A 288,358-nucleotide genomic window follows, 5' to 3' on the forward strand; every position below is an offset into this window, starting at 1 on the left:
AATCAGGTCTTCCCTGCCCACTCTCCCTCTTCTGTGATTACCGTATTTTCTTTCCTCATGCCCATGTCTTTGTTTTTTCCTTCTTAATTGTAGAGGAAATTTTTGTTTTCTGTCCATATCGCACACTGCAATTTCTTTCTACCATGTGCATTTTAATTCTCTTGCATCATTTTCTGATTAAAAAAAAAATCTTGTGTTACTCATCAGTCTTTCCTTATTTTTCTCTTTTTTAAAAGTCTATGAATCTTTGTTGTTTTTTGAACCCTAACTTAGTTTTCTTTTAAGCTTTTGTAATATACGTGTGTGTGTGTAATATACTTGCATGTAATATACTTGTGTGTAATATACTTGTGTGTGTGTGTGTTTGCACATGCATACATGTACCTATGTACTTGCCACGATGTATATGGAGGACGGAGGACAGTTGTGCAAGTCAGTTATGTCCTTTTACCATGTGGGGTGGGGTTCAGGAATGGAACACATGTCCTTTGGCTTGAAGTCATCTTGCTAGTCCCCACAAGTAGGTTTTGAAATGTTTCTTCTAGATTCTGGATTGGCTTATCTTAATTCAAGCTATTTATTTTTCTTCTTTTTGGGTTTCTTGTTCTTTAATCTGTGTGTCTTTTCTTAGATAAATTCATAGCTTCCCACTTGTGAAAAACAATACTGAAACCAAAGCCTTGTAAATAGCTATATAATCAAAAAAAAGTTTTAGTTGACTCATAAAGAAGAAAAAGTACTCTTTCTCAGTGTGTATTCTTCCTACAGGAATCACTCTGCATTTAATGGCCTCTTGCCCATTTTGGAGTGAAAAAAATCATGAAAATGCTTTTGCCGCATTTTGGTATACACTCTTGCTTTCAAAGGAAATGAACTATATTTCTGAGAGTGCTTTAAAATTTGCTGGTAGACTGAGCAGGGCTCGCTGGTGCATAGCTTTAATCCTAGTGGGAGGCAAAGGCAGGTAGATCTCTGTGTGTCTGAGGCCAGTGTGGTCCATACAGCAAATTCCAGTACAGACAGGGCTACACAGTGAGGTCTGTCTCAAAACTTACCGACAAAATGCAAAAACAATAGAGAGGTATCCCACACGCTCCCCTCTCCTTAGAGCTAGATCACACTAGTGTGGCATACTTGGCACAATTAGTGATCGGTTTGATGTTCTAGTATTGCTAACGCCCAGGCTTCATTCATGCCTCCTTCACTATGCCCCTGTCCCTTCCCCTCCTCCAGAATCCCACCCAAGATTCCACATGCCATCCAATCACCAAGTCTCACAATGCTCTGTAGTAATTAGAGCAGCGGGGCTGCGTTCCCAGCACCCCAGCCGCCTGCCCGGCTTAGCTTATGCCCCAAAGTAACAACACACAAACTGTATTCATTTAAACACCGCTTGGCCCATTCTCTTCTAGGCTAATTCTCACATATTAATTTAGCCCATTCTAATCATCTGTGTGTAGCACCCCAAGGTGTGCTTACCGGGAAGATTCTAGCCTAGTCCATCCTGGGTCGGAGCTTCATACCGGGAGCGGGGCATGGCGTCTCTCTCAGGCGTCTGCTCCCAAGAGGAAAGCTGTTGAGACTCTGACCTCACTTCCTCTTCCAGCGTTCTGTTCTGCCTACTCCTCCCACCTATCTTTCAACCAATAAAATGGGCCAGGGCAGTTCTTTTATTAGCCAATGACCTTCCTCCATCATTTCCCCTTTTTCGGTTTAAATAAAAAAAAGGCTTTAACATAGCAAAATTATATATAACAAAACAGTTATCAAATAAAAGTTACAATAATCTTTATCATAACTAAGGAAAACTATAACTATAACTAACTATTCTTAACTCCATCAAAGACTCCAGAAAGATACACTACTACCTAAGCAAACAAGAAAAAAGCAACTTTTAAAACTCTAGAAATGACAGAGACATCTCGCTGCCTGGACAGTCACCCAAAGTTCCTCTGTATCGTTGGGGCATCCAACTTCAGCCTTCAGGCCCATGCTATCCAGCAGACATTTCCATAAAGCAGGAAAATTCAAAGTCAGTTCAGTCACTATCTGTTGTGTCCTGTGGAATGTCTCGCAGACTCTTTCAAAATGAATCAGGAGGTGCAAGCGGGGTGGGCCCTTTGTTCGCGAGCTAACCAGGCAGCGCGGAGTTTCGATCTGGGCACCGAGTGAAACATCATTGTGGTGAGTGAGTGCTGCGGCAGCTGGGAACATACCTCAGCCCGCCCACACTTCCAGGCCATCCTACAGGGGCTATACTGCCCAAACCGCCTCTCTATTTCTATCCCATTCAGCTTACATCCAGATCCCCACACCCCCTGTCTCCCTCCCTCTCTCCCTCCTTTGGGGCATAGCGCCTCCCTGCCCAGCCTGCTAGGGCGCTGGGACCAAACCGAGAGGACAAAGGGGTGGCCGGTAGCTCCTTTGTTCCCATAGCCTGCCCGCAGCGAGCGGGGTGGGCCCTTTGTTCGCGAGCTAACCAAGCAGCGTGGAGTTTCGATCTGGGCACCGAGTGAAACATCATTGTGGAGAAACATCTCTGGGGAGTGACATCACTGGGAAGGTACATCAGTGGGCAAGAAGACCTGATCCTGTAAAAGAAGATCCAAAAGGGAGTATTGGGAGGAAGAGATGGGCAGACGCCAATGCAGGAATTCTCCCAACAATCTGAAAAACAACACGAAACCACCAGAAGCCAGTGACCCCACAACAGGAGGACATGAACACCTTAATCAAGAAGAAGTAGAAAAAACTGACTTCATGAAAGTGATTGACACCCTTAAACAGCATATAAAAAACGCCCTTATGGAAATGGATGAGAAGTATAATAGAAAGTTCGAGGAATTGAGTAAATCAGTGAATGATACCCTAGGAAACCAAGGAAAAACAATCAAGCAGATAAAGGAAACAGTTCATGACTTGAAAACTGAAATGGAGGCAAAGAAGAAAACACAAACAGAGGGCCGGCTGGACATGCTAAATCTAGGTAAACGAATAGAGACTACAGAATCAAGTATAACGAGCAGAATACAAGAGATAGAAGAAAGAATCTCAGATTCTGAGGATCACATAGAGAAAATAAACACTCTGATCAAAGAAAACAGCAAGTCCAACAAACTCTCATCACAAAACATTCAGGAAATATGGGACACAATAAAAAGACCAAACCTAAGAATAATTGGAGTAGAAGAAGGAGAAGAAGTGCAGCTCAACGGTACAGAAAATATACTTAATAAAATTATAGAAGAAAACTTTCCCAAACTGAAGACAGATGTACCTATGAAGGTTCAAGAAGCATACAGAACACCAAATAGGCTGGATCAAAAGAAAACATCCCCTCGCCATATAATAATCAAAACACAAAATATACAGAATAAAGAAAGAATATTAAGAGCCGCAAAGGAAAAAGGCCAAGTTACTTATAAAGGTAAACCTATCAGACTTACACCTGACTTCTCTATGGAAACCATGAAAGCCAGAAGGTCCTGGATAGATGTTCTCCAAAAACTAAGAGACCACGGATGCAAGCCCAGACTACTATATCCAGCCAAACTTTCATTCACTATAAATGGAGAAAACAAAATTTTCCAGGATAAAAACAAATTTAAACAATACGTAGCCACAAATCCAGCCTTACAGAAAATAATAGAAGGAAAATCACTAACCAAGGAGTCCAACAATGACCACAATAACTCAGACATCTAGAGACTCTTCACCAGCGCAAATCAAAGAAGGAAAACACACAAACCCTACTACTAAAAAAGTGACCAGAGTTAACAACCACTGGTCATTAATATCACTTAATATCAATGGGCTCAACTCACCTATAAAAAGGCACAGGCTAAGAGATTGGATAAGAAAACAGGATCCAACATTCTGCTGTCTACAAGAAACACACCTCAACCACAAAGACAGGCACCTACTCAGAGTAAAGGGCTGGGAAAAGGCTTATCAAGCAAATGGACCTAAGAAACAAGCAGGTGTGGCCATACTAATTTCTAACAAAGTTGACTTCAAACTTAAATCAATCAGAAGAGATGGAGAGGGACATTTTATACTCATAACAGGAACAATTCATCAGGAAGAAGTCTCAATCCTGAATATCTATGCCCCTAATATAAAAGCACCCACGTACGTAAAAGAAACATTACTAAAACTCAAGGCAGACATCAAACCGCACACACTAATAGTAGGAGACTTCAACACTCCTCTCTCACCAATGGACAGGTCAATCAGACAGAAACCTAACAGAGAAATTAGAGAATTAATGGAGGTAATGAAGCAAATGGACTTAACAGACATCTATAGATTATTCCACCCAAAGAGGAAAGAATATACCTTCTTCTCTGTAGCTCATGGAACCTTCTCGAAAATTGACCATATACTTGGTAACAAAGCTAACTTACACAGTTACAAAAAAATATTAGTAACCACCTGTGTCTTATCAGATCACCATGGATTAAAGTTAGAATTCAACAACAATGCTACCCCCAGAAAGCCTACAAACTCATGGAAACTGAACAGTCAACTACTGAACCATACCTGGATTAAGGAAGAAATAAAGAAAGAAATTAAAGTCTTCCTTGAATTCAATGAAAATAAAGAAACAACATACTCGAACTTATGGGACACTATGAAAGCAGTCCTGAGAGGAAAGTTCATAGCACTAAGTGCCCACCTAAAGAAAACAGAGAAAGCACATATTGGAGACTTAACAGCCCACTTGAAAGCTCTAGAAAAAAAAGAAGCAGACTCACCTAGGAGGAGTAGAAGACTGGAAATAATCAAATTGAGGGCTGAAATCAACAAAATAGAAACACAGAAAACAATCCAAAGAATCAATGAAACAAAAAGCTGGTTCCTGGAGAAAATCAACAAGATTGATAAACCCCTATCCAAACTAATCAAACGACAGAGAGAGAACACGCAAATTAATAAGATCAGAAATGAAAAGGGGGACATAACCATAGACACAGAAGAAATTCAGAGAGTCATTAGATCTTACTACAAAAGCCTGTATGACACAAAACTGGAAAATGTAAAAGAAATGGACGCTTTTTTAGACAAATACCATCTACCAAAACTAAACCAGGACCAGGTGAACAATCTAAACAGACCTGTAAGTCGCGAAGAATTAGAAGCTGTTATCAAAAACCTCCCTACCAAAAAAAGCCCAGGACCAGATGGTTTCAATGCAGAATTCTACCAGAACTTCCAAGAAGACCTAATACCTATACTCCTTAATGTATTCCACAATATAGAAACAGAAGGGTCATTACCAAATTCCTTTTATGAAGCCACAATTACTCTGATACCAAAGCCACTCAAAGACTCAACCAGGAAAGAGAACTACAGGCCAATCTCACTCATGAATATCGACGCAAAAATCCTCAACAAAATACTGGCAAATCGAATCCAAGAACACATCCGAAAAATTATCCATTATGATCAAGTAGGCTTCATTCATTCCTCAGATGCAGGGCTGGTTCAACATACGAAAATCTATCAATGTAATCCAGCATATAAATAAACTGAAAGAAAAAAACCATATGATCATTTCATTAGATGCTGAAAAAGCATTTGACAAAATTCAACATCCATTTATGTTAAAAGTCTTGGAGAGATTAGGGATACAAGGGTCATACCTAAATATAATAAAAGCTATATACAGCAAGCCGACAGCTAACATCAAATTAAACGGAGAGAAACTCAAAGCCATCCCACTTAACTCAGGAACACGGCAAGGCTGTCCACTCTCGCCATACCTCTTCAATATAGTGCTTGAAGTTCTAGCAATAGCAATAAGACAACATAATGGGATCAAGGGGATTCGAATTGGAAAGGAAGAAGTTAAACTTTCGTTATTTGCAGATGATATGATAGTGTACATAAGCGACCCCCAAAACTCCACCAAAGAACTTATACAGCTGATAAACAGCTTTAGTAATGTGGCAGGATACAAGATCAACTCCAAAAAATCAGTCGCCCTCTTATACACAAAGGATATGGAAGCAGAGAGGGAAATCAGAGAAGCTTCACCATTCACGATAGCCACAAACAGCATAAAATATCTTGGGGTAAATCTAACCAAGGAAGTGAAAGATCTATTTGACAAGAACTTTAAGGCATTGAAGAAAGAAATTGAAGAGGATACCAAAAAATGGATGGACCTCCCTTGCTCTTGGATTGGGAGGATCAACATAGTAAAAATGGCAATTCTACCTAAGGCAATTTATAGATTCAATGCAATCCCCATCAAGATCCCATCAAAATTCTTCACAGATCTGGAGAAGACAATAATCAACTTTATATGGAAAAACAAAAAACCCAGGATAGCCAAAACAATCCTATACAATAAAGGATCGTCTGGAGGCATTACCATCCCTGACTTCAAACTCTATTACAGAGCTACAGTAATGAAAACAGTGTGGTACTGGCATAAAAACAGAGAAGTCGACCAATGGAATCGTATAGAAGACCCGGATTTTATCCCACAAACCTATGAACACCTCATTTTCGATAAAGGAGCTAAAAGTATACAATGGAAGAAAGAAAGCATCTTCAACAAATGGTGCTGGCACAACTGGATGTCAACCTGTAGAAGAATGAAAATAGACCCATATCTCTCACCGTGCACAAAACTCAAGTCCAAATGGATTAAAGACCTCAATATCAGCCCGAACACACTGAACCTGATAGAAGAGAAAGTGGGAAATACCCTACAACAGATGGGCACAGGAGATCGCTTCCTATGTATAACCCCAGAAGCACAGACATTAAGGGCAACATTGAATAAATGGGACCTACTTAAACTGAGAAGCTTCTGTAAAGCAAAGGACATGGTCACTAAGACACAAAGGCAACCTACTGACTGGGGGAAGATCTTCACCAACCCCGCAACAGACAAAGGTCTGATCTCCAAAATATATAGAGAGCTCAAGAAACTAGACTTTAAAATGCTAATTAACCCAATTAAAAAATGGGGCACTGAACTGAACAGAGAATTTTCAACAGAAGAAGTTCAAATGGCCAAAAGACACTTAAGGTCGTGCTCAACTTCCTTAGCAATCAGGGAAATGCAAATCAAAACAACTTTGAGATATCATCTTACACCTGTCAGAATGGCTAAAGTCAAAAACACCAAGGATAACCTTTGCTGGAGAGGCTGTGGAAGAACGGGTACCCTCATCCATTGCTGGTGGGAATGCAATCTTGTGCAACCACTGTGGAAGTCAGTGTTTCGGTTTCTCAGGAAATTCGGGATCAACTTACCCCTGGACCCAGCAATACCACTCTTGGGAATATACCCAAGAGATGCTCTATCAAATGACAAAAGCATTTGTTCAAGTATATTCATAGCAGTATTATTTGTAATAGCCAGAACCTGGAAACAACCTAGATGCCCTTCAATAGAAGAATGGATGAAGAAAGTATGGAATATATACACGCTAGAGTACTACGCTCTGGTAAAAAACAATGACTTCTCGAATTTTGCATGCAAATGGATGGAAATAGAAAACACTATCCTGAGTGAGGTGTCCCAGACCCAAAAAGATGAATATGGGATGTACTCACTCATAATTTTTTTCTAGCCATAAATAAGGACCAAGGAGTCTACAAGAGGTGAACCTAAAGAAGCTAAGTAAGAAGGTGAACCCAAGGAAAAACATATAGTTGTCCTCTTGGCTAAGGGAAGTAGACCAAATTTCCGGGGAGAAAATGGGATCTTGGGGATGGGGTGGGATGGGGGTAAAGGGCGATGGGGAGAGAAAAGGTAGAAGGGAAGGAGGGGGGACCTGGGAAACAGGAGAATTGGGATAAAGGAAAGGTGGATAGGGGAGCACGGAACCACAATAATTAGTTAAGGGAGCCAGTTTAGGGTGGGTAAGAGACTTGACCCTAGAGGGGCTCCCTAGTGCCCAAGATGAGGTTCCCAGTTAGTTCCTTGGGCAGCTGAGGATTGGGAACCTGAAATGACCCTATCCTAGAGCAATACTGACAAATATCTTGCATATCATCATAGAATCTTCATCTGGTGATGGATAGAGATAGAGACACAGACCCACACAGGAGCACTGGACTGAGCTCCCAAGGTCCCAAGAGGAGCAGAAGGAGGGAGAACATGAGCAAAGAATTCGGGACCATGAGGCGTGCATCCACCCACTGAGACAGTGGAGCTGATCTACGGGGAGCTCACCAAGGCCAGCTGGACTGTGACCGAAAAAGCATGGGATAAAACCGGACTCTCTGAACATGGCGAACAATGAGGGCTGATGAGACACCAAGGACAATGGCAGGGGGTTTTGATCCTACCTAATGTGCTGGCTTTGTGGGAGCCTAGCCAGTTTGGATGTTCACCTTCCTAGATATGGACGGAGGGGGGAGGACCTAGGACTTACCACAGGGCAGGGAACCCGGACTGCTCTGTGGACTGGAGAGGGAGGGGGGGAGAGGAGTGGGGGGAGTGGGAGAAGGGTGGGAGGAGGGGGAGAAGGGTGGGAGGAGGGGGAGAAGGGTGGGAGGAGGGGAAGGGAAATGGGAGGCTGGGAGGAGGTGGAAACTTGTTTTTTTTTGTTTACGTTTTTTTTCTTCTTTTCGCAATAAAAAAAATTAAAAAAAAAAGAAAAAAAAAACAAAAAAAACAAAAACAAAATGAATCAGGAACCCCGAAAGATCATCTCACCTTAGGCAAGTTCAGTAGTCCTCTCTCTGTGGGTTCTCTGCATCCAGTTTATGCAATAGTCTAGGCAAGAGCAGTTTCTTGCCCAAATGGCTATCAAATTCCATAAGGTGTCTCTTCAATGCCCATCTTCCTCTTGAAGTAGATTGGTGCTGCCAGGAGCAGAGTGTCTCATTGTCATGAAAAATCCTAAGTTATTAAAACATTAAATGTTCTATTCTGTAATCTTTGAAAGACATGAAGAATGTCTATCTAAAATATATCTCTATATATCTAGAAAATCTAACTAACATGACTACAAGCTTTACTATTATCGATGATTATCCATTAACAACCTATATTTCTTAATTATACAGTACATATTTAAATGAACTACACAATCACAACACCTTAATCAAAATCAGAAACACTTATACATATAACAAAATTGACCTTAAATCTCTATCAATAAAGCAAAATCCATATTAATGCAAATTATTCATATCTATATCATATCCCCCTTTAAATGTAAAAGAACGTTTATAAACCATTTTTGGGAACATGGGCGCAGTTTTTTCTCTCCAAACTGCCTCCTGCTGAATGGGGGCGTTGTTAATTAGGTCTTTCATGGTATAACCTGTGTGCTAGTTTCTTCTCAGTTGGCAGTTGAGCGAAGCAATTTTCTGAAGATGTTTACACCAACCCTTCAGGAGTGCGTGGTCCATCATTCCAAATCAGAATAGAAGAAATGAACAGCATCTCATCCTCTGTGAAAACAAAATAAGAAACTCCTTTCCAAAGCATCATGTCCTTAGATCCAAATTTCAAAGTCAAGGCATCAAAATATCTATGTTGGATTAGCTCAGCAGCATTTATAAATGAATATCTTTTAGCAGCTGTTGCTCCTTCCTCCAGCATTCAAACAATTCAAAGAGAGCATAATAGCATACAGTATCAAAATTCTCTGTCTATTTTCCATCTTTGTACAGCTTTGTTTTAACCTCTATTTCGTTTATTTTTACTTTTAACTTTTTGCTTTTTGAGACAGGTTCCCTGTATCTTTGACCTGAAGTAACTCTTAGAACTCTCAGAGATCCACCTGTCTCTGCCTCCCAGGCATTCGGGATTAAAGGTGTACACTACTACACCTTGAACTCACAGAGATCTGTTTGTCTCTGCCTTCTAGGCACTGGGATTAAAGGCGTGTGTTACCACACACAACAACTCTCTTCCTTTTTTTGATTTTTATTTTAAGAACTTCAACTTTTAGTCTGCATATATTTTTAACACACTTCAAGCCATTTAGAAATTTTCTTTGTCTTTGATCTCTCTTTACTGTATATCTCTCTTTTTCTGACCACACGAGTCTTTAATTTACCAAGCAATATCAGTAGGATTAAAGGCGTGGCTTTGCCAGCTAGATCCAGTCCATTCCTTAGCTTTCCAGCCTCATGGCGGATATACAGGCTGTAGCCATATTTACTGCAACAACTGTATGGCATTTCAAGGTCCCTGCCAGCAAGTGAGCTACAACAGACAACACTCAAGTCCTCTCTCTCAGTAGCCGGCCCTCCTGCCTCAAACAGTCAGAGTTTACCCTGGCAGGATGGCCCAGAAAGCCGGCACTTTTAAACGGCGCAGCTTTTTTCCTGCTATGGCTGAAAACCGAAAAGCATGCGTTCAGCTTTTCATCAACACCATTTAAGTGTTTCGTGGCAGGACCTCTTAATGAGCTGCAGGATTTGCAGCTAAAGCTGAGTCAGGAAGCTTCTCTTAGAAGAAAGTGCATGCTTGCCTCTAACAAGCAGAGCAGACCCGAGAACACAGCGAGTCTAGTTGCCATCAAACAAATCGTAGCACTTTACTCCAAATACTCTATTCAAAAGCTCTGTCTCCTGCAGGAGCCAGACAGAGATCGCAGTGGTGGCACAGCCCCAGGAAGTCGCGCTTTAAAATGACACAGCGTTTTTTCTGCTACTGTTGCCGAATCAGGAAATCTCTCTACAGCACACCACCAACAAACAGCAAAAATCTGTGTTAAACTCTCTCTCCCTTAATTTTAAGCCTTCTCAGGTTTTTTAAGTGGGTTTAGTTGTCCACACGTCTGGGCGCCAACTGTAGTAATTAGAGCAGCGGGGCTGCGTTCCCAGCACCCCAGCCGCCTGCCCGGCTTAGCTTATGCCCCAAAGTAACAACACACAAACTGTATTCATTTAAACACCGCTTGGCCCATTCTCTTCTAGGCTAATTCTTACATATTAATTTAGCCCATTCTAATCATCTGTGTGTAGCACCCCAAGGTGCGCTTACCGGGAAGATTCTAACCTATGTCCATCCTGGGTCGGAGCTTCATCCCGGGAGCGGGGCACGGCGTCTGTCTCAGGCGTCTGCTCCCGAGAGGAAAGCTGTTGAGACTCTGACCTCACTTCCTCTTCCTCCCAGCGTTCTGTTCTGCCTACTCCTCCCACCTATCTTTCAACCAATAAAATGGGCCAGGGCAGTTCTTTTATTAGCCAATGACCTTCCTCCATCAATGCTCCCTTAGCGGAGACTGTTTCTCAGACCTGCTTTATTTTATTCTGGTGGCCTCAATGATTTGAAGAGTGCTGGTTGGGTTTTTAGTTCCGTAGTTGAGACTCTGAAGACAGGGTCTCATGTAAGCCCAGGTGGGTCTCCAACTGTCAAGTGTTATCTTTGAAATTCTGGTCCTCAGGACCCCTCCTTTCAAGTTCTGGGATTGCAGGTATGTACCACACCTCGGTTCCTGATTAAATGCTTCACAGAATACAGAACACTGCTTCCCTTGTGATTGTATTTGGGTTGTGGGGTTTGTGGAGGAAGACCACAGTTTTAATTCTGTCATACCAAGGGCACCTACTAGCAACAAGGCTTGTCACTGTCGCCAGTGTTGACTGCCCAGATGTGGTTATGAGGGTTAGGTTTGTCTTGTGTGAAGTTCCTCTTTACCTGCCTTTCCCCACTGTACCCTTGGGAAGGAAGTGGCCATGAGAAGAATTACGCTGTATCCTTGAAGTTCGAGTATTTATTTGAATTATTTGGACTTCTTTTCACTCATTTATTCACTCAGCCGTTCATTGATATATCATTAGTAACTCATGAATATTTATTTTCTACTTTGAATATAGCCCAATACCGCGTGATTTGTTTTGTTCTTGGCCAATGAGAGCTTTGTAAGTTGGCTGTGCTGAAGCACTCCATCCCTGTGGGCTGATTTTTGGGTACATTCCTATTTTCTGGCACCATGAGATATTCTAGGATCATCTTGCCTATTTCCTACCCCAGTCCTAGAATTAGCCATTTCCCTATTTATACTTGGTTCCGCCTATTGGAAAATGGTCTGAGGAATCAAGATCTAGGTACTAGGTGTGCTCTGCTCTACTACAGTGTTGTTGTTGTTATTATTGTTATTATTATTTTAAACTCTCCGCAGGCAGAGCAAGGAAACACATGAGCATGGGTTTGTATGTGAGTTAACATATCTATGACCATTTCTGACACATAATCATCTGTATCCATGTTAAACTAGACGTGATCATTCCAATGCATGACCACACAAGTCATGGTAGCTCTCTCCCACTGCCTGCCTTTGATTCAGAATTTTGTTTCTAAAAAACCATTTTCTTCTAAATCAGAGTGGTGCTACAATTTGTAATTCCAGCACTTTGGAGAAAAAGGCAGGAGGATCAGGAGTTCAAGCTCATCTTTGGTTGCATAGAAAGTTTGAGGCTAGTCTGGATTGTGTGAGACCCAATCTCAAATAAATAGAAAAAGGAACAAACAAATACTCTCTAGTATTTCCTAATTCTGAAGATGTGTCCGTGATTATTCATTATATATCTGTATCAAAGCATCTAGAATATTCAATAATGTCCATGGAATAAGCCAATGTATTCTAGATTCAATAGCATTTTTTTTTTGAGATAGGGCTTTAGTATATAGCTCAGGTTGACCTTGAATTTGCTGTTTTACGTAGGTAACCTTAAACTGTCAGTGTTCTTGTCTTAGCCTTTTGTGGTACTGGGATTGTAGACGTGTGCCTGATTTGTAATAACTTACACCTCCATTTTACACTTTTACAAATAAAACTGTGACCCCCCACTAGACAAACTGTTTGTAATCTCCATTTCCTTTTCAGTGATCTATAACAAGCTGTCTCCACATTATTAACTATTCTTTTTAAAGGTCACAATTTTAACTTCCTGCAGAATATTAATCTCTAATTACAGAAATTTAAATATTAGTAATTTTTGGTATTATAAATAACTACAGCACATGCTTCTAAGCATAAGACGTTATGGACACACATGATCCTTTTATTTAGACTATTTTGAGGAAGCTAAATTGCCAGACCCTAAATTACAAACATTTTGAGTCATATGACAAGCAATGTCAAACTTCCAAAAACCGCAGGAATAATTAAGTTTCTGTCAAAATTATCTGTGAGCTAATTTCTATATATTATCAGAAATACTATTAGAATAAAAGTTTTATCTAATCCTGTAGTGATATCTTGTTTATGTTTTAACAAATAAAGTTTGCCTGAAGATCAGAGTGCAGAGCTAAGCAACTAGAGGCCAGGGAGTGGTGGCACACACTTTTAATCTCAGGACTTGGAAGATAGAGGCAGACAAATCTCTGTTAGTTCAAGGTCACCCTGGGCTAAGCAAGATGAATCTGTCTAAAAGAGAAACGGAGGTCACACAAAGGTGATCCCTGCAGTTGGGATCACAGGTTTTTAATCCCAGCACTAGGGAGATGGGGACAGGAGTGATATGACTGGGCAGAGAGAGGAATATAAGGCAGAAGGAGACAGGAGCTCAGTGCAGTCTGAGGTTTGGTGGAGACAGATGGAGTCTGGAGATGCAGTCTGAGGACAGGATTGCCCTTTGGTCTGAGCATTGGTAGAGGTATAAGAACTCTAATGGCTGTTTTCTCTGCTTCTCTGATCTTCAGCATTAACCTCTATATCTGACTCTGGGTTTTTATTATTAAGACCAACTAGAATTCGTGCTACATAATCCATTGATTAATTAAAATGACACCTTCCAGTTGTCTCATTGTTTTTTTTTATTACAAGAACATTTGTGTAGCCTATTTTCTAAGTTGTTTCTATTTCATTATTTCCATATTGACTGGTAGTACCTTTCTAATTTTTTTCTGAGTTGAGTAGTTTTTATTTTTCCAAGTAATATTCTAAGTTCAAAATAAATACATGCTCTACATAGAAAACTAAGAAATACAGAAAATGCAAATAAATAATTGCTCATGTGGTCTCATCACCTATTCTTAGCTTGCTGGTCTCATTTTTGTCACGATAGAATGCTTACTCCTCCTAAAACGAATGTGCTGAAATAGGAAAATGATTTCCTCACGAGGGTGAGACCCTTGTGAATGGGGTTAGTGGCCTTCTGCCACATGGGGATGCAGTGGCAGGGCACCATGTGTGGACCAGGAAGTGAACGGTTGCCTTCCACTGCATCTGCATCTCCCAGAACTGTGAGATAGAAGTGTTTCTTGTCTATAACTGACCTAGACTATGGTATTCTGTCATATGAGTCCACAGGGAGAAGCATAGTGAGTCTTTTTGCACAGTAGATATTATTTTATATCTTGTCAATTAGAAGAATGGCCCCTTGTATTGCTTGTTCTATAGCTTGCTCACTACTCATTCAGCGCAACACCGGCACTATCCGCTCGGCGTCTATGTAATGGACTCATCCAGGTTTAAAGGAAAGGCGTCTTGGGAATGTGTATCCAGGCATCTTTGGGGAAGTTTTCACTCATCAGGAAGTCTGCTTCCACCCTACCAGACACCAGGCTGGTGATCTCTAGTGCTACAATGCCATTCTCCATGCCACAGCGTCCCCACCTCCTGGAAGTGTATTTGGCTATGGCCACTCTCTTAGCAAGGGGTCATGAATAGAAGGCAAGGATGCTCAGCTTTATTTCCACATCCTGTCTGCACACACAGCCTGTCTTTAGATTTTCAACAACATAACAGAGACTATGCCAGAGCCTGTATAAAGATCTTGAGCTAGAACCAGAAAAACTGGATGCAGAGAAAAGACATTCACTTGCCCAGTGAATGGGTTAACCTCCAGGGCCACTGTATCCAGGCCTCTCTAGCTGGAACTGGAGGCTGGTGCTTCTTCGTAGACAGGGTGGTTCCTGTCAAGTTCACGCCAGTGGCTTTTGTACTTTTTTTTTCTTCTGTGATAAAACACTCCCAGCACCTGGGAAATGGAGGCTGGAGTATTAGGAGTTCAGGGCCATCCTCTGCTACACTGTGCATTTGGGGCTAGCCTGTACTATATGACACCCTTTTAAAACAACCGAGAGAAATTAGTGTTAATTAGATGCAGTAGAGGAGTTATTGCTACATTTAAGAAAATAATTCTGGCGTACTTTCATGAGATGACGTGATGTCATGAGTTTACTTCAAATGAGCCTAGGGATGGTATGGGACATTAGAGATGAAGCCAGCATTGTTGACCTGGGGTGTCTCTCCTGTGTAGTGGTTGCAAATGGAGTTCTAATAGCTTCTACATGGTTTTAAAATTTTTTCATTGTTAAAAAGGCAGAAAATAAAGAAAAAAAGAAAGAGAATGAAAAAGAAGAGACTGGGAACAAGAAAGAAAAAGCCCTTTGCAGAGTTTCACCAACTCTTGCTGTGCAGGGTTCAGTCAACAGCTCTTGGGGAGTGCTGCTCCCGAGTCCCTCCTGAGTGGAGGCTCCCTGCGCCAAGAATAGGAATTCTCACTGTGGGTGACTTAGAACAAAGCAGACTGACTCTTCTATGAAAATAAGCATTTTTATATCCTCTCCAAAGGTACAACCGAACCTTCCACAAAGACAGCTTTCTTTATCATTCTGTTGAGTGCAGTTCATGGAGAGTGGTCCAGGCAATCTTGGGGTTCTGGAATTCTCCCAAGAATTCCAGTATCTTCCCAACAGTTCTACCGTGTTCTGGAATTTCACTCCGGAGCCCCAAGCAATGAACAGAGAAAGGGGTGTTCTAGAGGCATGTGGCTCTAAATAACGTTATTGCTCTGATAATTAATAGTGTGTGTCCCCCAAATTCAGATCCCAGTATATTAAATATCAACCTATACAGCCCATAGGAGCAACAGCTCTTTGGAGTTCGCAGTTGTCAGTGGAACTTTTGAGAAACTCAGATGCAGGTGGCATTTGTTGTAGCCACCTCTGGGCACAGTTCAGTCTCACAATGATGCAGCCTATGCAGTGTGTACCCACAGAAATTACATTTTGATCGTTCTGGACACAGGGACATTGAATTCTCATACTCAAACCCAGATTCCTCCTAGCGACACACACACAGACACCTAAGAAGTTGATATGCTTTGCTTCAGCATCCATCCGTCTCCCATCCTATGGTTTCAAGGCCACAGGACCAATTCTTAGTCAAGGCATAGAGCCAAACTTTGGGTTTTCTTTCTCTCCAGCTGCCTTTACCAGGGGAAGTTTCCCCTAAGAATAGAGAGTCTGGGCCTTCGTGTGTGTGTGTGTGTGTGTGTGTGTGTGTGTGTGTGTGATGTTGGTCTCTTTGTGTGTGGTGATGGTGGTATGGGTGTGTGTGTAATGTGTAGTGTGGTGCACATGCATGAGAGAAGATGCACTTATCTGTGCAGATGTGTGTGCACACCAGATGTTCACATGGTGCATCTTCCTTTAGAGATTTCAACCTTATTTTTTTTTTTTAAGATGGTCCATCGCCAGAACCAGAGTTTTACCATTTCATTCAGACTAATTGGTCTCCAAGCACTGAGATCAGTTGTCTTTTCCTGCTTCGGCCCTGGAACGTTAGGAATATGCTACCCCACCAGGCATTTATGTGGGGTCAGAAAGCCAAACTCAGGTCGCCAGGATTGTGTGGCCAGAGCTTTACCTAATGAGATGCCTCCCCGTCCTACTTGGACCTTCACAAGGCAGCCGCAGTCATCTCACCTATCCCACAGCATGCCCTAGCTTTCTGCCTTGCATTTCTAACACAGGACCCACAGGAAGAGGTACAGCAATGCTGTGTGCCTAAACCCTTGAGTCCTGCCTACGATGCTTGTAAGAGGTGACCAGTTCACCTCGTTACCAGAAATCTCAGGAGTCCAGAATTAAGGTGGAAATCTTGATTGATTTTCTGGCAGGCTCTAACTTTTTATTCTTTCCCCCTTCATTCTCAGCCCATCTTCTCCCCACAATAGGTCTAGTGTTTTCTACCTCCACCTTCGCCCTGCCCCATCTTCTTCCTTCAAGGTCTTTAAGGCCCTAAACGTTAACCCGGTGTGGGGCAGCAGAGGTTATTCCAGAGAGAGCATGAGGGAGGGAGAGAAGCAGGAAAGGGTCACACGTAGATGACACATAGTGGCTGATGAGTGGCAGGCGTTGTGACCAATGGAAGGGAAGGACCGTTTTATCCCATTTTAACCATCTTTTTTTCTTCTTCTTCTACCTCTAGCAAGCCTCCTCCATTACATTCCTCATTATCTAACTTAACTTTTCTCATTTATCCTCACTTCATACCCACGGTGAACTCTGCCATGGTCCTCTCCTTGTATTAAACCCGAACTGCAAATCCTAGCCTTGGTTGAATCCAATACCAGCAACTTGTCCAGTCTGATGTCTGTTCATCTCTATTATCCTACCTTCAGTGGGCCTTCGGCTCCTCCCAACCACGCCCTTATGTTTTCCTAGCCAACCTCTTACAGTTGACTTTCCACGTCCTTTAATTTGTCTTCGGATAGACAGCACTAGAAAAGTCATTTATTCCCAAGTTGTCTAAATCTGGATGCCTTCAGGAGCGAACAACATCGCTATTGAGGTTTTATGGGAGCCCAGCGGACCAAGTCAGTGTCGTTCCAGGCAAATTGCATCTCCTGTCGGGTTCCTCTTCTTCTTTCTCGCCTCCATAAAATGATTTTATGGCATATTTCATGGAGAATATCGAAATAATAAAAGACAGTGCTAACCTGCCAACTGACTTCCTCTGCAGCCCGCTGTAGACCTTCATGGTCCTCCCAGGTGGTGGTGTGTTATTGCCTGTGCCAGCCATAACAATTGACAATGAATGTGATGGCTGAGGCCAATAAAAGTTTCTTCTTGGAGTTCTGAGGGTAGGAAGGCTGAGATCAAGGTGGTGGGTCATACTCCATCCCAAAGCTTCTGGGAAAGAACTCTTGGCCTCTTCCTAGCATCTGGTGGCTACTGGCATTCTTCGGTTGCAGATTGTATCCCTTCATTCTCTGCCTCTGTTGCCACATGTCTTCTGTCTATGTATCTCTATATAAGATATCTGTGTTATTTTATTAGAAGGCCACTACTAAGGGTAGCAAGATGGCTCAGTGGATAAAGGCATTTGTCGCCAAATCTGACAACCTGAGTTCAATATTCAGGGTTCATATGATGTAAGAAAAGAAAAACCCAACCTCCAGAAACTGTCCTCTGATACCCACACATACCCTGTGGTATAGGTACACCCCATCCCCAACAAATAAATCTAATCATAATAAAAACACTAATTATTGGGTTACCATCCTAATCCTTATGGCCCATCTGTTTTAGTTACTGTTCTGTTGTTGTGAAAAGACACTATGACCAAGTCAGCTCTTATGAAAAAAAGCATTTAATTGGGGCCTGCATGAGTTCCAGAGGTTTAGTCCATTATCATTATGGCAGGGAGCATGGTGGCATGCAGGGAGGCGCTACAGCAGTAGCTGAGACCTACATCCTGAGCCACACCTCCTAATCCTTCTAATCCTTTCAAAGAGTTTTACTCCCTGGCAGTTAAGAATTCAAATATAAGAGCCCGTGGGAGCCATTCTTATTGAAACCATCATACTCCATTCCTTGGCCCTGTAGGCTTGTAGCCATACCATGATGTAGAGATGCATTTATTACAACTTCAGAAGTCCCCATAGTCTATCAGTCTCAACACTGTTTGAAGTTCAGAGTTCAGAGTCTCTTCTGGGACTCTTAGAATCCTCTTAACTGTAACCCCTTGTAAAATCAAAATCAAAAAGCAAATCATGTACTTCCAATATACCAGGGCACAGAATATACTTTCCCATTCCAAAAAAGGAGGGAAGAGACATAGTAAGGACATACTGGACTGAAGCAAGACTGGAAACCATCGGTGTAAACTCCATATCCTGCATCTCCATGTCTGATGTTGAAGTAGTCTTCAGATCTCCACCTCCTTTCAGCTTTGTTGACTGCAGCTCACTTCTCTCTTTTGGACTGGTTCCACCTCCTGTTAACAGCTCTCCCTGGCTCTTATCCCAAGACTCTGTCCTCAACATCTTGGGGTCTCCAACACAATCCAGGCTTCACCTTCACAGCTCCACATAATGGCATCTCCAGGCCTCCATGCAGGAACACTCCTGCTTATGCCTGATCTCAATGACTTTCCTTAGGTGTGGAGGGAGATTCCACACCCCCACTCTTATATTATTGATTCTAAATCCAGAACCATGTGACCAAAGCCGCCAAGCTCTGCTGCTTGCTGAGACTGGAACATGGACCCCTTGTTCAGTTGCATTAACCTCGGCTTTGTGTTGTTTTTGGTCTCCTTCAATGCTTAAGCGGCTCTTTAACTCAGTTTCACAAGTTGGAAGTTTAGCTGCATAGAGTATTGCCTTAAGGTCACCACTGCCTTTATTCCATTTAGCATCAAGCTTTTCTTTTTTAAACTTATTTTTAAAAATCTCCTTGAGCATACTAGCTTTTTGGAAACCTATTCTCTTTGGATGTATACCTTGCTCAGCCTAGATACGGTAGGGAGGGCCTTGGACCTTCCACAAAGCAATGTGTTTTACCCTCTTTGAGGGTTGGAGGGGAATGAGATAGGGAGGTATGGGAAGAGAAAGGGGAGGAGGGGGGAGTGGGAACTTGGATTGGTATTTTTAAAAAATCTAATAAATTAAAAGACATCTCCTCAAGAACTAGACTTAGCTCCATTCCTCTTCCTAGTGCTCCTTTTCTGCTCAAATTGTACATTTTGTATTTTTCCTTGCTCAGCCTGCTCCTTTTCCTTATAGATCTATATAAGACTGGCCACTAATACCACACGGCACAGTTAATACTATGCTATCTTGAAATCTCATCTGCTAACATTGTTAGTTTAAAACTTTTTAATTTAGCCTCAGGTAGATTTCCAGGACAAAGCCAAAAAAGCAGTCACACTCTTTGCCAAAATATCACAAGAATGGTCTCTAGGCTGCTTACTAATATTCTTGAGCCAGGTCATCATAATTTATATTACTCTCAGAACAACTGTCTTCTATGTTCCTACTAGTATGATCCAGTAAGCCTAATTTAAAGTCATCAACTGCTTTCCTAATTCAAAGTCCCAAAGTCCATATTCTACCAACAAGTGGCATGGCCAGGCATGTCACAGCAATATTCTGCTCCCTGGTGCCAACTTCTGTCTTAGTCACTCTTCTATTTCTGTGAAGAGACACCATCTCCAAGGCAAATATTATGAAAGGAAACATTTAATTGGGGCTGCTATACCGTTTTAGAGGGTTAATCCAATTATCATCATGACAGGGAGCATGGTACCATACAGACAGGTGGGTGCTTGAGCAGCAGCTGAGAGTTACATTCTGGTTCATAAGTGGAGAGAAGCAGAGGGAGGGAGAGAGAAAGAGGTGAGGGGGGGGAGGGAGAACCTAGGCCTGGCATGAACTTTCAAAACCGCAAAGCCCATGTCCAGTGATACACTTTCTTCAACAAGGCCCTCCTTCCTCATCCTTATAATCCTTTTAAAGAGTTTCACTTCCTGGTGACTACATGTTCAAATACATGAGCCTGTGGGAGCCATTCTTTCTCAAACAGCCACACCATCTCAACTAATTTAATCTGACCACGAGGTTGTGTCCTGGGGTTTTAGGTGGATGTGAATTATTGTAGGACATAGTTCAACACAATGCAGAGGGATGGTGGGGTTCCTCACTCTGCTCACACCAGTCTTCTGAGCCTGATCTTGATTGAAAAACTAAAAAGCCGTGTCCCTGTAATTTCCCCTTCTCTTGTGTACTCATTTCCTCCCACTTCATGTTCACTATTGTACAAATAGCCTGCGATAGCTTATGCATTAAAACCCTTTCCCACATCCCATGCACCCACTGCCTGCTGACCCACTTCCCTTCCTTGAGTCCTTGTCGGAACTCAAGGACTTGAATGAATCACCTGTGCTTGCCACCCTCACATCCTTATTGCCAAGGCTTGCTTTCTCAACCCGTTCCATTCTGGCTTCCAGCTCACCTGTGCTATGTTGTCAGGCCCCACAGACTTCTTACACAACCTCCATTAGCACCTTGTAACCATTAGCACCCCCCCCCCAGAGATCGTCAGAGATAGCAGTCTGTTGTCAAGCTCCGACCTCTGTCATTCCTTTTTAGGTTCTATTATTGCCTCCCTCTCTCTCCCTGACATCTAATGCTCAAGTTGGGATTGATCCCAAGCTCCCTTCTCCTCCAGGCCCATGCCCAGTCTCTCAGTGACCGAGCTCTCTGCTCTCCTATCATCCTTACGACTCCCGTAGAAGTTTCTACACACACAAAGTGCTTCCTCCTCCCTACTCTGAAGTCTGCTGCTCATCTCTACACGGCTGAGTCAGAGGCATTGCTTTCTCCTCACCTGTTCTATTGCCACCTACCAATGATGTCCCAGTTTCCCTCCTTAGTAAACACCACTTCTGTTTACCCAGAGGCTCGGGTCAAAGTTTTAGGACTTCCCTCCTGTCTTCATATGCCATGTCAACCATATTTCTTCATTGTTAGCAGCGTCTTCCATGGTCCCCAGCCATAGGACCTCATATATGTCCAGCATCACTCCTGTTATTTGGAGCCAGCAGACCAGGTCGTGTCACTTCGCTTGTTCACCTCGCACCGTTGCTACCCTCCCCCCTTGACAGTCTTGTCTTTTATTTGATCCGTTTCTTCTCTCCACATAGTTTGGCCTTCTGCTCACAGGCCACCCTCTTAGTGCGGTCTTATCCATGCACCGTATGAAGACGGGTGACATCTTGTCCCTGCATACCCATCTTGGCTCTTCTCTTCTTCTTTACCCAGCCTCATTGGTCTCCTAGTTTTCATCCCTACTTAAAATAAGAGCACCTTAGCTACACTTTTTGGCTTCTTATATTTTGATTGCTTTGTTATTGTCTGTTGTTTTTATTGTTTGCTAAGCTAAGCACCACAAGAGCAGGGAGTTTTGTTTAGCATTAATAATGCTTAGCACAGCATAGGTACGGAATAAGACTGAATTCACTTCAATTGTTATTACCTTCATGGTGGTAAAACCTTTTAAACTTAATACTGAAAATCAAGTTTAATTAGTAGTAAGGTTTCTTTATGTCTCGAAAACAATATTCATCTTGAAGGTCTTACTACCCCCTTTTTTAAGGAATCTTGAACCTTTAGGGACATTACTGAGACATATCTCAAGCTTGAAATTAGTTAATAGTGGCTGTCACAATAATATAGCAGGCGCTGCTAGCCAGCCCTTCTCTGTGGCAGGTGCTTTGTGAATACTAGCACCTTTAATTCACAAACCACATCAATGGGCTGCCAGCTTCAGGTGGGTGTGGTAATTTTAAAATCTGCAAGTTTTTGGATAGTTCCCCTTCAAAAGGTAAAGACCACTCTGTTTCTCTTGAGTTTGGGTTGACTTGGAGATCAAGTTTCAAAGAGCGACATACAATGGAAGTGGCAGTGTTTGGTGACCATGGTGAGAGCTTCAAAGCTTTGGGTCTTCCTCCCTGTACTCCAGCACTGGCCAGCCTGACTCTTACTTTCTGCATTCTTGAGGTAACATCTGGCCATATCTCTGATGGTATGGACAGTTGCTCAGTCGGCCCATGCCAGTCATTTCAGTAGCTTTAAATCAGGTAGGCTTCCTAACGTTGTCAGGGACGTCAGGTGGGCTACTCTCCCATACTCTGAATGTTGTCCTGGATTTGGGACTGTCTTTGTTACTTCTCTGGTTGCTGTGATAAAATAGTTCAAAAACATCAGGTTAAGGGGAGGGAGGTTTACTTTATCTCCCAGTTCAAGGAACAGTTCATCATGGATGGGACGCTAAGGCAACAGACGCTCAAAGCAGGTGGTTATTATGTTCCTAATCAGAAGAGACAAATGTATGTGTGAATGTTAGTGCTTAGCTCTCTCAACATTTTATACATTCCAGAAAACCTTGCCTAGGGAATTGGTCCATCCATGATTAAAATGGGTCTTTCCACATCTATGAACACAGTCAAGCTTATTTCCCATTGACAAATCCAGAGGCCCATCTTCCAGGTGACTCCAGATTCTATCAAGTTGACAATTAACACAAATGATCACAGGGACAAAGATGAGAATGATGTCAAGCAGCCATAGGGAGGGACCTGTGGTCCAAAAGTTTCAGCTTCCTCCTGCCAGCAGCCATGGGGGAGAGCATCTTAGAGGCAGGTGCTCCAGCCCCATTCAGGCCTTCATGATGGCATAACTGCTAAACTTTTTGACTGGCATCTCCTAGATCTGAGCCAGAACCACGAAACAGGCTGCCACAGTTCATGCCACAAAACTGAGTTCACAGATGCATCTCGTGTTGCACCATTAGAGTTGGGGATTATTTAGTACACCGGAATACACTTACCTACATGGTACATCTAGATATGGACATGGGGATGAGGAGTTGCTTCAGAACCCTAGTAAATAGTGATGATCTAAGAGTCAGAAAGCCAGTGCGCAGGAGAGTTCCCAGGCTCAACCACTGTACAGTAACAGAAGGCAACACGGCATCTCCTATTAGAAAGACAGTGTTGCCTCTGTCAGGGCAGTGGGGCTAATCTCGCCTTGGCTAGTAAACTGACTGATTTAGCTTTATTGTAAGGTCATGCTGGGTAGCTACCTCCTTCTCTTTCAACTTCCTATTTAGTCCCAGATTTGTTCCAGCACACAGTGAGTATCAGTCTCTCTGTCCATCTTCCCATTGTATCTCTGCCATTCCTTTGCACTCATCCCCACTCTCAATCATGTTATTTTGATTGAACTGCCAATCATCCTATCCCTCTACCTCCCAGGCGGTCTTGTGACTTATGTCTGGCCAATCATAGTGTGCTGTCTGTGATTGACGACAGTGGCTGGGCCCAACTGTGAATTGGGTTAAGAGCCAATTGGAGACATTCCTTGGAGTTTATAAATACCCAATGAGGTGAGGGGAGTTGCCAGGTAGCAAGCAGAAAGCTCATTTTCAACAAGTGAAAAGCAGCCTGCAGAAAGTAGCGGAGAGCGGTAGAAGCCACCTCCTGTCCCTTGTGGCCTTGATGCCAGCCAGTCTTGAAAGTGACTCCATCCTCTCTGAATCTGCATGAGTCAAGTCAGGAGGCTCTTCCTGTAAGTGGGGTTCGCTCGAGTTTTCTGCCACTCGTCCTTGAGCAATGTACGGCTAGTTGGAAGAATCTACCCTAGTTTGTGTGAGCGGGTGGCACTCCACCACTTTCCACATGTCGTCTGAAGAATTAGGAACAGCGCCATCCAAAGGGTGAGGACCCTTGCACTTTCAAGCCCAGGAAGCATCTGTCTTTCCTGGAAGCCAGCGTGGTCTGGGGAAATAAACTCGAAATAAAATCGTGTAGCGATGGGCGGGTGGTTCAGCCACAGTTCCAAACCTTAGTCATCTGTGTATCCTTTCTTTCCTTAGCTGCTCACCCCTCCCCCAGTTCTTGATTCTCACACATCCTGTTAGTCACCCGGTCCTGTTGATCTGGATCAAATGCTTGGTGGAAAGTAGGTGGAGCAGCCCTAATGTAAGTTAGGTGACTTCTTCTTGGGGGCATCCAGCAAGTCCAGTTTTACATCTTTATTTTATTGCTGTCGGGGAGGACCACCATAGCTGTCTCTCACCTCCATCACCTCGTGGGTCTCTCATAGTTCTTGTCTATGAGTTTTCTCTCATTGTCACATACTTATGACTGATGCAACTTGGTTTTGGTCCCTTGTTGTGTTACATGGCAGGCAGACTCCTCAGCGTAGTGTTTAAGACCCTCCCTGAGCTAATTGGCATTCACCATCAAGGTCACTGTTGAGTCTTCTATTTCTCCTAGTGTAGAACTGCCTGCCATCTGCCTTACCTCCTTCCCCAAATGGAAGCCCAGCTCCCTCCTTTGTGAGTTCTCAAGCTTCTTGTCCTTATCTCCATAAAATACTCTGAGCATGCTGCTGCTCAGTGGGTGTCTACTTCCTTAAACTCCCAATGCCGCTCTAAACGAGGGATTCCCAAACCTCATTCCCAAGGAGAATCTGAGCGTAACACTCCGGTTGTGGGTATGCGCTTCTGATTACGTTCATGAGTCTGACTTAGCATAGCACGTCAAATACAGTTTCTTTTTTGCTGCCCCTTTCCAAATGACAGTCTCAGATGATGGTGGCAATACCTATTTTTATCCGACAGTGGAGGCTCATTCAGGTTTGTTTTGCTACCTACCAACTGAGAGGTGGTTATTATTGTGTTATTTAAAACAGTGGCCATTGGGGCAGTACCAGTTATGGAGAGGGAATGAATCTAGGGGCTAGGCCAATTCCCGCAGTTTCTAACCAGCGGCATGCTTGTATTTATTCCCCCGTCTTCACCATTTTCTCCTCACTACTTTAATACCGAATTTTCACTTGCAATTGGAGCACAATTTGCTGTTTTGACAGACTCCAACAAGCAACGGTTCTGGGTCACTCTCCTCCAGTGATTGTGATAGAAGTTTGCAATCTCAGACAAGCCCTTGTCATGCCCCTCTCCAGGAGAGGCCAGGGTTCAGATGAAGACATAACTCAGCTTTCCCGAGTTCCCTGGGGATAGACGGGCCACAACGCCACAGGTACATGATCTTCCATGGTGCTGGTACATGGGTACCCATTTAGAAAGGGCAGCAGATAATCTTCCCACCGTGCTGCTTACAGCAAATGACTTAAGGAGGATATAGCTTCTTAGAGCCATCAGGTATCTGGATCAGAAAAAGACAAGGTGGACGTTGGAGCTTGTGTGAAGACCTTGTGTCCCCCCTCTAATTTCAGAACACTCTCTCTGGGTTCTGAGATAGCTGTGCTAGTACATAAGGAGAAGCCTTTCAACTCAAGGGTGGCCATATATATAAAGGATGTTTTCAAAAAAAGAGATAACTTCCCGTGTCCCTCTTTCTGGTTCTCTCTGTACCCCAGCACTAGTGGCAGCTCTTCTTCCCTGCGTCACCTCTTCTCTTGCCTCTGGGATTCAAAGTCCATTGCGGGCAGGGTCTCACTGGTGGCCATAGACACTTGCAGTTGGATGGACTTTGGGAAATGTTTGTTGATTAACTGATGAGCGACTGAATAGTGGGGCCTGAGGGCCGAAGAGGAAAGGCCACGCTTGGTGGGAAAGGCCACTATGTACCTGGCTCTCCATGGAGCCTGTGAATGGGGCACTTCACCTCTCCTCTTCTCGAAAAACCCATCCTGGAAACAAGGGCCCCTTTAGTTCCGTGGGTCCAGGTCTCCTAAGACCTTGTCCAGTCTCCTCCCCGGGAAAGAGAAGAGTCGGGTACTTCTGGAGCAAGGAGTGGGACCGAAGAGGGGCTCCCTTCCCTGCGACGTGCAGGTAGAGACCTGCCTCCAAGCCTCCTCTTCGCAGCCCGGCCAGGTCAAGCGGGTTGGGCACCTGGCCGGGCACTTTGGGGGCCCTCGCGGCCGCGCGCGCGCGCGGTCCGGCTCGGGAACGGTCCCCGGGCTCGGCCGGCGGTGGACGCCGCCCCCTCCGCCCCGGGGGCCGGGCCGGGCTCCGGGGAGGCGGGGACTCGCCCAGTGGCAGCAGCGTCCGGGCGGGCGGCGGGCGCGGGGCATCTTCCTGCAGGCGGCGCCGGGGCGAGCCGAGCGCTGCAGTCACCGGCCTTGGGACTCGGGGGGCCCGGGCGCTCGGGGAACCGCGTCCGAGGCTTGGGGCGCGCCGCGCAGCCGTCGGTCGCCGCTGCCCGCGCTCGTGTGTCGCTGCAATCGCCGCGGCTGCCGCCGGTTACGCCAGCCCCGTCGCCGCCCGCTCCGATTCTGCGCACAGGCGGCCCCCAAGCCTGTCATTCTGCAAAAACACAGTTTACTCAACACGCCGCACACACTTGCGCGCACACATACACACACACAGACACATAGACACAGACACGCGCGCGCGCGCGCACATACACATACACACACGCACGCACACACGCGCTCACGCGCGCGCGTAGTCCGGGCCCCCCGCGCGCACACGCACGGGAGCGCGCGAGCGAGCAAGACGCGCACACCCGGCGAGCCAAGTTCCGCAGCCTGGCATGGCTTCTGGGGACCTTTACGAGGTACGGGGACGCCGGGGCGCGGGCGGCGCCGGGGAACCGGGCCGGGCCGAGCCGGGTGCGAGCGGAGTCCTAAGCCCTCGGGTGGCGGCGCCGGGGAACGGAGGGCGGCGGGGGGACCCGAGGGTGGCGGCGGACCCGAGGGTGGCGGCGGGGACCGGAGGGTGGCGGGGGCCCGGCGCGCCTCCCGCCGCCGCCTCCCGCGGCGCCCGCTCCCTCTTTCTCTTTCTCTCGCGCACACACTCTCTTACTCCATCTACTTTGCGGCCTTGGAGAGGGGAAGGAGGAAGCCGGGCGGAGCCGGGGCGGAGGGAGGGAAGGTAGCGGTCCCGGGGAGGTGCTTGCTCAGCCTCGACGAGCCGCCCCAAGTGTGCAGAAAAGTACAGGTAAAAAAAGAAAGAAAAAAAAAAAGGAAAAAAAAAAAAGTCGCCGCCGGACGTGCGAGGGAATGCGGGGGGCCTCGTTGCGGACGGCCCAATTTAGGGGTGCCGAGCCCCTGAGGGTGCGCGGGTCTGAACTGGGTGGGGAGGAGAAGGTGGGTGATTGCAGGGGAGCCAGGCACCAGGGGAGGGGAATGCAAAGGAGACGAGTGCTGGGGCGTAGTGGGGGGGGGTGCTCAAGGGACACTACTCTTGCCTCCACAGGGGCCACTGAGTGCCTGCCCCCTCCCCCCACCTGCTGCCTAGTGCCCCCCTTCTCCAGGCTATGGCGCTCTCCTTGCACGGTCTTGGGGGCTGCCTCTGCTGTTGTCATGCTTCTCAGTATGAAAGGGGAGCTGCAGAGGGACCCCCCAGGTGGAACGTGGAAGTTGTATGTGGGTGGTCAGACTTGTCAGGGGACATGGGTGTGAATCCTGTTCCCAGCACTCGCTAGCACAATCAGGGGCTAATACTTGTCTCCAAGGCCACACAGGTAGTAGTGGGCACTGGAGATTTTGAAATTGGTTCAAAATGTTGAAAGAAGACATCCATCTGTCATCTTCTGAACAATAGAGAAATACCCATGGTCTCTGGGGAGAGAGGGCTTAGCTAGCTTTGGGACCACAACTGTTCTTGCGTGGGATTTGGACCATTGGACATACAAGAATCCACCACCAATCCCAAGGGAGGATGCCCTTAGAAGGTGTTCCTTCTCAAGAGAAGGCTCTGAATAAATATGCCAAAGGGACTGGCCACCTTCTACCAGGAGGCCTGTAGATACTGAAAAAAACCACTGTTAAGGGTCACTTTGGGCCTCCCACCCCACCCTCCGGTTGAATCCTTCACAGTGGTTGTCTTTCTTCAGGCTGTCGTCTAAATTTCCATACAGTTCTAGAACAGGTTGGGTTAACCTTTTGGGTAAGAGACTGCAGTGGTGATCCACTGTTAGCTTGGTCCCTGGGCTCTCCGAGAAGCCCAAGCTTCCCAGATGGTAGATTTGCTGACTGGTGTGAGAGTGGAAGACAGGCCAGTAGGCATCTTGGCTTCCTGTGAATCCAGAGCCTTTGGGATGATTCTGGGCTTGGTGAGGCCCAGTGATGGATTACTGGCCATCAGGGTCAGGTGGGACCCATGTTAAAAAATAAGTTGGTCTCTCTTTTACTCCATGGCCTTCCTTATACTTGATGATAGAGAAGCCAAGGTTGACTAGAAACCTGGTGAGATACTGACAGATGGGGCCAGCAAGCCATCCAAAGAGCCGCTGACCTTTTTCAAGATGGTGGGGGCAGTTTCGGAAACCAAAAGTCAAAACCCAGCGGAATGCAAGTGTTTGACCAAACTCTCCGAACTAGAACCAGCACTACCAGAACACCGGCAGAAAGTGGATGCCCTTTAGGGGGGAAAAAACCCCCCCAAAAAACCAAAAAACTGACCTTGTTGGGGTCATGGAATTTTCTCATCCGATGGTGAGTTGTCTTAGAGCCGCTGACTTTGCTTGGGTCACAAGTGGCCTTGTGAAGACAGGAAGTGGACATCACAGGAGACATAGTGGTTCCCATTTGAAGTCTGAAACTTAAAAACCTTCTGGGGATAATTTCTTGTCTAATGTCCATCTGAAAGTGCCGTTCTTAACCTTGCTAATTATAGTCACCAGATGAGTCTGTGAGGATGGGAGTTTCCACAGTGGCCTTGAACCATCTCAGCAACTCAGGAGTGCTTATTGTAGTTCAATAAGCAGGACAATAATAACAATTACTTCCGTGGTGGTGGGTAATTGTATACCGTATAAAATGGTTTTCCTGTGGCTGATTATTTGCGCAGCCATTACTAGAAGGGGTAAATTGCATTATGAGACTATAACCAATGTCAAGGCTTTTATTGCCCGTGCCTCTATTGCATAACATAGATTTAATTGGTTGTTCAAATTTAACTTAAAATCAAGAAGTGCCTCAGTAATATATTTCTAGCTGTAAAGTTGTATACATTAGAAATAGCCTGTTGAATATTTAGTGTAGGTCCTGACCTTAAAGGAAATAAAAACAACACCTTATTCTATATGCTGGTATTTTCTTAATTAAATATTATACTTGAGAGTATGTAAAATGTCTTATCATAACTTTTAACCAATAAACCGTATTTTAAGTGGGCTAGGAGTGATGATCTTTGTAATACATAGTTCTTCTGGGTGCCTGCTGACATTACCTTTGACTTTTTATGGTGAGGATGATGCTTGGACTGCAGAGATTGACCTTCTCTTGGGTGATTTTAGAGACCTCAGTTTTGAAGAGCAAGCCTTCCCCAGAGAGCTCTGTTAAGGGGTTGTGTGCTGGATTTAAAGACAGCAGAAAATGAGTTCTGTTTATGTGATGATGCTCTTCAGTCTTGGTGAGGAAACCTGGAGCAAGAGAAGACGGTTTGCTCTGTTTTATTTCTCTGATACCAGAGCCCTCACCCTCTTCCAATGCATTCTAGCCATCATGTATATGGAGATTGTTTCCAATATTGATTGCTGTCTTAGAGCACTGGTTCTCAACCTTCCTAACGCTGCAACCCTTTAAAACCCTCATGTTGTGGTGACCTCCAACCATAAAATTATTTTCTTTGGTACTTCGTAACTGTGGATTTATCTCAGCAACAGAAACAAAACTAGGATGTGGTGTTATCACCGAGAGATCAGGGGAAGAAAAGGGACATAAGAATTCCAACGATCTCCCAATGTGCTCTCTGTTTACTGTGCAGTTTTCTGCTCACTGACAAGAGTCATGAGTATGAGGAAATGAATTTGTGAGGAGTTAGGGAGCAAGAAAAAGACAAGATAATTGGCTTCCTTGCGTCACAGATGATGTGTTCTTGTTACCCAACCACCTTGGCAAATGATTGACTCAGCCAGGGATGGAAAATTCTAATATCGTCTAGATCCAGATTTATAGTGTAAAGATGGGGGGGTGATGAGTGCTTCTGTATAGGGAGCATTGTGGGAAAAGACAAACTAAAAATCTGCTCCATCTGAAGGTATTCAGTGACACTTTTCATACCTAGCAATGAGACAAGACACACACACACAAACACACATGTGTGAGCGAGGAAAGATACACTTCCACACTACACAATCCATCATTGTGAGAAAAGCCAGTGCAGGATCTCAAAGCAGGAACCGCAGGGCAGGAACTGAAGCAGAGACACGGAGGAATGCTACTTACTGACTTGCTCCCTATGGCTTGATCAGCATTAGCCTTCTTTCTTATTTAGTGCAGTTATTGACCATAAAAGTTATGAGTTATGAAAAAGATATCTCTTCCTATATGATAGTATTTTCTTAATTAAATATTATAATAGACTGTGCATAAAATAACTTATACTCTTTAACCAATAAACCATATTTTGCATGGGCTAGGAGTAATGACCTGCTTCTTATACAACCCAAGACTATTATTATCTGTCCTTGAGTGGAACAACCCACATTGGGCTTGGCCCTCCCACATCAAGAAAATACCTCACAGGCATGTGCACAAGCCAGTCTGATGTAGGCAGTCCTTCAATTGAAGTTCCCTTTTCCCAGGTGTCTTTAGTTTCTGCTGAAACTGATGAAATTGACACACCACACACCATGAATAGGGTGGCTCAGTTCTTTCTCTAGAAGTGTGTCTGGGTACCTTTAAGAGAAGCCAACTATCTTCCCCTGAAAGGGTAAACTGCATTTAAACCTCCACCATGTGGTTTTCCTTGCTGTTAAGTGATGTTTTACACCTCCTACCCTTGACTAGTTGAATGAAGGACATGAAGGACATGAAGGACAAAATGTTCAAAGAGGATGTTTTTTTTTGTGTGTGTGTGTTCATTGGCTGAGATGATGCTTATTGTGCCAGATTCTGTTGATGCTTCCTAAAGCTCTATCTTCAAAAAAATGGTTGTATCTTTTTTTGGGTGAAGGGTGGTGTGACATATATTTCTCCTTCCTTATGTTCAGAGCTATATGTGTACAATTTTATATATGTTTGCACAGTGTATGTAATGTTTTTTATTCCAAATAAAAACTAATGAATATTTTCCCTTTACATTGACTTTAGTTGCATATGAACTCTACAGTAGTCTTGAGCACAGGTTTCTGCCTTGTGGTAGGGTGTGTGCAACCTGTGTTATACAAAGTCACACATTAGAAGTATCAGAACTTGCAGAAGGAGACAACACTGGAGCAGATCATGAAAAATGTATGCAACTTTGCACCCGTAACATTGACTAAGCTCCAAATAAATCTAATAGGAATATATTGGCTGGTGGGTCCCTCATTAAGTCCAACAGTCCTTTACAGGGTTCTGGTAGAGCAGACAATTCCTTGGTTCTCTGTAGATTGCCCAGAGCATTCACTTCTAATAAACATGAGTTCTGATAAAGTTAAGTCTGGTCCATTTCTTTATTCATTCACCCAAGTGGAGACCAGTGTTTTAAGATCCTCTTTATGAGTTCTTCCTGCTTCACTATACAACACAGCATGATGGTGGTGCCACTGTATGAGCTAGCACTCATGTGTGACTGAGCATATTTCCCACTTCATGCTAGTGTTTCCATCCATTGTTGAGTTTCTTTCCTTGTGAGAGAGCTCGCCCATGAGTACTGCAAGTATTAATATTAACAAGTCGAAGAAATGGCATCTCAACCTACACAACTTTCTTGTGATGCTGATGTCATTCACCTAATTGATTAATCCCATCTAAGGACCTTCTTGTCAAAGATAGGAATTCTTAAATTTCTACACACATGTCTTTCAAGGATGATAGACCAGTTGAGTTGGAATCTTGGGATCAGAGTACAATAGTACATAGTCCAGTGAACGTGGACCAAGTATTTGATTCTCCAGTGGAGATCCATTGGCTTATTTTTAAGCAGGTTTTTATGTTACTCTTTACTACATAAGGTGATTTCTTCAGGACCTTAAGCTGTCCTTGAAGGGAGATAAAAAGGACTCTTGTAGCCTGACCAAATTTTAAAAACAGCTCAGGCTGGGTGACTATAGAAAGGCTTAATATTAGAGACATGTGATTAGATTGAAAACCTCTCTTGGACAGTGAAAGGAGGTCTAGGTTGGCTGAATTTGTAGCACCATCATTCATTTACTTTTTCATATTTATAAACCGATAAATATATGCCTGGAACAAGGGAAATGATGGTGGTGTCCCCTAATGAAAGGTCAGTTTTCTCCTGAATGTATTACATTTTTGGTAACCAATCTCTATTATGGGGCATCTACATTGCTTCTATTTATAAGATATTATGTACTTCTGTTATGAATGTCCAAAAGCATCATTCTTTATATGTATAGAACTGTTGATGTATAGATTATGAGAAGTGATAGTTTTAAGAACGTGAATGTTTTTATTACTCTTGATTCTTGTGTTGGTTTGAAAGTAAATGGCCCCTAAAGGGAGTGGCACTATTAGGAGGGGTAGCCTTGTGGAATAGGTGTGGTCTTTTTGGAGGAAGTGTGTGACTGTAGAGGTGGACTTTGAGGTATCATATATGCTCAAGACACCACCCAATGAGACAGTTCACTTCCTGTTGCCTGCAAAATGTAGAACTCTCAGTTACCTCTCCAGCACCATGTCTGCCTGCGAGTTGTCATGTCCCACTATGATGATAATGGACTGAACCTTTGAACTATAGGTGGGCCACCCCAATTAAAGGCTTTCCTTGACAAGAGTTGCTGTGGTCATGGTGTCTCTTCACAGCAATAGGAACCCTAAGTAAGACAATTCATAACCTGAGATTTTCCTTCCACAATGGAAAGTTGATTAAATTAGAAGAAGAGTGGGAGCAGGTTGACCGGCCAACAATTGTTGCATTCTGTTTTAATAACTGGAAGGCAATGGTGGCTGAATGGGAGTGATAATGAGAATGGAGAGAAATGGGCAAGATTGGAAGATTTTAAAGGGATCAGCATAGTTTGTTTTATCAGTCAAGTTTATATGCTGCAGGTGTAATATACAATATACAGTAACAACCTAGTTTTACACGATACATTCTTTTATATGAAGGAAATCTTGGAATTCAGGTTTGGTATGCCACTCTGTGAAGTTCTCAAGGTGTCAGGTTCCTTTTTATTTCTATCTCAAGTGTCCTCAGGTGTGGCTTCTGTCCCCAAGGCCACTTCACTCTTCACCCTCGCCTTAGAGCTCTGTCCATCTTTTTCAGAAGAGGGGCAAAAAGAAAGATGGAGGGCTGAATGGAATCGCCTCTCCATAAACAATTGGATTTTGCTGTCATCTTATTGGCTTGACTATGTAGCTGCAAAGGAAGCTGTGTAGAAAGCATGGCTTTCAGTGGTAGTCTCCCTTGCCCTGCCAAAATAAAACTGCTTACCAGTGCACAGGGTAAAGGAAAGCAGGAGCTGGGGGGTAATCCCTAGGTTTCTGTTAGTCCATTGGGTTCACGCTGGAACTTGAGAAGAAGTTTTGTTTGAAGGAAGTATGGAGGCAATAGAAAGGGCAGTGAGTCAGGGCTTGGGAAACACCCAAGTGTAGGTGCCCATAGCAGCAGGTACGCAAACTCAGAGCTCAGGAGTAGTATCTAGTATGGAGATAGATTGAATAGTAGTAAATGTACAGAGACTGAGTGCCATTAGTACACAGAGTCTAGTTAAAGACCAAAGAGCTATGTGTAAGCCCGAGTTCCAGCTCCTTGATGTGGACATTTTAGAGAAATGAAAAGAGTTGGCTCTCCAAGCAAGAGTAGTGAAAGACAAGGGGCTTTGCTGTTGTGGAAATCAATGGAAGATTGAATTTTGAGAGAGAGATAGAGATAGAGGTAGAGGTAGAGAGAGAGAGAGAGAGAGAGAGAGAGAGAGAAAGAGAGGTTGAGAAGGGCTTGATTGGAGCTTGATGCAGTGTGGGGGATATGGATGTAGAGACATCTTCCACAGGTAATTATTTTAAGAATCTGGTGCAATGTGAAGGACAGAGTGATGCCTGCAAGACATGGGAGGAAGGAGAAGCCATCTCCATCCCTCTATTTCAAACATCTGCTTTGAATGTTTTGCATAGCCAGTGATTGTGGTGTTAACTTCTATTGATCCCTTACATTCTTACATATGACTTTCCCTAAGTCTTATGAACCCCCTGATGTTGTAGCTAATGTTTTCAGTAATTTAAAAAAATATGTTATTTATGTATGTGTATGTGTGAGTGTGCATGTGCATGCAATCACACATATGAGTACATCTGCCCACAGAGGCCAGAAGGGTGTGCTAGAGTCGCTGGAGATGGAGATGCAGGCTGTTGTGAGCTTCCTGGTGTAGGTGCTGGGAACCAAACTCAGGTCCCCTGAAGGAAAAGCGAGTGCTCCTAACACTGAGAAACCTCTCCGGTTTCAGCTTCAGTAATTTTAACAGCAGAAAAGTAGAACACACATTATATAGTCACACAGAGCCTTTCTCATAAGTAAAATTGTCTCAAGGAAAAGGCCAAAGTCAAGGACTTGGAAATGAAGCTCTTCACTGAGTGCTTTACCTCAACAACATTTGTCTGAGAGAAGGGGCTGAACAGCTAATCCTGTTGACAAGTGTACATGATGCTCTGTTCTGGAATAATCTTTTTGTACACTCTGAAGATGTGTCTTTGCCAGGGAACCTTCTGATTATTTTAATAAAGGGCTGAATTGTAGTGCAAATTGTGATTGATCTTAATAATAAAAACCCAGAGCCAGATAATCAGGGTGGATGCTGGACGATCAGAGAAGTAAAGGAGCAGCCACTAGAGAGACTTTATTTATTTATTTATTTATTTCCTCTGCCGAATCCTCAGACTAGAAAGGAACAAGATCCTGTCTCCAGAATTCAGGCAAGATCCTGAATCCTCAGACTGAATGGTCTGAGCTCCGGTCTCCTCCCGCCTTGTATTCTCCTCTCTCCTCAGCCATATCCCTTCTTGTCTCCACCTCCCTAGTGCTGGGATTAAAGGCGTGTGACTCCCAAGTACTGAGATTAAAGCTGTGAGCCACCAGTGCCAGGCTGTGTTTCTCTTTTAGACTGGATTAATTTCGTGTACCCTAGGGTGGCCTTGAACTCAAAGAGATCTATGTGCCTCTGCTTCCAGAGTGCTGGAATTAAAGGTGTTGCCATCACTGCCTGTTCTCTTTGGCTAAGTAGTGTCTGGCTCCACACTCTTACCTTCAGGAAAGCTTTATTTTTAGATCACAAACAAAATATTACCACACCAAATGGGTAATAGCTAGGCAGGAAGGTGGGACTTCCAGGGAGAGAGAGAGAGGGAGAAGGAGGGAGGGAGGGAGGGGAGGAGGAGGAGGAAGAGGAGGAGGAGAATGAGGAGGAGAAGAAGGAGGAGGAGGAGGAGGAGGAGGAGGAGGAGGAGGAGGAGGAGGAGAGAGAGAGAGAGAGAAAGAAGGAGTTGAGATGAATCTAGGCATGGGAGAGATACCAGAGGACAGAGAGAAGAAACAGGAGATACAAGATGGAAGAGAGGTAAAAAGCCACAAGGCAAAATGTGACTTAATATAAAGGGGGTAATTTAAGTTATAGTGTCACACACCTAAGCTATAGGCCAAGCTTTCATAATTAATAGTAAGTCTCTGTGTCTTTTTTTTTTGAACTGCAGCCCAAAGAAAAATCTATCTACAGTGCTCAGTTTAAGATGGTAGCTTGCTTGTGTGGCTTAAGTTCTCAGTTTTTGCTTCAAATACCAATATAGGTTTTGCATTTTAGGTCTTTCATGCATATGGTTAAAAGTTCCTAACCAGCTGACTTTCAGGGAAGGTATTGCAGCCAAAGCTTATAGACTTGAATCAGTCAGTGGACATGCCTTAACACTACAACAGGCTTCTAGAAGAAGTGGAAATCCTACCTTTGGCCATCAGTTTAAACTGTGTCTTAGGGTTCTAGTTTCCTTTCCTGATGACCTTATGTCCCATGAATTGTTTTATATTTTGTCTCACTAGCTCTACACTGGGCAAGCCAGTTTCTTCCAGTAACCTCCTTGGTGTGTGCCCAAGTGGCTCTGTTTCTCCTCACTCTGCCACCTGATAATGGTGGGCAGCTAGATGCGCCTATTCACCTCTGATCCTTGGTGACCACCATTATAAATGGAGATAGGTCACTTAGAATTTTGATAATGCTCCTTTCATTTGAGTAGATTGCTTTGAGACAGAAGTTCCTGTCCTACCTGGTCTGGCAGCCGTTCAGTCCAAAAGAACCACAGAGGCTTGTGTTAATGATAGACTGTTTGGCCTCTTAGCTCAGTCTTATTATTAATTAGCTCTTACAACTTAAATTAACTCATAATTCTTATCTATGTTTAATCACGTGGCTTGGTACCTTCTCTCAGTAAGGAATTTCATCTTGCTTTCTCTGTGTCTAGGTGGTGACTGTGTCTTTCTGCCCTCCCTCTTCCCAGAATTCTTTTAGTCTGATTGCCTCACCTATACTGCCTACCTGGCTACTGGCCAATAAACATTTTATTAAACCAATGTGAGTCACAAATCTTTACAGTGTATCCCACAGCAAAATGCCTTGTTCAGTGTGTGTGTGTGTGTGTGTGTGTGTGTGTGTGTGTGTGTGTATGTTCCACAACAACCATGAGGTACTGCACTTCTGCACAGGTAGATCTTGGGTCTGAGAATCAGAGAACTTGAGTCAGTCTCTGTCCTGAGAAGTTGTTGAAGGTGGAGATTGTCCAGTAGTTCTTTTCACCCTTGTCCACATGGTCTTGTTTCTTGAGCTTATTGTCAGCCACCTACATTGTCCCATTTTCCTTAACCAGTGAGTGGATGTCTGTATCTCCAGTGGTTAGCACTCCAGTGAAAGGCCCATCTATTAACCACTCCTGTGTAGAGCAACAGGCTCCTGACAAGCCTTGTCATTTTATGACCAGTGTCTCTTTAAATGGGCCCATTTAGACTTCAGTTTCCACACCTATCCTAGAATCTCTGTGTCAATCCATCCTTAGTTGCTTAATGAACACCTCAGGGAACTATCAGCTTGTTCACTAAAGGGGCACGTCTATGGGACCGAGGGTCTGGACCACTCACGGCCCTATCAGGAATTCCCCTACTGAGGAGCCACCACCCCATTCTTAGATTCTTCATCAGGAAATTCTCCTCTTTGATTTTGGTTTCCTTGTCCTTTAGCCTAGTGCTTTAAAATCTGCCTCAGGGGTTTTAATAACATGCTATAGAAATTATGCAAATTGTAGAGTTGGATTTAATTTAAAAATAGTGATTGAGGGCTGGAGAGATGTCTCAGTGGTTAAGAATTATGGATGAGAACTCAGGTAGGATTTCCAGAACCCTCATTGTGCCTCACAACCAAAATGTAGCTTCAGTTTTAGGGGATCTGATGCCCTCTTCTGACCTTCATGGTACCAAATATGCCTGTGGCACACAGACATACATGTAGGCAAAATACCAATACACATAAAAAAATTGTTACTGTTGAATAATCCACCAGCTAAATAGTATGTTAGCTATGTACCTATAACTATGCAGGGTACATGAGTATCTTTTAAATTCTTTTTTTTTTGGAATGAGTAATTAAAATTCCAACGTCCAATTTAATCATTATTAGCATTTTTGAGAGCTTGTATTTTTAGGTGGAGTTTTCCTGTGCTAGCAGCCACTCTCGAATAACCACTCAGAGTCTTAATATTAATTTCAAGTGCTTGGTCAATAGCTCAGGCTTATTACTAGCTAACTCTTAGATTTTAAATGAACCCATTTCTGTTAATTTTTGTATTGCCACTTGACTCATAATTTTACCTGTCCTCCAGCATGTCTTCTTCCCTCTGAGTCTCTTGGAAAGTCCTCTGACTCTTTTCTTCTTCACCCCAGCATTCTGTCTGTTTCAGACTGCCTCACCCAATCTCTCCCTGCATAGCTTTAAGCCAATCAGCTCTTTATTGCAATGAGAGTAATACATATTTACAGTATACAAAATGATTATTCCATAGCATTTCCCTCTTTTTTATCTAATTAAAAAGGAAGGTTTAACTTTAACATGGTAAAATTATATACAACAAAAACAGTTAGCAAGAAAGAATCATAGTTACAATTATCCAGTCTATTTGCACTTGGCAAAGTATGAGAAAATACTCCATTATCTATCCTATTTTTGTAAGTCCAAAGTTTTATACATAATTTGTTTCCTATCATAATTAAGGAAAGCTATAAGTTTAACTATTTAGTCTTTAACTTCATCAAAGACCCCAGAAGGATGCAATGTTACCTAATGACAGGGACATCTTGCTTCCTGAACAGTCATCCAAAGTTCCTCTGTAATGTTGGAGCATTCAACTCTGGCCTGCAGGCCTAGCATATCTGACAGACTTCCTTGTGAAGCAGGGGATTTTGAAGTACTGTCTTACTTTGACTTGGCAGAGTTTTGCAGTTGCCTCTCTTGTATCCTGCTGATCTGGTTTGGATAGTATCTGTCAGCAATTGAGGCAAGGGCAGTTTCTTTGCCTATATGGCTAACTTTTACCATAAAGAAAACAAACTCCATACAGAGTTTTTTCTATACCCATCATCTATATAACTTTACTACTTACTATATAACAATTTACTTTTGAAGTTGATCTTAAATTTGTATCAATAAACCAAGATTCATACCAATGCAAAGTATTCATTTCTATATCATATCTTCCTTTAAATGTAAACAAATATTTGTTAACAATATTTGGGAATTTGGACATAGTTCTTTCCAAACTGCTTCCTGCTTTTTGTTGGGTGAAGTAATTTTGGGGCATTCATGGAGACCTTTCAGGGGGTCTTAGTCCATTAAACCATATAAGTCTAAAAGGAATCCACAGGTTGTCATCCTCTGTGGAAACAAATGCAGAACTTTTTTTTTCCAAAGCAACATATCCTTAGACTCATATTTTGAAGTTAAGATACCTTTAAAATATATATGTTGGTTTAACTTAGTGGCTTGTACAATGAAATGTCTAACTGTACTTAGCTCATTCACAGTCAAAAAATTTAAAGAAAATTGCAATAATATACATAATATAGACTCTCTGTGTATATTCCATCTTTACGTGGTTTATTTTTCTTTCTCTTTTTCTAAAAGTTTAATATTTTATTATCTTTACTCATTTAATTTATGATTGTTTATCCTCTTTTATAACTGTCTATACTCCCTCTCTCTCAAGTCAACATATATTTGTTCAACACTATGACCATTTTAGAGGTCTTTTCCATCTGGATTTGTCTATATTGCATGTGTATCTGTGTTTATTTTTTGACCAGGAGCACTTATTTTTTTTAAATGCTAACTGGGCATGGCTAGGACCAACTCCATGGTCCTGCCTGTTGGCTACACCCAGTCCAACATGGCCTCTGAGAGCCATGAACACTGCTCCAGTTCCTAGTATGCATGGGGTCTATGTCAAGCCATTAAGCAGTTTGTAGCATGCCCATTTTACTGCTCGGCCTCCTGAAAGAGCCAGAGCTTTCTTGCAACTAGTGTTAACTAGGAAGCCTTCCCCTAAAGAAGCTGTGCAGTTTTGCTGCTACCGCTGAGTCAGGAAGACTTTCGTAAAGGAGCCTCAGTGCCCATACTCACCACCAGCAAACAGAGCCTATCCAAAAATGCCAGCTACCAAAAAGCTATTCTTAACTCTGTTCTTTTGTGTCTAGAATTCTTTTTCAAGCTTTCTCAGGTTTTATGTGGATGTTGTCAGCCCCATGTTGGCACGCCAAGAGGTTCAGTCATTTATCATTGTGGCAGGGAACATGGCAGCATACAGGCAGAGGTGGTGCTGGAGTTGATACTGCTGTATCTTGCAGGCAACAGGAAATCAGCTGACACTGGACACCATCCTCAGTCTATGATACTTCAAAGTCCACTCTCACAGTGACACACTTGCTCCAACAAGGCCATAGCCACTCCAACAAAGCCACACCGTCTAATAGTGCCACTCCCTATGAGATTATAGGATTATGAGGGCAAGTTACATTCAAACTACCACAATGTGCTTTTTGATTTTTTGTAAAAGCAACATTTTAGGTATGCATTGGTCTCAAAACAGTTCCTACCCATGTCTTTTCATGTAAAGTAGAACAGGGAAATACTCTTTGTAGTACACATCTGCCACTCAAATGGCACTCAACGATGAGGTAGTAGTGGTTGATGTATGTTCCAGTGTGCAATAAATGTGTAACAATGGGACATATTAAACTTTTGTATTGTTGGGCTTATTGATATGTCTAAGTCCTCTGCCTTGTTTATTTGAGAGAAGGAATGGCTGAGATCCGTGGTTAGGTGTTAGAAGTCCATCCTTGAAACAGACAGACATACAAATAAATTTCCATTCTCAAAGACTTGGGGTTCAGTGAACATAACCATACCTTGAGATTGCAAGACCACACTGTGAAAGCAACTTAAAGTAAACCTATCCTGATATGCCCCACTGGTACTTTTAATAGAAAATTCAAGGTCATTTTTTTTCATGCACCAGCAAATCAAACTCAGGAAGAAGTTGATGGATCACAGACTGCTGCAGGAAGGCAGGTAATATTATGAGGGTTCATAGAAAGCTTTTTCTATTAAACTAGAATTTATTCAGTTAACCTAGTCAGTGGTATGAAAACTAACTAGTCAGTTAAACTAAGAAAAGACATCTACACCAAAGTTGGCCACATGTTCATTTTGTCTGGCAAAGTGTTCTGTGATTGAGTTCCACTGTTCCCTGCTGGATACCAGGCTCATTGGCAGAAAGACTATGGCTAGACCATTTGTGCTTGTGGTCTCAGGTTGTGGGACCTTGCTGGTTACAGAGTGGCCTTAAGTCACCACTCAGTGAATGGAATGAATGAAAATAGTGAAAGCCTGTGCTTCCAGCCTACCTTATGCTTGTTGTCCTTTACCTGTGTGTGGCATAGCCATCCCTCTCACGAGAAGAGTCTTTTGGATGGTCTTGGAAATTGAAGTTATCATTTTTCCTGCCACTGGATCCTGAATAGACTTAGGCAGCAGAAGTCCCTCCAGACAAATCAAAATCTTCAAACCATCATTCATCGGTGTGGACAACAGCTGGATAGAGAGTAGCCAGTCTTCATCGACTGCGTGTGGCAGAGCTGCTTCATACTGAGCACACACAAAGGGCACACAAAGGGCACCCAGTGTTCTGCTGCCTCTGCCCTTAGCATCTCTGCTGCTACACTCTAGCCTTAGTGGATTGGTCCCATTTGATATACACTATGCATTCTAGATTGGGTTGCCTGAAGACAATCTAACATAGAAACTTATATCTAGAGGGAATCCAGGAGACTGTCAGGAATTAGGCCTGGAAGGATGTTGGGGAGGCAGGACTAGACAGGTGGTGATGTATAGCAAGATGGCAGCTACATCCCTGCTGATCTTAGCAAAGTGGGCCTTCAGAAGCATCCCCAGTTGAGGCAAGGGGATGGAGCTTTTAAACCCCTGTATCGGCTATTCAGCACTGAAGGTTGCTCTGTGGGATGGGGCAGGGTAGCTCCCTTGAGACGTCTGTGAGGTTTTGTCAGCAGAGAGTCTCCTTGCAGCTGTTGGATGGGTTTATTCATCCCCAAAGAAGCCCTGCATTGAGTGCCACATCCTTGTATAGACATCATCTCTTGCTAGTTACTGATGGGCAAGTCTTTCTTTTCTGGGTCCCTTTGGACTCACATCTGCCACACTGATGCCTCTCTTGAAGATATCTTTTGTCAATTGCTACCTTTTTGGGACTCATAGCTGGCTCTGAGTACTGACATGTTAGCCACATATCAAGCTTGTGATTGGATTCCAACTGCTCATGTGACATGAACCACACACAGGGAGACATGTTACAGGGTATCACTCCTCTTGAGCACCCCACCTCATTCTTGGAGCATCTTCCACTGCTTGGTCGTCTCTGTGTCCTCACTTTCTGCTATTTGTATCTTAAACCTGGCGGCTTTTAAAATGATGAATAGTCTATCCCAGGCTTCCCCTGACTTCATGTACCAGACCAGATCACTGATTTTGAAGTCTTTGACACTTGCCTGAATCCTTCTTCTGCGCTCTAGAACTATCTAAAAACTAAAGTTGGGCCCTTTAAACTCAATATACAAAAGGCATCTTCCTTCTGGCCCCCATCTTTCCATTCCCAAGCCAGAAATATGGTCTCTTTTGTTCTGTTCCGACAGGGTGTATGCTCTGTTGAATCAGCAACCTGTATGTTTCTGGAATCCATCTTTAGTATTTTTCATTCTCATCACTGTAGTTCATGGAATACCTTCCATCGTTTGAGCCATTCTGGCATCTCTCAGGTGGTCATGCCAGCTTTCCTCTGGGATGTCCTCATCATGATCTGGAAAAAAATCAGGTGTGCTATCTTCTGGTAGCGTATCTTTAGGAGGCGCATCAGCTCTGTGTGGTTTGTCCCCCTTTCTTCCTGCTGTTACTCTGTGTATAGTGTGCTCTACCCAGAGATCTGCTTTTCACTCTTTAGTATCTCGTTATTCATGATCAATCTCCTCCAACATTCTTCTATACAATGGACCAGCTTCAATTGTCAACCGTGTCCATCCCTGGGAGCTTAGTTTCAACTCCTCCTCCCAGTTTCTGCTTAGGTACCACACTTGGCAAAGCCTTGTTGCCTAAAGGCTCAGCAAAGGATGCTAGAGGAGCTAAGCATTGCCTTGGCCTTGGTGAAGTCTCTGGGTGATGGTGAATAAGGTTACACCTGTACTTTCAGTGCCATCACAGTCATGAACATTATGTAGAACCCCGACACCCAAATTCTTCCTGGAATTTAAACCTGTTGAAAGTCAAACTATATAATGGAACTTAAAGCTTTACTCTTTTTCTTTGGGTTCCTACAGAACCCCATTCTTTTGGCATTCTAAAACTTGCGTGCATGTACTCTAAATGTTTCAACTTATTTTCAAAATCTCTCATTAGATTGTGAGCTTTGGATCCGTCTCATGTCTTCCGTCTTTAGCACTTGGCACAGGACGAGACTAAAAATCCATTCAATGGAAGAATTAATATGCTCTTGTCCTTCATGTGCACGAGAGCTGAGTTAGTCTCAGATGTCTCTATAGATTTGTTGGCACAAGGCTGAAAAGAATACCCAACCTTTTTGTTCTGCTTAACTCTAGAGCTTCCCTTTGGCATCTTTGTTGGTCACTTGGTGGACCTGTTAAGTCAGTCTTAATGGGAGCATTGCATTTCAATAAGATAACACAGTCCGGTTTTCAGAGGATCACTAAGTCTTGGAGCTGGACAAGAGTCCCAAAGTCATGCTTACTCTTTCCTGGGCATCTTTAGCTGGTGATAAAATGTGAGAGCCTCTTTGACTGTTGAAAGAGACAAGTGTCTGAGATACAATTGGCTGCATGCATTGTTGATTTCTGTGTGTGTTACACATGGGGTAGAAGCAATGCCTTCCTGTGTTCCTCAGGGGAGGTGCCTTGAAAATCTTGACGACATTATTGTGTTCTTGTGCAAGATTTAATGAAGGAGTCCAGGGCAGTTTAGCGTGGGCTTGGGTCCTGAGAAAGTCTCTTAGTGATGATGAGTCTGACCTTTCCATCTGACTGACATTTAGGTCGTGACGTTATGAGGAACCCTGAGAGCTGAATTTTCCTAGAAATACCAATTCACATGTCAACTGTTGGAAGTCAAACCAAGTTGTAGAGTCCCAAATCCATGCTGTTATAAAGAGGGAAGGGGAGAATTTGGTTGTCTTGATGTCTACATCCCTTTATCTATTTGTGTGTGTTGAAGCGTAAAGTCTACTTGGAAGAACAAGATATATGTGGAGACCGTGAAGCAGACAGTGGGCAATAGACAGAGGAAGGGAGCCATAGAGCTGCTGCCTTTAGAATGTGCATAGCTTTCCTTAAATAGTAGACCCCACTTTTTGAGTGGATACGTGTTCTGCTGCTGTGGGGGCTCAATGGGACATTTTCTCATCTTCTGTACCATACATGGCAGAGATAGGAAGATAAGAATGTTGAGAGCAATGTAGATGATGGAGGTCTGGTTTGAGAAGTTTCAGAGGGAAGTTTGAGAGTCCCTTAATGACTTTATTCATGGCCGTTTGCTATTTTGGGGTAAGAATATGTGATTTGGGTTAGCTGAGGCTAAAGAATCAGTTGTGATCAGCAAAACGCTGATCTTTTTGATTTACTGGGACAATGGATGCTGGTTAATGAGAGATCAGCATCATTGAGGTGAAATCTTCCGGGAAGTCTTTCCTTAGAGTCAGTACATGAAAGCTGTGTTCAGAGGTGACCAAGGTTGCACCTTGTGCTGGTAGCCAAACTTGGTAGTGTGAGAGTCACCCAGGTAGTACTGGTTTTGAAGGCATGAAGGAGTCATGGAGAGCAGCTGGGACTTGGTATTGTGTGACAGGACTTGAGTCTCCAAAGAGAGTCGAAGAGTCTAGGAGAGGCTGTTGGTGGAAGAACAAATTGGTTTCAGCAAGAGGCCCCAGCATTTTGGAGGTGCTAGTACCATAGGATGGCCACCAAGATCATCAGCAGGTGTGTAGTAGAGCCGGGGTGACCTGGAAGACAAGTAGTGTGTGCTGCAGAGGGCAGAGCTGACAAAGTGACTCAAGTCCCTTGGAGGAGCCCAGGAGATCATGAGCGGATCCCAGATATTGGACACTGAGTTATATTTTATACTGTTGGAGTTTGTTTGACTTCGTTGAGATTTTGACTGTGCCCTGGTTCTTCCCTCTTGAAGTAAGACAGTATCTATTTTTGGTTTTACAGTAGCCCACAGTTGAGAGACTGAATTTTAAAAGAGATTTCTAGATTTAAAAAGAGATTTTGGATTTTTAAATACACTGAATTTTCAACTGTTTGAATTTGTAAAGACTGTGGGACCTAATTTGTAAAGTGTTTTGTATTGTAACGTGTATATTGATGTGTGATATTGGGTATTGGGGATGAACAAGAAAGGGAAGGATGTGGTTTAACAGTGATATATTTGTGTATCAAGTTGACAAGGGGTCAGTTGTGCTTCCTAGTTTTATGTCAACTTAACACATATTGGAGTCTTCTGAGAGGAGCGAGCCTCAGTTGAGAATGCTTCTATAAGACTGGGCTGCAGACAAGCCTGTAAGGCATCTTCTTAATTGGAGGAGGACCTGGTCCTGTGGGTGGTGATACCTCTGGGATGGTGGTCCTGAGTTTTTTTTTTTAATAAAAAAATAGATTGAGTAAGTCAGGAAGCAACACCTCTCCATGGATTCTGCATCAGCTCCTGCTTCCAGGTTCCTGCCCTGTTTGAGTTCCTGTCCTGACTTCCTTCAGTGATTAATAATGATGCAGAAGTATAAGCAAAATAAATCCTTTCCTCTTCAAGTTGCTCTCTTCATGATGTTTCATCACAATAGCAACCTTAACTAGGGCAGAGGTCTGTCTAGTACAAGGTTCCTATTCTTATTCTTTTTTAAAGTCAATTTTTATCACTTGTGTATTTCTAGAAATATTTCTATTTTATGCAGTTTGTTGGTATGCAGTTGTTCATAGTGTCCTCCTTTAAAAGATTTATTTCATTTTATTATTCCTTTTATCTTTTGAGATTATAATATAATTACCTCATTTCCCCTTCCCTTTACTCTCCCACACCCTTCCATACAAACCTCCTTGCTCTCTGACATTTATTGTCTCTTTTTTCCATTGATTGTTGTTACATGCATGTATATTCCTAAATATAACCCGCTCAGTCTGTATAATGTTACATGTATGTAAGTTGACAGGGCTAACCACTTGGATAACTGTTAACTGGATAACCAGTTGGTGTGTTCTTCCCTGGAGAAGAATATTTCTCCAAGCATTGCTTAATTACTCATAGTTATTTGTACAGGACCAGTGATCTTTACATTGTCTTCTTTGGCATGTCTCGTGTTGTCATTGTTCAGTTCATGTGTGGACAATAATGTCAGCGAGACTTTACAGGTATAGCTTCTGATGCTAGGGGGGTGGTGCACAGTCTCACAGCAAACTCCTTGATCCCCAGGCTCTTACAGTCTTCCTTCCTCTTCTTCTGCAATGTTCCCTGAGCTTTAGTGCAGGAATTGTTTTCTAGATGTATGCATTGGGACTGGGCTCCAGAACTCTGAATCTTAATTGGTTGTGGTTTTCTGTAATGGTCTCTGTATGTGGCCAAGAAAAGTTTCCCTGATGAGGGATGAAGATTACATTTACCTGTGGGCATAAGGACTCTCTTAGTGCTGTGAAGAGACACCATGACCATGGCAACTTAGAAATAAAATCATTTAATTGGGGCTGGCTTACAGTTTCAGAGGTTTTTGTTCATTGTCATCATGCAGGCAGACATGGCGCTGGAGAAGTAGCTTACCGACCTACATTTGTATCCACAGGCAGGAGAGAGAGAGAGAGAGAGAGAGAGAGAGAGAGAGAGAGAGACAGAGAGAGACAGAGAGAGCACAGAGAGAGAGAGAGAGAGAGATACAGAGACAGAGAGCAGAGACAGAGAGTCTAGCTTGGGCTTTTGAAACATCAAAGCCCACCCCCAGGGACATACTTCCTCCAACAAGGCCACACCTACTTGAAGAAATCCATACCCCCTAATCCTCAAGTGGTGGCACTCCTTGATTAAGCATTCTGATATATGAACCTATGGGAGCCATTCTTAGTCAAACCCCCACAAGTACAGACGTTTAGAATGTAGTTAGGAATTATTCTGGTTTAGTAAAGTGGTTGTCACAGGTTCTCCTCCAAGATCCGTGACTTTATTAACCCAGTCTAGTTGACTAAGTTTCCAGTACCAGGCATGGTTTCCCCCTGTTGAATAGATCTTAAGTCCAATTATGGAGTTTCTGGTTACCACCAAGGTATGTATGCCTTTAATTCCCCATAAGGGTTATTGTGCCATGCTGGTCCTTGTTGTGGTTCCTAGTCATTAAATCTGGGCAGGACTGTTGGTTGCTTCCCTTTCGTAGAAGCTTTCATGGTGCCTTCTGGAAGTTAGTCCTCAGGAAGGATGCATTCAGGTGTTCCAGCTCAGGGCCTATGTGCCCTCTGTCTAAAGCACATGATGTCTTCATTAATACTTAACTTCCTACCTCTGGGGCCAGCTGAAGACATAACAGTAGCCGGCAGTGTTTTGGGAGTCTATTGGACAATCTGACTTACAACTTAAAAGAGGACTTCGTATGTATGGTCTTGGCATTTTTGTTAGATCGATTGTCTTTGGTTCTTGGAAGAAGCATTGTCAACCCAGATGAGAAAATTCTGTTTAAACTATATGTTTATTCACACACAGACTTTGTGTTCTATAGTTTTTTAGGTAGGTAGGCAATAGTATGATTTCTTATGACTTTTTTGGACACTTTTACTGTTATTTTACTGTCCCCTCTTCTTTTTCTATTTATCTCTCTCCTTTATCCCTAATGGGAGCCTCATTTACCCAACCAGATCATTTGTACCTTCCTATTTCTCTCTCTGTTGTTTCCCTTTCTGCCCGTGATGGCAATAGTCCACTTTTACTCCCCTAATTTCTTCAGTTACTCCAGGCTGTGTACTTATATCTGAAGATTGGAAAGTAAGCACTTCCAGTGAAAGTGAATATACAACTTTTGTCTGTCTGGGTGTGGGTTACTGCACTCAGCATGACCTTTTCTAGTTCCATTCGTTGACCTGCAAACTTCATGGTTTCATTTTTTTCTTACAGCTGAATAATATTCCGTGTAATGCGATACACATGTACCCATTTTTTGTTAGCCATTTGTCAGTTTTAAGGATATTTAGGTGACTGTTGTAAATAGAGCAGCGGTAAAAGTGGCTGATCAAGAGGTTGAGTTCTTTAGCTGTATGCCAAAGAGTGGTATAGCTGGGTCATATGGTAGATTTAATTTTAGCACTTTGAGATTTTTCCACACTGATTTCTACAATGAGTGTACCAGTTTGAAGTCCCACCAACAGTGAATGAGACTTCCCTTTCCCCCACACCCCCTCCAGTATTTATTGTTGCCTCCTTGGTTGATCTTTGCTATTATGACTGGATGAAATCTCAAAGTTCTTTTATTTGCATTTTCCTAATTACTGGGGAAGATGGACTTTTTTGAAATATTTATTATTTTTTTCTTTGTTTTGAGAATCCTTTGTTCAGGCCCCACGCCCATTGTTTTTAAATGGGTCATTATTTTGTTTCTTGCTTCTGTATTTTTCAGTTCTTTATATAGTTTGGATATTAATCCTCTTTCAGACACATAGCTGGCAAAGATTCTTTCCCATTTTGTGGGCTTCCTCGTCATTTGGTGTTAATTTTTTTTACCTGTGCAGTTTTAGTTTTATGAAGTCTCTCTTGTCAATTGTTGGTCTTAATTTTGGGGAAAATGGAATCTTAATTAGAAAGTCCTTTCCTACACCTCTACCATGTAGGGTACTGACTATGTTTTCTTCTAATGGTTTCAGGTTTTATGATTTAATGGTCCCTGATATACTTGGAGTTAGTTTTTTGTGCAAAGTGATATACATGGGGCTAATTTTATTCTTCTGCATGTGGACATTTAGTTTTCCCTATACTGTTTGATGAAGGCACTTTATTTTATTTTGCTTATGTTTTGGTATTTTTGTCAAATATTAAGTGGCCAAAGCTATGTATATTCTTGTTTGGGTCTTCAATTTTGTTCCATTGATCTACAAGTCTATTTTAGTGCCAGTATCACATTGATTTTCTTACCATGGCTCTGTAGTATAGCCTAAGATCTGGAATGGTGATTCCTCCAGGATTGCTCTTGTTCAGGATTGTTTTGGCTATCCAGGTTCTTTAGTGGTTTCATGTAAGTATGAAGTTGTGTATAGGTTTTTCTATTTATGCAAAGACCGAGATGGGTATTTTGATTGGGATTACATTGGTTCTGTGAGTAGCTTTTGGTAAAATGTTCATTTTTTATAATATTAATTCTACCAATCCATGAACTTGGGATGCTTTTGCATTTTCTAGTGTCCTCTGTTTTTCTTCAGAGGTTTAACGTTTTCATGGTTGAGGTCCTTCACTTCCTTGGTTAGGTTTATTCCTAGATTTTCTTCTTTGAGGCTGTTGTGAATTCGGGAGTGTTTCTCTGTATGCTTATTGTTGGTGTGTAGGAAAACTATTGACTGGTACAAGTTGATTCTGTAACTTGCCACACTGTTAAATTTATCATTTCTAGAAATTTTCTGGTAGTATTTATGGGACCTCTAATATATAGTATAATATCATCTGCAAATGAATTATTGTTCCAGCTTCTGTTCGGAGCACAACATTGAAAATAAGTCGGCATAGTGTATATCCCTGTCTGGTTCTTTACTTTAGTGGTATTGCTTAAAGCTTTTCTTCATTTAGGATAATGTTGGCTGTGGATTTTTCATATGTAGATTTTTTTATGTTTAGGTATGCTCCTATATTCTCTATAAGCTTTATAACAAAGGCTGTTGGATTTTATCAAAGACTTTTTCTGTGTCTATTGAGATGATTGTGTGCTTTTTGTCTTTATTGTTTTTTATTACATTTATTGACATGGGTATATTGAACCATACTTGCATTTTAGGGGTAAATCCAACTTGGTCATGATGGGCAATCTTTTCAAAATATGCCTCTATTTTGCTTGCAAGTGTTTTATTGAACATTTTTGGTCTGTTGTTTTTTTTTTTGTTGTTGTTATGTCTTTGCCTGGTTTTGATATATGACTGGCACTGGGTTTTGTAGAGGAGCTTGTGAGTGCTCCTTCTGTGTCTATTTTTTGTTATTTTTTGGATAAGTTAAGAAGGATTTAGTGTAGTATTCTTTGAAAGTCTGGGAGAATTCTATTGTGGATACATCTGGCTCTGGAATCCTTTTTCTTAAGCTGGAAGGCTTTTTTATTACTGTTTCAGTCTCCTCATTTGTTATGGGTTTGTTTAGGTTTTTGTCTTCTTGGTTTGACTGAACCTAGGTATTCATCTTTTTTCTTTAGGTTTTCCAGGTTAACAGAGTATAGTTTTAAAAAAAAAAAACCCTTCTAATGTTCTAAATTTCTTTCGGGTCTGTTGTAATTTTTTTGTTCATTTGTTATTCTGTTAATTTGGGCTATCTCTTTTCTCTCTTTCTTCCCTCCTTTCTCCCTCCCTCCCTCCCTCTCTCTGTCTCTTTCTCTCTCTTTCTTCCCGTTCATTGGGCCAAAGGTTTGTCCATTTTATTTTCTTAATCAGCATTTAGATTCATTGATTCTTTGCATTATCTTCATTGTTTCTATTCCATTGATTTCCATCTGATTTCATTATTTCTTGCCATTGACTGAGTTTAGATTCATCTTGTTCTTGTTTCTCCAATATTTTTGAGTTGCATCATTAGGCCATATATTTGTGCTCTTTCTGAGTTATAAAATGTAGGCACTTAGAGCTATACATTTCCCCCTTAGCACTGCTTTCAGTCTGTCCCAGAGGTTTTATTGTGTTGTGTTTTCATTTTAATTTATTTCTAGGAAACATTTAAAATTTCTTTCTTGATTGTTTTTCTTTGACCCATTCATCATTCAATAATGGGTTGTATAATCTCAATAATTTTTTATATTCACTAGATATTTTGGGGGGTCAATTTTAAGTCTTCTTTAATCTTGTTGGGTTGTGTAAAGTTCTGTCTTAAGATGTGCCCTGTGTTAGAAAAGCTTTTGTGTGCTGCTAAACAGAATGTAAATTAATGGTATTTGCACGAGAGATTTTGCAGACATCTGTTAAGTTTATTTGATGTATGATATCAACTTATTCTGTTATTTCTCCGTTGATTTTTTTTGTTCAGATGACCTGTTTATTGGAAAAAGTGGGGTATTGAAATCACCCACTATTAATGGATTAATATTAATTAATGTCTTTTAATCCAGTCGTTCATTTTTTTTTTTTGGTGAAATTGGGTGTACCAGAGTTTGTTATATGTATGTTTAGGGTAGTAATTTCTTTGTTAACTGTTCCCTTGGTTAGAATGAAGTGTTCCTCTTTATCTCTTTTTTTTAAATAATGTTTTTAATTTATTTTTTGAGAATTTCATACAGCATATTTTTATCAGATTCTTACCCTCCCCCAACTCCTCCCTGATTCCCTGTAACCTCCTTACCCACCCAAATTTACTTCTTTCTCTTTTGTAATAACAAGAAGAAGAAGCTCTGAGGGGGTCCTGTTTATGTTGGTTGACTACTCCTGAGCACTGGGCCCACCCAGGAATTTTCAGTGGAGTGGTACTCTTTATCTCTTTTGATAAGTTTTAGTTTGAAGTATATTTTGTCAGATATTAGGTTAGTGACTCCTGCCTGCTTTCTGGCCCCATTTTATTGGAGTCCTTTTTTGGCCATTTTTCTTACACCAATGCAGTGCCTATTTCTAAAAGTTTCTTTTAGACAACACAAAGATGGATTTTTTTTGACCCATTCAATCAACTTATATCTTTTGATTGGAGCATTGAGATCATTGAAATGCTTGTGTCAATTGCAGCCTTTATGTTATTTATTTTTGGTGTTGTATTCTCAGTGACACTTTATGTTGTAATAATTATAACTTCGTGTTTCGTTATAACAGTCTCTCTGATATGCTCATTATTCTCTTCAGTTAAAACGTACTGCTTACTATGTTTTCTTTAGGGTTGATTTGTTGGATATAAAAAATTTAGGCTGTTTATATCATGGAAAATTTTTCTTCCTCCTTCCATTATGACAGATAGTTTTGTTGGGTATATTAGTCTAATCTGGCTAGCATAGTCTATAAGCATTTAGAATCAATTGCTCCAGTTCTTCTGGATTTTAAAATTTCCACTGAGAGATGAGCTGTTATTCTGATTGATTCATTATCCTTTATATGTGACTTGAGACTTTTTCCTTGTAGCTCTTAATACACTTTTTGTTATGTATATTTAGTGTTTTAATTTTGATTTGTGGATATTTTCTATTCTGGTCTTGTCTACTTTGGCTCTTTGTGTTTATTGTATGTGTATTGGTGAGTCTGTCCTTAGTTTGGGGGTAAAACTGAATATTTCATGTATTTGCATTATTTATTTTTAAACTAATATTATATATATGTCTATGTATAGCTGTATACTTGTGTGAATACAGTGCCTTCAGAGTTCATAAAAGAATGTAAGATACCTTGGAGCTGGAAATAGAGGCCATGTGGGGCTTCCTGACATGGCTATGGGTGCCCAAACTTGAGTCTTCTTCAAGAGCTGTATGTGCTCTTAACCACGGAGCCATCTCTCTAGTCCCTGTAGCATTTTTAAAAATTACTTTTATTCTTGGTCAGTCTCTAGTAATTTCCCCTTTCAACAATTTGAATCCTTTAATTTCCTCAGGTGGCTTAGCTAATTTTGTTCATTTTTTCAAAGAACCAATTTTTAAATAATTTTTTTCTCATTTTTCATTCTCTCCTTTACGGCCAATCCTTGTAATTTTCATGCTTCTTCAAGCTTTAAGTTTACCTTTTCTGGTTAGTTGCAGTTTACAATTAGTGACTGATTTGCGACTTTCCTTCCTTTTCAATGTTTATATTTACATTTGTTATCTTTCTCTCTCAACTTACTGTTTCTCTCTGCCTCTTCTGGTGACTCCAGACTCCACCTTTTTTTTCCCTCCCATCATTCTCAGTTTGGCTCTCTTGTCTAACATTATCCTCTTCAACTATTGGCCAGTCAGCTTCCTTATTAAGCCAATCAGAGTAAAATATTCACATTTTACAGAAGGATTAGTCCACAACATTTCCCCATATTTGTCTAATTGAAAAGGTAGTTTATAACATGGTAAAACTATATATAATAAAACAGTTATTAAACAACAATTACAGTTACAATAGCCAGTTCATTTGTATTTGGCAAAATTAGAGAAAGTGTTATTTTATCTTTGTGAGCCTAAAGTTTTATACCTAATTTACCTTTTACCATAACTAAGGAAAACTTTAGCTATGACTATCTAGTCTTCAACTCCATCAGAGACCTCAGAAGGGTGAAATGTTACTTAATGACAGGGACATCTTGCTCCCAAAATTCTTCTGTAATGTTGGGGCATTCAATTTTGGCTTCCAGTCCTAGTATATATCTGATGAAGTTTTCTGAGAAGCATTAAATTTTTAAGAACTGTCCTACTTTGTCTCGTCAAAGTTTGGCAGTTACTTTCTTTTATGTCCTGCTTGTCCAATTTGAACAGTTTACTGTTAGCAATTGAGGCAAGGACAGTTTCTTTGCCAAAAATGGCTAGCTTTTTTCATAAAGAAAGCAAACTCCATATGGATTATCTTAATTGCCTGTTATCTTCTTTGAAGTAGATTGATGCTGCCAAGATCAGATGAGTCTCACTGCCATGAAAAGTCTTAAGTTATTAAACATATTAAATGTCATATTCTGTAGGCTGTTGGCGCATTTGAAGACCATCTATCTATCTAAATACATCTGTGTATGACTTTGAAAACATACCTAACATCACTATAAGTTTGACTATTGTAGATACCTGTTAATCTGTATTTCCTAATTATATATTACATTGTGAAATGAGCTGCTTTAACATAATAATCTAAACAAGATTAGAAACATACATGCAGTTTAACAAAATTAACTTTAAATTTGTATCAATAAATCAAAATTCAAAACAATGTAAAATATTTTGAAATCGATAGTTACTTTTTGGATTAAAATAGATTCAATAATCTATCTTTTATTCTCATTATTTCTATACTATATCCCTCTTTTTTTCTTTTTCAGATGGACATTCTTGAATCTAATCTCCTTTGTTCAGCTTTTTTCCTGATCATTACCAATAACAACTTGTAACCAACCCTTATTAAATGTTTATAAGTATCTATAACCCATCTTTTGGGAATTTGGGTGTCTTTTCCTAGACTACTTCTTTTTGTCTGGAAACACTTGTACTCTTTGAGGGAACCCTGAGAAAATCAAGGTAATTGTTAGGTCTGGGTTGGAATAGTTTGTGAGGTTGGACCATTTCATCTTGTAGCCTTGAAACTGTTCTGGATGCTGAATCACCTGTGTCATCTGTTTTCACTGGTATCTGGTCCCCTTTCTTTGAAAATACATAAAATATATATGTTAAATGTAACATATATATTTGCATTAATACAAGTATAAACTGTGCATTGTACACAAGTCAGCCAAAGATGATTTTTCTTTATGCATTTGAACAGGTAAAATATAGATCATGTGTCTTGTAGTTCTTCTAGGTCTATTTCTTTATGCCTGTTCTTAGGATTTCAAGGAGTTTTCCTCGATCAAACCTGATCATCTTTTACTTTGAGTGAATCCATAGCCTTTTATTTTCTGTGGAAATAAAAGCAGTGAGTTTGAAGGCAGCCTGGTCTACAGAGCAATTTCCAGGACACCCAAGTCTGCTACACAGAGAAGCTCTTTCTTGAAAAACCAAAAAAGGAAATAAAAGCAGAACCTCTTTCCCAAAGTAACATATCCTTTTGATTTCTATTTTAAAGTCAAGACATTTAAAAAATATATAAGTTGGTTTAATCCTGCAGCATTTATAAACAAATGTCTTTTAGCAGCTATTGCTTCTTTCTCAGAAGTCAAAAATTCAAAGACAGCACAATAACATTCAATATCCAGACTCTGTATTTTCCATCTTTATATGGCTTTTTTCTTTTATATAATTATACTCCTTTTTAAGGACTTTGTTTTATTATTTTAAAACTAATTTTTTAAACTGGGAGGTGGTGGCACATGCCTTTAATTCCAGCACTCAGAAGGCAGAGACAGGCGGATCTCTGTGAGTTTGAGGCCAGCCTGGCCTACAAGATCTAGTTCCAGGACAGGCTCCAAAGCTACAGAGAAACGGTGTCTCAAAAAAAAAAAAAACCCACTGGGAATGACTTCATTCTAATTCCGTATTTTAATGGAGTCCTTATTCCATGCTTTCATAGAAACTGAAGATGATCTTAGTATTCATTTTAGGCTGGTTTACATCCCCACCCCAGTATCTAAGGGGAGTGGCTTTACACACATCATAATCAGAATGGCTTCCTTGGTTGCTGCCATTCTGAGAGGTGAGATGGGATCTCAGGGAGTTGCAGTTTGATCTTTCTGATGACTGGTGAGATGGGACAGTTCCATATATTTATTGGCCACTTGTGTTTAATCTTTTCAGAAACATCTGTTCATCTAATTAGCCTCTTTATTGATTGGATTGTGTGATTGCTTGCTTATTCTTGAGTCTTTTGTATATTCTTTATTTCTCAATATTAATCCTCCATCAGATGGATACTTTGCAAAGGTTTTCTCCGTTCTGTAGGCTGCCTCTTCATTCAGTTCACTTTTTTGGGGGGTTGGGCAGAAGGGTTTTCATTTGTCAGTTGTTAGCAGGTTTTCTGAGCACGTGGACTTCTGCTCAGTCCTGCCTACAGTCCTTACCTGTATCTTGAAGTGTTTCTCTTACTATTCCCTTTCACAGTTTGAGAGTTTCAGGTCTCATATGATGAAGGTCTTTGATTTCCTTGGAGTTGATTTTTGTCCTGGGTGAGACAGAGAAATCTATGGAGTTGATTTTTGTACAGAAAGAGATTGAGGGATTCATGGAGTTCCTTTTTTTGGATAGGCTGAGAGAGAGGGATCTAGTTCCATTCTTCCCCATGTGGACATTTAGTTTTCCTCACACCGTTTGTTGAAGAGGCTGTTTTCTTCTCCAATGTATATTTTTGTGAAAAATCAGATGGTTGTTGCTCCATGGGTTTATATATGGATCTTCTATTTTAATCCACTTATCTAGGTGCCTGTTTTGGTGCCAGTATCATGTTTACATTGCTATAGCTCTGTAGTATAACTTGAAATCAGGGATGGTGATGCCTCCAACATTGGTCTTTCTGCTCAGGATTATTGTGACTATGCAGAATCTTTGTTTTTCCATATGAATTTAGAAACCTTTTATTTTTGCCTTTAAACAAAGAGTTAGAATTCTGGTGAAAATTGCATTGAGTCTGTAGATTCCATCTGATGGTATAGGCATTTCCACAATGTTAATTCTTTCAATACCTAAGTGTGGGAAGTCTTTATGATGTCTTCTTCAATTTCTTTCTTCCAGCCACTATAGACATACATGTGGAAATTTATCAAAAAACAACAATACCAACAAATACCAAGCAAAAGGTTTACCATACGACCTAGCTGTACCATTCACTGCTGGGTTTTCCACTAAAGTCTTCCAAGTCAATATAGTACAAGAATCAGTTACTCCTTAGCATAATTGTGATACTTGTCACAAAGCTGTGACATGGACCAGCCTAAGTATCCCAAAGTAGAGGAATAGATAAGGAATATATAGTCCATATTTACGTGTAAGTTTTTTTCCCAGTCATAAGTAACGTTAGATCATTTTCAGGAAAATGGATGCTACTGGAAATACTCATATTAAGCAAATTAATCCAGTTTCAGAAAGACACATCTTACAAATTTTCTCTCATTTTTGGTTCCTAGATTTTATGAAGATCTTTGGAATAATTTATACAATGTGAACTTAGAAGTAAGCACGAGGGGAACAAGAGGTTCTAAGGGGGATAGGGACTATGTTTAACAAGAAGCATACATTGTATGAAAATGTCCATGTGCAACAAGGGCCATGTTTAGTAAGTATACACCAAATTAAAAGAAAACAAAAGCATTTTAGGACTTTTGTCTGGAATTCATGGAAAATTCTTGGTTAATAAAAATGGGAAGATAATCTTGTGTCTGTCTTCCTCCCCCACATGCAGTTCTTATTTTTCTCATGGTTAAGAGAATGGCCATCACGATCCTGCCACCTTCCTCATAAGGCTGTCTTCATATTCTTAGGTGGTGCTAGGTACGGCTCAATAGTTTTAAAATCAGCTGTATTCATAGGAGCTCATGTCTCATCTTCTCAACTGTATTTTAACCAGTTCCTTCTCTTGGCTCCATGTTTTAAAAGTGAATGAAGAATTTTAGTGATTTAGATTAGAAAGCAAATATATGCTATCTATCTATCTATCTATCTATCTATCTATCTATATGTCTGGAGAGATGACTAAGTGATTAATGCTCTTGCTATAAAAGAGTGGGGACCTGAGTTCAGATCTCCAGAGACCTCCGTCCTCCATCACTTCTGCATGGGCATGACAGCCCACTTTTAACTCCAGCCAATGGTACCTGTATGTGTCTCTGTGTGTTATGTGCATATGTGTGCAATGCCTGTGGGGGCCAGAAGAGGGAGTCTGATCCCCTGATGCTGGAGTCACAGGTGGTTGTGAGCTGGGAATTGAACTCAGATCTTCTGCAAGAGAAGTGTGTGCTGTTAATCACCGAGCCATCTCTTCAGTTCTCGCAACAAATTTCTTAGGGGTGACCTTCCGTATTTAGAAATAATCATATTTGATGACAATGCATTTTCATTTTGCTATTATGCTAAGTTCAGCCAGTTGCTCTGGTAGAATTTGGGTCTTGGCATTTTTAAATGTGATTGACCTCTGATTTTTTTCCTTCCTTATGTGTGTGCTAATTTAGTCAAGGTTTTAATGTCAGAGTCATGCTGGTTTCTTGAAATTAATTGATTAGCCTTTCGTTTCTCCATTTTCAAGGGTGGTTTATATGACAGGTCAGTTAGACTTTCTTAAAGGCCCATGAAAGAACGAAGTTGGTTACATTTTCTACATCTGGAATATTTTTTTTTGGTATAGCTTTGGCAATATTCGTAAATGAGTTGATTTTCCATATCTTTGTTCTTTTGTAACTTTTGGTGTTTTACATCAGTGAGATGCATGTATGGCATCTTCATTTTAACGGATACCCAGAGGCACAAAGAGTCTCTTCCAATCTTTTTGAAGCATCTCTTTCCTACATTTGTTTGCTCTTCCTAAGATGGTTGGCTTCCTCTTTTCTGTATCATTTTCAACACCACACTTTGCCTCTTACATTATTTTTTAAAATAAATTCTTTGCTTTGTTTTCTTGTTTTCCACACTATACAGTTTGCTGACTTACCATCATCCATTCCTTCATCTATTTAGTTGTTTGTACTTTAATTGTGAAATGTAATGTAGAAATAAAACTGATATACATAGTGCGGATTCTAATTGATCTTAATAATAAAAATCCTCCAAGTAAGGGGTAAATGCTGAAAGATTAGAGAAGCAGAGCAGCCAGCCACTAGTTCTTACCTCTACCAATGCTCAGACCAGACAGGTGATCCTGTCTCTAGGAATCCTCAGACTGAATCCGCAGACTGAATGCTTTCTCTGCGAAACCTCAGACTGATTCATGAGCACTTGTCTTCTCCCGTCTTATATTCCTTTCTCTGCCCAGTTATATCACTTCCTGTCTCCACCTCCCTAGTGCTGGGATTTAACGTGTGAGCCACCATTGCTTGGCTCTGTTTCTCTTTTAGACTGAGTCAATCTCATGTAGCCCAGAGTGGCTTTGAACTCACAGAAACCCGCCTGCTTCTGTCTCCTGAGTGCTGGGATTAAAGGTAGGTGCCATCATTGCCTGGCCTCTATAGCTAACTAGTGTGGCTAAATCCGCACTCTGATTTTTCAGGCTTTATTTGTTACAGCACAAACAAAGGTATCGCCACAGGTATATGCATTCAATTTAATAATAAAGGTGGACGTACTAAGAACATAATTCAAGAACCCTGTTTAGCACATGTCCTTCCTTTCCTTGTTCTAAGAGGTGACTGTTCTTCCAAATTTCAGGGTCAGTGTCTCCCTGAGTTTTTTTTTTTTTTGTAGTTTCACCCCAAACACATATGGATTCCATAGAATAAAAGTTGCTTGGTTTTTTTTCCCAGGTTCTGCACTTCACAGAATTGGACTCAAACCATATGAATTCTGTATTTTGTTTTCGGCTCAGCATTATGTTCTTGAGATTCCCTCCTACTGATGGAGCTAATTTTTAAAGTAGTAGATTTCTTGTGAGACTATGTGGGTGCATATTCACATATGCCATACATAAAATTATTGTGATACATAATATATAACATTAAAAAGCATAGTGGTGAGTTTTGTCAGCCTGTCACAATCTGGAGTCACCTGGGAAGAGTCTCGGTGAGGGGTTGTCTAGATCTAGTTGGCACATGTGGGGGTCTGTGGAGAGTTATGTAGATGATGTGAAATGAACTGGGAAGGCCGCCCACTGTGGGTGGCACCATTCCCTAGGTAGGAGATCTGTATAAGAGATCTGCATAAGCACACCGGCATGCGTGAATTAATTCATTGCCCCTTGTTCTTGACTGTGGATGTGATGGGGCTAGCTGCCTTGACTTCCTGCTGCCTTGACCCCTCCTCCATTGAGTGAGTGGAATTAGCCTTTTCTTCCTTTGGTCACTTTTGTCAGGGTGTTTTATCATAGTCACAAAAACAAAACTAAGATAATAATATAGAACGTTATAAAAACAAAATATAGAAATGTATGGAATCTATGTATTCTATTGTCAATAGGTATTTGGGATTATTTTGGTTTCTTGTTTTCTTTTTATGCTTTGCTGTGATGAACAGCAATATTGTAAATATATTTGTATTTAAAATATTCTTCTGGCGTATTCATGCCAATCTCTTCAATTCCTGGGTCTTTGTATCTGTTCAACTTACCAGATTGTTGCATATTTATCAACTAATTTCCAGAGAATTTGTTTTCATTCATCTTGATTTGTTTCTGATCAGATTGCCTAGCAGGCAATCTGAGTTGAATGTTTAAATTAATTATTTTCACATTTGATTCTTAAAAATAATAAAGAAAACACATAGAACCATAGGTTCTTTTCAGAGTATGGCTTTAACTGTAGTGTTTTATTATATATAGTCTTAAAGTATTATGCATGTGAGTGTTTACCTGTATATATGTGTGTGCCACATGCGTGCAGTGCCAATGAACACCAGAGGAAGGCATTAGATCCCTTGGAGCTACAGGTGGTTGTGAGCTGCCATTTGGGTGCTGACAGCTAAATCCTGGGATTTATGAGAGTAGCCAGTGCTGGTAGCTGCTGAGCCATCTCTCTAGCCCCTATAGAGTCTTCTAATAATCATTAAAAGAATGGAATGTATTTTCAGTTGCTTTTTGACCTGTTACTGAATGATTATTTGGAAGGATGTTTATAAAATTTGATATAATCAGATTAATACTACTTTTATTTCCCTTTTTTATATTTTCAGGGTTTTCCACATGACTAGATTTATGAGTAAGAAATTTAATTCCTTTTTGCCATGTGTTTGAATTTCTTTTGACTTAATATAAGATGAATATTTTATTGCTACTTGAGAAAAATAGCCACTTGAAAGCATAAAATTCTATACTAGTTTTATATAAATTATTAATATTGATAACTGAGATATTACATAAATCATCAGTTGTATTAGACAAACTGCTTAGATCTTGCTAGGTTAGCCTATGATAAGACTTATTTGTAGTCCTAGGTTCTTGTAATATATGTGGTAAGTTTCCATGTTAATGCATAGAGAAAAGTATTATAAATACTGATATATTTGAAATTTATATTATTTCAGCTTATAGTTTTGGTTAATCATGATTTTTTTCTTTCTTTTGGTTTGACTATTTGTACATTTTTTTAAATTTCTGCTGGTGTGATTTTTTGAGTACTTTTGCTGCTAGTGTTGTAACAGTTTTCTGTCTTAGATCTGGCTTTCATTTCATTTATTTATGTTTTGGGCATACATTTGCTGGGTACAATATGATTTGTATGACCTTCAGGCCACAGTTCTGAGTTTTATATCAATCATATTCCCATGTTTTTAGCCGAGAATCAGGATGCTTCTCTATCAGTTGTCGAGAGGAGGGCACTAATGTTTCTATTCTGAATAGGGTATGCCTGCTTTTCCTTATAAATATGCTAGCTTTTATATTGTTTATTTACTATAGTTTTCCAGTGTTTGCACTAATAAATTTTAAAATTTTAGTGTGTGATATTAGGTACATACAAATTTGTAACTTATCTTTACCCCTTAGAATACTGGTCTAAATGGCAATATAAAATATGTATTCTTTTTAATCATAAAAATGATTTTTGTACTTCTCTCCCTTTCTCTCCCCAAGCCTCTCCCTCCCTCCGTCTTTGCCCCTCCCTCCCTCTCTCCCTCCCTCTCCCACCCCTCTCTCATTTAAGACAGGGTCTTACTATGCAGTCCTGACTTGGAACTGGGCATGTAGAATAGGTTGGCCTTGAACTCACAGAAATATTCCTACCTCTGCCTCCTGAGTACTGGGATTAAAGGTGTGCACCACCACGCTTGGCAAAGTTATGTCTCTCTTTTTGTGATTAGTAGTCATATCATGTTCTTTTAGTGCTTGCATGATGTGCATTTCCTCATTTTACGCCTACCTTTTCTGTACCCAGATGTGTGAGCTGTATTTTTGTAAATGGGATGTAATTAGACCTTTGGCATTCCTGAGAGCCCTTATATTTTATTTAGAATATTTAGATAATTTATGCTTAATATAATTGTGTATATATTTGGATTTAATAGAACCCTTGTACTGTATGTCCTTCCTTCCTTCCTCCCTCCCTCCCTCCCTCCCTCCCTCCCTCCCTTCCTTCCTTCCTTTTTTCCTCCTTCATAATTAAAAAATACACATTTATTAATATGGTTTTATAACATGAAAAATACGCAGTTATCCTGGCAGTTAACGCTCAAGTACTGTACTGCCTACATGCTGTTTCAGTTGAGTTCCTTGTTGAGTAGCAAGTATAGTGCAGTGAATGGGAGCATGATTAATATGAGTTGGTTGAGTGTCTTTGTCACTGAGAAACTTGCACTAATGCAATAGTCTGGAGCACTCTTCTGTTTCAGATCTATGCTCCTTCACACTTTTGCTTTATATAGTCTTTCCCATTTCTCCCAGCCTGTGTGTTTTTGCATAACAACCTAGTGATTCTGTCCTAGGTAGCTGGGCATATTATGGAAAAAAAGAATCTTATTCCTCTTCTCTTCTTCTTTTTTTTCGACTTACCTTATATCATTCCAATCTCTCTACCTTGAACTATTCCATTCGCCCTGTTAACCTCTCCCTCCCCCTTCCTTTCTTCCTCCCTTCCTTCCTTCCTTCCTTTCCCTTCTTTTCCCCCATATTTCTCTCTCTCCTTCCTTCCTTCCTTCCTTCCTTCCTTCCTTCCTTCCTTCCTTCCTTCCTTTCTTCCTTCCTTCCTAACATTTACAGCAGAAAACTAGATTCATTTTTGCTGATATTTTACCCTCTTCTTGTCAATGGAGAGACCTCAGAGCTCTTCTGTTCCTACAAAAGAGTTTCTACAGGACCTTGTATTTCTTTGATGTCCTTCTGATTCTTATTTTTGTGTGTGACTTTTTTGTTACTCTCTATCTCCATCCTTGCACCTGAAGTTATTTTCTGAACATCCTTTGTTTTCCTTTAGTGAATTTTCCTTCATCTTGCTTATCCTAAGTACACATTCATTGTTACAGTTTACTTATTTATGTAAATGTGTGCATGTGTGTGATGGCCATGTGTGGAGGGACCACTTGTAGGAATTGGTTCTCCTCTTTTACCATGTGGGGTCCATGCATCAAACTCAGATTGCAAGGCTAGACAGCAAACACCTTTATCCACTGGACCATCTCTTCAGCCCCCAGTTTATTTTTTTTTATATGTTAACTTTATTTTTTGAGATAGAGTCTTACTATGTAACTGGTCTGGAACTCACTATGTAGATTCAGTTACATAGTAAGAGAGAGTGGAATTCTCAGAGGTTTTCTTGCCTCTGCCTCCTGAGTGCTGGAAGTAAAGGTGTGTACAACCATGCCTGGTACCTACATTCATTCTTAAAGGGTATTTTTTTTTCATTGAGTAGAGAGTTATCAGATTGCAAGTATTTCCTCCAGTGAACTGAAGATTCCCCTCCAGTGTCTTTGAACCTCCATGGCATCTGCTGGTGTTTGCTGGGCTGATTGATGGGGCTATTTTTCCCCAGCATCCCAGGAAGTCTGCAGGTACCCCACCTTTCTCCTTATTTTCTTTTTCTTTTTCTTTTTTTTTACTGCATTTTGAAATCCAAGTCTGTACACTTTGTTTATTAATTATTTTTTTCTGTTTCATTCTTTTTCTATTTTACCCACATTTCAGTTTCCAAATTCTTCAAATATTTGTGTGGATCTTAAATTTTTCCTCTGTGTAGTTTTTAGTGTCCATTTTTTTTGTTAAAGATTTTCATGTTGTCTTTTAGCTCCCAATCATGTAAAACCTGTATCTGGTATTTCCCCACGAGGAGCCCCTGAGGGCCTGTACTGTCTGATATTTCTCCTGGATCTTATGAACACTGTCTTCTCTCCTCATGTGTCTAGGTATCTTTGACTGAGTTCTTGGCATTTTGATTTGGAAAAGGATTTTTTGTGGACCTAAACTGAGGGCTGGAATAAATTTACTTTTCTCTAGATTGATTTTTTTTCATTCGCTTTTGTAATAATCTCTTGAAATACAGGATCATCTCAAGTCATTTATAGGGATGAGTGACGGGAGATTTTCTAGACCTTTCTGGTGAATCCAAGGTAGGCAGTGGCCATTGTGAGGCTAGTGTTCTCACCACCTTTCCTTACCCCCAGTGTAGTAACCAGTGCCCAGGGCAGACTCCCATTGGGGTGACTTTGTCATCTTCTTAGTTGACTCTTCTGGTCTACAAAATATACAATTCTGTATTTGCCTCCTGGTTTTCCATTTTCTTCCAAATCTTTATTGCTTAAGTGTACAATTGCTTCCCACCATGTTTTCATGCGTGTGTGGTGTGAACATGAGTAGAGGCACATGCGTGTTGGTGCATGTGCAGTGTGTACTAACTGCCTAACGTTAGTATGGGAATCATTCCAGTGATCTTCCTTCCATCTGATTCACTGAGGCAAGTCCCCTCAATCAAACCCAGAGCTTGCCGCTGTGACTAGTCTTGCTAATCAGCTTCTTCTGGGGAATTCCCTATCTCCTCTCTCCAAGGCTAGAATTGTACATGTGATTCCGCACCCGTGCAGTATTTACTTGGTTTCTGGGGCCCTGACTCCAGTCCTCATGCTTGTGTGGCGAGTACTGTAATCACTGATCCATCTCCGCAGCCCTTTCTCCGTTTTATCTTGTCAGGACTCAGTCAGTTTCGAGAGTGGCTTGTTACATATGACCTCTGTCCTGATTTTTGTTAATACTTGGAGACTTGCTATTTTGCTACAGATTTTCAAATGGTCTCTCTTACTTAGAAAAGATATCTTTCTTATAACCACACTGAGAAGGATTAGATATCAGATATAAATTTTACTCTTATTTTATGGCATATGTGTCCCATTTCTGAATTTTTTATTTGATTCACTTTACAGTGGATGTTATGAATTTTTATTTATTTTTTGTCCAGGGAGACTATATGGGTAATACAGTTCTGGACTCTTGAAAACATGAAATAGAAAGAAATGGTGCTTTTACATCAACTCCATATCTGGTTGTGTTGGTTGCAGTATGTGTTTTTCTCTTTGAAAAGCACAATGTGTTGGGGCTGGAGAGATGGCTCAGATGTTAAGAGTACTTGCTGCTCCTACAGAGGATATGGGTTTGGCTCCCAGCACTGATGTGGCGGTTCAGAATCGGAAACTCCAGCTCTGGGGGATTTGCTGCCCTGTCATGCCCTCTGCATGCTCTGTGCACATGCAACGCACATCAATAGATGAACACACACACTCAGAATAATTAGAAGATTTTTAATTTTTGTTTTAATTTAATAAATTTCAGAGATCCACCTGTGTCTGCCTCCCAAGGGCTGGGATTAAAGGTGTGCGCCACCACTGCCTGGCCAGTGTCCTTTTTTTCCATTAGCTTTTTTTTATTGATTCACTGGGGATTTCATATGCTTCCCAATTCTACTTGTTTTCCAGTCCCTCCATATGTGCCCCTCAGTCTTTTAGTGGCCCTCTCAAAGGAAAACTTAAAAAGGAATAACAAAAATAAGATAAAAAACAAAAAATAAAATAAAAATGCAACAAAGAATATTCACTAAAAAACAAAATCCAATGTAAAACAAAAACAAACACACACACACACAAAACAAATGAAAAAACCCACTTTGCTTCTCTGTCTTTATTGCCTCTCCATCACCCCTTCGTTCATCTTGGTGACACTGGGAGCTGCTGTGTGTCCTGCAGTCTGTCTTTTTGTCCACACAGCTTCACTGGTATGCCTGTGCCTTGATCCTGGACTTCCCATCCCTTATCCCTGCTGTCAGTAACTCATCCAGCCTGTCTTAGAGTGTTCTAACAGTTGGAACCGACTGAGATGCCTGGGTACCAGTTTGTGCAGTAGGAAATACACGAGACATTCACTTTGGGAGTAGTGGCAAATGACCAATTTCAAGGCCTGATTGGGCAATGGGAGGGGGGATAAAGTGGAAATTCCTGGGATACTGTCAAGGTATGTAGTGTACTTTCTGTCTCTCTTCTTGGGCATGGTGTGGCTGTTTGTGTTGGTGGAAGGCCTGAGCTGTGTAATTCAGCCGACACTCAGCTCCTAGGCTCAGGACTCTGAGTGGAAGAGTAGGAGGTAGCGTTCAGAAGAGCTGGAGATGATGGATAACTCCAAGGACACAGTGTCTTCCCGACACAGCAGCAGTGATGTACATATGCACTCACAGAACGTGGCAGCGTGCACAAAGTCTATACAGGTTCATGCTACACAGGGCCCCAGCACTGAGAGGGGACGTGGACATGGATCTCCACCCGTAACCAAGATGCTGTCTGTTATTGATGCCCGCTCACAAAGGAAAAATTAGTTTTTCTCCAATGAAGTCTCTCTGGGCTCATAAATCACACTTCAGGGTAGGCCCTAAGCCCAGAAGTGGTTGGACAAGACAAAACAAATTCCATCTTTTTGTGAAGGTTTTGTTTCATTTTGTTATTTTTTTGTCTTACTGGATTTTTGTTTCCTTGTTCAAGTTTTGTTTTGGTGGATTTTAGCTTTTGCTTGTTTATGGTTTTGATTTTTCTTTTAAGAAGAACATAAAATTGGGAGGTGGGAAGGATATGGAGGAATTAGAGGAGGGAAAACACTGAATATACATTGTATATTCAAATATATTGAATGTGTGTTTCAATAATAATAATAATAATTAAAAAAAAGATTAGCCTACATAATAATAATAATAATAATAATAATAATAATAATAATTATTATTATTTTAAAAAGACTAGCCTACATAGTGAGTTTCAGGCTAGACAGATCTGCACAGTGTAACTCCTCAAAAAAAAAAAAAACAAACTTCAAAAAACTCTTTGGGCTGGGCAATGATGGCAGACACCTTTAATCCCAGCACTCAGGAGGCAGAGGCAGGCAAATTTCTGTGAGTTTGAGGACACCCTGGTCTACAGGGTGAGTTCCAACACAGATAGGATTCTTACACAGAGAAACCCTGTCTTAAAAAACCAAAACAAACAAACAAACAAAAAATCCTTCAAAGGTTTTTTTGTTGTTGTTTTTTGTTTTTGTTTGTTTTTTGTTGCTTTTCTTTGTTTTTAAAGATCCAGCTCCTGTGGTTCTTGGTGGGGTGAATGTTTTTGTGCTCTGCGTCCTGGGGTCATGTGTTTGTTACTTTTCTTTTGGTTGTTCTTTCTTCTCCATCCACGGGACCTTGGGCATCATTTGCTGTATTTCTTCATCTTAGCAGGCAGAGTTGGGATGAGAAATAGGGCTGGACTGTAAACCCCAAGCTGTCCAGAGCCATGCATGCCCTCCAGCTGGACTCCATCTCCCTAAGGTTCCACCATCTACCAAACAGCAGCACTGTCTTCAGACCAAGGGTAGGAAAACACATTGCATTCAGATTTCAGTACCACACATGAAATAGGAAGAGCAGACATGATCTAACAGGATAGATAGGAAGACTGACTGGGTAATTGTGCGAAGTACTTAGTGCTCACAAAACCCTGGGACCTGGATGACTCCAGAGAAGGGAGCCACTCTTTAATAATTGTAGTGTGATCAGAAGCCATTGACACTCCACAGTAAACATGGGGTAACTGTTGGTGACCTCCATGGCAGCTCCTTTCCCTACCATTTGTCATTGTTGTTAATAACATATTTTATTTATTCTTTGATAACTTCATATATGTAAACATGAATCTTGATCATATCTAAGCCCCATTTCCCCCTTCTTTTCCACCAGGCAACCCCAGTGTGTCTCTTTCCCTGATTTCACGTCCTCTCCCTTTCTTTATAACCTTCTGGGTCTAATTAGTGCCTCCTTTTGGTAGTGTTGGCTGATTTGGTTGGCTTGATCTTGTGTGGGTCTTATGCAGGTAACCATAGCGTCCGCAGTGCATTCCCGGGCGCAGTGGCTATGCTGTCTCCAGAAGACAGCATTTCTCCACACGCTTCTCATTCTCTGACTCTTCCATTCTTCCCATCTTCTCTTCTGCATGTTCCCTGAGCCTTGGCATGTAGGGCATTGACGTAAATATCCCTTTTAAAGCTTGCCACTCGATGGTTACATCGTCTCAGCCCTTTGACCAGTTGTGATGCTCTGTACTAATGGCTGATCACAGAAGAGAGAAGCTTCTCTGGCCAGGGTTGAAGGCAGCCCTAATCTGTGGGTATAAACGTAAATGTTTAGAAGGCAGATTGATAACATGTCCACTTAGCAAGACAGCCGTAATAGGCTTCCCCTTAGGTCCTGTGACTTCTGAATCTAGGTAGGGACTTTTGATGAGGTTTACAGTACAAGGCATAAATTAGCTCCCATGGAACAGGCCTCAGCTCCAATCCAAAAGCAGATGCTTTCCTAAATTTTAGGAAAAGGCTAAGTTGTTTGGAACCTATCTCGTGTTGGGTACTCTATGAATACTGGTGGCGTGAATTCTCTAGAGCCAGCCAGCATTTCTGGCAGGTAGATTCTCTGACATCCTGTGACTGTATCCATCTGTATCCATACAGGCTGACAGTGCTGTGGACAAGCCGTGGGTGTCCCACCTCGCATGCCTTCTCTGTCGTGACCATTGCTTTAAAGTCTTTGAGGATGCCTTGGGCACAAAATAAAAACTAATTATGCACCGAATTATTTTCCATTAGGCGTTCGTGTTTTATGGCCACCTGGTGGCCCTTCATTTAGGCAGTTCTGTTTTTCCGGTAACGAAGCCGAATGAAGGAGTTGGTATGCAGCGGGAGCCCCATCCTGCAATAAATGGCTGCAGGTGTTCTCAGCACTGCATTAAACACCTGTTAAAAGTCATAAATAAAATTAAGCTTTCCTTCCTCGAGACATGCGGCTTAATATAGTTAGTGTCTTCCAAGTAATGTATGCTCAGAGGATCTTTCGAGAGTGATGTGCAAAATGTAGCAGGCTGCTCTGTGGTGTGGCGTGGTAATTGGGGCAACAGGAAAAGATTCATCTCTGTGTTTGCTCTGTACTTGGGTGTAAGGTCTACTGTCTAGGAAGTCGATTGTTTTGCTGTGTTTTCTGAGGGAGTTTGAGAAGCCATTCTCTCTCTCTCTCTCTCTCTCTCTCTCTCTCTCTCTCTCTCTCTCTGTGTGTGTGTGTGTGTGTGTGTGTGTGTGTGTGTGTATGTGTGTGATGTTCATATTCTGGGGATGCATCAGAGAGCCGCCTAGACAAACTCTCTCATGAATTAGTTGAGCAATAGGTGGAAAACGTTCCTTTTACTCTTTTGAGACAGCTCTGGGTAGGCTGGAACTCACTATGTAGCTCTGGGTAGCCTGGAACTCACTATATAGATCAGGCTGGTCTTGAATTTACTCAATACTTTTTGTTTTAAAGCATATTAGCAACCACCACCTGTATCAATAGAATATCATCATCATCATCATCATCATCATCATCATCATCATCTTTTTCTTCTCCTCCTCCTTCTCTTCCTCCTCTACTTCTTCGTCTCTTTCTCTAGAACCTGTATACTCAGTACCTGTTGCTCTGTATCCCATCATGCCCTCCCTAATCCATAGCAACCACAATTTGCTTTCTGTCCCTGTGGATTTGCCTATTCTGGATGTTCCTTATGAATGCATTTTTCATACAATGTATTATCGCCCCTGATTAGCTCCTGCTTTAAGATTTATTTTTATTACCTTTAAATTATGTATGTGTGTGCATGTATGTATGCATGTGTGTGTGTGGGGGGTACATGCACATGAGTATGGCCCGCTGAATCCAGAATGGGGTGTCAGATCCCATAGAACTAGGGTTATAGGTCGTTATGAGCGGCTGGATGAGGGTGCTGGGAGCCCAACCTGGGTTCTCAGTAAAAGCAGTATGTACTCTTAACCACTGAGCCACCTCTCCAGTCTAGCTGTTTCTTACCAGTGCTTCCAAAAGCGAGGCTGTGCTGTAGCATGCATCAGCACATCCATCCTCTTGTTGATGGGTATTGCACCCTGTGGATAGAGTACACTTTGCTGATCATTCATCAGCTAACAGACATTTGGATTGTTCTCACCTTTGGCTTCCGTGAATAATGCTGCCACTAAAGGTGTGTGCAGACTTTTGTGTGGGTGGATATTTTCTGTTCTCCTTGATACATGCCTAGAAATGGCTGAGTTATACAGTAACTCTGCGTTCTCCTCTCTAAGCAACACCTCGACTCTTCCCACATGGTGGCAATTACTTTGTAACTGGGATTGAAGTGTTATTCTTATGGACTCACTGGCTTTTTATTGTCGTGCTTTCAGATCTTGTCAGGTTTGTGGAAGACATTCAGTCTCTGCTCTACATCTACGGCTTTTATGGAGTTGTATCTGCTGCCTTTGCCTCTTGTCATTTTCCCCATTACTCGTTAGCTTCCCAGTCTTTGGCTACCCAGAGACGAGTTAAATACTTGTCATAGGATCTGGGCTAGCTCAGGTTGAAGGAGTGTTGATTGCAGACTGGGGTGTGGATGAGCTTATTCAGGGACACCTGGTCTACCTCATGGACCGCTTCTGTAGTGGGGTGGGGTGCTTAACTTCTGTCCTTTGACAAGGCTTAAAGGATGCCATATAGGAATCTATAAAAGTGATGTACTTGATAGAGGTGTGCAGCTGTCTGCTCCCTGGCCTCCCAGTCCTGTCATCTGGGCCAGATCCTTTCTCAGGATGGACCTGGACATTTTTGCCCTGTTCCTCTTTTGAGTTGCTGAGTGTGTGTGCATTTGTGTGTGTGTGTGTGTGTGTGTGTGTGTGTGAGTGTGTGTTTGTGTGTGCATGTGCGTGTGTTTTCATGTGTATGGTGTGCATATACAGGTGCGTGGAGGACATAAGACTATTTTAGCTCTTCCTCAGGTACCATTGATCTTTTCTGAGACAGGGTCTCTCATTGGCCTGGAACTCACCAAGTGAGGCCCTAGGTACCACCTGTCTCTGACTCTACCTCCCCAGAGCTGGGATTGGAAGCCTATGCCACCATACCTTGATATTTTAAAGATGGATTCTGGATGATAATCAGGTCCTTGTGTTTAGGAGGAAAGTGTTTTGTCAAGGGAGCCATCTCCTTTGTTTTCATTGAAAAATGTCAGAATTAGGTTGATTCCACAGGGTATCCTCAAAACAGAAAAGTGAGTGCCAAGACCACCCCAGTCTCTGATGGCCCTCAAGTTTTAGATAGATTCCCTTTGTCCCTCACTGTCCCCAGTCCATGCAGTCCTCTCCCTGTGAAGCAGTTGGTATTTCCCTAGCCTCTGACTTGCGATCTGGGCTGACTTCTTTCAGTGCATATGAACATTTGACCTCTGTGTTCTTTGTGTGTGTGTGTGTGCCACCACATGCACATGGAGGTCAAAGGACAGCTTTTGGGAGTTGGTCTCCTTCCTCCTTGTGGGTCCCACGGAGTGAACTCGGGCCACCGGTCTTGATGGCAAGTGTCTTATCCGCTGAGCTATCTTGCTGGGCACTGACACATGCCACCTTTAAAGGCTGTTTTTTTCTTTACAGTCAGCCAAGAGGACTCAGTTCTGGCGTTTTATAGTACAGTAGGGTGACTGTAGCTAACCAGACTATTTTTATTGACCTCTCTGGTATTTATAACTCTTGTTTCTTTTATTTCCACAGTGCTTTCCCTAGGTACCCTCTTCATTTCCAGAGCCCGTCTCCCCCATTAGGCCGTCTGCTCTGTAGTCTTTCCCCTCAGTTCTTTATGTGCCGTATGTTAACCTGATCCATATCTGTGGTCTCTCAGTTGAATGGAATCTCTCTGGGGTGGATTTTATCTGTCCACACCATCATACCTATGGAAAGAGTCCCTGGCGTTGGCCAGTTAGCAGAGTGGGGTCCTTGTGTTCTAGAAGATGGAAACCGTGGGCTGGCGAGGAAGAGCTCTTCCAGTGCTGGCAGTCCTGGGCTCTTGAGTGCCCAGGGGACTTTACTGACAAATCCAGAAGCTTATGGCTCTTGGTCTCAAGAGTTGAGGGTTCAGTGCTTTAGAAGGCAGAGACCTGTGTCTTTTAACCACCAGTGACTCTGGCACTTGGCAGCTAGTAGACACCACAGCTTCCTGGAACAGTGGCTGGTGTCCGCCAACAGCAGCAGGCAGCAGCAGGCAGTCCCTTCTAGTTGTATAGGCTTAGGGGCTAGAACCCTCTGCTTATGGCAGAAGTGTTCTAGGTCTTGGGTCTAGAGTGGATTTCAACGCAGGCATGCAGATGATAACTAACCAAGGTCCCCCTCTCCCTTCTTCCTATTCTGTTAGCTGTCATCTTGTATCTTGACTCTACATTGATTTATTTTTATTTTTTTTATTATTTTTTGGTTTTTCGAGATAGGATTTCTCTGTGGTTTTGGAGCCTGTCCTGGAACTAGCTCTTGTAGACCAGGCTGGTCTCGAACTCACAGAGATCCGCCTGCCTCTGCCTCCCAAGTGCCGGGATTAAAGGCGTGCGCCACTACCGCCCAGCTACATTGATGTTTTTTCAAAAAAGAAATTACTTATTTTATTTTCCTTGCATGGTGTCCATGTGCTACATGTGTGTGTCATGCTCATAGAGGCAGAAGAGGGTGTTGGATACTCTGTAGCTGAAGTTATGGAAGACTGTGAGCTACCATGTAGGTGCTGGGAATCAAACCCGGGTCCTCTAGAAGAACGACCAGTGCTCTTAACTGCTGAGCCCCCTCTTGGTTGATTTTGAAGTCCTCATGCACTGTTCATTGCGCTGTGATTAAATATTAATTTGGATTCAGTCATATCTCTATTCATTGTGGCCTTCATTCCTTCCCACACGTTCGCCTTCCAGTATGAGAGAATTTTCCTTCTTCCCAAAGCGTTCTCTCCGGGTCGACTAGTGGTACCTGTATACCATGGCCAGTGTCTCTCTGAACTCGTCACCTGGTGATGCTATGTTTGTCACTTAAGAAGCCAGGTGGGACTGTTTACGACGCAGAAACCAGAAGATACTTTTAGGCGTCAAAGACTTTCTCTTTAGTTAAAGACGTACCGGTACACCCTGGGCTAGCGCACATCCTTGTTCTGCACATCTCAAAGTATCTTTATTTTAGCCTATTTCAGATAGAGCATTTCCGTAAATACTTTTATTTTCTTTCAGTAATTATAAATTGTTACTGGGATCCGAGCCGTTCCCTTGTTCCTACACCACTCTCCCTTATAAGATAATGCAACTTCCCTTCTCCCCCTTTTATTTAATCTGCTTGAGATCCTTGTGACTTCATGATCTATTTTTAGAAGTTCTTGTTAATTATCCCTTCATATTGCTTCTTCATTGTTCTTTCTTTCTTCTTCTGGGGCTCTATAGTAGATGTATGTTTTTTTTAAAATCATTTCCTTGTACCTCTTGCATTCTGGCCACCTGTGGTGATTTTTTTTCTTTTACTAAGGGTGCTGTGATCTTCTGTTGTACACTTAACAGCCCATTTGTCTGGATTCAGAATTACCTGGGAGACATATCTCTCAGTGTGCCGGGGAGGGTGTTTCCTGATGAAGGAAAACTCAGCCTGAACATGACATCACCATCCCATGGGCTGGTGATCCAGACTTCATTAAAAGAGCAGAACAAGAAGGTCTGATAAACGCCAATGTCGCCTCCCCACCCTTTCTTCTTAATCCATCCAGATGTGAGTAAGCCGCTCGCCACTGCCATTCCTTGCCTGTCATGATGGACTGTAGTCCCATCCACCATGAGTCAGAATTAATCTTTCTTTATTGAAGTTGCTTTGGTTACAGAAATGAGGAATGCAGTTGATAAATTAGGTATTTTTTTTTTAAATTGCTTTACACACAGAAAATAGCTGGGTGGTTTCTGGGGTTTGGTACTTATTGTGTCTCATGGACGAGGGCTGCCACAAGTCACGCAAACATTCCAGTGCCTTTTTAAAGGCTGGGTTTTGTGTTCCTTATTGTGCAGAGTTGACTACTGCAGACAAACTGCCAATTCTTTCCCTCATTTCCAATGATTTATATATGCGCTACCAGTTTTAAAAGTCATCACCTGTCCTAACTAAAATACTACTAGGCGTTTAGTAGAGTGTCCTTAGTTTATATTCATGAGGCAGACAACTAGAGAAAAGATTGACAAAGGAAGTAGAAGTGATAGCAAACCCAGAACCACCATCATTATTGTCTGCCGCGATCAGCTTCCACGGCTGTGTTGGCTGTATGTTAGTTAGGCACCGTGGGAGCCATGCAGTACATGAGGATTTACATCTACTTTACATCTTTAGTGTGTCAGTGCCAGACTTGGACCGCGTTCATTTATTTTAAATGTTCTTTATGGCAATATTATACTGCACACAGAGAGAACATACACTTGGCCCCTTGTATGACGTCTCCCTCTTTGATGGATGTGTTTATAACATGGTGAGCTAACTTGGAACCCTCCTTCAATCTCTTAGTTAGATACCCTTACCTTAGAGTTGAAAGTTAGGGGGATAGGCTCCGGGGTCACTTCAAGGTCAAAGACTACAAGGTGATACAGAGTTGGCATTCTGGCTCAGTGGCGGAGTGCTTTCCTAGTGTGTCCAAGGCCCAGCATTGCAAAGGAAAAAACTTGGAGATGAAGATTGGGACAGAAGAGTGTTGATAATAAATGTGCTGAGTGATTTTTCCTATTGCTATGTTTTTTACTGACCCCTCTCTCTGTACCTAAAAACCTTATTGTGATTTGTGTAAACCAAGGCTTTGGAAGTTACAGGGACTCCAGTTTGGTGTATCCCCCAGTGTTAAACAGTAGAAACTTGGATACTATGTCCTACTGGCTTTCTTTTGAACCTGATGGGCATGCTGGGATATCCAGCTAGCATGAAGGGGCTCCTGGTGGTTGAACTTGACTTTCCTGTGTGCCACCTGCTGCATGCTGTGCTGAGGGCTGGGATCCTATGGCTCCCTGGGACCTGCTTTCAAAGGGCTCCTGCTGCCGTAGAGATGAAGAAATACAGTGTTTGGGTTTGGGCACCTTGCCTAAAGACTCAGGAAGAGCTTGTGGTTCTCCTGGCTGATCAAAGCCTGCAGGTGTAAATTAGGGCTTCCAGATGGTCAGGAGTAGGAAGGCTCTGGTAACAGAGAACCATGGAGGCTGGATACCCAGGTGTGTGTTCAGGAGAGGATGTGACCTTGTAGAAGTATATGAGGCTTCAGGGCTGAGCGATGAAGCCTCCTGATTATGTTCTGGAAGGGTTTGTGGCAATGGTGCTTGTCACTTTAACTCCTTACTGTACTGTGCATTTCTCTGACCTCAGATATTGGGAGGGACTGGGATCCAGTCCTGATGCTGGAAGGAATATTCTAGAAGACAAATGACTAAACACTATGGCCACCGCAACTTCTGATGTTGCTGGTAACAGTGGCTGCAGACGTCCAATGAGTACTTAGTAAGCCCAGGACCTAGTCTTTTCATGAGACGTATTTAAAATCCTCTCCCAGACCCCATGAAGCACAGGTGTTGTTATCCTCTCTGAGGTACAGAGAGAGTTGAGGCCATACCCATGGATATAAAGTTAAGTCGTTGAGCCTAGATCTGAACCCAGATCCCTCTAAATGTCTCTTGAACAAGGGCTGTGGGGTGTGCCAGAATGCAGAAGAGGAGATGAGGAGGATTGTGGACCTCCCCCTAATTTTCTTGGAATGTGACTTTTTTGTTGGATTCCTTTGTTTTGGGGCACCAGAGATTTTTCTATGTTTGTGGTGGTCTGAATAAGAATGGACCCCACAGACTCGTCTTTGAATCCTTATGGAGTGGCATTAGGAGTGTGACCTTGTGGGAGTAGGTATGGCCTTGTTGGAGAAAGTGTGTCACTGTAGGGGCAGTCTGAGGTTTCAAATGTCTAAGCCTGGCCCGGTGGCTCTCTCTCTTCCTGCTGCCTGTGGTTTTAGATGTAGAACTCTCAGCTCCTTCTCCAGCACCATGTCTGCCTGTGTGTTACTATGCTTCCCATAATGATGATAATGGATTCTGAACCTGTAAGCCAGACCCAATTACATGTTCTTCCTTTATAAGAGTTGCCGTGGTCATGGTGTCTCTCACAGCAATAGAAACCCTAACTAAGACAATGCTATAAGAAAACTAATAGCATGCTTGGGACAATAAGTGGCCCACAGTTGAAGGTTGTGTTGGAAGCACAGTGTTCTGTGAGCCACGTCTATGTTGAGTCCTCCTGCCAGGACACCTGTTGGCACTGTTTCAAGTGGTATGGTTCATCCCTTGTGTGTCTGGAGGCTTTTGCCTGGGCTGCCGGGTCACATATTGCTGTATCTGGGTGCAGTGGGCACTGTGGGCATGTATCTGGGTGCAGTGGGCACTGTGGGCATGCAGCTGTTGGGAAGTCATTTTGCCGTGGAACTAAGGGAAGACGGAAAGTCTTGGAAACAGATCTGGTCTTTGTGAGGCTTATGCATTCTGCGTTCTTCAGCCACTTACAGCAGGCTTGCCCATCTGTGAACACTAGGTATGCATCATCAGGTAGGAGTTGGTTGTATGGAGTTTGTTTTGCACCGACAACAAATGGTGTCCTTGCCCTTCCCTCACTTCCGAGTCAGAGGAACAGCGTGAAGTTATTCAGGGGTAGGCAGTCTCCTCAGGCCTCCCAGGGTGATGGATGCTTCAGCCGTGTGTTTTGTTCTGGAAATCTAAATCTGAGGCCAAGCTCACTTCTTTTAGGTTGATGACTTGTTTGTGGTCCTATCTCTGTAATCCCAGACACTAGATAGGGGTGGGTGTAGTAACAGTTACAGGTGACATTTGCTGAATGACTGCACGGATGCCCTCTGGGGGCACTTTGTAGCTCTTATCTCACCTGACGCTCTTGCCAAATCTATGAAGGGGCTTCTGTCTTTATCTTTCCTTTGTAAACTAGGAACTCAAGCCCAGAAAGGTGAAGTAGCTTTCCCTAAGCCGCACAGCTGGCTAGCAGGCAGCCTGGGTTTCTGTCTCCCATTCTGTGTTGGGTTTCATTTGACTTCTGGTCATGGGGTCACTGGTTGCCAAAGGGAGCGGGCATTGGGTTTCCAGGTTCTTTCTTGATACAGAAGCCCTGTCTGGTGTTGTAGAGGGACCATGGAGAGATTCTTGCTTAGAACCTCCCAGATCCCCACATGTTGTCTGTGGGATCCCCAAGAGGGTGTGTTGGGTATTTCATCTGGGTTACTCTGCTTAGCAGGCAGGGAGCTATCTGTCGGTGCCTCCTGAGGGTGGTCACATGGCACCACCCTGTGAGGACTCTTGTTAGCTGGGAACTGGGATTTTAACACAGGGACTTTTAATCTTACATCAGTGTCTTCCCCAAAGTCGGGGGTTTTGTACATTTGTGGCACAAGAGAGACAGTTGAGTACCTGTTTGCCAGGGCTTCTGATTGGGGTAGTGTGGTGACCAGTGTCGTTAATTCAGACTACTAGGATTGTGGCTCAGAGCAAGAGGGTTGAGCAGGGTGGGGCATCCCAGTCCCTCTCCCAAGCAGGAAGAAGCATGCTGCTATCACAAAGATAAAGCTATTCCCTTGTTATCTTGTCAGCCCGTCAGTGGGGAAGACAGCCTGCCAGAGCTTGTAGAACCAGCCAGCCAGTCCTTGGCTATGTTGACACACAGATGTAATATGCCTGATAATGGTGTGTTCTGTTTTTTTGATTATTGAGATACTACCTTGCTATCCTCTGGAGGTCAGAGTTTGGAAGGAGGGTTTTTGGAAGGAAGAGATCATGGTAGTAAGTTTGGTCAAGGACTCAGTATGTGACAGGGAAAAAGAGTCCCCAGCAACTTTGTAGATCCCAGCCAAGGAGGTAGAAAAGTAAAGGCCAGAAAGAGAGGAAGAAACTCAGGGTCCATCCCATCCTGTTCCTGCCCTGTCTGCCCAGCAGGTGCTGCTTAAGTTTATGGTTGGGTTTTCAAACTTCAAATCTCCTCACAGGTGTGCCTGGCAGCGTGTCTCTTAGTGGACTCCAGACCCAGGCAAGCTGATGACCAAGATTACCTGTCACACTTTAAAGGGGTCAAGTGATGGCTAACTCCCAGGAGTACAAAATGAGTGACTAAGTGAGTTGGGGGGTATTGGGGGTACACTCAACTTGGCTGTTCAGTTTTCCCTCTGGAGTGTCTGCAGAGGTAGTGATGGTAGTATAATCTCATTGCCATGACAACTGATAACTGCAATCACTTAACCTCTGACCAGGTGCCGAGCCTGTGCTCAGAAGCACCATGTCTTCTGGTCACCAGGGTGTGGTTTTCCTTCACTTGTCGGTTAACTAAAAAAGCATGGTGGCGTGTGTCTGTAATCCTAGCACTTGGGAGGGTTGTAATTTTAAGGCCGTCCTAGGATACACAATGGGATTCTGTCTCAAAAATAGCTGTTTCAAACTAATGTAGAAAATGATTTTACTTGGTTTAAAATGATGACAGATAACACAGAGTTCACAATGTCAGACAGTTTTGGGGTTTGGGGATGTTTGAATCCTGTGGTGGAGGGAGGTTTAGGGAACGTTTCCTGACTCATTCTGAATGCTCCATGCCTCTTATGCTCTCCAGTCCATATAGAAGCAAAGCCTTTAGTGAGTGTCTCATGCCTACAGTTGGTGGTGGTATGTGGTTTCTTGAGGAGTTCCATACTTCATGACTTCTTCTGGGCTCGATTTTATGAAGCAGAGATGTTTTAAGGACTGGAGAAGATACTAGCTTCTGGTTCAAGGAATGAGCTCACAGTCCCCGAGCTTCCCACTTAAGGTTCTACTTCTGGAAGGGGAATTGGGCTTTGCTGCTTGTTCCTGCCTGTGTTCATGAGCACTTAAACTAATGCCTGGAACTTGACCCACTACAAAGTTAATATCTAGAATATGTGAGTGGAAACCAAAATAGTGACATAATTCAAATGAATGCTTGTAATTTGGGTCTTCGTCCACCTATCCATTCACTCACCCATCTGTATTTTAATTCAGTTACTCGTCCATCTGTCTACTCATCTGCATGTCCAATCATCCACCCACCCACCCACCCACACACCCACCCACCCATCCATCCACCCATCCATCCATCCATCCTTGTACTCATCTACTTGTTCAATCATCCATCCATCCATCCATCCATCCATCCATCCATCCATCCATATGTCAATCCATCCACTCACCAATTCTCCCATCATCCAGACATCAATCCATCTAATCATCCACACGCTTACTTACCTGTCTATCCACCCAGCTATCCATCTACCTAGATTATCTGTTCATCCATCTGTGCAGCCATCTATCTGTCTAGCTGCACACTCATCCATCCCATCATCCACTTGTCCTCTGTTAACTTTACTGTGCTATGCCAGAGCTTTTGCCCTTGGGGCTGATGCTTCCTCAGTGACATCTTAAAACTTAAGAGTCTAGTTTGAAAGACATACATACTTCTTGTGTTTGGCTCTACCCTGAAAATAAATAGTTATGTGACTTTGGGTGACCTTCTTGACCTCTCCATGCCTCAGATTGCTTATCTGCAAACAAAACAAGATATCAGAATCTGTTTTAAAGGACCAAGTGATACAATCCATTTGAAGCGCAACAATCCATTTGAAGCGCAGAACTGAGTGTGCCCGTTGTGAGTGTGTGTAACATGTGGTGGTTTGGAGCTTTTACATATCGGCTGTTTTCTGACAGTGGAATTACTGACCAAAAGATGTGACCACCTCAAAGGTCTTGTCCTGAGCTTTGCCAAATTTCTCTTCCTAAATGTTGTAAATGAATCAGGTGTTGATAACTTTTTAGCATAGATAGAGGGCTAGGCACCTGTCACTGCTGGCCACTTACTGAATTCCTGCTGACTCATTGTTTTAGTTGTCCATTCTTTCAATACTGGTGCACTGAAATAGCTTTCCTTTGCTCCCTGGTCATTTCATGTTTATTTTTTATCCCCATGCTTAATACTCCCGAATGTTTCTCTTAGTGTGTTTCTCACTAAAGTGTAAAATTCATTTAAATATTTAAAATTAATTTATGTATTATTTAGGTTGCAAGGATTTTTCTCATTTTTTTAAATCTAGTTTTTGATACTTTGATATCTAGAGATTTGAAACTTTATTTCATAAAAACTTTTGAGTTTTTCTGTAAGTATAAAAAAAGTCATTTTTCTGTTGTGCAGTTTACTTGATGTGTGCATTTATTTATTTTTACATTTAATTCTTGGGTTAAACTGGGTTCATATTTGTAGATGATAACAGATCAGAGTCCCCACAATTTCCTTTATTTAATCAGTTGTCCACATACTTTCCTGAATATAGAATCTAAAAATATCATTTTACTATATATGAAAATCTGTTATATATACATATGCCTACTGCATAGCATGCAGGATGTATCCATAGGTATGTCCTGGTGCTTTTCATGCGACTCCAGTTTCTACCTGTGCTTATAGTAAAACTACCTTACAGCAGCTTTCTGCTGTGACAAATATTACTATAAATGCTAAATTCAGGGTTTCTTTGTTGTTTAAAAATTTCCTGGGCTAGTTCTGCTTCTTATTTACTGAGAATAAATTTGTCAAGTTTAAAAAATTCCAGATGGGATTTTGATTAAAATTGCTTGAAGTTTGAAGTTTAGTTTGAGGAAAAATTAACGTGTTTCCAGTAATGAACTTCCCATCCACAAATATAGTAGTGTCTTCATTTAGTATAAATGCCGTTTAAAAGCTGTATTGCTGTTTTGCAGATTTCTTTATTGAATCCTGCACTTTTTTTTGTTGTTAAATTTTATTCTCAGGCATTTTATATTTTCGTTGCTTCTCTAAATAGGGTTGTTTTTCCTCCTCTGTTTCCTTACCAGTTATTGCTGGTTGTCAATTAGATTTCTATTTGGTAACCAGACAGATTTCTGAAGTGGCTTCTTTATTCTCTACCCTTCCCCTTTACTCTTTCTGGGCTGTGAAGCTGTGAAGCTTTTGGATTGTATAGCTGTGTCCTATCTTTTTGATTCTTTCATAGACAGTTGTTGCTATCCTTGCTTTTTTTTTATTGCGCTGCTTAGCAGTTCTAAGACAGTATTAAAATCAACGCCCTGCAGTTATTGTGGTGGGACTTCACACACTGTAGAACCGTGATGGGGAGGTGGACCTTGTCCTTGTGTGTGATGGCGTCCAATGCTTCTCTTGTGCCTCACTCTGTCCGGTTGGCTGTTGCTGGGTCTCCTCCCCATTCTCTAACCTTGCAGAAAGGAGAGATACAGAGTGGGGATGGACCTCTGGGGAACTGTGGGCCGTGAGACAGCTGTATCTTCTGGGTAGGGTCCATCTATGGACCATAACTAGAGTATCAGCTGAGGCTACTTTACTGAGCATCTTAGCTTTGTAAACTTTGGTCCTGCCTAGTTAATCAGACTTTTTTCTCCCTCCCCCTCCCTCCCCCTTCCCTCCCTTCTTCCCTCCCTCCTTTCTTCCCTTCTTCCCTCCTTCCCTTCTTCCCTCCTTCTCTCCCCCTCCCTCCCTCCCTCCCTTCCTCCCTCCCTCTTTCCCTTCCTCCCTCCCTCCCTCCCTCCTTCCTTCCCTTCTTCCCTCCCTCCTCCCTCTCTCCCTCTCCCTCCCTCCCTTCCTCCCTCCCTCTTTCCCTTCCTCCCTCCCTCCTTCCTTCCCTTCTTCCCTCCTTCCCTTCTTCCCTCCCTCTCTCGCCCTCCCTCCCTCCCTCCCTCCCTCCCTCCCTCCCTCCTTCCCTTCTTCCCTCCCTCCTTCCCTCCCTTCCTTTTTCCTTTCTTTCTTCATCCCTCACTTCTTTCTTCTCTCTTTTTTTTGGGACAGTGTCTCATATATTCCAGACTGACCTTGAACTTTGAACTCATTATGTAGCTGAGGAGAAACCATGATCCTCCTGCCTCTGCTTCCCCCATTCTGGGATTATGGGTATCCACCATCATGCCTAGTTTAGGTGGTGCTGGGAATGGAATCTGGGGCTTCCCAAATGCTAGGTGAACACTCTACTAACTGCGTGACATCCTCAGCCCTCGCCTGTAATTTTGACTAGTTTTTCTGAGCACTTCTCGGGCCCTCTCCTCATCTCACCTGCCTTCCCTACCTCCTGCACCTGTCACTCTACAGAGCTACGCATGGGACACTGGCAAACAGAGGGAACTGTGTCTTTGGATCCTGAGGGTCCTCTTGTCTCCGTTCGGTGTTCGGTTCTTGACCGCCTATGCTGCCTTTGATGGTGAACCCGAATGTGCATTTTTGGTAACTGTGTAGACAGAGGTCGCAGGTGTGGGGCAGGGATGAGGCAGGGCCTGTTCTCTGTCAGAAGGCAGAGCTGTGTGACTCAGTGACTCACTCTGCTCCCACCCCCTGAGTTCTGAGCTGGTACTGCTTGTTTCAGGGCTGCTGTGGGTGGCAGTGTGGCTGGCAGGATGTGGGTGAGGCCAGCACTCTCCAGAAGGCAGTGATGTGCCTGGTGCTGCCCTAAGCCTGCTGGGGCCGAACTATTCCATGGGCCTGTCCTGCTAGGACTTTGGCTCTTGGTCTTTTTTCCTATGAATTCTTCACGGTTTCCCCTTCATTTCTACTGTTTTTTTCTTCAGCTCCTGGGTCCCTCCTGCCTCTCTGTTTTAATTGTGATAAAGTTCATATGCCATTTGTCATCTTAAGCATTTTAAGAGCATAGCCAGAGGCACGGAGAGCATTCACAATGATGCATGGCTCTCACCACGACCCATCCGCGTCTCTCTTCGTGCAAAGTTGAGGCTGTCTATTAAGCTCATGCTCCATTCTCCTCCCCCAGCCCCTGGAATCTATTATTCTAGTCTCTGTCTAAGAAGTTCATTGCTCCAGACACTTCATGTAAGTGGAATCATGTAGGAGTTTGGAAACGGGCTTTCTTCCCTCAGTATACTGTTCCCAAGGTTCACACATGTCCCAGCAAGTGTCAGTCTCTCCTGCCTGTGAAGGCTGAGTAATCTTCCAGTGTATGCATGTTCGCATTTCCTTCTGTTGCTGGGAGGGAAAATGCCCTGACCGCCTGGCAAGAGAGGGTTTATTTGACTGCAGTTCTGAGTAACAGCATATCATTGAGGAAAGTCAGGAACTCAAGGGGAAACTAAAGCAGAAACCATAGAGCCCTGGCCCTCAACCTTCCTAACACCGTGACCCTTTAATACAGCTCCTCACGATGTAGTGACTCCCAATCGTAAAGCTATTTCATTACCACTCCATAGCTGTAATCTTGCTACCGTTATGAATTGTAATCTGATAGGCAGCCCCCAAAGGGAGCGTGGCCCACAGGTTGAGAACTGCTGCTGTAGAGGAATGACCACTACTTGCTGGGTTGCTCTCAGGCTCACACTTATCTAGGTTTCTTAGAGCCCAGGACCACTTGCACAGGGAATGGTACTGCCCGCAGTGGGCTGGCCCCTCCTGTATGAGTTAATAATCAACACAGCCCTGGACCTGCCCACAGGCCAGTCGGATCTCGGCAATTCTTCAGCTGAGTTTCTCCTCTCAAATGACCCTAGGCTGTGCCAAGTTGACATCGCCTATCCTACATTTTGTTTCTGCATTCACCCACTGGTAGGAAATGGGGCAGAGTTTGTGTTTTGGCTATTCTGAACATTTGGTTAATCTTTCATCACTGATACTGATAATAGTCAAAATACCTGGTACGTTTTTATGAGTTATTACTCCAGATTTCCACAGTAATATAAAACTCGATATGGTTAATCATTTTCATTTTATAGACGGGGAAACGGTTTTGGAGAAGTTGAGTAATTTATCCAAGGTTGTTATCTCTTTCTCTGTGTGCATGTGTACATTGTGTGTGTGTGTGTGTGTGTGTGTGTGTGTGTGTGTGTGAATGAGTGCTGGAGCATAGACATTTGTGAAGGGTGTTGCGTCCAGGATGCTGTCTGTCTTGTGTTTTGGAGTAGGATCTCTCGCTGTGCACTTCTGGACTGGCTGGCTCTTCAGCTGACCAGTGTTGAGCTCACAAATGCTACAAGATTTATTTTAAATAGTAAACTCAGCTTTATTTTTCCAAGAACTATTCTTGGGATTGAACTCAGATCCTCATGCTTTGTATGACTACTACATGTTTTTAAGCTGAGCTGCTTTCCCAGTCTGCCAAATTTGCCTTTGAATAAACATTATTATTATTATTACTGTTATACCTATAATCGTGCATTTAAAGTATTGCAGCCAACTTTGTTTTTATTTTTTGAAGCATTTATTTCTTCTGTGTTTATTTATGTGTTCTGGGGAGTGGCGCATGTACCGTGGTATCAATCTGGAGGTCAGACCACTGTGTATGAGAGTCTGTTATCTCCTTCCACTGTGCTGGTCCTGGAGGTTGAACTCGGGGCACTGTACTTGGCAGCAAGCACCTTTCTCCACTGAGCCATTTGCTGACCAATCACTTTTTAAAAAAACACATTCTTAAGTATGTGCAGCCATGGCAATAGTCAATTTTAGGACATTAGTCTCCATCAGAAAGAGCCCCTGAACTCTTCGGCAGTCACCAAACTCTTCCTGAATGGCCCCACCTGGTTCCCCAGCTCAAACAGCCATTGACCTATGTATTTTTTCATGCACATTTCTGTTCTGGCATTTTTATTTTGGAGAAGTTGAGTAATTTATCCAAGATTGCTTTGTGTGTGTGTGTGTGTGTGTGTGTGTGCGCGCGCGCACGTTTGCACGCACATGTCTGTGCAGGAGCTTATACATGTGTGGAGTGTGCTGGCATAGTACTGCATGTGGTCATTTGTGACCAACTGTTCCCACCTATCATCGTGTTTTTAAGCTGCTAAGACTGTAGCACATTCCCGGCCTCATTTCCTTTTCTCCCCCAAAGTTGATTTCTTACCCCACGATGTCTGAATCCATGGTCCCAGTGTTTGCACAAGGCTGACTTGCCTTCCCTGTCACATGCTTGATAGATGAGTCCTAGCCTGCATGCTTCATCTTCCAGCCTCCTCCTCCCTGCATGGAGAGTTGGGGGTCAGGAAAGTGAAAATGAGTGACTTGAGGAGGATGAAGAGATTTCCCATGGGTTAAGAGGTAGTGATGCTCTTTCAGAGGACCTGAGTTTGAATCCCAGCATCCACGTCAGGTACGTCCCATAGCTCCCACTCCAGGGAGATTCGACACCTCTGGCCTCTGCAGTCACCCGTTCTCCTGTGCACACAACCACTCATACATAGATACACATAATTAGAAACAAATCTTTTTTTTAAAAAAAATTAGTAACTTAATAAATTGTAGTGGGCCAGGGAGATAGCACCTTGATAAAATCCTCATCCTGCAACCAGGAGAGCATGAGTTGTATGAAAAAGCCAGATGTAGTGGCTTGTACTTGTATTGGTGAGGTGGAGGGAGGAGAATTCCTGAGGTTTGCTGGCCTGACAGCTTAGCTTAATCAGCAAGCCCCAGGACCAGTGAGAGGCACTGTTTCAAAAAACAAGGTGGAAAAACAGGAGAGTTGACTCAGCAGTTAAGAGTACTTACTGTTCTTGGGGATGATCTGGGTTCCATTCCCAGCCTCTCCATGGTAGCTCACAACCATCTATAACTCCAGTTCCAGGGGTTCCAATGCCCTCTTCTGGCCTCTGAGAGCATTAGATACATACTTGGTGTACATATGCATATACATTCATGCAAAACACTCATACACATAAAATAACCAAACCTTAAATATCCCAGAGTGAATAACTCTTGAGGGACAACACCTGAGGCTGACCTTTGGCCTCCGCTCATGCCTTCTTGCGATTGCACACACCCACACCCATCGACCCACAACCAGCCCACACGCACTCACTCACATGTGTGTAACATGTTTTGAATGACGTTTCAAGCCACCCTCGTGGGAGTGGCTGTTTATGCCACTGCTCTGTGGGTGATGGTTCTGGGTCAAGTTTTGTCTGAAATGAGAACGGACAGATGAGACGAGCTTGGTGAAAGGGCTTCGGAAGTGCTGTGAATTGTGACCATATTGATGGTGGGGGTGGGGTGCAGCTAGCTTCAGGAACTGACAAATGGATGCTCGTAAGACAGAAGCCTATCCACATGCACACCCAGGCCCAGGTCCAGTAGTGCCACCTTGTGTTGCAGACTGAAAGTCATGACCCTATGAAGTAAGGGCAGGTGACTCAGGCAAGATGACCAGATGTGGTGTGTGGAGTGTCCATTGACCCATGGCCCTGGGAAGCACTGGCCATTGTTCCAAGGCCCTACTTTTCCCACTTGCATGGAGAGGCTATCTGGAGCTTGGTAAGGCTGTCTGGCCTGGGAACTTTCTGACGGCTGACGGCTGTTTGGAAGACAAGTTGCTCTCATGCTCCAATCCTTGCTCCCAGCTGGTGGTGCTGTGGTAGATGGTTGTGAAACTGTAGGAGCTGGAACTCCAATGGAGGAAGCAGGTCACTGGAGCTGGCCTTCCAGTCTTATAGTCTGGCCCCACTTCCGGTCTGTACTCTGCTTCCTGTTATACCAGATAGGAGGAAATGAGAATTTTCGGCTGTGCACTCCTCCTGCTGTGAAGGTCCTTGCCACCGTGCTGTCCCCTCCATGATGGAGCATCACCCACAAAACTGTGAGCCAAAAAACAAAACAAAAAACAAACCCTTCCTTCTTTAAGTTGATTTTGGGATAACTACAAGAGAGTTAGCCAATGCATACCACCCCCCCCCCCACCAGTTTCCTTTTGAGTTAGGATATGGCTGTGTAGCCCAGGTTGTTTTGGAACTCACTGTGTTGCCCCAGTGGTTTGAAGCCTATCACCCTGGTCCAGCTTGCTCACATGCTGGGACTACCTGTGTGTGACACACTCCCAGCATTCACTTCTGGTTCTTCCGAAGAATTTGTGCCCTGGCTGGTGAATCGAAGTGAGTCTCAGAAGGTTTTCAACAGACTCTGTGGTAGACATAGGGAGAGGCCATCTTTGTATGTGAGTTGATAGGAGTTTCTAGGACTCTCCATGTGTTTGGATCACTGGTTTGTGCAACCACACCCTGCTTTTATCTCTGGTTCTTCTGAAGAGTTTTTGCCTGGGATGGTGGATAGAGGTGAGCACGTGGCACGGCTGGAAGAATCAATCAGGGTGTCAAGAAAGCTAAGTGGCAAATGCCAGTTTTGTGGTTGCCAGAGCCAAAGGCACCCTAGTGGACTGGTGTGAAAAACAGAGGAGGAAGCTTAGGGCCCAGGGATCACTGGGAAGCCTTTGCCTGGAGGACCTCAGGAATGTTGCAGCTCAGGAGACTTCTGAAATGACAAATTTACTGGTCCATACTCGGTGGCAGGTCTCTCATGACCTTCCAGCTTTACACTGCAGAAACAGAAGTTTACAAAATTGGGAACAAACAGGGAAGAAAGTGTGCATGGCAATGATCTTCCCAATACTCCTGTTTCTTGAAATACATTCTTAAACTGCAGGGAGTCTAACTGTACTCCAGAACCCAGCTCAGTGCCATTTAGATACGGCAGCTTATGCAACAAACCTTGTTGAATGGATACACTTAAGACCCTTTGCCCTTAACTGCCAAGTAGCCTAACTTCCTAGGAGAAGAGCTCGCTCTTCTCTGCCACCCCAAGCCTACTTAATTATTCGGTCTCCCTTTGCTTGTTCTCTGCCTTGCTTTCCTGTGGCTCTGCTGTCCTTTGTCACCCTCGATGTTGCCATCTCTAGCATTCTCTTGTCTTGGTGGGTCACATTATAATTGAAGTCATTAGAGTCAGAGCCTGGGCCCTGGCAGCCCTCACAAATCAGGTTCAGCCACTGGTGCTCAGTTGGCCAATGCAAGAGACAACTCAAGGAACAGCAGCAAGAAGAAATTAATTCAGTTTGGGCACATTGGGAAGAGGATCAGAGAGATGCAGTTACCCCTCCCCAAGTCCATCATTGGGGTCCAGATGTTCAGTTAATATGGAAGGCAAGGGGCATGCATATCTAAGCAGTCCTGGGCAAGTGTGTTCCCACTAATCATCGTCCATGCCCCAATCTGTCCTGCAAGATGGGCTGAGAGATTGTCAGAACTGTGAAATCTCTTTCAGAGAGGCAAGCTCTCCTGGCTTGGATCAGTGCCCCAACCATTTTCTTCTCCCAGTCTTCCACTCCTGGGGAAATTCCAAATCCCTGGAAACCTTTCTTTCCACAGTTTGAAAGCCAGAAAGGGGTACCAGTGTTGTTTTAGCATGCCTTCTTTCTTGTCCAGAGGATTACACCTTAAATTGCTAACCCTAGGCTCCTGTAGAACGCACCTCAAAACCAGTGTGGGGCAGATAGAGGTGTTCATGACCATACGTCCTGCTCCATACTCCGTGGAGCCTGACCCTGACTCCCATGGTTTTGAGTCTCCTTACTTTTTATAAGCTCACGCATTGGCCAGATAAAGTCTTCAAGTCACCGCACTAAAATTCTGAGCATTGCCTGATGGGTTTTCCTAACACTGTGTATTATCAGATTCCCTGTTGTGAGGTGTCCTCCCAGAATGCAGGAGTTCGGTGTCATTGAGTTCACTCAGTCATTCTTGACTATCAATGGACTCATCTCTTACTTTTGTTCCTGGCTAGAGTCAGTGAGTGCTGTCAGTCTTCCCTCTGGAGTGATTCTGAGAAACTGTGTTTTGCCTGTAGGGACAGGCTTAAACCTCTAGGGAAGTCATTGCTGAGGATGGTAAAGACAATCAGATTATGTCATAGAAATCTCAGCCTGGCTTCTGAGGGGGAGATAAGACTGGGGGGTGGGGGATAGAATAAGCTTAAAGGTCCTTTGCCATCACTGTGGCCGACCTGGCAAAAGGCCATCTTTGTATGGGATCAGATAGAAATTTATAAGTCTCTTGGCAATTGGGGGGGTGCATTGCTTGGTCTTCAGAGCATTTGTGGTGACAACCCCTCTCTCTCCTTGAGTTGACTGACAAAGCACTGGGGGGAGGTATGCAGCCAAGTCATTCTATTTCTTCTTACATTGGGGAGCATTTCCCATGTTGGTCTAGCAGCAAGATCAAAGGATGGCAGGGGTTTGCAAAATGTCATTTCCTACCAGATCTGAAGCGAGGACACACATGCCTTCAAGGAGGCTGCTGTAAACCTGTCCAGGGAGCCTTGGAGAGTGTCCAGGCTTTTTAGCATCTGTGGAATGCAGAAGTAGGGCAGAGCTGTTGCACCAGATGGCATTATGAAACTACTTGGAATACCGCTGGCAGAAATGGAGATGCCCCCTCATTGAGCTCCTTTCCATCCTCAGCCAGGTCCAGGCCCATTTGAAGTTCTCAAGGTGCCTTGACATACGCACACCAGAGATCCTGGCTCATAAGAAGAGCCTTTTGTAGTAGACAGCTGATTTCTTGGATCCTTCTTCCGCAGCCTCCTCCTAACCCTATTCTCTCAGTGTTCCATTTGAGCCCTTCCTATAAGAGACACCATGTACATGGGAATCTGGGGTAGAAACGATTTTGGAAAGAACCTTCGCCCTTCACTCTTTTCTGTGTATGTCCCCAAATTTCCTTTGCCAACGACTTTGTCATCGTTTGGTATACTGAATAGGTCATGAAACCTGGGCACAGGCAACGCAATTCAGACATGTGTGTGGTATGTGTGGAATGTGTGGTGTATGTGTGATGTGTAAATACATGTGTATTTTTGTGGACATCTGTGCTGTGTCTGTTTCTAGCTTCTTCCTTGGTCATGGTCTAGCTGACATTCTGAGAGAACGTCTCTCACTGAACAGGGAACTCACTGATTTGGCTAGACTGGCTGGCCAGAGAACCCCCAGGAACTGCCTGTCTTGCCTTCTAGTGCTAGAATTACATGTGTGTACCATCACACCCAGATTTTTACGTGGGTTCTGGGGATCTGGATTTGGTGTTGCCCTGACCCATGTCCCCAGCCCAACTTAGTTATCTTTTGAGAACTATTGAAATAAATGCAGCCTTTACCCCTCTGTGATTTCTCTGTGGTCTTGCTCTTCTGATGCCCAGAGTCTTAGCCATCAGTATAAATGCTGCACTTTAGCTATTTCAAATACTTGATTTTGTGATTCATTTCCTGATAGTGAAGGCATGGCCATGGTAAGACTTTCTCAGAAGGAGAACGGGGGAAAATGAGGACAGCTATTTCTCTCAGTACCATCGGTTTCATGACCACACATACTCTGGCCCTGTGTTCTTCCAGGAGCCTCTTCTCTCTGGGAGTCTACAGTTTGTCTGTGCTCACCAACTCTGGACTGTAGAAAGCTCCCACCGAGATGCTGATCCCAAGGAGCTCCAAACCCAAGTGTAGCTTCTCGCATGAGGGACATATTTTTCACAGATGCTAGGATACTGTCCATGGAAAGGGGCTTTAGCCAGGCAGTGAAGACCATGCTGCCAAAGGATGGTACTCCTCTATTCCAGAGGTGTCCAAATGAGGAATGCCAGGTGCTGTCATTTGTGAAATCTGGCATGTGTGTTCTGATCATCCACACTTACACACTGTTGTTGTTATGATGTCATAACAACGTAAGAGATGGGTCTGGTGCTTTGCCGTATGCCTGTCTGTTTATTCTGAGAGTGGCTGTGGATGAGGAGTCTTGTATCATTCTTGGCCAAGAAAATACCAAACCTGTGCCAATCTGGACAGACTTTCTTCAAGGTCTAGGGCATTTCTGTTGCTGCGGGATACCCTGCCTCCTTCAGCTGTGCCCTGTCCCTTCTGTGTTGGGCTCCACACGTAATTCTTTCTTTGCTCACGCTGTTGTTAGGGTGGAGTTGTCCCCCACTAGATCCTTGAGAGAGGCAGATTCAAGATAGTAATCAAAGGTTCCCCTTTCTCAAAATGTCTTAATTCTACTTTCCCACTCGGTCTATGGCTTAGCTGAGTGTGGAATTCCAGGATGTAAATGATTTTCATTGAAGCAGCCCTTTCTGGTAGAGGTTCTTGACCTGTGGGTTGCAACCCCCTTGTGGGTTGAATGGCCCTTTCACAAGGGTTTCCTAAGATCGTCAGAAAACACAAATATGTATGTCATGATTCCTAACAGTAGCAAAATTACAGTTATGAGGTAAAAAAACGAAATAATTTTATGGCTGGTGGGTCACCACAGCGTGAGGAACTGCATTAAACTTTGGCATTAGTGCACAAGAGGGTTCTGTGTGGAGAACGCTGCAGAGAAAGCCACACTCGTGTGCCCTGCAAAGCACCTGTGCCCTGCCCTGTTTTAACTGCTCTAAGTTCTGTCCTCATTGCTTCCCTTAGAAATGCCATTCCGTCTTGACTTATGGAAGAATATAATCTCAGTTTCTTTCCTGTTGTCTCAATATTATTGTGATGGGATTCATGCAAGTTTTTGTTTGGTAGTTGTGTGTGTGTGGTGTGTGTGTGTGGTATGTGTACTTCTCTGTGTGGTATGTATGTGATGTGTATGTGTGGTGTGTGGTATGGGTGTGGTGTGCGTGTATGTTTGGTGTGTGTGTATGTATGTATGGTTGTCTGCTGGAGGTTGAATGACCCTTTTTCATAAAGGTCACATATCAGATATCCTACATATCAGATATTTACATTGCTATTCATAATAGTAGCAAAATTACATTAATTAGCAACAAAAATAATTTTATGGTTGAGGTCACCACAACATGAGGAACTTTATTAAAGGGTCACAGCATTAGGAAGGTTGAGAACCACTGCCTATTGCCTCTGTTGTTTCCTGTTACCTACTGAAGAAGCTGAAGCCATTATGATTCCTAAGGTTGTGCCATGGGGCATTGCTATGTTGGTCATTATGTTGATACCTGATGGGCTCTTTGGACAATGTTCTGTTTTCATTTCTGCCAGTGTGATAAAAAGCCCTGACAAAAACCAACTTAGAAGAGAAAGGGTTTATTTTAGCTCACAGTTCCATGTTGGCATTCTGTCATTGTGAGGACGTCAATGTGGGCAGGAACTAGAGCAGCCAGTCACAGCACAATCCTCAGACAAGACCACAGGGAAATGAATGCATGCACCCCGAGGAGCTCACAAGCTCTCTCTCTTTTCTTGTACACTCTAAGATGCCAATAGTGAGCTGGGTCCTCCTGTCTTACTTAGCCCGGGTAAGAAAAGTGCTCATAGGCCAAACTGATCTGTTTAGTTCCTTATTGAGACTTCCTTCTCAGATGGTCTAGATTGTGGCACATTGACAGTGAAAACTAACCACTATAGTCATATAACATGTGCGGGTACGTGTGTGATATGGTGTGTGTGTATGCATGCTTGTATTTTGTATAAGCTGACGTTTGATATCAGCCATCCTTAGGGCTCTCTCTTTACCTTACTTTAATTGACATAGGCTCTCTTTGAACCTGGAGCGCATAGGATTAAGCCAGACTTGTTGACTAATGAGTCTTGTGGCTGCATCAGTGCTGAGGTTTAGGTGTGAGCCCTCATTTCTAGCTTTTACCGGGATGCCTGTGATTCTAATTTGGGTCCTCATGTTTGCAGGGCAGGCGCTTTACCAACCGGGTTGCCTCCTTAGCCCCTGGTACTTGAGTTCTTGTGGAAGAAATTTTTCAGGGTTATTTGATCACTTTCTTCCCATTTAGTTTCTTTATTTTCACTTTCTTGAACTTCGGTTTTTCATACATTTCTAAACTTTTCAAAATTCTTCATGTTTTTGAACATGGTCTTAGATTCCAGAAGTTCCATTTAGTTCAGTCTTTTTGCTATTCTGTTTTTGCTTTACTATTTTTACTTCCTAAGAATTTTAAAAGTTTGGTTCTGGAACTATTCCATTTTTATCACAGCCTATTCTTATGCTGCATGTATGTTATCTCTATCTTATCTGTTGGGGAATACTTAACAGCTTTATTGAGGTGAAATTAACCTAAATGTAATTGTGCATGAAGTATAAAATTTGACAAATTTTAGCATATGTATAACTTGTGGAACCATCACCTTTATCAGCCTATACCTATGACTTCCAGATGTTTCCTTTTGCCTCTTGTAACCCAAATGCCTCCTCCACTGCCTTCTTACCCATCAGCCATTCCCTGCTTTTTCATCACACCTGCGGACCCGTTTCCCACCACTCCAGGTTGTTTGCATCTCCACATTTTTACATAAATGCATCAGTACAGTAGTGTGTGGTCATCCGGTTTTTGTATTAATAGTTCATTCCCTTTTATTTCTAAGTAGTATCTTACTGCATAGGCAAATCCCAGTTTAATCTCTCAGTTCCTTTAAATTCCGGGTGTGTGAATTGTTTCCGCCTCGTTACTGCCGATGAAGCTACTGCATGTATTCATGTCTAAATCTCGGTGGCATGGATAGGATCATTTGCTTGGGACAAAAGCATAAATGTGGAATGGGGGGATTCTATAGGAGACATTTTTGTTGTTAAATATGCCTAGCATGACTGTACATTCTTACCGTGAACAAGAACTACAGTTTCTCTGCTTCTGATATTTTGTTTGGTGAGGTTACTAATTTTGACAGTTTTATAGGTGCACATGACATTTCATTTGGGTTTAATTGGCATATCCTTATAGGTTAATGATGCTGCGGGTCACCTCATTCTCTCACTTGTTATTTGTATACCTTTTTTGCACAAGCATCTTCTTGACTCTTTTGCCAATTCAAATATCGGGTTGTTTTTTATCCTTGACTTTCATGAACTCTTTTAGGTAAAAATCTTTTTATCAAATAAGTTTGACATTTTTTTCATAAACCCATGTCTTGTATTTTCTTTCTCTTAAACCTTTCTTTCAGAGAGATGTTGTAACCTATGTAGTCCAATTTATCTCTTTTTCTATTTCTATGAATATGCTCTCTTCTAGAGAGCCTTTATCCAACCCAAAGTCTGAAAGCTTTTCTTTTATCTTTTTTCTAGAAATTTTAACGCTTTCGGTTTCACATTTAGATCTGTGATCATTTTGAGTAAATGTTTGAATGTGGTGTGGGGTATGGACTGGAGTTCATTGCAAGTTCCAGCACCTTTTGTACTGTACTCGGCTGCTTTTGCTCCTCTATCAGAATCAGTTGTTGAGAAATATGTGGGGCTATTATTGGATGCTTCGTTCCAGTCTTTTTGTCTCTTGATTTATTATTGCTTTGATTACTGTACTTTATAACAAGTCTTAAATCAGGAAGGCTTATTAATATCGCTTCGCTCTGGGTTTCGCCATCTCCAACAAGCCTTAAGATCAGCATGTCGGTCCGTTAGAAAAGCCTGCTAGGATTATGACTGGAGTTATGTCAACCCTATGGCAGACTTTGGAGAACTGACATTGTAATACTGAGTCAGTGACTTGTATGCGTGGTTCTTGTCTCTGTGGATCTGAAACACTCTTTATCGGTGCATTGTGATTTTCAGTATATAAGATTTGCATAGTTTTTATCCATTTCATGTGTGTGATGTATGTTTATTTTACACATGTGTGCATATGAATGTGCATGTGCACATTTGCATGTGATCAGGCCCATGAGTGTCTGTATGCACATTCAATACTGTGTTCACATGTATTTTTATGTAGTGCATTTGGAGAGCTGAGAGTCCTTCTTCGTTGCTCTTCCACCATGTTCACTGAAGCAAGGTCTTTAAGTCAAACCCGGAGCTTGCTGACACTGCTAGTCTCACTACCCAGCTTGCGGTGGGGAATCTCCTGTTTCTACTTTCCAAGGTTGAAATTAGAGGCAGGCTGTCATGCCCACCTGGCATTTATGTGGGTTCTGTAGATTCAAATTCTGATCCTCACACTTGTGGAGCAAATGTTAATGCTTGAACCATCTTTCCAGTGCATGCAAATATTTTATCAGGACGCTTCTTAAGAATTTTGTCTGCTTTGGTGATATTGTCGATGAAAATATTTGTCAGAAGCATCTCCAGGGAGGGAAGGATTATTTTGGCACTGAGTTTCATTTCACCATGGCAGGGAGAATGTAGTGGAACGGGGAGTTTACATCTTGGCTGACAGGAAGCAGAGAGGAGCATAAAGGAAGGGCCCAGGTTGAGATAGTAGCTCCCAAACACATACTTCTGTAGTTCTTTTTCTTTTTATTCTTTTGGTTCTTACTCCTTGGAGGCCTGCCTCCCAGCTCCCAAATAAATACATGGAGGTTTCTTCTTTTTTATGAATGCCTGGCCTTAGTTTAGCTTGTTTCTAGCCAGCTTTTCTTAACCTAAGTTGTCCTATCTATCTTCCTCTATTCTATATTACTTTCTTTACTTCTTACTCGGTGGCTGGCTATGTGGCTCTGTGACTGCCCCCTGGCATCCTCTCTCCTTCTCTTTTTCTCACCTTTCCCTCTTCTCTCTTCTTATATTTATTCTCCCTGCCTGCCGACCCTGCCTATCCTTTCTCCTGCCTGGCTATTGGCCATTTAGCTCTTTATTAGACCAGTCAAGTGTTTTAGACAACAAAGTAACACAGCTTTACAGAGTTAAACAAATGCAACCCAAAAGAATGCAACACATCTCTGCGACGTGGGATTCCCCTCTGTATGCTGTGAATATGTTTTGTTACTATTGGTTAATAAAGAAGCTGCTGTGTGCCTATGGTAGCACAGAATAGAGCAATGTGGGAATTCCAAGCAAATAGAGAAAAAGAGAAGGCGGAGTCAGGGAGATACCATGTAGCTGCCGAAGAAGACAGATGCCCCAGAACTTTACTGGTAAACTACGAGCCTCATGGTAAAATATAAAATAATAGAAATGGGTTCATTTAAGATGTAAGACTTAGTTAATAAGAAGCCAAGCTATTGGCTAAGCAGTGTTGTAATTAATATAGTTTCTGTGGGATTATTTCAGGTGTGGGTGGCCAGGAAGTGAATAAGCAGTCTTTGCCTGCATCTTTGCCTCATTAAACAAATGTTCCACAGCATAAATAAATGTAGCACATCTTCAATTAATATTCCATATCATACTTCCCATGATTACTTCCTCCACGTAGGTTGCTCCTCTTACCCTTAGGAGATGCTCAATAACACTGTTACAGTATGAATCCATCAGGGATTAATCTATTCATTAAGTTAGAGTCCTTGTTATCTAATGGTCTCTGGAAATGCTATCATCGTCCCAGAGGCATGTTTTTACTAATCTCTCAGGTATTTCTTAATCCAATTAAACTGATAATCAAGACCAACAATCAGAAGCCCAACCTTTGTCAGCTTGACACCCAACCATTTTCCTAACCTGTAACATTGCACTGTCAGTCCTTCCAAATTCCTTCCACAAACCATTTCAAAGGCATAAGAACCACACGATCAGATTCAGACATAACCACAGTCCCGCCCAGTACTTCAGTATTAGTTTGGTGATGACTGTGATCACAATACCTTCCAGAATCAACTTCAATTAGGTTGAATGTACTTTGGTCAACAGCTGCAGAGGTTTCAGCCTATTCTGAAGAGGAGGCTGTTACAGAGTAGAACAGTTTATTTACATCATGGAAAACGGGAAGCAGAACAGAACACAGAGGAAGGAACCAAGGACAAAACATAGTCCCTAGGATATGCTCCTGGAGATAACTACTTCCAGTTAGGTCCTACTTCCTACCTGTCATAAATATCCCATAATGCCACCATGTTAAGAACCATCAAGGGGTTATTAATTAGTTCATAAGACTGGAGCCTTCATTATCTGACTGCCTCTAAAAGGGCCCTCACACTCACACCTCTATCCATGCTTTACTAATCTCTTAAGTATCTCTCAGTCTCATCAAGTTGACAATCCAGAGCAATTATCACAGCATCTTTTAAAGTTTCTGGATGTCTGATATCATCTCAAGGGGATGTGATTGATGTCTCTATATCCATAGGTCATGTGGTCTTGCTGAAGTTAATTAGTCCACAGACTTTGTAAAGGAATCTTTCTGATCATCTACATTGATAAACATATCTTCTTAGAATAAAAGCAGTTTGGGTTGCTTGTTTCTAACTTGGATGCCAAACATTTTGCTGTGTCCTGATGTAGAAGAGGAGCGGCAAGAGAAGACACAGTGTATTGTTCCTAATGTAAGTGGGAAAGAATTTATATTTTCACCAGTTGAGTGTGATGATAGCTGTAGAATTTTTTTGAAGACTCATTTTTATCAACTTAATGAAATTTCCTTCTGATTCTAATTTACTGATACTTTGAAATAAAATAGTTGTTGGATTTTATACACATTTGAATTGTTTGGATTTTTTAAAAAAATGCTTAAAGAGAAAATTTCTTTGCTTTTCTTTTGAACGTTAGAGCAGCTTTGATTCCTGGAGATACATTCAGCTTGGTCATGAAGTATAGACAATTTCATTTGCTGTTGGATTGGATCTGCTAAGTGTGGAGATTTGTATTCATCTGTTTGTTAGACATTGGTTTGCAACTAGTTTTTATTCCTTTTAATGTCTGTATAATTTTTGTGGTAGTATATTGCCATCATAGAATAATTTGGAAAATTTTACCTTTGCTTCAGTTTTTTGTTCTTTTTTGGCAAATATTTATTAATGAGATTTTCTTATCGAAAGTTTGAAACTGCATATACAAATTTTTAAATAGCTACAGGCTGTTCTAGTTATCTGTTTATTAAGACTCTTAGAGGAATTATGTCTTTCCAGGAATGTATTGATTTCATATATGATGTAAAATTTATTGGGAAGTAAATGTGTAATATTCTCTGTCAGCTTAGTGCTTGTAGGATCTGTAGTGATGTCACCTTTTTCAGTTCTTTGGTTTCAGATTTTTTTAAACATTTTTTTCAGGTCAGCCTTATTAAAATTTACTAATTTGATGTTTTTATTTTGTCCTTGAATCAACCTTCAGCTTTTTCCTATTTTTCTTCTGAACTTCATTATTTATCTTCTTCTATGTCTTTGGGTTTATTTAATTTTGTTATTAGTTATTTAAGATAGATTCTAAGGTAATTAACTTTGCTTTTTTGCTGCTAGGCAGGTTTTAGTACCATTTTATAAATTTGACACATTGTATTTAATTTCATTCAAGTTTGTAGGTGGGGTTTTATATTGGAACACTGGCACCCTAATAAACTACACAGAGACTTATTAGTTATAAATGCTCAGCTCATAGCTTAGACTTGTTACTACTTAGCTCTTCCAACTTAAATGAACACATACTTCTTATCTATGTAGTACCTCATGGTTCAGTACCTTTTGTCAGCACAGCAACTTCATCTCCTGCTTCCTCTGCATCTCCTGGTGACTCCACTCTCTTTCTTCACTGTGCTCTCTTTTTCCCTGTCCACAAGTCCCGTCTAACCTCTTCCTGTCTAACTATTGGCCATTAGCTGTTTATTAACCACTGATAGCAACACATCTTCACAGCATACAAAACACTAATCCATAATATTCCCCCTTTTTGTCCTATTAAAAAGAAAGGGCTTTGCTTTAACATTGTAAAACCAAGTAAGAATTACAGTTACAAAATTTAGTCCATTTGTATTTGGGAAATTTAGAGAAAATATTATCTATCTTTGTGAGTTTAAAGTTTTATACCAAATTTACTTTTTATCATAACTAAAGAAAGCTATAAGTCTAACTATTTAGTCTTTAACTCCAACAAAGAGCCCAGAAGGATTATCTAATGACAGGGACATCTGACTTCCTGGACAATCACCCAAAGTTCTGCTACAACATTTGGGCATCCATCTTTGGTCTACAGACCTAGTATAGCTGACAGACATTTCTGAGAAGCAGGGAGTTTTGAAGGACTTCCCTACTCTGTCTTGGCAAAGTTTGACAGTTGCTTACTTTTGTATCTTGCTTGTCCAGTTTAGACAGCATACTGTCAGGAGTCGAAGTAAAGGCAGTTGCTTACTCAAATGGCTAGCTTTTGCCATAAAGAAAGCAAACACCATACAGAGGTTCTTTAATGTCTTTTTATGTTTGTTTGAAGTAAATTGGTGCTGTCAGGACCAGACATGTCTCACTGTCATGAAAAGTCTCGGATTATTAAGCATCTTAAATGTCATATTTTGTAGGTCTTTGAATTGTTTGAAGATCATTATCTATCTAAACTTAAGTTTAACCTTGAAAATATACCTAATATGACTACAAATTTGATTATTATAGATAACTAACAACTTACCTGTGTTTCTTAATTGTACATTCATTTTAAATGAGCTTCCACACATACAATAACCCATATAAGAGGACATAATACAGTATAACAACCTTTAAATTTGTATCAGTAAACTCAAATCCATACCAATGTAAAATATTTTGAGATTAGCAGTTGCTTTTAGGATTAAATTAGATTCAGTAATATTCCCATTTATCTCATCATTTGATTGAGATGGTTTTTTTTGTTTTATGTTTGAGCAGGTAAAATATATGTTACCTATTCTATATTTTTTTTAGGTTTATTCTTTTTTATGTCTGTAGCCAGGATTTTTAGGGTGTCTTCCTCAATCAAACCTGGTCTTCTTCGACCTTCAACCTTGGATGAATTCATAGCCTTTTGTTTTCTGTGGAAACAAAAGCATAACCTCTTCCCCAAAGCAACATATCTTTTGACTTCCATTTTGAAGTCAAGACATTTTAAAAATATATAGGTTGGCTTAATTCAGCATCTTCCATAGTACAGTGTCTCTTAGCATCTATTGTTCATTTATGAGCAATCAAAAAATTCTGCCTGGATCTGTCTCTGCTGAGTATCTGTAGTGTTCTCTGATCACATGAGATGAATCTTAAACTGCTTTGTCAGCTGCTGGTGTGGCTCAGCTTAGCGCATGGCACTGCCACATGGTGTTGGTATTTAGCTCCAGCCGGGAGGCAGTCTCTGTATGCTGAACTCAGACCTTATGTGGATGTAGGTGCCAGAAGTTCGGTGGCATTTCTTGGTGTTTTTTTTTTTTAAATTTCTCTTGGATATTCTGTGTTCTGTGGATTATTTAGAAGTACATGTATTGATTTCCAAATGTCTAAATACCAGAGATATTTCTGGTTATTTATTTTGATATTTTACTTTGGTTTGAGAAATTCTTTGTGTGATTTTGGTCCTCTTAAACTTGTTGAGACTGGTTTTACTGTCCTGTGTATAGGTTGTATTGACTGATGCTACCTATGCATTTGAAAGGAAAGTTTATTCTGCTGCTGTTGTGTGGAGTGTGTCAAATAGGTTACTGGGATCAGCAGTGCTTCTCAGATTTTCCTATAGTTTAGATTTTCTTTACATAATGATTTTGTAAGTACTATTTTGGGAGTACTATTCTCTCAAGTTTTGAGAATGGTATATCTAATATCGTTGATAAAAATTATGGCTTTTTTCTTCTACTTCTGTGAATTTTTACTCTTTGTGCTTTACATCTCTGTTATCAGGCACATAAAAGCCATGCATGACTTCATTCAGTTACTTTCCTCTTTTCAGTACTTGGAAACCAACCCAGGGCCTTCTGTGTTCTACATAGGTGATCATCACTGAGCCGCATTCATGGCTGAATTTGTCTTCAAAACAAATTGACCTTTCTTTTTCTCTAGTAATAAACTGCGCTGTGAAATCTCCTTTTTCTGATATTAAAGTGATCACTCAACTTCCTTTTAATTAGTGTTAGTGTGACTTACCTTTATCTACTTGAGTGATTTGTGTCTCCTAATTTATGTGTTTTACTGCTTACTATCAATATTTCAAACTAGGTGTTTACATCATTTGAATTATCTATCTGCCCGGGCTTAATTTTGTGATTGTTTTCTGTTTTCCTGTATATACTTTGTTTTTATGCCTCTCATATTTCATATTAACTAAAAAACTTAAATATTGCTTGGAGTATTATCTCTGTATTTTCTTATAATTTTAGTGGTTCTACAGCAAATATTCCCCCCTTTCTTCCTGAAAATCTGGCAATGTTTTTAGTTTGTCTTAAATTTTAAAGGTTGTCTTTTAAAAAATATTATGTTATTGGCCCATTGACTTGCTGACAAGTTCATTCAGTTGTGTTGCTTGCTTTAGGATGAGTTGAATTTTTCTTGCTTCTTGAAGGATTTTTGTCTTCATCGTTGGATTTCAGCATTTCACTGAGATGTGTCTGGCTGTGAATATTTTTGCATTCATTGTACTGGGAATTCTGTGAGCTTTCTGGGTGTGTAGATGAGGCTTTTCTTTCTTAAAATTTGCCATGTTTCCAGCCATGGTTTCTTTTAGAATCTCCTTTCTCCTTTCTCTCAACTCTTCTTCTGGTGCTCCTGTTTATTCTGCATGTGTTGACGTGCTGTTCCCTGACGGTCCTGTGCTTCTCAGACTGCGTAAGCACTGGTGACTTACCTCGAAGGTCACCACTTTTTCTTTCTGACAACCTGCATATCTATTGTGTTTTGCTAATCATTTTCTTACTTTGTTTATTGTGCATTTCAATTCCAAGACCAGGCTTTAGTCTTGTATTCCATGCTTCAGCCTTCTCTCCAGGGGAGGTGACTTCTCTCATGGGACAAATCTCTGAACTTCAGAGCTAGTCTACTTCATGCCCGATGCAGGTCCAGATTCCATAGACATATTCCATGTCCACCTCAGACTCACACGCACTCTCTCTCGTATACACACATTCACACACACACACATACTCACATGCCAATTATACATGTGCTTTGCCTACAGTGTGGGGATTGTTTTACAAAGCTTTTGTGTATTCATATACACCGTCACATTTTTCCACTCGACCCGTGACACAAATTTATGCTTCTCAGTAGGTCATCATCAAATAAGCTGAGGGCCACAGCAATCAGTCTATGAACTAGCTCTCAAATCTACCCACTTTTCTTGACAACCACATTACAAATCCTCTCACACAGACCTCTGCTGCAGCCTCCCACATACTCTTCCTGTTTCGTCCTGACCTCTGGTCAATGCACTCTTCACACAGGAACCAGGGGATCTTCTGGCCTATAGAGATGTTTCTGAAGGGTCCCATCCTCTCGTCTTTTAGAGGATTCCCATTACACTAAGAATAAAACCAGGCTTCATATCACAGCGTGTTGGCATGGTCTGACCTACTCATTTGCAAGATTTGTCTCTTGAGTTGGAATGTTCTCAACTGCCGTGTATACACCTATTTCCATGCACATGCACACACCACATGCCTTGCCTCACTGACTCAGTTAATCCTTTGCATCACAACAAACACTGTTTTCTCTTAACTACAATATTCATGTGTATAATGAGTGGCAGCTTTGGTGCATGGGAGCTGCCTGCTTTTGCTCTTGACCTCAGGGCATCCATACACAGCCTACAATAGACTGCAGGGCTATTTGTCCCTGGCCCCAGTAGTTGTTTAAAAGTCCTTTAATTGGAGCTGGAGAGATGGCTCAACTGTTAAGAGCCCTCACTGCTCTTGCAGAGCAGAGGACCTGGGTTCCAACTTGGCATTCACATAGTGGTTCACAGCCATCTGTAACTCCAGGTCTGGGGAATCTGACACCCTCTTCTGGCCTCCATAGACAACACATGCAAGGAATGCACACACACACACACACACACACACACACACATATATATATGCAAATATATGTATACATAAAATAAATGAAATCGTTTTAAGAAAAGAATTTCAATGAGTATCTAGACCTTTTATACATTTCAAATGCACATTTGACTCCACCCCCAATTGTGGTGGTCTAATACTAGATGCAGAAGGCTCACCACTCCACAAGAAATGCTGACAAGAGGTTTATATGACTGACTTGAGAACTCAGCCCAGTTCCTCTCTTGTCAAGTGGTCTGTTTAAGAGACCAACTGTTAAATGTTGTTTAGACTTTATTTGAGCTTTATTCATTATATATGTTTGAATCACAAAAGATTAGTGACATCTACTTCAAGTTCAAAATTGACTTGCTAATCTAGAGCAAAACAAAACAAAACAAAACAAAAAAAAAACTAAAACAAAAAGCAAACAAACAAACCAAAACCCTACTGGGTTTATAGTAAAGAAGACCAGGCATGAAGACAAACTGTTGAGATTATGTAACGTATTCACAGGAGTTAGATGTAAAATGCTCTTAGTTGGGACTGAGGAGATAGCTCAGTGCTTAAGAACATGTTCTGCTCTTGCAGAGACCTAACTAGATGTCTAGAACTTGTAGTAGGTAGCTCACAACCACCTGCGACTCAAAGGCCCATCTGATGCCTCCTTGGGCACCTGTACACACACACACACATACACACACACACACACACACACACACACATACACACACACACACACACACACACAACTAAAAATAGCATAAATAATTAAGGAAAAAGATGCTTTTCTGTTTTATGTTTGTGTGAAATTTTTCTTATAAAAATTGAAAATTTATTTAACATTGAATGCTTCAAATTGACACTCATCCATATATCTTCTACCAATAAAAAGAATTTTGCTTATAAGACTATCACCTGAAAAGGTTTGTAAAAGGTTTGAAACAACTGTATGATCCTACTTTAAGCAGTAACTATAACTTTTTATTAAAATACCATTACATTATGAATGATTCCTAACTACTGTGAGTTTTAAAAGCTGAAATTCTCTTTAGAGTAAATTCTAATTAGCTCTTTGAGGATGGTCTACTATTTTGATCACAATTTTCCATTTCCCCAACTCCTCTTAGTTCTACTCCCTAACTCTCCCCACCTACCCAATTTTGTATTCTCATTTTTTTCAAGCAAAATGAAATAACTAGAAATATGACTCCTCACCCAAGTACAGAAGGTGGCTTTTAGTACTTAAGAAAGACCAGCTATGCATTTGTTTTAACAAGTATACTACAAGTACTTCTTAGATCAAGCAATGTGCATGTGTACATGATTTTGTATGTTTATATGTATGTATGCATATATACATAATCTGTATATTTCTGTGTATATAATATACATAAATACATAGCTTAAGTGCTCATCTTGGTTCAGTTTTCATTCTGCCATTAAAAAATGGCCTCTGAAAACCATAGCAAATTCTACAAAGGAATCATGGGATGCACAAAAGAAGTCTAAAGCCCGTTATAATGCTAGAAACCAAGGAAGTTATCAGAAATGCCCCGGAGGATGGAGTGATGGCCAATCACCACAGCCAACCCAAAAGAACTCTCAATGACCAGATACTGGAGCAACATGAGTAGCAAAACAAATAATGTATTACTGGATTAAAGCCCAAAATATAAAATGAATATCCTCAAGTCTAATTATGTAAATGATCGATTAGCTAATTAATGGAAGGCTTAATCTTCCATACTAAAGAATTCCAAGTACATTATATAGCTATCCACCACCCCCATCCTGGAGGAGGCAGAGTGGGCTTTCCACTCAAGAGTGAAGATTGAGTCTTGTGGGCCACAGAAAAGGACCAAAGTGGGGGGAGATTACAGTGGAGATGCAGGACAGGTACCATCTCAGCCAAGTGATCCAGGTCAGCCACATCAGTGATGAGCCGTGTCGGTAGTGTGTGCCCTTGATAATCACGATGTGATGAAGATGGATGTGAGAGCTTCTATCTTCTTCCCCAAGCCCACGGCCAGCTCTAACCATGAGCAGAACATCAGACACATCCAAATTCTCCATAGTCCCTGCCCATCCTCAACACCAGGAAACACTAGAAAGGAAGGAAGTCTGAAGAACTTTCATGACAACATGATAATTGGCATGTAGTCTGCCACCTACACACTGTACATGTTGGGTCATGGACATGTACGGGAGACAGCCATGGCCTCTGAGCTGTGGCTTCTTCACAGCAGACTGTGAAGCCCAATAACACTTAATTCACAAGTTTCTATTGAAAGGTCTGTGGCCATTCATAACCTTGTTGTTTCACATGCTCTGTGATGCTTCCCCTAACATCTACAAGGCATAGATAAGATAAACCTTGTAATAATGGAGACTCCCTCCCCAAGTTGCAACCACCTTGCTCTTCCAAGTTCCCTGACCCAGAGACTTCTTCCTTACTAGTCAGTCTCTGTCTCTGTCTCTGTCTCTGTCTCTCTCTCTCTCTCTCTCTCTCTCTCTCTCTCTCTCTCTCTCTCTCTGTATGTGTGTGTGTTTGAGGTGGACATGAAATACTCCAGATACCCCAGATCTTTATGAAGCATTTTAAGGAATCTGCACCACATCTTGCATGCAGCAGACTAGCTCTAAAGTTTAGAGATTTGTCCCATGAGAGAGAGAATGATGGTGACATAGAAAAAGGTCTGGGTGACAAATATTAACTTGAGATAACCACTCTTTATTTTTCTCTCCTCCTTCTTGATCTTCTATCTTCTTCTGCTGCGGTTGACTAGCGTTTTCTGACAAGGGTCAGTGAGTGCATTTTTTCCGTGGTTTTTGGCTTCTGCAGTCTGTCCCTGGCACCCAGTTATGTGGTGTAAAGTAAATATGGTGATATATACTCTGTTAATAAAGAGATATTGCTGTGTTATCAATAAAATTTTATTCAAAGAAGCAGCTAGTAGTCGGAACTGGCTTGTAGGTTTGCTGTCCAGTTCTAAGGAGCTGAAGGGATGAAGTCAGTGGTGGGATAAGATTCCTCTGCTGGGCAGGACCATAGCCCCAGGCTGTGCTGACCCTTGGGAAAGCCTGGTACATAGGGCGGTTGTATTTGGGGAGCATGGGATTCCACTGAGACAGATAAGAGTTAAAGTCCTTAACTTTGAAGTGTCCCGTCTTGTGGCCATAGATGCAACCACAGAATGCAAACTGTAAATTGAGTGTTTGGCTCAGTTTCTCAGTGCTGCAAGGCCAGTGCTGGACTTGGTACTTGGCCAGGGATTAATTAATACAACCCCTCTGGGCACAGCTCCCTGCTGCAGGGACCACACACACACACACACACACACACACACACACACACACACGAGTGCAGCCTTTGTGCCCAAGAGGAAGCAGTGGCTAGCTGGAGATGGCTTCTTGTTGAGCATCCCTCTAGGAATTCCTGCGCCTAAATGCCCCTACAGATGTCTAGGTTGGCCTAAGCAGGTGGCTGGAATGGGTATGGGATACCCAGGGGCCACAGAAGAGAGACAGCAAGTGTACACACTGGATGTGATGGTTACGAGGTCTTCATCCTGCAACAGGATAGGCTGGTGGACCCTTATTTCCCCTCCTACCCTTATATACAGCCTTTGTTTCTCCTTTGTTGTATGTGGATACTTCCCTCCGAAGCTTCTCTTCTTGGGAGAGCCCTCCCTTCCTTCTTCCATCCATTCACTTCCTCCTTTATTTTTATTGACCTTAAAAAAAAACCCAGGTGATCCTAATATTGTAGTCATAATTAAGATCCATAATAAAATAAATACCACCATGATAACTCAATGCTTACTTATTGCTGGGGACCTTTAGTTCCATTGATTTCTAGAGCCCTTTAGCCTCTATGTGGTCTCCCCATTCATTTCTTTACTGATGAGGCTTTTACAGACTCCAGAAGCAGGCACACACAGGATTTCTTCCCTTCCTTCCTGGGGTACCATTCCTGAATTTGTAGTTCTGGTGGATCTTGGACACAGATTCAGTGGGTAGGAGAGGTGGACAGGGAAGAAAAAACTGTGAGGCCCCCATGCCCCCAGGAGGAAGGAAGTATAACTGTGTCCTCTGCTCAGCTGTCCTCCTGAGCAGTAGGTGCCTGGTGGGCCATAGTGAGCCTCCCTGGGTTCATCCCTGATTGCAGAGGTGGAAGGGTGGAAACCACAGGGCAAGATGGGTTAGGCTGCATGACAACCTGCACAGAGGGATGTGGTCAGCAGTGGCTTAGTTGAGCTAGATGTGCAGGAGCTTGTGGTTACTGTAGGGGACAAGGAAGGAACCACATTTCAAGAAGCAGTCACAGCCAATAGGTCTTCAAATAGCCATGAATTGAAAGACCTTGCTATTGGTCAACATGTCCCTGCCTAGCCTTACTCATGCAAACCCTGAGAAAGAGGCCACAGCCTTGAGAATCACTTTGTGACCTTGAACCCAGACGCCAATGTGTGTTGGCTACAATGGCATTGAGCCCAAAGTTAATCATTTGGAGCCTCAGTGTTCTCCCCTGTCAGCTAGACATGATAAAAGTAGCCACCCCAGGACTCCCCCAAATCAAAGTAACTGCCTGAAGTGTACAGCTTGTTCCCAGTGCCTGGACAGCAGGTAGCTGCTAGCAGGTTCATCAGAATCTGCTTCGTGGTTCAGCCAGCCTCCAGGCATCCTGAGAAGGAAGCCCTCAGCCTCTTTGGAAAAGGTGGCATTTTCTTAATGTCTTAGTAGAAATGGATTGTGTTGAGAGGGTCCATCCAGAGTGGGGCTTAATTTTCTGCTGGGAGCCATTTCCCTGAAATGAATGGGCGTGGGCTCTCTCTGGTTATTTTAGTCTGCCCTCTTATTCAAGATGTTACCCCACTTGTGTCTCTAAAGAAAGCCGCTCAGCAGCCACACATGTTCAGTTTCTGAAGCGGCCAGGCTCTCCACATTTATTTTTAAACCAGAACCATTGCAAGTGGTAGCCGGGTCCCTAGACCAGGCTGCTGAGGTCCCTGGTTGCTAATTCGATGGATGGATTATATTGATGAGAACAGCACCGAGCAACCAGCTGCCCAGGAGGGCCATCCATGCCCAGGAGGAAATGCCAGGGACTTAATTTTCCTAGCAGGAACAACTCTTTCAAAAATCACGTTGAAGGGCATGGGGTAGATTCTCTTGGACCACACACCCTCATTTTTTTCTTTTTAAAAATTTTATTTGTTCATTATTTTTCAATTTTACTTGTGTGTATATGATGTTTGTGTGCTGGCTGGCATGTGCCACAGTGCCCATGTAGAGATCAGAGGACAATTTTGGATGTGCGTCTTCTTCCATTTTTAGACAGAGTCTCATTGTTGCTCACTGTCAGGTTGTTGGGTAACTGACCCCACAGCTTCTGGGGATTCTCCTGTCTCTGCTTCGTGTCTCACTGAGTCCTTGGATTGTAGACCTGCACCACCATATCTAGCTTTACTTGAGTTCTGGGTACTAAACTCAGTCTTCCCACAGTAACTATTTACCCACTGAGCCACTTCCCCAGGCTGGGGACCTTACAGCATCAAGGCGTGTGTGAGGGGACATTACTAGGAAAGAATGTAGCTATTGGGAATGCCATGATGGTCTTGAAACTCTTCTGGTGTGAGCAGGGTGTGGGAGCATCAATGCCAGGGGAGGGAGAGAGTATGGCAGACCTTGCAAGTGTCCTTTCCCCTCCTACTGTCACCCCCACACCAAGAGACAAGTTGTAAGCCAGATGCTCCCCCTCACAATGCACGAAGCTTGCTCATCATGGCCTCTCTGTATCCTGTTGCTGTGTCAGGGTTCCCAGAAGAGATGGCAGCACTTGAGGGTTCAGAATTGGGATTTGGGGTGACCTTGTTTCCCCCAGATAGTCCAAGGTACAGACACATGCTTGTGTGGAGTTTTAGGTGTGGATTAGTCTCCATGTTGGAAAACGAGACCTGCCCACAGAGCTAAATGCAGTCTAGGGATATGCTCAAGACCTAGGGCCTGAGAAGATGAAGTCTTGCTTCAAACGAAGCCCTGTTCTCACATGGCAGTGCAGAACATGAAATGAAGACCGTGCACTCTTGACTTGTGTTTAGGTCATCTTCTCTGATGATTTTCTTTTCTGTGGTGTGTATGTGCACGCATGTGTGTGTGCACGTGCATGTTTATGTGGGTGCATGTATATATTATGACTGAACTTGGGGGTCACAGCCTGTGCCTCAGATCTGGCCAGTCATCCTCAATATACCCATTAAAGGAGCCAAATTAAAATTGGAAAGCAGAAAAAGGGAGGTTTATTCAGTATGGCCACATCGTGAAGATTTAGAGAACCCCGGAAGTCTGTCTTGGTGTCCTGAAATAAGATTGATGTAGAAATAGAGGGTCAAAGATAGACACATCAAAGCAGTCCTGGTCAAGGTGTGGTCCTGCCCAGCACTGACTCATCTCTGTCCGGGCTTCAGTCTCATCCTATAAGGCTGTCTGACAAGCGTTAGAACTCTGAAGTCTCTGGAGACAGGTTTCTCCTCTGACTGGGGCCTTTCCTTTCTTTCAGCATGAGAGCCCTGGGGAAATTGCTGTCTATGAGGTCCATTGTTATAACAGTCACACGGAATGGTGTGTCTCTAGAGCACTTTTGTTTCTGCCAGACCAGTTACTTTCCGAGGCCAGAACTTGATGCTGGGTATCTTTTCTATTGCTTCTACACTCTATTTTTTGAGACAGGGTATCTCACTACAGCTGGAACTCATAGATGATCTAGGCCAGCTATCTTTGCTTCCCTGCTACCTGGTTCTCAGGGGCACTGCTTCACTTGGCTTTTTTTTTTTTTATGCAGTGGCTTGAACCTAGGTCTCTCTGCAGCACGTCCCTGACTGAGCTATCTCTCTTTTAAGCCTCCTGTCCTGATCTTTGAGGACAGCAGCTGTGGGTCATTCCTGTTTCTATTCCCAGTGATCAGTGGGTAAGCTGAGGCTTTGAGAAGTAACAGGGCTTCCATAAGTCCCAGGCAGACTTCTCTCTTCTCAGGGGATTCCCAGTCTGCAGTGTGTGCGATGGTGCATCGGGTAGGGGCAATGTCTCTCTTGCTCAGAGTATTCTGTCTCCAAGGCCCAGTAAGAGTCAGGTTTGTTGCAGGTGCTTCGTGCACACCGGCTGCATGAGCTTCATTCTCAGAATAGGTGCCCCTTGGGAACTTTAGCCGTCCTTGTCCAGTGCCCAGGGGCATGTTAAGTCTGTAGTCTAGAACTCACTTTCCTTCAGATGATTTTGTTGGTAGGAACAACTCTGTGCAGTTTCTGTCTTACGATCTCTGCATTGTCCCAGACTTCTTGGGGGTCTTGCTGTTTCTCTGAACTCCAGGCTATCTCTTACATTTCTCAATAGCCTTCTTAGGGATGGGAGGTCTGTCTTCAGCACAGCTGTGGTTGCTGGATCCATCTCATCTGGGCAGACTTTTCCTATGCTGCCCTCTGGCCCGTGGTTTTGGAATCTTCCTGACGTGAACTGTATGTCTTTTGGAACATCACCTGTCACTGCTGCTGTAATCTTGGGTATCTGGTTACACTTGTTAAACAGGACATTTCAGCCTGATGCTGCAGTCTTTCCCTTGTGTGGCTAGAACTGGCTCTTGATCCTGGCTTTCACAAGCCACGTGGGAGATCTTCCCTATGCACCATATTCTGCAAGTCAGGGAATATCCTTTCTGTATTGGGGATCTTCCCACCAGTACTCACCTGTGTGTGTTGGTGTACATAGAATTTTCTTTGGGCCACCAGCTCACAAATAACGGCATGGAGATTTATTATTAGTTATGAAAGCTTGACCTATAGCTTAGGCTTGTTCTTAACTAGCCCTTACAAGTTAAATTAACTGATTTCCATTAATCTACTTTCTACCATGTGGTTTTTTTTTTACCTTTTTTTTTTCATTCTGTTTAACTCCTTCCAGATCTCATTAGTGTCTCCTGTATGCCTTCATTATCTCCTCCTACTTCCTCTCTCTGCCCATAAGTTCTGCCTATACCTCCTGCTTAGTTATTGGCCATTCAGATCTTTATTAAACCAATCACAGCAATGTATCTTCACACAGTGTACAAATATCCCATAGCATTTCCTTCTTTTTGTCTAAATAAAAAGAAAAAGTTTTAAGTCACACATAGTAATACTATATATAATAAAAATAATCATCACATAAGAAGTACGTTCACAATGTCCAGTCCAGTGGGTTTGGCAAATTCAGAGAAAGAACTCCATTATCTATTCTATCTTGATGAATCTAACATTTAATACCTAAACCAATTATTATAATTTGTATTATCATACCAAAAATATTCCTTTAGACCTTAAAACATTTCTTAGACAAACCACTTAAGCTTTTATGTTTCTCAACCTTATAAATTTTATATCACTTATGTAAGTTTATTTTCTGAATTTGGTAACTGGGAGAACTGTAACTATGAATATCTCATCTTCAACTCCACCAGAGACCAGGGAAGGATATAATATTACCTGAGAAATTAGGAAGTGTAGAACAAACAACTTCTAAAACTATAGATATGACAGAAACATTTGACTACCTGGACAGTCACCCAAATTTCCTTTACAACATTGGGGCATCCATCTTTGGCCTACAGGCCTAGTATATTTGACAATTTTTCTGTAAAGCAGGAATTTTGAAGGATTGTCCTACTTTGTCTTGGCCAAGTCTGGTAGTCATTTTCTTTTGTGCCTGCTTGTCCAGTTTGGATAGCATTCTGTAAGCAGTTGAGGCAAAGGAAGTTTTTTTTTTGCCCAAATGGCTAGCTTTGTTACATTGAAAGCAAACTCCATACGGAGGTTCTTTGATGCCCATCCACATTTTTAAAGTAAATTGGTTCTGCCAGGAGCAGACATGTCTTGTCATGAAAAGCCTTCTGTTATTAAAATGTTTTTAATTCCATATTTTGTAGGTCTCTGAAGTGTTTGAAGACCATTTGTCTATTTAAAATATGTCTCTATTTGACCTTGAAAGCATACTAAACCTGCTCACAAATTTGATTGTTAAATGATTAACTACTAACCTGTTTTTCTTAATTATTCTAAATAGTTTTTAATGACTAAAACTTTATGTTACATTTTTGAATGACCTATATAGGTACAATTCCTTAAACAAGAGTAGAAACATGTATACAACATAACAACCTTAAATTTGTATCAGTGTATAAAAATCCATATCAATATAGAATATTTGAGACTAGTGATTTTTCATAAGTAGACTCAACAATCCTCCCTTTTATCCCATCATTTCTGTACTATATCTTCCCTTCTCCCCCCTCAGAATGAGATCCCTAAATCTAATCTCCTTTGTTTAGCTTTTTTTCCCTGACCATTACCAATAACGACTTATAACCGCCCCCACAAATGACGACAAACATCTATAACCTACCTTAACCATAACCAGAAATGTTCAGAAACCACACACCCACTTCTTGGGGATCTGAGTGTTCTCTAGACTGTATCTTTAGGATACTCTGAGAAAACTGGGATAATGTCCAAGTCCTGGGAGAGCTAGTTGTATTATCTTTTTAGTCTCTGTGTGATGGAAAAGTGCCGGGCTTATCTGAAATCCTGGCTGGAGTTGTGTGTGAGGCTGGGCCATCTTCGCTAGTAGCTTTGAAGTTGTTCTGGGTACAGAATTTTGAGGAAACTGCAACAGAGACATTTTAAGGCTGGCTAACCTGGGCTACTTGTTTTCATTGGTGTCTTGTCCTTTTTTCCCCTGGAAATACATACAATTTTAAAGGTAACTTATATATCTGCTTTAACACAAGTAAGGAATGTGCATTGTGCACAAATCCATTAAAGATGATTTTTTTTTTGGTATGTGTTTGAGCAGGTAAAAGGCATCTGTCAACTCTATAAGTTTGATTGGACTTTACATCCAAACCTCTGTCCATGCCATATGAAAGGATGGCATGTAATAATAAGTCATGAGGATTCTATAGCCAACAAGGTTTACAATGTCTCATTCAGTATTAGAACTGTTTCTATGTAGAGGAATCAGCATATTTGTCACCTGTCATGTGGTGTTTCTCGGTTTCTTTTATGTTTGTTGCCAAGATTTGCAGGAGGTCTTCCCCAATAAAATCTGATCTTTATTCATTTAAAAGAGAGCCATAATTTTTGTGTCCTATGGAAACAAAGTTATAACCCCCCCCCCTCAATGTAACACATTTCCTGACTTCCATTCTGAAGTCTAGACATCTCTAAAGTTACAGTTTGGTTTAAATCAGGAGTCCCTTCCATAATCCAGTATCTCTCAGCAGCTGCAATTCTCGCATCAGATTTAAAAAAAAATCAAAGTCCAAAAAGCACCATAAAGGATCCAGATGATCCAGATGCCCTGTGTATTTCCAATCCTTATGTGGTTTATTTTTTATATTACTTTATTCTTTCTTTAAAGACTTTTTTATTTTTAAATTAATTTTTTTCTATATCTATTTTTTTTACTGTATCTGTTTAAAGGTTTTCTCAGTCTGGATTGCTTTACTGCATATCTGCAGCCTTCTCTGACTGTCTGAGCCAAGTCTCAAACCCGTGGCATGGCTCTGCACAAGGCACCGGCTGTCTCAAGCCCATAGGCAGTGACCTGGGGATCTGTCTCTGTACGTCACAGCCCACTTGAGAGACTGTGGGACTAGGAAGCCATGCTTGGCTCTGTGTTTCTGTGTTTGAATCTTTTAAAAAGCTTTCTCAGGTCCTGTGTGGAAATATGTGCCCCACATTGGATGCCATATATAAATGGAATTTTCTTTGGGCTGCCAACTCACAAATAATGTCACAGAGACTTATTATTAATTATGAAAGCTCTCCCTATAGCTTAGGATTGTTCCTAACTAGCTTTTATAGCTTAAATTAACCTATTTCCATTAATATACATTTTACCACATGGCTTTTTTCCTTTTTTTCATTATGTATGTCCAGCTCCCCCCATGTCTTGTTGGCATCTCCTGCATGCCTCAGTTATCTTTTCCTACTTCCTCTCTTTTCCTGGAAGTCCCACCTCTGCTTCCTGCCTAGCTATTGGCCATTTGATGTGGGAGTCCCCTCTGTGTGTTACTTGTATGGTTAACGAATAAAGAAACTGCCTTGGCCTGATAGGGCAGAACTTAGGTAGGCCAAGAAGAAGGAACTGAATTCTGGGAGGAAGAAAGTAGAGTCAGAGAGATGCCATGGATCTGCTGGAGATAGGTGTTGGGAATTTTACCTCTAGGTTTCGTCCCTGTTTGAGTTCCTACCCTGATTTCCCTTTTATGATGAACAGTGATATGAAAGTAAGCAAAATAAACTCTTTCCTCCCTAAGTCACTTTTGGTCATGACATTTCATCACAGCAACAGTATCCCTAACTGGAAGACTTATAATGTAACTCTTAAGGCTGTGACTAGGTCAATTTGACATTGGGTGGTGAAGACTGCCAAGGTCATGGTCTTTTCAATATGACCTAGACTCATCAAATGTTCAAAGGGATCTTCTGAAGTATGGATTGAGCTTCAGTGTCCAAATGGAACCACCATGGTCATGGCTATCAGTTTAGCTCGGTGATCATCTGATTTAATACCACAAGATGATTTCAGCCTTCTGAAAGTTTGTCTACAAACAGCATATGACACTCCCATCAAACACTTGACTCTCCGTTGTGCTCATTGCCCCTCAGCTTGTCTCAGAATTCATCCATGTATTTCTCTACCCACACACCTAGTGCCTAGGAAGTGACTTCTGGGTGCCAGTTATTGTATGGAACATTACAAGCATGAACAGATGCAGGAGAAGCCATTGGCCTCAGTACATCACAGGCCATAGCCACAAAGGACATGGTGTCTGAAGAGATATGTTTGTTCAGGTAAATGGAGCCACTGAGGCCAGGGATTAACACTGAACCTGCCAGTAAACTCTTCTCTTTTGAGCAAACTAAAAAGAGACTGGGGAGGTGGCTGGGTTAGTGAAGGGCTTGCTGTGCAAACTTGAAAACTTGAGTTCAAGCCCCAGAGCCCATGTAGAAAACCTCAGAGCTAGAGAGGAGAAGACAGGAGGATCCCTGAGGCTTGCCTGCCAGCTTTCCTGGCTGATCGGTTCAGTGAAATGTCCTGCCTAAAAACAGTAAGGTAGAGAGTAATTGAGGAAGACACGGGACATCAACCTCTGTTTGACCTCCACTGATACACACATATGTGCACATGAAACACACACACAGCACACACAGACACACATACACACACACACACACACACACACACACAGAGAGAGAGAGAGAGAGAGAGAGAGAGAGAGAGAGAGAATCTGGAATTCATATGGTTTCTGATACTCACAGGGCTCTCCTCTTCCCTGTAAAAATTGGCAAAAAGTGTCTATCTGCTACCAAGGAAGCCAGCGTCCCTTTAGAATTGGGTGCTCCTGAGTTTGTGACACCCAGTGTATAGAAAATTGAGACCCGTCTTGCCTCTTACCAGATTTGGATGGAGGCAAACAGACATGTCAAGTGGGACATGATCATTTCTGTTGACTACATTTCCCATCCACCCCCAGACTATGCACTGTGGCTTACGGCTGCTGTTGTCACATGTACCTTTTACAGACCCTCGGATTTTTCTTTTCTAGTTCCTTGCTAAGAACATCAGAGTCTTTTCTTGTCTGTTTACAGCCACCCACCTTCTGTGTGGTAGAGAGAGATGTAGCTGCCCAGGGCTGCTGCTTCTGGAGATAGGCTTGCTTGTGCCTCTGGCATGTCTATTAACGTTCAGTTTTCTGCTTTAGTGATGAGAGTCAGCAGGGGCCCTGTGACATGTGCAGGAACCAACACCATTGAGGCACTGGCAGAAGAACAGAGGGACTGAGGAAGGTACACAGAGGACACAGGGAAGGGATGGTTCACAGCAGAGGTTCCAGGATGTTTCTAGGTGATCAAGTGATTGTTTTCGAGGATTGTCTGGACATTATTTTGAAACATATATTTTATTGTATTTCATGGATCACAGGGAAAAGTGCTTTGGATTTTTTTGAAGGATAGAGTGAATGATTGTTACATTACCTCCTAACTTCACCATCTTTATACTTACGGACCGGTTGGTGGGTTGGATGAAACTGGTTGTCCTTAACCCACTGTTGGTTGAATAAAGGCTGATTCAGGATGCTTTAGGGGTCTCTCTTCCTCAGCGCAATATTGAATGTGGTCAGCTAAGATGTATGTCTTTTTGGGGACATTGGGCAAGGGGCCAAATTAGGCAATATAGGCTGCAATAGTTAGTTTTAACTGTCAGCTGGACACAACTTAGAATAACCTGGAGAGAGAAGTTAATGAGGGGTTGTGTAGATCAGGTTGGCCTGTGGGGGTTGTGTTGATTGTTCGCTGATGTAGGAAGAGTCAGCCCACTGTGGGTCTGTGAATGTGTGATGGGGGAGAAAGCCAGAGAAAGGCAAACAAGTGAAACCATGTGTTTATTATCTCTCCGTTCTTGAGTATGGACATGATGATGCTTTAAGTTCCTGCCTTGACTTCTCCACAATAGTGGATTGTAAGCCAAATAAACCCCTTTTTCCCTAAGTTGCTTGTAGGGAGGTATTTATTACAGCAACAGAAATGATGCCGGGACCCAAGTGTGCAGTGGCTTGGGAAACTCTCGTTAGTTCAGTGAATAAGTGGTGTCTAGCTTCCGCCTTTTAAGCATCTGATTTTCAGAATAACAATCTGGGGGTGCTCTGATCTGAAAAGGGAAGGGAGGCCCAGAGAGGCGCACAACTTTGCCAAGCAGGTAGTGTTAATGAAACGCTAGGCGACAGGACCCAAAGCTCAAGATTTCCCTCCCTCTCCGTCCCCGGTGCTTTTACACATGGGAAAGCCCAGCTCTTTTATTAACTTGAAATGTTAATAAAAACAGTACTTCCAGGTAAGCACCCAAGAATTCCTTCCTTGCTGGCTCCCAGGTGTGTCTCCAGGCATGTCCGCCCACCCTCAGCCTCTGCATGAGCTGTCAATGTCTTCTTCCTCACAGGGGAGTGTAGGCAGAGTTGGAGATTCTGGCAGAATGGTTCAGGATCGGGACTTCCTACTTGCCGTGAAGAATTTTGGCTGACTCCGTTGAATTTGTGTGGGAGTTCCCATTTCCAGACGGTTCTCTGGCTTATTCAAGAAGTTGACCTCTTGGTAGCTGCCCTGCCTAACACCTGCCCCTCCCACTTTGTGCCCATTGCCCCAGGTGCTGTCCAGAGCCATGCTCTTCTGTGGGTGTGTTGTGCCCTTGGGTTTGCGTGCCATAAAGGGGCCTTAGTCTCCACACTCGCAGCCATGCCCCAGTGTTGCAGATGAACCTTAGTGACAGACTGAGGTTACCCAGCCGTCTGTAGTCGGGGTTCACATTTGGACCATGACCAAAGTGTGTACGCACGAGACCAAAAGTCCAAATTGCTTCCTTCATGTCTCAAAATACCACGCTGGGTCTAGGGTATGTGGTGAGAGATTTCTCATTTTTAGCCCAATTGGAAGTTAGCATATTCTGAGTTCTCCCTGGTGACTTAGATCTTTATAAACCTTAAAACATCGAGGCTGGAGAGATGCCTCCAGTGTTAACAATGTGCATGGCTCTTGCAGAAGATCTGAGTTCAAGTTCCAGCACCCACAGCAGGCGGCTTTGTTATCGTGCCCTCAAGGGTCTCTTTCTGGAATGGGATTACTTGATCCAAATGCATAGGTATAGCTTGGCAAACGTCACCATATGATGACCAGAGAGTCTGTTCCAATTGATAATGCCGTATTGTCCCTTTATTAATCAAATAAACCAAGAAGGACACACAGCAGTAGCTCTCTGTTATAATGTGGCTTGGGTGCTCTGAGAAATCACCCTGGTGTCAGAATCACCGAACAAACGATTATAAGGCTCATGGGGAAAGGACAGGCAGGCCCCAAAAAACCTTTTTCTAGTCACACAGAAAAAAAAAGTGGCATTACTTTTGCACATAGTAAACAGGAAACCTTTGAAAAGGACTCAGTCATGCCCTGTGGAAATTTGTGACCATGGTGGCAAAGATGAGAGACCATGACCAGATGTGGCAAGCTGAGGCAACTTGTAGGTGTGATAAGCATATGGGAGTGGTTTGTGTGTTCCCACGTGGCTTGTTTCATCTGGCTGGGACTTTCTACACTTACTGTCTCCCAACGAAATCAGACACAAGCAAATGGAAAACTCACCAGAGCACGGCTTGTTCCCCAATCTGTCAATCACATCGAAACAAATTTGCGGTTCAAAACGAGTTTAAGTGGTCCCGGTGTACTTTTTCTGGTTGGATTTCCTCTTGTTTGGTTGGTGCCTGGCATTTCCTTTCAGTTTGCAAACAGGAGCTGGGTTGCCAGCAGGCTTTTTCTTTTAAAAGGGAATGTAGACAGGTAATTGCCTTGTTTTGCTTCGTAGCTAGTGCATTTTTGTTTGCTAGAATATTTTCATGAGGATGGCATCCACTAAGATTCCATCATTGCTAGATGCGTGCCTCTCTGTCCTCATCCCACGAACCACAAACAACTTGAACCGCGAGATGAGCCTCTCGCCCACTGCATCCATTAAAAAGGTCCATTCCTTCTATTCAAGCACATTAAAGGGAAGTCTGGCCTCTAGCTAACTGTCATTGATTGCCTGGTGGGTCCCGTGATGCTTTTTGCTATCTGGAGGATTAAACTGAGTTTTCTATTTGGTGAGATACTGAGCCTCACCCCCAGGAGGGAATGTCATTGGCCCTCTCCCAAGGCAGTAGTGGGGCTGTACCACGGGAATAGTGGTGACATTCCTCTTTGTTGTCATTGACACGTGTTCCTTGTGCACAGTACTGGGTTTCATGGAAACATTTTCCATAGAGGATATGATTCGGGTTGATCATGTTTTCCCCACAGATTCTTCTTCCCTCTGCCTTCTGTCTTCTCCCTCCCCCTAGTTCCCTTCACTCCCCTATGTCGTTTTGCTTCTGTGATATCATGTATATATGTATGCATGTATGTATACATGTATGTACGTATGTATGTGTGATTTGTCTTGTTGTTGTGATAAAATACACTGGCAGAATCAGCTGAATGGAGAAGGGTGTTATTTTGGCCCACAGTTCGAGGGTTTAGTCCACCTTGGCAGGGAAGTTCTGTAGCTTGAAGCAGCTGCTCACACCGTATGGTCAGGAAGCAGAGAAAGTTGAACGCTGGTGCTCAGCTCACTTCTTTCTTTTCATTCAATCCTGGATGCTGTCCCCCACAGTTAAGATAGGTCTTCCGCCATCAGTTATCCTCCTCTAGATAACCCCCCAGTGTGTGTGTGTGCGTGTGTGTGTGCGCGTGTGACTATTCCTGTGTTTGTGCATGCACATACCTGTGGAGGGCAGTGGTTGACACTGGATGTCTTCGCCAGTCTTCTCCACCTTGTGTTTTGAGACAGCGTCTCTCACTGAACCTGGAGCTCACTGATTCAGTTAGCCTGGCAGCCAGGAGCTCCAGGAATCCTTCCCATCTTCCTTTTCTCAAAGCTTGACATAGAAGCATGTGCTTTAGGGCCTCCCTTTTAAAACATGGGCTCTGGGGTATCCAAGCCATGCTCTTAGTATACCAGTATACTACCAAACACTTTCCGGACTGAGCTCTCTGCCAAACCCTCACCTGGTAAATATTGATGAGACAGTGGTGCCCTTATGTGACAGTGCCCTGAAGTATTATTCTTCAACCTGTGTGAGGGGCCAGAAAAGCTGCGTTTCCTGAGCTCCCTGGGGCTGCCTCTATGCTAGCTGGATTTGGCTATTTGGTTAAAACAGGTACTTTTTGTGGGCATACAAAAATTCTGCTAAGGTTAAGAAAGGGACCATGGTTTCAGCCTTGAGTCTCTGTACCATGGATGACACTGCCACACCATCCAGAGGTTGGTGAAGACAACCTAAGCAAGCATCCTGTGCAGGACCATTTGATGCTGCTGCCTTGCCTAGGGCATTTAAAGTCATCAAACTAGAAGGACTTGTGAACAAGGATCATCTTGTTTAAGATGTTTCCCCCCACACTTATTTTTGTTGTGTAAAAAATGTTTTATTCTAGCCTGAGTGTTGTTGTTAGGCAGAACCTCCAAGTTCCTACCTAGTCTGTGTGAAGTGGCCCTGGGGCATGGAGTGGGTCATGGGAATTCATCGGCTCCTGTGCACCCTGTGAGTCCCGGCTCTACCTCCATCAATTCCTCGGTCTTCTCAGAACACAGCTGAGACAGCCTGCTTGTGCTCAGACCTTCATTTCATGGCTAGGAGAGACGTCTAGGACGGAGTCATCTGAGCCCCTTTGTCTGCTCTTGCAGCTTTACAGGAGGCCTTTCTTCCGCCTTGCTCCGATGCGATGACTTGATTGTTCGTACTTGAAAAGGCGCGGCTCCAAACCCGTTCCTTCCCAGCTCTTCAGTTTCTTACCATCTCCCTTATTGCAGCTGATCCTTCACTGAACCCCCGTGCTTTACACTTTCTGCACAATGCTTGCTTAGTATTCGTGAGTTCTCGCCAAACACTATTTCATCTGACCCCTGAAATAAGCAGTAATACAGTCCCAGGAGAACTGGGGCTCGGGGAGGTGAAACTGGATGCTTTTGGTCTTTTTATGTGTCACAGAGTAGTAGAGCCTGGACTCAGGCTCACGTTAATCTGTCCAAGGCTAGAGCCTTGAAGCACCTAGTTTGAGAACATGGATCCAACTTTGCCTCCTAAGTTCTGAGCTCATGAGCTCGTAAGAGTGTTGAGAAAAATGTGCCTTTTACAGATGTTTGATGTTCTTGGGACAGTTTGTTGATATGCTGTCGTGGAGCAGCTAGTGGGAATAATTGATTTGTGCTTCTTAAAATAATTGTGCATGTGTATGGTGTATGCCCACACGCGCACGTAGGCCAGGACACAACTTTGTGGAGACAGGCTTTTCTCCTTGATCTTTTCTGTGGGTTTTGGTGTGGAACTCAGGGCATCAGGCTTGTACAGCAAGCATCTTCACCTGCTGAGCCCTTGTGCCCGCCCCACCTGCTCTAAGGAGTGTTCAGTCCCTCAGCAGTTGGGTTTTATGTCTGTTCCTGAAAGATACACAGGAGAGAAGAGTGAGCACTTTCCCATCAGTCTCCCCACGGGATACTAAGTTCCCTAACGTCCTAGACCAGGCCTTGGATGTTCAGTCTTCATCCCTCTGAAGTCTTAGCACTCTGTCCAGCATACAGTAGACATGCAATACATGCCTTCCCCAGAAAATAAACCAGGTAAGGTGGGGGAAGATAGTTTTGATATTTATTGTTAAGACAAGAGGGACTAAATAGGTCCTAACAGAGGTGCCCAGGTATGGCCATGGGCTGGGTTGACTGCTGTTTTTTATGAGCAGTGTTTTATTGGAACACATCAATAGCTATCTATCTGTTGCCTATTTCTGGTTGTCTCTTCGCTTCAGGGCTGTAGTGAAGGGGTTGCGACGGAGACTGTATGGCCTCCCAAGCCTAAAGTATCTGCCATCTGCGCTTTCCCAGAGCAAGTTTGCTGAGCACTGGGTAGCAATCGTTTGCTGGACGCAGTCTGGTTTAGTGGTTGATGGGGAATCTGGGCAGAGGAGTGGGTTAGCAGGAGTCCAGACCTGAGTCTGGGGGAGCAACAAGCTCGTAGTTCTCCATGTTTGCTCATTCATCACGTGCCTGTTATTTCTGTCTTTTGTCATAGGTATTAGGGTTATCAACTGGAATTAGTGTCCTGCAGAGGGTCCACCATCTAGCTGGGGAGATAAAACTCTAATTTTTAAAGTGTGAGCCTCTATTTGTGTGTCTGTGGAGAGATGGACCCCTTGTGAGTACAGGGAAGTAGAGGACAACAATTATCCTACTCTTAAAGAGAGCATTCTTGTAACACCCTTGGCTTTCTGTTTGCCCGTGTGTGTGTGTGTGTGTGTGTGTGTGTGTGTGATAATTTTATAAGTAAGTTTTTATATTCCAGTTAATATTTCCTCTTATCCTTTTTCTGTAGAGATGTATGTGTTTGTATTTAACATGACTGACATAATATAAAATTTAAATTTTATAGCATAGTGTATCAGTGATAGATTTATTGCATCAAGACAATGGCAGGTGCTTGTCCCTCATGATTAGCTGTGAGTTGACTGGTTTCTCTGCTGGCCTAATCTGGGCTCACTCAAGCAGTAGGGATGGAAGGTTCCATAGCATGACAGACTGGTTGCTGGTTGGGACTTCTGTGTCCTCTGTCGTATTAGAATGGCATTCTCCAATGGTGGCCTTAGGTCAGCAAATGAGGAGTTAAGAGCAGAAAGCTGCCGCAGGGCTAGCTCTGTCCCAGCTTGTGAGTGTGACACCACGCCCATCACATTCCATTTGTTGAGGCAAGGCCCAAGAGCAGTCCGTAGTCAAGGACCAGAAAGTACAGCCCATCCCCTGGTGGGAAGGGATGCAACACGGAGTTACCAAGGGGTGTGGGTGTCCAAAGGATGTTTTACCATGAACATAGTGTTCCATTTGAAGGGTTTATGTGTGTGACATGAAAGAGAGATAGATAGATAGATAGATAGATAGACAGACAGACAGACAGAGACAGAGACAGAGGTGTGTGTGTTTAGGTATTCTGACTCTTGACACCATCTGGAAGTAAACTTTAAAGGCCACACTATTTCCTCCACTGTGAAATAAGTGTCTTTCTCCTCTACTGCCATTTATCCATCCCAGTACACCTTCCCAAACCCTTCCATCCGATAGGCAGCCGGATGTTCCTCTTCTATGAATTACATCCTCTAATTCTCTCAGGGACGTTCCCAGGCTTGTGTTCTCTCTCAGTTGATCTATTTTTCCTGCCCTAGCGCTACCCTCACGATGCTGGTGGTTTTTTACAATCGTGCTTAATTATGTAATTGGGGAACTGCTTTCCCACTACGCTTTTTCAAAGACTTCTTGTCTATTTTTGCTTAATTCTCCCAGTGGTTCCCAAGAATCATTCTGTAGTATTCTGGAAATGGACTCCCTGGGATTCTGACTGTAATTGCATTATATTTATTGATCAATTTGTCGCGAACTGGCAGCATTAATATATTACGACTTTCTACCCAGCAGCACCATGGGATCACCCCCATTCATGTAAGCTTCGGAAAGATCACTGAGTAGAGTCTCGTGGCTTACCCGCTTAGTTTCCCAATATTTCCTGTGAGAGAGAGGAATTATGTCCCTCTTCCTGAAGGATGGGGAACCAGCCCCTCCCTATTAGATCAGCTCATGAGTTAAATGTGTCGGAAGAGACTCTTTAAAGGTATGTGCACTTCCTGGTTCTTCAGGAGCTTTCTCCGCTACAGATAGCAGTGTTCTCTTGGTGAGTTTGGCTTTTCTCCTTCTTCTTTTAAGAATATTTTAGAACTATTGCTGTATTTGTGAGTGTGCATAGTGTGTGTAAGGGTGTGTGTGTGTGAGTGTGAAGGTGTGAGTGTGTGTGTGTGTGTGTGTGTGTGAGAGTGCATGGTGTGTGTGAGAGGGTGTGAGCGTGTGTGTGTGTGAGTGCAGGGTGTGTTTGTGAGTGTATGGTGTGTGAGTGTGCATGACGTGTGTGTGAGGGTGTGAGTTGTGTGTGTGTGATGCATGGTGTGTGTACGAAAGGTGTAAGAGATGTATATGTTTGTGTGTGTAAGGTGGTGCACACATGATGCTTGTGGCATCAGTTCTCTTCTCCTTTTACGTGGGTGCTAGCAATCAAGCTCACATCTCCAGGCTGGGTGACACATTTTTTAACTGGCTGAACCACCACTTTGCTCTTTGATTCTCTTTTTTTAAAAACCTTTTATTATTGGCATTATTCTAAAAGGAATATTTTTTCCTTCTGTCACCTTGCTTGTTCATTCTAGACCTTTCTATAATGGCATTGTGAATGTTTTTGGCTTTTCATGCTGCTCAGTCTCTGTTATGGCAGCTCACCTTTGTGCTTGTAGTATGGACCACAGGTATTGTATATAGGAAGGGGCATGGGTGTGTGCCAATGAAATCTTATCTCTCTAAACCAGCATTGAGCCATATCCAGGCCATACTCTATCAGTTACAGATTATTTAATTTATTTGTTCTAGACACCTAGAGACATTTACTGTGCTTTGAGGTCATAATGGATGACCCATGGTAGTTGTTCTTGAAAGTGTCCCAGCTCTGGTCATGGGCAGCTGCTCCTTCATTCTGCCATCATGGTGGGCATCGCAGAACTCTGCTCCAGGTTCATTTGGTGCACAGCCTGTCTGGGGATTCTCTGGGGGACGCTGGTTTCTTCTGTTGGAGAATCATAGATATTCTAAGTGTGTTTACAGCTGCTGGTTGTCTCTGCTTCTAGCCCTTCTCAGAGTTCGGGTGTAGGAGACACACAACCCACGGCACCCGTAAGCATGTTTATGTATTTATAAGTGTTATTATATATGACTCCATCACCTGTGGAGAACCTGACTCTGAAAGCTTCCGGTTTATTCACTCATTATGTGTGTTCATAGGTATGTGAACATATACTAACACATATATAACATATATGTGTCATACACACACATTAATGTATCCCCATCTTTTTTGTATCCGTATGAGAAGCAAATTTACCAACTAGAGTCTGTTGTTTGTGTCAAATCCTGTGTATGGTCATTGTCTGTATTTTACAGTTAAAGTGCTTTATTTTCTTAAAATTATGTGGGCAGCTCCTTTCCCCTCTCCCCTTCATTCAGATGACATCACATCTTTGTGCCACTGTGAGAGTCAGTTGTCACAGACATCGTTCCGTTCGAGTTCCCCCTGGCATTCTGACTGATTTGTGTGCGCAGGCAGGGCTCAGTGGCAGGTGTTTTCCTCAATCATGTTTCTCCTTATATTTTTGAGACATGATCTCTCAGTGAACCTAGAGCTGACTGACGTTTGGCTAGACCGGCAGGCCAGCAAGGCCCTGTCTCCACCTCCCCAGCTCACTGTATATGGGTTTATGTGGATTCTAGGAATGCAAGATTAGATCCTTAAACTTGTGTGGCAAACATATTAATTAATTATCTTCACAGCCCACCCTCAGCTATTTTTTTTCAAAATACGTATATTAAAGGTCACTTTGTGGTCTATACATAGTTGTGTTGGCTTTGACACCTGTGCAGAGTCACACGATCCCTGCCACCATCCTGTAAGGCATTTTCATCACATAAAAAGTCCCCTTGTGTAGCTCTGTGCAATCATCCCTCCACAGTGGCTTCTGACACCCACAGATCTCTCCATCTCTGTGGCTTTAGTTTTTCCCAGGATGTCATACAAATGGAACTACGTAGCCCTTTGAGTCCATCTTCTCCCATTGTGTAGAATGAATTTAAGATTGCCTCTGGCTGCTATGAGAATCAGTGGTTTGCTGCCTTTCATTTCTGAGTGGTGGTTAGTTCTGTGAATTCCCTTCAATTTGTGTATCTGCTTCCTTGCTGAAGGATTGCTGCTAATCCGAGATCGGGGCAGTTATAAACAATGCCGCCATAAGTATGCACACACAGGTTTGATTATTTTTGGTGGGCATTATATTTAGTCTCATTTCTCCTTTTTTTAACTTTTCTCCCCCTGGCTCCTATTTCTTAATGTTATTTTGCTTTTAAGGTCATTTTTGTACCATTTGATTTAAGATGCCCGTTTCCTCTTTCCACGCCTGTGGGTCTTCACCTTCAGTAAACCTGCACATCTTAAGTGTTAGAGTGACTGACAGGTGTCTGTCTCACCACTGTTTCTATAAGAGTTTCTCTATCTCAGAAACTCTTCTGGTGGCTCTTGTCAACATTTCTGTTGTGCTGTTCCACTCTGTCCTCACCTGAGACTTTGGTCCCAGGGCTGAGTTTTACCAGGTTCCCAGTCTCTCAGGTGTACCTCTCAGTGTTCTGCCTTTGCACATGAGCTGAGAGCCTGCACTTCTCAATTTTCTTGTCTTCCCCAAGTGTCCCCTGCATGGATATAATACCATTTATTCACTTTCAAAACCATTTCCTTGTTCAGTTTTCTGTCTGCTCCAGAGAAATGTTCTTGTCATTTTGGGGATATATTTGTTTTTCCTGAAGGCAGAGATCCCCTGTTTTTTTTTTTCAAAATATTTGCAAGCATATTAGGCTGCATTCTAGAGTCTCACTGAATCTTCTTGTTTCTCACCAGCCCACATATATGTATGTATATCTCCTGTGCTGTGTGTTTTTCTCAACACAACACAAACAAATCTTTGGGGAAGAGGGATCCTCAGTTGAGGAAGTGCCTCTATCAGATTGCCTGTTACAAGTCTATGGGGTCAATTCTTTGGTTAATGATTGATTTGGATGGGTCCAGCCCACTGTTATCAGGGGGAGGTGGTACTGTAAGCCATGGTGAGCAATCTAGTAAGTAGCATTTCTCTATGACCTTAGTTCCTGCCTTCAGCTCCAGGTTCCTGCCTTTAGTTCCTGCCCTGAAGTCTCTCAGTGGATTGCAACCTGGGAGTTCTAAAATGAAATAAACCCTTTTTTTCTCTAGGTTGATATTGGTCATGGTGTTTATCACAGCAAGAGAGCACAGGAGGACAGTTCCTTACTGTACCTTCTTGAGGTTAAATTTACATTTATTTATTTATTTGTGTGTGTGTGTGTGTGTGTGTGTGTGTGTGTGTGTGTATACATGGAGATCAGAGGACAACTTGCAGAAGTTAGTTCTCTCCTCCCATGTGGGTTCCAGGGATTGAGCTCAAGTCATTTGCCTTGGCTTGGTCTTGCTGCCCCTCCTGACCTTGTGAAGTTGTAAGATTTAGGCTGTAAGTCAGTTTCTGAAGCATAAGTTTGAGCCATGATTTTTGAAAGTGGGTAATTTGTACTTTGCTCCCTAAAACAGGAGACAAGATCCTCCCTCTTTGCCACAGAAGACTCCTCAGTCAGTAGTTAAGAGTATTACAGTTCACAGTGTTCGTCTCCCTCTGTGAAGGTGCGCGTGTGTGTGTGTGTGTGTGTGTGTGTGTGTGCGCTTGTACGTGTGTGTGTGTGTGTGTGTGTGTGTGTAGACCTGAGTTTGGTTGCCAGAGATCGATGCTGACTGTCTTTGTACATGACTCTTCACCCTCCCCCCTTTTTTTTTGGAGACATGTTCTCTCACTGAACTTGGAGCTTATCCTTTTGGCCCTGCAGGTTATGCAGCAAGCCCTGGGATTCCTCTACCTCTCCCCCTTTACCTCATAGAACTGGGGTTACAGGTGTGTTCCACCACACCTGGAAACTGGCTTTATTATCAGTGCTGGGAATCCAAAGCCATATCCTTGAGCTGCATAACAGATGCTTTGTCTACTGAGATATCTCCTGTAACGGGCTTTTTTGGACCATCGGCTTCCAAATCATGACACAGAGACTTATTATCAATTATAAAAGCTCAGCCTGTAGCTTAGACTTGTTTCTAACAACTTATAACTTAGCCCATTTCTATTCTTCTATGTGCTATCATGTGACTTGTGGCTTTTGCTTCTCCTCCTGCATGTCTTGCTCCCTCCCCAGCTAGCAACTCCTCTGGCGTCAAGAGTCTGGGAAGTCTTTGGTAGGAGATCCTGTATACCGGAGATATAGTTTTCTCTTCTGCTTTCTCTGGGGGTCTAGGGTTGAACGGAAAACCTAGGATGGGGAAAGTGATCGAGGGTTAGGGAGAGCGGACTACAGGGCATGCTGGAAATTCCCAGGAGTGTCAAGATTGGGAGGCTAATCTAACCATGTAAAGGTGCTGCAGGTGTGTGGGTAACCTTGGCATGCCCGGAGAGAAGGGCTCTGAGGGTGCAGATACTTCCTCTGTTGGCCTTGTCAGGTGGGGCCCACCACACACAGTGGGGGTTCTATAAAAGGCATCCATTGGAGAGATGGGGCCTGAAACCAAGGTACTGTGGGCCATTCCGAGCTCTCTGATGCTCGTCAGAGGTGGGGCCTGTGCATGATCCTTAATCTCCAGGAGCTTCATTTTGTTGTCTATAAAAGAGAAAATAAAATGATCTCACTGGGCCGTTTTGAAGATGAACTGAGTTAATACATTGGGGTCGTGTACAACAGTGGCTGACTGGACAAATATCAGACATTGTTTTTATTGTGTTTGTCTGCCAGGAGGAGGCTCGGAAGCAGGGGGCATGGCCCCTTGTGGGAGTCGCCTGGATCTAAATTCTCTCTTCCCTTCAGCATCTTTCAGCCCTGTCTAGCTACTTCTTCCCAGAAAGTCTTCCGAGGAAGCTTCACGTCTCTGCCTTTGTCTGTCCCGGGCTTCTTACCTTCCTCCCCAGTGCACATCCCTTGCTCTGTCTTACACATCACCTGGCACTCACTCTCTGTGCCCTGTGGTTTTCTGCTGGACATGGTGTTGTCTATCCAGTGAATCTTATCTGTGAAGCCATTTCCTTCTTCATGCCTCCCCCTGAATATTGATGGCCCACAGAGTTGATGCCTGTCCTATAGCTTCCTGCTGGTCATGTGTGGTTATGGAATCCAGTGACCCTGAATTCAAATATTTTTATTAAGAAATTTTTAAATATGATGTTTTCTCATTTTACATAGCTATCCCCATTCCCATTCCCTCCCCTCCTCCTGCTCCACTCTTCTCTCCACACCCCCATCCACTCCTCAGAAAGGGTAAGGCTTCCCATGGGAAGTCAACAAAGCCTGATATTTCACTTCAGGGCAAATCTTGATTCCCCACCTGTTGGATGTGTGGTGCAAAGAAGTCATCATCTTCCCTGAGCCTGAAAGAGTGGGCACTGAAATGAGACCAAACACTTTATTCGTGATTAACGTAATTCCTGGGACTGCCATCATTATTATTCCTAATGGGACAGTCATCCTGGGGTCACCATGACACAGGTAATGATTGCATGAGGACCTCCCTGTCCCCACCTGCAGTAGCATCATCTCGAGTTAGCTGGGATCAGAGAGCATAAACGTTAATTAACAATTTATTTGAGCCCTAAGGAATAGTTCAGCATCTCATATTCCTCATCTCTGAAAAAAAGGAGCCTGAGGGATGTGGGCATGCCAGCTCTTCTGATACCATTCACATGTTTGAGTGCATATAAGTCCAAGGAGATTGCATTGGCAATTCCCCCCTTTGCAAGGACTGAGCTCTAGATAAAGCTGGTGGCCTGTACAGGTAGGTGACGTGTCAGGAGATGGGATTGTCCAGACTAGGGTCACGCCTCTGCTGTCAGAAGGAGTGAGAAGTTGGGAGACAGGACAGAGGTGGAAGGGAGGGGTTCCAGCAAAGTAAGATATCTCAGGTAGGAAATCTTGAAATCACAGGCAAGGTCAAGTCTGGGTGACTTGAGCCTCAGCCAGCAGAGAAAGAAGCACCAAGGAGGGTGAGTCATCAGAGATAACAGTGGCCAAGGTATAGTGAGATGCTTGGGGTCATCTTTCCCCTTGCTCCCTGGAGGCATTTTGGTCTTTCAGGAAGAGCTATTGTTTTTTTTTTTTTTTTCAAAACCTGAAAAGTACCTTTCTTGTTTGTTTTAAAGACCAGACAAAGCCATATAAAGCAGTTCTGTCCACTGGCTTCACGCACAGGAGAGCCGTCCCATTTGATCTCAGGTGCTGTGGGCTTCTGACTGTGCTCCTCTGTATTGCAGCTCTTCTTCCCCTCCTCCCCGGACTGTTGGTGCTGATATTGTTTCTTTCACACATGGAGAAGCTGAGATCTCTAGTGATTGGGCAAGTTTCCAGCCATAGGACTAGAGGGTGGCAGGGTTTTGTTTGTTTGTTTGGTTTTGGTTTTTTGTATTTCTTTAAACAGCAGGATACTGGGGTGATATTATTAAGTTCTATTTAAAGTTGGTATTGAGTTAATTTACGTGTTCAGTGGCTTTGTGGGTGGGATCGGAGTGGAAGCCGTGGACTGTTGAAGCCTTCTGTAACTTGAAGAGAGCAGAATTAGCTCCCTCTTCCAGTGTGGGATCCTGCCATCTAGACTCTGCACCCTTTTCGACAGCTCCTGGATTCTGCAGCAGCATTGCTGTGTCCAGCTATCTTCTGTACTTGGAGAGATGGATCCAAGTCGGTAGACACTCACTTCTCCTTGGGGAGGAGCTGATTGTCACCTGCGGTCATTTTGTGCAAGGCAGGGAAACATTCTGATCATAGACACCAGCAAGTGTTGTGGTCATAGCAGGCTGTACAAGATTAACTAACTTGTATTGTGGACTGTGAAAACTCTTATTCGTGTGTTATCCACAGTCACCCAGTGAGATCGGCCAGTTACTTTCTCCTTGCTCTTTGCTCTGTGAGTCACCGTAGGCCTAAAGACATTTATAAATGAGTTTAGAAATACATGATAGAGTTTTCTAGGAGTCTTGTTATAAAGCCTTGGTTCTTAATATTATCTGACTTCATTTTAATGTGACTGCTGTCCATCTGCCCATCACTTCATGACCTCAACCCTCTACCCATTCTTTACTTGTCAACTGTCTATTCATTCATCAGTCATCCTTCCATGGATCCATCTATACATCTATCCATCCATCTATCCATCCATCCATCCATCCATCCATCCATCCATCATCAATCTACACAAGCAGCTATCATTTATGCAGCTACCCATCCATCCATGCCTTCATCCACCCATGCATCCATCTATTTGACCATCTATCCATCATCCATTCATTTAGTCATGCTTTCCCATTCCTCATCTCCCCAACCACCCATCATTTACCCCAGCTCCCCATCCATCTATGCATTCATCCACCCTTGCATCTATCTGTCTGTCTGTTTGTCCATCATCTGTCATGATCCTCTTATCATCCATCAACCCACCCACCTGCATATCCACCCACCGTGTAGCATTGTCTTTTGCTTTATCTGGGGGAGGAATCCCTTCACTGCAGGAGTTAAACCTATACTTTCTAGAGCAGAGACCTCCATTCTGTTAAACACCCCTTAGCCTCCAAGAGCTGCGTATTTGCTAGTGACAGTCTAGGTGGGTGTCCTTGGGCATGCTGCCATTCCAGACACTGCCAAGCTGCTTATTACCTTTTCCTATTCTATCAACTGCACAGAGTCTCTCCCCACAATGTCCTCAAAGGAAACAAAGCTGCAGGCTGTCAGCTTCCTGAGGTGCTATTATGATTGACAGGCAGCACCTTTGACCCCGCAGGTTGGGGGCAGGATGAATTGGTCCCAGGTGTATTTTAAAATAGAAGAACCGTTATTGAGTTTGTGTGATTTATGCAATGCATCTAAAACAGAGTCTTATAAGGAAGGAAATTGTAATAGAAACAGGTGAATTCAAGTAGAGATGAGTCAATTAAGGAGTCAGTTAAAATTGTCCGAGAGGCAGTATTATTACGAGGAGGTGTGACCTAGCTAGATCTGGATTTATGAAGGTGGAGCAGTGAAAGTCACCTCGTTACTTTCCATAGCTCCTGTTATATGTTCACCACCCAGGGAGATGACCACAGTTCATGAAACTTCAACCTGTAAACATGCAAAGCCAAAGGGGCCCTTGTATCTAGTACTATACAACCATTATTGCTCTCACTGCACCCCTTCTCCCTTCTGTATTCTCTTTCCTAAGTTTCAGGAGTGCTGTCTTTGCTTGTAGTTCAGTTCCAGTGGATCGGACTTTCATCCTGGAATGAATTGTGTGGACACTGAAATGTGCGGGTGAAGAGTAGGGGCGTGGCTGCATAAGAGGGCACTAACTTAGCCTTCACGAGGTCCTGGGTCCAGTAGCATCAGTGGAAACAACAACAACAACAAAAGAAATATGTTTGAATGTAGTGTTTTAAAATTTCTCATGAAAATTGAGTGCCTGGGGGCTGAAGGGCAGAGCTCTTTATATAGAATAAGGTAGCCTCAAATCCACAAATCTGCCCATTTCAACTTCCCAAGGGCTGGGGCTCGAGGCATGCACCAGCACATTTTAAAAATGATATATACTTTTATTAAGTTTTGAGAATTTCATACAATCATAAGATATATTTTGAACACCCCTGCTTCTCTCCCTAAGTCCTCCAAGATCCACCTCCCATCCTCCATCCTTCCCAACGTTGTGCTCTTTCTCTCTCTGTTTTAGAACCTACGCAGTCCAGTTTGTGCTACCCATATAGAAATGGGTGTGGGCCTTCCATTAGAATTGGGTCAATCTACCAGGGGTCACACCCTTGCAGAAAACCAACTCCCTTCCCCAGAAGCTGTCAACTGTCAACAGCCCCTCATCTGGGGACGCTTGTGACCCCCCTCTGTCTCCATGCTGGAGTATTGACTGACTTGATTTTGTGTGGGTGGTCACAGTTGCTACGCATTCATGAGCTCAGTGGTTCCGTCATGTCATGCGGGAGGTCCTTCTGTCTACATGTTGATTTTATTGGTTAATGAATAAAGAAAACTGGCTTGGCCCATAGCATGAGAAGAGGAAGGTGGAGTTAGAGGAAGCCATGCCTGAGACAGATGCTGAGAACTTTAGCTGGTGAGCCACAGCCACGTGGCGATATACAGACTAATAGAAGTGGGTTAGTTTAGGATATGAGTTTAGCCAGAAATATGCTTAAGTTATTGGCCAAACAGTATTGCAAATAATATGGTTTCTGAGTGGTTATTTTGTGGCTGGGTGGCCAGAACAAAAAAAACAACCCTTCCCCCAATAGTCGTGTCCAGGGGACTTTATTTCTCTCAACTTCTCCTCCAGTCTCTGGCTCTTAACTTCTGCCCCCTCTTCCATGATGACGCTTGAGCCTTAGGGGGAGGAAGTATGATACAGGAGTCTCATTTAGAGCTGAGTACTCTGTAGACACTCATTCTTTGCACCTTGACCAGCTGCCACTGACAAATCCAAATTCAAGTGGATAATGAGGTTGAAAGGATAGTAAATGAGCTCAAAAAGTACCCTTGGCTTATGTCCCTTGAGATGACTCAGGAGGGAAAGGCACTTGCCACCAAATCTGATGACTCAACTTTGAGTCCCTGGATCCCACGTGGTGGAAGCAGAATTAATTCCTGCAGGCTTCCTTCTGATTGCCACATGTGCAGAGTGGCATACACACCCCACTAAATAATAAATAAATAAATAAATGTTCAAATTTTTTTGATAAAAACAACCCTTCACTTTAAAGCTCTTGCAGAGGACCTGAGTTTGGTTCTTAACACCTAGGTTTGGTTTGCTCACTCCTACCTGTGATTTCAGCTCCAGCCACACCTCCGCTGGCCTCTGAATGTACTCCACACATGCACTACCCCCACACACATGTATAAATAAAAAAATCTTTTTAAAAAGATTTATTATATAAAAATAGCAACGAAATCACAAAGATAAATTAATATGATGCCATATGTATTATTGCTCAATTAATATTACTTATTTTTTTAAGAGTAGAAATCTTCGTCAGATGGATCTTTCAAAGTCTGCTTTGCAACCCTGAAAACAAGAATTTCTAGCAAAACCCTGTAGTGCTATCTCAACAAAAGGGAGTGAGGGCGGATGCAGGATGCCACCTATGGGATATAGCCTGAAGAGGCACCATGAAACATCATGACTGTGATGCTTTAGTTTTGAGTGGGAGGGGCAGGGCTGTGAAGTCCAACCCAGGGCCTCTTGTCTGCATGGCAGGTGTTCTGCAGCTAGATTAAACCCCCAGCCTTTCAGCCACGTTCTCAAACAAGCCAGCTCTCTCCCTAGCACTTGCTGCCTGGGATTGACTGGATTGAAGACCCTTACTCAAAATAGGAAGTACCGGAGCCTCAGAGAGCAAAGGCTGTGCAGTTTGTTTTATGATCTTGTAAGGCTGGCAGCCACCCAGATAAAGTGCAAGTGTTTTTGCAAAGTGCATGGGACAGTTTTTTCTATAAACCTGAACCCAAGGCTCTCATTGAAAGTCAAGTCATCTGGGAGGTCGAATATTACATGTCACCTGCCACATCCAATGCTTATCTATTTCTCAGCCAAAGCTCCACACGGCTTCATCTCTACATTTGCATCCTTGTCTGTCTTAAAACTTCTCCAGTGCATGGTCTTACCATGTCTGTAGAGGATCAGGCAAGCTTTACTGTTAATAATTTTCTACTCTAAAAGCTCTAGCGTGGGTGTTGGGGGCTCTTCCAGCCGATGTTCGCGGGGACTCAGTGTCTGCCTGTCCATCTGTAGCTGGACCTAAGATGGCCTGAGGCACTTTGGAACAAGGATGGTGATGTCCTGCTTCTCACTGTCTTGTCTTGCCTTCTCAGGTCGAAAGGATTGTGGACAAGAGGAAGAACAAGAAGGGGAAATGGGAATATCTCATCCGATGGAAAGGCTATGGCAGCTCCGAGGACACGTGGGAGCCAGAGCATCACCTCCTGCACTGCGAGGAGTTTATTGATGAGTTCAACGGGCTGCATGTGTCCAAGGACAAGAAAGTGAAGTCAGGAAAGCAGGCTGCAGCCTCCAAGCTCCTCCGTGACACCCGCAGCCCACCAGTGGAGAGGCTCCCCCACAGGCCCCTGGAGCCCGGCAAAAGCAAATCAGCTTCCCACAAGCGGAAACGTATCAACTCTCCCCTGTCCAGGCCCAAGAAGGGGTCTTCAGGGAAGGCCCCTGGGGCCACAAAGTCTGTGTCCTATAGGACTACTCCCAGTGGCTTACAAATCATGCCTATGAAGAAGGCTCAGAATGGCTTGGAGAATGGAGATGCTGGTTCTGAGAAGGAGGAGGTGCACTTTGGAAATGGGTCCCATCAGCTGGATTTGGATTTGAGTGACCAGGTTGGAGAACAGGATGCCAGCGACTGTGATGGGACCCACTCTGCGCTGGTGGAGAACGGAGTCGGTTTGTGGCTTTTCTCTCTCTTGGGATTGGCTTTGGCTGTTGCCAGCAGTTTTGTTGTTGTTTGAAATAGGATCTTAGGTAGCCCAGGTTGGCCTCAAACTCACTAAGTATTCTAGAACGCCCTTTAACCTCCCTATCCCCCGCCTCTATCTCCTGAGTGTTGGTGCTCTAGGCAGGCACTGTTATATCCTGGCTTAGGTAGAGGTGGAACACAGGACATTATTGCATGTTAAGTAAGCACTCTACCAACCATGCCACCTCTCTAGTCCCTTGGTCTGATTTTTCTTTCAATCTAGGGAAACACATAATTCACACCTCCTGTTTGACTCTTAGCGGCTGTTAATACTGCCTTTGTCTCTCACACCAGGGCCATGTAAACTTGACCTCACACCCATGTCTGTCATTAGATACCTTTTCATTTGGGAATACCCAGCCACAGATGCTCAGGTGGGGCCTGTGATGGCTTACAAAGGCCTAACTATAGCTAGGCCTGCCATCCTAGCCACATGGGATGCTGAAGAAGGAAACTTGCAAGTTTAAGGTCGCTCTGGGCTACAGGTTGAGTTCATGGCCAGCCTGAGCCACTTAGTAGGAGATCCTGTAATGTAAAGAGGGCTGGGGGCATCCAATCCCCCGTGCTGTTATATACAGAAAGAGAGAAAGAGAGTCCCTCGTACACTGTCGGACACCCACCAGATCTACATTCCGGAAGGCAGCTCAAGAATTCTCACACCCCAGAACACAGGGGTCATCCACAGAGGGCCAGCACCTCCCATGGGTCTCACTCACAGCCTTGCTTGTGATCTTATAGTGACCAGAGAGGGGGCCACCTGGGGGCTGCTCTTCCAGATTTCCAGGTGAAGCTCACCACCCCAACACATGATGGGAGATACCTTTCCTGCTGGTGTCACATAGGTGATGGACTTCATTTCTTTATCATGTCCTGCTTCAGTGTAGTCAGGATGCTGTCACAAAATGACCGAGACTAGGTCACCATGGAAACGTAATTCTCACAGTTCTAGGGACTGGAAAGTCCAAGATGGAGCAGGCAACAGCTGGGGCTGCTGAGGGATGTTCCTTGTAGATGGAGCACGGCTTCTAGCTGTGTGCTTATTTGGTGGTTATGACAGCCTACCTCCTTTCATGCTTCTGTGTTTAATTTCTTTATAAAGTCTCTATATTTAGACCAGGCTTGCCTTGGACTCACACTGTTGCCCAGGCTAGCCTGGAGCTTCTCTTATAAAGTCATTAATCCCATTCAGGATAGTAGAGTTCTCATGACTATATCCTCTCCTACAGACTCTGCCTCTTGATGCTGCTACATGGGGAATTAGGATTCAAGATATGACTTTTAGGGGAGGGGGAACCCCAACACCCAGACTGCAGTGGGTCCTAAATGCAGTTAAAGCCCCATCCTGTGCCTGCTGTCTTTCTTGCTCCTTTCTTCTCTGACTATGCGGCTCACATTAGATGGTCGATTTCCTCCCTCCTACAGTCTCCGGAAGCAGAATTAAAGGAGGAGGCCGTGACCTGGGTGACTTCAGCTTCCCATGCTGAGACTTCCTCAGTGGCCAGATGGCTCCTTAGAAGAGACCTCAGTGGCCTGTGTCCTTGGGCAAGCTGTGTGTTCCCGTTTCATACCTCCTCTTTTTCTCAAACACTTTTGTATATACCTGCAGGCAGTACCTTCATCTTTGGGGGATCAGATCCCCAAGCCTCAGGGGCTTCAGGAAATACTTTCTGGGCACACAACAATCTGTGCCCAATGTGCAGGGCCCTCAGATGGCCCTGATGGAATGATTGTGTGTGCATGTGTGAACAGGGCTGCTTGGATGTGGGTGATGCAGCTGCTGGCTGGACCATGAGGCAAGTTCATCAGGGATGATGCTAAGTGTGGGGTCTGGACCATTCTGAGCATGCTCCATCGGGGAGAGCTTGCCATCACTTAGAGGTTCCTCCTGCTCCAGAGAGGAATTTCACCCTAACACAATTTATTTAGGCGTCTGCCCCATCCTGACTCATGTTTCCGTCTGGGGATCCCCAGTGCTGCTGTGCTGTGCCTCAAGCATATGGAAGCGCTGTTTGTTTGAAACATTCATCTCTTGGGGGAGAAGTAGCTTGTGTAAATGAGGCTTGGCATAAACACCCGCGTTTGATGTTCCCATGACAGCTGCCAGCAGTTGCAGGATCCCCTGTCAATGCGGGAAGGGAGGCAATGGGAAACCTCTTAGGCTCTCCGGGTACAGGCGCAGGAGCCTGGGCGGGAGCCCAGCAGCTGAGCCACTGATACACTCTACCAGGCCTGCAGCTTCCCCAAGAGCAAGGAGGGGCATGAGAGGTGACTGACTGACTACCGGACAGCAGTGTGGAGCACAGAGGGAGTATCTCCCTGCTTGTGCTGTCTTCTCCGGTGGAGTGGAACCACTAGCCATTTGCACTGGGTTGAGCTACCTTGAATGATGACCCGCTAATAGGGCCTGGCGCTCCATCATCTGGGAAACTAGCATGGCCTACCTTCTGAAGTCTCTGGGAGTTTGCAGCTTTTCTGGACCATCCTCCTCCTTGGTCCCTTATCTCTCTACCTTCCTCGGATAGTGTACATCCACACATCCAAGGGCCCCAGCTGGAACAGAAGGGAAGGAGCCGCCCACCTCTATTGTGTTTGTGGCTGTTCCAAATCCTTCTGTTTAATTATATCCTTTCGTGTTGGTGTGCGAAGCTCCCATGAGGAGAAGGCTGTTGGTCTCATATTTCCTATGTGTAATATCCCCTGGGTACCTGCGACAAATGCAGGCAGAGCCCACAGTATCTGAGGTACTGAGTCTTGGATGGAGTCCAGAAGACCAGATCTTCCCAGGCGCCTTGGTGACTTCCGTGTTTCAGACGTCGTACCAGGATGAGAGGGTGATGTTTCCCGTCAGGCGCTAGCAGCCCTTAATTCAGTTCTGATTCTTGGAGCATCTGTTCAGGATCACTGCCCTGCTGGGTGCTAGAGTAGAGAGAGGCAATGAGGATTCAGGGGTTCATCTTTTATGACTTACAATCTACCCTCTGCTACACTGGTGGCCTCTGGCTGTGAGTTGACCTGAGCTGACTCCATAAAGAGAGTCATGTGTAGGACATGGAATGGCTTTGCCATATTTACATACAAGTTTCCTGTCGTCACGAGTATGAGAAATGCCCCCAGATAGAACTACCCTTTAACACTTTTGTTACAACTAGCTTATTATCCGGGTCTGTCAAGAACTCAGGAAAGGGGAGGCAGAACCCTTGCAAAGAGGGTAGTCTGAGATTCTTAGACAAGATCCCATACAAGAAGTGCTGTCTTTCTGGGTCTCTCCAGCAAGGAGTTAGAGGTGCACTGAGACCCAGCATCTCCATTCTTATGTCTGGTCAGAGGGAAGCTTTCCTGAGGGCTACAATTACATCTAGGTCGGACATTGGCTATTTCCCTTCTGGGCCTTCACGCCAAGGACCTCCTGCAGCACAGGAGTTCCCCCTTTGCCCTGCAGAAAGGGTCAGAGGGCTCCTGGCCGCACCTCATGGCAGTGCTTTGGGATGGGGTGTTGGTTCTTATATGGTTCTTACTTATAAGTGACAAGTTCTACTTAGAGAAAAGTAGCTTATATAATACACTTCCCATTGACTGTGAACTTCCTTATGCTATAGGGACAAACCAAAACCAGGTCCTCAGTGGGTGGCACATGTTGGTTTCACACCACGCCTCTCCCTGCTGAAGCTTGTGATGTATATGCTGTGGCTCAGTGCCCCGTCTCTATTCTGATTCTTCTCCTGTAGTGACAAATGACTTTGTGGTTCAGGGACCATCTGCCTCAGTGTCCCTTTGGGAGCTTGTTAGAATGAGCTCCGCCCCATCCGATGAATGGGGACTGGGGGCAGGTGTGAGTCACTCCTGTCAAACCATGAGTTTTCATAGCTGAGTGTGGATGGCCGCCCCCGCGGACATGTGTGGTTGTGAGCGATGGCTCATAGGTCCCTTCACTGCTAGATCTGTTCTTCACATTTTAAACTTGTAACGGCGTGGTTTTATAAAGGTCTCTTCCTTGCCTGTGCACTTCCGACAAGGATTCTCTCTCTCTCTCTCCCTCTCCCTCTCTCTCTCTCCCTCTCCCTCTCTCCCTCTCACTCTCTGTCTCTCTCCAAGGATTCTCTTCCTCCCTCCCTCCCTCCCTCCCTCTCTCTCTCTGACTTTCTCTAGCCCACCCTACCTGTTTCTTAAGAAAGACACGCTTTAGTTGTGACTAGAAGCTGGCTGCTTAGGGAGCCCCCCTCTCCTGTTATGCCAGGAGAACTCCTTTGTCTTGGCTATTCACGGAAGTCACAGCCTGGTTCTTTGACAGACTAACTTGTGCTTTAACCTTAGGGGGCATTCCCTGTCAGGCACCCTCATTCCCTTTGAGCCCTTGGGCAAAGCGTAACTATTCATCGCTCGAGTGCTTAGGGACCCTCAGTTCCCATGCCCACCGTTCTTTGATTGCCACGGATCCTTTCCCCATGTCTTGATGGCTGTCTGTCACCCAAGCCTTGCATGATTCACTGTTCCCAGCATCGTCCCTGCCCTCGCACGTCCTCCCCCATAGAGGGGCATCATTTGCCATTTTTCTTCTCATTGATGGTTTGAAGGGATCCCAGCCTTCTCATCTAGAATGCTCATTTCAGCCTACACGCTCTCCACCATGGTTATTGCTTTTCTTTCTGTGGAGCAGAACTGAGATGCACACATTTTTTTTTTCAAAAGCTATTCACACTAAGTGTCAGCTTGGGGAAAACTTGGGACCTCTTAAAGACTTAGCACCCTGGAGGGCGGGTCGGAGCCTGGGGTAGGCTGGAACCGGAACATAGACGTTTCCAACAAGTTTCAGGTGGTACTGTTAATGCAGGAACCCCACTTGGGGAACCACCACCATTGACCAATCAGCTGTGGGTGGTCAGATGGAACTATAGGTGGTTGTGGAAGCCAATGGCCTCCCTGGAGAGTAGGCATGCTTACCCTTGGAAACTTTCCTTTTACCTTTGTGAAACTAATGCTAAAGTGTGAGATGGGAACTTGGTACGGGAGATGTAGGATAAAGGGACTCTCCTGAGACATGGCATTTACAAAGGATGTTCTGTGATCCTCATGGCAGTCCTGAGAGGCAGCTGGTGTGCCCGTCCTATTAAAGTGCAGATGGAGGTTATAAGTGCACAGTTTGGGATCAGAGGTCAGACCCAGGCAACTGGACCCCAGAGCTGATCCCTGAAGCACTTTCCATTTGACTTCGGTGCGGAGAAAGCAATTTGTAAGCCCTGGTTACCCACAAACATAGTCTGACCAGGGTCTGAGAGGGGTGAGATCTACTTCTCTGACTCACATCTGCAAACCTTGATAAAGTGATTAATTTTTATTAAAAAATACAACTTAAGGCCAGTTCTTAGAGTGCAACCCTGGCATGCATGAAGTCTTGAGTTAGAGCCTCCGCAAATGTGGCGGTGCCTGCCCATAATTGTAGTGAAGGTAGAGAAAGGTGGTCAGGAATTCAAGATCATCTTTGACAAGCTCAGGGCCAGCCTGAGATACATGAGTCTCTCTGTCCATCCGTCTGTCCATCTGTCTGTCCTTACCTCCCCCTTTCACATATACACACACAAACTAAAATAAATATAGCTTACCAAGATTGAACTCACTCTTAGAAAGCACTCACAAGAATCCGGTGGGTTTCTTGTAGTATGTTTTCCTTCCTTCCTTCCTTCCTTCCTTTCTTCTTTCTTTCCTTTTTCCCCCTCTTTTTATTTTTTAAGTTACAAAAATAATACATGTGTGTTGTAAAACATTCCAAGTCCATATCTCCCTCTTATTCCCTCAAATTTTATTTCAAGGTAATTGATATTAATGTTCTTTTATGATGGTTTCTGGACTATTCTCTAGGTTTATTATTAATTATTTTATGTGGTTTATGCACATATCTGCAATAGTTATTCAGTAGCTGCTCAAATGATGATTGAGTCATGAGAATAAATAATGACATTTTTTACTTATCACCTATTGATTGGTAATCCATGAATTGTTTCTATCATCGTCCATATACCGCCCATCTACTTACTTTCTGTCTAGCATCTAGCACCTGTCAATTTATCTTTCTCTCTTTCATTACTTTTCATCTACCCACCATCAACATATTTGTCTATATACTGTATGCTGAGGCTACTTGTTCATTTCCTGGCCATCCAGACCCAAAATAGTAATACAGAAACCGTATTATCACAATATCGTTTGCTTGGCCTATTAGCTCATGCTTCTTGTTGCCTAGGTCTTATATCTTAAATTAGCCCATTTCTATTATTTTGTATTTTACCATGAGGATCATGGCCTACAGGTAAGGTTCTGGCTGGAGGCTTTCGTCTTCCTCCTTTGACAGCCACATGCCTTCCCTCTGACTCTACCTCCTCTCTTTGTACAACTCAAGTTTGGATTTTCTGCCTGGCTTTATTCTGTTAAGCCATTGGCTGAAAGAAGTTTCTTTATTAACCAATGGCAATAAAACATATTGACAGCATACAGAGGGGAATCCCACATCAATATACCATCTATCTCTCCTTCCTTCTCTGTCTGTCTACCCCTTCTCTTTCTCCCTGGCTATTGTCTCTTTACCAACTGTTATAGTTACCTTCAACTGCCAGCTTGACACAAACTTGGAATCATCTGAGAAGAGGAAGCCCCGACTGAGGAATTGCCTGGATCAGATTAGCCCTCAGTTAGGTCTGTGGGTCATTTTCCTGGATTGCTAATTGATGTAGGCCCAGACCACTATGGGTAGTACCATCCCTTCCCAGGTGGGCCGGGGCTGTATAGGAAAGTTAGTTAAGCAAGTCGTGGAAACCATGTCAGTAAGCATTTCTCCATGGTCTCTGCCACAACTCCTGTCTTCAGGTTCCTCAAGTTTTTATCCTGACTTCCCTCAGTGACTGACTCTGACATGTAAGCCAAATAAACCCTTTCTTCTCAAGTCGTTGTTGGTCAGCATTTTATCACAGCAACTAGGAAGTAAAGCCCGACTCCATCGATCCATCTATCCACCCATCCACCCACCCACCGATCCATCCATCCATCGATCCATCCATTCATCCACCCATCCATCATCACCATCTTCAAGGCCTTCCTGAGGTGACATCAGAGTAGTGGCATTTGTACCTTGTTCTATCACAAGCTGCCCCCTAAACTCTGAGCCAGTCCTGTCCCCCTTTTTGGTCAAGGGCATGTAGATCTACTCTCTTCCTTTTAGCTATGGAGTTTGTTTTATACTGTGCAGGGACTTAATTGTCCCTCTCTTTGATGACACTCATGCTGCTGCAAAGGTACACACTCTTGCCAACCCTGGCCACTGCCAGTCTCCATAATGCTCTTCCAAGCTCAGTTGTTTAATTTTAGTTTCTTAACCCCAGAGTGTATTTTTCACGCTCTTACGTCTCTGGCCCCAGGAGCTGCCCAGGCATAGGCATCAGCCAGCACACAGTATGCTGGGCAGTCAGCCATCCACTTGCTACCTCAGATAGATTGCCTTGCTTTTCTGGGCTCACTGATGAAATGCAGTCATGCTTCATAAGTTGGGGCAAAAAAAATTAATTGAATTAATTTATAGAAAGCTGTTAGACTATCACCCGCCATGTGACAGAGGTTTGTTGATGGCTAACTCTTTTTGTCACTATTCTAATTTTTTATAATTTGATCTTTGCATCTTCCTCTTTGTTTTAAAATTATTTTATGTATTGCGCATACTAACTCCTACATGTATTAAGCTAACATATATATACCAAGTGCCCGCTGTCTAACAGGTTAAACACACAGTGGTGGTACCTTCCTTCCTCATTAAGGGGAACATGTGGAAGAAACTATGGGGATTGTGAGAAGGGATGTCAAACCCAGCTTAGGGGACGAGGCTTCTTGGAGAAGATTATATGTGAGCTGAAGCCAATTGAATGAGCAAGGAAAAGGGCAAGGATGGCTAGAATCCCGGCAATGTGACAAGGGCTCAGACCAAGAGAGAGTGTGTGGTTGCATGGGGGAGTCTGTGCAGTCAGCACTGGCTTAAGAACTGTGTTTGTAGACCTGCCCATCTTTGTGTTCTGCATGTGTGGTTCCTCCAGGCCTTCGCTGTGCCAGCCCCTCTTTTGCATAGTGGCTGCCTCTCATCCTGCATGTCTCCCTTGGGGAGTGACTCCCATGGGAACCTCCCTGACTGCCAGCCATTTCAGTTCTCATCTGCGCATAGAAACCGCCGGTTCTTCATTGACAGCATGTACCTCAGTTTGCAATGCCCATAGCTTGATTATTTATATGTTAATTTTATGTCAGTGGGCCCAAATGCATGAGAACAGCCAATTAATGGAGGAGGGATGTATTTTTGCCTCGTGACTACTGCAGAAAGTTCAGTTTGTGGATGAGTGGCCCTATGTACGTGGGTGAAAAACATCATCATAGCAATAGGACCATATGGCAGACAGGGAGTCTTCGCCTCCGGATGGACGGGAAGCTGCAAAAGGAAGGAAGGGACTGGGGGACCGGGAATAGCCTTGAGGGCTATGCCCTCAGTCGCCCACTTCCTTCAACTAGTCTTCACCTAATAAGGTCTCAGGAACCTTCCAGAAGAGTGACAGCAGTTTGGCTCCACTCAACACAGGAGACTGTTAGGGGAATTTCATAGTTAAGCACAAACTGCTTGTGTGACTGTGTAATTCCATGCTCAGTAATAACCCCCATTAGGTCAGGGTGGTCTGCCATTTGGCTTACGGCTGGATCTCCAGCACCTAGCAGTGCCCCCATTTAGGAGATGTTTAAGAAACACAGCAGACAGCTAATAAGAAGGGAAGGATCTAGCAGATGAAAGAAACCCCGAAGTCCTTTCTGTTTCATATGTGGGCCTGGGGGTCACTCTACAGTAAGCCATGTTAGCATCTGCCGAGCTTACCTGCCCTTGTCCCTCATCCTCTATCCTTGAGTGTCCTGCATGCTCATGTGGTACTTCCCGTCCGTGGTATCATATCACAGAGAGCTAATATTTTGAGGCGGGTCTTACAGCAACCGAAAGTTCCCTTTCCTTTGTCTATGGGTGTTCATGCCATCTTCTATACCAACCTCCCTCCCCCATTTTCACATGGTCATGGTTGACTTTCCAGGAAGCATCGGGCTCCCTCCCCACAGAGGGTATGGGTGTTCCCTTCCCATCAGAGTGAATTTCCTTAGGGTTGCAATCTCTGATGTTCTATAGCCCTTTGCTATAGAAGAAATAAAAGCATAAACCATAATTTATGACCTGTCTTATTGGTAAGGCATGATGGGGAATCAGTGGACTTGTAAATCAGAAGTCTCACGTGCAGAGGCATCTGTATGTCTATAAAATGGATAGAAATTGTGGAGACAGCACAATCAAGAAGCTGGGAGTCTCCAGTGGGAGCTTGGAACATGGGGAGCATAGGATGGGAAACCGGCTCTTTCCCTTGGTCAGCCATTCTTCATCATCACTGCCCCCTCCTGCCGCTGCTTACCCCTCCTCTTCTCCTTTTGGTAGTCTATTGTAGCCCAGCTTGACCTCAGACTTACTATGTAGCTGAAGATGACCCTGAAATGATTCCTGATCCTCCTGCCTCCACTTCCCAAGTGCTGAGATGACAGCTGTCCCGTATCACATTTGGTTTATGAAGAGCCAGGGACCAAGCCCAGGACTTTGAGTGTGCCTGATGGATGCTCTGCTCACTGGGGCACATTCCCAGCCTCTCGGCAATGCTTCTGAGCTAAAAACCCTGCTTGGGAAAATGAAGGGGTGGGACCTGGCACCCCATCAGTACCTGCTGATGCTCTTTTCCCTCCCCTTTGGTAGACATACTGTCATCCGTCAGGGAAAGCTGTGCTTCCTGCCCCACCCCAAATGCCCTGTTAGCGTAGAATATTAACTTCACTCTGTTAATGTCACTGACTATGGAGAGATCAGAAACACTACCTGTGTGTAGTGGGCGTCTGTCACTTTTTGACTTCTTTATAGAAAATCAGCCTTGCACAGCCCCACGCCCCCCCACCACCTTGGTGACAATATTATTGCACTGGGGGTCCTGTCTACAAGTTTGCTCTCTGTTCTGTCCTATAGTGCACTGGTAGATTGGTTCACCACGAGCTTCATTTATTCTTTCTTCCACTTCTGTGCGTGATAGGGAGAGTTCTGAGTTAAGGCTCTTGGAGTTCAGGTAAATGTCCCTGCTGCTGGCCTAGTTTCCACCAGGGATGTCTTGTGTACCCCGGAGACCATAGGAGAGAAGCCACTAGTCCTGTTGTTCACTCAGCACTGGGGTGCTGTGTATAGAAGTGTACCCGTGCAGCTCCAGTGCATCCATGCAGCTGGAGTGCACCCACACAACTGGAGTTCACCCATGTAGCTGGAGTGAGTGCACCCATGCAACTGTAGTGCATCTGTGCAGCTGGAGTGCACCCATGTAGCTGGAGTGAGTGCACCCATGCAGCTACAGTGCATTCATGCAGCTGGAGTGTACCCACACAACTGGAGTTCACCCATGTAGCTGGAGTGAGTGCACCCATGCAGCTGGAGTGTACCCACACAACTGGAGTTCACCCATGTAGCTGGAGTGAGTACACCCATGCAACTATAGTGCATCTGTGCAGCTGGAGTGCACCTATGTAGCTGGAGTGAGTGCACCCATGCAGCTACAGTGCATCCATGCAGCTGGAGTGCACACACACAACTGGAGTGCACCCATGTAGCTGGAGTGAGTGCACCCATGCAGCTACAGTGCATCCATACAGCTGGAGTGCACCCACACAACTGGCGTGAACCCATGTAGCTGGAGTGAGTGCACCCATGCAGCTGGAGTTCACCAATGCAACTGGAGTATACCCACACAACTCGAGGGCGCCCATGCAGCTGTAGTGCCCCCATGCAGCTGGATTACACCCATACAACTGGCATGCACCCATGTAGCGGGGAGCATCTGTGAAGAGGGGATTATAGGAGTGGCTTCCATGTGAATTCGGTGGCTAACCTGAGCTCTGAAGACTTCCCAGAGCTCTGATGGGTAAAGAATAGAGGGAAGATGGCATTGGGTGGCAGAAATGTTATTTTATTAATATTTTAGAGAATAAGTAACATCAGCTTCAGACACCATCAATAAATTCTACATAATCTTTCTTCCTCGGGTATTCTGTAAGTGACTGCTCTGGGCCATGCACTGTATAGCTGGTTGCTGTGTGGCTCCTCCTGAGACTCTGGTGATGGATAAGACAGGGTGTTCCAAGTTCAGGGAAGAAAGCAACAGCAAAGAAACAACAAGCTGGGGGACAGTCTCCATGTCCGGACAGCCAGTGCTACTGAACCCAGCCTGAGAGCCGTTTTCTGTTCTGATCCCAGCAGATGTACAGGCAGTAGCCACTGTTCTCTCCATTCACAACACAGGGAGAAGGAGGTCACTGCATGTGGACAAGAACGGCATTTCTGGCCAAAGGGACAACCTGTAATGTCTGAGGGGCAGGGAAATATATGTCTGGGAACCTCTAATAGTCTTGAGAGTAGGGCTGCTTAAGAGGCAGGAGTGGAAGGTAAGACTAGAGAATAGCCTGTGGGCTGTTTTTAATGGAGCAGCCAGGCAGGGGAGTCCAATGAGTTTCAAAGGGTCATTGTCAACATTGAATATTTTAGGGAATATTCTGCCATGGGCCCAACTTCTGGCACAATGGTGCTTATGGAGACAGCATTGCCTTAGTGGTTCGATATGGGAGAATTTATTTGACCTGTGATACAGTTTCTTTGCAGAGGGGAGGGGAGGAGCTGGAGCTGGAAAACCCCTCTAATGGCTCCACCTACCACACCATACTGTGGTATCAGGCTTTTTAATCAGGCTGTTTGCATTTTGGATTCATGCTTTGCTGGCTGGGTAAGGCGTTTAGACACCAGATAGTAAACATTGCACAATGCATATAATCATCACTCCTGGCAGTTCTAAACCATCCTGAGCCTCAAGTTCCTCAAAATCCATTGTACCTTTTCTTAGGGCATGGTTCCAGTGTGACAGAGGATGGCAGGTATGATGGGAGGTTTTTTAATCTACCTGGGGATTTGAGCTCTGTAGTTCCTCAGACCCTGAGGTCAGAGAGTCTGCACATGGGAACCGTTAGGAGCTGGTATAGCGAGCAGCAGGGAGATTGTGGTGCAAGTGCAGGCCTGCGGGTGCACACAGAGCTCTCCAGCCCTGCATCCAGAACTCCCCTGATATGGTGGGTGGAGCCCTCAGAGGGGTTTTCCAGCTCCGTCTCCTCCCTTCCCCTCTCATCTTCTCCTTCCCCCTCCATCCCCCTGCCCTATTGAAGAAACTGCTCAGCCTGCTGTGTTCTGATGTGTTTTCAGAACAAGATCTGGACCCGACTTTACTCCACTGTCCTTCTCTTCCACAACACCTCAGCACAGCCCACTCTACACAACAGGCCTCCCGAGGGCCAGCCACAGACCTGGAAATGCTCTCCCCCTGTAACTTGCACTTGATTTTACTGAGAACTGGAAATTTCTGGGCACCTCCATCTCCAGGGTGGTGGCTTTGGTCAGCTATGGGACCACATGGGTTTTTTGCATTTTGAACTGTATCTTCTCCATTCCACACCACCCCAGTTCATCACCAAAGATGCTCAGATTATAGCTACCCTGGGTCTGGTGCTCTCTCCTCTCTATGGATTGCATTTGTTTCCCGAGGTGAGGATGGAGGAAGAACGGTAGGAAGGAACAAGCCTGGTGCTGGCATCTTTATATGTGGCACATTACACGTAGTTCCAGTCTCTCATTCCTGCTCTTGTGGTCTCTGCTTCCTTTATATGTGTATGTATGGGTGTGCATGCATGTGGAGGCTGGAAGTGAGCATCAGGAATTTCCTCAGTCACTCAAGGCCTCTCACTGAACCTGGAACTGAGCTGCTCAGCTAGACTGACTGGCCAACAGGACCCAGGGCTGCTACTGTTTCAGCAGCCCCAGTGCTGGGGGATAGCAGGCTTGCACCACCATGCCCAGCTTTTTAAGCGGGAGCTGCAGATCAGAACTTAGATCCTCATGTATGCTAGGCAAGCACTTTACCAATTAGCCATCTCGTTGACTTCTCCCTCCTTTGTGAGATAGGAGCTTCCACAAGCCCTCCATTGTACTCCAAAATTAGTTTATTTATCAGACAAATATCTGTATCCTTCCCTGTTCTTGGCTCTTCTGGTTCTGAAAACATGGGTTAAAACATGGGTAGTTCTTGTCTTTAGGACATCACCTGCGGGACAAGTGGGCAGTCAGACATTCAAAATAGCTATGCCAAGGTATGGTCAGTGTGCATGGCGATTATCCCTCAGTGTTACTCTTGCTCTGTCCAGGAGGGTAGCTACCAGATACAAGTGTCTTGAGTTTCAGTTAATTAGAATTAACAAATTTAATTTTTTTCAATGAACTGCTGGCCAGCAGCTACCTATAAAACAGCTTGGGTAGTTGCATCATTGCAGGGTGCCCTACTGGACAGAACTGAATCCGACTGCAAGGGTCCAGGGGGCAGTTTCCCATCTACCCCAACATTAGCAATGCACTCCAGGTGCCATGGACACTGTAGGTTCTTACTGTGTGTGTGCTGAACAGTCAGAGGACAGTGTAGCTAGGAAAGCAGGGTGGATGAACTGCTAAGAGAATAGGAGACGTCACCGTGGAGCCCTATTGAAAATGAGACCTCTAACACGAGCAGGAGGTGTGCATTCCACCCGTGGTGAGAATGAGCCTGTTCTTCACCCTCTTCCTGGATTCATTCTATGTTGCCATGGCTGGAGCCCCACAGCGTGCTACTATCATCTTCACGAGGGAAGGAAGATGAATTGCATCCAGACTACACCTTGTTCTCTCTTTGGATGTCTAGGAGAGGTGAAATCTCACGCAGCTTGTGGAAGGCAGAGAAGGTGTAGCTTACATGGAAGGGAGTGAGCAGGGTGAGGAATCTACCTGGTGGTGGAAAACACACTTCCATTTTCGATGTTTGGGAAATGAGACTCGTGTTTCATGGGACTGGGCTTTTGTGATCAGCGAGGGAGGCAGACGCGGTATGTGGCCATCAGGAATGATGTTGCTTTATGAATTTGGCCCATGGTGGTCTTTGGGGGAATTGCTTGAGTTGGTTTTCTAGACTTGCTGGCTTGTTCAGTCATGAATTTGATGAATACTGCAGACCATGTGGCGTCTTCTAGGCCCTGCACTCAGCATTGCAGTCAAGCTGAGTGATCCTCAGGTTTGCCCCCGAAGATCCCACGGTAGAGAGAAGTAGCAGCATGCTAGAACATGCAGAACAAAGCCCGAGCAATCAGCCAGAAAAGTAGGATATCCCTTGGAGCCCACCCCAGCAGGAGCATCCAGAACAGGCTTCAAAGTCTTGGCATATAAGTCTGTGTTCCTGTTTAGCTTGAATCTTGATGCTTGACACCTTGCAGTGGTATGGCCTTGGTGAGATAGTTTTATCAACTTGACACAACCCATAATAACCAGGGAAGAGGGCTTCAGTGAGGGATTGTCTGCACTGGCCAGTGGGTATGTCTGTTGGTGATGGTTTAATTAACTTAATTAACTCTAACATGGAAAGACTCAGCCCACTCTTGGTAGCACCATTCCCTAGGCAGGTGACTCCGAACTGTATAAGAGTAGAGACATCTAGTTGAGCACAGGAAGCAAGTGAGCACACGTGTATTTACATTTCTCTGCTCATGCTTATGTGATGTGGCTGGCTATTTGAACCTCCTGCCTTGACTTCCTTACAATGGTGGATTGTAACCTGGATTTGTAATAGGAAATGCACTTTCTCCACTTAGCTGCTTTTTGTCTAAGTATTTTATCACAGCAGCAGAAACGAAACTGGGACACTTGGCTGTGTCACTTTCTCTTCTGTAAATTGAAGGTGAGAATAGCATTGTCCAGGGTTGTGATGAGGATTGAATGGGACAGTCAATTCTCAGAGTCTCAGGAGTATTCCATTGTAGTGAACAACTGAGCAAAACCTCAAAATGACATGAATTTCTGTTTTGGTTTATCCTGAAGTGAGAATAAATTGCTCCTGGTTCAGGTACCATAACCATCAAATACTGCCCTAGAACCCAAGGGTGTCTGTGTTAGTAATGAGGCTGGCATGGCCTGTTCATCTATCTCTTGAAAGTAGAATCTCTTGGTGATGTTTAAACTTGTCCTTCCTCCCTGTCCAGAGGGATATGGGTGCTCTAATGTATCTGGAACTTGGTGGGCTTTTGGTGGAGCACTTGAGCCCAGTTCCCAAGTCCTGCCAGGAGTGGCCAAATTCCTGAGAGTTGATGTTGCATGTTGGAAGCCTGTTACGTCCTCTTCCCCTGGCCAATGCCCTTAACCCATTACCTTCTGTCCTCCCTGACAGCTTGTCCCTAGACCCCAGGGAGATGTCCTCTTGTCTGTCATATGCCAAGTTTCTGTCTGTTTGGGAGAGTGTTACCTACCCTTTGACAGTAAGGCCTTGCTTCTTTTAGTGTTCTTCATCCATTGAGCAGCACACCTTCCATTAGGAGCTGAGCTGAGCTTCCTTTCTGTATCTTTCCAAGTCTCTCCTTGGAGAATATTCAATACTCAGTTGTTCTTTTGCCGCATCTGATGGCCTCTGTCTTAATATGAGTTAATCTGTTCACAGATTTGTATAATTATTTCTATATTGGGTTATTTTTCTTATTTTATTTCACATTTAATTTTAAAATCATTTTATATGTTCTCTTTCTCTCACTCTTATCCCCTGGTGAATGATTTTTTATTGCACAGATACATTTTCCACTGTAATTCCTACTCCTGGGGCTGATTTGGAAAGTAGCTAAGAATTGTATTTAGTGCATGTACTTCACTACAACCTTTCCCCACTATGACTTAGCAAGACACTTCTACTTATCTTTGCCATTCAGCTTACCCTTCCCACATTTTGTTATTGCTTTATATTCTCAATGTTGTTAAACACTAAAGTTTACTTTTATAGCCAATAATTACATTTAATGAAAATAATCTTGTTTTCTTTTATTTCATTTCTTCTTCTCAACTGACCTTTTGATTTTCTGAAGTTTTTCTGAATATTTTTTGTAGAATATATGTTAGAGAAATCTCTTAGTGTGGGGCATATCTGAAAATGTTCATGTACTTGGTACTTTAAGTGATATTTTATCTGGGTATAAAATTCCAGATTGGCATGTAGTCTTAGCATTTTGATAATAACAGATCATTTTTTTCAACCCTCTATTATTGATACTAGTTTTTTTTTTGGATTTTTTGAGACAGGGTTTCTCCGTAGCTTTTGGTTCCTGTCCTGGAACTAGCTCTTGTAGACCAGGCTGGCCTCGAACTCACAGAGATCCGCCTGCCTCTGCCTCCCGAGTGCTGGGATTAAAGGCATGCGCCACCAACTCCCAGCTCTATTGATACTAGTTTATTAGTCTATCTTGACAATGTTCTTTTTAAATAAACTATATTTTAAGAATTCTTCTTTACATATTGCATTCTTTAGTTTCTCATTATTATCTGTTTATCCTTCTTGATACTCAGAGTGCTTTATCAAAGAAAGATATTTTTTTCTAGAAAATAGGACTCTTAGGACTATTCCTTTCTTAGAGTCATTCCTTGTATAAAGTTTTAATTTCTTCTTATATATAGTTGTGTTTAAAAACATATTTAGCTTTATTTTGAGGTGATTTAAAACCTAGAGAAAATATCAAGGGCACTTTCAGATTCACCACTTTCAGCATTTTGGTATACTTATTTTCCTTCTGTATACATGTGTACATTCATATGACCTTTCATGTACCCCTCTCCATCTGTCAATCATCCCGGTATCACTTACAGACTCTTCTTATTTTGTGCTGAGGATTAGTTTGATGTTCATATTGTGTCAAACTTGAAGTCTCTTCAGATATTCTCTTATGACCGTTTGATATGTCTGGATATTTAATTAATTAATTTTTAGGACTTCTTTATTTCTGGTATGGTAAGATTTTCCAGCTTATTTATATTTATATATCTCATCTGGCCAAGTCTCAGAAACAGCCTTCTCTCCAGACACACTGGATATATCTTAGTAGGAGTTAGTACTTAGGAACCAGCATGTCAAACTTAGGCATGTTCACTGTTATATTTTAATTTAATTTGCTTTAAGTCCTTGGAACTACCAGAGTTAGAAAGAACATGTAGTCTTTTTTAAAGGAAACTTTAAAAATTATGGTTCTGTTTGTTTTATATATGTGGATGCTTCGTCTGCATGTATGTATGTACCACATGCCCGCCTGGTACCCTCCAAGGTCAGAAGAGGACATCAGAGTATCTGAGACTGAAGTTATGGTGCTCTGCCATGTGGATTCTGGCCACTGAACCCAGGTCCTCTGCAAATACGAGTGCTCTTAAGCACTGAGCCATCTTTTCAGCCCTCGAGCACCTATTGTTTTAGAAGTTGTTTTATGTGGAATCCTCCAGTTCTGTTCTCACTTAGCTGTGTTCTTCCTTCTCTGCCCCCATTCTATAGTGGCCTGCCCCTGTTTCTATTCCTATACAACACCATATGCTGTCTTTTCTCAGCCTGGACTCTTCATTCAATAATTGTAAGGGGTGATCCATTCTGATTGCTGTGCAAAGCAAACCGTGAAGAATCAAAGAGGAACGGAAGGGGACAGAGTCAGAGTTGGGTTCAGACCCCATTTTTGTTTGGTCTGTCATTCTTCTTTCAAGCAGTAATGCTTATTTGAAATACCACACAGCTCCTTTTTTTATATTTCTATTTAGTTTGTTTGTATTATTATTGGTAGATTTTATTTTGTACCTTAATGTGCTTTAGCATGCATCCAGAAGTTGAACAAAAGGACTCAGCGCAGGGCCACTCCTTGCCACCTCCTTTTGCTGCCAGCTGTGCATGGGTAGCCAATTCTTTTGTTCTCTGGTGCATAACTCCTGCGTTTCATTTTACAGAAATAAGCAAATTCCTCAATATCTTTTTAGTTATGACTTTATTTTTGGGCTTTTCACACGGTATATACTAAAATATGATTACATCTACTCCTCTCTTTCTAACTCCCCTCATAGTTCCCCTATGTGCCCCTCCCAATTTCACATTTTCTTTTGTTTGATAACCTACTGGGTCATGTTAATGCTGCTCACATGTGCGCGGGTGTGGGGCCAACTGCCAGAGCATGGAAAACCTCCCCGTGGAAATACTCTCATGGAAGAGTGACTCCCCCTCCCCAGCCACCATCAACTGCCACTTACTCCCCAGTGAGGGAGGTGCCAGATTTACCTTTATTTTTCTTCATTCTTATACTAAAGTTAACTTTTGAGCCTTCGTTCAGCTGAGATTTTTTTTTTCAAAGAATCACTCTATATGTTTATACAGACGATAGTCTTGTTTCCTGTAGCTGCCGCATGGTATTCTTCATGTAGGTGTGCTTTAGCTTTTCCCACTATGGATGTCAGTCACAGAGATAGATAGATAGAGAGAGAGAGAGAGAGAGAGAGAGAGAGAGAGCTTCTCTTTCCCAGCTGTATGATATTATGATATTCCATCATGTGAATGCTCTTGACTTGAATTCACTAGCTCATGTGTCGTTTTGGTGGCTGCTGTTATTCCCAAGAATAAATGCTGTTGTAAAGAACAACCTTATACGTGTGTGATTTGTGCCATTGGAGGTACAGTGCCAAGTCAAGTTTCTAGAAGTAGAATTGAGAGTGGGTACCAAACCTGTTTTGTCAGAGGATGAAATTCCCTTTGATAATGATGATCCCTCCTTTATTTCCTCCCTATGACGAGAAAACCCATGCCCATCTTTGAGACAGATTATACTAGCCATGTGGTGAGCTTTCACCAAGCTAAGGGACACCAAGTGAATGATATTTCAATGCAGTTTTAATTTTCACTTTGCATTTTATGAATTTTAATTTGTCTTATTCTTCAGAGTGAAGGTGAAGTCCTCTTCTACTTAAAAGCTACCTAATGTAATATTTGTAGAGTGTGTGTCTTTTATTAATTTTGTTCCAGAGGCTGTTTTGTTTCCTTTATCCTCAGTGTTTCAAAGCTCTTTACAACTTGGAGGTATTAATCCTTTATCTGTGATGCACAAATATTTGACACTTGCTTTTTAATTAGCTCATTATTCTGCTTATTGCACTGTCCTTGTTTCTTCTGCTTTTGTGTGAAGTTTTCTAAATTATATTAAATGTGTGTTTTTTTTTCTGTATCTCTCACTAGGAGCCTTTGAAATACTACTCTCTTAAAATCCTTGTCAGATTGTCTCATGATAATGATTTTTATATTTGGCATTATTTATGTTTCCAGCCTGAACTCTTTGGAATTTTGGTGTGCTCACTCATTTGGGCAGGGAAGGTTGTATTTGAGTTTTCTTTGCTTTTTCTCTAACCCCCCCCCCACCTCTTCAATCATTTTGTATTTTCGCCCAACTATATACTTTGGACTATATATTTTGTATCATGGACCACAGTGAAAATTTCTTCCTTTAAATTGCTTTTGTATGTAGGAATGGAGGTGCACATGAATGTGTGTTCATGTACAAATGGAGGACAGAGGGCACCCTTGGGTGTCTTTCCTCAGGAGCTATTTACCTTATTTCCTGAGATAGGATCTCTTATTGGGGACCTGGAGCTTGCTGAGTAGCTAATGTGTGCTCCTGGGATTGAACTTAGGTTTTTGTGTTCATGGGAGAAGCAGGGCTTTGGTTATAGGAAGGAGAAAGATAACAAGCATGGTGTCCCACGGTTACTGCAAGGGACGAGCTTAGAAGCTTAGACTGTCCTAGGCACTTTGGTGTATGCTCCTTAATTTACAGTTGAGAACAACCCTCAAAAATATGTCCTGTACACTGATCTGGGGAATAGGAGCTGGGTGCTCCTATAGGATTACAGCCAATTAGCAGGCTGAGGGTTGATATGTCCCTGTCATCTAACGTCATAGCCCGGTGCTTCTGTGCATCCCAAGGCTCTTTCCCCGCCAGATGGTTGTCATCTCTTTGGAGGGCATTGTGGTGCCTCAGAGGAAGAGAGCCTTGCAAACAGTTCCTTGAGATGCAGAGCGGAAGACTAGAACGAAGAAGCAGCTTCCTGCTTCTTCTCCTGAGGTCGGGGGAGACTTGGAAAGAGTGATGCAGCCACAGTGATGTGTACCAGGTGCTTGCAGAGGTGCCTATGGTTTCTTGGTTCAACAGTGCTGTGTCTTCCCAAGTCGGCATCAGTCACGTGCACCCAACATCATGCTAGATTGGTCAGAGCTATTTCTCTCGAGCTCCCATAGGGAGGCATGGCCTTGGAGCCAGAGATGTCTGCCTCGTCTGTTGTCACATTTCCCGTTACCTTTTGGTCTGCACTCACTACAGGTATTAGTTATCACGTTAGCTTTTTATTGCCCTCATTGTAGCCCCAAAGCAGGAACTTGACTCCTCTAGTTTGGAACTCTCATCTCCTGCAATGGCTAGCCCATCCTCAGATTCAAAAGGGATGAGTGAAATAAAATGAGAGACAGCTGGCCCCAATCCTGCTTCCATTATGTAAAATCCATGTGGAACCTGACAGGTTACACACTTTTCCTTTATCTGGAAGATGGACCCCCTGTTCCCACTCCACAGAATTGTGAAGTGTGTTAGAACTGCTCAGAACAGGGCCGTGGGTTGCTGGGAAATAGGAGTGTGCCATCCCACCCATGATGTCCTGGAAGCGTGGGCACACTCCCATTGTCACTGTCTACCTTGTGTTTGGGTGAGAGCTGGAGCCCACTGGATGCAGCACCTGAAGCCTTGGTTACTAGACTGCATGATGAATGGACGAATGGGTATTTTCTTGCAGGAAGTTTCACCATCTCAGTTGTCAGGTATTCGGGGTTAACTCTGGAGAAACAGCTCCCTCGGCACCAGCCTTTTAATTAAATACTTGTGTATACTTTCTGAAGTTCATTAAGTGATCCTGCTGGGTGACGGGAGCTGCATCTTGATATCTGACAATGCCGGGTTGCTTCGAGTAATAGATAATTAGCAAACGAGGTGGCGTTACAGAAGCTGTGGGATGATATGGGCACTGTGCCAGGCAGTACTGATACCCACAGCATCCCCTGTGCCCACAGTCCACCTCTTGGGCTATGAAGAGCACTTCTGAGTACCTACTTTTGGCTTCCGGCTTGAGATTCCAAAAATTAAGGTTTTGCTGAAGGGTCTGAGCCATGTTGCTTCTCAAGCCTTTTGGCTGGAGTCAAATAGGAAGCCTGATATCCAGAGATGGACTTGGAGCTCTGGGTGCTAATGAACAAGTCTTGACTGCTTTAGGGATATGATCTGTACTACAGAGACAGGATGCTGAGCCTGCCTTGCTGTCCTCCTATAGAACTCAGTGGCAATATTGCCAGAAAGTTTTAGTGCTGAGTTGGACTGTGATGATTTATTATTTTGAATTGCATGTATGTCTATATGTGAGTATGTGCATGTATGAGTGCAGATGCTCATGGAGTCCAGAAGGGGGCACCAGATTCCCTGGAGATAGAGTTACTGGCAGTGGTGAGCTCCCTGTCACAGGTGCTGGCAACCAATTCCAGATCCTCTATAAGAGCAGTAAATGTTCTTAAACTGTTGATCCACCTCTCCACACTAATATAGACTCTTTAAAATAAGTTGCACCTGTGGCTTGGATGTGGCAGTTTGGATGAAAATGGTGCCCATGGACTCATAGGGTGTGGAATTATTGGAGCTGTGGCATTCTTGGAGGAATTGTGTCACAGGGGGTGGGCTTTGAGGTTTAAGAAGCTCAAGCCAGGCCCAATGCCATTCTTTCTTCCTGCTGTCTGATGATCTGGACGTAGAACTCTCAGTTACCTCTTCAGCTCAGTGTCTGTGTGTATGCCACCATGCTTCCCACCATAATGATATTGGACTAAACCTCTTAACTCTAAACCAGCCCCAATTAAATGTTTTTCCATTATAAGAGTTGCTGTGGTCATGATGTCTCTTCACAGCAATAGAAACCCTAACTAAGACAAAGGATAAAGATTTGGAATGTAATAAGGAATTATGCTGGTCTTACAAAGTGGCAGTAGTAGATTCTCTTCTAAGGTTCATGGCAGACTATTTTTTATAGGTTTTTATAGGTTTATAGGTTTTATAGGTTTTTTTAATTGTGTGTGTGTATATATGTGCATAGGTATGTACATGTGAGTGCAGTGCCCATGGAGGCCAGAAGAGGGTGTCATCCCATGTAACTGGAGTTACAGACTGTGGTGAGCCACCATGTGGGTGCTGGGAACTTAGACTTCTGTTTCTCTCAGCCACTGATCCACTTCTATAGTCCTGAGAAGGTTGGAGCATTTCCACTAAATATTTGGAATTTTTCATGGGAGGTGTATCAGTTCTGCTTTTGACTATTCCTTCTGTCATTTATTTACACCAATATCTATTCATAGAAGGTTGTTATTTTTTGCTATAACCCCAAACTATTTTTGTTCTTATTATTACAACTTTGGGCATGCAACTTTTGGTTAATATATTCTTCTAGACAAGCCCTGTCATTGTTGGGGCCATTTTATTTGAGCACTTTTTTGCATTCTGGCCCTGTAAACTTATCTTGCATAATTCTTGGTGCAGTGCTGGATGGTCTTGCTGCAGCCCCAGAGTTCTTGGAAATCAAGATTTGGGCTTCAGGGGTGCTCCTTGCTGTTAGGATGCCATTAATTCCTGCTTCCCTCAGTCACAGTAAACGAAACACACCAGCACACACATTTCCACTAACCTATGTCTGTAGACCTGTGCACAGACTCTTCTGTAGGCAGCATCCATGTTTGCTGGCAGTGCTTCCAAATCTGAGCTGTCAGCCTTGTATAACGCTAGCCTCTTGGCCTTGCTAGTCTATGAATTCCCTCTCCTGCCACTCCCACCTTCCACCCCATTACCAAGTCACTCCATTCCGGTTGTGTGTGTGTACACAGCAGATGCGTTGGGCCTTCTCTGGGGGTGGGTGTCAGCTGTTTCTGAGGGTAGGCAGCCTTCATGTTCTTCCTTCCTTCAGTTTTCAGGTTCCTCACGTTTCCGAGGTTGCCGGGGTCTCCTCCACCTTCAGGGAGGTGATTTCTTCCATATTTAACACCGTCAGATCCACTCTGACATTCTGTGTTTTATCTTGGGATCCTAGCACCTCTTACCTGATTTTGCATATTTAAGCCTGTCTGTGCTGTGAAGTTCTTTTGGTTTTACACAAGGCCTTAATGTCCCTTCTCCATTGCAGTCCCATACCGAGTCAGTTGAAAGCCAGTCTCTGCTTCACGTTTGCCACCTCCCTCCTATTCGGATCCCTTGGCAACCACTGATCTTTTACCATTGTTATCCCTTCCTCTTCTCTAGAATGTCATTTAATTGGAATCACCTAATACACCACTTGCTCACAGTGGCTTCTTTTGCTTAGTAACGTGTATTTAAAATCTACTCATGTAACTCGGGAGCTGGTTAGTTTCACGTGTAAGCTTGATTCAACCTAGAATTACCCATGAAGAAATCTTCAATTAGAGTATTGTTTAGCTCACGTTGGCCCATGTCTGTTGGGGCCTGTCTTGATCGTTAACTGATGGAAGAACACATAGCTCGCTGTGGGCAGCACCATCCCTGGGTTTGAAAGACAAGCAAACAAGGATCCTTGCGTTTATTCTCTTGCTGCTCTTGACCGTGGACATGAAGCTTTAAGTTCCTTCCTTAGTAATAGACTATAACCTGGAATTGTAAGCCAGCTAAACCCTTTCTTCTCTAAGTTGCTTAGTAAGGGATATTTGTCATAGCAACGGAAATGAAATGAGAACAGCAGCTACTTTACCTTTCTCACTGAATAATATTCCATCCTGTGGTTGTGCCATTTCGTTTATCCATCCACCCATGAAAGGACATGATGGTTGCTTCTGGGGGCGTTTGGCAAAAAACCATGGTATTTGTTCTTTTTGTATTATTTGCAGCTGTAAGATTTCCAGATAGACTTGGCTTATAAATACCTAGAGATAGCAAATCTTTACATGCTATGTTTAGCTTTTTAAGGAAAGACAATAGATGTGGGAGATGCTCTCCAGGGTCCTCTCCCTATTGAGAGCTCTTACTGGATGCTAAGGACTATTGGCAGGTGCTAGCTGCCAGGAGAGGGAGAATCCTCCTCCTCTCCTCTCTTCTCCCTTCCCCTCCCCTCTTCTGTCCTCTCCTCTCTTCCCCTTCCCTCTTCTCTTTCCTTTTTTTCCTCCCTCCCCATTTCTCTCTTTTGTATCATGATGGGATTTAGTAGTAGAAACCTGGGGAAGAGAGAAGGTATGGAAGCTCTTTCTGCTTTACCACACTGAAGCTACTCATCAAACCTATGAAAACAAACTGTAACAAAACAATCCCGTTACAGCAAAGTCGTTCCCTAGGTGGCTAAGTATTTAACAGGTCCAACTCAAGGCACTGGAAGACACCAAAAACAGTTAGGATTAGGAATGCTCTTACCAGATGTCTGTAGAGGCTCTAACATTTGTCCTGGTAGAGGTAGGAGGAAGGACTTCTGGAGTCTTGGTTTTTCTTTTTTAAGTCATTATAGAAAATGCAGAAAGTTTCTCTTTGCTTCTTCTCAATTGCCTTACATCAGGATAAAACCTTAACTTTGTCTCTGGTGACATACGGTTGGCAGCATATTGTGGTCTTCTGCAGTGTTCCTCCTGTGACAGTTAATTCTTTCATCATCTTATTATTCCTTTGAACACATTCAGGACATAGTTCATTATCTTCTATTTCTGAGCATGTTGAGAAAATACAGAGTGGTAACAGACAAGAGTGAAGTCATCCTCTAGGGGAAGTCAAGGACCCAAGTCTGACCTTTATGAAACTCCAGGCCAATCAGGCCTGTCATGTTTGCAGAGGTTAGTCTACTACCTTCTGGTACCAGAGGGCTATAGCAAAATGTGCTCCCTAGAAGTAGGAAGAGGACAACTATTCACAGGTCCAGGCTAAAGGGCTCTTGCAATAATTCTTCCCCAAGTGGTAACCAAAGTTGCCTGGGCTGAATTTACAACTTCAATATTAGTTTCCTCTCTCATCCACCTGTTACTAATTTCTCAAAGCTTCGGTCCCTGCCCAGACTCTTGCATTGCTTGGAACTTAGCTTCAGCCTGACCTCCTGTGATGTGTTATGAGTAGCATATAGCTGTCAAGAGTACACCTGTCTCTTGGGTCCCAAATACACCTCTATTTTCTTCTCATCTGCACTCAAGTTAAATTGTTGACACCAGCCCCACAGAGTGTTCCAGGATTCTATCTATCTATCTATCTATCTATCTATCTATCTATCTATCTATCCATCCATTTATTTTACATGTATTATCTGCGTTTTATTCCACAAAAGAGAATAAATTATTTGGATATTTTTAAAAACTTATTTTACATGCTAACCACAGTTTCCCCTCCTTCTTCTCCTTTTGTTCCTTCTCCCCACCTCCTTTCTTCCCTCCCCATCCACTCCTCAGAAAGGGGTAGGCCTCCCACGGGAGACAACAAAGCCTAGCATATCAAGTTGAGGCAGGACCAAGCTCCTCCCCCCTGCATCAAGGCTGAGCAAGGCATCCCATCATAGTGAATAGGTTCAACAAAGCAAGATCATGCTCCAGGGACAGAACCTGGTCCCACTGCTAGGGGCCCCACAAACAGACCAAGCTACACTGCTGTCACCCACATGCAGAGGGCCTAGGTCAGTCTGATGCAGGCTTCTTAGCTGTTGGTCTAGATTCCTTGAGTTCCCATGAGCTCGGGTCAGCTGTCTCTGTGGGTTTCCCCATTATGATCTTGACCCCCCTCCCCTTTGCATATAATCCCTCTTCTCTTTCTTCAACTGAACTCCCAGAGCTTGGCCCAGTGCTTGGCTGTGGATCTCTGCATCTGCTTCCATCAGTTACTGGATGAAGGTTCTATGATGACACTTAGGGAAGTCATCAATCTGATTACAAGAGAAGGCCAATTTAGGTACCCTCTCTACTATTGCTAGGAGTCTTAGCAGGGGTCATCCTTGTGAATTCCTGGGACATATCTTTGGCACCAGGTTTCTCCCTAACCCCACACAAACATGAGGGTTTGGGATGGTTGAGTTGGGGAAGGAGAGGGAGAGCAATGACAGAGATATCTTGATAGAAGGGGCCAGGCCACATTATTAATAAGAAGCAAGCTGGCCAGCAGGGATAGTTTGCTCTCTTAATGATTGGGTTTTTGGGAAGGTTTGATTAGCTTGCAGTTGGCAAGGAGTGGATTGGATATTTATTGAAGGAGTGTTTGAATCCATTAGATGTCTTGTGGTAGACTCCTCAATGCTTGGGACCAGTGATAAAATCACTTTTCCCTCATCCTATTCCTAGTAAAGGGAATTCTCAGTGTAGTGAGTGCAGTCTGCCATTTTTTAGGCTCACCCATGAGAACACAAAGGCAGCAGAGATGAGATTGTCTTCTCTTTCAACGGTGCGGCTATTGGTAGGTTTCCCATGCTCTAGTGGGTGAATGTACTTTCTGACAGGACTGAGTGGACTCAGTGGGCATTTAAAAGCCACTGGGGAGGAAAAAGTGGTAGGGAATATAGGTGAGCAATTAGAGGGGAGGGCATAGCGTGGGACCTATCAAAACACATTACACTCATGTATGAAATTCTGTTGGTCGTTTTTACTCTTTTTGCTTTTTTGGGGGGAGGTGCTACCCAGCTTCCAAATAAATTATACACTGAGACTTATTACTTATAAATGCCCAGCCTTAGCTTGGCTTGTTTCTTGCTAGCTTTTTAATTTAAATTGTCCCATCTATCTTTTGCCTCTGGGATTTTTCCTTTTCTTATTTCTGTATATTTTACTTTGCCTCTTACTCCTTGGCTTGCCAGTCCCTGATGTCCTCCTCTCTATTTCTTATTGCTTTTTCCTTCCTCTTTTCAGATTTCTCCTCCTATTTGTTCTCTCTGACTGAAAGCCCCACCTATCTTTTCTCCTGGCTAACTATTGGTCATTCAGCTTCTTATTAGACCAATCAGGTATTTTAGACAGGCAAAGTAACACAGCTTCACAGACTTAAACAAATGCAACACATCTTTGCACCATTAAACAAATGTTCCACAGTGTAAACAAATGCAAAACATCTTAAACTAATATTCCACAACAAAACTCTCAAACAATGAGAAAGCAAAAGTAACTTTAAAAGGGAGAGGAGACGAGACGGGGAATGTTACAGGGTTGTAGGAGGAGATGGAGGGTGGAATAATTGATGGATATGACCATATTTCATTGCATCTGTATATGGCATTCTCAAGAATAAAGATGTTTAAGGAAAATAAAGAGATTTATTTAGAGGAGAAAGAGACAACAAGCCCAAACCATTTACCATAGTGCTGTGCAGCTGTGTCTGTCTGTTGACAGAGCACAGCCGTGCATACTCTCTGTGTGTGCTGTCAACAGTGAGCATGGCCATGCACACTCTCTGCGTGTGTCTGTTGACAGGGATCACAGCTGTGCACACTCTCTGTGTGTGCTGTCAACAGTGAGCAAGGCCATACAATCTCAGTCTTCACCAGTGATGCCTCCATCTCATTGCTGTTGTATCTCTTGGATCCACCCTGTGTGCCCTGGCATCTCTTGGATTTTCCCTCTTAGGGAAAAGGCATGATTTAGCTCTTTAGATCTCCTGCCCACTTTTAAGTTGGGTTGTTTGTTTTCTTACTGCAGTTCTGTGTATTTTGAATGCAGAAATCTCTCTAATATATATTTGGCAAACTGTTTTCATGCTGAGTGTAGCTTGTCTCTCAATTCTCTCAATGATGCCCTCCAGGGAACAGAAATTTCTAATTTTTATAATGATCAGCTTGCCCATTTTTTTATATCAAGGAACCTGATTTTCTTGATGCCAAATATAGAAATTTATTGTCAATCCCAGTATCCCTAGAGCTTTGTCTGGTTGCCTTTTAGACATATTACCATTTTGTGTTTAGGTCTGTGATCCATTCTGAGAGAAATTGCATGTGTCTACATGCACGTCTCTGGGGTGGGGGAGCGGAGAGGGGGGAAAGAAAGAGAGGGAGAGTTTGTAAGATGTCCTAATTTGATTTCTCTTGCTGTGATAAACACCATGACTGAAAGGAACTTTGAGAAAAGAGGGTTTATATTTCATCTTATTGATAACAGCCTATCGTTGAGGGATTTTCAGGCAGGAAAGTGAAGTGGAAACTCCAGAGGACCACCACTTATTGGCTTCCCCAGCTCACTTTCTTATTCAGCCAAGTTCCATCTGCCTAAGGGTCGTACTGCCCACAGTGGATCGGGACTCCTACATCAGTCATCAATCATTTCAAGACTAAATGTCTCTTAGACCTGACCCCAGGCCAGTCTGTTCTGGGCAATTCTCCAGTGGAGATTCCCTCTTTCCCTGTAACTACAGCTGTGTATCAAGTGCACAGCTAGTCATGGCAGATGTGATGTCGCCAGGTTCATGTTTTCCTTCTGCCAATGGATTACTGTTTGTTTTGGTGGCACTTGTTGGAAAAGGAAGCCTTTTCCCCCACTGAACTGTCATGACACTGTATATGTGAGCATCTGCTTATAATTCTCTCTTGTGACCCTTGGTCTGTTTCTGTACATTGGATCACTGTGGCTTTTTCTTAAGGCTTTGATGTGAGAGAGAACCCACTCTTCTTATCTTGAAGCATGTTTTTGGCTGTTCTATATCTTTTCCCTTGCTAAGAACAAGTTCAGAGTTAGTTTGACACTGGGCACAAAATAGCTTGCTGGGATTTTGCCTGGGGTTACATTGAACTCATAGATCAATTGGGAAGAGTTGACCTCTTATGTATTTTAAACATAAATCTGATTCATGAACATGGCAGACTTCTTGAATTAGTTACTTTTTGTCCCTGAGATGAAATTCCATGACCAAAGCCAACTTACAGAAAGAAGAATTTATTTTGTCTCAAGGTTCCAGAGAGAGGAATTGGTAAGGAAGTCATGGCAACAGGCACTGGAGCAGGCCCAATAGATCACATGTCATCAATACAAGAGGCTGAGATAGCCAGCTCAAAGTGGTATGAGGCTATAAATCCTCCAAGCCCACCCTTAGTGGTGTGTGTCCTCCAGCAAGGCCCCATCTCCTAACAGTTCCACCTACCCAAACAGTGCTACCAACTGGGGACCAAGTGTTCAAACACATGAGCCTATAGAGGATATTTCTCCCTGAAGCCATGGTATTTCTCCATTTTAGTTAGAATTGCTTCAGCGTCTTTTGTCAGGGTTTTGTAGTTTCCTATCTACAGATCCCATACATATTTTTTATTAGAACTGCGTATGGTTCATATATAGGGTGCCGTTTTTTAAATGTCAAATTCTATTTGTTCATTACTGGTGTGTTGGACAGTAATTAGCAGGTGTATTAATTTTGTATTTTGAAGCCTTGCTGAATTTGCTCACTAGTTCTAAGAATGGTTGATTTCTTTGGCCTTCAGTTCCCCAGTGCTTTCTACACATACAGACTTGGCATCAGTAAATTTTCTTTTTTCTCTTCTCCCTCTCTCTTTTTTAATGATTTATTTATTTTTATTTTATGTGCATTGGCATTTTGCCTGCTTGTGTGTCTGTTTGAGGGTGGTGGAGCCCATGGAACTGGAGCTCCAGACAGGTGTGAACTGCCATGTGGTTGCTGGGAAATGAGCCTAAGTCCCCTGGAAGAGCAGTCAGTGCTTTTAACTACTGAGCCATCTCTCTAGCCCCTCTCTTCCCTCTCAGTGTCTATAACTTTTATTGTCTTTTCTTTTCTTGACTTGTCTTGCTTTTCCTTTTCTTTCCTTTTCTTTTCTTCTCTCCATACACTAGTTAGGTCTTCTAGGATGTGGATGACCAGGAGAAAGAGTGCCCTTTAGTGACTTTGGGTGTTTAGGGAGAAATCCAGTTTTTCCCAATTGAAGATGATGTAAGTGGTAGATGTTTTGTTGATATCCCTGTCAAGGGGGACATGCAGCTCTCTGTGAGATTTTGTCAGATGGTTTTAATGTGTTGATGACTGTAATGTTTCGTTGTTACACTTCCTGTGTGGTTGACTATACCAACTGATTTTCAGATACTGAACCAGCTCCCCTCACCTGTTCACAGCATAGAATTCTCGCTGTATTGCATGAAGTAATTAACTCATATTTCATCAGAGCCTTTAGTTTTTCAGACAGGGTCCCACTATGTAGTCCTAGCTGGTCTTGAACTCACAGATACTGTCCCTGCCTCCCAAGTCCTGGGATTAAAGGCATGTGCCACCATGCCTGACCCTTGTCAAAGACTTTTGTATCCACATTAATGGAATATGGCCAGAGTTGTAAACCCTTTCTTCCCCAAGTTGCTTTGGTCATGGTGTCTTTATTAAAGCAATAGAAAGCAAATTAAAGCAATTTCTTTTTAGTGAAGGCAGTCTGTGGTCATTTATGAACACTAATATAGAAGACACAAACATGGGGGAGGAGAGGTAGAAACATGAGGTCTCTGCCTGTTTGGGGCCTCATGATCAGAAGTTAAGCACTGGGCACTCAGATCCCTACTTCTAACTTCCACATTGAATGGGACAATGTACCTGTAGTGTTGGAGCATTGTGCTTAGCACGTGGTGCCGGTGGTTACTGGCTGGATCCAGGCCAGTGGCTAGTACTGCTTTTACTAAGGGTTCTCTGTCAGTCACGTGTGTCCACCAGTGGACAGGACTGCCCTCTCTAGGGGTCAGAAGGTTCTTGGTTGTCAAGAATCCTAATATAAGCAGACTGCTCACTGACAGATGTGCTCCGCGCTGGGATCAGGCCCTCAAACCAGTCCTTTGCAAAAAGTCCCCAGATTATCTTCTGAATTTGAAGATACATCATTTATGTCCTGGACTTTCCCCCTCCACAGCAGAGCAGAGGGGGGCCTGGGAACCCTGGACTTTTCCCCTGGAAATCCAGACTTTCTCCAGTTGACCTGTGTGGCTGCATAATGCAGGCCAGTTTCTCACGTCGCTTTTCTGATTTTGAAAGGCCCTGCTCTGACCAACGGAGGTCTGAACCTGCACAGCCCCGTGAAGAGGAAGCTGGAGACAGAGAAGGATTACGTCTTTGACAAGAGGCTCAGGTACAGCGTCCGCCAGAATGAAAGCAACTGTCGGTTTCGTGACATCGTGGTGCGGAAGGAAGAGGGCTTCACGCACATTCTGCTGTCCAGCCAGACTTCAGATAACAATGCCCTGACACCTGAGGTAAGAACTTTGGGGAGATGGGTGATTTCAGACCTCCTCCTCGGCCTTGGAACACCCTGCCCTTGCTTGTCCATAATGTCTATAGAAGCATGGGGAGTTAGCAAGACGTCTGGCAGTGGGCACTCTCTAGGGTAGCAGTTCTCAACCTTCCTATGCTGTGACCCTGTAATACAGTTCCTCATGCTCTGCTGACCCCCAGCCATAAGATTGTTTTCTTTTTATTTCTTTTTTTGGATTTTCGAGACAGGGTTTCTCCGTAGCTTTTTGGTTCCTGTCCTGGAACTAGCTCTTTTAGACCAGGCTGGCCTCGAACTCACAGAGATCGGCCTGCCTCTGCCTCCCGAGTGCTGGGATGAAAGGCGTGCGCCACCACCGCCCGGCAAGATTATTTTCATTACTATTTCATAATTTTACTACTGTTATGAATCATAATAAACCTGTGTTTTCAGATGGTCTTGGATGACCCCTGTGAAAAAGTCATTCATTCCCCCAAAGGGGTCTTGACGCACAGGTTGAGAGCCGCCACTCTAGAGGAACTGCTCTTCCAGGCTGGCATTGATAGGATGGCCTGTATCCTCTGGTACATCTGACACCCTCTGGAATGCCCATGAAGTGGTGGAGGGGTGCCATGCCCTTGAACTTGTGACCGCATGTTTTATATGATTTACATAGCCAATGGCTCTTCTATGGAGTTGTGGGTGTTACAGCTCAGAATGATTGACAGACTGTGAGAGTAGAGCTGGCAGGTGCCTTTGGGGTTTGTGAGGCTGATAGTGTTGCCCCTCCTCTAAGCATGGAGTTTTGCAGAGGGGAGGGCAGCCTCACTTACCATTAGCAGAAGCATCCAGGGGTTCTCTGTAGGTAGGATCTAGAGATGTGTATGTGGGCTCTCTGGTGGGCAACTCCTCACATGCGCATATACCTGGAACCCATGTTGTTTTAAGCTCTTCATGCCACATCCACACAAGACCAGTTCTTCCTGCATTTTTTTCCCTACTCTACTATATTTTAAAAGCTTTTAAAAGGTGCATCATTTTCCTTCCATAAATGGAATCATTGTGCCACCTCTCAGTTCATTCTGCCTCATTGGGACAGCTTTGTGTGGTAATGGGTGCCCACTCATCCTGGATGCTACACTGTGTTCCACTAATCTGAGGTACCCGTGGGCCCTACCTAGCCTTGGCTTATGATGATGGGCATCAGTTAGTCCACTGATTTCAGTGGTTGGACAAGTCAGGCAAGCTCACACATGGGTTATAGGAGTCCCTAAAGAAAGATCCCATTGGATCCAAGAGGAGGTGCTGGAGGAGGAATGTTTTGGATTTGGGAGTCTAGCAACCTGCGTTCCAACCCGCCCCCACTTCTGTTGCCTTTTCTCTTACCAGGGGAAATTACTCTGCCTGTGCACCCCCTGTTTCTAGAAAAGGCATCACGTCTTCCTTGTGAGATTACAGACAACACCATAGGTGCCCAGGAGTGTCTGGTGCCCAGGCTGGCCTATATAGGCTCTTGCTGTTACTAAGAAGAAGCTGAGGCTGCTTAGGGTCACCAGCCAGTCCATCTTGCTTGTTAGTGAACAGCCTGGAAGGAACCCTTTCATGGTGGCCATTGAATTTCTTCTCTTAGCTCTACGTGTGGCATTGGGTGAGTTGACAATACAAGGGAAAAATCCACTCCTGACCAGATGCGTTGACTCAGTTCCGAGATCAGAAAGATGATGTTTGTCTTCTTGTTAGCACCAGAATGGGAACAAGGCCCTCTGGAACATTCAAAGCTTGTCCACTTTCCTTCTCAGTGAGGGGCTGGTGCCTGCCTCCAGCCTTTGGTTCTTCCAGTGCTCATGGCCCCAACCAGCACCACCACCAGCAGCCACAGCATTTGAAGCTTAGCTTCCTTCCTGTTGTCCTGACTAAATACTTAAACCCAAAACAATTTAGTGGAAGAAAAGGGGATATTTCATCTTACACTTCTGGGTCTGTCATTGAGAGAACTCAGGGCTGGAGCTCAAGGCAGGAGCCTGAAAGCGGAAACCACGGAAGATGTTGCTTTTTGGCCTGCTCGTCTTGCTCTCTGGCTCACATCTGGCTGGCTTTCTTATATGGCCCAGAACCACTCACCTTAGGAATGATGCTGCCCACAGTGTGCTGTGCCCTCCCACATCATGACAGTTCCCCTGCCAATCATGCCCACAGCTGATTTACACCATTCATCTACTGAGCCTTCTCCTCTCAGATGACTCTATGCTGGGTCAAGTTGGCAACCGATGCTAACAGGGACAACACACAGGAACAGGCCAGCCACACAGGTGTGTCTCCCACACCCTGTTGTCACATCTGGCCATTCGGACTTCCTCCAAAGCTTGTCTCTTTTCTCTCTGTCTGATATGCATCTGTTTCACTCACACTGAGTTTCTTCTAGTTTATCTGTGTTTTTCTTTCTGAATACACTTTTCCTCTGCTTGAGGTCCATGCCTTTGTCGTCATGTTCTTTGAGAGTCTTAGAATGATAAACTCCCTTGTGCTGAAAAGACCCGGGTTTCAGCTTTGCCTTTGAATGGCCAGTTATATTGGTGAAGAATTTGATCTATAGATGTTTCTCTCAGCACGTTGAACACTAGATCCCATTACCTTCCACTAGTGCTTGCTAGTCTTCTTTAGAACTATCCTCTGGTCAAGGGTTCATTTTTGAGGTAAGCTTTCCTTTGCCTCTGTATACTTAAAGATTTACCTTTGCTTTGCATTGGCCTTTTGTGTTGTCTTGAATTCAGGCATGTATTAAATAGACTTAAAGCATTTCCCCCAAGATGCTCTGGTCCTGATCCCAGAACCTAAGATGATGCTAACTTACATGCCTGGACATTAAGGTTTCTGGAGGAATGAAGGCTGCTCCTCAGCTGACTTTGAGAGGAAGGGATTATTTTGGAAAGAAAGGTCTCCATGGTCTTGGCATCGTCACAGGGTCTAAGGTGCAGAGGAGGAAGAGAGAAGAGTCCACGTCAGAGAGAGGCAGAGGGAGCAGAGAGTAGACCTGTCTGGCCATCACTGCCTTGGAAGGTAGAGAGTGGGGCCAGGAGCTAGGGAATGTGCAGGAAGCGTGTTCTCCCTCACGGTGTCCAGGTTGGAATACAGTTCACTACATACATTCTCAGACTCTGCCCATTCTCTGTGACATCTGAAAATGGCTCCTTCAGCACCTCTTGGCTTGCAATTACTGTTACCCTCTTAGTGTGTTTTCTGTCTATTTCTCTGATCTGGGAACAGGGAAACTTCTCCAGATCTTCCAGTTTGCTTATTCTCCCTCCAGCTCTGTTTAGTCTGTTAATCTAGGCAGCAATCATGACTTTGCTGTCCGTGTGATACGTTCTCTTCCCCTAAGCCCTTTCATTTAATTCTCTCTGAGTCTTCATTGTTTCTCTGCCCCTTTCCCCCTCCTTGGCTATTTTAGACATATTTTAAACTGTTCTAGTCTCTTAGAGTAGTATTACTTAACATTGCTGTGTCCCTCCCATCTGTGTGTCTGTTCATATTTCTCAAATGCTTTGTGTCTTTTTGTTGGGAGCTCATCTGCAGCGCAGATTATTTCCCTGTGATGTGGTCCTGTGGCTTAGGTGTCAGTCTCTCTCAAAAGCACTGCTGTGTTCATTTTTATGAGATGCTCCAGAAATGCTGCCAGCTTGTATCCAGTTTCCATATCAATCAGTTCATCAATTTTTAAAAGATAGTGCTTTTTATTTTCATACACACACGCACACAGTGCGCACGTGTCTAGGTGTGGTTTCGTGCACATGATTGTAGTATCCTCCAGTATACCCCTGGAGCTTGGTGTTACGCAGTCAGGAGCCTCCTGATGTGGCCTCAGGAACCCAACTGGGGCACTCTGCAAGAACAATGCTTGCTCTTAACTGCCAAGCCCTCTCCACAGTCCCTCCTCTTTTAATTTGAAGATTTCTCTTTCATGTGGTATTACACCTCAGAACTTTGTGTTGGGGTTTTAAGTTCTCATGGGAGATTTTACCTACAGAAGTAGTTCAAGCTGCTCGTTCTGACTAGGATGTGGAGGACGTGTGGTGGAGAGACCGAAGGAAGGGCTCGACTAGTTAGTTTTAGATTACAATGCAGGTTTCCTGACCAGGAAGTCATCCTGAATGCCCGGGTTCCCAAGAGAAATTGTGTAGGCAGCGTGGACATGATTCATGACAGGGCTATAAGGGGCATGAGTCAGTGGGGAAGCCACAGGTGTGACAGTGACCAACGGTCATGTCATGGCTCTATTTTGAATGTCTATACCAGGCACTGTGGTAGCCTCAAGAATACAGCGGGGGGCTAAGAAAGACAGCATTCTGGTCATTGTTCAAACCATGGTCTAACTGGGGCAACAAGTGCAGTTTCCCCTGTGGTGCATGAAGGGGAGAACAAGATGCTCTTAATTCCGAATTTACTCTCCCTGCCAGGATGTGACCTCCCAGGCACCCTGCACTGGAAAGAATTCTAGACATTAAGACCAGCAAATCCCCAATCTTGTGGGTAATACATGACAGACCATGAGCTTGGCCATGTTGCAAATATTAAAACTTGCTAAGCATGGCCACCTCTAACCCCTTGTGCAAGGGTCTAGGGAGATTGAACAAGAGAAGAAAATGTAACTGAAGCATCTAAAGGCTAAACTCACCAAAGCTGTACAGAGGACAATTTCCCCACACTTTGTAAGGGCTTCAGCCAGCAAACCCTAGAAGTGGTCTGCAGAGGTTCACAGGGACTGACCAAGTCCATGCCAGGCTACCAGGTCTGGACCAGTGACCCCTAACCTCTGAGTTGATCCTTCTGCTTACACTGTGCGTGGTGCCGGAAAGCTTTGGTTTGGTTGAGTTTCTTTCCTGGGTCTGGCCTGTGCTTTTGTTCAGCAGAGGCTCTCGGGTATTCAGAGTTCTGCACACTCGCTTCTGTCCACAGATCATGAAGGAGGTCCGGCGAGCGCTGTGCAATGCGGCCACAGACGACAGCAAGCTGCTGCTGCTCAGTGCAGTGGGCAGCGTGTTCTGCAGCGGCCTGGACTATTCCTACCTGATCGGCCGGCTGTCCAGTGACCGGAGGAAGGAGAGCACTCGCATCGCAGAAGCCATCAGGTGAGCTCAGCTTCTCTTTGGGATCCTGCCAGCGATGACCAGATTTAGCAAATGGAAGACGAGCTGTTCAGTTAAACTTAAATTTCAGACAATGTGGGATTTTAATTTTAGTGTAAGTACATCCTTGACAACATTTAGGACACCAGGCCATGCCTGTATCTTACAGTTATTTTTGATTTATCTGAAATTTGATTCTTTTTCAATGCCAGGGATCAAACTCAGGGCCTTGTACATGCTGGACACATGCTCTGTCATTCAGTTTAATTTCTGTCTTTGAGCTGTGGACCTATGCTGGGCAGCCTGCGTTTTGTCCATGGCCCCAATGGCATGCTTTGCCCTCTGGGCTGCATTCTACTTCCTACCCCCAAACCCTTTTTTTTTGTTTAAGAAAAACACACTTTTATTTTCTCATTAAGGCCTGCGTTGGCCATGCTATGAAGCATTCTGCTCCTGCTTTTGTTCTGCTGTTGGGGTTTTTTGGTTGTGTCGGCATTCCTCTGTCCTCGACCTGATGTGAATCAAGTATAGGAAGAGGGTGGAGCACTTAGGGCTGTCGAACATTGGTAGATATTGTGGGTAGGGCTGTTGTGCGTTGTGTGGGTGGGAATATTGCCCCCTCTCAAAGTCTGTGGGCGTCTCAATGGTGACCCACAGGGGCAACTATTAGTAACCTTTTCAGGATGCAGGATAATTATCTCCCCATTTATTTAGATGCTGTTCATTTTCTGTGTGTGCACATGTATATATGTTTGGGTGCATGTGTGTGCATGTGGAGACCAGGGGTCAACCTCAGATGTTATTCCTCAGGCAATGTCCTCTTGTTGTTTACAACAGGCTTGCTCACTGGCCTGGTACTTGCCAAGTAGGATAAGCGGGCTGGCCAGCGAGTCCCAGGCTGCTTGTCGGTATCTCCCCAGCTGGATGCCATCAAGCAATACATTAACCCATGGGGTCTGAGCATCAAGTTTGGGTCTTCATGCTTGCAAAGATAGCACTTTCCCTCCTGAGCTGTCTGCCTAGCCCATCACAATTATTTATAACAAAAGCAAATGAATGAGCCCTCCAGCCAGGTCACTCTGCTGCTTAACAGCTGTCACTTAGTGAGTCACTCCAGGAAAGACCTTCATGCTGGTGTGCCTTGCTCAGGGAAACAGAGAGGAGCCACAGCCTTAAGACCAGGAACATCTGCTCCATGTCGGGCCTTGGATCTCAGGCTGCACACTGGAGAGTCTTCAGGGCCTCCAGTCTCACTGACCTGTGGTTGAAACACAGCAGAGGATTCCCATATCCTCACCAGGGATTTGGGAAGATGCGGGCTGTAGCATGAAGATGCTTCCTTGTGTGGATTCCAGGTCCAATTTTGAGTGAAGTGTTGCTCAGGAATGCCTGTGTGCTTCCGCATGCAGAATCCTCCCTAGGAAGGGACTGTGAAGTCCGGACCCAGTTCCTGAAGAGGAACTGTGGTGTTGATGTCACTCCCCGTTTCCAAGGTGCAATTGAGCCCTGGCCATGGCCTGGCAGTTTGTGTTCTGCTTGATCTTGGCTGCATCTTCTTACTGCTGGCTTTGCATGAGTTGAAGGATCAGCAAAGTCACTAGAGTGATTCCCTCTTCATAGACGGGGCCACCAGAGTACACCCCAGGGACCAAAGAGCCTTGCTCACGGTCTGCACCTGGTTTATTAATCTCGGTGGAGGTGCTTGTGGGATTTCCAGCCCAGGGAAATCTTTAAGATATGACTCAGGCTCCCATTCATGCAGGCAAAGCTAATTAGCACTTAACCCTCTTGTCCCCCCCCCACACACACACACAAATACAGGAACTTCCTAATCTATTCAGCCTCTGAAGGTAAATTAATTTGGAAACAGAGTCTTAATGTAATGGAGTTCAGAGTCCTGAGATCCTAGATTCGAATGGGCTCTAAATATCATGAGCGCTGCCCTTGAGATTGAGAAGGGCGATGGTGTGCAGCTTAGGCATGAAAATAGAGAAAAGAGATGTGACGTCAAGACAAGAAACCGGAGTGAGGCAGAGCACCCAAGAAAGCTGACAGAATCAACAGGTGGACGAGGTCTGGCTCCTGCCTCAGGGCTCCAGAGGGGACCAACACGTGGACTTTGGATTTCTTGTCTCCAGGATACTACAGAATACATTTCTGTTGTCTTGAGCCATGGTTTGTGGTCACTATCCTAGCAGTACTCAGAATTACCCATCTTCCTGGATTCTCTTCTCAGGCTCGGTCCATCCCATCCCTCATCATAGCATCCTTAGAGCCATCTCTCTGAACAGGTGATTAGCAATGTCTGCTGGGTGAGGACTGTGAACCGTTGCCTCCGACAGCTTCTAGTAAGGTATTGCTCAGTTTTAGGCTTAGTGGAATGAAGTCTGGCCAGGTCACTAGACTAAAGGACTTGTATCTGAGTCACCATGGGAGGGGACCTGAACAGGGAATCCCTATGTCATGGTATATTCTTACAGGTTTTCACGACTCACCTCTTGATGAGAGTAGCAGTTCTCTGGCCTGGCCCTGTCTTTATGGTTTAGCTCTTTTAAAGCTGAGGGTCAAGAACATTTCTGCTCATCATCTGCCTATCCCCGTGACCTGCTGGGGTCATAAGAATGACAGTCCATTCTCTCTAGAGTCTTGAAGACCAAGTCAAGAGAGAGATTTTAGGGTCAGATTGAGATGTAAACATTGGCCGTAACGAAGCTGGAGCAGAAATGTGGCCAGAATCTGGGCCTTTCACTCACTTTCCTGGCTGAGCAAGCTAAAGAACCCCAGTGATGAAAGGGTCAGAGCCACCTCTGGAGACATGCAGACTGTGGAGTTCAGATGTGTACCTTGTCAGGGGGATGGTGCGCACAAACAGAACAGAGGGACTTCTTTAAGAGGCCATGGAGGGAGCAGAATTTGCTAATTTATGGTCTGGAAGAGGCAGACCTAGGAGAAAGAAAGGAGGTATCCTTTGCATCCCTGATTCTCAGGCCATGATTCTCAGCGTGGAGAGAAAGGAGGGAGGGAGCATTTCCAAAGCTCAGATGCTACTCAAGAAGGCCTGAGAACTCTTCTGTAGTAGGGTTGCATCTCCAAGGTCACTCATGGTTTCTTCACGTGGCCAGGGCAGAGAATACCTAACTTGGGTCAACCAGGAAGTTTCTCCCTGGTGTGGACTGATAAACCCAGAGAAAACTTTATTATTATTCACGAGAGACGAGGTGGTTGGAAAAGAGTGGGGCAAGGGATCAAGATGTCAGAAGGAGGGTAGGCCGTGGCACAGACGACATACTACACAGACATGTGTGTCCTTGGGGCAAAGAGAGACCAGGGCCAATCATCACACCTGGAGGACACTCCCGCTTCCTCAACTTTGGATTGTTCCCTTGCAACCCATGTTTCACATGCATGACCAGGCAGCAATGCACTGTTCATAGAGTCTTCTGTGGTCTTCCAGAGAGGGTACCTGAGCAAACTGCACTGTTGGGTGTTTGCTTCATTCAGGAGCCCCATCTCTACTCCTGTGGATTCCCCAGGTGCGTTAATAAATCCATGAGCACACCCATCTCTTGTGAAAGTACCCTTTTCATAATCCACCAGGGATGAGCTAGCCTTTGGACCTAGAGCCATCCCTGATCTCCATGTTTCCTCCAGGCATCCCTGGCCATGGTTTCCTAGGGGACCACCTAGTCTAAGCAATACTCCCACACCCTCCTCTACTTTTGTAAAGAAGACACACGCATGTAGGGATGGCGATCCATTTCCTTCATGCAGATGTCAGATGAGGGGGCTAGCAGATGTGGCAAGAGCTCAGAGTGTTCATCAGCCTGCATCAGGACCACCCTGAAGGGACAGGCAGCCTCACCTGTGCTGTATGCAGGAGACACAATGACACATGCACCATAGTGTCTGGGAAGGGTCACACCTCCCTCTGCATTGGCTAGCAGTGCAGCCTCAGAGACACGGCTCCTCTCACTAAGCCTATAGATTTATCTAGAAAATGGGAGTCATCTGCATTCCAGTTCTAGCCTCTCTGATGGGTTGTTAGAATGGAAGATGCTCATATACAACCCACGTGGGGTACTCATGGGACACATCAAGTGCTTAGAATAGCTGTTAACAGTTGCTACCTTTGTGGGATAGAGAGGTAGCTCAGTCGGTAAAGTGTTTGCCATACACTCAGAACCCATATTTTAAAAAAAGCATGGTGTGATGATGTGTGTGTACTTGGGTCAGGGTGGGGCAGAGACTGGTAGATCCCTAGAGCTTGCTGGCCAGCTAACCTAGCCTACTTGATGAATTCTGGGCCAGTATGACCGTAGAGTACACTACTAGAGATCCCTCTGTGACCTTAGGACAGTTGCCATGTGTGTCTCTGGTGCTCACAGACCCTGGAATGCCTGACATGGCTCTGGCTGTCCTGACTCTGGTTAAAGGGAAGGGGAAGCTGGGTCTCAAGGGAAATGGCAGTTGCTCCAGGTGAAACAAAGACATCCCCGGTGGTAGCATTTTGCTTGAGTCTCTTCTGGGCGAGTAGAATGGACCACAGACCACCATGAATCCGATGAGAGCTATATGCAGAAACACAGGCCTGATCGTAGCAGTCTGATCCATTATTCCTCACGTGCTGGGCATGTGCTATAATTCTCATTTAACTCTATGGTTACCTAGCATTGGTCTTCCCATTTTATAGAGTAGAAAGTCTGCTAGTGACAAACAGAGTTGAGATTTGACCTCAAAATGGTCTCCTTTGATCCTGTATGCCACATCGGGCAACTTTTGCCTGGTCAGGCTCTAGGCACAGGGCTTTGGCTGAGCACAGGGATATGCAAAGGGCCAGAGTCAGTCTCAGGGTATTGGGCACTGAAGAAAATAGAGAGCGGCCCTCTGAGCCCAGCCCTGCCACTAAAGGGCGATCAGATATCTGATCGGCAGGTCTGTAATGCAATATCCTGTTTGCTGTTCGGCGTCTGCATCTGTGGGGCCCCCGAAGTAGAGATCTTATACCTGAGGTGAGAGGAAAAGGATGGGAGGGTCCCACATGGTGCATTTATATAAGGGGAAAGAAACTAGAGCAGCTGGTGAAGCGTGTGCTTCAAACCCATCACTTTTTCCAGGGTTCCTCCTAGCCTTGCACAGAGCAGAAGTCTCTGGGTGCTGAAATGGAACCTGGAAGGGGTGAAAGTTTCAGTAGCTTCCCGAATTGTCGTCATGTGAGATATAACAGCATCAGCAATGCCTACCCAAGGCCCACAACATGGAGGCTCACTTAATAGTCACAGACTCCTTATAGCTGAGAGCATCTAACAGATGTATGGCTGTGTATCAGGAGGACTGTGCTGATGTCCTCAGTATCTTCAGATAAGCACCATAGAGCCAACCTTGATGACTCTGGTATCCCTGCAGGTAATTCAGAGCTAGACCATCCCAGGATTGAAAAAAATCATAGGTGTCCCTAGGCCCCACCCACATCCATGCTCTGAAGCTTGAATCCCATCTTCAGCATCACTCAAAGTGATCATCCAGCTAAAGCCAGAATTCCTCTAGTGAAGGAATTCCCCACCAGTCATCACGTCTTGGTCAGTGATGTTAGAACATTTGCTCTCCCTGGAGATGGACTTGCCCTTGAGGGGTACTTCTGAAGGACACCTCCCCTTTGGCTCTTGTTTAGAACTGCAATTTAGCTTATCTTTAAGTATACAACCTTGTCAGTATTTAGGATGCCTTTAGAATTTACTGCCCAGGCCGTGGTTTTTGAGAGTAGACGGGAGGTGAAGAGAACTGAGAGCTTATCAGGCACAGCTAGGCCACCAGGGTGCTTAGCCACGCCATTCCTCCCTCCTGAAAATCTGACAGTCCCATGGGTCTGCATGTAGGCTGTGTGGCCTCTGGCTGGCCTTCGCTTGCTTCTTAGGACCAGGAATTGTGTCACAGCACTTGAGAGAGTCAGAGGTATCCCTAAGCCAGCAAATGCAAGCCATGAGTTACAGAGGCTCTTCTTTTTCCAGAGACTTCGTGAAAGCCTTTATCCAGTTTAAGAAGCCCATCGTGGTAGCCATCAATGGGCCGGCATTGGGCCTGGGAGCATCCATTCTACCCCTCTGTGACATCGTATGGGCCAGTGAGAAGGCCTGGTTTCAGACACCATATGCTACTATCCGCCTCACACCTGCTGGGTGTTCCTCCTACACATTCCCCCAGATCCTGGGTGTGGCACTGGTAAGCCTCCTGTTTCCTACGTAAATCCTCAAATCTGGGATGCTTGGGCCTGGGTCCTACTAGGACCCTTTTACTGGGGTTAGAATATGGCAGTGTCCTAGGGGTGAAAGTCTGGTATCCGTTAGGCCTGAGGAACCTGCTCTGGCACCCTTTGCTGTCCCGGAATTGCTGTGACTGAAGCCAGGCTGATCTCATGCCAGACCAACAGGTCTTCAAGCTATTGGAGTCTGATGGATAGCTGAGCCGCGATGACGATGATGATGTCATCTACTGTGTGCCCAGCACCATGCACAGCGTCCCTTTTCTTCCTACTAGACTCTGGTGAAGCTGTGTCTTTGGGGGAGCTGAGTGCTGTAGCAAACAGTCGCAATTCTCAGAGTCTGAGCAACAGCTGCCCCCTCTCTATCTAGAACAGTCTGGCAAATGTGCAAATACAGTCCACATTAGTCAGATAGCTTCTGTCCAGCAGATCTTTCCCTTCTCAATGATGTAGAGACAATCACCCCAGAGGGTCTTCTAGACCAGGCTCATTGACAGTATCCCCTGTTCATTTACATATCACCGGCCAGGACTCCATCACGTGGCCACACCCCTCCTGAGGGTGGAGGAAGTGTAGTTCAACCATGCATCTATGAAAGAACGAAAGACTTTGATGGCAAAGCTGCCTCCACCCCTGTGAAAATGGGGAGATTTCCATAATGCAGATGGAATTGTGAGATCAGAGACACGAAAGAATTGTCACATGACTAGGTTGGGAAGCCATGGACTTTACCCGAGGTGATAGCAGGACAAGTCTAGGCAGGACAAGACATAGAAAGCATTCACTGTTGGGGCCATACACAGCCCTGTTAGGAGGACAGTTGCTTTACCAGTGAACATGTGTGAAAGACCAAGGCTCTGATGGGTCTGGGAGGACCTGAAGCTGTGCAATGAGCTGTGGGGTTTGCTCTTTTCATCCAGGGCTTGCCACACAAACGTGAGGACATGAGTACAATTCCAAGAGCTTGCATAAAAAAATCTGGGCATGGTAATAGATGCTTGTCATCTCAGCACAAGGAAGAAAGGCATAGGTAGATCCCTGTGGCTTGCTGGTCAAGCTAGCCTAGACTACCTAGACTACCTGGTGGGAGACACCGGTGTGAGACACCCATCTTTAAAACCTCTGACCTCTAGACCTACACACACACACACACACACACACACACACACACACACACACAGTCATGTGGTACAATGGTGGCCCTAGGGTTTGGATCCCCATGGTTCACTGCGCAGTTTGAGCTCTCAGCCCAGCATGTCATAAAGCAAAACTACAAATGAGTGAGTCTTAGGTGAGTACAATCAGGACCAGAGCTGGGGGGTCCGAAAGGGCAGCCAGCCCAGACAGGTGTTAGAGGTGACCTTCCCATGCAAGGTGGTAGGAAAAAGGTGGCACAGGTGGGCAAGCTGACTAGGACCATGCACTGCATCCATCAGGGAGGATGCTGGGACTTCAGCTGTCATGCAAGTTTCAGTGAGTCCTACTTAGTGACTACAGGGGGCACCCTGCTAGCAGGTGCTGTAGGCCATGGGAGAGCCCACACTGCTGGGGCAACATGACCTGAGTGACAAGGACAGTCCTATAGCTCCAGAGCTGAGAGTACACTATCCAGTGCTCCACCCCACTTGGGGCTCTTGCTAACTGTTTTGGTTTGGAAACAAGACTCAGGGGTACTTCTTGAATACATGTATTAGGCAGCTGCCTTTAAGCAAACCCTGGTTGCCCCAAGGTAGTCTACACACTAGAGAATTCTGATGGCTCCCCACCATCCAGGTGCTCTGTGGAGTCCCTGGGCAGAGGCAGGGCAAAGAGCTTTGCAATTTCTGAATTTCTTCTCTGTTTCTCTTTTTGTGTTCCATCTCCTGTCAATTCTATAGTGTGCAGAGGTCCTGGCCTGCCTTCGTCTCCTTGAAAACCTGCCTCTGTCACCATAGTGAAAGCCTGTCTAATAGTATCCCTTCTGTGACATCCATGTTATTCCTTGCTCCTTTCAAAATTGATCACACCAGCAGTAATAAAAATAGTGTCCCTTCATCACCTCCACACCACAGACCAGGTGCTGGTACAGTCCCATCTCTATTAGTCCAGCCGTAGCTGGAAGCCCAGAACCATAGACTGTCAAATGCCTCTGGGATGGAGGAGAGCCCGTGAGGTTAAGTGACTTGCCCAGAGTCTGAATAGGGACCAGACATTATGTTGCTATTTTCATAGCTCTAGCATGTGTCCTTTGTTCTTACTGGTCTTTATCCATGGCTCCCTGGCCTCAGCTACTGTCTTGGGCTCCTGGATAACACTCACGTTCCTTTTCAAAGAACACCGGAAGAAAACTATTGGAGGTGCCTGGGAGGCCCCATGTATTCAGAGGCCTATACGCCCCATGTCTACCATGTTGTAATTAGGGCGGCAGGGCTGCGTCCCCAGCACCCCAGCAGCCCACACGGCTAGCTTTACCCAAAATAACAACACACAAACTGTATTCATTTAAACACTGCTTGGCCCTTTAGCTCTAGCCCTTACTGGCTAATTCTGATATCCCGATCAACCCATCTCTAATAATCTGTGAGAATCGGTCTTACCGGGAAGATTCTAGCCTAGTCCATCCTGGGTCGGAGCTTCATGGCGTGTTTCTGCCCGGGAGCGGGGCATGGTGTCTCTCTCAGGCGTCTGCTCCCGAGAGGAGAGCTGTGGAGTCTGAGCTCACTTCCTCTTCCTCCCAGCGTTCTGTTTACTCCTCCCACCTATCTTCTAACCAATAAAATGGGCCAAGGCAGTTCCTTTATTAGCCAATGACCTTCCTCCATCACTACCACAGTGTAGGTACAGGCAAGGTGCATCCTTGTTCATAGACAGACACTATTTTTTTTTCTACTAGCTTCTTTTGAGGACATGGGAGATGCCCATTCTGTTCCCAGTGAGCTCATGTTTCTAAGCCCGTCCTGATGTAGGTATCACTTCTTGTATGGGGTAGGCCAACGAGTGGGACGTAGAAGTCATTTGGATTCAGGCACTGTCCCATGTCTCAGGTGGCTCTCAGCCTCACTGGTTGTGACACAGAGCTGGGAGGTGAACACTTTGTCATTGACATCAGCCACAGGCTCCCACTCATGTAAGTTTCTCCCCAGGCAGTCCCTTGTTGTTACAGCCATGAACAAGAGGCCGTGGTTAAACTGTCTGGTCGCCTCTCTGCCTTCCCAACCTCAGTCTTTTTTTATGCCTCTAAACTGAAGGCTGTGTGTTCTCACCTGAGTTCTTTGTGGTTCCTTTTGTTCTTGTCTCAGTGACGGAGAGTGAGGGAAATGCACCAGGGTCCCTTCAAGTGTACATTTTGCTTCCAGTGACCTAAACGATCTGCCAAGTGTCCCATTTCATAAAGGTTCACCACTTTCCTCAAAGAGTCAAGCCAAGGACCAATCCTTAAACATTCAGAGCTTTGGGGAACACTTACGCTCCTATAGCACTGTGTATGACAGCCACGCATGTCAAAGCAGAGAAAACCATGTCACTTGGAGGCATGGGATGCAGAGGCAGCCCAGCCAAGATGGGAGTGTTCCATCATTCACAACTGCATAGTGTCTGTGCCCCAAGCCACTGGATGCTCTTGCTCTAACTTGGTGGTCTCATCTTTGGGTCCCTAATGCTGTAGAGAGTTTTGATTGACTTATTTTTTTAAAGCTTAGTGATTTTTCTGAGATTTTTACTCCTCTCACCCCATCTTCTTCTCATCCCTCTCTGTCTTCATCCCTTCCTTCTCCCTTCAGAATTAATCAATCTCTTTTTTGAGAGGATGAACTTGACTCACTGTTCTAGTTAGAAAGTGTTAGCCTGTAGGTAGATCGCCCCCTCCTTCCTAGACTAGGGCCAGGCTGTCAGCACTGAAAGGAACCTCAAAGGCTGTGCAAACCCACCCAGGGGTCGATGACTGGAGGGGAGTACTTTTGGGTTCACAGAGCTTTGCTAGATCCCTTGGCGTCTCTTGACACTTTAATGAGAGCAATGGCAGATGTTTGTAAATATTCCACACTGTGTATCCGACCCTAGGTTGTGACTCCTGCCTCAGGGAGCAGAGAGGCACTCATGCCCAGCTGTTCCAGGCTTCCCTAAGGGACACGGGCAGAGCTCTGTGCCCTCAGCTTTCTCCTGCCTTTCTTCTTCCAGGCCAATGAAATGCTGTTCTGCGGGCGAAAACTCACTGCCCAGGAGGCGTGCAGCCGGGGCCTTGTCTCACAGGTCTTCTGGCCCACGACCTTCAGCCAGGAGGTCATGCTGCGGGTGAAGGAGATGGCATCCTGCAGTGCGGTGGTGAGTCCCCATGTCGCTCATGTACCCACCTTGTGAGTGGACCATTGTGTGTACGTGCGTTCAGGTGGAGTCCTAAGACCAATGCAGAGTCTCTTCCCATGTCGTCTCTCCCTTAATTTTTTTTGAGACAAGCTCTCTCACCAAACCCAAAGCTTGCCAATTTGGCTAGACGGTGACCAGTAAGCACCTTCTGTCTGCACATCCCCACTTCTAGGATTGTTAAGTGTGCATTACTATACCCAGCATTTTACATGGGTTCTGGGGGAGTCAGTCTCAGGTCCTCATGTGACAACTGAGCCCTTCCCATAGTTCCCCAGAGAACCTGCAGAATCGGTGAGAGGTTTTCTGCAGTGTGGGATATACTGCCTCTTGGTACAGAACGTCAAAATTATTAGAGGAAGATGCCCAGGATATTGCATATTCTTATCCACGCCCCATTAAAAGAGGCTCATGGGAGAGATTTATAGTTGATAAGCAAGCATTGTATTATTAAGAGAAAGCCCTGAACACCCCCAAAAGCACCAAGCTAAAGTCTCAGAAAGGGAAGGCCCAGGGCACTACAGGTCAAGGGACAGAGACCAGTGCGTGCTGCCACTGTTTTATTTCTTTGGTCCAGCCTAGTGTCTGACACATCTGGTCGTTCTTCGACTCCAGGGATGCACTAAAGAAGGGGTGAACCACACCTCCACGGAGGTGCAAGGTTTTAGTTAAACGTTGGTTTTGACTTCCTGATGGAGACTCTGAGCATAGGAGGGAACTCAAGCCTCAAGGCCGGTTCCCGAGAGGGGCATGATGTCAAAGGATAAGGTCTATACTCTTGTCCTTAAGAAACGGAGTGCTGGGCTGGTCTGTGAGCCACATCCCTGCATCCCATGCCTTCTGTTCCCACAAGCACCCCACCCACATATCCAGCTGACATGGGCATCTACTCAGCCTCTTCTTGTTAGCTGTTTATTTATTGGACACCTGCAGCGTCTGCTCAGTCTCACGCTAGTGCCGCTCATGACGGTTGTGGTGATCTCCATATTGGAATATGGATCACGTGCCTTACTGGTTTTATGTGAATTCTCTATGAACTGGTGACTGGGGTTATTTTTTACCCCTTTTCCTGAGATTCTCCCCCTTTCAGCTCTGAAAGAATCTCGTCAAGAAACCTTACACTCCCAAGTAAACGGGGCATGCTTAATCACCCGAGGGCCAGCTTCCCAGAGAGGCGAGGGAGAGCTCAAACAGGGGAAACAGCAAGGGTTTGGGAGGCGGGAGGCAGGAAAGCAGGAAGGTCATATGCGTCTCAGTGTTGACTGTGGCCAGTTTGCCCAGAGGATGCAGGAGGCAGGCATGAGCTGCAGTGAGGTGTGGGCCACACTCTGGGCAAGGGGAGGCCCCCAGATGAAGTATCTGTTGAAAGGATACCTGAGGGGACATTAGGAGACACCCACACAGAAGAAACCTCTACAGCAGCACTGCAGAGGACCCAGGAACTTTAGGTGACTTCCTGAGAAAAGACTGTGTGGCAAAGTGAAGCCTGCAGCCTCTAGAAGGTGGTGTTATCAGGAGAAAAAGATTCCAGGATGAGAGGCGCTCAGGGTTCCTTCCGCCGTTCTAGAGTGTAAGGTCCTTCCAGACAGCTGGCACCTGGGGGTTTGCCCCTTGCTTTGTCTGTTTCAAAGTGCTTAGAGCAGTGAGAACCTAAGCCTTGACCCTTGTGGAGGCAACATCATGGTCTGGGGATCGGCCTGATTGAGATGCCTTGTACCGTTGAATGATCCCACCCTGGGCCATGTTACCTTCTCAAGGGCCTTTATCTACAATGGGGGTAAGATGTGAACTACCTGCAATTGAGAGACGTGAGATTGGAAAAAAAAATATTTCATGGAGCCTGGTCATCATGGTGTGGTTATTAATACTACCATTAATATTATTGCTCAGTACTGCAATTGCCACTCTTTACTCTAGAGTTAGTGTGATTGTTGTCATTGCTCCTCATTCCTGTCTTACTGTAACATTGCTGCTTGGTCCTATATATATTATGTTGATTACTATGATTATTATTGATCATTGCTACAACTATTACTGCGCTTGGTGAAAATTATTTCTACAGTTTATGCCGTTATTATTGACTGCCATGACTATTGCAATCATTATTATGGCTATAGTTCTTGTTACCCAATACTGCAATGTTACCCAATACTACTATTGTTGCTACTGCGCCTAACAGAGGCATGGCTGGCCAGTGTATCCCACAGATACTTTGTCAACCATCCCCTTATTCTCTGTTCACAGTGACCCTTGGGTTGGGTGTTCTTTTCCCTGACAGGTAGTTCAAATGACTCCATTCATGACATGGGGTGGGGTCAAAACAGTGCTTTGCGAACTTCGTCAGAAACCCATAGAAAAACACAGCTCCATGGGTACAGTGCTTGCTGGGCATGCATGGAGACCTGTGACTGATACTCCAGAAACTATATGTGTATGTACACGTATGTGTAGTATGTGTATATGTAGTGTATGTATATGTATGTATATACAGATGCACCACTGGTGCTGGGGATGCAAAGAAAGGCAGATTCTTGATCTCATCATCTTGACAGTCTCCCCAGTCTGCACAAACTAAATCCAGTGAGAGGTTCTGTCATAAAATAAGTGAAGACCAGTTGAGGAAGATGGTTATCTAAGGCCTTCTCATATATCCACACCACAGCACATACCACACACACACACACACACACACACACACACACACACAGAGACAGAGAGAGAGAGAGAGAGAGAGAGAGAACGAGAACACTGATTGATTATATGTCACCTTTGGATAAAAGACAAGACTCCTAAGGCCTGAGTACCATGCCTTTCTGCCCAAGTCATCCCTTGAGTAGAGGGCTCAACACCTTGACCACTTGGAAGTCATTCAGGACGGTGCTAATAACAGACCCAATGATCCAGACTCAAGGTAAACCCCCTTCTTGGCTGCTGTGGACACTGCAGGGCTACAGAGACAGAACTCAGCCCCAGGCTGGCTGACCCCACATGTGTGTGTTTCCTTCCAGGTTTTGGAGGAGTCCAAATGCTTGGTCCGGAGCTTCCTGAAGTCGGTGTTGGAAGACGTGAATGAGAAGGAGTGTGTCATGTTGAAGCAGCTCTGGAGCTCCTCCAAAGGCTTGGACTCCCTCTTCAGCTACCTGCAGGACAAAATCTATGAAGTCTGAAGGGCCCCAGCTTGTGAGCCTCGCTGCTCAAGGGTACCTGACTTCCAGCTGGGCCCTGTGTTTCAGCCATCGGAGCCCAGGGTCCACCCCTAGCCAAGAGTTTGTCAGGGTGTGTCTTCACACCTAGGGTTGTGTCCATTCCTCGTGTCCTTCGGTTGTTCCTCATTGGTTTGATTTTGATGTAACGGTGGGAAATGCAGTATCCTTGGCCTCCCCGTGTCCCTATCCCAGCCCGGCCATAGAGCTTTCCAGGGTTACACGTTTTCAGGGCTCTGCCAGGCACTGCTTCCCTTTCCCCACTAGCTGAAATGCTCCACCGCCATGGTCCAGAAGGGGACGATCAACCTCCCCCATCCTCCCGACTCAGGCTGTGTCTACACAGTGCCTCCAACTTGGAGAAGAGGCCATCATGGGTCTCTGATGAAATGATCTGGGACCAGGGGACAATCATCTTAGGGAATTCGCAGACCAACAAGCACGTGACTCTGTTGGCCCATAGGCCTGGCTTCAGGCTCCTCTCCAATGCAGCTCGGTGTGATTCTTAGGGCTTGGTCTCAAAACCCAACTGAGTGATTTACAAACCCAGATATTGTACATTTAGAAATGTTTTGTTAAATATATATTTTTAAAACAATGTAAGTGGAAATTCTGATAATTTATGTGTATTATATGTAAAGCTAGTTTTGCAAAAAAAAACATGAATTACTAGGAAAATTTTTTCTTTATTCGGATTTATTTTATTTATTTATTTTTGTTTATATTGTGAAGTCTATTGTTCACACAGATCTTATTTTCATACTACCCTGGACCAAATACGATTCAAGGTTCACGCTGTTTGGTGCACGCTCACAACGAGCCATGTGGGAAGTTCAGAGATGAGAACGGAAGGGTTTTTTGTGGATTTAAAATGAACAACACTGTGTCAGGTCCTCTCCAAGTCACTCTCATAACATGATGCCAGTTCTCTAGTCTTGTTTTTAGGATAAGTCACAGTGGCGTTTTCTCTGTCACTCACTGTCATTAAGAGGAACCTAGAACTCTTGTGATCCCAAATGGTCTCAGAGCAGGACCCAGTCCTTAGATGAGTGGCATTAAGGAAGGATGGGAGTGCGGTCCTGTTTCAGGATGAAATATTGCCTAGGGTGAGGTGTTCTTTTGCTCTGGGATAGATAAATGAACTTGGATTTCCAAGACCTTTCCTCTCATATGGAAGTTAATATCTTAGTTGGCCTTCTGGGAGTGTTGAGAAAGAAAACCCAGTCTCTGGAGTTTTTCTAGGGTCCAAACCATTTTGCTTCCAGAAGTCTGAACAATGAGTCTTCTTTTTTTCTAGCTGGGAGAATACAAGGGAGCAGTATCCAGCATGCAGGTCTTCTTGCCTCGATGGGTTGGGAGGCCTCCAGTAGCTATATTCATGTGATCCAACTAAAGTCCCTGGATCTGCATGGTAGGGGAGTTTGAGTTTGAGTTGATAAAGAAACAGGAAATAGAAGGAAGAGGCTCCATTGTGCCTGGAACCTCAAACCTCTTTGAGATCATGTGCCCAGAGAAAATTAGACCATCAGGGTGCCTGGATTGTTCTAGATGTGTTCCAGATCTTGACCTCTGTTCTTTCTATTCCGTTCCCTGTGAGTTTCCAGTCTTTCTTAGCCCTGCCTTGGAGACAGTGAGGTACAGTACTGAGTTGGCACAGCTTGTTGGGGGTTAGGGGAGTGGGGAGGTGGGCTGCAAAGAAGGAGAGTTGGTTCTCTGCCTGCTCTCGAACGGGAATAGCTACCCCAAGTCCCAGGTGGAAGAATGACACAGGTGGTTGAATGTTCACATGAGAACAAGTGAAGGGGCCCGACTCTAAACCTGGGAGACGGAGGCAGGAGGATTGCTGCAATTTCAGGTCCCTAGCCAGGGCTACATAAGACTCTGTCTCTAGCCAGGCTGTGGTAGCCTTTAATCCCAGCACTCAGGAGGCTCCCACGTGCGCTGGCCTTGTGATCCTCAGGATGACCTTGCTTCCCTCTATGGAAAGCGTTAGGAGTCAGAAAGGTTCAAGAGGGTCGGAGTTTCACTTCTCCATTCTCTTTCAGCCTGTGCCACTTGGGCCATGCGGAGACTGAAGGGACAGCATGTCGGCTGTGTTCAGTCACAGGGAAACAGAATCGAATCCTGTAGTTCCCTGGTGTCCCAGTAGAACACTGTAGGAGCTGTAGGCTGGGGAGTAGAGAGTTAATAGAGGAGCGCTCTGGATTCTGCCACGTGTCTGTTGTTGAACCTTCTCTATTAGATGAGTTCCATGTGCTTCATCCAAACCCTTAAGATGGCCCTTGTTCTTGTGTATGTCTCCAAGCCTCTTCATAACTGCTGCTTCCTCTATGGCTCCCAACCCTCGTGCTTTCTGATTAATCTGCGTTTGTCCATAGGGAGGCAAGGGGTCAGGATTCTTCCTGGAAATGGAAAGGGGTGTTTAGAAATGCCTGTTATCAGTGTCCGTCTCTGATTCCTGCTGATACAATCAGAGTTTTAACTTTGGGTCCTTGATGAGCACCAAACCTCTGAATGTATCAAGGGTCTGTGATGACCGAGATAGACATGGAATTCTTTCTAAGGTGGAATTCATATGGTTCGTTTTAAGTCCTTTCAATAAGGTAGTTCTGCCACAATGCACACAAGTCCTTTAGTCAGTCTGCCACAGGGCTGGCTAGACCACTGGCATGGCTGTTTTCAGAGCTGCGCTGGGGGTAGTGCGTCATTGAAATGCAGCTGACCTCCAGCATACTGAACAGGGATGGAAAATACCAGCCTATGGTTGTATTCAGATTACCCTAAAAGCTTTATTGAGGCGGGGTGCTGGCTTCCATCTTCTATCTTGTACCCCAGTGTCCTCTCTGCTCCCATGAGGTCCTTCTGTTTGTCCCTTTACCTTCCTTGTTCCTTTCCCATGTCATCCTTTCCTAGAGCCTAAGTAAATCTTTGAGGAATTGTGTAGATGGTCTTAGAAGGCCCAACTCAAGAGTTCCTTTGAGTTTGGAAGGACAGCTATGGGTGAGAAGTAGAGAGTGCCTGTTCTGAGTCAACATCCCTTCTAGCAAGCCACTCAGGACGCCCCCTGTCTGCCACGACCTTGGTGACCGCAACTTCCAGCATGAGGATATGACATGGTTGGGGTTAGATGCTTAGATCCCGGAGACTTTTGAAGAGTTATGGTTAAGATGGCCAGACCACCTCAGCACATGGAGGCCACTTTGTAATGTGGGTGTTCTTTTATTTAGGTGACCCTTTCCTGTTTCAAAATAAAGTCTGAGGGGAAACACGTTATGCTGAGAAGGAAGTAAAGATTTAAAGGTTATTCTTTGGCATAGGTCAAACTGGGAATTGTCTTCTCGGAAGCATGAAAAGCTGAAATTCAATATGAGGACGGGAAAATAACCACAGCAGACTTTGAACAATGCAATTTTATCTCTAACTCTCCTTTACAAATCGCCTCCGCCGAATGCTGAATTGTATCCCCCACTCCTAACTCCTGGTTTCAAAAATCTCTTTAGAAGTTTGTAATTTTTTTTTTTAAATTTGGAATTTAGTCCCACTCTACACACTTTTTCAATCTAGTTTCTGTAGAAGTTTTTTTTTTAAATAATAATAAAATTCCCCAAATCTTCCTATGGGAACATTTAGAAGGAAGGCCCGCTTCTCTTGTGTTTCTGTTGTATATATGAGACAAGATGCCCTCACTAATAGACACAGTATTTAAGACTCCAAATGAGATTTCTTAAGTATTTTATTTTATTCTCTGTAAATGGTTTTATAAAAATCTCGAAAATCTCCACTTTGCCTTTGTAGATACATCTTCGGGGGCTTGTCTTGCATGTGTGTTTTTTGTTGTTATTGTAGCTAAGTGCCACTTAGTTCTTTCTGCAGGTTTTGGTTGAAATGCTTATAGACTTTAATACAGTATATATATTTTCAGAATATAAACTTTTATATTTCTGTGGTAAATTAGGACATGCGTTTTAGGCAATCTTTTCCATTAATATCACTTCTTCCTTCAAAAAAAAATAGATCGCATACTGGTTTGGTGCCAATTTTTTTTTTATCAAATAGTCTTACATTAAGAAATCAAGTCAATTTTCTTTTTTTTTTCTAGAAGTCATTGCGTTTGAAATCTAATTTGAACACGTGTTGAATTTGTGGAATAAGCCTTACCATTAGGTTCAATAATCCTGCTGACCTTCAAAACGACGTGTGTAGTTCAAGCCCCCTCTCCCCCACACCCCGCATAAATTCTCACTGTGTGGCAGTTGATGGAGCTGTGAACAGAGCCTTAAGGTTGTTGCAAAAAATAAATAAAAGGATAATACGGGTTGTTTCCTCCATGTAAGCCATGTTGGTGGGCTCAATGCAGTCTGTAGCTCGTGGCTAACCAGAAGAGAGTGGTGGAGTCGATGGCGGCAGGGACCAGATGGATTTCTTGATGAATGTCTTTGGCTATCATATGGCCAAGGACAGGCTTTCTGAACCACTGTCATTCTAGTCACATGGTTTGGAGATGGTAACAGGGAGGGCTGCGGATTCATCGTCTGTTCTAAACAAATGACAGTTCCTGCTCCTGACCCCGGTGGGGACTCCAGGTTCCTTGTGGGTGACCTGCAAATGTCCAGGGTAGCTAAAGTCGGCAGTCTCTGTGAGATGCTAACAAAGTTTACATAAAAGTCTTACTATGTAGACAATCTGGAGTCGGTTTTTGTTCCGTCATTGACATGGCCATGCGTCCTTGGTGTTTCTGTGAGGAAATGTGTGTCGAGCCATGCTAGACTGGAGCTGGGCAGGATGGGCATACTGTAGACACAGAGCATGCACAGCAAGCGAGCTGGTTTAGCCAGGGTTTTTTCAGTGGCACAGAAATCCCAGATTTTATCAGCAGTGGGCATAGTAGTGTATCTTGGAATCTTAAAGAGTTAATTCTCAAAAATTAAATCCCATTTTTGGTAGGTGGCACTCTGGCCATTTCCAGCTGATTCTCCTTATCAACCTTTGGAATAGGAGCATGAGTTCAGGGCTGTGCAGTTAAGCATGGGATCCCTCTTTAGGCAATGTCCAAAGTCGCCTTTTCAGCATTAGGGTTGAGATTGGCGTGTGCTCATGTGTCAGTCAGAAGACCTGATGTCTAGGGTTAGCTTCTGCCTTGCATCTCTGGGTTGGCTTCACCTCTTTGTCTCAACATCTAGTCTTCCGCTGGAGCGTGTTAAATTGACTCTGGGAAGTTCAGAGGGTGTAGAGTTTTCCACCTAGTATTTCATTTGCCATTATGCCATTAGATCCAGCTTGAAGTTATTTTCTAATGGCTACATTGACAAGGCTGTGAAAATAACTGCCTTTCATAAAACCAAGGACCAAAGAATTTCATTATTCCAACCAAGCATGAGTTTCGTAGCCTGTAGGCACATCTGGGTCCAGATGTGTGAGCTTTATGGCACAGAGGAAGCCTTGGTTCCCCTAAACTCATGCTCCCCTAACTGGCCATGCAGAGAAGTTGACTATCTTGTTGAAAGGCTCTGAAGGAGAGTTTCTGCGATTGGAACTTAGTATCTCAGGTGGGTGTTTCTGCTGTGTGGTCTCAGCTTTCTATTTATCCCATTACAAAGTGGAACTCTGGGATCCCGCCAGGTTGTCTGAACACCGTAGACTCTTCCATTTGTGTGTGGGCCTCTGGCTGAAGTTTTGCAGCTAGGTCTCCAGGGATGCATCCTGTGACTGCCAGATGTCCATCTCTTTAGTTCCTCATCAAGCCATTCCACTTCCTGCTTAGTAGAGCAGGAATTTTCCTCAGCGGCCCCACCAGGGGATGCCCCTGTTCTCATTCTCATTCATGATGATGTCATCGACTTCTTTACTAATCCAGAGATGACTGGTGTTAAAGAAGTGCTATTCTATTGGTAAGGCTTATTACCAAACTTCTGATAATGAAGCAGGCTACCAAAAACGTGTCCAGCTCACTCTAGGAGTGTTTGGGTTTGATCATGGATGTAGCGTACACACCAAAATCCATGGATACCTTTACAGGTTAGGTTACTCGTTTTCTTTTGCCAGATTTTCACTGGAGAGTCCTTAGTTTTGGATACTTGTAAGTATGAGTCCTTCATAGAGTTACATGCAGGTATAGCTGGCTCATTCTCCACATTGTAAATATTTTTCCCAAACTGGGTGCAGTACTGAGGGTAATAATCTTCTGATTTATCAAATGCTGTCTGGAGCAAATCGTCCACTCTTTGTGAATGGTCCTGTAACGTATATGAACATATTTCTGGGTGCCTTAGAAGTTGTATTTTTCATGTGTGCTAATATGCAGTATTTATACATCGTGAGAAGCTGCTTTGAATAAAAAGATTGAAACTTCGTCTCTATTTGTTTGTGTCCCTCCCACCCACCCCTACCCCTTTTGTGATCCATCTTAAAGGTCACAAACTGGTTATGTGTTTTCAAAATTGAGAAGTTTCTGGAGCTTTGACATCTCCATCCAGGTATGACCTGAAGTTTCTAGTGTTTTGAGGCCATCACTTGGGTAGAGGGGCAACAGCTGGATGCCAGAGGACTTTAGAATGGAGGGGACAGATTTTCAGGGAGTGGATGTGTCATTTATCCCTTCCTTGACATGTGCACTATGCTCTATAATATTATGGCCCCTATCCTTAGCAGGCAAACCTCCACAGAGATCAGTCCTATATAGTTCAAGCTGGCTTGCATGGTCAAAATTGATGTCTATCACTATGGATAGAGTTTTTCTACACATATAATCTTATTGCTTTATCTGTCACAGCACAAAGAGACAAATGGAAGAGGACCCTTCAGAACTTGGCCACACACCGGGGAAGGGTGCAGAAAAGAGATAGTATCGGAAGCCTTCAATGGTTTTGTGCTAATAAATTCCAGGAAAGGGATTTATATAAGACCATATATCTGTCCATCCATTCATGCACCCACTCTCCCAGTAGTTCACCCATTTATCCATCCACCCATTCTTCCACTTTCAATCTACCTGTCAGTCCTTCCATCCATCCATCCATCCATCCATCCACCCACCCATTTTCCCATCTCCCTATCTGCCCTTCCATCCATGCACCCACCCTTCCATCTGTCCATCTATCCTTTCACCTACTCTTCTGTCTGTCAGTCCATCCACTTCCCCTCCTGTCCATTCTGCTGTCCCCCTGTCTGCCATTCATTCAGCTTTCATTTCAGCACTGTAGACAGAGCCTCCCCCCACCACGTCTGGGAAGCTACACAAGTTCTTTGATACCTAGATGGCTCAACTCTTCTCTAAAGGAACTTGGAGTCTAGGGATGTGAGACAGGCAAGAAATCCTCTGCTCTGTCATGAAACATCAGCACAGGGCTAGAGAAGGCCTATTCTTACAGCGTCACAAACATACTCAGGGCTGAGAAGAAACTTCCGTGTGGGTAGGCCAGCCGGTCTGGGGTTCTTAAGCCACTGTTGCTTTGTGTGCCTCTTTTCTCTCAAGTCTTGATACTATCTAAGATACGGAAGAGGTCAAGACCAAACCTGGAGAGTCTTGGGCTTTCAGATTTCGGTGTTTCCTCTGGAAGACGGAGTGAGAACTTGTGGAAGTTTTGTCAGAAACCTTGGCCACTCCACCTGTCTCTTGGGTCACTTTGATATGGTGTTTTATGGAAAGAGCTGCTTGCCCTAACAGGACAAGAGAATAATGGGACTGTATCATTCTCCACAGCCATAAATAGTAACTAGAAGATGGCCAGCATATAAATAAGCAGAGATGAGATATGAGTATAAAAGCCCCTCTCTTCTTTTGAGATAAGGTCTCATGTATCCCAGGCAGGCTTCATACATGCTATATAGGCAAGGATGACCTTGTCCTTCTACCTCCCTAGTGCTGACATTACAGGCCTGCACCATCATGCCTGCTTATGCAGTGCTGGGGATCGAACCCAGGGTGTCCTATATGCAAAGCAAACAGTCTACTGACTGAGCTATATCTTCTGCCTCTGTAAAAGCAACTTATTGACTCGGGGTTCCTTTAGGTCTGCTTAATAAGGGAGCAGTCCTCAGGTCTTTGATGAAATCCTGATGGGTTTCAGCCCTTTCGTGTCTCGTGGATAATAGTTCTCCCAGTCACAAACACAGACTCAGTTGTCATCAGAGATAAGCATGATGCATTTTAGGTGCATTGTTCCCAACTCATTCAAGACTTCTCTTGCCATCACCGGCTGACCTCTGATTAGTCTAGTTGAATGGGGAGAACAGGAAAGGTCTTACATGCTAACATGGCAGAGTGCTTGGATAGGGGTTTTTAGTCTCTGAGCCTTAGAGATATTTATGTCTTATTCTCTTAGGGAATTTTATGGGGTTTTAGACTGGACAGTCCCCTGGAATTGCCAGGTTGTTTTTTATCAACCCCCTATTCCTCATCAGCCCTTTATTGAGAGTCTGTCTGCTACAAACTTTTCTGGTTGGGTGTGCTCCAAGTTCTAGAGATGATGTTTAATCTCTTCACAAAATGAGAGGGAAAGCTTTTCCTTTTCCTATTCTCTGTCTTTCTCTGTCTCTCCCTCCCCCTCCATCCCTCCTCCTTTTCCCTCTCTCTGTCTCTTTCTGTATCTATTTCTTTCCCTCCTTCTTCTTCTGTGTGTATATGTCTGTGTGTCTCTGTGTGTCTGGGTGTTCTGTGGTTCTTAGAGAAATCCTCTTAGCTCCTCTTCTAAAGATGCTGGATACATAGACCACAGCCGGAACACAACTAGAGTCCATCAGGATCTTGTGGCAGGGATTTCTGTGTGGGGGCAGGTCTCTGATGAGAGGCACCTTGGAGGACTTGGGAGATTAATGAGGACTTGAACTTTCCCTTCAAGTGAGTCATGAGCCCAGGAAGGCTTGGCCTGGGCTGGCTTGTGGTTTCCCAGATTTTCTCCCTTTCAAAAGCAGGACTAGAAGAGCAGAAGCAAGGGCAACACTAGGAGGGTTGGGGCAGCCATCCTGCACCCCTTGGTGGGGGGAGGGAGGTTGGGCAGGTTGGTTGTGGAGTCAGGGGTTTCAGGGCTGAGCTTGAGCAATGATCAGCTAGTACAGCCCCTGATGAGACAGGAAATGTTCTAGGATTTGGGGGGGGAGGGGAGGTCAGGGCTGTGGGTAGACCTAAGTGGGGTTGCCAGGAGCTCAGCTAAGCCTGGCCTCACAGGCATCAGGTAGGTGGTCCTGCTTAGCCTAAGGGCACCTAAGGGCAGTAATGCTGCTGCTGCTAGGAAGTTAAGGGACAGAAATACAGACAGATACGCACATGCGTATTCACGCACATACACCCAAAGTTACATACCCACAAACATGCACAGGTATGCATATCTGTGCCTGTGGTATGTATGTATTTAAATATATGTGACATTAACATGTGAAACTAGATTAGATTTTTTTATAATATATGAAATAGCTGTTGATATATAGTCACCTTAAATAATTAAATGCAATTTAAGTAGGAGAGCCATACATAAATGACTACAAATATATTCAGAACAGTTGCTAATATCTGGCTACTATTTAATGATTTAATGAGGTTTTCATATAGGAGTATTTATTTTAGATCTTATCTATATACCACATGTAAATTTGGTTTTATGCCATTATATACAATTTTGTAACAGTTATTAGTGTAGTCACTTAGTGTGACTTCCATATATATATGTGTGTGTATGTGAGGGCTTATGTATATGAAATTTATGCAAATTTGTGTAACATCTATTTAAATGAGCTATGTGCATATACACATGAGATTTCATCTATATATGAAACACTTGTTGGCACATGGTCACTCTTTGGAGATTAAGTGAGCTTTACATATATGCATATATTAGATTATTTAAAATAAAATAGCAGTGGGTAAAAACATAGGTGTGCACACACACACATACACACACCACATATAAATGCACATGTATTTGGACAGTTGGCATTACACTTACAATTAATTATTTATGCTGGCAAGTGTCTGGGGCAGGGTTGGGGCCCGTAGTTTGGAACTTTGCAAAAGTGTTTTTGTGGGCCACGTGAAAGTCTTCAGCACAGCTTAGAGAGCCCTGGGCATTGGCAAAGTCTTCCTGACTTCCCAGAGAAGTCTCTGCTTGCATCCTCTGAGCACCATTCCCCAGATAAGCTCCCTATCTGTGCAGCTGAAACCATCTTGCCTTATATTTTGGGTCTCCAGGTCTCCCTCATCTGTATGCAGGGTTCTCAGTCTCTTTCTCAGGATGCCTTCATTGGTGAGTGTGTGTGCCCTGGTGTATCTTCCCTAAGAGTCTCCATAAAGCATCCTGTCCAGAATATTTCAGATGCTGAGGTTCCAAACAGATTTGATATTTTTTTCCCTCCACTTCCTAGGGGCACTGGGTAAGGATGGTCTAGACATGTTCCTAAACTAGACCCGGAGCCGAGTCCAAAAGTGAGGATCTAATAGTCTGATCTGGAGCAGTTATCCAAGAACCAGAATCCAGGAACCAAGTGGACAGGGAGCAAAGGTTACCATGGGTTCAACAGCCCAGAGAATAGGAGGCCTAGTCTAAAGACTAGAATGGGCCAGTGCCAGTATGCTCAAGGGTGGGATGGGAGGCCCCTGGGACCAGGTTTGCAGAAGAACCTATGTACACACAAATCAATGATGCTTCAACCCTCAGAGCTGTTGATTTGCAGCAACTATGGGGAGATACAGCTAAGACAAGCCGCTAAAGAGCGCAAATCCCAGACTGTTCGAGTCTTGGGTTTTATTGGAAAGGGCATCTCTTGGTATAAGACAGTCTTGCCTGTAAGATCTCTAATTTGGTTTTGTCTGATGTTGCTAGTGAGGCTGGAGAGATGACTCAGAGGTTATGAGCCTGTAATGCCCTTGCAGAGGATCTAAGTCCAATTCTCAACACCAACATCAGGAGGCTCACTTAAACACCAACTCTAGCCGATGGCCTCCAAAGCACCTGCACTCTTGTGTGCATACCTACACACAGGCACCCGTGCATATGTTTAATTAAAAATATATAATAAAAGCAACACCATCTAGAATATGTCATTTAACTTCAACAACCTGCATCATGGGCACAAGCTTCCTGGTAATGCAGCTAGGACCAGACCCCCACTATCTCTACCATAGATAACTGTGAAGCTCATTTGAGCCAGTGTGGAAGATGCTTAGAAGCGTCTGACTCATAGGAAGTGTTCCCCAATGTCTTACCTCCCTGACATTCACTATTTTCTCTTTTTCATAAAAGCAATGGAAAAGTGGCTGAGGAGTGAGGACATGAGGGTTGGGGGGGGGGCTGAGAGGCAGGGAGTTTCTGGCAATTGTGTCTTGAGGGACTGACATCCAAGTTGGTGTAACTCAAGAGTGTCGGGAGACCCGAACCACAGGGAAATCCCCTAGACAGATGGCAACTTGTGTGGGGTGTAACTTAATAGCCTCTCAGATTAAGGAGCAAATCATTAGAAATAATTATGCAGTGGTAAAATAAATAGCTGGGATCTGTATATACAGACAGACACACACACACACGTGCACACACGCACGCACACACACGTATTGCCACTAGCAGAGCACTGACTGCTGGGAAAGAGGAGGGAAGCCTGGCGCTTGCCTCTGTGCTTCTGTTGTGGTACATGGATCCTCAGGCTTTGCCTAGACAGATGGCAAGTACATTGTGTCAAGGCGACAGGGGACCTGATGAGTTCTGGCTTCGTGGCAGGTTTGGTGTCCTAGGTGCCACCTGTGCAGACACACTTGTTTACACTCTCCTCCTCCTCCTCCTCCTCCTCCTCCTCCTCCTCCTCCTCCTCTTCTTCTTCCTCTTTCTCTCTCCAGTATTAACTAAGAAGCCATCTCTTAAAGGAGCCATACCTCTGCTTGTGGCTAGCAAACAGACTATCTGAAAAAAATGTGGCTACCAAGAAATTTAGTTTTCCTGCCTCTCTCTATCCTGTCCTGCCATAGGCCCAAGCAGCTTCTTTACTAACCAATGGCAATAAAACATATTCATAGCATACAGAGGGAAATCCTACATAAAAACACCACCTTTCAGTTTTAAATAATTTCAAATACATACATTCATATATACATATACACACATTCTGCATAATGGTGCCTCATCCTCCAAATTCTGCACGCACTGTCTTAGTCAATGTTCTGTTGCCATGAAGAGACACTATGAGCACAGCAACACTTATAAAAGAAATCATTTCATTGGTGCTTGCTTATAGTTTCAGAGGTTTAGTCCATTTTATCGTCTTGGCAGGAAACGTGGCAGCACACAGGCAGACATAGTGCTGGAGAAGAGTCGAGACTTCTGCATCCACATCTGCAGTCAACAAAAACAGAGAGAGAACTACTAGGCCTGGCTTGGGCTTTTGGAAACCTCAAAGCCCACCCCCAGTGACACACTTCCTCTAACAAGCTCACACGTATCCAACAAATAGTGTGACTCCCTAAGCACTGAAATACATAATCCAATCCTATGGGGGCTGTTTTTATTCAAGCTACCATGTATGCTTTACTCAAATCAATCTTATAAGCATGATCTATGGCATGGGGCTCAAGCTGTTTCACTTGTATACCCATTCAACATAACAAGGAAAGACAATTAAGCGGCAGAGCCTTGGTCTATAGATGCAGCAGAACCTGGTAAATTCTGAGGTCTGCAGGGCTGGTGGTGAGTACTCTTCTAAGGGAGCAAACCTCAGCAGCAGCAGCTAGAAGGGTGAACAAGACAGAGGGCGGATGCTCAGCATGGCTGTTCTCCCTCTGCGGCAGCATACCAGCGCCCCCAGGAAGAACTTCCGAATTTCAGATCCATGCCCCTAGTGCCAATTATCAATTATCACCTTTACAGGCCAATCTCATCAAGGCAATTCCTCTGTCAGATGACTCAGGCTGTGCCAAGTTGACGATCAAAGGGCAGCGTTTCAATCCTGGGTTGGCACTGAGGTTGAGTGGTGTTGGGACTGGGGGGGGGGTTGGCAGTGAGAGGGCATTAGAACTGGACGTTTGAACTTAAAGGAAAGTAGTTCACTGATCTGGTTGGTCCCAGTATGAGCTTCTTTCGTAAGGAATAGGAGCTGGAGGGAGCACCTCTGCTGAGAACCTAAACATGGCTATCTCAGAATGATGCTCATGACCAGGAAAAGCCGAGAAGTCACCAGGTGCTTTCTGATTGGTATCTCCCTACTGTTTAGGACAAAACTAGAGAACCCCAGCGAACTGATTTGCTCATGTCATTCCTAGTGCACACACAGCAGGGCTTGGCATTGAAGAGAGGGAAACTTCTACCTGGCTACAGCTCACCTCCATGCCTTCCTGGCTACTGGCCCAGTCATTCTTTCTTTTGTTCGTTTTGCTTTTAGTTTCTATTTGACCCCGTCTTTCTTGGTGTGGATAGTCACCAAACCACAAGAGAAATAGGCAGTTCGGGAGATTTTAAGTTGGGCGTGCAGCATGATCCAGAGTGAGACCTTTTCAATCTCACTCCTTATAGACAGTTTAAAAAAATCAAGAAACAGCTCTGTGTCAGGCAAGAAAATACTAGAGCCTGCCTGATTAAGACCGAAACTGCGGATGTCACCAAATTTCCAGACACGTGCAATTTCTTGGTGAGTAACCAGGGCAGCTGACTCACCCCGCTGGGGGCCAGGCAGCCCAAGTTGTTTCTTGCAAGGACATCTCATCTGCCCACTGCCATCTTGGCAATGCTGCGTGGCTAGGCTGTCTTCATGGTTTGCCATGCTGGCCCCCACTACGAATAAGCTGCTGTTGAAGCGTGTGCAGAGAAAGCTTCAGCACCTCTGGTTTTCATTTCCTGTTTGGTTTCCCACAACCTTATCCTCAGGCGAGGGCTTAGACTGACTGCCCCTTAAAGTCCAGAGACCTCGCTGATTTCTTTCTCCAAGCACTGGGGTTACAGATATGCACCACCAGGCTTGACTTTTACAGGGATGCTTACAGCGGATCAAACTCAGGTCCTCGTGCTTTATCAATGAGTTATCTCCATAGCTGAGCATCGTTTTGTTGTTTTAACTTTTCTTGGTCGCTGGGGATCAAACTCAGCTCTCGGGTTTTTAAGGTAAGCTGGGTTATCTTTTACCTAACTTGACCAAAGAGTCGCCTGAGAAGTGAGAACCTCAGTGGAGGAACAACCTACATCAGATCGGTCAGTGAGCATGTCTATTGGACATTTATGAAAAATTAATAACGGATGTGGAAGGGACTCTGTGGGAAGTGACACCCTTGGACAGGTGGTTCTAGGTTGTGTAGTTTGAGGAGAAAAAGAGCACCAGGAAGTCTGATGGAGTTAAGTTCATTGCTCACAGATATTTTTTCAAAAAGTCTAAAGAAAAACTTGATGCTAAATGAAATAAAGCTTCAAACGTGTGAAAAGGAATTAAAGACAAGCTTAAGCAGGGAAGGAAGCCATTGAACCCAGCTGATTTTTTTTTTAAATGTATTTGAAGAAGGGGGTCAAGTTCCAGTCCCACTAAGCAGGAGAACGTGTCAACTTCAGCCACATGGCTCTGGCTTTAGAATCAAGGGTACAAGAAAAGGGTTGTGAAGGAAAGCCGCTGCGCCCAGGTGTGTGGCAGGGGAGCCCCTGTATGGAGGACTCAAGAGACCATTATGTGAGGTTGGAAAGGTCAAGCCTGGATTGCCTTGGAAACCCCAAGAGGTTGGAGGTGCCAGCATTGTGGGATGGCTGCCAAGGAAAACTGCAGGCCAAGTGTGGAGCCGGACGAACAGAGGGGCTGTGTTGTGGGCAACAAGGCTGAAGGGAGATGGAGAACTCGAGTGCTTTGACGTCAGACGTGGAGATGCAGAATTGGGAGTTTGCTCTGCTGGTTTTCGGCCTTGCTTTACACGTGTTTCCTCACTCTGCCCCGTGCCCCCCTTTTGGAATGATAATATATTACGTGCTGTTGTATGTTGAAAGTATGTGATCTTGATTTTATAGAGGCTTACACTTAAGAGAGTGTCTTGAGTCTCAGACTCTTCTGAGCCTGAACTTTGGACTTAAAGAGTGTCAAGACTGTAATAGACTGAAGATAGACAAACCAGACTATTGATGTTGGACTGAATGCATATTTTGCATTATGATATAACTATTAGCCTATTGGGGCCAGGGATGATGTATGGTGGTTTGGATAAGAATAGGTTCATATATTTGAATGCTTCATCGCCAGGGAGTGGAACCATTTGAAAGGTAGGAGGTGTGATACTGTTGGAGTAGGTATGATTTTGTTGGAGGAAGTGTGTCACAGGGGGTGGACTTTGAGATTTCAAAAGCTTGTGCCAAGCTCAGTTAGTCTCTCTCTCTCTCTCTCTCTCTCTCTCTCTCTCTCTCTCTCTCTCTCAGTAGCTAGCACTCAGCAACTGCTCCAGCACCACGTGTGCCACTGTGCTCTCTGCCATGCTAATAACGGGCTAAGCATACGGAACCGTAAACAAGCCCTCAGTTAAATGCTTTCTTGTATTAGAGTTGCCATGGCCATGGTGTCTCTTTGCAGCAGTAGGACGGTGACTAAGATACTCGACTGGGTGATTTCAGTTGTGGCGTTGACCACAGCAATAGAAGCGAACTAGGATGCAGAGCTAACACTTCGCCCGCTGAACTACATCTGGAGTCCGTTTCCTAAACGTTATCCTTCTGATTTTCTCCCCATCTCTCTCCTGCCTTTGCTACTCAACTCTTTTCCTATGTTTGTTTACATACTGGCTATTTGTCATGTAAAAATCAACATTTTGAAGAGTGTATCTAAATATCTATGCAGTGTATACACATATAAGTTTGAAAGCATAGCTATTATAATTCTCCTGTATTTGTCGTGAAATATTCTCAACCGTCTCCATGGTGCACATACCATGTACTGTGAAGCACTGAACCCACTCTTGTCTGTGCATCAGGACCGGCCTTCAAACCTATTTATTTGAACCTGGCTGTGCCTTCATAGCCATTGCACTAGACCCGGCTCGTGACTCTTCCTGGGTCTGAGAACCAGCTTTGCTTTCTGACCTGGGCGTTCATTAATAATATCCTGTATTGTCGTTCTAGTTTGCAACCAGGCTGTTGCTGTCTGAGGCTGCTGAAAACCGCACTGGCCGAGACAACCCTCTCCCTGCCTTGAGACTGTGTGGTCTGCTTTCTATCTGGGAGTTTCCTTTTGACTGTGGGTCCAAGGCACTCTATGGTCTACCCGCTGCCCATGCTTGTTGGATGTCTTCAAGCAGGTAGTGGAAGCCGACATCCCGTGGATTGAATGTTGACCAGTGAATGACAGTAGTGCTTAGACAGAGGGTTCAGAAGTGTAGCCCTCTGCATTGCCTCTGCCGGGATGCCCGGGGGACGCTGAGCAGATCACCTTGTCTCTAAGTGTGCCAGTGGTACAATGACTTCTTCTCTGTGCTCGCCTTGCTTCCCCATCTCTTCTCTCTTTGTCCTGCTGTCCTAACAGAACACACTGGGTTCTCCTTTGGGTAAGTATGAAGCCAATAAACAGTGTCAGAAGACAAAAGCCTTTACCTCTAGCAGGTAAGCACAACACTAGAGCTACCACAGGGCACTGCCTTTCTTGAGCAAAGAGAGTAGGGATTTTTGTCAACAGTCCACATACTCATATAGAAAAGCACTCTGTGGGCCCATGATTGCTGATCACGCTCAGTTAAGATGCATGTGCTGAGCACGCCCGGTTTAATGTCATAGTTCAAGAAGGGGAGACGGCTGACATATCCCCAGCCATGTTCAGCTCAAAGTAATGGTGCGCCTTCTTGCAAAGTTAACACGGGGCGGAGAATGCTCCTAGGTATGCTGAGCTCATGCATTGAGATGGCAGGCAGGGCACTAACGGATATATTGACCTGCTTTTCCCTAGAAGGCGTTTGCTGAAACCAAAGGAAGTGGCACTGAAAATCACTTGGAGAACACACACACACACACATTGGGGAAGGTTCCACGGAGCACATAATATGGCTATGTCGTAGTTAGTTTTTATGATTTGACAGAAACCTAGACATTGTTGGGGATAAGGAATCACAAGTGAGGAATTGCCTCCATCAGTCTGGCCCGTGTCTGCGGGGCATTCTCTTTACTGCTGATTGATGTGGAAGGGCCCAGCTCACTGTGGGCAGGCCATATCTGGGCGGGTAATCTGAATTGTATAAGAAAGACAACTGAGAAAGCCAGGGGAAGCAAGTCAATAGGCAGCATTCCTCCATGGTCTCTGCTTCAGTTCTGGCCTCCAGGTTCCTGCCTTGAGTTTATTGCCTTCACCAGGTGCAGTGGCGCACAGCTGTAGTCCCAGCTACTTGAGAGGCTGAGACAGGAGGATTGCTTGAGTCCAGGAGTTTTGGGCTGTAGTGTGCTATGCCAATCGGGTGTCTGCACTAAGTTCAACATCAACATGGTGACCTCCCGGGAGTGGGGGACCACCAGGTTGCCTAAGGAGGGGTGAACTGGCCTAGGTCAGAGTTTATTGTCTTAGCTTCCTCCAATGTTGCATTGAGTCCTTTCCTCCTCCAGGCTGTTTTTGGTCCTGGAGCTTGTCATAGCAACAGAAAGGTAGCTGGAACAGTATGCATTCTTGAGTGTGTGTACAATACCCAATGTGGCTTCAAGTAAAGCAACTTCTCTGACTTGTCAGAGACCGGCAGCGTTGGTGTTTAGACAGTCACTTTCTATTTTTTCTTGGTGGGGGGAGACTGTGGGGATGAGTGTTTATGTGTGTGTGGGGTATGTACATGTTCACATGTGTGTGTTAAAGTGCATGTATGTACCGATAGTATGCACCAGTGTATCTAGAGGCCAGGGGTCAGTAACAGACATCTTCCCAGAGCATGCCTCACTTCATATTTTGAGGCAGGGTTTCTCAAAGATGGTTTAGTGATAATGGCAGGGGTTTGGTGTTCCTGGCTCTCAAGGAGAGCCCTAAGTCTGGCCAAGAGGAGAGATGACTGTAGGGTGAACTGGAGAACGAGTTGGACACGAGTGTCTTAGTCTGTCTTACTAACACGACAAAATACCATAAACTTGGTAATCTGCACATCACCAAGGCTCTTTTTTTTTCTCTCACAATTCTAGAAGCTGGAAAGTTCACAGTGGTAGACAGATTTGGTATTTATTGAGCAACTACCTGCTGGTGGATGGCTCATGATCTTTACAACAGAAGGGATGAGGGGGTTCTCTGGGGGTGACTTGGAGATCTGCCTCCATGCCATCATTACCTCCCCCAAAGCCTTACCTCCTAAGACTTTCTTGGTTAGGTTTTCACACATGCTTTGGAGGGGAATAGAAATGTTTAGAATCAGAGACAGAGAAAAGTCTTTTGCTTATAATATCCTGGACACTTTTTAATCCAAAGATTAATGTAGGACCTGGGGACACAAGGCTAGTACTGAAATCAGTATGTTGTACTTTGAGAAATGAAAGGAAAGACTCAGTGTTGATACTTGCGGTTTCGTGTTCCCATTCTTGTTTGGTGTACATGAGTTGGGGACCATAGCAGAGTCATATCTTGCTGTGGCATTTTTCTGAATTCCAAATTTCCCCTTCAAATGTGGAGGGAACCGAGGCTCATAAACTGCTGTGGTCTTTTGAAGAGATGATAAGATGAAGTTTCTCCCATATTCTACAGATGAATTGATCCATATGTGGAAAGCTTAAGATACTAACGTGAGGTTTTAGGTTGGTGAGAGCCCACAGGCAGGGACAACATTTGAACATCAGACTCATTCCCACTGCATATACTGTCTCAGATGTGAGAGGGACCCCGAGGATGGGATGAGAATCAAAACAGATACAAAGCCAGGCTTGGGTCTGGCCTTCCTTGTGTCCCTGGCTCTCAAGAAATGTCCCAAGTGTAGCCAAGAGGAGAGATGCCTGCAGGGTGAACCGGAGAACTAGTTTGACTGAATGCTCTAAATTTAGCCAGCACTTGGACGCACCCTGCCTGGCTTTTGACTCCGGCCCAAGGCTGAAGCATGTTGGTGTTTTTCTCTTGGCTTCCCTGCAGGGCAGGAAAGCTGCTGCCCTCTTAGGTTCCTGAGGGCCCTAGCATCGGCGCCAGGTATATAAATACCCAATCCTTCCCCCTTACACCTCCCACTCTAGGTGATCACCAGTTAATTCTACATTTCTCACAGATTTTCTGACCCTGTCCTCACCTGGGTGATAATGAAGGGTGCTGTGTCTCTTTACCTGTGGGGAGTCTGCAGCAGAGTGTGATGCTCCCCAGTTTCCTCTTACCTTATAGGGACCCTGTTGAGAAGTCAAAAAGTCACATTGAGGAGATGATGTACTTCTCAGTCCCACCCAGGTAAAGAAATTTGAGACTTGAGCAAGATGTCATTTAGGGGTGACAGAACAGAGAAAATGTCCTGTGGGAAGTATTTATTGAATACTGGTACTAGGTTGTGCCAGGCCTATGATTGCTTGCCAGCAGGACATAAGCAAATAGTGAGAGTCCGCTGTGTACCAGCATCATATCAGGATTCCCATGGGTATGTACTTCCTGGCCCACAATATCCCATGTAATTGGCATAGTGATCTAGGGACAGAAATGTTCCTAATTTATGGAGAGGCACTGGGGACTCTGAGAAGAGAAATGGCCTGTCTGAATTGCGTGACAGACCAAAATATTCTCTCCTCACAAGGCCATGTTGGAGCCCTTGCCTCCGACTTGTGGCTGATGAGGCAAGGGAAGCAAAGATGTGACACTTTGATGACAGGATTCAGGTCACAGCACTGTCCCTGGCTTTGAGGACGTGGTCACCTCCTTGAGGCGAAACCTCAGGCTTCTTGTGTATCAAAGAGGGATGAGACTAGTGTCAGCATGCAGAATAACCAAGAGTGCGTGGGACATGAACTTGGTAAGCTTGCCTAATTAACTAGTTTCCACAACTAGTCGAGGATGAAAGCTAGCTAGTATTTATACAGTCCTTTCCAAATGCAAGCTTGTTATGCCCATTGCATATTTTATTGACACCTCTGCTGCCTTAAGAGAGATGCTTCCATTACTTAATTTTGAAAAGAGAAGTCTGATGGTCAGAAGGCTGAGCCACTTGCCCATGGTCTCACTAATATGTGATGGGATACGATTCTGAATCTAGAGAGTTCAAATCTAGGGTCATATATGCTGCTTTTGTCCTCATATCACAACCATCATTACTGTCACCATCATTTCAATCTGGTTATTACAATCGTCACTACAATCACAATACAGAACATTTCTATCATCAGGAAGTTCTGTTATTCAGGGCTGTTCTAGAGGCTACTAATGGCCAGTTTCATTGTGCACAACTGTGCTGTGGAATAATCTTTTGAACACTGTGAGTATCGGTTAATGAAGAGCTGACTGGCCAATAGCTAGGTAGGAAAAGGTTAAGCAGGACTTGCAGACAAAAAGAGAGTGTACGGAGAAGAGAGTGAAGTTCTCAGGAGTTGCAGAGAGAAGCAAGATGAACATGCCAAGTTGAAAGAAGGTCTCTTCATGTGGTAAAGTCTAGATAAGGAATATAGGTTAATCTAAGATATAAGAGCTAGTTAGTGACAAGCCCAAACTATTGGCTGAGCTTTTATAATTAATAAGTCTCTGTATGATTATTTGGGAGCGGGCAGTCCTGATGAAAAACTGCCTACACTATTGAGTATGTTCTATATATACATTAGGACAGGAGACTTGTCTGGGCTTGGGGCCTATGATCATGGTAGCCAAAACAAACAAAAGAAAAACAAATCAAAGCAACAACAACAAGAAGAAGAGCAAAAACCTGTAGTAATAGAAGGGGGACAGAGAGAGACACTCCCGGCTGCACACCACTCTTAGTGGCCTGCTGAGCAGTGATGAAGTAGTTGAAGATACCCGTAGCAGAGTGCAGCCATTTCTCAGATATGCATCTGTGGGCAAACTGGGCAAACATATTAAAAAAAATCATGAGGCCTCAGTCCTCCAAATATGACATGGGTGTCCTGTGACTTCAGGGGATATTAAGCAAACTGCTTCAGAAGTGCCCTGTGCTTGCCGCGTCAGTCTCTGTGAGTTCATAGAAGTCGCTCTCAGTTGACTCAGTGGGCCATGTTCATTTGGTATCCTCCATCACCTCTGACTCCTACATTCTTTCCTCCTCCTCTTCCTTGGGGTTCCCTGATTCCATGGGAGGGACCTGATGGATACCTCCACTTTAGACTCTCTCTCTACATGGTGCCTGGCTGTGAGTCTCTGGACCCACTCCCATCTGCTTCAGGAGGGAGTCTCTCTGATGCTGACTTGACAAGGCATACTCCTAAAGTATAACAGAATATTATTAGGAAGGATTTCATTGACTTATTATTATTATTAGCCAGTTGTGTTTGGTTCTGCTTTGGGTCTGTGGGTTAGCCAGTCTTTAGTTCCTGACCATCCAGCCAGTGTAGGGCATAGGACCTGGACCTTGTGACCTGGACCTCGTGTTATATCAGACATTGGTTGGCCACTGTCACAAGTACTACACCACCAATGTCCCAGCACATCTTTGTAGGCAGGACAGATTGTAGACTTTGTGTCTACTATGGTGTTCCTGTTTCTCTTTCTATAGCCTGCATAGTACCTTCTCACACCAAAGAGACAAAGCCTAGGCACCAATTCAACCTTTCCATGTTTGGTGAGCAGTGAGGATTTTGTCCTTGGCTATGGGACTCCACTGTCAGTTTGTAGAGAGCGATCAGTCTTTGGGTTGTTTGTAGGTTTGGTTGTTTGAGCCAGAGAGTCATGGGTTTTCCCTGGTAAACGAAGCATGCAAAACCTTCCTCCAAACAAGAGAGCTACGTGCCAAGGTCTTGCAGTCACAGGAATGAGCACTCCCTCACCCCTCTCATCCACTTCCCTCCTCTCCCTCCATCCTAGGTCCTGGTTCCTCTCCTTTCCTTCTACCCTGTCCTGTTTCCTTGTTGAAAACAGCTCTTGAGTTTTGAACTCAGAAGCAGAGATCACAGTCATAGATCCATTGCTGGTGTCCTTGAGGCCCTGGATATGCTAGACCCATGTAAAAGAGCTCACACACAGTTTCATATCTGTCCTCTTGTGGACCGCACTAGGGGCCCAGATGAGAAAAATCAAGGCTCTTAGATGTTCACTAACATGCTCCAGGTTTTGTGGCAGGTAAAAACAGCAGAGCGGGATATTGAATTCAGGTTTACAGGAAGCCAAAGCCTAGGATTCCCCATCCTTCCACATTCCTGTAGAGTCTGGAGATCCTCACAGGGTTCTGAGCCCTTGGAACCATAACTCTGTCCATGCTTTGTGCCGGGCAGGTTCTCTGTGCTGGGTGTTTTAGGAGTTACCAGCATCCCTGGCTCCTTCCCACTAAATGCCAATGTCTGTGGAATTGCCAAACACCCAACCCCTGTCCCTGCCGCTGCCACAGGATGGATTGAGTTGTCCCCGTCGAAAACTCACTCTTAGACACACCGCAAATGGTACACAGGCTATGTACCATCACTGCTCTTTCCCTGAGCAGCAAAGCCTGGGAGGCCTTCAGGGTGGGCAGGACTGCTGTCTGCCAGGGCGGCTGGCTGCCTAGGCCGACTGGCACCCAGCTCTTCACAGCTTCAGCTGGCAATTATCTGAACAGACGTGCTGTAATTGCCTGAGGATCGGGTTTCCTCCAGGGGTCATTTTGTTCAAGGTTTCTGTTGGTGTGTATTTATATTCATCCAGATACAAAGCGAGGGCTTGGCTGAGTGGCGTATTAATGAAGGTAGGATTGTTCCAGACGGCATCCTGGGAGTTGCCTGTAAAGCCACCCTCTAGCACTCCCTCCCTCATGGGCTTAGCCGCCACGCAGTACTCTTGGGTGTGTGTAGGGGGGTGGGGGATGTTTGTGTGTGTGTGTGTGTGTGTGTGCGTGCGCGCGCGCATGCATGTATGTCCCTGCACAGAGAAGTGGGCACTTGTTGCCTGTCTGGTTTGTGCTTGGAATAATCCACATAGATGAAGAGGTAGTTTGACCCGAGTGTCTGGCCATGAGACCTGGCTCTGGCAACTCAGATTTCCTGTATGCATCCCAGGGGCTTCCAGCGTGACATCTGGAGGGTGCTGAGCCCCAGAGAAACCCTAGCTGACTCTACCACCCCTAGAGTGTAGCTAATGAAATTAATGAGGATGCTGTACACATGTACAGAACTTTGTTTGTGGACCATATGTTTTCTTAGATAGAATGCTGAGAAAACATATTTAATATTACCCCAATAAGGGTAATATTAAATAAACAGTCATCATTGACCATTGACTGGGGCCAGGTACCACATTGTCCGTCCGTCCGTCCGTCCGTCCGTCCATCCATCCATTCATTCATCCATCCATCCATGCATCTATCCATGCATGTATCTATCCAAGTAAAACACATAAAATACCAAGTGCTATTATAGCCTAGCCACCACTACAGTCTGGCACAGAGTAAAAGTCAGCAGATGCCATGGAGCCCACATAGAGGAGAACCCACAAACACCCTCCTTATCAACCACCATCTGCACACTTGAAGGAAAACAAAATGGAAAAAAAAATCATCTAGGTTAATGATAAAGGATAGGAACCCAAGAGAGACCTGGGCAAGATCTGCCAAAGAGAGTGGAACTTCTTTAACTTGAGATGGGGCTGGGAATGGGAGCTCAGGTTGAGTGCTGAGTGGCCAACAGCAGCAGAGTTCCAGAAAAAGAAACAGCAAGAAGGACACCTGAAGGTGTCAGCGTGCCTGAATTCCTTAAGGAGCACAAAGGCACCCAAGGGAGCGCAGGGGAGAAGAGCCCAGAGGGGATGTGTGCAGACAGACCTGAACTGAAGGTCTTTTCAGAGCACAGTGTTACTCCAAGGAAGTGGGTGTGACTGGGAGGTTTTACATGCCAAAGCCATGTGATGTGATAAGACACCTTATGAGAGTTGTGTTGTCTGCTGGACGGAGATAAGATCCCAGGACTAAGAGGCACCCTGCGGAGAGCACAGACTGTGTGAGAGGCAAAGGCAGTGAGAGAGCCACTGAATTTCTGCCCCTACAGTTACAGCTTACATGTTCCATGGCTCTAAAGACACATATATATTGTAGCCTATGGGTGTGTAGGATAGAAGTCTAACAAGGATCTTGGGGGTGCAGGGCGAAACCAAAGTAGTGTAGTGTTCCCTCAGAAGGCTGGGATGGGGGAGAGCTCGTTTCCTTACTTTCCCAAGTTCTGGTATTACTTGCATCTGTTGACTTATAGTCCTCTGCTCATCTTGACAGAGCTCTCGATCTCTCTCCCTCCCTCCCTCTCTCCTACCCTCCCTCTCTTCCTCCCTCCCTCCCTCTCTCCTACCCTTCCTCTCTTCCTCCCTCCCTCCCTCCCTTTCTCCCTCCCTCCCTCCCCCTCTCTCTCCTGCCTCTGCTCTCTCTCTCCCTCCCTTTCTCCCCCTTCCCCCTCCCTCCCTCCCTCCCTCCCTCCCTCCGCTCCTCCCTCTGCCATAGTCTTCTTTGTCCCAGGGCACTATCTAGGTGGCTAGGAGGATACCCTGTCCCAGCTGCCCCATCTTTATCACATCTGCAGTGTCCCATTGATTGTTGAGTGCACAATCCTGGGAGTCAGACCAAGGTCCAACAAGGCAGTGGCTAGTGGCCATTGTTCATTACTTCTCTATTCCTCTGACTACAGAGGTGGTGGGAGGCTGTGAGAGGTCAGAGGAAAAGCCTTGAATCTAGAGAGGCCCTCAATGAGATGGAGAATGTAGGCTTGCGTGAGCATCTGGGAAGGAGGTGAGGTGGTTATGTTCACTTTGAAATGCCCCCAAGATAGCCAAAGGAGTCCAGGGAGCAGGCAGGGGGGATATACAATTCTAGAGTTAGGGCGAAGACCAGGATTGGAGAAACTTACTTGGGGTCAAAGGTCTAGAGAGAATTTGAGCCAGAAAACCAAATAAAATCATTATTGGGAATGTCAGATAGAGGGGAAGGCTTTTGAAGGCAGCATCAGGCAAGAGGAACTAGCCAAATAATTCCGCTATTGGAACTCAGCTCTGATCAGGTGGCCCAATCAATGAGTATCTGATGCGGGAACAAAGATGGTCCCTAAGTCCACCCAGTGACCATTCATGCAAGCAGAGTGCTGAGGGCCTTATGTACAGTGTCCTGTTTCACTCTTCCCCTAGTCTCTCCCTCTGCTGTTATTCCTCCTCCCCTTCCTCCTCTTCTCCCTCATTCTTTTCTTCCTTCCTTTTTTATTTCCCTCTCTCCTTCCTCCCGCTCCTCCCACCCTTCCTCCCTTCCTTGGAAAATTCTAGAATCCACCCCTGCCACTGCTCCCCACATTGCCTGAGTGCAGGCCTGCAGATAGAGCTGCAGCGTAGCAGCACACAGACTTGAGACAGCTGAACTGAGACTGAACTCACCGCTGCGTGATGCCAGAAAAGCCACTTTATCCTGGGCATGGGGCCACCATTCTTAACCAATAATACCAAGATCTTCGTTCCTGACCTCCCTCCCAGATTTCCTGACCAGCTTTGCTAACCTGAACCCATGAACCCCTTATGCAGGCATTCCACCTGCAGCCTGCGGCATGGGTGGGAATGTAGGCAAGACAGCTCTTGCTTAATGCCCTCCGTGCTTTCTCTTTGATCTCAGGGTAAAGATGAAGCTGCTCTTGCTGGCCAAGACAATGATCCTGAGTGCCCCTGCTCCTGCCCAACAGTTCCAGCCTAGCCCATTTACCCATCCTCCCTCACTCACCAGGTCTCTTGGCTCCAGTCACACTAGTTCCTTCTGGGAATCTCGTCCCTGTCCTCAACAAGCTTACTCCTATCCGCAGACAGAGAAAAATAGAGGGATGGAGGAATGGAGGGAGGGGGAACGAGGAAGGGTGAAATAAAATCTTAACTCACTGCATGAAGATGAGGGTCACTTGTCTACAGATGAAGGCTTGAGATCGTGGTATCAACTTCTGGGACTGCACGGTTGCTCTGAGAGGCACTTGCCGTCCCCTTCTGCTCTGAGAGGCACTTGCCGTCCCCTTCTGTCCCCCTCATCCTCTGATTCTGAGTTCTTTGCCATGAGTCACTTCCCTCCATTCTGCCATAAACCACCCGGTTTCTGAGGGCACAGCACTGCAGTGGTGGGAGGCTGGCAGAGGGGTCTGGCTGCAATCTCAGCCGCTCTGGTGAGGGTTTCAGGGGAATGAGAAGGAAGTGTGAGTCCCGGTAAGCATTGATTGCCTCAGGCCACTCCTGTGATGTTCAGAGAACAACCCCAGGTTGGCCAGCCTCAACCCCATCCCGGCATTCCTGACTGCAGGACAGAATTGGAACCTCTGAGAAAAGACTGCTAGTTCCTTGATGCAAGCCCTTGCTACTACAGGCAGCCAGTTACCAGCCAGGCTTTTCTTGGTCCCTGAGGAAGAACATACCCTGCTCTCTGGAGAAGAAACTAGACACCCTAAGAACAAAAAGGAGCTGCTCATGTTGTCTCCATGACATGTCTCCACTTCCTTGGTCCCACAGAACATCATAGCCTGCCTGGATATCTGTCAGCTTTCTGTTGTTTTGTGGCAAAGTGACCAAGAAAATCAGCTTATAAGGAGATAGGGCTTTTATAATTGAATATTTTCAGGCCTTGTTTCTGACTTGTGGCAGGGCAGAAACTCATGGTAACGAGCATGTGGGAATCAAAGATGCCCACTGCATGGTGATCAGGGCAAGGGTGGGAAGCAAGAGGGAGAACGAAAGGGAGAAGAGGAGTAAGTTAACTATTCCCCTCAAAGGCACACCCCAACGATCTAACTTCCTCCCATCAGGGCCCACTTCCTAAAACTCCCAGGACCTTCTGATTGTACCACAGTCCTTCAAATGGTGACCTTGGATGACATTCCAAATCCAAACCCAGCATGGGAGAGAGAGATGTGGCATTGGGCCCACGCAGCCCTCTGGAATTGATATTGAGTCCACTGATGTCTTGTTTTACAGTCTAAGTCAGTTTCTTCATTTTTATGCCCCTGCTGTTATGTGTTTCTTTTTTCATTGCTCTAACAAAGTGCCAAAAAGAAGCCATGGAAGGATTTATTTGGCTCGTAGGTTGAGAAGATCCGAACCACCAGGGCAGAGTTCATAGCTGCTCACGGGTGGGATGGTGGGAGCCCGTGGCTACTTGCTTACATCTTATTGGGTCGGTAAACAGGTCAGGATAGAAGTGAGACTGTGATAGGCGTCCTAAGGCCCATCCCTTCCAATGATCTACTTCCTCCAGCTCAGGCCCATCCACTAGATGTTCTCTTACCTTCTAAAATAGCTCCCCCTGCTGGGGAACACATGTTCAAACACAGGAGCCTATGGGGGCGCTTGTGGGTATTTCACATCTGAAGTCACCTTTCCCTAACTCTGAGGTATTCTTTGAGGTGGGACCCTACTATGGAGCTCAGACTGGTTTTAAACTCAGAGTTATCCCCCGTCTCAGGATCCTGATCACAGGCGTGTATTACCATGCCCAGTTTAAAAGTCACTTTAAAAAAGAATTATTTATTTTTAAAATTATGTGCATTTGTATTTGTGTGTGTGTGTGTGTGTGTGTGTGTGTGTTTGACTATGTGTGGGTATGTACAAGTGATAATGGATTCCAAAGGAGGCCAGGGGCATCGGATCACCCTGGAGCTAGTGTTGCATGTCTGGAAATAAGAGGATAACTTGTGGGAGTTGGTTGTCTCCTTCCACTGAGTGGGTTTTCACCGATCAAATGTGGGTAGCAAAATTTGTGAACAGGTGTATTTATTTGCTAAGCCAACATTTGCTTCCCATCTCTCTATCTTTTCTATCACTCTTTCTCTATCTATCTATCTATCTATCTATCTATCATTTATCTATCTTCTATCTATACCCATTCATCCTATCTATCATCTATCGTCTGTCTATCTATCTATCTATCTATCTATCTATCTATCTATCTATCTATCTGTATAGGTGTGGGGGTGAGTATTCATGTGTGCACATGTGTGGTGGCCAGAGGAAGACACTGGGTATGTCTCTGTCCACTTTAACTTTCAAGACAGGATTTTCATTGAGCCTGGAACTTACTGATTTGACGAGATTTGTCCACTGAAGCCCGTGCTTTTATGCTCACCTTCCCAGCTCTGGGGTTACAGGTGCAGGCCACCACAAATGGCTTTTTACATGGGTGCTGGGGTCTGTACTCAGGTCCAAACAGGTCCCCGTGTTCGCACAGTAAGCATTTTTAACAGAACCATCATCTCCCCAGCTCCCGCAAGAGGACTTTCAACCTCAATGTCACATTTCGAGCTGGCCTCTGTAAGGAAGTCCCCCCTCTCTCAATCTGAGCTCTGAGCTTTCATTCCTGCCAGCATGACTCCAAATAGAAAACTTCCCTTCTTTTATCAGCCTGTCAACTGCCTTCTGCCAAAAAAAGAAAAAGTAGTAACAACCTTACATACTCAAGCCCTTTGTTTATACAACCGTGCTGGCTAAATGCTTGAGAGGGCAATTTCCCAAAAGTAAAAATTAGAAGTGAATTGCCCTTGTCCTTAAAAGTCACTTGTCACAATGAATCCATTATTTTATACCGCTAGTATGTGCTAATCAAAAAGTCACTTGGTGTCTTCTGTAGTTACCTCCTCTTTCCCGTGACCTGTGCTTTCTCTATCCTACCCACAACCTCCTCAGTTGCACCCCAGGGATAATTATCGAGCCCGGAGGTGGTGAAGATCAAGGGTTAGGAAGTCACTCTGCCTACCTGCCAATCATGCTTCTTTCATGTATTCCTACCCTATTTGTGAAAGGGAGGGGAGTGGGGAGATGGATGGCTTAATGGACCAGGTAAGAGCACTTGCTGTACAGACTCAAGGAGTCAGTTTGAAGCCCCGGGAATCACATAAAAAGCTGGGCATTGCAGTAATCCTAAGCACCACGCTGGTGGCCACAGAGACAGGAAGATTGCTGGAATTTGGAGGTTGTCAGCTTAGCTCCAGGTTGGTGAGAGACCCTGCCTCAAGAGGGAGAGTAACAGAACAGGGCACAGGGCACTTGACATCCTCCTCTGGGTCACTCCTACTTGTGTGCACAGGTATACGACTTTGGGTGTGTCTGTGTGTTTGTGTGTGTGTGTGTGTGTGTGTGTGTGTGTGTGTGTGTGTGTATTATAGCGATCAGGGCTAAGTCCACAAACATACCTTATGCATACCTCTCTCTTCTCTGTTTCTCTGTCTCCCTCCCTTCCTCCACCTCTCTACCACCTCCATATACAAACAACAAGAGAAAAGAAAAACAAAACCAAATAAACAGAAGCAGGGGTGGGATGCACAGGCAGGGGTTGCTCTTTGTAGGATAATCCACGTTCTCCATTGCTCCCCAGCTCTGTGCTCCCTGCCTGCACCTCCTGTCACCCGCAGAGAAGTTCAGCCTGTTTGAAAGGGTACCGTTAGGGAGAAGACCACTAACTCCATGCTCTGACTGCTCTTCACTAAAGTAGCAGGGACATTTGTCTTCACTGTGGCCCAATGAGCACAGAGATGGGGAGTCTTAAAGCAAGTGGGAGGCTTGGCGTCACTGGGAGGCTGTGGATCACTGGGTTCCATCCTCCCCCGCAGCATATATCCATCAAATTCTGTTATAGTTACAGGACAGTAGTGGGGTGTGTGTCCTGACCCTGGAGGCTCCACCCCAATGTCCATCGTACTACTTGTTGACAAAAGACCCCCCCCTCTTCTCCTGCAGACTTCAGGACTGGGAATCTCCCTCTGGGATCTCTTACCCTTTTTCTTTCTTGTTGAAACATAGTTCTGACTTAACAGGATCTCGAGTCACCTGGGACACGGACCTCTAAGCGTCTACAGCCTGTGGTAACACTTGATCTGAATGCTTTTATGGTTCCTTGGGAAGTTCTAGAGTCAGCCTGGAAGCCACCAACTCTTTCTAAATAGTTTTGATCTTCCCCCACACACATGAGCGTGCTTCTGCATCTAACCTTACTTCCTGGATGAGCAGACTGGATCTTTCCTGAGAGGCCTTTGACGTTGCTTCTCCTACATTTCAACTTCTTGCTTTAGTGTATGTTTTCTGGTAGGAGGCAGTGGCTATTTCTCTCTACAAAAGCTGGACTACATAGACCTGCTTTCCTTACTCCTTTATGGCTAGTTCTTACTTCGATGGTGATCTGGGCTAAGGTCAGCCAACGACTTTGAATCTGGAGCCTGTAGGCTGAAAGTCAGGGACAATGAAGTGTCTCAGTCCCGAGTGACAGTCCTACTCAATTCCAAGGCCTGTGGGTCAGCCACGGTGCCTGTCTATCGTCCTGTCCACTGCATACACACCAGTCTGTTTACGTTTCTCTCCACCTTCAGCCTTCCTGGCTACTGTAAGGGATGGAGTCGATGTTAAAAAGAGATTCTGCTGCAACTAGAACCACCCAGGGTCGGTCACTTTCCAGGTTTGTGGGGTTGTAGAGAAGTTTTTTTTTTTTTTTACAAGACTTAGTCTTAACCCCAGCAGGTTCAAAGAGGGTTTCCCCCACCGCACTGCAGGCCAGGGGGTGCTAACTAAGCAGGCGATCCCTCCTCTTTGCCTGCCTTTGTTCTTGTTGCAGTGTGCTGGTGACTTGGCATCTTCTCCTGGGACTAACCCTTCATGGCTGGTGAACAAAAGTAGAGATGCTAATACAGGATCAGAAACATCAAGTTTCCATCCTGGGATCTCTCCGTGGGAGTGGGAAACATCCCTTCCTCACTCTCTGAATGTCCTTCTCTAGAAGCTGCGATGCTTGTGTCCCCCAACATATAGCCTCCAATACCTGAGAATGTGACTTTATATTGGAAGTAGGGTCACTGCAGATGTAAGATGATGTCATACTGGCACAGGATGTCCATCCAGTCTGGCTGCTCATCTGAGGAGAAGCAACAGGGGTGTTGAGAAGATCCACACAAGGCAGAGGTGTGGCAAGGACAGAGAAGGTCACTGCAGGGACAGCTACTAGTTAAGGTGTCTCAAGGGTACAGATGACAGAAGGATGAAGGAAGGGTTTTAGCTTCCAGGACAGTCAATGGCTTTTGTTATTTTAAGCTGCCCAATTTGTGATTAAAGTAAAGCAAACCAGCGTGTCCACCAGAGTCCCAGCCACACTCTACTTAGGCAAGTAGCACAAGTAGCATTAGAAGTAGACAACCAGGTTTGCTGTTGCCACCAGCTGTTGAGGTCAGCTCTTTCCTAGCCTCTTAAGTTCCTCAGGTTTAAATGACAGACATACCTTTTCAAGGCTCTCTTACCATCCAGGGCAGTGCCTGGAATGATAACAGTAACTATTAACTTTAGGTGGCTGATCCCTGCCTTTATCTGGATGTCAAAGCAAGGACTAGGCTCCTTCCTGAGGGCACCCACTGGGATGTCCAGGTTCTTGTGACTTGGAACAAAGAACTGTACTGGGGACACAAGGCTAGTGGTAGAAATAGGGACAGTCCAGCAAGAGAACACACTCAAGACTGAAGCAGGCTGGGAAAATTTAAAAAAGCTCAACGGCCCCAAGACCCTGAGTTATGATCCTTCCTGGATCATTTATATAGCGCCTGCCTTCTTCCAAATTTGGGAGGCAGATTCTTTCCTGTGGGTCTGTCCATCGCATGTAGCCCTGGTAGGGATAGGTTTCCAGCTTTCTTGTAACTGGCTTCTTTCATATGCTCATCTTGATGCTTATCATTCACAGATCCTATTCTCCTGCCCCAGGATCCAGTCTTGTCAATCAAATAAACTTTAAATCAATTAATAAAGTTTCTGTTAGCCAAATAAACCAACAGTAATTTCTTAGGGGCTCATCAATGACTTGATTACCCAAAAACAAAGGATTGTTTTTAGAACGAAGGGCCATTTTGTGTTTGCTGAAGGATCCTATTTTTATATTTCTCTTGCACATTCTAGTTTTCAGACCTGTAAGACCAGTGACATTGTAGTTTGGGGATCTCTGAGACCAATGGCTACTTACTAATTCACATAAAACTGCCTACCACCGCCCAAGGACAGTGGCAGCCTCTGGTGGGGGGAATGGGACATAGGAAGGGTAAGGCCAGACAGATCTTTGAATCTGGCCTTTGGTCTGGGGAACTTGGGGCTGCTGATGCCTTTAATATCCGCTCTCTACGGTCTCATCTCTATGGAGATGGCTGGTCTGATTGTAACTCAATAAAGCTGGTGCTATAGGCCTGGGTGGGGTGTGTGTGTGATCTGTATCCCTGCTTATTCTGCTTGGGAGCCCTGTGATGGCTGTAGGGAGAGAGGGGAGCTGGCAGGTAACTCAGTCTGCTCTGCTAGGAGTCCAGGACGTTTATGGTCTCTTATGACCCTAGGGAGTTTATGATTTCAGGCATATGACACTCAACATGGCTGGCTAACTGTTCACACGGCGGGGAGAGACTTAATAGGTGTGAACACTGCCATATGCATGCCCGGTGATTTACACACCACCATTCAGGCAAGACTGACCACCACCTTTAGGGCAGATATAACGCATGCTTCCTAGAATTTGATTCCTGGGCACGTGATTATTAAAGAAGAGCCCACGGGAAACAGATGGAGAGGAAGAGGGAGAGGGCATGGAGAAGGGGACATGGATGGCCAGGAGGTGCGATTTCAGGTCAAGACCCACGGAAGGCAGCTTTCATGTGTCTTTGCACCGGGACCTTGTAGGGTATCTTTGACTTTACATGGCTGCAAGAACACTGGACTTTTGCCCCACCACATCTGCTCACTGCATAAACTCCCCAATCCTACACCTCCCCAAGTGAGTTACAGGTTAGTTCAGGACATCCAACGATAGCAGAGACAAAAGCCCCCAAAAGCAGCCAGACAGAGAGAAATGGGCTAAAGGATCCATAGAGAATGAGACAGGATCTATCCATGTCTACCTCAGGAAGTTAAGAAGATCTCCATTTTAAAGAGCAAGGCACTCTGGCAGAACTTTCTGCTATACCAGAGACCCCACTGGTAGGGATCCCCAGCACACCCTCCCCTCAGCTCCATATCCCAGCCCACAACTCCAGCAGAACACTCCTGATTTATAAGAGGCCATGCCAATGATAGGACCCCCGACCCTCAATAGCACCCCCACCTCTCAGCTCCATATTCCAGCCCACAACTCCAGCAGAAGGTTCTGACTCTATAGGAGGCCATGCCAGCACCAGAAGCTCCAGACACCTGGAACCCCAGAGACCATGCCAGTTCCCAGAACCCCAGAAGCCCAGAGGCAACTTGAGCACCCCAGATCCCAGAGATCATGCAGGCCACCAAAACCCCAGCAGAGACACTATGCTGGATCTGAAGATTCGTTGGTCACTTACAACCACTCAGGTCGTAAGACCAGAGAGGAAACAGAGAGCAAGGGAAAAGACATCCAGAAAAAACCACCCAACAATGATAGACCCAGAAATTGGCACCTAAACCTTAAAGCAGCAGGTAAAGAGGATGGAGGTGAACCACACCCAAGGGCAGCAGTGACTGTAGAGTCAGTTTTCTTCACATGGTTCTACCATTCTAGGGCTGCCTGGTGCTGCTGTCTGAGGACCAACTGCCAAACCATTGACTTGTCTCCTTTCTTTTCTCCCATTAAGTCGTTCATGTTTGTAATCCCAGAAATCAGACTGCAGGACAATCAGGGACAATTCAAAGCCTGCCTGGATATTCAGTGTAGTAAGTTCCAGACTGATAAGGGTTAGATATAGAAACCCTGCCTCATAAAAAGTGTTCCCTTTGCTTTAAAAAGTAATAAATTTCTATAAGAAGAAGTAATAAACTCTTTATCTACATTATGGGTAAACAATGATGAAAGAAGCTGGATTCTGTTCATTCCACACATCGGGTGTGGTAGTGTAAAGCCTGTGACTGTGGAGGTGGAGGTGTGAGGACCAGAAACTCAAGGTTAGGGCCGGACAAATGGCAGAGTGCTTGAACGAAATGCACTTGCTGTTCTTCCAGAGGACCAGGGTTCACTTTTCAGTGCTGGTATCAGACAGCTCGCAACTGCCTGTGATTCCAGTGCCAGGGGATCTCATGCCCCCTTTTGGTCTCTGTGAGCACCAAGTACACACCGGATGCACAGATGCATATGTAGGCGAAACACCCATATCCATTAAATCTTTTTTTAAAGGGAAAAAACTTAAGGTCATTCTTGACTATATAAACAGTTCAAGATTAGCCTAAAATCATATGGGATCTCTCTCTCTCTCTCTCTCCCTCCTTCTCTTTCTCTCATACACACACACACACACACACACACACACACACACACACACACACCTTGTTTGTCAGGCTCCTGCAGACATGAAGAGAGATGGAAACATAAACACTGAATGACTTGGCAGGAGGTACCCGATCCTTCCGAAGGACGAAGGAAGCCATCCAACTTGACCATGGCAACGAAAGCTTCTGAGGCTTTCACAGTTCTGGAGTCTGGGCTGCTCAGCTCAATGGCACCCTGAACCTACTTGGCTCATCCACAGGACATCCCTTTGAGGACCACTGTGTGTAAACATGAGGTGCCAATTGTCAGAAGAAGCTGATGGGATGAGGGCGGGACCCCATCGTGCTTCCTGCAGCAGTCTGTTGGATGCTCCTCCAAGGTTCTCTGTGAGCCTGTGCTGTTACCTTTGAAACAAGGTCTTGAAAGTGTTGACCTAGCTTTGCAGTTCCTTTTGATGGAGATGCTCTTCATGCGTCCTATACTAACTGTTACCCAGCTTCGATTTAGCCAGCTCAGGTGTGTCTGCTGGAAGTGCCACTATGTGCAGGGTGAGGCCGTCAAGCACACATGTGCTCCTGTGCTACCCTGCCCCCAGCATCCTCTGCTGCTGTTGCTTTACAGTTTTAGAAATGTAGGTCGCTGCATGCTATCCCTATTGTTCTTCCAGGAGCTCTTTGGAGGTAAAGGTGATATCATCACCTGTCTCTGCTCCTGGGCACAGTGTCTGACATAAAGTGACTTATGAATGGGGTGCCACTTGGCTCCCAATCCTCTGATTCTGAAGCACACCCCTTTGCCTTTGAATCCGCAGCCAGAGCCAGCTCCTTTTATTAATTCAAGATCTCATAAATGCCTAATAATCTCTGCTTGCCTTTCCCGGAAATTGCTGGCCTTGGCAGGAGCAGGTAAACATGTGCGGATAACATCTCCCCTCCCACCCTCCTGCCCTCCCTGGTGCCTATCGCTGTTCATTTTCTTCCTGGAGACACTAGACACCAACTTTCCCCACTCCCCTTGAGAGATGATGACATCCTAAAGCAAAGGCTTCAGAGTTGGCCAACAATTTAAAGTTCACTCCGGATAAGGAATCTGGCGGATGGCACTATTTGGGGCATTACAAAGTGATGAAATTGGCGCCAGGCCATTCCCTGGAGGTCTGGATGTGCTGCTACAGGCCTTGCATACACCCTCTGCACAGGGCGCAGTTGAGAATACCAGAAGCTCTCATGAGGAGCTGGGCCTTCCATTCACTTAGCATTTGCTCAGGAGGCCCCAGGTAACTGCAGGTTCATTTGCACAAGGAGGCCCGTGGGAGTCAGTATAGCTTTCACTCATTCTGTAATCTAAATGGAACACCCTAGGTTTGGAAGTTCAAAATCCAGTCTTGTGTATGCTTAAAGGACTTAGCTGACAAAGCTCACTTCAAAGGTTCTCGTTAGTGTGGTGGATCCCCGTGATCCACCCAACCCTGTGATCCAGGAAACAGTGCGTCTACAATGAGAAGCTGACCTGTTAGATACTAAGCATGTTTCCTACCAGACCCTCTTCCCAGGTGCCGGAGTAAGAACCAGACATGGAAGGCTGGCTGACATCTTGTTGACCGTGTGGAGTGTTGATTTCCAGGACTTGAGAGGCTTTGGTGGAAAGGTCAAGAGTAACTACTACCCTACAGGGTGAGCCTTGTGGAATGTTGTCAAATATAAACGTGGTGACACTGGTCTCACTTATGGCTCTAACTCACAATCCACCACGGGACTGGCTCTCCAGATGGTAGTGGCAACATTGTAGTAGCAAGACCAACTGTCAAACATCTACAACCTGCCAGGTACTTTTTTTACTTTCATCCCCTAACCGCCAAGCATATGGGAATTATGGTCTAGAGCTCAGGATTCTGAAGATGCAGGGAGCAGTCTCCTTGCTATGTATCTACTGGATGGGCAGGGTGAAGGGGATTGGGGGAGGTGCTAGAGTCCCGCAGCAGTGTTTCGATGCCTCCTCTGATGTGAACAAGCTCTTCTCCAATCCCTCTTCTCCTCTGTGTATTCTAAGAATCCAACATGAGCACTTCACAGCAGATGGTGGTTAAAGTCTGGGGCTGCTTCTCTTCTTCCTGTTTCTTAATCTCATTTTTATTACTGAGGGCAAGCCTGGGAAACAAAGGTAGATCTCTTTGGCTACCCGGCAGCAATCTTTCTTCTGTACCATAGTGCCTTGTAGGGACCAGGGGACCGGAGGAAGCCAAGAGAGTCTGCCTTCTATTTCTCTAGCTGTCTTCCACGTGTCTCTCCATCACTCCCGGTGCCCTTGACAATGACCTGCCTTGTTGATATCAAATACTTTCAAAAGACCTTTGTGTCTGCCAAGAGTATTTGGAGACTATGGCATTTAATGAGCAAGTCTTGAGGTTCTATATGCTGAAGGGAAAAAGAATGGATGTTTCCAGAGGTACAAAGTCGAAGGGAGGCACTCAGCCTTCTTTTCATTGGAGTCAAGGAACATCTGGGCACATGGACACTTTTCTATGTCCAATCTTTCTTTTTTTAAACTTTTTTAATATTTATTTATTTATTATGTATACAATATTCTGTCTGTGTGTATGCTGCAGGCCAGAAGAGGGCACCAGACCCCATTACAGATGGTTGTGAGCCCCCATGTGGTTGCTGGGAATTGAACTCAGGACCTTTGGAAGAGGAGGTGATGCTCTTAACCTCTGAGCCATCTCTCCAGCCCTATGTCCAATCTTTCTAGTCAATGATGGAGGCAGAGGTTACTTGATAAGTAAAAATGAAGCCTATTTCCCAGTCCCTTATTGTCCCTAGAGTTCTGGCTCCTGAGTGTCCATCAGCACCCCACTCCTGTCTAGCAAAGCCACAGGATATGTTCGGGAGCAAGGGAGAAGGTGAGCACATTCCGTCTGTTCAGGTCTCTGATTAATGCATACATCCTGAGGAGCTACTAGGCTCAACCCGCTACCTTGGCTGTGTGCTAATGAAGCAGCTGGAGGTGACCCAGATATAGCAACGGTGTGTTAGTTAAAGTTCTTCTGGTTTCGGGTCACAGAAATCCATTCCAGAAATGTACCTCACCTGGGGAGGACGTCTTACATAAAGCTTTAGGGCCACCTCCTCACATCAAAGGGTCCAAGGGCATCTGAGAAGCTAGAAAATGGGGAGCTCCAGGGTGAGCCCTTCACCTTTCTGCTTTGCTCTGTGTTCTTTCCTCCCGAGAACCAGCGCTCCCTGCCGCACCTTTTTGGAAACACAGCTGTCCTCAACACGTGCTCATGGGCCAGCTCAGCCACGAGGAACATTCCTGAATGTAAATATCAGGAATCTATCCATCCTCTCCTTGGCCTCATCTGAGCAGAATCCTTACTCGGGATCATATGCAAGAAATTGCACTTAGATATTTTAAGAATCAGAATAAATCCTAGGTAGGCATATGGAGATGCATATTAAACCCCAAGCAAAGGAGCTGTATAAAATCATATTCGTGGTGGCGCACGCCTTTAATCCCAGCACTCAGGAGGCAGAGGCAGGCGGATCTCTGTGAGTTCGAGACCAGCCTGGTCTACAAGAGCTAGTTCCAGGACAGGCTCCAAAACCACGGAGAAACCCTGTCTCGAAAAACCAAAAAAAAAAAAAAATCATATTCTTAACAGCATTAGAGGCTTATGATTGTGTCTATGGCTAAAGAGGAGCGGTGAGGCTGTAGGGTGTGAGCTTATTATGGTAAACAAGTTTTTAATTGCTGATAGTAAGAATTATTACTATAATAAAAATAGACATCTGTACTATGTCAGAAACCAGGACCACTGTGGATGTACATTCTTAATGCTAATAATTGGCATTTCTACCGTATCAGAACTCAAGGCTACACTAGGTGAACATTCTCATTTTTGCAGTCAAGAAATTGAGATAAAAGGAGCTATTATTTTTTCTAGTAAGTAGTAGGGTAAGACTTCTAGGCCACACTGTGTCAACCCTGCTGCGTCCCACGTTGTAAAGGTGACCAAAGAGGGAGAATTTAAAAATTCTGCATGTGGCCAAGGTTCAGGATTCCTAACATCTGCCAGGAGACCTCCGAAGCCATGTATTCTGAAAGGAAACAGCGACCCAGTGCCTCCCTAGGTCTGAACCCAGAAGGAAGTGCGAAGGCTTCGTCCTCTTCCCTCTGAGTTCAAGGATGGTTGGTGCAGCTGTGTGTAGAATGCGGTCCTCCCAACCTAACAGCTGTTAGCATCTCTGTTAGAGCTTCCACTAGTCCTGGCTGGAGACCCCAGAAGCATGCCTGTCGACTGTTGAAGGTGTATCCAGCGGTATCATCACCCTGAGACTGCGTCCACTCCCTTTCTTATTTCCCTGCCATCTGTGCCGCTCTGCCCCAGCTGCACATGGTTTCATGTTCTGGGGGTTGCTAGATACGGAGTGTAGAGAGCTGAGGGAGTGAGTCTGTCTGTGCAGCTGTGAGGAGTTGCCATCCATACTGGGGTGAGACTTTGATGATTTGGGGTCCACCCACACTACTATTAAGTAACCCCCTCACCATGCTCTAAAGTTACCCCTCACCCCTGCTCTGTAAGGACCCCCACCCTGCTCTGTAAGGAACCCTCACTCCTGCTCTGTAAGGAACCCCTCACCCCTGCTCTGTAAGGAACCCCCACCCTGCTCAGTAAGGAACCCTCACCCCTGCTCTCTGAGGAGCCCCCACCCTGCTCTCTGAGGAGCCCTCACCCTGCTCTGTAAGGAACCCTCACCCCTGCTCTCTGAGGAGCCCCCGCTCTGCTCTGTAAGGAACCCTCACCCCTGCTCTGTGAGGAACCCCTATGAACTCCTTGGTTCCCCACGTTGGACTTCGGTGGGATTGCTCTCTGTTCTGTCAGTGTTACTCTATCTGGGAAAGCAGGTGTTTGTCTTTATTTCCTCAGGGAGAAGTTCATGACACATGGGTCAACTCCATGTCCAGCCTTACAGAATGAACACCCTAGAGAGTGTTGCCAGCAATGAATGTCCCAAACTGTCCAGAGACCTCTGAGCTTCAATTAGCAGAGGTGACTGTGCAATGGAAGGATGGAGACCCCTCCCTGACTCTCAGGACATGAGCCACTACCACATTCTTATTAAATAAATCCTTATTTGGACATTTGCCCACCAACTGGAAAGTCTTCCGGTCCCAAACATCACCCAGTTTTCCTCGTTATCAATATGAGCAAATATTATTGAATGAATATAATCAGTTCATCTCTTGTCTCCATCTCAGGGACATCGCATGACTTTCTAACAGAGGGAGGGGTAGCAAGGATGTTTTGCTTTGTGCCAAACACATATTGGAGATAACTTTAATTTTTTGAAAGCCGCAGAAAGAGGATGGAGAGATGGATCAGGGGTTTAGAGTTCTTAGTGCTTTAGCAGAGGACCCAGGTTTTGTTTCCAGTACCTACGCAGAGACAACCACCTGTAACTTCAGCTCTAGGAAATCTGCTGCCCTCTGCTGGCCTCCACAGTCATCTGCATTCATGTACACACACACACACACACACACCCTATGGTAACTTTGGCTTTAGAAGAAGATAGACAGTCTCATATTAGAGCTCTGGACAGATCCCCCAAAGCCTCCAACGGAATGGCTCTGCTCCTCAGAGAGGAAAATGGGAAGTGCATGGTGCTAACGATGTGTATATATGCTTTCGGCTGGTTCATTAAACTTGACTTTGAGGCTTATTACTGTTAATATTTACGGTTAGGAATCTGTCCCTCCAGAGACTCTGCAAACAGCTCCCCCGTTGTTCAGGTAAATTTTACAGCTAGCTGGATTAAAAGGAGACACAGCATGAGCTCAGGCTTGCATTTCTCAGTGGGGAAAGAAAATCCACCAATGCCTTTGCATGAGCCTGGATTGTTAGTCTTTATGTGCAGTCATCTTTGAAATGTAGCTCGTGTGTTATGAATCTATGCGGTTGTGAGTCCCAGAGGGAATAGGGGGGCCCATGCGCTGGAACAGAGATGTGGCACAAATTCCACGAGACAACATCCATTTCGGTTGTTATTGGCTCTGATAAGTTCTTTGGTTCGCTGTCACAGTCTCTGCCTTCAACAGCGTTAACTGGGTGCACACTGAGGAAGGTCTTCTGTGAGTTACCTGCCCGGTGGGGAAGAGGCCGTCCTCCCCGAAGGAGCCCATATGGAGCCCTGGCATTTGCAGCGGTGCAGTCTGCACTTGCCAGAGATTTCACACCACTCTGTCTCAAATGGGGCTTGAAATTTTTGACTTGGCCCGACAGAAGGATGTGGCTTTACTACTCAGTCATGCATCTTGCTCATGAGCTCTGGGTGGGCTGGGAAGCTAAGGGATGATGACAGATTTAGGATTCAACTGTTACTTCTGTGTATTTTAAAACAGCATGCAATGCTGTATCCTCTGAAAGCATTTTTGGAGGATGTGGGGGGATCTCACATGAGCCCCTAATAAGGGCGTGTATGCCAATTCCACGGGCCTACTCAGACCACTTCAAACTCATATCCCTGATGTCTTGAGGACACCTGGACCGGGCTCAGGTGAAATATTTACCAAGGGTTTGGGCAAGTGAGCTCTCTGGTCCTTTCTAGCTCTGAAATTTTGCAAATCTTAAGAGGAACAGGACCATCCTCCTTCTTAATGTATTCTTTGTTTTTTTGGTTTCTAAAAAGATCTCGTTTATACTGAATTATCAGAAGACACTGAAGCTGTCCAGGAATGGACTGTATGACTGTATCCGGACTTTATTGAGATGATAGGAGAGAAAAACCCTTTACCCATGACAATGATCTCAGCTGAGGAACCTGTAATATAGAATGCATCAAGATAGGATTTGTGAGTCTGAGAAGCTGAGTCAGGGAGTAAGAGCACGTTCAGCACAGCCTGAGGACCAGAGTTTGAATCCCCATCACCCATGTAAAAAGCCAGACACAGCTCTGTACTGTACATCTGTAACCTCAGCAATGTGATATGGATAGGGAAAAGAGGATATCTGGGGTTTGCTGGGCCACAACCTAGTTCCAGAGTCAAGGGATTAACATGGGGAATGACAGAGCAGGTCACTGGCACCTTCTGGCCTGTGCTGAGGTGGTCCCTGTTGGTGGCGCCCTTTGGGGAGGTCTGGGGAGGTTTGGGGAACCTTTAGGATGTGGAGCCTTGTTGGGAGAAGTATGGCACTGGAGGTGAGCTTGGGAGATGTGTAGCCTCATCTTGTTTTCGGGTTCACTCTGCTTTCTGGGTGTGGATGAAAACCACCCTCTCAGCTGCCTGTTCTGTCCCCCCTCAACTGCCATGCCTCCACTGTCCCTATGGATTCTCCTTTAGTTTTGATTATTTTAGGGGTGTGTGTGTGTGTGTGTGTGTGTTATTTAAAAGCAGATTCATAGATGACAGAAATTGTTTATTATACAGCAAAAGCAAAAGACCACAGTATGGTCAAAAGGGCCTAAGGGAGACATGTAGAGTGTTTTCATTTTCAAAACAGGAGAGCGTGTCTCCAGACTCAGGGTCAGTTTTACGGGCTGGAGGAGTGAAGGACTTCCAGGTGTCGTCACGAAGACTGGGTGGGCCGCAGCAGGTCTACTCACAGGGGTTCTGGATGACAATCAGAAGATACTCCTTATCTAGGGAGAAACATGAATCAAGTTAATTTGCATCTAACCCATGAACACTTCAGCTAGCCTGCTCTCTTCCGAACACCACAAGGACATCGTAGGGACAATGGCTGCACATCAGAATTACCATGGCGCACTGGAAAAGTTGAGAGCACACAGACTTGGTCCTGCATTAATAATTTCACTTATTTGCTGTTCCCGTCATGGCTAATTTTAATAAATATCCTACAAGTGGTATATGTGTGCAGCAGTAGAAAAAACTTTATCTACTTAGCTGATGTGCTCCTGTGCTAGACGCTAGGTTTATGGCCATAACACAATTACTCAGAGACTCAGTGAACGTAATTCCTTCAAGGAAGTGACTCTGTGGCCAGGTCTCCCAGTTGACCAGCTGGTCACACGCACCTCACAGGGAGGCAACACGCAACTCGCCTCGGATGCACCTCTTACTTTATTCCCAGATGGGTCACTTCTGCCACTATTCTGAGAGTCTGTGTGCTATTCTGCCATTTATGGACCTGTTTTTAAGTAACACGCATGCACACGTGCACGCGCGTGCACACACACGCTTAAAAAAATAAAAACTAAAGGAGAGGCCATAATGACAGTTGAGGCATGGCAGCTGAGGGGGCCAGAGAAGGCAGCTAAGAGAGCGTTTTCCAACCACCCTCAGGAAGCAGAGCAACTGAAAGCCAGATGAGAGTGGGGATTCCCCAAGCCCGTCTCCAGTGATGTCCTAGTCCACACACTGGTTATTTTGATAAATAGGAAGCGTAAATTGGTAAAATTCAGCTTGGGCAACGACTAAATTATTTGCTAATTTCATACAATATTTGAGTTTGGCTCTTCAGAATGGAACATCTTTGTTTTCGTAATGAAAGAGCTTGCTGCCTCCCCTTGCATATTGCAATCTGTACCCTCGCCAAGACTCGATAATCCCTCAGTCTTCGAAGGAAGGCTTAAACCAGTAAAGTGGAAAAGCATTTGAAGTATGAAACGGCATGTCCAGTTACCTGGGGCTACCATGATTTCGTGTTTCTTCGATCTGATCCTGAGGAAAGTCAGATCGTTCTGGGGGTCGATGTCCCGGACCGTGCTCTTGGCCTTCATGGTCAGCTGATGGAGAAGCCCCGCGTACTGGACCGTTGTCGAGTTGTCCAGGGTAGTTCGGATCGGAATGCCTGTGATGAGATGTAATTTGGAGTTACGTTTCTCCGGATTGTAAGGGAGATGCGTACATTGTAAAATCTACTGGAGATCACTTATCCTTACAGATGGAGAAAAGCTGATGGGGGGGGATTACTAGCTGGCACCAATTTTAGCTGTTTGTTTTACCACCTTTTTGTCTCCATTTAGAGTTTTAAATAGAGATGAGTCAAGAGCTGTTTACAAGTTTGACTGTGGCTTTCTCAGCGTTGAAGTCAGAACCCACGAGCTTCCCTTGCTAATAATGTTATTCCCATTACTGCATGCTTTTATTTTATGGATATGTTGTAATGGGATCAATATATTGTTTGTTCATTTGGTAGCTTACATTTTTAACAGTGAATGTGTTGTGAATATTTTGTGCATAAATCATCTGGAAGCTGTTAATTGATTGTTTTAACCTTAATCATGTGTATATATATATAATTTAATTCTAATCGCATATATATGCATTATCAAGGCATACCACTTATGAAATATGTGGTTTATAATGTGGCATTTTTGTCTGCTTCCTTGGAACAAGAGACACAAAGGGCCAGCATTACTTAAGCCAGGGAGTCTATTCAGCAGGAGCACTGCAAATTTCTAACTCTTCCCACAGTGCTTTGCAAGCAAATTTTAGGTTAGAAAATTATGGTAACAAGGAGCCTGACTTTTCTGGGTGAGTGTCCCTGGCTTGTGTTTATTTTCTACTGGAGCGTTATTAAATTTGGCCTCTTGTTCACTCTGTTGGTGTATTATATGAGATTAAAACAGATTAAATCTACTGATTTAATTAAAAAATTCTAGCCAGACAAATTTGCAAGTCTGAGTCAATTCAGTTCAAAGCTACGGAGCCCCAGTTGGGCCACCCAGCACCCAGTGTGCATTATGTGGCAGGCACCAAGTTAGGTGCTCCATCTCCATTATATTTGATCAGAGATAACCTTTATATTGGGAACTGCAAGACAGGAATAAACATTTCAAAGTGTGCCCTCACTTCAGGGGGACACATAACAGGAGTCTGTCTGGGATTGCTGTCAAATCTCTAGAGCATCTGTAAAAAGGCCAAAGCCTCTCTTGGGTTTTCCTTCACAAAGCAGAGCTCCAGAAACTAACGCCAAAAAGGAGCATTTTGCAGTATCAAATGATTACTATCTTAGAATTTTATCAAGTCTTCATGAATCTGTGGGAGACTGTCAGTTTTGACTTTGAAGCCAACAAAACTTCCTTTTGCGATAACACTGTCTCCAGAACAGTAACAAGAGGTTGTCCAGTATTCACAGCGTGACCTATTCTGTAGATGAGGTATCATGTAAAACCATTCATTTCCATAATATTATGTCTTGGCCACTTTCTTCCCAAGGGAAATCTGTTGTCTTTCATAGCCGAGAAGTCACAAATCATGGATCTTTAGCCAGCGGGAAGCAGTGGGGTAGCAGGCACCCAACTTCTAGAGATGCTTTTGGACAGACAGTTTTGTTTCATATCTTAAACACTGACAACCACTGACGTCTGAATTGCTCAGTGTCAGGATAAGAAATAGAACCAGAATAAATTCTTCAAAGTGTAGAAGACAAGGCTTGGGCTTCTGAAGCTGTCTGTCCATAATCCAGGCCAATAAATAAAAGAGGCCAGCTCTCTGAAGAACACATGCAAACTGTGGAAGCAGGATGTTTTCACTCTCAGACACTTGAAAACAGACAACCAAGAGGTCAGGGTTGGGGATTTAGCTCGATGATAAAGTGCTTGTGCAACAAATGCAAGGCCCTGGGTTTTGCTCCCCTGCCCCTGGTTCCCCAGACCAACCAAAACAACCAGTCGGGAAGTATTTAGTGAGTTCTTGCTTTGTACCAGTTAAAGTGAATTTATTAAGAAGTAATTTTTAGGCTGGGTGTGGGAATGGATGCCTTTAACACCAGTGCTTTAGAGACCCAGACAGGAAAATGGCTGTTAGTTTGAGGCCAGCTCTTTCATGGAAACAAAGCCAAAAATAATTTCAGTACGTGGCATAAAGTTCAGTCACTTGCTTTGGTATGTGTGCGTGCGTGCATGCATGCGTGTGTGTGTATGTGTATGTGTGTATGTGTGCACACGTAGGGCAAAGACCAACCACAGGTGTCAGGTGTCATCCTCAGGGATGTTGTGTATCTCCTGTGTGACAGAGTATTTCGCTGGCCTGGAACTCGCCAGTTAGGGTCTATCAGCTGCAGCTGGCCAGTGAACCCAGCAGTCCTCCTGTCTGCATCTCTGGTGCTGGGATTATAAGTAGCCACCACCTCACCCACTGGGAATAGAACTCAGGTCCTTGTGCTTTCAGGGTGAGCTCTTTACTGACTGAGTCATCTCTCCAGCCTCAGCCACCTCCTGTCTGAGAAGCAGTCATAGTTCCTAGTTCCCTCCAGTCCCATCTAGGAATACACTAAAGGTGGTTGAGAATAGCCTTGATTGATCACTCATGTGATTGCTATAATCTATGCCTAGGCTAGTCCTCCCCTCCCCTTCCTTCTTTCCTTCCTTTTTTCCTTCCTTCTTTCCTCCCTTCCTTTCTCCCCCCATTTTTTTCCTGTGCTACTTGGGGATCAGAATTTATAGCCTCACGTTTGTGAAGTGAGCCCTCTTCCAGTTGGGCTATATCCTTCACCTCGCCCCTGTCTTTCTCATATTTGAGCGTATTCATGTACCTGACTGTGTAAACAATTAGGAAATACTGACTACTGCTTTGTGTTCTGGTTTTTCAGATAATGACAAGCAATTCCCCGCCATTCTTCGAGAATATGTATTTGTGTGTATAGTTTCTATTTTAGAAATAGAATATTTAGAAATACCCTAATATTTTCATTTAATACCTTCAGGAAATTTTTGGTAGGACCCATAAGGCTCAACGATTTAACAGGCCATCGAATGTCTGCTTTGTAATATGTAGCTTACCTCCTGATGGGCATTTAGACTGTTCTCAATCTATGACTTCCATCAACAAGGCTGCATAACCTATCATTGCACATTTATTTGTTTGGGTAGGAGACGTTTCCAAAACGGAGCTCCCTGAACAAAACATATGAACATTTTAAAATTTGATATTGTTGGATTTATGGCAGCGCTCTGGAATATGACTGCCTGTCATCCCGAGAAGCTGGGAGTCATTATTTCAGCTTGCCATCTGCAGCTGCGCATTTTTGCTTTGGCGGGTCGATTGTATTTCAGAAGCAAAGGAGCCAACTGGCTGAATGGCTGATAAAATCTAATGATATTCAAATGATGAATTATTGGACGTGTCAAGAATATTTAAAGTCAAAAGCCTATAGAAACTGGGCTTATCCATGAAAGACTATATGAGAACTTTGCGTACTTGGGAGGTAGATGTTTGCGTATTGGTCTTATGATGAGTGTTCTTATAAACGGGAAACTAAAATGAATAAAGGAACCACTGTCGTCAAAACCTAGGCCACTCAGACTCAGCAATCGCGTCTTCTTTCTTGTCTTGAATGGGAAACCTGTGTCTTAGAAATGAATAAAGAAAGTGGGCCAGGCAAGCTGATAACAATGTTAAAATATTGTCTATGAGTCGCGTCGGCCACAACCACTGGCGGAACAAGGGAGTGGCGGTAGTGTCCTGGGGACCTGCCTTTAGTACTAAATGGCCAGGACTTCTGAAGCTGAACTGGGTGCCTCCAGCAACACTTGAGAAGGCTGCGAAGATTTTTTTGTTACATTCAGGTCACATGTCTTATACCGTATGCCATTAGGAAACAGCCCTGACACGCTCTGGTCATTTACCACCTGACCACAAAAGCAAGCTGGGGAACAGGTTAATTTGAAGTCAGGTAAAAATCAAGTTTCCGCAACCTTTACAAATACCCTGATTCCTGACATGGTATTATTCTAGTGGCAGTTAGGGAAAAGCGGATGGTATTTAAAAATAACATTTTTGTTGCTTTCATCAAGAAATTGAGAGAAACTTTCCCTCAAAACCTTACTTCTAATTCCACTACTTGGGGAGAATCACTCTGATATCTGAACCTTTCCTTCCTCACTCTTTATTTGGTTTTGGTTTTTTTTTTTTTTTCCCTCTGGAGGGGATGGGGGTGCCACAAAGCGTAGATTGGCCTCAAACTGACTGAGGGTGACCTTGAACTCCTTCACTGCCCCAGTTCTGGGATCATAGGCTTTTCCCACCAAGTTCTATTTCTTCAGTAAAACCCAAGGCCTTATGCAGGTTAGGCAGATCCTCTACCAACTGAGCCACATCCCCAGCCCTCCAGTGTTTACTTGAAATATGCATATGCACCTGGCTGTTTAAAGGATCCCAGAAGGCTTCCTGTTGCTTCATTCCCTTTTGTTCTTGGATCCAAATCTTTTCTCCACCACACTTTGGTGTGGTATCCTTCCGGTATCTGATGTGCCTCACCAGGACTGGGCGCTTTAGATTAAGGCATTGGCCTGGGTGCCACGGGAGCCTGCGCCTACACTGGGTTGAAGTGTTCTCCCAAACTTAAGTCCACTGACACTTCAGAAGACAGTCTTGTTTGGAAAGAGCTTCCCCACAGATGCAATCAGTTAAAACGAAGTCATACTGGCTGGGGCAGACCGCGGGGCCACTGGCAGTGGCACCAGGATTTGTCCCTGCTGCTTGTACTGACTTTTTGGAACCCATTCTCTTTGGATGCATACCTTGCTCAACCTGGATATAGTGGGGAGGGCCTTGGTCCTTCCTTGGAGCAATGTGCCTTGCACTCTCTGGGGAGTGGATGGGAGTGGGGCGGGGGAGGGGGGAAGGTGGAGGGAATGGGAGGAGGAGAGGAAATGAAAATTGGGATTGGTACGTAAAATTAAAAAAGATAGTTTGTTTTCTTTTTTTAACAAATGTATTTTTTTAAAAAGGGGAGGAAAAAAATGAAGCCATACTGAATTAGGGTAGGCCATCATAGTTATAGACTAGGGAAACCTGTCTGTAGGCCAAGCAACACTGATGGTTGACCAGCACTAGAAACTAGTAAGAGGTCAGGAAGCTGGTCCAGTCATACAGTCCTCAGAAAGACCATGACCCAAGGGGCATGCTAGCTTCAAGTTCAATCTTCTAGGTAGAGCTATAACAAATTTTCACTGATTTTTGTGTGTGTGTGGTGGATAGGCACACACATGCATGAGTGCATGCGTGTGTGTATGTGTGTGTGTGTGCGTGTACATGGCTGCATGTGCAGGTCAGATGCTGACATTAGGAGTCTTTCTCATTACTTTTACTTTATTTTACTGGAACAGGGTCTCTCAGAGAACTTGGAACTTACTGATTCATTAGAGCTGCCTGGCCATGGAGCCGTGGGGATACCCTCGTCTCCTCTTCCCCAAATACTGGTGTTCCAGGAGCACAGCTGTTTCGTCTACCTTTTCACATGGGTGCTGGGGATCCGAACTCAGGTCCTCATGCTTGTTCAGCGAGCACTTCACTGAGGGAGCCATCGCCGCAGCACCCATTTCTGCTCTTCAAAGACAATGAGCGCGTGTGTGGCATTTGTTGCCACAGCCAAAGCAAACTCGCAAGGCATCTCTGCTAAATCACACGGGTGGCTCGTGCAAGTTGGGGTGGGAGACCCTGTAGCAGATGCTTGGAAGCAGAATCGGTTTGACCAGAGCCACACCAAGAGCTGACCACTTCCTGGAAATAGATGGCCCAGCTTTTCACTTCCTGTACGGACAATCCTAACTCCTTCTTCCTCAATCCCCCAGGCTCAATGAATTTATCACCACATGCATTTGGCGGAGTTATTTTTTTTTCATTTTATCCAACAAACCAAATCTCAACTAAATAAAAGTTCTCAAAAATTCTTTAATTAGAATTCTGTTAACGGTTGGCAATTAAACTGGACCCTTGATAGTCTTCTCATCTAGCTGCCGCAACCACCAGGAACTCAGGTTGTGTTCCATCCTTAATGACAAGGAACCAGAGTTCAGAATTTCAAGTCTTTTAGCTGGTGGATTGCACAATAGCATTTACTGATGGATTACACCAGAACACCCAAGCTGGGGATCAGCCAATTCTATGGTTGTACCCACTGCAGATTATTAGAAGAGGCTACTCTTATTTCAAAGAATTCTTTGGAGCAATGTTGGCACCCCTCACTCTTACAAATGCCAGAATTAGCAGTGGGGCAAGCAGAACATGGAGCCATGAGCCAGGAAATATGCAACACAGAATCTTCTAATTTTGGCGTGGGTACTTGCATATGTAGGCACACCTGCACCTGTGCATACGTGGAAGCCAGAGGACAAGTTGTTGGAGTCACTCATTTCTTTCCACCACGTGGGTGCTGGTGATAGAACTCAGATCTCCAGGCTTGCCCGCAAGCACCTCTGCCCACTGAGCCACCTTGCAGGCTCACTATGCGGAGTCTTGTTGTGGATGGCTCAGAGACAGTGAGTCCCAGGCGAATGTCCACATTTCCTAGCTGGGAATGCATTATTCCTTCCCGCCTGCTATTTACAAGACTATTGCAGAAATGCGATGAAATGATTCTGTGTTCGAGGGTCCTGGAGAAACTTGGGGGGCAGTGGAGAAAAGGGATGACTAAGATGCATTATATACTTATATGAAAGATACCTGCACAACATTTCCAAACAATAAATTAAAATCATTATTAAAATAAATAAAAATGAATTGTAAACTTTTTTACCTATTATGATAAAAAGAAAATTTTAATTTTAAATGAATATTGAAGCTCTGTCCTGTAGCCTTTGTAACATTAAGCTGAAAACAAACTGCCAATCACATAATTTTCCCTCTCTTCAGTAAGAGCTGCCGGCCCTCCTGAAGGGATGTGAATAACTAGAGTTTCTGAAGAAGACACCGTGTAGTGTTTCTTAGGAATACGTAGGCATTGTAGGCAAAGTCTCTTAGATGGATGATTGGTATGTACTAAGTATCAATAGGTGTCTGATGAATTCCTGCTAGGGCTGGGACAGACAAAACATGATTTCAGTTCAGACTCTAAGGTAAGTGTCTCCATTCTTGACACAATACGTGAGTCCCCAGTTAGCATCTGTATGTCAGGCTCAGTCAGTCTGTGGCAAGAAGTTACCTTCTGCATTGACCACCATCGTTCCAATGACCCCTTTGTGGCTCTGGATTCTCTTGAGGGTTTCCTCCACCTCTGTCTGCAAGAGATGAGGGCCACTATTAACCAGAAGGGCCTCTGTGGTGACATCAACTCTACAGAGAAGAACTAGGAAGTTACCCAGTCCCCTAGTTCTTTAACTGAGGACCGGACGCTATGTGCTCGACTATGTAAGAGAGGAGCTTAAAGCTGGCTGTTTCATCTCACGTGGGGACTGTGTAAGAAGCCTCCACTTGCGTAGAACCTAGACAGACAGGCTTCAGTCCCAACAGAGACAGAGAAGGGTCCTCATTGGCTAGAAAAGCTGTGCTTGTTTTGCTTGTTTTTATATTGCCCAGAAAGCTACTATAGGTTCATCTTTTAGTAGCTCCTATTTCTGTTCTTACAAAAACTTCTTTTGTGTGTCTTAGTCCTTGAGCATTTACTGATCAACACTGTATCCTCCGAGTGTCCAAAAGCTGTCCTCGGTGAGACACCTTAGTTTCTTTTGACACCTCCACTTGGGATTCATTCTGGTGATTACTTACAAAGGGCGTCCTCTGGGGGTAGCATATTGCCGGATACTGGGGTCTCTTGACTACAGTGGTTTGTGTCTTGGTTTAAGCTGTGTTTAGCTGTGAATGACTGGGACCCCACAGATGTTTTATGTTCACCTTTATGAGCTCACTATCCATAAACCACTGTTCCCTGTGCTGCCATTTTGTTTTCAACAGCACATTGAGAGTCTTGACATTTCTTTGTAAAATATATTTTATTATTTTATGTGTATGGGTGTTGCCTTCATGTAAGTCTGTGCACCAAGTGCATGCCTGGTGCCAGTGGGGGCCAGAAGAGAGTGTGAGATCACCTAGACCTAGAGTCATAGACAGTTGTGAGCTACTCTGTTGTGCTGGGGATTCAACCTGGGTCCTCTGCAAGAGTATCTAGTGTTCTGAGCCACCAAGCCATCTCTCTAACCTCATAAAGATTCACTTGTGAGGTTTTACCTCTGAGGCAGAGTTTCACACTATGTAGCTCAGGTTTGGTCTTGAATTTGCAGCAATCCTCCCTCCTCAGCCTCCTGAGCACTGGGGCTGCAGACAGGCGTTCCCATGCCCCATTTGGCCTGAAAACCATTTGATGAGAATTTAGTCATATTATTTTTTTCCTCAGCATCTCCCAAATGAACGTAAGGTTATTTCATTCAGAAATCGGTTTTCTTTTGCACCCAGTGTAGATGTGAGAGAACACTTACGAGTCTTTCCCATCTCAAGAGAGCAGGGGTTTTCTGAATTTGAGGAAATGGCATGTCTTTCCCCACTATGAATACTATTAATATTTAATTAGCATGTTCTTTAAATTACATCATGGCCCAAAGCTTAAAGTACTGCATCTGTAGAGCAGACTATTCGTTGCTCCCACAGGTTAAAAGCTGCCTCCCTGTCACAAATAGAAACAATGGTAAAAACAAGGAAGAAAGTGTGTTTTTATATTTCACTGTCAAGAGAGTCCTGAGCCTGAGGTGTCCTCTGAAAGTGAAAATAAGACATGGCCAGCGACAGTCATATCAAGGACATGATAGTGCCGGGAACTTGTTTTGTCCCATACACAGCCTTGGACAAAAGGAAGGAAGGAAGAAAGGAAGGAAAGAAGGAAGGAAAGAAGGAAAGAAAGAAGAAAGGAAGGAAGGAAAGGGAAGGGGAGGGAAGGAAGGGAGGGAGGGAGGAAGGGAAGGGAGAAAAGGAAAGAAGGAAGAAAGAACAAAAGAAAGAAAAAGGAGTTGTTTTTCATGGGATGAACCACTGAAACTTGGCATTTCTTGATCTTCCTTCTGGCTCAGAAGATCCCCAAAATACCAACGTTCTGACCATTTTAGGAGATTGTCTACAGCTCCCCCAAAGCCACCAACTCCCCTCCCCTCCCCCTCCCTCCATCGCTCCTCTCCACTCCTTGCTCCTCCTTACCATTCCCTCTCCTCCAGGGTGCTTCTCTTCTGACTTCCAGAGGCCCCCACTGCCCCACCTCTTTCCCCCTTCTCCTTTCCCCTTCCCTCTCTCTCCTTCCCTTTGCTTCCTTCTTTTATTCTTATTTTTCTCCTCCTCCCCCTTCCCCTCCTTCTTCCCCCCTCCTCATTCTTCTCCTTCTTCCCCCTCTATTTCTCCCTCCCTCCCTCCTTCCTTCCCTCCCTCCTTTTCTCCCTCCCTCCTGATTTTCCTTTCTTCCCTCATTGTCTCTTGCTCCCCTCCCTTCCCCTTCTCTTCTTCTCCTGGTCCCAGTGTTTCTACTGTTCTTTGCAAACTTCCCTGGCTCCTAGATTCACCTCAGCTCCTCCCCTGTCTCAATAGCTCCCTTTCCAGCTGCCATCCTGTAAATAGTGAAGCCCTCCCAAGACAGCTGTGCCCATTGGTGTCGCCCACCCCTGCCCTTCCAGACATGGACCTAGCCAGATTTACCATCGCGCCTGTGGGACAGCTCCACTCTCAAGCCTGAGCTGCAGTTTCTGTGGTTGTCAACAACGCTTACTCCGTTGCTAGGAAACCAGGCAGGAAGTGGCTTCCAGAAAGCTGTGGGGCTGCGCCTGCGCAACCTTCAGGCTTGCGCAACCTTCAGGCTGTTTCAGAAGCGGGATTTCCTCACTGCCTCTGGCAGGCTGCTTCCAGTCTAGCGAAAGGTTCTAGAAGGCAGGCAGAGGGAATTCCTTCCAGATATATCTCAAGGCAATGGGGTCGCGGTGGGAAGGGAACTCCTGTGTCTTGCGTGGGTCTGATTTCTCCCCCTTTCCATGTTTTCTGGAGATGTGGCAACCACTTGTCCCTGGAACCAGGCAAGAGCAGCCAACCACTCTACCTCCCTAGGCGAGGTATCTGATACCCACGTGGGTGCATCATAATACCCACGTGAGATACAGTACTGTCTACTTGGGAAACCATAATACACTATGGATATGGTAGCATGCAGTGAGGATGCTCATGTCTGAACTAACTGGTTCCACTTATCACTGAGTATTTGATTCTAGAGTTGAGGCAATCGAGAAAGGGTTGTAGGATGGTCTAGTGTTATTTCTGTTGCTGTGATAAAATACCGTGACAAAGAGCAACTTAGGAGAAAGGGTCCGGTTTAGCTTACAATTCCAGGTTGCAATCATCATTGTGGGGGAGTCAAGGCAGGGACTTGAAGCAGCTAGTTAGATCCAGTCTCAGCAGAGAAAGAAAGACAGGAAGAAAGAGCGGGATGAGAAAGAGGAAGGGAGGGGAGAGAGAGAGAGGGAGAGAGAGAGAGAGAGGATGAGTGGATGCCTATGTTGGATTCGTTTTTTCTCTAGTCCTTATACAATTCAGTACTTAGTTTAGGGAATAGTGCCTCTACATTTAGGCTGGGTCTTTCCCTATCAATTAACATAAGATAACCCCCATAGACATTTCCACAAACCGACCTGATCCAGACAATCCCGCACTAAAATTTTTTCTCAGTGATTCTACATCGTGTCCTATTGGCAATTAAAACTAACAATCACACAGTAGAAGAGTGAATCGGAGGTGTGTGTGTGTGTGTGTGTGTTTGTGCGCATGCGCGCGCATATGCGTGTGCACGTGGAGGTGTGTATTGTCTCAGCTGATTGTATTGTTCTATAGGAATAAAAATGTGGGTCTTGGCAGCAACTCTGGTTGAATTGTGTAAAGTCTTGGCTCTTTGCCCCCCTCCCTCCTCGGGTTTCTGATCAAGGAGATTTCCACTTGAATCTACATATCTCTATTTGTTTTTCTTACAAAGCTCTGACTGTACACCCGATCCGTTATGTCAATCAGCCTTAATGAAGGAAGGGGCTGCGTAGGCATGGGGGCAAGCGCCCTCATTTCTGGAGTCAGGGTGTCAAACTCGTTCTGTAGCTGACAGCCGTGATTAGAGGCGAGCAGGACTCCAGCAGCAAAGACCCTGGCAGGAGAGCCCAACGGGGCAGAAAGAAATGAGAAGGGGCCCAGCCGACGTCCACCAGCCGTCAAGTTGGACTCTGTGCATAGGAAATCAATGAGGAGAATATGAGCCATTTTCTCCTCATCGACTTTGCACTCGAATTAATTCCTTGGTTTAATTTTTATGCCTTTTCTTTGGGGGTGGGAGTATAATGAATATCCAAGGTTGTGCTGTCTAAAATGCCTTGGAGGGATCTGGCCTGCCTTGTGCCCTGTCCTAGGTACATTGGTTTCTATACCTACTTTTATACACTCAGGGCCACACAGAATTTTGTCAGGGAGGGCTGGGCATTCCTTCCACCCTCTCTGCCGCCTCCCATCTCCGCCCCTTTCTTTTTAACTCATGCTAAGTGCTAGATAGCCTTCAACACCAGTGAAACTGTTAGTGGCTAAAACATGCAATCCCTCGGAAAATCAAAAGTGCGGGCAGACTCGATGCTTCCGCATGCTTAACTGTCAAAGCGAAAGGCTTTCTTTCTGACAGGAGGGGCCTCTCTTGTTTCTGACTGCCTCCCATTTCTGGTTAGCCAGATGGGATAGAGGGGACGTGAGTGACCTTGAATTTCCTCTTGGAATTGTCTTCACCATTCTGTGGAGCTTTGACACTCAGCTGGCCACTTCTGAGTCGGGCTGCACTATCTATAACGTGTTTTATTTTCCTCCTGAGATTTTGCATTATTTGTCAAATTAAACAGGATTTATAGTGCTCTACAGCAGGGAATCTTAAGTGTTAGTCAGGTACAACCTCTTTTTCCCTGACAAGTTTTTATATCTATCTATCTATCTATCTATCTATCTATCTATCTATCTTCTATTTAATGTGTATGGGTGCTTTGCCTACTTGTTCGTCTATGCACCATGTGTGCGCCTAGTGACTACAGAGGCCAGAAGAGGATGACGTAGCCCCTGGAACTTGAGTTACAGACAGTTGAGCCCAGGTCCTCTGCAAGAGTAGCCAGCACTCCTAACCTCTGAACCATCTCTCCAGCCCTCCCTGACAAAATTCTGTCTGGCCCTGTGTGTATAAAAGTGGGTATAGAAACCAAACTTTTGCCCATAGCCTGCCCGCAGCGAGCGGGGTGGGCCCTTTGTTCGCGAGCTAACCAGGCAGCACGGAGTTTCGATCTGGGCACCGAGTGAAACATCATTGTGGTGAGTGAGTGCTGCGGCAGCTGGGAACATACCTCAGCCCGCCCACACTTCCAAGCCATCCCACAGGGGCTAAACTGCCCAAACCGCCTCTCTATTTCTATCCCATTCAGCTTACATCCAGATCCCCACACCCCCTGTCTCCCTCCCTCTCTCCCTCCTTTGGGGCATAGCGCCTCCCTGCCCAGCCTGCTAGGACGCTGGGACCGAACCGGGAGGACAAAGGGGTGGCTGGTAGCTCCTTTGTTCCCATAGCCTGCCCGCAGCGAGCAGGGTGGGCCCTTTGTTCGCGAGCTAACCAGGCAGCGCGGAGTTTCGATCTGGGCACTGAGTGAAACATCATTGTGGAGAAACATCTCTGGGGAGTGACATCACTGGGAAGGTACATCAGTGGGCAAGAAGACCTGATCCTGTAAAAGAAGATCCAAAAGGGAGTATTGGGAGGAAGAGATGGGCAGACGCCAATGCAGGAATTCTCCCAACAATCTGAAAAACAACACTGAACCACCAGAAGCCAGTGACCCCACAACAGGAGGACATGAACACCTTAATCAAGAAGAAGTAGAAAAAACTGACTTCATGAAAGTGATTGACACCCTTAAACAGCATATAAAAAACGCCCTTATGGAAATGGATGAGAAGTATAATAGAAAGTTCGAGGAATTGAGTAAATCAGTGAATGATACCCTAGGAAACCAAGGAAAAACAATCAAGCAGATAAAGGAAACAGTTCATGACTTGAAAACTGAAATGGAGGCAAAGAAGAAAACACAAACAGAGGGCCGGCTGGACATGGAAAATCTAGGTAAACGAATAGAGACTACAGAATCAAGTATAACCAGCAGAATACAAGAGATAGGAGAAAGAATCTCAGATTCTGAGGATAACATAGAGAAAATAAACACTCTGATCAAAGAAAACAGCAAGTCCAACAAACTCTCATCACAAAACATTCAGGAAATATGGGACACAATAAAAAGACCAAACCTAAGAATAATTGGAGTAGAAGAAGGAGAAGAAGTGCAGCTCAACGGTACAGAAAATATACTTAATAAAATTATAGAAGAAAACTTTCCCAAACTGAAGACAGATGTACCTATGAAGGATCAAGAAGCATACAGAACACCAAATAGGCTGGATCAAAAGAAAACATCCCCTCACCATATAATAATCAAAACACAAAATATACAGAATAAAGAAAGAATATTAAGAGCCACAAAGGAAAAAGGCCAAGTTACTTATAAAGGTAAACCTATCAGACTTACACCTGACTTCTCTATGGAAACCATGAAAGCCAGAAGGTCCTGGATAGATGTTCTCCAAAAACTAAGAGACCACGGATGCAAGCCCAGACTACTATATCCAGCCAAACTTTCATTCACTATAAATGGAGAAAACAAAATTTTCCAGGATAAAAACAAATTTAAACAATACGTAGCCACAAATCCAGCCTTACAGAAAATAATAGAAGGAAAATCACTAACCAAGGAATCCAACAATGACCACAATAACTCAGACATCTAGAGACTCTTCACCAGCGCAAATCAAAGAAGGAAAACACACAAACCCTACTACTAAAAAAGTGACCGGAGTTAACAACCACTGGTCATTAATATCACTTAATATCAATGGGCTCAACTCACCTATAAAAAGGCACAGGCTAAGAGATTGGATAAGAAAACAGGATCCAACATTCTGCTGTCTACAAGAAACACACCTCAACCACAAAGACAGGCACCTACTCAGAGTAAAGGGCTGGGAAAAGGCTTATCAAGCAAATGGACCTAAGAAACAAGCAGGTGTGGCCATACTAATTTCTAACAAAGTTGACTTCAAACTTAAATCAATCAGAAGAGATGGAGAGGGACATTTTATACTCATAACAGGAACAATTCATCAGGAAGAAGTCTCAATCCTGAATATCTATGCCCCTAATATAAAAGCACCCACGTATGTAAAAGAAACATTACTAAAACTCAAGGCAGACATCAAACCGCACACACTAATAGTAGGAGACTTCAACACTCCTCTCTCACCAATGGACAGGTCAATCAGACAGAAACCTAACAGAGAAATTAGAGAATTAATGGAGGTAATGAAGCAAATGGACTTAACAGACATCTATAGATTATTCCACCCAAAGAGGAAAGAATATACCTTCTTCTCTGCAGCTCATGGAACCTTCTCAAAAATTGACCATATACTTGGTAACAAAGCTAACTTACACAGTTACAAAAAAATATTAGTAACCACCTGTGTCTTATCAGATCACCATGGATTAAAGTTAGAATTCAACAACAATGCTACCCCCAGAAAGCCTACAAACTCATGGAAACTGAACAGTCAACTACTGAACCATATCTGGATTAAGGAAGAAATAAAGAAAGAAATTAAAGTCTTCCTTGAATTCAATGAAAATAAAGAAACAACATACTCGAACTTATGGGACACTATGAAAGCAGTCCTGAGAGGAAAGTTCATAGCACTAAGTGCCCACCTAAAGAAAACAGAGAAAGCACATACTGGAGACTTAACAGCCCACTTGAAAGCTCTAGAAAAAAAAGAAGCAGACTCACCTAGGAGGAGTAGAAGACTGGAAATAATCAAATTGAGGGCTGAAATCAACAAAATAGAAACACAGAAAACAATCCAAAGAATCAATGAAACAAAAAGCTGGTTCCTGGAGAAAATCAACAAGATTGATAAACCCCTAGCCAAACTAATCAAACGGCAGAGAGAGAATACGCAAATCAATAAGATCAGAAATGAAAAGGGGGACATAACCACAGACACAGAGGAAATTCAGAGAATCATCAGATCATATTACAAAAGCCTGTATAACACAAAACTGGAAAATGTAAAAGAAATGGACACTTTTTTAGACAAATACCATCTACCAAAACTAAACCAGGACCAGGTGAACAATCTAAACAGACCTGTAAGTCGCAAAGAATTAGAAGCTGTTATCAAAAACCTCCCTACCAAAAAAAGCCCAGGACCAGATGGTTTCAATGCAGAATTCTACCAGAACTTCCAAGAAGACCTAATACCTATACTCCTTAATGTATTCCACAATATAGAAACAGAAGGGTCATTACCAAATTCCTTTTATGAAGCCACAATTACTCTGATACCAAAACCACTCAAAGACTCAACCAGGAAAGAGAACTACAGGCCAATCTCACTCATGAATATCGACGCAAAAATCCTCAACAAAATACTGGCAAATCGAATCCAAGAACACATCCGAAAAATTATCCATTATGATCAAGTAGGCTTCATTCCTCAGATGCAGGGCTGGTTCAACATACGAAAATCTATCAATGTAATCCAGCATATAAATAAACTGAAAAAAAAACCATATGATCATTTCATTAGATGCTGAAAAAGCATTTGACAAAATTCAACATCCATTTATGTTAAAAGTCTTGGAGAGATTAGGGATACAAGGGTCATACCTGAATATAATAAAAGCTATATACAGCAAGCCGACAGCTAACATCAAATTAAACGGAGAGAAACTCAAAGCCATCCCACTTAACTCAGGAACACGGCAAGGCTGTCCACTCTCGCCATACCTCTTCAATATAGTACTTGAAGTTCTAGCAATAGCAATAAGACAACATAATGGGATCAAGGGGATTCGAATTGGAAAGGAAGAAGTTAAACTTTCGTTATTTGCAGATGATATGATAGTGTACATAAGAGACCCCCAAAACTCCACCAAAGAACTTATACAGCTGATAAACAGCTTTAGTAATGTGGCAGGATACAAGATCAACTCCAAAAAATCAGTCGCCCTCTTATACACAAAGGATATGGAAGCAGAGAGGGAAATCAGAGAAGCTTCACCATTCACGATAGCCACAAACAGCATAAAATATCTTGGGGTAAATCTAACCAAGGAAGTGAAAGATTTATTTGACAAGAACTTTAAGGCATTGAAGAAAGAAATTGAAGAGGATACCAAAAAATGGATGGACCTCCCTTGCTCTTGGATTGGGAGGATCAACATAGTAAAAATGGCAATTCTACCTAAGGCAATTTATAGATTCAATGCAATCCCCATCAAGATCCCATCAAAATTCTTCACAGATCTGGAGAGGACAAGAATCAACTTTATATGGAAAAACAAAAAACCCAGGATAGCCAAAACAATCCTATACAATAAAGGATCTTCTGGAGGCATTACCATCCCTGACTTCAAACTCTATTACAGAGCTACAGTAATGAAAACAGTGTGGTACTGGCATAAAAACAGAGAAGTCGACCAATGGAATCGTATAGAAGACCCAGATTTTATCCCACAAACCTATGAACACCTCATTTTCGATAAAGGAGCTAAAAGTATACAATGGAAGAAAGAAAGCATCTTCAACAAATGGTGCTGGCACAACTGGATGTCAACCTGTAGAAGAATGAAAATAGACCCATATCTCTCACCGTGCACAAAACTCAAGTCCAAATGGATTAAAGACCTCAATATCAGCCCGAACACACTGAAAAGGATAGAAGAGAAAGTGGGAAATACCCTACAACAGATGGGCACAGGAGATCGCTTCCTATGTATAACCCCAGAAGCACAGACATTAAGGGCAACATTGAATAAATGGGACCTACTTAAACTGAGAAGCTTCTGTAAAGCAAAGGACACTGTCACTAAGACACAAAGGCAACCTACTGACTGGGAGAAGATTTTCACCAACCCCACAACAGACAAAGGTCTGATCTCCAAAATATATAGAGAACTCAAGAAACTAGACTTTAAAATGCTAATTAACCCAATTAAAAAATGGGGCACTGAACTGAACAGAGAATTCTCAACAGAAGAAGTTCAAATGGCCAAAAGACACATAAGGTCGTGTTCAACTTCCTTAGCAATCAGGGAAATGCAAATCAAAACAACTTTGAGATATCATCTTACACCTGTCAGAATGGCTAAAGTCAAAAACACCAAGGATAACCTTTGTTGGAGAGGCTGTGGAGGAACGGGTACCCTCATCCATTGCTGGTGGGAATGCAATCTTGTGCAACCACTGTGGAAGTCAGTGTTTCGGTTTCTCAGGAAATTCGGGATCAACTTACCCCTGGACCCAGCAATACCACTCTTGGGAATATACCCAAGAGATGCCTTATCAAATGACAAAAGCATTTGTTCAACTATGTTCATAGCAGTATTATTTGTAATAGCCAGAACGTGGAAACAACCTAGATGCCCTTCAATGGAAGAATGGATGAAGAAAGTATGGAATATATACACGCTAGAGTACTACGCTGCGGTAAAAAACAATGACTTCTCGAATTTTGCATGCAAATGGATGGAAATAGAAAACACTATCCTGAGTGAGGTGTCCCAGACCCAAAAAGATGAATATGGGATGTACTCACTCATAATTGGTTTCTAGCCATAAATAAGGACCACGGAGTCTACAAGAGGTGAACCTAAAGAAGTTAAGTAAGAAGGTGAACCCAAGGAAAAACATATAGTTGTCCTCTTGGCTAAGGGAAGTAGACCAAATTTCCGGGGAGAAAATGGGATCTTGGGGATGGGGTGGGATGGGGGTAAAGGGAGATGGGGAGAGAAAAGGTAGAAGGGAAGGAGGGGGGACCTGGGAAACAGGAGAATTGGGATAAAGGAAAGGTGGATAGGGGAGCACGGAACCACAATTCTTAGTTAAGGGAGCCAGTTTAGGGTGGGCAAGAGACTTGACCCTAGAGGGGCTCCCTAGTGCCCAAGATGAGGTTCCCAGTTAGTTCCTTGGGCAGCTGAGGATTGGGAACCTGAAATGACCCTATCCTAGAGCAATACTGACGAATATCTTGCATATCATCATAGAATCTTCATCTGGTGATGGATAGAGATAGAGACAGAGACCCACACAGGAGCACTGGACTGAACTCCCAAGGTCCCAAGGAGGAGCAGAAGGAGGGAGAACATGAGCAAAGAATTCGGGACCACGAGGCGTGCATCCACCCACTGAGACAGTGGAGCTGATCTACGGGGAGCTCACCAAGGCCAGCTGGACTGTGACCGAAAAAGCATGGGATAAAACCGGACTCTCTGAACATGGCGAACAATGAGGGCTGATGAGACACCAAGGACAATGGCAGGGGGTTTTGATCCTACTTAATGTGCTGGCTTTGTGGGAGCCTAGCCAGTTTGGATGTTCACCTTCCTAGATATGGACGGAGGGGGGAGGACCTAGGACTTACCACAGGGCAGGGAACCCGGACTGCTCTGTGGACTGGAGAGGGAGGGGGGGGGAGGAGTGGGGGGAGGGGGAGAAGGGTGGGAGGAGGGGGAGAAGGGTGGGAGGAGGGGAAGGGAAATGGGAGGCTGGGAGGAGGTGGAAACTTGTTTTTTTTTGTTTATGTTTTTTTTCTTCTTTTCGCAATAAAAAAAAATTAAAAAAAAAAAAGAAACCAAACTTTTACTGACAAATCATAAAGAAATTTATTTGGATGCAATTCTTTGGTCTACAGATAATCTTACCATTTGTTAAAGAGGAACACAGTTTACATGCTAATAAATACGAGGCACTTGTAACGTCTAACACAAGCCTATCCAAGGATAGTATGATACTTATATGCTGTGGAATGGTGGCTGGAAAAACCTTTGTTTTCTGTAATTAAACATTAGTTTCTGTACGGATGGAAAACTTCCTGTTCAAAGCACCGCTGCAACCCTTATCACCAGTCTTAAATTTGAGCGGGGGTGTTTCAGACGCCGTTTGTCGGCTTTGCATGGCGTGAGAGCATGCGCAATGCCGAGTGCACTGGATGTCTGTTCGGAAACGCTGAGTCCAGTCTTACAGAGGCCAGAACCCCCTGCCTAGGGAATGGTGCCCCCCACAGTGGGCTGACCTTCTCACTCCAATTGATATTGCGAAGATAACCCCTGTTGTACGTGCCCACAGGAAAATATTATCGAGACTAGAGAGTCTCTCCCTGAGACTCCCTTCGCAGATGACTCCAGAGGGTGTCAAGCTTGTGTGAGAACTAACTACCAGGTTATGGCAGCCTGCAGGCCCTGCTTGGCTTCTCTGTCCTACATGCATGCTTTCTTGCATTTATAGCATTTGCTGTGACACAAGGAAGTCCGTGTTAGATGCTGACACCTTGACATTGAGCTTCCTGATGTCCGGAACTGTAAGGAATGATTTATGTCTTTATAACTTAGTAAGCATGTTGAATTTTGTTACAATGTTACAAAGTAGACTTAGCCATTTACTAAAAGACTCCATTTCTCTACTGTTCTCTGTGTTGTTACACACGAAAATGTATATTTGTTATTGGGGGGGGGGGCTGCCTATTATATTCTAGTGGGTATAATTGCCTTAATGGGATGCAGACTTATGTTAGTATTTAGTAGCATGTCCCTCTTTATTATTTCCCTTCTAATTGTGTGGCTTTTCTTTACATGTTTTGTACAGTATTTAAGTAGGATTATTCATTTCCGCAAAACTACTTTTGGAATTTTGACTGGAAAGGAAATCTGTAGACCTGTTAGTGGCATTGGAATATGTACAGCAAGTGTTCTGATTCATGATTTTTATGTCTTGCCATCCGTAGATTTATTCAAAATAATAATTCTTTCAATACTGTACAGGTTTTTGCGTGAATGACTTACACACTTGAAAAATCCCGTTTAGTCACGTGCCTATTGTTTTCCTGTCACTGTAGCAAACAAACTTGGCAAAATCTGGGGCTGGAGAGATGACTCAGCAGTTAAGAGCACTTGTTGCTCTTGCAGAGGACCAGGGTTGAGTTCCCAGTGCCCATATGGGGCACACCTGTAACTCTAGCTCCAGATAATCTGATGCCCTCCATATAATTTTAGCCTCTCACGGTACGGCAAGCACGAGGGTGCATACACCTACAAACAGGCGAACACTCATGCTCGTAAAGTAAAAACAAATAAGTCTTCAAAATAAACTTGGCTAAATCAATCCTAAAGGAAGAAAGGTTCATTTGGTTCACAGTTCTAAGAGGTTTCTGCCTGTGGCCAGGTAGCTTTCTTGCTTTGGGTACAAGACAAGGCAAACTGTCCTGGCAGAGACCGCATGGTGGGATGGACTTCATGCTGGAAAGGATGCTCAGAGAGTGGAGAAGAGGCTGGTGGTGAGGTTATCTTTCCAGGGCAAGCCTCCAGTGACCCGCTTCTTCAATTTGGCCTCGCGTCCTAATGTTTCCAACCCTTCTTCTGCATTAGTGTATGATTATGAATCGACCAATAGAAGAATTAATTGCTGAGGTCAGAGCCCCCAGCACCTGTAGTGTCACCTTCTAACCCTTCTGCACTGGAGAGTAAAAACCTCAGCAGATGGGATGCTGGGGGAGAAATGTAACATCCAAATCATTATAATAACATGATTAGTATCATTGGACTTGCAACACTGTCTTTGCTTACTAGTTGCTGACAGTGTATGTATCAATCAGTTATTAACATAGGTTATCTATTTGGAAAACCTGTTAAGATCACATGTTAATGCTATCCTTTATTCATATGCTTATTGTGTGTAGATATATATATATATATATATATATGTGTGTGTTTATAAAACAGCTAAACTCAATTATTAATTCTATGTTTAAATGTCCATTTTATATTCTTGTAGATACATTATCAAATAACAATAAGTTAGGTAGCCACTGTATACAGTAGAATAGGAATGAATACTTAACTAACTTGTTTCGTGGGGTCAGAATAATTTTGAGAAAAAAACAACCTGAGCAGAGCATTATAAGGGCAGAAAATACAAACTTCAAATGTGTGCGCATGGATACAAAGTCCTAAATAAGAATTGGCAATACTTCGCATACAAGCCATACCGTTAAGAGGTGAGTTTACTTGAGAACTAGAACTTTGTGTAATCACGTCCTTTGCTCTGGTGCTCTATCTTAGTGAGGAAATGGATTGCAGATCACAGCTGTGGGTAAAATCGAGGGAGCATGCTCCTCCAACTCCCCCTCTAACTGCATAGGCACAGAACCTGTGCATGAAAAGCAGAGAGGCTGCCTGAGGACCCTGGAATGCCCCGCACAAGGTGGAAGAGACCAGCAAGGGTCAAGCTCAGGGTGGAAATGTCCACTATGGCGTGGTCGTGACTCCTCCCACCTTCTGCTGCCTGAAAATGCTGAGTGGGTAGTGGGGGCTCTCATCCCGAGTGCGTGTTCAATAGTGGTCCCGGCACCCAGAGGGTCTGTAGAGGCTGACAGCCACCCTCGCTTTGGTCGTGGCGATTAGTTTTTAATTGTCAAATTGATAAAAATCTGGTATTTCCTGGGAAGGGACTCTCAAGGAGGAGGGATTGCCCAGATCAGGTTGGCCTGTGGGGATTTTCTAAATTGGGTTAGCTGCTCTGCAAAGCCCCATCCTGATATAGGTGTCACTGTTTTTTGAGCTGGGCCAGAAGCTGGATAAGAGCGAATTAAAGTGGGCTGACCAAGTGAGCATGCGTGTGTCGGTTCTCGCCAGTCTTGACTGTGGTTGTGATGGAACCGGCTGTTTCAAGTTCAGCTTGACTTTTCTGCTTTCATGGACTGTTCTCTGGAACCCTTTCTCCCCTAAGGTGCTTTTTGTCAGTGTATTGTATCACAGAAACATAAGTGAGATCGCGACATTAGCCTCTCAATGAATATTCTAAGTGGTCTAACTATGTGAATAAAAAAATGCCGATGTGCATCTTAAAAAATGTTTTATTATTTATTGGGAAGTGACTTTGGGTAGAGGCATTTTTATTTTATTTATTTATTTATTTATTTATTTATTTATTTTTGGTTATTTTCGAGACAGGGTTTCTCTGTAGCTTTGGAGCCTGACCTGGAACTAGCTCTTGTAGACCAGGCTGGCCTCAAACTCACAAAGATCTGCCTATATCTGGCTCCTGAGTGTTGGGATTAAAGGAGTGCCCACCACCGTCTGGCTTGGGTAGAGACAATTTTAAAGTCAACGTGTGAAAACATAGACCATGGTGACATTAACCCAAAGAAATATCAGAAGAATAGACTACAGAGCAAAGAAAATTATCCAAGAGGAACATTACAAAATGATAAAATGGTCAAGCACCCACCATACCATACAGAATCTGAGAATAAAAACACACCCTGACAATGACAGAGCTGAAAAATACATGAGAGAAAAAGCGGTACAGTTGGAATAGCCCATGGTCAGTGACAGTGAAGATATTCACATCCTCACTGGACACTTAGCAGAAAAGCCAGGCAGAAAGCTGCTAAGCACAGAAACTCTCAAGTCTTCACCCAACAGGTTTGAGCTGACATGAGTAGAGCAGCCCAGCCAGCATCAGTGACAGCATCAGCCTTTGAGGTGCCCACAAAACATCTCCCCACATAGACTGTATCCTGAGCTGTAAAACAATCTCCAGCAAACATAAAAGATGAACATCAGACAGAGTGTGTTCTCTGATTACAGAGATTCAACCCAAAAGCCAATTATAATGATGGAAAAATATTAAGAAAATGTGTAAGCAATGGAAAATTACCCAATACATTGCTAAATAATCCATTGGTCAAAAAATATAAGGGAGATAAATTAGATAATTAGAACATATTAAGTTTGTGAGCACAGTCAATACAATGAACAGTTCTAGGTGCCTCCTTAGCATGAAAATCTTAGTCTGGATTCCCAAAAAGCTAGGGAAAAAAAAGGCAATATAAATCTAATTCATAATTTTAAAACTCCATGTTATGGTTTACATTTGAGTCTAAAATCCAGCAGTCTGGCTTGGGTGCTGTGTGATTGGTCTGGAACCAGAGGCGCTACTTTGAAGGCTGTGAGACCTTTAAGGGGGTGGGGCCTGGGAGGCAGAAGTGGATGAGTTGGCTCAGCACAGTGAAGTACCTGCACCTGACTTTGCCCTGATCTCTGTGTTTCCTGGTCTGCCACCAACTGGCTAGATCGGGCACCCCACTCCCCCCACCATGGACAGGAACCTCTCTGTCATACTTTCCTCACCGTGATGGCCTGCAACCCTCTGAAGCTGTGAGCCAAAATAAATATCCCCTTCTTTGTATTGGTTGGGTAGTTTTATCCCAGGGACATAAAAGTAACTGATACATTCTCCAAAAGGAATACTTGCAGGAAATCCACTAGAAAATTCCACCAAATGTTTGAGGTAGAATTAGTGCCATTTCCTCACAATCTGAAAACAGAAGGGGGAATTCCCCTGTTCATTTCAAGAATGCCTTCATGTTATAATTATTCCAGTACCAAATCTAAACACCAAGAAGTAGTATAAGGGTAGGGTAGGAAGATCCAAAGGCAGGAAGGCAGGGAGGAAGGAAGAAAGGGAAGGAGAGGTAGAGGGAGGGAGGAAGGGAGGGAGGGAGGAAGGAAGGGAGGGAGGGAAGGAGAAAGGGAGGGAGAAAGGGAGGGAGGGAGGGAGGAAAAGAAAATCTTTGGGTAGCACTTTCAGGAATACATGTGAAATCCTTCACAGAATGTTACATTATAACATCCAGCAAAATATTCAAAAGAATTATACAGCATTACAAACCAGAACTTATCCCAGTGATACAAAGATTCAGGATAAAGAAGAAAATAAAAACCACAGGATCCTCTCAGTCAGTGCAACAAAAGCATTGGAAGAATTCAATACTTGTTCATGAGGAAACAAAAAAAAAAGTTGGGTGGTGGTGGCCCATGTCCTTAATCCCAGTACTCATGAGCCAAAGGTATATATCTGTCAGTTTGAGGCCAGCCTGGTCTACATAGTGAGCTCTAGGCCAAGACTACATAGTGAGGTCCCAGCTCTAAAGCACCAGCACCTCCTCTTCTACCTCCACCACCAGCACCACCACTTCCTCCTCCTGCTTCGCTACCAGCACCAGCACCACCTCCACCCACAGCCACCCCTGCAAAAACACAAACAAAATCCCCATATCCTTAGTGGTTAAGACTAAGGCATAGATTAAAAATGGATTGTCTGTGCACTCAGAAGGAGCATCTGCACAAATTACAGATTGGCACCCTTAAGGTGGGAGGCTGAATACTCTTTTCCTAAAACTGAAAGCAAAAATGAGGATGCCTCCAACTGCTCAAAACTGGAATTGGCATGTAAAATATAATAAAAGATTGTCCTAAAAAATAAAAAAATTCGTTTTTTTTGTGAGTTTCATACAATATGATTGATCGTATTCCCCACCTCCTCCGCAGCCATTTCCAGATCCACCTCCTTCATCAGCCACCCAAATTTGTGTCCTTTTTCTTTTCTTTTTAAACCTTCAAGATAAACTTGTGCTGCCCGAAACTGTCTTGGATATATGGTCTTCCACTGGAGCGTGGTTGAAATACCAGGGCTTGAGTTACATGAAGAAAACCTGTCCTTCCTTTCCCAGCAGCTAACAACCGCCAAGTCCTCCCAACACAGGGATGTGACTGGGTACCCAACTCCTCCCTCCATGCTGGGATCTGCTCTAGCTGGAGCATGCCCAGGTTTCGTGCATGCTGTTGCAACCGCTCTGGGTTCACATGTGCATCTGTCCTGCTGTGTCCAGAGGATGTTTTCTGGTGGTCATCTACCGTCTCTGGTTCTTATACTCTTTCTGTCCCCTCTTGTGTAGCGATCCCTGAGCCTTGGGAGATGTGTATGTGAGAGAGGTGTATATTCCTTTAGGGCTGAGCATTCTGCAGTCTCTAATTCTGTGTAGTGTGGGCGGTTTGGGTCTGTGTTAGTTATCGCCTACAGCAAATAGGAGAGCTCTCAGTAAGGGTCTCTAGCAGGGTCTTGTCACCCAGTTACAGGTTTTAGGGTAACTGTTTCCTTGCCTTCGCTCTTAATTCAACAGGGTGCCTGGACTTTTAGGAAACACGGGGAGAACAAGAATTTTTAGAAGAGAACAAAGAACGGTGTAAATGGTCACATGTGGCATGAACATGGAAAGGCTCCTGAGGGTGGAGAGAGAGGGAGGTAGGGAGATCCGGAAGATGAAGAGGGGGCAGAGATGCTATAAAAACAAAACAAATTTTGGTTAAAGATGACACAATTAAATATCATTCTTTTGAAAATTAGTAGTGAATTTTTTAATCGTTTTTATTGAACCACACATTTTTGTTCGCTCCCTTCCCTTCCTCCCCTCTACACTTCTATCCCCCCCCCCCCACGCTCCCAGTTTACTCAGGAAATCTTGTCTTTTTCTCCTTCCTATGTAGAGTCATATAGGTCTCTCTTAGGGTCCTCTTTGTTGTCTAGGTTCTCTGGAGTTGAGGACTATAAGCTGGTTTTCCTTTGCTTTATGGCTAAAAGCCACCTATGAGTGAGTACATATGATTTTTGTCTGTCTGGGTCTGGATTAGCTCAATCAATATAGGTTTTTTTTTATCTTAAATATATCCATTTGCCTGCAAAATTCAAGATGTCATTTTTTTATGATGTGTAGTACTCCACTGTGTAAATGTACCACATTTTCCTTATCTGTTCTTCAGTTGAGGGGCATCTAGGTTGTTTCCAGTTTCTGCCTATGACAAATAATGCTGCTATGAACATAGTTGAACACATGTCCTTGTGGGATGATCGAGCATCTTTTGGGTATATACCCAAAAGTAGTATTGCTGGGTAGATTGTTTCCTAATTTTCTGAGAAATCACCATATTGATTTCCAAAGCAGCTGTATAAGTTTGCACTCCCACCCACAATGGAGGAGTGTTCCTCTTACCCAAATCCTCTCCAGCATAAGCTGTCATCATTGTTTTTGATCTTGGTCATTCTTACAGGTATGTTTTGATTTGCATTTCCCTGATGACTGAGGATTTTGAGCATTTTCTTAAGTGTCTTTCAGCCATTTTAGATTTCTCTGTTGAGAGTTCTCTGTTTAGATCTGTACTCCATTTTTTATTGGATTATTTGTTCTTTTGATATCAAGTTTCTTGAGTTCTTTGTATATTTTGGAGATCAGCCCTCTGTCCAATGTGGGGTTGGTGAAGATCTTTTCCCATTCTGTAAGCTGCCGTTTTGTCTTATTGAACGTATCCTTTGCTTTACAGAAGTTTCTCAGCTCCAGGAGGCCCCATTTATTAATTGTTTCTCTCAGTGTCTGTGCTACTGGGGTTCTATTTAGGAAGTGGTCTCCTGTGCCAATTCGTTCAAGTGTACTTCCCATTTTCTCTTCTATGAGGGTCAGTATGGTTAAACCTAATTATTCATAAGCATTTTTTTAAAAAAAAAACTTTGCTATTTTGTAATATCCTCAAGATATAAGAAGATATGTTAGAAGATTGGCTCAGAGAGTTTCTTTCTTTCTTTTTTTTTTTTTTTGTTTGCAGCCTCCACCCTCCACTAACCACTTGTCTTCACAGCCTAGGCTCCCTCTCATCTTCTCTGGGTTCTAAAAGTCGGACTGGGTTTGAGACGCCACTCACCAGAACAGGCTGGCGAGTAGAGAACTGAAGGCATGTACCCACCCAAGGGCCCAGCTGTGCCATGAAGCCTCCAGAAGCTGCCCTTGGCGACCCTAGATCAGGTCCCTTCAGTCTCACCCTACAGTCAGACCGTTGCCTCTGGTTATAGACTACGGCCATGTGGTACCCGGGTCTCTGAAGGTCACCAGTCTCAGGAGAAGGGAAGATGTAAGAGCATCAGGGCCCTGTTGACAGCAGCGTTCCCGGACACAGCCCTTCCACTGCTTGCTAGGTCTGGGTGTCACCACCTACAAGGGACTCTGATCTTAAGAGGGGCAGAAAGCAAGTGATATTTGGGGTCTCTTCACACGGCAGTCTGGGGGTGGCTTGAGACCCCCACCCTTCTGTCAGCATATTCAGCATAAGTGGTTGTCTGCTGCAGGGAAGTCTCCCCACTAAGGCAGACATTGTCTCCTGTCCCCCCAGCCCTTCATGCTTACACTGTCTCCTTCCTGCCTTTGAAGCCAGCTCCTGGTTTGTATGGGAAATGTGACCCCTAAGTACCTAGTTTGTTCAGCTGTAGGTGTAACTGGGAAACCTTGAACTTGACAAAGGGGTGGGAGATAGCAAGGCTGAACACGAACAGGGTACAATGTCTCCTTAACTCACAAGCCTACTCCAGAGTCCCCTGACCCACCTGCTTGGGTTCAAAGGGAAGAATGAATACCAAGATGCTGAGGGACATGGGGACACTGTGGGTCCTATGGGGCTACAGAGCTCTCACACCCAGGAAGCTGGCCCTCAAGCCGCTCAGAGAGTTTCTAAAGGGCAGCAAAATACTTTTTTCATCAAGAGGGCAAACTGTGGAAATAAGGCTGCATTGCTTTTCGAATCCGCTAGATGGTGCTGCTGTGACAGCTATTGGCTGGGAGCCTTTTAGGTTCTTTCCTTTTTTTTTCCTCTTAACCACGAAACAAATATTTAACTTACTAAGTATCTTATATTTATGGTTAATTGCTAATACGATACTATTGATAATTTGTACATCAAATTTTCATTGGCACTTCCTATATGCAAGATACACACAGAGCAAATCTAAGACTTGGGAAACAGTCTGTGGCTGACATTTAATAAAGTTAAAGATGTCTTGTGTGGCTAAAGCTTTCTCCACACATACAAACTCCTCGTCTCATCCTTATTGCATTTACGCGGAGTAAGTCGGTGCTTTCTACGGAGCGGTACCAAATTAACACTTGTCAAAGGAGCTGCTCTTTTCTGCTTCCTTTTTAAACTACTTTTGGGGATTAGGTAAGTAAAGAGATTAAGCTTTGAATAAGTCCCGGTCAGATCTCGCTGCTTATTTTTGCTAATAAGAAAGATCAGGAGGTCATTTCTTTATTCCTGAAAATGGCCCAGGGTACACGCACAGAAAAACCCCTTCTTTATACTAAAAGCAAATTGGTTTTTGAGGTCGGATCCATTGGGATGCCGCAATGGTCTGAAAAATTGTGTTTGATAATTGCTTGAATCTTAATCAAGATTTTATTAAAATCAATATTTGATATGCTGCCCGATTTAATTAAATTAAACCGCAGAGAAATGAGCAATAAATGAATCTGAAAATCAATCCCAGGATAAGGTATGTTTCTCTTAATTAGAGGAGCGTTTGAAACCTTGGTTCAAGCAGTTGCTGGTCTTGAAAGATGGAGGCAGAGAAGAACCTGCGTTTGTGCAGAGTCTAAATGCACACTCCAGGGAAGAACCCGTGTCTGTGCAGGGTCTAAACGCACACTCCAGAGAAGAACCCACATCTGTGCAGAGTCTAAACACACACTCCAGAGAAGAACCCGTGTCTGTGCAGGGTCTAAACACACACTCCAGAGAAGAACTTGCATCTGTGCAGTCTTAATGCATACTCTTGGGGCTGGGCATTGGCTCCATTCCTTCCTTCTCTTCCAAATGGAGTTCTTGGAGATCTGTCTTCTAAAGTGTGGCGATCAGGTCCACACACATTTGAGGATGACACATGCTAAATTGCAGGTGTGGACTTTGGGTCAATAACCTGTTACCCCAGACTGCTTAGAAACTGGAAGGAAAGCAGGAGATAGCTCATTTTAGAGAAGATTATCGGCCAAAAGTAATTTTCTGGCCTAAGAAACAGGGAGCCTTCCTCGACAAGTGGGCAAACCAGTGAGCTGATGTAGGCAGTCTGAATCCCAAGGACAGACACGCAACCTTTAAGTTTATGCTGCTTAAGGATGGCAGGGAGTCACAGGTGTTAGTAACCACTCATCAGAGTTGGGATTCACTAATAAAGACATGGTGGGGTGGGAGAGGGAGCAAGGGGAAGATGCGATTCCAGGAGCAGAGCCTCGTCTCACCAGGATGCTAACAGAAGGTTAGTGTACACCCTGGGACAAGAACCACAGCCTTAATTAGACCTTCAGAGCCTAAGCCTGCATTTTTGCCTCTAAATCTTCTGAGTCATCCAGAGAGTCCACTCTAGGAAATGAAAGCTGAACACTGTTGGCAACAAGAAGGGGAATAAGGTCCCCAGGGCATCCACTCTCAAGTTAGTCAGTGTTTGTTTGGGGGTCTAACTGAAAAGTCTATGCCACTCACAACCACACAACCGAGAATTGTCTCTCCAAACATTTTCTTCCAAATTTAGTATTCTCCCATCTCTATATACCCCTGGTGTTCCTTTAAGCTTTTTCTTTAAGAGCTGCTAATGGCAGCTGCTGCCGAGCCTGAGGACCTGAGTTGCACAACCTGAACACGTGTGACAGAAGGAGAGATTTGACTCAAGCTATCCCTCTGGCCTCATGCGTGTGCTGTATCATGTACTTCCTGCCCCTCCCACCCTGCAAAAACATGTAATACAAACTCTCCTTGAAGATGACGTGCTTTAAAGATTTATTTTTATTTTTACTGTGTGTCTGTGTTGTGTATTCTGTGTGTGTCACATGTCTGTAGGCACCTGAGGGCACCACAAGAGGGCAATGGATGACCGGGAGCTGTTTTAGACAGCTGTGAGCTGCCACCCAGGGTATTGAGACCTGAACCCAGGTCTTCTGAAGTGTTCTTTACTGCTAAAGATGGCTCATTTACAAACAAACAAGCAAACAGGCCAAAAAAAGAAAAGACCCACTTGGTTAGAGTAATATTTGTTTTGCAATTTTAAAAGGGGAATCAGGGTTGTTTGCCCTAGGAAGGGTATGTGTTGTGTGCAAAAACATACAGCAAAGTGTCAGCCAGTGTTGGTGAATTTTTGCTCTAGGAAGTGTACTGAGGATTCAAGACATATCTGCACCAGGCTGAGATGTCCTTGATCATAGCAGAACAATTGAACAACACCTGAAGTAGGAATAAAATTCTCATTCGGTGAATCAGTTTTATCCAATGAATTGCCCGTGTACAATCTGACAATGGCCCATGGGCCTTGATTTGCTGCTCCAGTGATGTGTGTGTGTGTGTGTGTGTGTGTGTGTGTGTGTGTGTGTGTGCGTGCACATGCACCTGCACGTGTGTGTGAGTGAGTGTGTGCACACATGTGCTTGCTTGGGCATATGTGTCCTTATATGCACCCACAAGCCACAGGAGGATGCCAGCTCCTGCTTTGTCACCCTTACTCCTTGAGACAGTGTCTTTGGACAGAACTTGGAGCTAGGCTGACAGCTGGGAAGTCCCAGCAATCCTCCTGCCTCTATCTCCCATAGTGCTGGGGTTACAATCATGTGTGAAGACATGCGGCTTTTAACGTTGGTACTGGGGATTTGAACTCAGGCCCTCGGGCTTGCACAGCTAGCGCTTTTGCTCCTGAACTGTCTCCATGACTCACTCCTCTTTTATTTTACTCTCTGAATGCCAACTTGCCCCAGTAGCATTTAAACTCTTTTAGCTTTATTAATTTATCTTTTGTGTATGAGTTGTCTGCATATATACTTGCATGTCAGAAGAGGGCATCAGATCCTATTATAGATAGTTGTGAGCAACCATGCAGTTGCTGGGAATTGAACTCAGAACCTCTGGAAGAGCAGCCAGTGCTCTTAATTGCTGAACCATCTCTCCAGTCTGCTCCCAGTAGTATTTAAATATTGCTTTCTCAGCTCTAGAAAAAAAAGAAGCAGACTCACCTAGGAGGAGTAGAAGACTGGAAATAATCAAATTGAGGGCTGAAATCAACAAAATAGAAACACAGAAAACAATCCAAAGAATCAATGAAACAAAAAGCTGGTTCCTGGAGAAAATCAACAAGATAGATAAACCCCTATCCAAACTAATCAAACGAAAGAGAGAGAACACGCAAATTAATAAGATCAGAAATGAAAAGGGGGACATAACCACAGACACAGAGGAAATTCAGAGAGTCATTAGATCTTACTACAAAAGCCTATATGCCACAAACCTGGAAAATGTAAAAGAAATGGACGCTTTTTTAGATAAATACCATTTACCAAAACTAAACCAGGACCAGGTGAACAATCTAAACAGACCTGTAAGTCGCGAAGAATTAGAAGCTGTTATCAAAAACCTCCCTACCAAAAAAAGCCCAGGACCAGATGGTTTCAATGCAGAATTCTACCAGAACTTCCAAGAAGACCTAATACCTATACTCCTTAATGTATTCCACAATATAGAATCAGAAGGGTCATTACCAAATTCCTTTTATGAAGCCACAATTACTCTGATACCAAAGCCACTCAAAGACTCAACCAGGAAAGAGAACTACAGGCCAATCTCACTCATGAATATCGACGCAAAAATCCTCAACAAAATACTGGCAAATCGAATCCAAGAACACATCCGAAAAATTATCCATTATGATCAAGTAGGCTTCATTCCTCAGATGCAGGGCTGGTTCAACATACGAAAATCTATCAATGTAATCCAGCATATAAATAAACTGAAAAAAAAACCATATGATCATTTCATTAGATGCTGAAAAAGCATTTGACAAAATTCAACATCCATTTATGTTAAAAGTCTTGGAGAGATTAGGGATACAAGGGTCATACCTAAATATAATAAAAGCTATATACAGCAAGCCGACAGCTAACATCAAATTAAACGGAGAGAAACTCAAAGCCATCCCGCTTAACTCAGGAACACGGCAAGGCTGTCCACTCTCACCATACCTCTCCAATATAGTGCTTGAAGTTCTAGCAATAGCAATAAGACAACATAATGGGATCAAGGGGATTCGAATTGGAAAGGAAGAAGTTAAACTTTCATTATTTGCAGATGATATGATAGTGTACATAAGAGACCCCCAAAACTCCACCAAAGAACTTATACAGCTGATAAACAGCTTTAGTAATGTGGCAGGATACAAGATCAACTCCAAAAAATCAGTTGCCCTCTTATACACAAAGGATAGGGAAGCAGAGAGGGAAATCAGAGAAGCTTCACCATTCACGATAGCCACAAACAGCATAAAATATCTGGGGGTAAATCTAACCAAGGAAGTGAAAGATCTATTTGACAAGAACTTTAAGGCATTGAAGAAAGAAATTGAAGAGGATACCAAAAAATGGATGGACCTCCCTTGCTCTTGGATTGGGAGGATCAACATAGTAAAAATGGCAATTCTACCAAAGGCAATTTATAGATTCAATGCAATCCCCATCAAGATCCCATCAAAATTCTTCACAGATCTGGAGAAGACAATAATCAACTTTATATGGAAAAACAAAAAACCCAGGATAGCCAAAACAATCCTATACAATAAAGGATCTTCTGGAGGCATTACCATCCCTGACTTCAAACTCTATTACAGAGCTACAGTAATGAAAACAGTGTGGTACTGGCATAAAACAGAGAAGTCGACCAATGGAATCGTATAGAAGACCCGGATTTTATCCCACAAACCTATGAACACCTCATTTTCGATAAAGGAGCTAAAAGTATGCAGTGGAAGAAAGAAAGCATCTTCAACAAATGGTGCTGGCACAACTGGATGTCAACCTGTAGAAGAATGAAAATAGACCCATATCTCTCACCGTGCACAAAACTCAAGTCCAAATGGATTAAAGACCTCAATATCAGTCCGAACACACTGAACCTGATAGAAGAGAAAGTGGGAAATACCCTACAACAGATGGGCACAGGAGATCGCTTCCTATGTATAACCCCAGAAGCACAGACATTAAGGGCAACATTGAATAAATGGGACCTACTTAAACTGAGAAGCTTCTGTAAAGCAAAGGACACTGTCACTAAGACACAAAGGCAACCTACTGACTGGGAGAAGATCTTCACCAACCCCGCAACAGACAAAGGTCTGATCTCCAAAATATATAGAGAACTCAAGAAACTAGACTTTAAAATGCTAATTAACCCAATTAAAAAATGGGGCACTGAACTGAACAGAGAATTCTCAACAGAAGAAGTTCAAATGGCCAAAAGACACTTAAGGTCATGCTCAACTTCCTTAGCAATCAGGGAAATGCAAATCAAAACAACTTTGAGATATCATCTTACACCTGTCAGAATGGCTAAACTCAAAAACACCAAGGATAACCTTTGCTGGAGAGGCTGTGGAAGAACAGGTACCCTCATCCATTGCTGGTGGGAATGCAATCTTGTGCAACCACTGTGGAAGTCAGTGTTTCGGTTTCTCAGGAAATTCGGGATCAACTTACCCCTGGACCCAGCAATACCACTCTTGGGAATATACCCAAGAGATGCTCTATCAAATGACAAAAGCATTTGTTCAACTATGTTCATAGCAGTATTATTTGTAATAGCCAGAACCTGGAAACAACCTAGATGCCCTTCAATGGAAGAATGGATGAAGAAAGTATGGAATATATACACGCTAGAGTACTACGCTGCGGTAAAAAACAATGACTTCTCGAATTTTGCATGCAAATGGATGGAAATAGAAAACACTATCCTGAGTGAGGTGTCCCAGACCCAAAAAGATGAATATGGGATGTACTCACTCATAATTGGTTTCTAGCCATAAATAAGGACCACGGAGTCTACAATAGGTGAACCTAAAGAAGCTAAGGAAGAAGGTGAACCGAAGGAAAAACATATAGTTGTCCTCTTCGCTAAGGGAAGTAGACCAAATTTCCGGGGAGAAAATGGGATCTTGGGGGGGGGGGTGGGATGGGGGTAAGGGGAGATGGGGAGAGAAAAGGTAGAAGGGAAGGAGGGGGGACCTGGGAAACGAGAGAATTGGGATAAAGGAAAGGTGGATAGGGGAGCACGGAACCACAATTCTTAGTTAAGGGAGCCACTTTAGGGTGGGCAAGCGACTTGACCCTAGAGGGGCTCCCTAGTGCCCAAGATGAGGTTCCCAGTTAGTTCCTTGGGCAGCTGAGGATTGGGAACCTGAAATGACCCTATCCTAGAGCAATATCTTGCATATCATCATAGAATCTTCATCTGGTGATGGATAGAGATTGAGACAGTGACCCACACAGGAGCACTGGACTGAGCTCCCAAGGTCCCAAGGAGGAGCAGAAGGAGGGAGAACATGAGCAAAGAATTCGGGACCACGAGGCGTGCATCCACCCACTGAGACAGTGGAGCTGATCTACCGGGAGCTCACCAAGGCCAGCTGGACTGTGACCGAAAAAGCATGGGATAAAACCGGACTCTCTGAACATGGCGAACAATGAGGGCTGATGAGACACCAAGGACAATGGCAGGGGGTTTTGATCCTACTTAATGTGCTGGCTTTGTGGGAGCCTAGCCAGTTTGGATGTTCACCTTCCTAGATATGGACGGAGAGGACCTAGGACTTAACACAGGGCAGGGAACCCGGACTGCTCTGTGGACTGGAGAGGGAGGGGGAGAGGAGTGGGGGGAGGGGGAGAAGGGTGGGAGGAGGGGGAGAAGGGTGGGAGGAGGGGGAGAAGGGTGGGAGGAGGGGAAGGGAAATGGGAGGCTGGGAGGAGGTGGAAACTTGTTTTTTTGTTTATGTTTTTTTTTCTTCTTTTCGCAATAAAAAAAAAATATTGCTCTCTCCCCATTTAATGCCACTCTCTTATTATAAAGTATCTAGAGACATCCTTAAAACAAATACAGTAGGATTATCAGGCAGATAACAGGATGAGAGCGTTCCCTTGTTAACAAGGAACTCTGCCTGTCTTCCTATATCCTGCTTGATCAGTTTCTCTAACAAGTGGTAGGTTTCCACTATGTGGTGACTGTAATGTGCCCCTCACTCTCCTCTTCACCTCCTGACTTTCACTCCCTGCTTCTCCAAGGCAAGCACCCTGATCATAGTTTGTGTGTTTGTTGAGAAGTACTCAAGTTGAGGCAGGAATAAGGCCCTCCCCTCTGTATCTAGGCCGAGAATGTATTCCTTCATAGGGAATGGGCTCTAAAATGCTAGTTCATGCACTAGGGATACATCCAGGACCCACTGCTACTCAGGAGATCTTATCTATTTCCCCTTCCCAGGGGGATCCATGCATGTCTCCCTTAGGGTCCTCCTTCCTAGCTAGCTTTTCTGGGGTTGTGGGCTATAGTCTGGCTATCCCCTTTTTATGTTTAATATCCACTTATGAGTGAGTACATACTGTGTTTGTCTTTCTGGGTCTGGGCTACGTCACTCAGAATGTTTTTTTTTCCTAGTTCCATCCATCCGCCAGCAGATTTAATGATGTCATTGTTTTGTTGTTGTTTGCTTTTTATTTTATTTTGTTTTACCACTGAGTGATACTCCCTTGTGTAAATATGCCACATTTTCTTTATCCATTCTTCGGGTGAGGGCATTTAGGTTGTTTCCAGGTTCTGGCTATTAGGAATAACGCTGCTATGAATGTAGTTGAGCAATGTCCTTGTGGGATGAGTGTGCATCCTTTGGGTATATGTCCAAGAGTGGTCTTGAGGTGGGTTGTTTCCTAATTTTTTGTGAAACTGCCATACTGATTTCCAGAGCAGCTGTGTAAGTCTGCACTCCCATCAACAATGAAGGAGTGTTCCCCCCTTACTCCACATCCTTTTCAGCAGAAGCTGTCATCAGTGATTTTGATCTTAGCCATTCTGACAGGTATGAGATGGTATCTCAGAGCTGTTTTGATTTGCATTTCTCTGATGGTTAAGGATGTTGAACATTTCTTTAAGCATCTTTCAACCATTTGAGTTTCTTCTGTTGAGAATTCTCTGTTTAGATCTGTATCCCATTTTTAAATTGGATTATTTGGCATTCAATGTTCTTTGTATATTTTGGAGATCAGCCCTTTGTCCTATGTGGGACTAGTGAAGATCTTTTCCTATTCTGCAGGCTACCATTTTGTTTATCATGTCCTTTGCCTTAAAGAAGCTTCTCAGTTTCATGAGGTCCCATTTATTAATTGTTGCTCTCAGTGTCTGTGCTCCTGGTATTATATTTAGGAAGTGAGCTCCTGTGCCAATGCATTCAAGGCTATTTCTCACTTTCTCTTCTATCAGGTTCAGTGTAGCTGAATTTATGTTGAAGTCTTTGATACATTTGGACTTGAGTTTTGGGCATGGGGATTGATATGGATCTATTTGCATTCTTCTCCATGTTGATATCCAGTTATGCCAGCACCATTTGTTAAAGATGCTTTTTTAAAATCCATTTTTTAATTTTAGTTTCTTTGTAAAAAAAATTAGGTGTTCAAATGTGACAAATCCATGTAATTTTAAGATAGAGTTTTAAGAAATGTTTATTATTATTGTTGTTATTATTTATGTGCAAGTATGTGTATGTGTGTTGTGTGTATAGAAACACTGTTATTAGTGTGGAGTTCATAAGTTGTTAGATCTCCTGTGATCTGAAGTTGGAGTTACAGGCTGTTGTGAACCACATAAATTGGGTGCTAAGCACTGAACTCTGCAGGAGCAGTAAGTGCCTCTAACCTCTGAGCCCTCTTTCTAGCCACAGCTTGTTCATATCCTGGTGGATCAGGAAGGAAGCTAGTGAGTAGTGGGACAGGCAGCCAGACCAGTCTATAACGCTCAAGGCTGCCATCTAGTGCTCAAAGCCTGCCAGCTAGACACAAACTCCCAAACAGCCCCACAAGATAAGGACCAAGCACCCAAACACTTGAGCCTGTGGGGATGGTTCCAATTCAAGCACAGACCTTTGGCATCTCTTATATATTTGAATCACATTTATGTTCCCACAGTTTTGGAGGACCAAGTTGCTGGCATCTAACTTAGGCTCACAATTAAGCTCTCTCCTTCTGTTGCTTAGGATGGGAAGCTGAGAGGGTCGTTCTTTTGTAGATAGCGTGAGATGTATTGGAAGGCTGACTTTCTCCCACTTCTGTTGTTACCTTCAGCATTGGAGATCATTAGCTGCCTGTATGTATATCTAATTCTCTCAGCTAGGGCTCTCTTTTGTTATCGTGCACAAGGTGGTGTTAGATGCTCAGCTTTGAGAAGAACTGGATTTCCAGTGGTGTTTTTCACCCTTGGGAGTAGATGTGGAGAGCCCTGTGCTGTATAGTAATAAGAACTTTCACGACTTGCTTTGAATGGTATCGGGGGTGTGCGTTGGAGTGTGGTGGGTGAGCTCCACCCTATGTGTATTCTATTATTTAATACTCAGGAGTCTTTCCAAAGACTAAAACGAAAGGAACCAAGCATCCATCTTTACTGACTCAATGTTCTTCTTGCTTCTGCTCCTCTGCTCCCCAAGCCCCCACCCCTGAACTCTGAGCTCACCCAGGGTTCTAGGATTTGATTCTCCCTAAGAGCCATTTTGTAAGGAAAATTAGACTAAAATTCCTACTTTAAATGATCAGCTCCTTGTATGGACTTGGTGAGCTCAGCATACACACACACACACACACACACACACACACACACACACACACCCTGCTTCACAAACATACTGGAGGGAGCTCCCCCTGAATTACTTTCCTCCTTTGTCCAAGGCAGCACACTCTAAGCTGCCTCCAAAATCCTACCCAAATTTGCCTTGCTGGACTTCCCAGGAAGTTTGCCCACTTCTCTGTCCTGCCACTCTTCCTTCTATGGATCTCTATAAAATCCATACTCAATGGGCTATTATCACTCAAAGGAATAAAAAATTAGCAATGGAGAGACAAAAAAAATCCCTTTATGTAAGAAGCATAAAGTTTGTGATGGCACGAGGTTAGGAAAACTTTATCTTCTGTTCTAGGTTAGCGCATTAGGTTTTGTTTTTTTTCCCACTGCTGTGGTAATGGAGCATGACCAAGGCAATGTACAGAAGAAGGAACTGATTTGAGCTTATGGTTCCAGAGGGAGAGTCCATCGCGGTGGTGCAGGCATGGTGTCAGGAGCGGGAATCTGAGAGACTGTACCCTGTACCCTTTCCTGCAAACACAAAGCAGGAGGACTGACGCAGAAGTGAGGTGACTCTGTGAAATCTCAAAGCCCGATTGTCGATGGCGTACTGCTCCAACAACGCTGCACCTCACTTTAATATCCATAAACATCTCCCCCTCCTGGAAACCAAGTCTTCAAATGCCTGAGCCTGTGGGAGACATTCTCATCCAAGCCACCACAGACGTCTATAACAAAAGAGTGTGTGTGTGGGGGGCACTGTTCTATCATAACCTTGTCTCCCGCACAGTGATAATTACATTGCCTTGGTTTGTGTCTCTCTTAGGAGGTTGAAAGTCAAGATTCCGAAGCTCTGCTTCCTAGAAGGATACTTAGCAGATCTCCTCACACATTCGTTATTTCCTAAAAGAGCCTGCTTATCTCCAGGCACAATTGCGTTGTGCCAGACACTTCACCCAAAATACATCCTAATATTAACTTCTAAGAACTACGTCTTGAAAATTGCTTTGGTGACTCTGGAGTAGGATCTGGACAGATACATGGTGGAATGTTTCCAGGCTGTAGAGACGTCTTGGTTGTTAGGGGTGTTACAGCTAGTTCAGGCAACCCAAGTTCACAGCTCCTGGCACCCACTTAAGGAAGCTTGCCACTCCCTGGAACACCAGCGCCAGGGATTTGATGCCTTCTACTACCTCCACAGACATCGCACACAGGTGACATTGCTCACACGCACATACCCATAAAGGAAAACAAATCCTTGCGAAGTGTTTCTCAGGCGGCTGTGTTTGGGAACCATTACTCAAGCTTCAGACTCCCTTTTCTTCAGCAAGTGTCCCCATTTACCAAAGCAAAAGGCCCATCCGTAGACTGTACTCACCTGCCGGTGATCCCTTACCCTGGTTGGATCACAGGACCTTGGTTTTCACTCAGTATTTCATCTTCTAAGGGAAATGTTTGCAGGTCTGCTCATCTCCAGAAAAGTTCAATGTCTCAAAGCCTGTTTGGTGACCATGTTAGAGAAGAGGATTATTGGAATGTGGCAGTGGGGCAGTCACACTTAATCCCAGAGAGGCCTTGGGAAGAATTCTTAAGCAAAACATGCAGACATGAATGATTTGGTTTGGGGACTGAGGGAACACCAGCATGTTAGTTAATGGAGACATAGAGGGGATGCTAGGGGCGTGACCCCAACTCTTCAGCTTCATCCTGGAAAAGGAACTGTTGCAGAGATTGAATGACATGGCGGGAGGTGCACTCAGTGAACTGGGCGGGGAGCAGGTTGATGGGAAGGCACTGACAGCTTGATGAGATCGCCTCAAACTACCTCAGGAGTGCGGTCATTTCTAACAGAATTCAAGAATCTGAGTGTGTTCTATGACTCATGGGTTTAGACGATCATAGGGTCATCAAGGCACTTAGGTCTTCCTGTGACGACTTTCCCAGGTGGCACCAGTGCCTCTCATAGTTGCAAGAGGTTTCTTCCTCCTGTTTATCAAGGATCTGTTCATCCCTCTGGCTTCATTGGACCAAAATACCATGACATAGGCAATACTGCATTTGATTTTGCTAGTAGAGATTATAAGAAAGTGGGAATAGATTTTGAGGGGACAGCTAACATGAAAGGGTGGCAGTTTTAACCACTGAGCCACCTCTCTGGCCCCCTTTCTTGCAGCAGCTCCTCCAGCCCTCCCCTGCCTCGGTCCTTGCTTTACAGATGAGCTGTAAACAAGGCTGGAAGAGAAGAAGTGACAGATGCTAAGTTGCAGGCTTGTAAGTGGCAGAACTGGGATCCATGTGAGGATTCAGCTTCAGAGATCCCAACCTACACATTGTCTACTATTACCTATGAACCATTTGGGGGACTCTCTGTCCCAGTCTTACAAGGCATTCAAATGTCTTCCCAAGTTCCTGTGATGCCACCGGGGCAGTCCTCTGACCTAGAAAGGTCTGCGTTTGACATGGCATGGCATTTCTTTCCAGCTTCTGTCCTTATCGTGCATGTTTGAAATTCTTTTTGCAAGAAATGAGCCTTTTTTTTTCTTCCAGTTCATTTTTTATGGATTTATATCTTCTTCCATTCTTGCCTGATCCTGTCTCTCTGGGAAATCTGGGTCCCTTTTCCCCAGGGGAACAATTTCCTTGTCTCCACGTTTCAGTCCTATGCCCACTTACGACTTTACTTTAGTCTCTGTCTAGAGGATGTAAGGGCAGGAGGAGACAACCAACGGGACAATAAAGTTCCATCTTTGACCTGGGAAATGATCAGCACGCCCTTAGGGCGTTTTTGAACTCTTGCCGTACTCCCCGAAATCCTGAAGGATGCAGACTTTCCCGGCTCTCTGGACAGTTCCCTAGCACACAGACACTTAGTAAGAAGCAGGGACTCTTGGCCGAAGGAACTGCAGTCCACCACTGCTGTGCAGGAGGAAACTCATTAGGGTGCTAGAATACTCCTCCACGTCAGAGCACTTTCCATATCCGACAATGACCACGCACCTACCAGGAGCCATCCATCACGTCTTGTTTCTTTTCTGTACTGTTGAGTGAATCATTTTATCTCCCACAGCAAACATGGGGGATATGATTATTCCCATTCTTTAGATGAGCACATTGAGGCTTCCAGAGGTGAAGTCTTTTTCAGGTCAGGGGTGATAGATGGTGGAATTTAAAAAAAAATTCAAGCCCAAGCTGGCTGACTCCACCGCCAATACTTGACACACGGTCAGCTTGGGAACAGACATCAGATACTTCATTCAGAAGCCGAAATTTGTCCTTTTTTCTTAATCATGACCAATGCCATACAGGAAACCCACAGTGAGTTTGAGACTCTGGCCCCGGCGACATAGCGCACAACCTTATCCACATACAACATGGGCACACATGCTCAGACATGATGGTAGCTCTACGGTACGAGAGGGACCAACGGGCAGCGTGCAGCGAGTTGTCACAGAAATGGCACTGGCAGTCAGGTGGCAAACCAGCGTTACAAGGTAAAAATAATAATAATTCGGAGGAAAAAAAAAGTATGTAAGACGCAAGATGCCAGCTGTAATTTCAAGAAAGTCTTGATTGCGGGCTCCAGGAACTATCCACAAAGCCTTGCTCCAGTACAGATTTTCCCTTGTAAGGTAGCATGAAAAAAAAGGAGAGGGGTTTTTATTTTTACTTGGTGTTTATTGTTTCCTCCTTGGCAGCTGTGCCGATGCCGTGTTCATTATGCAGAGGAGAATTATTCTGATTATTGACAGTTAGCATTCTTCCCATAATTTGCGGTTCTTCATCTCCGGATTGTCTCCTCACCTCCTCTCCTGTCTGCGCGTGAATGAGGCTCGGAAACTCGCTCACTGCTTACCCAGCTGCTGGGAGGAACAGAGTTGAAAGTTCAGTTGCAATTGATGCTAAATCCTTCCTTACAATTTGCTTTATTTTAAACTTAAATCCTTAATTACGTTATTTATTTATTATAGTGTATGTGTGTGTGTAGGAGAGAGAGAGAGAGAGAGAGAGAGAGAGAGAGAGAGAGAGAGAATATGCATATGGAGGTCAGAGGACACATTGTGGGAGTCAAGTGTGCCCTTCCATCATGTGGGGTCTGGGAATCGAACTCAGGCCGTCGTCAGGTTTGGCATCAGATCTTGATGAGCCATTTTGCCCACATCGCCTTTCTCTGAGCATCCCTATCCCTGAACTCACATGGTTTGTTCTCAGCGCATGAAAAAGAGGAGTCAGGTTCGTCCTCCTAGCTTGCCTGTCCAGTAACTGTGGGAGTACAGGATGTCCCAGTCCCTCCCAGACAGTTCCCCCAGAAGTGTATATCAGTGATTGAAAAGAATGGTTTGTGTTCTTTCTTGTTTTTTTTTCTTAGAAAAAGCAGTATTGAAAAAATAAGCAAACAAAAAAATGACATCAAGATCTCCCCTTTATGCAATTTCCAGTAGTGCAGAGACAGATTCCTTTGGTGTCCTTCCTGGCTTGATTTCAGCTGCAGATCACAAGCCACAGTGAAGTAAGCCAACCTCAAGCTCTCCCTGTAGGGGAAGAAACATAATGTGGGTGGGGGACCCCCACAAAGTTGGGGCAGAAGCTAGCAGAGAGTTGGCTGCCACTGTGGCTTTGGTGGACAGTTCTGAAGGCACCTGGCAGTCTCGAGGACAGCTAGAACAATCCTTGCTTTCTCAGTGCTGCCTCAAATATGTTTCCTGGTCTTGACTCTTCCTCCTTTCCTGGGTCACCTTCCAGATGACATCCAGACCAATGGTAGCTTGGCTTTGGGAAAATGCAAAATTAAATGGGAGAGAAGAGAGAAATGAGATAGGTATGGGGTAGGTGGAGGGAAGGGAGTAAGGAGCGGGGAGGGGAGAGAGAGAGAAAGAGAGAGAGAGAGAGAGAGAGAGAGAGAGAAAGAGAGAGAGAGAGATTGGGATTTTCCCTTAAGTTTTTTTCTCTTTCTAGATTTTGCTTTTTATTGTTTTGGATTAAAATTTATTCTCTAAATTTCGGGAGTAATATAAGTAAATCAGATAGATGTATGTTTACAGGTTCTATATTAAAAATAAAAAACATACAAGAACTCTATTTATCTATCTATGTGTTAATTTAATATTTACTTATTTATGCAAAAGGCCACTCTGTGAAGACAGCCACTGGGCCAGAACTCAGTCTTGAGTGAGTCAGACCCAGAGTTCAGGTACGACTCTGAAACTTTTATTCTCAGGCCTTTAAACACCTCTTTGAAGAAGAATGCTTTTTCTGGGCTATGGTATGCCTCGGCTGGGGCTGTAGCATGTCGTCACAGTGCTAGGCATTTAGTAAGCACTTGCTGTATGCCAGTGATCATTATGCAAGAATTTCCCTAAAACTACATAGACTAATGTACTTGCCTACTCCCTGTGGGCAAGGGATGTAGATAGCCACTGAGTCCACTGGGGATTCGTCCAGAACTTTTTCTGTGTTTATACAAACATTCTTTCAAATTGCAAGTGTCCGGATAGGGAGATGGTGAACTGGGTAAAGGTCCTCCTGCAAGGGCATGAGAACCTGTGTGTGTGTGTGTGTGTGTGTGTGTGTGTGTGTGTGTTTATGTGTATGTGCCCTCACATGTGTGATGCCATGGTGTACACGTGGAAGTCAGAAGTCAACTTTGGAGCATCAGTTCTCTCCTTGCACTAGGGTCCGGGGACTGAACTTGGGTCATTGTATAACAAACTCTTTTACTTGCTGAGTCACCGTACTAGCCTGCCCTACAGCTTAGGACACAGAGAATCATGTGTGCTGTCACCATCACTCTAATAACCACATCACCGCCATCCTCTGAGCTGAAATTCTGGATTCTGCAGTGTAGCTGGTCCTTAGCATTTTCCTTCTACAAATCTGGATTTTATCAAGTGGGCGATGAGAAAGATAAACCTAAGGCAAGGACTGCTGGTGAGATAGATGCCTGTGGTCCTAAGATGTAGGTTCTCATAATCCCCTCGAGAACTTCCTTTTCCCATCAGCTCCTTTAAATAGATCAGCCTACTTGGGCTCAACCTCCCTCCTTGAGTTCCAGGCTCACAATCTATCATCTCAAGATAAGGCCTCCAAGGAGACTGTGGTTTGTAGACCAGCATATCTCCTGGGAGCTGGCCTTGCCTGCAGAGTTGGCCTGGGGTGCGATCAGAAAAATGTTCATTGCAAGTGCCTAAGGCCTTCTTTGAAGAGATCAGTCAACTATTAGGCAGTATCTGGGCTTTTCGTTGTGGTGCTTCTATAGACAGTGCATGGAATAAGCAAAACCCTAGCTCTGTATGAGATCTCACTTCAAAGACCACATCCTGCTGATGTTTCCCGTGCAGCATCTGCAGGAGGCCTGAGTGAGCATTGGTGGGTCTGCTCAGCTCCAAGGAAGGCAGAGCTTGGTGGGAAGCAGCTTTACTCCTCTGATGAACACTGTAGGTCCTTTGCTGCTTGGAAGAATAGCATGACCCTGGTGCCAGATACTCTGAACTGAGGGCCTTTAAGATACAGACGGCTTTCCTCCTCTGTGGTGATCTGCAGAGACCAGAGTCAGCTGAGCGTTCAGACAAATGTTCTCACTGAGAACTCTGAGTACGGAGACAATACACTGAAGCAGATCAGACGCCAGGCATTTGTTCTCTTCTGTGCTTCTTTGTCTCTTTATTCAAGTTTTACCAAGTTCTGTGGAATCCTATTTAATTAGTGGACATTGTGTTCTGTGTTATCTCATTATGTTTGAACTCAGAGCCTTTCACTTTATGTTGTTCTATTCTAGTCTATCCCATCCCATCCCATCCCACCCAATATCACATCCTCCTCATCCCATCCCACCCAATATCACATCCTCTTCATCCCATCCCATCCCATCATCTATTCTGTCTCATCCCATACCACCTTATCCTTCTGTATTCCATTAAATTACTGTAGTGTAATTCTATGAGACAGAGTCTAGTCTCATAGAAGCCAGACTGGCCTCAAACTTACCATGGATGACATTGAACTTCTGATCATCCCATTTCTACCTCCCAAGTGCTGCTATTAGCAGACATTCTCAACCATATATTTGGGTGTCACCAACTTTTCAAGATGGCACAAAGTTCCTATATGTACATGTGCATGTATTTCAAGGGGTGATTTTTAAAATTGTTTAAAATTCTGCCTATTTTCTTTGCTTTTCTGCAATTGTTACACATGTGTGGAAGTATGTGTTTATGCACATGTGTTGGGTGCTCACAATTGTGCATGCACATGTAAAGGAAAGAAGTCGATGTTAGGTGTGTTTCTCAAGGGCTCTCCACTTTAGTATCAGGAAGGAGAGAGTTTGACAGGGGTGGGAAGGAGACAAGTGTGAAAGTAATGAGAATGGACCATGTATGTCTATGAAATTATCACAAGAATACATGTTATTAATAAAAATATAAGAGGAGTTCAAAAGTAAAAAGCAAAGCAAAACAAACAAGCAAAAAAGCCAAACGAATCATGTTGCCGTCCCTCACCATTGTTCTATTCTGGTGGCTAGGGACCGTTTGCAGAAGAGCGTGTATAGAAAGAAGTCCAAGCACAACTTCCTTTAAGAGGAAGGGCGGTGGCTGTGAAGATGAGTGACAGGTCATGGTCTGTCTCAGATGCTGACGGGGCCTGGGCCCAACCCATAGTCATCGGCTAGCCAACCTGGTATGATGCTCTCACAGCCCCCAACCTGAAGAAGCAGTAAAGAATTTATCTTCCTCAGAGTGCATTCCTAGCTCTCCTCTTCCTGGCCAGTGAGTGATGCATTTCCAAACGTGGAACATTATTCTGTTTGCTCAAAAGTCAAGGAGTTCTGTCTTTCTACACTCTTGATTGCAAACAACAGAAACTTGCATCCAGAGACTCAATTGCCAGAAGAGCACTGGGTAGAATTTCCAAAAAGTTCAGACAACTGGGCAGAAATGTGAGTAGCCAGGATCATGGTAATCCTACCCTAAGACTAAGTTCTGACCCTGTCATTGACTCCCCTGCCTATGAGCTCAGAGCTACAGTTTGCCCTGCTGGTTCCATTGCATATGGTCCTTGAATCCTCTACTTTTGACAGAGCCCTTGCCAGTTCAGGAGTCCAGTATGGATAGGGATTGTCTGCCAGTCAAAATCCATCACTCGATCTCCCTAGCCTCAGCTCTGGATTAAAATTCTAGTGAAGGCACACCTCATTGCCTGATCCTTGGTCACACATCTACAGATACAAAGGAATTAGGGAAAGCAAATACCTGTGAGAGAAGGGCCCACAACTCATGGAAATCTTTATTCATAGCATTGGAGTACAGAGTCTCCCAGTGCTGCGGTGGCTGGAGACGTTTGAAATGATAGCACGTAGGCTCAAGAGTTTGGGTAGAGCTGGGATTCTGAATGCCAGAGAAGCTGAGCAACCAGCTGCTCAGAAGCAGCTTTGCAGAAGCTAACAAGTGCAAAAGAAAAGGGGAAATGTCTTACTTATGATATCAACCCAATACTGTTTGAGAGTCTCAGGGGGAGACTGACCCAGATGCAACACACAGTTTGTTTTAGAAAAGCATCATATGCTGTAACAGAGAAAGAGTCAAGAAGTGGGTTCCTATCCAGTGGCTTCCTATCCTGGCATTGCCATTCTTTTTCCTAATTACTTTGGGATATATTATCCAATGCCTTTCCGGGAATGTACTGAAAAGGGATGTTTTTCGACTTAAGCAAATAAAAATATTGGACATTCAGTTCAATTTGAATTCCAGATATGCAAAATTTTATTTTTAGCATAAGTGTATCCAAATTGTGCATGACAAATACACATACCGATGATTTTTTTCTTTTTCGCTATTTATCTGCAATTCAAACCCAGCTGTGCATCCTATGTAAGTTTTGGCAGCTTTTCTTGGGGGATATTTTCACTCCAAGCTGTTGAGGGACCCCAGGACCTAGAAGCTTTCTGAATCTCAGTAAACACAGAATGTTCTGGAATTGATTTTCATGGGTTACTTGTAGCTGATGGGCAAGCCACTGTACTGCTAAAGAATAATAGGGAGTCCACAGGCGATGTAGAGGTGGGGAGGGGAGGTGCCGGGAAGTCTTCAAACCATTGACTGCTGCCGGAAGCTCATGCCTTCTCAGATCTATTACAGAGCTCCAGTTTCCTGCTTTGCATTTTTGGCGTCTCTTTTGTGTATTGTGAATATTTTGCATTAGTTTTTACTTAAAGTATTGCACTGTAGCAATAACCTTGATCACCCGACTTTCTTCTGGGGCCTCTCAGTTTTGGGCCTTGGGTTCTGGTCCTACTTGTTGACCCTAATAGACTCTTACTCTGCCAGGGTGTATACCCACTGCATACTCACTGTTGGGAGGATGCTCCACCAGCAACCAGTTTTTCTATGGAGGCTTCCCCCCCTTAGTGTCCACCTTGATGAAACAGCTGAAAAAAAAGATGTTTTTATCCTGGCTGTCGTCTTGTCTCTTGTAATTTTACCCACTGGTGTTTCTGCTTGGACACATCAGTTCAATATGTGTTCCCCTGTGATGATGGTCCACCTCCTCATCCTCATTTTCCTTATGAATAATGTAAGAAGACATGTAGTTCTACAGGTGTTAGTTGTAAGGGTTTAATGGGATCACTACCCAAAGCATGTAATCCCTATACCTGATAAACTGGAAACGACCATTAAATAATATAATCCTACCAATCAAAATATTCATTGTGATCTGGGAAAAGGGATACTTTTGAGTTAGGAAACACTTTGAGCATTAAGGGAGATTCTTGCAAAGCATTTTGGTCACTGCCTGACATAGCACCAACGCTCAATAAATACTCGTGAGATTGCTGCTCCTATGTGTTATTTGTAAATGGTAGATAACGTAAGTGACTTAGTGAGTGGCAAAGACTCATTGAGATCAAGTGTGTGCAGCATTTAGTATGGCGCTATCTTAGCCTTGCTGCAGTTGCTACGATTAAACATCCTGCAAAAACGTGAATTTGGGGAGGAGAAGCTTATGCAGCTTACAGTCCCAGCATAGCCCATCACAGCAGAGCCAGTACACGGGCACAGGCTCAGAGTACTTGATACCCCCCACAGTCACGAGCAGAGAGAAATCAATCCGTGCATGATGTTCTTTTGCTTGTATTCAACTTGATTTCTCCACTACAGTTCAGGACCGCCTTCCCAGGGAGTGGTGCTACCCACAGTGGGCTGGGTCCTCCCACATCCATTAATTTAATTAAGACAATCCCTACAGATACACCTGTAGGCCAACCCAATGTAGACAGTGCCATACCGAAAACCTCTGCTCAAATGATTCTAGACTGTGTTACGTTGAAATGGAAGGCATTCATTACAGACATCCAGGACAGAGGAAGAAGTAAGTGTGTACTTCTTAAAACCAATTGTTCTTGCATAACCTTCTATTCCCGGCATCAGGTACTTAATAAGTCTTTGTAAATAAGCAAACGAATGAATACCTTTATTATTAATTAGATTCTATTCCACCACAAATGAAAAAGAAATCTTGGGAGAAAAAGTTCTGGTCTCATTTAGAATTTGATGATGCATTAAAAGTGGGGAAATCACATAAACCCAGGAAGATAGGATGTCCTCAACCCGCTAGACCATTGTTGTGGCCCCCACATTACAAAGGTCTTTATGGCTCACAAAGAACTTCATTCCCATGATGTCTCCCAGCATAAAAAAACAAAATAAAATGAAAAGACAGGCAAGGAAGGTCCTTAGGGTGAGCCTGTCTGCCGAGCTCCATCTCCTACAAACGCTTTAAAATCTGCGCTATCTCACTGTGGATATTGCTGATAGAGAAGTTCAGACACAAAATGCAACCCAGCTTGATTTAGCTTAAAGAAACCTTGTGTGACCCTTATAAACAAACACAGCCCAGTGGGAGCCCAAGTGGGATTTCAGAGTTCGGAAGATGAGCTGGGAGAATTTGCTCAGAAATTGGACATATTAAAACCATCTCCACTAAAGGGGTGAGAACAATAAAGAGACGAGAACAAAGGGGCCAGCGCCAGTCGTTGGTGGGCGGCGAGCGCCTTGCTCATTATAACTGTCGGCTGTGCAGCAATAATGTTTAGGAACACTGCAATCTCAAGAGTGGGCTTCTAATGACACTCATCTGCTCCCGGGGACGGCAGGCCTTACGTAAACTCTAGCTGCTCTCAGAAAGGGCTTTTTACCCTTAAACTCCACTATCAAACCGGGCCAGTTTATGTGCATAAATATCAGATTTTAAATGGCCATCCTCAGATACAGGATGCTTGTGCATGTGTTAGGGAATGTATATTGATTGACCTTCTGTTGGGAGTGAGATGCTAGGCCAGCTGACAAACTGAGCTGTTGAAACACCAGAGAAATAATGGGTACAGAGCTCAGGGTTCCAGCAAGAATCAGAGGTCCAAATGGAAGTCCAAAGGGTTTCAAACAGAAGGGTGTCACTGACTGAGGTACAGGCAGTGTCATGAAAATGCCCAGTGGATGGTGAGTGAGTTCCCTAGGAGGCAATTAATATAAAAAACCTACTTACAGCCCCCAGGATAAGGCTGGGGAGGTAAAAGGCCAGCTGTGCAAGCCTGACAACCTGAGTTTGCTGCCTGGGACTCACATAAGAAAAGGGTCCAAGGTGGTGACATGCATGTATACTCCTAATGCTCCCTCGGTGACATGGGAGACAGAGATAGGAAAATAGACCAGAAACTCATGGGAATGAAAAGAAGAAGAAAAGGGAGACTTCATGTGTGCCCTGATTAGGGTGTGGGGGGAACCACAGAAACAGAGCATCCTGTGTCACTGAATGGTCAGTAGGCTGGGTAGTGTTAACTGGCAACACTGTCTAGAATCACCTGATAAAAGAGTCTTATTGAGGAGTTGCCTAGATCAGGTTGGACTGTGGACATGTCTGTGAAGGATTGTCTTGAATGTTGGCTGATGAAGGAAGACCCAGTGACGAGGGCAGCACCATCCCTTTGATGGGGAGGGTCTTGAATAGTATAAGGGAGGAGGAAACCAGATGAGCGCAAACAAGCAAGCATCCATGCACGTATTCGTTTAGTACTTTTGACTGTACACATGATGCTTTAAGTTGCTACCCAGACTTTACCATAAGAATGGATTGTAACCTGGAATTGTAAACCAGTCATGCCTGTATTTCCATGGGTACCTTTCTGTCTGGATTTTATCACACCAGCAGAGGGGAAACAAGAGCAGTAGCACACATCTGGCTTTCTTTGGTTTATCTTGAGTTGGAAGTAGAGACAAAAATCATGAGCTCTGGATGCAAGTCCTGTCTCTTTGTGTTGTCAGGCCCTGAAAGGTGATCTTTCATTGTCACGTGTGAGGTGGCCATTGCATATGTTCACGTAAGCCTCTTTGGCTGTATGGGTTATTCTGATTCTTCCTTGGCTCTACCACTTCCTGGATGGCACTAAGGCAGAAAGAACACTCTAGAAGCCTTCTCTATAGGAGGACATTATACTATTCCCAGGTTCATGCTTCCATCCATGTAGCCACGCCAGTGTGGAGAGCAAGTCAGTCCAAATGAGTCTGGAGCTGCCGGGCTGTCGGATACCGACTTGACGCATGTCACCAGGAGAGAGCTTCTCTGATTCTCAACTCAACCTGAAGCAGTCACCTTCCCCTTTGTATAAATCCCAGCCTTCTTTAACGACCCACAGAGCCTCACCAGTCCCCTTCTGGATGACCTCGGGAAGTGACCACACACCAGTTAACATTCACTTTATTGCATGAGGTTTTTTTTTTTCTATTATGGTTTTTTTCCACTTAAAAATGAATACTGGTATCACTTGTCTGTTGTTTTGCTTTTCAAATTTTTTTTTTGTTACTGGAATTTGATATTATGAAACAGAAAGTTAGAGAAAAGGAATTCCTGATTGTTAAATTGTGTACTGTCTTGAGCAGGGGAACAGAACCTTGTGCCATCCCACTCTGAGCCAGGGGGACTTGACTCATCACTTCTTTGCCCAACACATCCACACCCCATCTATTATCCATGCAAGTAGTCACTCAGTAGTGATTTTGTTTTCAGATGGACTGGCTGTGTTCAAGTAACCCTTCTCTCTCCCTGATGGTCTCACCATGCAAGCACATTCTAGATTCCTCTCTCATATGTGTTTAAAAGGTTATAAAGTGATAGAAAGTCTGTTTACTCTTCTTTTACCCTACAGGGTTCACTTTTCTCGGGCTGGTGCTGGGTGGATTGCTCACATCCCCTTGAATCTGTTTGGGCACCTTATTATTTGGAACTAAACTTCATTTCTGATTAATGCTCCTCTGAACACAAACTACCCTTCTTGAGGCAGAACAGCCTGCAGGTCATCATTTTGACACATGTGTTTGCTCACCTGAGTGGAGAGATAAAAGCGCTTTCCAAGATTTGCAGATCCCCTAAGGGGGAAGGGAATCTCTGAGGTTAGGAAGGCTAAAACTCTTCAGATTGGTATGTAGTCCACTGGGAGTATGCAAGACAATGTCTGCTAAGCATTTTAAGAGATTCTAGTTGTTATGTGTTTACTTTAATCTTCTTAGGAAAATATAACTCGTACATTAAACTGCAGGCACTCATAAATATTATTGTCTAAGATGGGGCTGAAGCAGATGGTGCCTTGGGAATCTATTATATTTAGTGTGAATGAGTTATAGGTTTTGTCAGGTAATACCTGGAGAGGACGATGATTATGAAAGTAGCAGTTTTGGAAGCCTGCATCTATTCCAGTCTCCCCGTGCTATACATGACAATATGAAGCCCCAAGAAAGGAAGAAGTGCTTGTTCAAACCACCACCTCTATAGAAGCAAGGCTAGACACAGGTCAAGCCAGCTTTGATAGACCTCTGATGTTCTCATGTGTTCCCAGAGACCCACATTTAGATTAATGCTGAATGCATTCATCTATTTTCTGTTGCTCTAACTGAACACCCGAGGCCAGGTATTTTATAAAGAGCTTTATTTGCCTCAGGAGGCTGGTGGCCAGAGGGTCTGCACAACATGGTATCTCTACATCCTTGTGAGACCCTTCTGCTTCTAACTCAGCATAGGAGAGTTAGGAAAAAGGAGCCTGGAAGCAAACATGAAAACCAACCCCGTGGAGTGGTCTCACCCTCTAACAACCCGGCCATGCTAACTTTCCCCAGGGACATGCAATCAAATGTCCACTCAACCCAGATGGGCATCGGTGGCAGACCAAAGAACAAATTCACTAACATTCAATGTGACGCCAGTGATTTTACTGAGCTTTCTTAAAGAGCATGGGCAATGAGTTATCAGGGAACATGGGTGATTCTCAGACACCTGCATTGCCTCCACGCCCCACCCCCAGCATGGTTGGAACCTGCATCATGTAAGTTCAACCCAAGAGGACACTGTCCTCAAGTCCTCAGAAGGCCCCTAGGGCATGAATGTCCTGAAGCTTCAGCAGTTGGATGAAAGTCTATTCTCAGTACAAGGTTGAGTGTGAAGGAGCCTCCAGAGCCTCCTATGTTTGAACCTATGAACTCTGAGTTCCCATGTGATGGCACTGGGATGGGTGTAGAGCTTTTAGGTAGTGGAGACTGGCAGGAGGAAGTGGGTCACTGAGTGACGCCTCTGAGGCTTTAGAGTTGAGCCTCACTTCCTGTTAACTATCTGATTCTTGACTGCTGATCCGATGGGACCTGCCAGGCTCATGCTTCTGCCACCATCTTTCCCTCCTGCTGCTGTGACTTTCCCCACCATGGAGGGCTGTACCCTCAAACTGTGAGTCAAAAGAAACCCTTGCAACCTTATGTTTGTCCAAGTATTTTGTCTCAGCCACTCAGTAACTAACGCCATGGTGAGTTACCAGAATGAGTCCAAGAACTTCACTTTCTCCAACACAAAACCAGTCCCTTATTGGATTTCCCAACTACTGGACGGCCATTGTATAACAAGGTAAAGGGATGCATTGCCCTGCTTACCAAAGCGAAGGCCTGCGAGCCACCGAGTGCTCTCAGTAATGGGAGGTTCTGAAGGCAGTTGATGGGTTAGTATAGTTTTTATTGTAAAAGCAAGCTAAATTAAACTGATAGTTTTAATTAAATTTGAATCGGTTGTGATTTTACTCAGTTTTAAAGGCCACTTGAGACGCTAGTGTTGCACTTAAAGCCTAGGGTTGTAATCAGTGACATCTACATTTATTATAATGGTTACTGCACTTTATTGAATCGGCTCGGGAGTAAACGAAAGCTCAGCATCTTTAGAGGAGGGCATCTCAGGACAGGGTGGCCTTGGGAACCTGTTGTATCTCTGTCAGAATGTTAGGTGACTATGCGGGCCCTGAATAGGGAGCTCGGTGGCTTTGTGGTTCAGCTATCAGCTAGGAGCTTGATCTTTCTTAAGCTAGAATTGTTTTTACCCATGCTGATTTGGTTTGCTGAACTCCAACTCTGCAGAGTCCAAATTCCAGGCATGTGTAAGCTTTGCTCAGTCTTCTAACACACCTGGAAATCAGGTCTGTGTTCCGTGGGCTGGCACAGCTTTTGGGTTTTCGGGAGGTGAATGGGTTTGAAGGAGGACACAAAAGTGGAGCTCCCATGGTGGGATTAATTCGTGCCCTTCGAAGGGAAGATTACAGCTGCTGTCTCTGTCCTGTGGGGGTGCAGCTAGAAGGGGTCTATCTCCCAGGCAGGAAGGTGGCTTCCCTGGGAACAATGCAGCTGTGGCTTATCCTCCCAGCCCTCAGAACATCAAGAACTCATCTTCTGCCGTGGAAGCAATCCAGCTGCCCAGAGCCTTTCATTTTAGATTTGGATTATCAAGCATCTCCTAAGATGCTATAAAAATACGTGAAGCCAGGTAGCTGCTCCAATAGATATTGATGAGCAGTGCTGCTGTCTCCCTGGGGAGGATGCTCCCTTGAAGGCTCAGTACTATCTAGCCCAGGCAAGATCAGACTCTAAACTGTGGGTAGCATGGACAGGGCTTGGTATAGTCTTCTAACTTTAGGTGTTCAGTATTCCAGCAGAGGCTACCCTTGCGTCCCATGATCTAGTTCAGTTCTGTCGTTACCTATCTTGAGTTAGCATAATCTTGAATTAGCATAGGATCGTACAGGTCAAGGAGGGTTGAGTATCATATGACTGCTCCTACTTCAGGAACTTCCAGAACTTCTGACTAATTATCTATTTATTAAGGATTCCTATGACTCCCTTCTCAGGTTAGAGTGTTTGATAGGGTAACTCATAGAACTCAGAAAAAATTCACTTATATGCACTAATTTATTAAAAAGTATATAAATGAATGATCAGACAAAGGACAGATTCAGGGCATGGTGTGGGGGATGGGCTGCAGAGCTTCCATGTCTGCTCTGAGGGTCCCTCTTTCTCATCCTTTCCAGATCAACAACTGGGAATCTCTCTGAACCTCACAGATGAGGGGTTTATGGAAGCCTCATTTCTAAGACATGGTTGATTCTTAATTCTCTCTCCATCCTCATCCTTCAGGAGGATGAGGGCTGAGGCTGAGACTTTCCTTTCTGGCATAGTCTTTCTCGTGGTCCGCTCCTAGAAAGGATCCCACTGAGAGCCCCCTCATCAGAACACAAAGCAGTCCTAGCTCCTGAAAGTCCCAAGGGACCCTGCAAGTCTGTGCCACAAACCAGACTTAGTATCATATAAGAGAATGAAAGTTTTGATTAGCAATTTTAGCTTCCGGTGTGAGGAACTGGGGCAGAGACCAGCTGTATGCTTCTTGTTATATCTAATTCCAAAGAGAGACTTAGGCAGAACTTCACCGTGAGAAGCTGTGGCTCGAATCAGTTCAGTCTAAGGAAATTTTCAGAAAGAACCACCGAGGGAGAAAGGGACATGAGTCCTTGGAGGGTCACCACTGTGCTCTGCATCCCGAGGGTAGGTTCATTTGATGTCACGTTCCAAGTAAATTGTTTGATGAGAGTGAAATTATAGTATGGATTAAATTTATCCTCATCAAATGTTCAGAATTATGTACAAAAAGGAATTTCATTTTGTCCATTTAATGGACCCCCAAGAGGCAACTGTTTCAGCATCTGGGGAGTCATCCTTCCAGACCTTTTTTATTTATGAGCATAGATGTAACATAGATGTCCTTCCCTAGTGGATCCTTCCCCTTGCTATTTTGTTCTAAGTTCTAAAAGATTTTCTCCACCTTTGTTTGTTTATGTTCTTGAGTTATTCATGTTTTGTAACATCCAATTCCTGTTTCAAAGTTACAAGCAGCTTGCTAGTATCTTAAAAGATAATGAGTTACTTGTCTATTTATTCATCTCTTTTCCTATGGTCTCTTTTTCTGTCTTATCATGTCTCGTTGCTTACATCGCTTTTCTCTGGCAAGCTGTGGGATTTCCCAAATGCATGTGAGTCTCCTTCCATAGGCAGAAGCAAGGCTAGAGGAAGGCTGAATGAGGTCATTGACACTTGGGAGGTGGGCTTCTGGCTGTGCCTGTGGGGGATTATTTTGAGTAGGTTAACTGAGGCGAGAAATACTGTCCACTGTGGGGGACACCATTCCCTGGGCTGGGATCTGGATTATATAGAAAGGAGAAAGTAGGCTGAACACAAGCAGTCACCATTCTCCTTTTTTTTTTTTTTTTGGTTTTTTTCGAGACAGGGTTTCTCTGTGGCTTTGGAGCCTGTCCTGGAACTAGCTCTGTAGACCAGGCTGGTCTCGAACTCACAGAGATCCGCCTGCCTCTGCCTCCCGAGTGCTGGGATTAAAGGCATGCTCCACCATCGCCCGGCACCATTCTCCTTTTTTGACTGTGGATGCAAGGAGGCCAGCCACTCCTACCGTGTTGGACTGGGATCTTGAACTGGGAGCCAGAGCAAGAGCTAAATTGCCTGTTTTAATATTCTGTCACAGAAGCGAGGAAAGACATCACTTTTCTTCTGGGGACCAAAGGCATTTTGCTTTGGAAGCCCCAACCCAACTCTGCACCATGTTATGAGGGATGTCTACATCCAGATTCTCTCTGGCAGCAGCAATTTTCACCATTTTTCATTCTTTTATTATAGGCAGAGCCTTTGCAGATGTTGCTTCTCTTATGGCTTTTTTTTTTTTTTTTTTTTTTAATTCAGGTGGATGTCTACCTCCAGAACATTCTGGACACACAGGAAGGGAGCTGACTATTTTATGAGAAGAGGTTTATTTGTCTTATTTACTACATTCATGTGCTGGAATTCACGAGGGCCACAAGTAGCAAATTGTCATTCACCCTTTGAAGAGAAAGTGCTTACAACTTAGACATCTTCAGGAGGGTGATGCGTGTTCTGACCAAACATAGCAGAATTTAAACATATTAACTATTAACACATAACAAACACATAAGCAAACTTGATTATGCCAGCAGTGACCAAGACTTGAAGCCCTGATACAGTGTTCAGGTGGAATTTAGGATTGAATATGAAGAAACCGTCAGTATTGAACCCTGAACTTTGATCAAATCAAACCAGCCTCACATATTTGGTTCTATCTCTGTCATTTCAAATGCATTGATGTGGAAGCTATAGAACCTGAGCCTACTTAATACCAATCAATCAAACAATCAAACAAGCAGCACAGATGGACCTCGAGTTCAATGAACATGGAACCAACAGGAAAAAGTCGTCTGCTTTCTTTTCAATCAATTTAAATCTAATTACTCTTATTCCTCGTGTCAATTGGACTGTGGAACCCACAGAACACCAGTGTCAGAATTTTAGATTTTACTCACAAAAGCTTTAACAGTCATAGTTATGTAAAAATATATTGATAGGGTCTTGTAGCTATACCGGGGCAATTCTTAATTATAGGAAAAGGTAGAGGCTATAGCTGGAGAAGAAAAGCTGTGAGTTTGGGTAGGACCTTCATCATCATCCCTCCTGGCCTTGAGGTGATGTTGCTACATCTGTTCATGGTCAGTTGCAGCTGTGTGGCTCCATTAGCCCTGCAAGAGAGTTTGAGAGCTGTTGATACAGCTCTCTTTGCCTAGATCCTCACGTTGGCATTTTATCTAAACACGTGAGATTCTTTTTGTTTTGATTACTGAATCAGTTATCGGCAGAACTGGGACTAGAAAGAAGGTAAGAGATCGAAGACCCCTTCCACAGCAGTCTTTTGCTCATCACACAGCGAGACACAGCTCCCCACAGGTTGAGCCGGTTTCTCGAGATGTGGGCTAAATGAAGCCCAGGACTTGGGGCTTTCTCTGCTGAGCCACCTGAAGCCTCTGGTCTCCTGGAGAAGACAGGAGAAGACATTTTATACTCGTTCCTGTGACATTCTTCCTCCAAATTACTGAATTGTTTATTGTCACCTAGAATGAGGAAGTCTCTCAGTGAAATGTATGAGCATGTAAATTTTATGATAATTAGAAGCGTTTCCTCCTGAGCTACAATAGAACATCTGGAAGCATAAAATGCACATGGAAATGACTGAAGAGACCTCCCCCACGCACGTAATTAAAGCTTGGTGGCAGATATTTGTGCTAAGATGAGGAAATGCCTTTTCAAGTTCCATGATGGTGAAGTCTTGTCAAGCCATGAAGGTGTTCTCACGTGTGGAGGCCTTATCGAGAGTGCCATACTCCTCGGCTTTCCCTTGCAGTGACAGCACCTCAGAGAGGGTAAGAGAGTTATTTGGACTCATGTTTATGTAGACTTCATTACATGGTCCTGTGGTCCTTTGGTCCTGAGGTGAGTTTGAACATCATCTAGGAAGGGTATATTGGAGCGAAGTTGCTTACCTCGTAGTGTCTGGAGGAAGACAGATAGTGGGAGAGAGAGAGAGAAACAGAGAGAGAGAGAGAGAGACAAAGACACACATACAGAGAGACAGAGACAGAGAGAGACAGGGACAGAGAGACAGAAACACAGAGAGAGACTCACAGAACACAGAGACAAGGTATACCATTACTCCCTTCTAGGAAATGCAGGAAGTAGAAAGCAGCTGTCTTCCTCTGACACCTAGAGTTCTACCACCAGTGATATCACCAGATGAGGATCAAGACTCAGCTTAAGAGCTCTGGAGGGCCGTTCAGACCCAGACCACAGCGGGTGCTCTTCTAGAACTCAGATTCTGAACTATGGATTTTTGATACAAATTAAGTGAAGTAGGTGCCTGGTAGCTGACCACAGTTTCTCTGACGCACTTCCTGCTGAAGGGTGGGGTCTCTGAAGGGACAAAATATCCAGCTGTTCCAGATCAACGTGGCAGTGACAGTGTGCAGCAGATTCTAGCCTCGACTAAGGTGGCTTCTGTTTCCAGTCTCTTGAACCAAGTGTTCCAGGAGCTCACGTCTCCCCAGCACAGTCCCGAGACCCTAGGAAAAGAGGTGTCCGATGTATCCACCCTTCCAGTCACTCTCCAGACATGACAGTGAAGAGGACCTCTGGGCAGTAGATCTTCCAACCCCAGCTGCCCCACCAAAGGTCATGCACAGCATATATGAACCGCGTAGCTGAGCCCTTTCTGATTTTTAGTCAAACAAAACTTCAAAACAGAATGGCTATCTTTGTCTCTGAATTGTTTTGGAGTATTTTGTTACACAGCAGTTTCTAACTGAAACATCTGTCACAGATGGGTCCTCTCTGGCTGCAAGTGCCAGCTCTGACACCAGATTTTCTGGATTTGAATCTCTCTCCTCGATGACTTAGAAGTCATTTGACTTCTTGCAAAATACTTAAAATCCCTCTAAATATTGTGCAAGGCGGTGGGAAAAACTAAGTGCGTTGATGTAGGTAATAGGTAGAGTTCTTCAGTCAGCTCTCAGTAAGTGCCCACTAAGTATTCTAAACAAAGACGCTTGAAGGCCTACTGTGTGCCAAGTACTGGACTCCAGAGACATGTCTATATTATTGGCAAAACAAGCCCTCTTCTCACTGGGTTTATTTTCCAACCATTCTCTCCATGTATTTATTTTGAAGTAGTTTAAGTTCTCATCTAAGAATGTGTGTGTGTGAGTATAGGTACCCACAAAGTCTAAGAGAGTATGTACATTGGGCCCTTATGAGATAGAGTTACAGGAGGTTGTGAACTACTGGACATGGGTGCTGGGAGCTGAACTGGGGTCTTCTGGAAGAGCAGTGTGCACTCTTACCATGGAGCCCCCCTTAGTGTATATTTTAGAAACAGATGGAAAAAAAATAACCCTCAGTTCTAGTGGAATCAAGGATCTTCTTAGACTCTGAAAGTTTTTCCTCATGGATCTCTCTCTCTCTCTCTCTCTCTCTCTCTCTCTCTCTCTCTCTCTCTGTGTGTGTGTGTGTGTGTGTAAATTTTTAGAATGCTAAAACCTGAACTCAGGACATTTTTTCCCACTGGTTTGGGCTCCCTTGACTGTCAGTTTTCAACCCTGTGTCCCATGCAGCAATCTCTGTGTTGCTGACAGAAGGTGACTTCCTTTCCTGTTGGTGTAGGGCCTACAGCACTGTGACTTTTGAACTGAAAATGAGAGAACGTACATGCTCGTGCTATTATTTATTCCAGGAAGTAGCAGCAGGGAGAAAAAGAAAAATCTCCCAAATATGCCCCAAATGAGCTACAAATAAGTATTCCCAAGTGGAAACATTTCCTTTTGAAATGGGGCCAAAATTTCTTTGATTTTTCTTTGGAGTGCCACGTTAATTAGCACCCCATAGGACCTTGCTGCAGCTCAGAATGGCTTTCAATGTGCAGATAACTTAACCATAATGCACTGGGCCTCCACCCTGCTGTAGGATGTAAATTGACAGGGAACATGTTTCAATTGCTTAGTGCCCGTAATAAGGCAGATTCTTTACCTCAGAGCAAATAACCAACATAGTTTCTCAGTAGGTTAAGAAAATAGAGTTTTGCAAATGATAGTTCTAGAATATGAAACTGCCTGGAGACACTGTCCTTTTTGTGGAAAATGTGGGCTGCTGTTGAAGAGGACTCAAGGGCACATACTGGGTGACTTTTCCTAGGGTGTTGTGAACAATTGTCCCTTCAGCTCAGAGAGAACATCAATGACAGATTTAAAGAAAAAAAAAAGGTTCCCCCAGAGTCCACGTTGGTGAGATGATGGTTTTCCCAGGCTACTTTCAGGACCGTGGGTGACACACTTCATTTGTTCCCAGCTATCTCTTACCAAGAGCTTCTGTCTGCAAATCAAGCCGAGGTTGTGCCGTGTTTGTCTGAGGGACGGCATGCTATGTGCACAGAAGTCTCTTCTCCTGCACAGGTTCGCACCCTTTGTTCCTGGGATCTCTTCCTGTTAGAACATCTGAAGAAATCATTGGGTCTGGCGTCACCCTCAGAGAATGACCACACACCGGAATCCCATCCCTCTGCGATCAGCAGTCCCAGCCACTGAAGCAGCTCGCACAGTCTGCATGCACAGCCAGCATGCTCACACATGCTCTATGAACCCCCAGTGGGGCCTGAGGTGATCAGCCTCTCCTTCAGCATGCAACAGCAAGGCCAATAAACCAAATCAGGTCAACAGCAGTCGCAAAGAACAGGTCAGGGCTTTAGACTGCCGGCAAGGATTGGGTTGGGTAGAACTAAAAGACTAGAATTTCTTGGAAGACTCAGGTTTGGAGACGGAGAACAATGGTGGAAAAAGCAACAGCTTCAACAACACATGTGTGTGAAAAAGCCTACAAGGTTGATTAACTAATGAGAACTTCCTGATTGGAGAGTTGGAAGGTTGCAGAGCCAATTACCTCAGGCTATCTTTAACCACTTTTACATCCATTTGCTCTTCACCTCTCTGTAGGATCTAAGATCCTTATGTCTATCTTTTGGGGGTGTGCACAAACTTCCAACAACACCCCAAACTCAGAATCCCATCAGGCAGCCTCCAAGACCTGCCACAGAGACTTTCCCCACTGCTGCAACCTGTAGTTCCCACAGATCTTTTTGACAAGTGTCTTGACTTACGATTCCATTTGTCCTGTTACGATAAAAACTGGGGCTGGAGAGATGGCTCAGTGCTCTGGAGCACTTGCTGCTCTTGCAGGGGACCCTGATTCCCACCACCTGCATGGTGTCTCACAGTCACTGAAACTCAAGTTCCAGTGGATCTGATGCCCTCTTCTGGCCTCTGCAGGCGCCAAGCACACACATGGCACACAGATACACGTGTGGGCATACACACATGCACATGAAAATGGAACAAAAAAACAAACCCAAATTTGTGAAGCTGTTACCTTGTTGGAACATGGTATTTGGGATACACCTGGGCCACTGTCACTCACATTTGGTGCCAGAGTAAATAATCTTCTTCCTTGGAGATGAGAGTTGTTCTTGGCATCAGCGTTCAGGACAAGAGACAGTGGCCAGCACAAGTCTCAAGTTGGCAGCCCGAGGAGGCCCTAGGGTATGGAGCAACAATGTTGACAGTCTGCCTGAGCCTGTTTTTAAAGGTGCCAAGAGTACAAAGACCCGGGGCCCTGTGGTGACATACAGGGCAGTCTTCCTCAATTTCAGTCAGTGATGTTGACCTAGATTCCTTTTCCCCTCATAGCACAGAGTTCCACGCCCCTTCAACTCCTGCACCCCTCACTCTCTGGAACATGTTTCTCTTTCGACCAATTTGGAATGGCTTTAGGTGATCTTTTCATCCCGTCCCTGCTGTATCTCCCCTGAGAAAAAAACGCTTTGAGGACTTGGTGCGCAAGTGTTCCTCACTGGGTGCATAGGGTGCCGCTCTCCCTAGAGTCTCACCCATTCCGACCTCAGGGGACAGAAGTGAGCAGCTCTGTTCCTGCACAGGGATCCTGTCGCAAAAGGAGCAGATGTGAGCCTTCTGCTCTCTCTATGTCCAGCTCAGTGCATTCGTTACTTTTCTTGTTGCTAAGATGAATATACAAGAGGAACAACTGGAGGAGGAAGGAGTTAGCGTGGCAGGATGTAGTCCATCTGGCAGGGAAGATGTGGTGGCTG

The 288,358-nt window shown here is 44.2% G+C and overlaps 2 protein-coding genes across 2 annotated transcripts; one reads left to right on the forward strand and one right to left on the reverse strand.

Annotated features, from left to right (window-relative positions):
* Nucleotides 1–26,568: 26,568 nt before the first annotated feature.
* Cdyl2 (chromodomain Y like 2) lies at nucleotides 26,569–190,470 on the forward strand. The gene is made up of 7 exons (XM_041650060.1): nucleotides 26,569–27,029; nucleotides 133,333–133,912; nucleotides 164,988–165,205; nucleotides 170,155–170,327; nucleotides 176,330–176,540; nucleotides 180,736–180,879; nucleotides 183,927–190,470. Exons 1-7 carry the CDS (start codon nucleotides 27,006–27,008, stop codon nucleotides 184,083–184,085), a joined length of 1,509 nt encoding a protein of 502 aa, XP_041505994.1. The 5' UTR covers nucleotides 26,569–27,005; the 3' UTR covers nucleotides 184,086–190,470.
* A 35,255-nt stretch (nucleotides 190,471–225,725) lies between these two features.
* Dynlrb2 (dynein light chain roadblock-type 2) lies at nucleotides 225,726–236,726 on the reverse strand. The gene is made up of 4 exons (XM_041650811.1): nucleotides 236,677–236,726; nucleotides 234,209–234,284; nucleotides 226,964–227,131; nucleotides 225,726–225,959 (listed from the first exon to the last, which is right to left on the reverse strand). The coding sequence occupies exons 1-4, from the start codon at nucleotides 236,677–236,679 to the stop codon at nucleotides 225,916–225,918; spliced, it is 291 nt and encodes a 96-aa protein (XP_041506745.1). The 5' UTR covers nucleotides 236,680–236,726; the 3' UTR covers nucleotides 225,726–225,915.
* Nucleotides 236,727–288,358: the final 51,632 nt, after the last annotated feature.

This window comes from Microtus oregoni, unplaced genomic scaffold (genome assembly GCF_018167655.1).
Source record: "Microtus oregoni isolate MIOR12 unplaced genomic scaffold, Mior012 000004F_ref0000308, whole genome shotgun sequence".
NCBI lineage: Eukaryota > Metazoa > Chordata > Mammalia > Rodentia > Cricetidae > Microtus > Microtus oregoni.

Coding starts and splice junctions, on each gene's coding strand:
- Cdyl2 (XM_041650060.1), top strand. CDS start 27,006: ATGGCTTCTGGGGACCTTTACGAG. Junction 133,913..164,987: donor GCTGGTGGAGAACGGAGTCG/GTTTGTGGCTTT, acceptor TGATTTTGAAAG/GCCCTGCTCTGACCAACGGA. Junction 180,880..183,926: donor TGGCATCCTGCAGTGCGGTG/GTGAGTCCCCAT, acceptor GTTTCCTTCCAG/GTTTTGGAGGAGTCCAAATG.
- Dynlrb2 (XM_041650811.1), bottom strand. Junction 227,132..234,208: donor GATGGTGGTCAATGCAGAAG/GTAACTTCTTGC, acceptor ATCTCATCACAG/GCATTCCGATCCGAACTACC. Junction 225,960..226,963: donor CGAAATCATGGTAGCCCCAG/GTAACTGGACAT, acceptor GTTTCTCCCTAG/ATAAGGAGTATCTTCTGATT.